At 35.4% G+C, this 244,812-nt stretch overlaps 5 protein-coding genes and 1 long non-coding RNA gene across 14 annotated transcripts; 4 read left to right on the top strand and 2 right to left on the bottom strand.

The window, feature by feature from the left end:
- Positions 1–34,620: 34,620 nt before the first annotated feature.
- LOC123529668 (carbohydrate sulfotransferase 11-like) lies at positions 34,621–92,560 on the top strand. Of its 3 annotated transcripts, XM_045310102.2 has the most exons (5): positions 34,621–34,684; positions 70,786–71,075; positions 76,003–76,055; positions 79,086–79,133; positions 89,728–92,560. In XM_045310102.2, exon 5 carries the CDS (start codon positions 89,755–89,757, stop codon positions 90,604–90,606), a length of 852 nt encoding a protein of 283 aa, XP_045166037.1. In that variant the 5' UTR covers positions 34,621–34,684; positions 70,786–71,075; positions 76,003–76,055; positions 79,086–79,133; positions 89,728–89,754; the 3' UTR covers positions 90,607–92,560. The 3 variants fall into 3 exon arrangements, with proteins under 3 accessions (XP_045166037.1, XP_045166038.1, XP_045166036.1); XM_045310103.2 differs by lacking the exon at positions 79,086–79,133 and having other exon boundaries at positions 70,786–70,921; XM_045310101.2 differs by lacking the exon at positions 79,086–79,133.
- A 7,008-nt stretch (positions 92,561–99,568) lies between these two features.
- On the bottom strand, positions 99,569–169,404 carry LOC123528428 (uncharacterized). Of its 7 annotated transcripts, none has more exons than XR_008366791.1 (8): positions 168,876–169,403; positions 153,585–153,864; positions 146,141–146,856; positions 108,205–108,528; positions 106,348–106,539; positions 105,113–105,187; positions 104,883–104,995; positions 99,569–103,581 (listed from the first exon to the last, which is right to left on the bottom strand). XR_008366791.1 is itself a non-coding variant. In XM_053521891.1 (4 exons), exons 1-4 carry the CDS (start codon positions 168,878–168,880, stop codon positions 108,387–108,389), a joined length of 1,143 nt encoding a protein of 380 aa, XP_053377866.1. In that variant the 5' UTR covers positions 168,881–169,403; the 3' UTR covers positions 107,743–108,386. The 7 variants fall into 7 exon arrangements, 3 of the variants coding, with proteins under 3 accessions (XP_053377866.1, XP_053377864.1, XP_053377865.1); XR_008366792.1 differs by lacking the exon at positions 99,569–103,581 and adding an exon at positions 104,358–104,712 and having other exon boundaries at positions 108,348–108,528; positions 168,876–169,404; XR_008366790.1 differs by lacking the exon at positions 99,569–103,581 and adding an exon at positions 104,358–104,712.
- On the top strand, positions 111,948–117,632 carry LOC128547944 (uncharacterized). The gene is made up of 2 exons (XR_008366794.1): positions 111,948–113,147; positions 113,320–117,632. It is a non-coding gene; the product is annotated as an uncharacterized LOC128547944 (long non-coding RNA).
- A 78-nt stretch (positions 169,405–169,482) lies between the features above and the next one.
- On the top strand, positions 169,483–187,274 carry LOC123528509 (mesoderm-specific transcript homolog protein-like). The gene is made up of 12 exons (XM_045308270.2): positions 169,483–169,503; positions 169,835–170,011; positions 171,097–171,176; positions 171,725–171,802; positions 172,690–172,820; positions 174,002–174,057; positions 176,857–176,897; positions 177,923–177,990; positions 179,218–179,319; positions 181,205–181,281; positions 182,086–182,146; positions 186,761–187,274. The coding sequence occupies exons 2-12, from the start codon at positions 169,858–169,860 to the stop codon at positions 186,885–186,887; spliced, it is 975 nt and encodes a 324-aa protein (XP_045164205.2). The 5' UTR covers positions 169,483–169,503; positions 169,835–169,857; the 3' UTR covers positions 186,888–187,274.
- Positions 187,275–195,960: 8,686 nt separating this feature from the next.
- On the top strand, positions 195,961–214,897 carry LOC123529483 (mesoderm-specific transcript homolog protein-like). Its single transcript, XM_053520731.1, has 12 exons — positions 195,961–196,200; positions 196,924–197,100; positions 197,871–197,950; positions 198,785–198,862; positions 206,237–206,367; positions 206,701–206,756; positions 208,856–208,896; positions 209,332–209,399; positions 210,052–210,153; positions 210,699–210,775; positions 211,092–211,155; positions 214,489–214,897. The coding sequence occupies exons 2-12, from the start codon at positions 196,947–196,949 to the stop codon at positions 214,610–214,612; spliced, it is 975 nt and encodes a 324-aa protein (XP_053376706.1). The 5' UTR covers positions 195,961–196,200; positions 196,924–196,946; the 3' UTR covers positions 214,613–214,897.
- A 15,052-nt stretch (positions 214,898–229,949) lies between these two features.
- Positions 229,950–231,726, bottom strand: LOC123528433 (neuronal acetylcholine receptor subunit alpha-2-like). Its single transcript, XM_045308133.2, has one exon. It carries the CDS (start codon positions 231,371–231,373, stop codon positions 229,988–229,990), a length of 1,386 nt encoding a protein of 461 aa, XP_045164068.2. The 5' UTR covers positions 231,374–231,726; the 3' UTR covers positions 229,950–229,987.
- Positions 231,727–244,812: the final 13,086 nt, after the last annotated feature.

Raw genomic sequence — 244,812 nt, 5'->3', positions numbered from 1 at the left:
AAACATTCTGATCAAATTCCATAAATTTTCAGTGTAAAATGAAGCCACTATTGCATACGCAAGTTTTTTCTTTGATTTGACCTAGTGACCTAGTTTCTTTTACTCCAGATGACCCATTTTTGTACTTGACATAGATTTTATCAAGGCAATCATTCTGACTAAACTTCATGAAGATCAGTTGAAAAATACAGCATCTGTCGAATACACAAGGTAAATGTTGACAGACAGACAGACACGAATGAGCGATCACAATAACAAACAATGCTAATATGAGCTAAAAGTATGATTGCCTGTTCTAATTTGATATATGACGTATTTGCTACCGACAATGATGAAAATAGTTAAAAACTGAAAAACACATTTAAACTAGGAAATTGGATCAAACTACTATTTGCATATACAATATGATTACCGGTTATAATCTAATATATGGCGTATTCGCTACCGACAATGATGAAAATAGTTAAAAACTGAACTGCATTTAAAGTAGGAAATTGAATCAAACTACTATTTGCATAACTAAGTGTGAAGAAAATTACCATCAGCACTTTCAGTGCTTTGTTTTGTGATGTTTTGCCACTGACCGTTCCAAGGCGGTGCCCCACTGTGTTCCTTTGTTCGTTTTGTCCTCATGTGTTGGCTTTGTGTGTGCGTGTGTGTGTGTGTTTGTGGTGTGCACGTCTGCGTTTTTGTAAGTGGCATTCCGTTTGATATTTGTCCTTGTTTTTTTTTTTTTTTTTTTTTTTTGTTAAGCGTCAACTTTTGTCCGCAATACCTAGGTACCTGCGCAAAAAGTATAAGATAAATATCCACTAGATATTTGTCACCGACACGGATGCCACGGCAACATAAATATTTACAAAAAAATATTGTAGGAAAATCAGAAAATTTAAGTCTGTATATGTAGTGAAAATTTTCAAAGTTCAACCACAAACTGTGACCTTGACCTTTGAGCTAGTGCAATGGTTCACATTGTCTATCCATGCTTATCATTTGTGCGGATTCGTTTTGAAATGCGACCATGCATGTGAAAGTTTTAAAATAATTATTACCATTTGAGTATCAACATTGATTTTGTAAGTACTTTTTTTTCTTTTATTTAAATAGTACATGCCAAATTGTCATAAGTTAACACATAACATCTTCACCTCCTTCACTTTTATTCATATAGTGAACTTTAGAACTATGACACAAATGTGTTTCTACTAACTCAGAAATTTATTACATTTTCTAACTTTATTACAAAACGGGTTGCGGTGTCCATTTCACATTGTAATAAGCTTTCCAACCCATTTTGTAATAATTATTACAATTTGAGTATCCACATTCATTTTGTAAGCACTTGTTTTTTACTTTTATGTAAACAGTTACTGCCAAATTGTCATTAGTATGACACATTACATCTTCACATCCTTCACTTTTATTCACATAGTGAACCTTAGAACTATGACACAAATGCGTTTCAGCTATCTCAGAAATTTATTACATTTTGCAACTTTATTACTAAACGGGTGGGAATGCCAATTTCACATTGTATAAAGCACTGTAACACGTTTTGTAATAATTATTACAATTTGAGTATCCTCATTAATTTTGTAAGTGTTTGCTTTTTTCTACTTTTATGTAAATAGGTAATGCCAAATTGTCATAAGTATGACATATTACATCTTCACATCCTTCACTTTTATTCACATAGTGAACCTTAGAACTATGAAACCAATGCGTTTCAACTAACTCAGAAATTTATTACATTTTGCAACTTTATTACAAAACGGGTTGTGATGTCCATTTCACATTGTAATAAGCTTTTCAACCCGTTTTATAATAATTATTACAATTTGAGTATCCGCATTAATATTGTAAGTACTTGACTTTTTTCCTTTTATGTAAAAAGTTAATGCCAAATGGTCGTAAGTATGACACATTACATCTTCACATTCTTCACTTATACTCACATAGTGAACCTTAGAACTATGACATAAATGCGTTACAACTATTTCAGAAATTTATTACATTTTGCAACTTTATTACAAAACGGGTTGCGGTGTCAATTTCACATTGTAATAAGCTTTCTAACCCGTTTTGTAATAATTATTACAATTTATATATCCACATTAATGTTGTAAGTACTTTTTTTCTACTTTTATCATGTTTATGTAAGTAGGTAATGCCAAATTGTCATCAGAGTGTGACACATTACATCTTCACATCCTTCACTTTTATTTACGTAGTGAACCTTAGAACTATGACACAAGTGCGTTTCTACTAAGAAATTTATTACATTTTGCTACTTTATTACAAAACGGGTTGTGATGTCCATTTCACATTGTTATAAGCACTGTAACACGTTTTGTAATAATTATGACAATTTCAGTATCCTCATTGATTTTGTAAATACTTGATTTTTTCTACTTTTATGTAAATAGGTAATGCCAAATTGTCATAAGTTTGACATATTACATCTTAACATCCTTCACTTTTATTCACACAGTGAACCTTAGAACCGTGACACATATGCGTTTCAACTAACTAAGAAATTTATTACATTTTGCAGCTTTATTACAAAACGGGTTGCGATGTCCATTTCGCATTGTAATAAGCTTTCTAACCCGTTTTGTAATAATTATGACAATTTGAGTATCCTCATTGATTTTGTAAGTACTTGTCCTTCTTTTTTACTTTTATGCCAAATTGTCGTAAGTATGACACATTACATCTTCATATCCTTTACTTTTATTCACATAGTGAACCTTAGTACTATGACACAAATGCGTTTCAAGTAAGTCAAAAATTTATAACATTTTAAAACTTTATTACAAAACGGGTTGCAATGTCCATTTCACATTGTAATAAGCTTTCTAACCCGTTTTGTAATAATTATTACAATTTGAGAATCGACATTGATATTGTTAGTGCTTGTATTTTTTTTATGTAAAAAGTTAATGCCAAATTGTCATAAGTATAACACATTACATCTTCGCATCCTTTACTTTTATTTACATAGTGAACCTTAGAACTATGACACAAATGGGTGGCAACTAACTAAGAAATTTATTACATTTTGCAACTTTATTACAAAACGGGTTGTAATGTCCATTTCGCATTGTAAGGCCTAAAAAATATGTTTGTTTCCTGTAACATGCTGAAAAAAATGGGGGTCGGTAGGTAGGGAATTTTTCTTTTTTTTTAATTTTTTTTTAGTAGGTGTCAGAACATTTCAGTGTTTAGTAACCTTATTATCGCCAATTAACTGCCTAATCAGGCCTCAACCTTAACTTTTTTCAGCAGTTGCCAGCAGGTTCACCAACTGCTAAAATCTAGTAGACCTGCTCAGACTTTAGTGGACCTCCAATTCTATCTCATAAATTGTGATGCTGTAGACGTCATAACTTCATATGACTCAAAGAAACAGGACTTATTTCTAAATAATTAAAAATGGAAGACTGTAGCAATCTGTTATCCCGAAAAATAATTATTTTGAAAAGTGTCCCAAAATATGGACACAATCAGCACCAGTGTTGAAAGTGAAAAAAAAAACATCAACAATTATTGGTAATCATTCTGATGATAAACTAAGTAATTGGCCTCGTTTTCATCATCAATTAACACCCCCTCAAAGAGCTAAAAGAAGTGTGCCGGTTATTGTGGCATCTGCAGTGGAGATCAAAGCGGTATAGTTTCCACGAGATTGTCATTGCATTACGTCATGTTTTCGCGCCATGTGACACATCACTGTCTGATCGTACTTTCTCGATTCCTTTAATAGTTGAGAAGAAATCAGTAAAAAAGTTTTTTCTTTAATTTTTTAAAAGCGAATGTGCAATATCCCGAATAAACTGACATGTAAATGTGTCAGACCGTGAACGATGCTGACCTATTTGCCCTCAAGAAATTTACATTATTGTTTGAGAAGAATATCTAACAAAGTGTTGTGACAAAAAATATATGTACGAAGACTCATTTATAACTTATTAAAAATCGCAACGACATCATACTGCCTCATTTTAAAACCACATTTCTATTTACGTTCATGAGGTCACGTAACCTATTCTGACGTGCTAACAGTAATCTGTTTGCCAAAAAATCGTTTTACTCCATGTATTTAAATTGCTGCCGCTTTTTCATTATTTAAGATTTTTTAATTGTGTTTTTTGTATTTTCTGGTCAAAAGTCTGAATTTTATTACCATAGTATGTACCGTTTATTTACTTTAAAAAGGAAATAAATAATCAAGATCGCGCTGTTTGAAATTTTACAAAACATTATATGAAAATTTGATCGTTTTAAAAGAATTTTGCCTACATTCCTGTCGATATCTTATTAAAATTGTTATAGAATTCAAACTGTATTAGTTCTCAAGCGGTGTTGAATATCTGAAGCGATTATATTAAAAAATGAATGCACTTACGCGCGTTTTTGTGTCAAAAGTAACTGCGATGTAAGTTAAGTATTACGATAGGGCGCACGTGCTTGTGGAATGGAAAATTACCAGCATGACGTTTTGATATTTTTACGATTCGCGGGTAAATTCCAGTCAATCCGATAATTTTGCCTGATGTAATTACTCAATTTGGTAAAGTTACCACGTAAAAACCACTCACCCGATCGGTGGAGTAGTCCATTCGTGCTATCCTGACTTTAACTCGCCAATGCTTGTAACTGTAGAATGCCGTACTAAGGCAAAATCAACTTTCGTTTTGTGAATTCGCCGATATGGATACGATCCCCCACCCCCACCACCCCTATTTTTTCACTTTTAAGGGATTTATTTTATTTGCAGACCGTGACTGAAAATTGGTTGACCGTCGGTCTACCCAACTTTTGATAGTGGACCTGCCGATAATTTTGGTTGCGTCGGTCCAACGGTCCACCGCTAAGGTCGAGGCCTGATTTAAATTACTAATCAAATAAAATTGTTGAAAATTTGCTCCCGCCTTTTAATAACAGATGTTGTTCATACAAGTTTTTTTCTACACTGATTTCTTTTGTTCAGTAAACACTGTGTAACAGGCAAAGTTCATAGTTTTGCAGACAGACATAGCTTCGGGCCGTTTTTGCCAATTAGAGATTTTCGGGGCCACAATTAATCTTTTGTCGCAAATGGCTCAAGTGCAACCGACAGCGTGACCCCTGAACAAGTGGTACAAACATGATAATAGACTACTCTTCTACGAATTGTTTATCAATTAACGTTTACACCTTGATCAATAAACACCTTTCATAATGAAGTACTAAATACAAACCGCGAGATAACCACGTGTCAGTCGGCGCGTGGCGTGATTGACATCTGTCAGTAGCTAATTAGTATATGACGCTCCGCCTACTGCCATACTTCCGCTTGTGGCGGCGAACAGTATTGAAATTCACCGAGATTTTGATTGACAAGGGGCAGAACTTTTGAACTCGATATGCATCAAAGAAAACTTCTCGATTTTCGCGGGTGAAAACCCGGAACCTCGAGTCTACCGACAAACAGGCTTTTCGCCATGTTGTTTCATGTCGACTGAACCAGGAACGTTCGTGACTATGCGCGACGAGGTCGGGTACAACTAAATTATCCCTATAATCAATAAAGATATAATCAGAATCTCGAATTTCAGCCCATAAAAAAATTGCGGTCGGCGGTAAAAACTTATGGTCGGTCGGGTTACAGGAAACAAACATATTTTTTTTTTAGGCCTAATAAGCTTTCTAACCAGTTTTGTAATAATTATTACAATTTGAGTATCCTCATTGATTTTGTAAGTACTTGTCTTTCTTTTTTACTTTTATGTAAATAGGTAATGCCAAATTGTCATAAGTATGACACATTACATCTTCATATCCTTCACTTTTATTCACATAGTGAACCTTAGAACTATGACATAAAGGCGTTTCAAGTAAGTCAAAAATTTATTATATTTTAAAACTTTATTACACAACGGGTTGCAATGTCCATTTCACATTGTTAGTACTTGTTTTTTTTGTACTTTTATGTAAAAAGTTAATGCCAAATTGTCTGAAGTATGACACATTACATTTTCACATCTTTCACTTTTATTCACATAGTGAACCTTAGAACTATATCACTTATGCGTTTCAACTAACTCAGAAATTTATTACATTTTGCAATTTTATTACAAAATGGGTTGCAATGTCCATTTCACATTGTAATAAGCTTTCTAACCAGTTTTGTAATAATTATTACAATTTGAGTATGGAAATTGATTTTGTAAGTACTTGTTTTTTGTGTTTTTTTTTGTACTTTTATGTAAATAGTTAATGCCAAATTGTCTGAAGTGTGACACATTACATTTTCACATCCTTCACTTTTATTCACATAGTGAACCTTAGAACTATGACACAAAAGTGTTTCTACTAACTCAGAAATTTATTACATTTTGCAACTTTATTACAAAACGGGTTGCGATGTCCATTTCACATTGTAATAAGCTTTCTAACCCGTTTTGTAATAATTATGACAATTTGAGTATCCGCTTTGATTTGTAAGTACTTGTGTTTTTTTTTCACCTTTATAGAAATAGTTAATGCCAAATTGTCATAAGTATGACACATTACATCTTCACATCCTTCACTTTTATTCACATAGTGAACCTTAGAACTATGACATAAATGCGTTTCAACTATCTCAGAAATTTATTACATTTTGCAACTTTATTACTAAACGGGTTGTAATGCCAATTTCACATTGTATGAAACACTGTAACCCGTTTTATAATAATTATTACAATTTGAGTATCCTCATTGATTTTGTAAGTATTTGCTTTTTTCTACTTTTATGTAAATAGTAAATGCCAAATTGTCATAAGTATGACACATTACATCTTCACATCCTTCACTTTTATTCACATAGTGAACCTTAGAACTATGACATAAATGCGTTTCAACTATCTCAGAAATTTATTACATTTTCCAATTTTATTACTAAACGGGTTGGAATGCCAATTTCACATTGTATGAAACACTGTAACACGTTTTATAATAATTATTACAATTTGAGTATCCTCATTGATTTTGTAAGTATTTGCTTTTTTCTACTTTTATGTAAATAGGTAATGCCAAATTGTCATAAGTATGACATATTACATCTTCACATCCTTCACTTTTATTCACATAGTGAACCTTAGAACTATGAAACCAATGCGTTTCAACTAACTCAGAAATTTATTACATTTTGCAACTTTATTACGAAACGGGTTGTGATGTCCATTTCACATTGTAATAAGCTTTCCAACCCGTTTTGTAATAATTATTACAATTTGAAAATCCACACTGATATTGTAAGTGCTTGTATTTTTTTTTACTTTATGTAAAAAGTTAATGCCAAATTGCCATAAGTATAACACATTACATGTACATCTTCTCGTCCTTCACTTTTATTTACATAGTGAAGCTTAGAACTATGACACAATTGCTTTTCAGCTAACTCAGAAATTTATTACATTTTGCAACTTTATTACAAAACGGGATGCTTTGTTTATTTTCACTTTGTAATAACCATTTTGTTGAAACTTCCTTGATGTTATGCTCACCAATAACCTTCTTAGTTACAATTAATGAGTAAAATTACATGCTAATAGTACGCCCCTTGACATCCTCACCTCATGCAATTTTATTCATATAGTGAACCCTAGAACTATGTACAAATACGTTTACACACACTCTGAGAAATTTATTACATTTTGCAACTTAATTACAAAACGGGTTGTGATGTCCATTTCAAATTGAAAGAAGCACTCCAACCCGTTTTGTTATAATTATTACAATTTGCAACTTTATTACAAAACGGGTTGTAACAGAGCACTGAGAGGACTGATGTGGGCAGCGGTTGATAGCTTCTGGTAAATTGCATGAACAGTTAGCTTAAGTTATGTGATTCTAGTTAAACTACTTTTGATTAATAAGCATTTAACCATTCTTTACCAAATCAAGGGGCAAAACTCTGCTTTTTACTTAGTCAATGGGGATAAAATGATACATGAGCAAAGCTCATGTGCTTATTGAAGAATTTGTGAGATTTGGTCAACATTTGTTTTAATTATAAGCATCTTTTAACAAATCAAGGGAAAACACTCTGCTTTTACTGGAACAGTTTAATGTGAGCAAAGGTCATGGACTTATTGATAATTATGTGATGTTTGGAGATTCTAGTTATAACAAGAATAGCTTTGTAGAACACTTGCATGAAGTAACTGACAAGGAACAGAATTTATTGGTCACTGCACACTGGACATTTGACGTATTGACCTCAAATCATAATCAGGGTCATTTACCAGTATTAAATGACTTCCATATCAAATGTGATCTTAGACAAAGGCATTATCTAGTTTTCTGGCAAATGTTCTATTGTCAATGTGAATTTGACGTTTGACCTACTGAACACAAAATCAAGCATGGGCAGGGGCCATCTGCTGGTCATGACAAATTTCCCGATCAACATTCATGTTCCTATCCCAAGCGTTCCAGTTATCATCCGAAAACCGATTGATCTGCAGACCAAAAAACATCCACCATCAAACAATAATATTTACAATATACCCCTCCTCCTTCGAAGGAGAGCAATAAGTTTTCAAACTAGAAGATGCCCATGTCTCACCCAATGTATAGTCGTAATAGGCAAGAAGTCAATAGAGGATAAGAGCGAAAGACAAAGAGACACTAATGGTTGGCTGCGATAGGGATCATCTGCTTGACATGTCCAATCACGTTATGAAGTTTCAACAAGATTCTGGGTCAAGTGGTTCTCCAGTAAACCGTTATCCATGTTCAGCCCGCTGTAACCTTGACCTTTAATCGAGTGAGCCCAAAGTCAACAGAGGTCGTCTACTCTGCATGTCCAATTATCCTAAGAAGTTACAACATTCTGGGTCAAGTGATTCTGAAGTTATTGATCAGAAAGAGTTTTTCCATCTTCAGGCCCATGTGACTTTTCCCTTAAGTCAAGTGAGCCTTGAAACATTAAGGGTCATCTATTCTGCAATTTCTATCATGTGATTGAAGGTTCTGGGTCAAATTATTCTAAAGTTATTGGTTGGAAACTGCTTTCCATGGTCTGGTTCCTGTGACCTTAAATTCTGATAAGTGATTCAAAAATCAATAGGGGTCATCTACTCCGCGTGTCCAATCATCTTATGAAGTTTCAATATTCTGAGTCAAGCGGTTCTCATGTTTTTGTTTAATAAGAAACGTGTTCAGGCACCTGTGATCTTTAGGGCTTGACAGGTAACTTGTTTTTCAAATGAGAACTCATCTTGGTATAAGCAGGCTATGAATATAATACACATAAATTAAATAGATAAAAGGCACTTCAGAATAGTTAATTCTTAAACTAAAAGGCAACCATAACCGAACATTTACAATGATATTAAAGTGTTTTAATTCAATTTTAAAACAACCAAAACAACTACAGCTCTCTTCAATATCACCACACATTGTGATCTTCAGGTTGCATTCAGTCATTTTTTTCAGCTGTAGATTAATGTAATATGCATCATAATACAACATGCATGTTTTAGTGTTGTTTTGTTTTTAGCCCACCATCATCAGATGGTGGGCTATTCAAATCACTCTGCGTCCGTGGTCCGTCGTCCTTCCGTCCGTCCTTCCGTCCGTTAACAATTTCTCGTTATCGCATCTTCTCAGAAACTACTGGGGGGATTTTGACCAAACTTTGTCAGAATGATGTATTTGTATCCTAGTTGTGTCCCCCTGAAAATCAGATTTTTGAGTGAGTTATGGCCCTTTATTTATTTTTATAATTTACACAGATTTATATAGGGAAAAACTTTGAAAATCTTCTTGTTCAAAACCACAGGGCCTAGGGCTTTGATATTTGGTATGAAGTATCATCTAGTGGTCCTCTACCTAGATTATTCAAATTATTTCCCTGGGGTCAAATATGGTACCACCCTGAGGGTCACACGGCTTACATAGACTTATATAGGGAAAAACTTTGAAAATCTTCTTGTCCAAACTACAAAGCCTAGGGCTTTGATATTTGTAATGTAACCACAGGGCCTAGGGCTTTGATATTTTATATGTGACATCATCTAGTGGTCCTCCACTAAGATTATTGAAATTATCCCCCTAGGTTCAAATATGGCCCCGTCCTGGGGGTCACAGGGTTTACATAGACTTATATAGGGAAAATCTTCTTGTTCAAACCACAAAGCCTAGGACTTTGATATTTGTAATGTAGCATCATCAAGTGGTTCTCTACCAAGCTTGTTAAAATTATTCCCCTAGGGTCAAATGTGGCCCCGCCCCGGGGATCACATGGTTCATATAGACTTATATAGGGAAAAACTTCTTTTTGTCGATAACCTACAACATTCAAATTTGGACCACATGTATAGTTTTGAGAAGCAAGATGAACCTTGATATGAGTTGACCTTGATCTTGACCTAGTGACCTACTTCCACATTTCTGTAGCTACAGCCTTCAAATTTGGACTGCATGCATAGGTTTGTGTCCCGAAACAAACTTTGACCATGACATTGACCTTGTGACCTACTTTCACATTTTTGAAGGTACAGGCTTCCGATTTGGACCACTTGCGGAGTTTTGTATTCTGAATTGAAATTTGACATTGATTTTTACCTAGTGCCTACTTTCACATTTTTCGAGCTACAGCCTTCAAATTTGGACTGCATGCATAGTTTTGTGTACCGAAATGAACTTTGATCTTGAGATTGATTTAGTGACCTATTTTCACATTTCTGAATCTACAGGCTTCAAATTTGGACCACATGCATATTTTTGTGTTCTGAATTGAAATTTGACATTGATTTTTACCTTAGTACCTACTTTCACATTTCTCAAGCTACAGCCTCCAAACTTGAAGCACATGCATAGTTTTGTGTACCAAAATGAACTTTGACCTTGAAATTGATCTAGTGACCTACTTTAATATTTCTCAAGCTACAGCTTTCAAATTTGAAACACATGCATGGACCACATGCACAGTGTTCTGTACCGAAATGAAATTTGACCCTGATTTTGACCTTGAGCTAGTCTTGAAATTTGGAACATTCAAAAATGGCTCAATGGTGGGCGCCAAGATCACTCTGTGATCTCTTGTCTTGTTTTTTATGTTTTGTTGAACATATGTGTAATAGAGTTTCGCTTAAACCGGTGCTAGGTGGCGTAGGGGTGTTGCACATTTCATTACCTCTCATGAACAGACTCATTCAAACCGAGTCTGTTATTATTCTTCTTGGTTGCATTCTATGCTTCCAAAGGATCTTTCTACGAATTTTATTGTTAGAAATGCAAATATTGAAAATCGAAAGTTTTCAAACTTAGTTTGAACTGTCTCAAATGATTTCAATGCAGACTTCCGAAGCCCGCTACTGTTTAATTATCCGAGAAGAAATCGTACGCCAGTTCGTGAATATTTGGGGATGAAAACATCGCGAATCTACCGGCAATTAAAAGGCGAACTTGTTTAAAATAATGTTTCTTTCGAATCCCTTAATGATATGTCAGTCACAAACACCAGCTAGAATGTAAAATTAAATCAATCTGAATTGCATATGTTAGTATTTTCGGGAAACAGGTACGAATGTTTCGCCCCCTCCGTTACGGCTGCAATTTTTTCTTACGCCGTGCAAGTAAAAAATCAATAACGTAGACATTATGAAAGGATCGTATCTATCTCTAAGAAAAATAAATAAGATAACACCTCTTCGGTTGAATTTCATGCAGTATATGTAGATCTACGCGGATGGTGCAGAAGTACTTTTTTTGGTCACGTGATAAAGAAATGTTTTGGTCATGTGATCAAAGCAAGTGTGCTCATTTTCATACGCTTTGGTTTTGTAATAAACTATAGATAACGACACCTATATACTTAAGCAATGTATTTTTTGATAAAGTTAATTTCAGAAGCTTTCTGAAAGTTAAAGAGACTTGAATTACGTAAAATCTATGGAGCACATGGAACTACTTGTTCTTCGGTTTCGGATAAGAAATTTCGTCCGTAAATTTGTGGTATGGTAAATCTGTGGTCACGCTTCGCTGCCCACAAAAACGAAACAATATTGCACGGTTACGAGACCTTTTTGTGAAAAATCAAAGTACTGAAAGTACAGTAAGGCTGGCTACCACAAAACACTGAATGAAAACTATGCGAGAAAGAAGTTTGCAAAATCTTAGATATATGGGTTCTCCATATCAAACTAATGCGAGCATAGGGTATTGTTGTGATGAACCATCTTGGTTAACTTGAGAAGGTAGTGTAAGGATATTACAGACTATAGATGGTGTGAAAAAATACATTGTGTTTGCTTCATTATTGATACAAACGGCACATAATTCTCACTTGGGAATCTGAAACCACAAAAATTAAAATCTTACAAAAAAGTCAGGTTCCGAGAACCTAATCTAATCAAACCACATAGGATAACGAGCGAAATGCATTGTTTATTCGAGAAACTTTTCAAATGTTAACCATGGCGTACGGTCGATATATTAGAATTAAATAAATCGAGAATATATTTACGAGTTTACGAACATGAACCCATGTTTACGACCTTTGGCCTAGGTTTATGATCGTGAACCATAGTTTACGGACGTGACATGTATGGAAATTGTCCAATAATAACATGAACGCAGCTTCACAAGCCAAAACTAGGTTTAACGATGGATAAACTAGGTTTTCCGAACGTAAAAGCATGTAAACCTATTCTTTCGAGCAAAACATAGGATTACTTCGTAAACCATAGTTCATGCTTGTAAGTGTAGGTTCACCTTGTACACCCAAGTTAAAGTTCAATCGAGAAACCTAGTTTATCGGACGTAAAAATGGGTTCAAGAGAGTAAACTATAGATTACTCCCGTTTTCCTGTGTGTTCGCTCGAAAATTTATGTAAGTATTCAATTTTACTAGTTTTTCGACCAAGAATGTAATTATTGGATAATTTGATTGCCGAGAACCATTGTTAAACTTGGGTTTACGAGCGTTAACCATAGTTTAAGAACGTGAACCTAGATTTACATTCGATAAACTTGGTTTCTCGTACAAAACTATGATTTTTGGTCATTATCCTATGTTCACGAGCGTGAACTTATGTTTACGGTCGTAAATCCATGTTCACGGTCGTTAACCTAAGTTTCCGAGCGTTAACATACGTTCACGTTCGTAAACTATGCTTTACACTCGTAAACCCTGGTTTACTCCCGTAAACATAGGTTCACGCTCGTGAACTTAGAATAACGGCCGAAATTCAAAGTTCAACTGAAAAACCCTAGTTGAAACCTTGGCGTGTTTTCGCTTTAAAATATGGGTAAGTGTTAGAAAAATCTGGTTTTACGTTCGAAAACCTAGTTTATCGATTGTTAATCCTATGTTTTCGACCGTGGACCTTGGTTCACGTTATTGTTAGACAATTCGCGTGCCATAACCGTTTATATAGGTTTCAAAAGAAGCGATAATAAACATTGAGGGACATAATGTCATATAAATTATAAAGGTAACAAACACAACATCTATATTTCGGTATGCAATCCCCCACCCCCTTCCCTCCACGACATACATCATATATGAATGTATGAACACTTATCAGATGGGGCGATTTTCTTGTCGACATGAGGGAAATTTTGGGCTCGAAACCGGACTGTTAATGGTTATTGTCTAGTCATGTTCCTTCCCTAATATGATGGTTAGGAAAATTGACGTACCCGTAATAATGTACTCCTTTTTTTGAAGAGTATTCAATTCCTACCATGAGATTACTTTAACTAATTTTTCAGGGGGGCGTAGGTTCAACCCCCACTAGGACCAAACTTTGTTCATTATATTTCTTTTTTAAGTAAGATAAACTGTTGTTTTTATTTTCAAGACTTATTATCATTGATCTGTCGTACAAAAGCGGAAATGTTTTATTTGACTAGCCATTTCTTGCTGTTTAAAATGAATTTAACCTGAAGGGTGAATGATTAGATATCTTTGAAAAAACTTAGTTACATTTGTAACAGTTCTTAATTTTACATTTATTCTTTAGTTTACGAAGTTTGGAAGAAATGTAGGTAGGTAGGTTTTACTTCTGCCCTATGGTTCTTTATGAATGCAGAGAGCAAGGCCAAATTTTCTAAGAGTTGGAGCTTAATTTCTGTCCGATTAAATCCTTTTACTCGAGGCGTCCTAGAAAAATTGTTATCAACAATTTTATTTTGTGTCTTATAATTGTTACGCAATACTTTTAGGTTTCATTTAGAAAAAATATTCCCTTCGATCGTTTTGCGCAATTTTGAAATTTGTCTCTCTTTCAGCTGGAGAAAAAAAAAACAAACAACAACATCATTTATTTTTAACTTCAGGACTGTATCAAGTTAATGTAATAGTTAAACATACCAATACGAGTACACTATCTTAATATAACCTGAAAACAGTTAAAAACGTGTTTTTAAGCAAAACTCGCTCACATCTACGCCCCCATCTTAAATTTGTCTCTGTTTCAGCTGGAGGAAAACAAAAACAACATAATTTATACAAAATTAACAAATAAAAACAAACAAACAAACAACAACGACACAGTAAAAGTCGTTTAAAGATGAATCACAGTGCAAAAAATATGTTACCTTCAGGACTGTATCAAGTTTATGTAATTGTTAAACATAACTAATACGGGTCCACCATCGTAATATAACCTGAAAACAGTTGCAAACGTGTGTTTAAACAAAACTCACTTACATCTATGCCCCCCCCCCCCCCCCACCCTTTAAGGAAATTGGTGATAAAGTACTTTTTACTTTATATCTTTCAGTATTCGTCAGAATGTTTAATAAAACGAATTTAGTATAAAAATAGCCTTAAAAAACTGCTGTTAAATCAAGTAATGTTATATAGTTCCTATTGTAAATGTAAACATTATTTCTATAGCAAAATATAGCATGTACACTGTTTAGGTATATAACACGTAGAATGTGGTCATTTGTTTCTTCTCACGTTACTGTGTCAATTCTACCCAGCGATTCGTCCCGTAGTAACCTATAGCAAATGATTTGAAAGAATAGATTCTTAAAGCCCACAATATAAGACCTGGCATAACTCATATCACTATAAGTTCATTTTGATTGATATTTCATATTTCTTGTTAGGTCGTCGAATAATGCGCAGTATAACTCATATCGACAATTGTTTCTCGGAACCAGCGTTTGTTTGATTAGCATTTATAGCCCTGAGTCATGATCTATAACGAAGCGGCCAACAGTGTTGAGTTACGAAAAAGTTCCATTCATACTGACATTTCATTCATAGAGACGAATTAATTTACCATCATTATGTAATATTTTCTAATGTTATCTTTCAAGTATTTACGTTGGAAAAATAAAACATTATTATTACATGTTTGAACAAATAGATCTATTGAAACAGGAAAGTTTATCAATCTTTATACAACTCTATGGCAAAACTAATAAACGTGGCGGACAATTTGAATTGCGCATGAAATTATATTTTGTGTTGTCAGTCTCAGCACCTGTTTAACATTGTGGAAACTCGATATATGGTTATAATCGTCTGGCGAATATCGCCAGCCTAATTAAAAGAGAACCATTTAAATTGTTTAAGTGTTGTGTTTAGTTTTGCTATTTTCAAAATGTTAGATAGATGATAGAATAACACAAATGATATGAAAACCTCATAAACTTCTTGTCTTAATACAATTCGCCGACCATCTTTTTTAAAGATATTTCTTGTTATGTATTATATTTACGTATTTGCTACGCCACTGGAAACTGATGGATATCGGAAATATTTTGATTGGTTGGCTATTGGTGCGTGAGATTACATGCTGCGCATGCTCCAATAGACATTTTACGCATTTCAGGCGCCATTATTGAAAAAGAAGGTTCGTAAAATCCTAAAAGGAAAACACGCCGATAATACGTACATGTGTTGCTTTAAGATGTAATTGATATCTGCAGATGTTTAACTGAGAATTTTAGTGGATTAATGTTGATGTTATTATAAAACAGAATAGAATAGAATAACTTTTATTCACCTAGATCTATTTCATACAATTTTGGCATACAAGTATGTATATACAAGTATGTATAAAGGCCTGAAGTTTCTAAAGGAAGAACATCTAAGCTAAACTAATGTAACTAAATTAACTATATCTGATACAATATCATATTAGCAAAAACGACTAGAATTTATATTTAGTATCGAGGAGTTTCCCCTGATTTATCACTTTATAATATTAAAAAAAAAAAAGACATTGGGTAGACCGAAATTAAAATGTCAATTTGACTAGTCAAATGAAGTTTTTATGTTTCTAGTAAACCAGACACAGGGGTATAATACCAGGGAAAAATCCATGACACTAAGTATCCAACTTTCGGTATCATCGATAATTTGATAAGCGATAAATTTTACCATAAGAAATAAAGAAGGAAAAATACATAAATTGTAATATATTAAAAACTCAAAAAGATATCATTTTACTTTCAACGGCATAATAAACTTTAAACCTTTTATCTATCTTTTGAAACAATTCTTTTAAAAAATAAACTTTTTATAATTTGGTCCTTTTTTTATTTTGGTTAAACAGGATCATCGTCTGTCATAATAAACACATAGGGAAACGTGCGCTTTTTCTACCTAAGCTTAATTTCAATTAAAAATAATTTATTCGCTAGATAACAAGTCAAAAGTTTTTCCGCTGCCAGAAATGTATATTCAGATCAGTCATAATGAATGTCCTTTTAGGCGTAAAAAAATTGTTTGTTTCCGGTATCCCGACCTACCCTAAATTTTTGGCCCGATCCTAAATGTATTTATGGCCTAAGAGAATTTTTTTTTCGACTTTTTAACAAAAAGTTGCAAAACTACACTTAATTTTTATGCTTTAAAAATCCGTACAGGATCGAAAACCTGTCACGTGACTTGCTCCATGTCCCACGCGCGAAATTTTTTTAGCATACCAATAAACCCACCGCCTCCTGGCGGCGTGTAATAAACTTACTACCAGCGGCTTTAGATTGGTAATTTATTCAGCTTTTTAAGAATGTATTTTAGATTAAATCATACGATAGCACTTTGGTCCATTTTAGAGGTTTTTACACTAATAATACTTTTTGCGATAAAAATATAGGTTGTCATGGTTACAGTACACGCCAGGGAGACATTGATTCGTTCATTACCTATTCGACAAATATAATGCTGATGTCCTGAGGACATTTTCTTAAAACTGATGTAAAGATGATCGGAAGGAAGAAATTTGAATTGCTTTCTTTTTCATTTATTAAAGTGTTATCATAAAATGAAGGTGTAATAAGTTAAATCTTTTGAAGAATTAACAACTAGTTACGTGTTACTATTTTTCACACTGCAATGGATTTATCAAAGCGAGAATTGTACCCGGAACGCCGCGGCAATAAAACATAATTATTCTTTATCAATAGCGCGTTAAATATCGATATTTAAGTAAGCGTTACAAGCGTTTTTCGATTTTCATCGTAAACAGTAGTAATCAAAGCCTTGAGACGTCTGGTGGTTGCAATCTCCCGCAGTGAGCGTACGCACGCATTGAATGTATTTTAAATCTATGTTAAACCTAACCCTAACCTTTAGTCAGTATATTGTACACTCAAAACGTGCATACATCCAATAGGGGCAATTTAATGTTGGCGGTTTAAACAAAGGAAATGAACTTATCTTGATAGCCCGGATTCATCTATTGCCAGCTGGAAATCAGTCTAGAATACCTTGTCACTGATAGATGTTATATAATAAATGGTCAGTGTGAATACAGGTTGAATAAGAACTGCTTGATCATTGATAATTCATCTATTGTTCATGAATGGGACAATTTTGTGTAGCTCATGAACATCCTTTTGGTGTGATTTGGAATAAAATAAAGATCCTATATGCATTTTATAATTTTATTCAACTCGTTTGATAAATTCAATATGAAAAGACACTCGTATAATATCCTCTATCTATAACCCCGTAATGCTTTGGTGGAAAGCGTCAAATCGCAACTTATATTCCTTTTATTATCGATTTTTACCGTTATACGGATGAGATCAAAAGTTAGATATGAAAATGTTCAATATCAAATCGTCATATTATACTTATGTCACATACGTATGACTAATTACATGTATTGTGTTGAAAAAGATGTTACTTCATATAATATATTGTTTAAAGCAAACTCATTAATGTGTTTCTTTTTTGAAAACAGTCGGCAATATATACTGAACAGCAAAAGAAACTATCCAGTTTTATAACCGAGGTATTTTTTATTAAAAAACTTTTATTTATAAATCACTTGTGTTTTTCATATCACATTACACTTGAAAAACTTCACGTGTACAATTTTAAAAAAATCAATCAACCGTGAAGTCAGTAGTCCCCCACCACACACACATATCATATAATAACACAATATGCTTCTTTATTTGTCAGACAGTGTGATTTGTTTTCCGTAACACACTTTAAAATACGTTACCACTACCATTGCTTTTTAAAAAGATATTTAAGAAGAAATTGAAGCCCAAATTGTCACCTACTGATTTATTTAAACTGTTAGTGGTAAGTTTTAAGAAGGTTTTCTTCTGTTGTTTCAGAAATTGCCTAAAATATATATTGCAACATCAATGTAACTATCATTTTAGATGGAATTTCAATAAAACATACAATAATATCCATCTGTGCGTTCATAATAATATTATAATGATCAAACAGCTGATGTGTGCAGTCTTCCTGTGAGTAAAAATCAAGTTTTATGAAAAGTTTTTTTTTTTAATTTTAGAAATAGTTGCAATATAAAAACATATTCAAAAGCAACCCTAGCTCTATAGGATGAATCATAGGGTCTTGAGTTAGATATCTGGATGAGGCTTTTGCTCTCTATGACGATTCAATAAAGATACTGTGACTGAAGTCAGTAGACTTACATCTGTATAATACGGAGAACTTAGCACTTGCCTGTAGAGAACTGACTAGTAGAATCCAGGGACACTTGTTAGGTTAACTGCTCAACATTACATGACTGAATTTCTGTTGCAGAACAGTGCTAAACCAAAACTAACAAACAAAAGAAAATATGCAGATATTTAAGTAAACACTTCAGATTTTAAACTTTTACCAGGTTGACAAAACTGTTCTAGTGATACCATATCAAGATATAAGAAATATATAAAACTTTATAGATATGAAATAAAGAAAACTATTGTTGTCATTTTGAAACATTTACAAGAATGACAGAATGTACAAAATATTTTTTTATATTTTTAATTGTACAGACAAAGACTAAATTGTATTATGTAATGGAATATTCCTAGATATACCGGAACATTAAAATAAACACTACTAAGAGAAGCTATGCATCAGTCATAACAAAGAAAGTTTGGTTATCAATTAAGTTATGTACTAAAGGTTATGACAAAGGTATGACCTGTCTTTGTCTAAAGTACAAACTGTAGCAAGAAACTGGAGAACAAGATACAAATTGCTTCAGAATCAAGATGTAATCAAATGTCATTCATAAAAATAAAGCGATTTTTAAGAGTCTATGATCTTCTTTTGTCAGTTGCTTTCTATTTCATAAATAATATGTTATAAAGCAACATATTATTCATAACAGCTAACCAACAAGAGAGCAAATATGCTACATTAGGTAACATTAAAGTGTTCGTACAGTGAACAGTAAAGTGTGACAATATCGTAAGTCACATCTTAATCAAGACGTGCAGAATATGTTTTTCTTGTAACACTGCTGCCTCAAATTGTGTGCAGTTCATAATTTTCAGACATTTCATCTAATTTTAGATTCAGATTTTAACTAATCCATACAATTTTACTATTACAGAACACTGCTTAAGCTAGTGCTAGGGGTGTGAGGGCAGTTTCATATTTCACTACATCTAACGAACAGACACTATCAAATCAAATCAGCTGTTACTTTGCTTGGTTGTGTTGATATGCTTCCAAAGGATTATCTTAAAAAAAAATAATTTGCTATCACAAAAAAGTCTTTAAGTGCCATGTGTTGTGCTATGTGTTGTTTATAAAAAAGTCTCCTCGTACTCAGTGTCAGTGTTGTTAGATTTTCTGGCCCTTTTGGACCATGTTTACTAAAACACAATTCCTCTTAAGCCAGTGCTAGGGGGGCGTAAGATGTGTTTCACACTTCATTACCTCTCATAAACAGACTTAATCCAACGGAGTTTGCTATTTTTTTGCTTGGTTGCCTTCTTTGCTTCTAAAGAGTCTTCGTAAAGTATATTGCAAAATGTTTTCAGCAACTCTGAAGTGTCGTTCAGAAGGCACTCAGTATCTTGCTTCTAAAGAGTCTTCGTAAAGTATATTGCAAAATGTTTTCAGCAACTCTGAAGTGTCGTTCAGAAGGCACTCAGTATCTTCCTAGAAGTTTTGAATAGCATTATGTAACTGCATTCTTAACAATTTTGGTTTTCAAGCACTTAATATTGTTCACATTCTTCAAAGCTTTTTGCAATTTCATTAGCTTAAATCTAAAGTTTACCTAAAGTGCCTGAATATTTCATTTTGTGTTTTAGTTTTTGTTCAGTGCTGCTTTTCAACAGTGAATAATTTATTAATAAGCCCATAAATATCTCAGTACAATGCATTTTTTTCTCAAACTCAAAAACAAAATGCTTTATTTCTCACGTAAATAACTGCATAGATACACTTCACAATCACACAAAACATGATAAATATTCCATTATAAAAACATTTTCCATGAAAGGCAGCCCAAAATTGTAACCCTATTATCAGTGTATGGATGTTAGCAGGGATTTATACATAAAAATACGTAATCAATGTAAAATGTAATTATTGACAACAATATTGAAACTATCAAATAAAAGAACATCATAAATAAGAAACTGATATAAATATAATTCAACTGATAGATGCATTAATTCAAAATGAAAAAAGAACATTGAATGTGTAATGAATGTTTTAGATGATTTCTTGGTTAACAAAAGTAAAGAAAGAATGTTAGAATTAATACTTTAAAGTTTTAACAAATCAATGATATCATAATATTGATAACAAAGATTCAAATTTCTTCCTACGTATTTGTAAATACCACAAAGTACAGTGGTAACGTATTTAAAAGCGCAGTTATGGAAAACTCTCATTGCTTGAGAAGTATGGAACTTTACTATTTTCTAACAGTATTTTATAACTTGATAACTAAAATTCCTCTACTATTTTCTGAGAAAATAACGATATAATAAAATAAGATTACTGGAATGGTAACGTAACATGTGTAAAGTATGTAGCAGACAAATTCCTCCTTCAAATAAATATTTACACTATATTTTCATACGATATAGCTCAAATAACATAAGTTTATTGATTACAGTTTATTTTATCATGTTGTTCAGTTTTATTTATTTCTTGTTTCCAGAGATGTCTGTTCTACCATAGATTAAGTTATGCAAATTAGCTAAAATACCTAATGTAGAAAAAAATTATTTACCTTCAGAGTAACAAAATACTAGTCTAGAAAGCACTGAGAGACAAAACTGTCAGATCTATATTTTCTAAATAATTGATGTAATAAAACAAGGTTATTGAAATGGTAAGGTAACATGTATAAAGTATGTTACATACTTATTCCTTCTTCAAAAAGGTGTTTAAACTACATTTCCATAAATATAGCTCACATAATTGTTACTCTATTGATAACAATTAATTATATCAGTGGTATCCTATTTCCTGAGACGTTGGTTGTGGTAGTGGTTAATTGTATGCAAATTAGCTAAACATACCTATTTTGGGGTAAAATATTTACCATCAGTGTTACAAAATACTATTTAAGAAAACTTCGAGAGGCTTTCAGGACAGATCAAAACTGTTTGGTACATTTAAATTGATTTAAAACTTAGAAAATATTGTTTTCTAATAAAATTTTGTCATTTTGTAACATTCTCATTAATATTCATGAATATGCAAATTAGTTAATTAACATAAAAATACTGCTCTTTAAAGGCCGATGTCTTGGCTCCATTTTGATACTATTTTTATTGTTGTATCACCAAAACTGACCAAGATATGACTGATTATCATCTATATTGTTGTCCTTTCCAAAAATGAACAGCTGCCATGGAAACAGTAAAATCATATATAGTTCAAAAAAGTTTTTTCATGGGAACATCTTTTATTTTGAAAGAGTTGTCCCCCCCCCCCAACACCACACACACCTATTGTTTATCAGTTTCATATGCTTTGCACGATGTAATAAATGTATTTCATTTTCGATTTCATTTAAGGAACAGATTTCACAAAATCGTTGATCTGATGGCATGTTCTTATATCTTCCTGTCTCAATTTTTAATTTATGCGAACTAATTCTAAGTTTTGTATAACATTTCGTAACATTTGTATACTTTATAACCTCTAGGTAATGTTCCATAACAAGACTGGTTTTAAATTAAGAATAAGTTCTCAATTTTCCAGTTTCAGTTTCACAACATTTCATCATTTTCTCAATAAATTGTTTTTTGTGTACAAGTTATTACAATCTTATGCAATCGTTAACCATGTTCATCCTTACTTGCTAGCTTTATTGGCATTATACAATAGATTGCTTTCATTTAGTGCACAATTCAACAAACTATCGGTATCAGATGTAACTAATCTATAAAATTATTTGACAGTACTGCATGGTTATTACGTCAATATGTAATGGGAATCTACCCAACTCGCCCATAACAGCATCATTTGCTGCTTTTTTATGTACTCCTGATACATATTTCAAAAATTTGACATGTAATTTTTCATAAGGCAAATCACTACTAGTAATAAACAAAATTTAATTACAATTTGATCTTTTAACCTTAACTTGGTTTGTGTTTATTGTTCCCCATTTTTCATTTGCATATAATGCTACAAGTTTTACAGTGTAGTCAAATAAACGCAACATAGTTCTAACGTCTATAGTAACATCTTCAAAACTTTTAAACAGTTTAAAAATTGCTTTTAAAGCTCATTTATATAGATCGTTTTGAGTCTTTTGACAATATGAAAATGTTCCAGAAGATGAAAATACTATACCTAGGTACTTGTATGTTGAAACATGTTTGATTTCAGTTCCTTTAAAGAAATATTTGGTAGTTGACAAACTCCCAGATTTATAAAAAGTTACAATATTAGTTTTGTTCAAATTTACACGTAAACCATGTTGGTCACTATAGTCAGCAACCTTTCTGATACAGTTCTGTAACCGTTTCTCACTAGTTGACAACAAAATAAGATCGTCTGAATACAGTATACAACTAAAGTACATATTTCCTCAAGACACTTGATCATCCTTATCCGTAAAACATTCAGGATGGTTAATTAAAAAGACAAAAACAATTAAATAAAAAAGATTTTTGACTCGAGTTATCTCCCTGTCTTACTCCTATCTTTGGAACAAATGATTCAGTTTAATAACACATTACCAAGGCAAACAAGCATATAGTTATCATTGTACATATTTTAATAACACGATAGAACGTTCCAGACACTCTTATACCACATAGTTTAAGGGTATTGAGGCATTATATCAAATGCTTTTGCAAAATCTACAAAACATACATACATTTTCTTATTATTACCGATATAATTATGTTTCAATTAAAGTTCATAAAACAAGCATGTGATTCTGTCGTTCTCATTTTAGGTTGGAATCCAAAATTGTGCCTTATTCATTATAATACTATGTGTGTCAAAATGTTTCTGAAGCCGTCATTTAATATACTGGTAAACACTTCTGATAAGCAGGGCATTATACTTATACCACGACAGTTCGATGGATCATTTGTGTCACTACCCTTATACATGTATAATGGACTAATATAACCCGTGTTATATCTGCTCTGTTTTTCTGTTGCGATGTTGTACAAATGAAATGAGATGCTTTTGCTTTTTATGGACTGGTATAAAGTGTTGCCTTTTAGGATTTGAAGTGATGTTGTACAAACACAGAATAACATATATGGGCATGCAAGTATATTGCATCTCAATATGATGTTTTGGCTTAAAAAGCCGATTGCATTATTGCACTTGCACGTACTTAATGGTAGCTAGAATATGGGCAAAATTAAGTTTGATTGTGTTCTGCTTTTTGAATGACAGACTGTTTTCCTGCTCACCTGCTCACAAGGTGAGCTTTTGTGATCGTGCATTATTTGTGCATGTGTTAAGTGATGTGACCCATGTACAGTAATACTGGGTATCTTACTATGACCAAAATTTTGCAGAATGATTCTGGACATTTTGCATGAAGATTATGATCTAGTATTTTAGCCCATCATCTAGTCAAATCGCTTTTAGTCCGTGGTCCGCGGGTCCGTCAGTCACAGTGACCTGAACAATGAAAGTTTAAGATTTTTATCGTTACATATCAGAAACTACTGGGTGGATTTCAATGAAACTTTGTCAAAATGATCCCGTGGTACCCTAGTTGGTCCTAAGTGAGAATTTGGTCAAAGGTCACACCGATCTGAACATTGATCTTATAAAATAAATTGTTATCGCTACTTGTCAGAAACTACTGGATGGATTTCATTTTTGGCCAGAATGATAACCTAGTACCCTATTTGGTCCTAAGAGAGCATTAGGTTACTGGGTAAAAGTAAAGGTCACAGTGAACTGAACATTGAATTTTAAAATTTTTTTATCGTTACTTCTCAGAAACTACTGGGTGGATTTCAATCAAACTTTGTCAGAATAATCCCCTAGTATCCTAGATGGTCCTAAATGAGAATTTGGTCAAAGGTCAAGGTCACATGGACTTATCTAAAATTACTGGATGGATTTCATTTAAACTTGGCTAGAATGATCCCCTAGTACCCTAGTTGGTCCTAAATGAGAATGGGCCAAAAGTCAAGGTCTCAGTGACCTGAATATTGAAAACGGTTTCCGATCAATAACTGAAGAACTATTTCACCTAGAATCTTGAAACATCATAGATTTATTGGTCGTGATATGTAGATGACTCGTATTTGTATTGATTTTGGGGTCACTGGTCAAAGGTCAAGGTCACAGGGACCTGAACATTGAAATGGATTTCGCTCTGAAACTGGAGAACCATTTCACCTAGGACCTAGCAACTTACTACTAATAGGTGTTGTGGTCTTGATGTGTAGATGGTCTTTTTCTTCTATTTTACTTTTGGGTCACTGGATCAAAGGTCAAGGTCACAGGGACCTAAATATTGAAAACTATTTCTATCTACTCAATAACTGGAGAAACATTTCATCTAGGACCTTGAAACTTCATAGGTTTATTGATCCTGATGTGAAGATGATTTTTATTGAGTTTGCGGTCACTGGGTTAAAGGTCAAGGTAACAGGGACCTATTAAATACACAATATCCATTATGTCTCCCACGATATAGTGGAGTGGGAAATATTTTCTTTTATTTCTGTCCGTCTGTCTGTCACAAATGTTCTCCGGGCTCTAAACGACAGTTTTCATATAATCTTCACCAAACTTCATGAAAATCTTTTATATCAATAATAAATTTGCTATATTCGATAACCAACCACATAGTCCAAGGTACTTCAGGATTACGGTCCTTGGCTTATCCAAAATAGACATTTTAACCCTTCTCCGCTCCCCATGTCAAACAGTTTTCAGCAAATTTTGGCTCTTTAAGGGGCCATAACTCTATAACCAATGTCTGGATCTGGCCAGTTTTCGAAAGGAACCGAGATATAATGCCAATACAAGTTAAGTGCAATTTTTGTTAAAGTTGATTGCAAAATGTGGTCTCTATCGTGTTGACAAACCAAAAATGGCAAATTATGGCCCTTTAAGGCATACAAGTTGTGTGCAAGTTTGATTAAAATCAAATACAAACTGTGGTCTCTATCGTGTGCACAAGGAAATTATGGACGGACGACGGACGGAGGGCGATCACAAAAGCTCACCCTGTCACTACGTGACAGGTGAGCTAAAAACTATTATATCCTTAATGTTTGAGTATTGCCTATGCAATTTTCACATTGAGAGGATACTAAATAAACAAATAAATAAATAATGATAATATTTAACAGCTGTTTTTTTTGCACACGGTTCGAATATGCGATTTGTTCACATGTGTAGCAGAGAGTTTAGATGCAGTTACACTAACAGACACATTGTTAGGTCCCTTTGGCGATACACAATATGCCTGCGCGGGTCCTGGCAGCTGCATAATAAAATATATCATAGAATGACACAGTGTTTCAGTGACGCAAACATTTTGAAACATAACTATATATCTAAGTATTCTTGGTTTAAAGTTATTGTGTCCTGGAGTGTATTGTATAGAGCAATTCACAGAAACCTGATTTTTTTCAACATTCTAAGTCTGACATAATTCATTTTGTTATTTATCGTTGTATCGAAGTAATTCAGGGAAAAATCCGCGAAATAGATATCAAACATTTTAAAACCTTAGATAAACTTATTAATGAATACTAGTACGGGCCGAGTATCGTGCCAGAGCGATCGGGCTATTGAAGTACCCACTTTTCAGTGTAAAGTACATAGGGCTCTATACGAAAAACAGCTACATTCCTCCAAATATCCCGGGCTGCTCCAGCAGCAGTTTTAGACACTTTCACTATCCATGCCAGCTGGAACAACTGATACGTGTTAGAACTTCCTGCTGCCAGAAAGCATGAGCTGTGTGATAACGATTTAAATGATGATCTTATATATATAGAGAGATATTTATTTCCGTCTCTTCTATATATATTTACAATTCATAGAACAATATAATAAAACAAATAAAACACAGTATATAGCCGCTTTTTATAAAAAAGCTACAAGAGACTGTAATATGTCAGGGGCGTAGCGTGATCAGTTTAGATGTTACTCAAGGGGAGAGTGTGTGGGAGAGGAATCCCCTCCTCCGGCGGGGTCCGGGGAGCCTCCCCCGTGGAAATTTTAGAGCAAACCAAGAGGAAGGGTGGCTTCTGGTGACTTTACTCACCAAAACTATGCTTCCTCAGTTTAGAACAAAATATTCGGAATGTAAAGAAAGGTCTATATAAGTTGATGACGTTACAAATCGGGGTTGGGGAGAGGGGTGGGGGCTGGCATTTTGGAAGGACTTGGACTAGTCTGTTTATTTATTCAGGACGAAATTTGTTATTCACAAATTAAACAACATGAGCTCTTTTTCCAAACTTATTTGTTGTATACAAAATTTGCATTCACTATATACAATACAATACAATACAAAGATTTTATTAGCATTAAACATGTTATAGTGTTTATATATATATATATATATATATATATATATATATATATATATATATATATATATATATATATATATATATATAGCCACATATGTTGGTGAGAGTTGATACAGAGGCATTGATAGATCATTTTAACATTCACAGTGATGCACATCCCTAAACATGTATGAATTGTATTTTCACTAACATTCAAGTTACAGTGTTTTTCTTTTTTCTCCAGCAAAGTAAATGTAACTGAACCAACTTTTGTTCTGAAGACATCAAAATATCAAATTTATTCATAGTTGGCCAGTGACAAAAATATGGCCGAAGAAACTTTCTCCTAAGATCTCTATAAAAAGGACACACCAGCAAAAAATGATACTCTGTTTCAACTACATTCATTGAGCAACAACGGCATTTGCGCTCAGACTGTGGTATATTATAATATCTTCCAGTTTCTATTGATAATTCATGTGAAGAAACTCTAAACTTTGAAAGTGCTATTCTAAATTTAGGTATAGCTATATTATCCAAGTAACATTCAAAATTAAAGTCATGTTTAAATACACTGTATGTTTTCAGTTTACTGGAGTTATTTATACTAGCATACCATTGTTGATGATACATATCAAATATTCTCTGTCTTATCATGAGAAAATGTATACCCTCATGTACATTGCTGTCCCAAACATTACTCAACCCATGTTCCTGCAATAGTTGTTTTATCTGAAAGGCCCAGTTTCTACCATGATAAGATCTTGACGCATTTGCATCTAACCTTAACATTTCATAGGTTTTATATATTAAACTATCATGTGGTGACTTTAGAATTTTGAGCCAGTACTTGATCATTCTAACCTTACGGATAATAACAAGCGGTACCCTACCTAATTCACCATACAAAGCCGCGGTATTTGTTGAACGCTTCACTAATAAGATTCTTCTTAGAAATTTAGTGTGAACAAGTTCCAAGTCTGTGCATGGGTATGACCCAATCAGTTCACCTCCAAAATGTAGAATAGAAGACACTAATGCCTCAAAAAGCTTACAATTTTGTGAATTTGGTAATTCAATTGATTTGAATATTTGGAATAAACCATTTAATGCATATGATGCATGTTTAGCTATGACTTTCTGACTCCTATACCAGTTACCATTTCTATACAGGCTAACACCCAGATACTTGAAACTGTTTACTACCTCCAAGCTAGAACCATAAATAAAAGTCATGATGTGTTAATCTCCCCTTCTCAAATATCATGATTTTAGTTTTTGCTGTATTAATTCTAAGGCCCCAGGCATTGCAATAATTTTCAATATCTTTCAACAACTTTTGCAGACTGTCTGGAGACCTAGCAAATACTGCCTGATCGTCAGCATAGAGTAAAAGGAATAACTTCATTTCCTCTATAGTAAATATATCATTTAAATCCGAGTTTATATTATTCATTAGATCATTCACAAAAAAAAACATAAAAAGTAACGGAGATGACGGGTCGCCTTGTTTCAAACCGGCAAGTGACTCAAAGAAGTCTGACTGCGAATGATTATATCGCACTCATGATTTTACAGTTGAATACATTGCCTTTAAGGCTTTAACCATTTTGCAGTGAACATTTTCTGCAAGCAATTTATACATCAGCAGACTTCGGTCCACTTTATCGAAACAACGTTCATAATCAATGAAACAGCAATATAACTTGCCACCTGAATCCAACACCATGTTTATAACAGAATGCAAAATAAAAATACAATCCATAATTGATTTCCCCTTTTGAAATCCAAACTGGTTTTTACATAACTTGTCATACTTAATTGACCATTTGGTGAGTCTGTTTAGAAGTATTTGTGAGTAAATTTTCCCCAGAATGGGTATTAAAGATATACCGCGGTAATTATATATTTTACTATGGAAAGACAAAAGCTTTAATTTTCGAATAAACATTATTGCGGTAATAATATCAATGACGGCCTTTTCCGCGAGATTGCGCGCGTAATTTGACGTCCTTCACCAAAACAGGGTTTATGGACAGGGTTTATAGGTAACCAACATGTCGGACGTGATTTCGTAGACGTGACAAACCAAATTCGTAAAAAAAAATGTTTGAAGTTTATTAGCAACGTTTATATCATAGCTACAAGTGCGCAAAATGATAGCGCTAACACCTTTGCAGCATATACGGGTAAATAGTCTGTGTTATCCAATGATTAAAAGCCAGTACAGAGAAACAAGCGTGCTCGTCATTCTACCGGCTCAGTAGGTGGGGTGGAGTTAAACCCGCCTCCAGATTATTTAGACTAGGATATGGACGTACTGGAACAGTTGCCGACGGACGAGAAGTTAAATGTGCTGTTGAAGGGTATGTTGTGATTGAACCTTATGCAGTGTAGAATAGATAACATTGAGTCGTATATTAATAGTGCGGCACATGAAGTCTTGGATCAGAGGCTCAAGTTGCTAGAGTACAAGCAAATTGACATTTAGGCCCGTCAAAGGGAAACAAATATTCTGGTTGTCCTGAGGTCGTTGGAGAAGACACAATGTCTATAATGAGCAATATTCTTATTGAAACATTAAAGTTGGACAAATCGTCATTTGAAATATTGCGGGCATTCAGGTTAGGTAGAACAATCAGACCGCATGCAGGTGACAAGCAGCCCTCTAAGCCCCAGCACCGTCAAATACTTGTGACTTTTGGAAATTCTACTCAGGTGAATCTTATTTTAAACAATGCAACTCGGTTAAAAGGTTCACAAACAGGTATTTCACGTGACTATCCAAAAGAAATTTCATATGCACGTAAATCATTCTGGAGCGAATTCAATCGTCAACGCGAAATCCATGGTGCTAAAAATGTACGCCTTGTGTTTTCTGCAGCAATAATCGTCAAGGGTCGCACATATAAGGATCTATTTTCAGACTGGTACTCGGTACATAACCAGTCAAGATCTACAAATGTTAGACAGAAAATCATTGAAACCCTGAAGGAAAAACAGGATGCAGTCAAAAACCATTTTTCTCAGCCTGTATTCATGACAGATTCCACAAACGAGCCCGAACAAATTATCACTTCCGAGTCAGAATCGGAGGATAATACGAACACTCTCGAGAAACGTTTATTTCCCCCATTTGTAAATCGCCACCACCCAATCAAGCAAGGAGGGATAGGTTTCGTTCTCGCCGGCGAGACCATGCAGCACCGCCGTAAATCTAGTACGCATTCACTGTTACCAAGTTCCCGTGCGCCAGATCTGGGTCCTGATGAAAATCTAAGCTCTGCGCAGACGACTACCACGTCGCAAATTCATAGCATCACACAGTTGCTCTGCGCAGACTACTACCACGTCGCAAATTCATAGCCCCATGTCAAGGACATCACGCAGTCGATCGAAAGATACGGTCCAGGATACAATAGCTACATAGGACAGTCAGGGGCCAGTGAACCACAACTTTATCTTGAACTCAAGTAGCAAGTCTCCTCGTAAAATACTGAATATTGGTACTTTAAATGTATGCGGCATTAAATCTTGGTTAAATACCAAGAATTCACAGATTTGGTGGAAAGGTTCGATATTTCTTGTTGTACAGAATGCAAAATAGATCAATATGACGAATTTAATCGTAAGAACTACCAAGTGTAAAAACAGCCTAGAAAAAAAAAACAAGCAGTTCTGCGTAAATCGGGTGGTATATAAATTTTTGTTTCAAGTATGTTGTATGATCACGTGGAAATAATACAATCCGATTCAGATTAGATTATATTATGTGGCTAAAAGTTTAAGCAAACGCTGCACGTTCTACTGACGATTTGGTAATCATTCCACCGGAGTCTTCTAAATACTTTAACCAGGACGAATTGTTGATTTTTGAAAATGAAATTGTTGATATGTGCAATTCATATGTTAATGTTTTTGTTAACTGGTGATCCTAATGCCTACGGCTGCACTTGACGATTTTACTGAAGTTGATGATTTTTAGCTCACCTGAGTGCTCAGGTGATTTTTTTTGTGATCGCTCGATGTCCGGCGTCTGTCTGTCTGTCGTCCGTCGTCTGTCAACATTTAGCTTGTGTATGCGATAGAGGCTTTATTTTTTAATTGATTTTCATGAAATTTGGTCAGAATGATTATCTTGATGAAATCTAGGTTGATTTTGAATATGGGTCATCTGGGGTCAAAAGGTAGGTCACTAGTTAAAATCAAAGAAAAACCTTATGTATGCGATAGAGACCGTATTTTTCAATTGATCTTCATGGAATTTGGTCAGAATGATTGCCTTGATGGAATCTAGGTCAAGTTCGAATATAAGTCATCTGGGGTCAAAAATCTAGGTCACTAGGTCAAATCGAAGAAAAACTTTGTGTATGCGATAGAAGCTGTATTTTTCAATTGATATTCATGAAATTTGGTCAGAATGATTACCTTGATAAAGTCTAGCCAAGTTCGAAAATGGGTCATGTGGGGTCAAAAATTAGGTCACTAGGTCAAATCAAAGAAAAACCTTGTGTATGCGATAGATGCTGTATTTTTCAATTAATCTTCATAAATTTATGTCAGAATGATTTCCCTAGGTCGAGCTTGAATATGGGTCTTCTGGAATCAAAAGGTAGGTCATTAGGTCAAATCAAAGTAAAACCTTGTGTATGCGATAGAGACTGTATTCAACTGATCTTCATGGAAATTGGTCAGAATGATTGTCTTGATAAAATCTAGGGCAAGTTTGAATATGGGTCATCTTGTGTCAAAAACTAGGTCACTAGGTCATATCTAAGAAAATACTTGTTTAAACTCAAGAGATCACATTTTGGTCCAATTTTAATGAAAATTGGCCAGAATATTTGTTTCCATGAAATCACCAGGTTAAACATGTTTACACTGTTATGGTGTGTTTCTCAGGTGAGCAACCTAGGGCCATCTTGGCCCTCTTGTTTAACTAGTTATTCTGACCTTGATGATGAAATTGTTGATTTCTTTAACCAAGCAGAAACCTTAAGTAAGTTTGACATGAGTATACTACGCTCTTCTCGAGACCACAAAATAAATACTACAGGTCGTAAATTAATTGACATTTGTAAAAACAACAATTTATTTATTACGAACGGCCGTTTTGGCAAAGACAAGAATGTTGGAAAAAAACATGAACAAAATGGTCTCATTCCAAAAACTCTTTCAAAATTGGAGGCCAAAACTTTCAAAAGAACATTTAATTACAGCTTGAACTAATTTTCCTGACGTCAAAGATCACAATAGAATGATACGACTGTATGAATTATCACTGGAGTTAAATATATCTTAAATAAAAACCAAGAACTGTATTTATATCGGAAGGCGAATTATAGTTGAACGTGGGCGGGTCTTTTTGACTGTGACTAAAAGATCGATATCTTGACATTTATTTTGATTTTCTGATACTCCTGGAAAGCAAATCAGTTATTTTTGTAGCAAGCTGTTGTAAAATTAAATGCTATTTTTGTGCGTTTATATGGATATGAACCACACTGGAAGGCTTCTTGCTAATCAATCAAAAGAATCGCTAGCGCGATAGCGATACATGAATTTGCAAGAAGTTCCAGAAAATAGCATTCAATTCTTAAATAAAGTACACATGTGCGCATACGTGTTACAACGGAATATATGCAAATCACATTGCAATAAATATTCTAAACTGCCTAGGAACTGATTAGACTGCTGAGAACAAACTTTGACTTATCCACAGTTTCAAGACAGAAAAAATGGTGAAGCTATTTCAATAGATTCTTATTTCATTCTTCAGTTACAAATATCTAATTACTAATGTCGTCTACACATTTCCTTTATTATCGTTTCGTGATCTTAGATTTTATATTTCAGCCTAAACATCTGTCATAAGAATTTTGTCTCTGTATCATTATTTACTTGATTTCAAAGAATGTAGAGATACATTTCACGGAAATTGTAAGTTTTGAAAATCAATGTTCATGGCAAGGACGATTGTTATATTAAAATGCAACATGCGAGATGCAACGTCTAAACATGCAACAGATGGCTAAAATTTGTATAGAAGTCAATATAATGCGCACAATATTTTCCTTTAACTGCAATATTTTAAAGATAATTTACCGTAAATGTTGGTTATGAGCGATATGCACGACATTTGGTCGAAAGACATCTCGTCGAATACGACAGTTTGTCGAATAAGACACCTGCTCGAATACAGCAGTTCGCCAATGTCGAGACTACGACAACTGATCGAAAATTATTTTTAACGCTTAGACACTTGATAGAATACTTTTTAGCCTTTTGTTGTCAAAATATAATCCTTAAATTACATAAGCAGACATTTTCCAAGGCGTGCTTGATTTGATTGCGGGAGGGAAACCAACTAAAATGCGACAAAAGATGAGCATTTATTACATATGTCTATCCTAGGTTTAAAGAAATCGAGGTACATTGTATTACCGTATTTCAAAGGTATTGAGATATAGGATGTATAATTATTTTATGCGTTAAATAATTTTGATTGATGTATTTTTTCGGCAATAAATTTTGGGAAATGGGTGTCCGGGCAGAAGAAGAAGGTGACTGGCGTTGAAACTTGGTTTCTTTATACTACCCCCTCCCACGACGGAGTGAAGTAGGGTTGAGTAGGTGCCCCGCAGCATAATGACCCGGAAAGTATATTCATAACGTAGAAATTAATGAATTTATAGCTTATAAGATGATGAGTCTTATACTATGGCAATGCGGATAACGAAGCCTAAATGTTAATTTATGAAACTGTTCTTTTTTGCCCCCGTTGATTCTCTTTGATAGATAATTTTTTTTTTTTTTGAGCGTAGCGACTTTGGAAATAATGCTTGGGAATTCATAGTTTTACAGACACAGTTGTTTATCTTTCTAAATTTTACTAGTGATGGACAGTTGCCATTAAGCAATTTGTTCTTATGGTCAATAGCAGCTATAGTATATATGCATTTGAAATCATATGTGTATTTAGAAATTTAAATAAATTTAGTTTACAATAACAAGTGCAAGTGGAGCAATTAAAAACAAATTTAAAAAAAAAATTATAAAAGAGCAACAGCAGTCTGTCGTCACAAAAAATAGCAGGAAAACAAGTTTTTGTCCAGTAAATACGGTTTACCAATATAAAATGATTTTATATAACTGAAAATGATTTCTGCTAATCTGGATATGTAGATGTGCTCATTAATGCATCTTGATAGTAGTCCCATGGTCTTTCAAATATGAGTGACCCAGGTAGTCCATTACCTGCAAAATACATGCAAAATAAAAGTGGCAGTCAGTTAGTATAGATAAAAACGCTATATTATTGTTAATTATTACTGTGACTTGCATATTGGAAAAATTCATCTTGAAAAAAATACGGAACTGGAGTTTCATGGTAGTAGTGCAACACCCTAAACTAAATCTCACGACCAATAGATATAACGGGACACAAAATGTATTCGATTGGCCATTCGAATTAAAAAATGTGGTAATTTTTCTTTAAGTATAAAAAATTATGTTTTAATGCAATGTTTAAAACAGAAAAGGGTTCAATGGCTTTCTGTTGCTCCAAACTTGTGCGCCTTTATTCTATATATTTAGGGCTAATAGCCTAATACTTTGTTTCTAGTGCAGATATATTCATGAACAATTTTTTTACAACTTACATTTCTCAATAATGTTGTAAGTCAGCAGTCAGGGGTGTAACTGTGGCCATATATGGGTAAAACTTACGAGTAAGTTTTGCCTGAGGGGAATAAATCTTGATCTTCTAGACGCTTGGAACTATTTTTTATGCGCATTAATAATGTGTTATTAGGTTTTATTATATATCGATATATACTTCATATATTTTCTTCTATATATGTTTCTAATCCATATCTTCATGGTATTTGTTAATTAAGATTTTTTTTTGTTTCTAACCTATACATGTATGTACTGTAAACGATTAACGTTTACCGTATCTACACGCCATATTGCGCAAGCGATAAAACCAATTAATTTAACGTTTACCGTATCTACACGCCATATTGCACAAACGATAAAACCAATTAATAACTTTGCATGACTGTGTACTGTTTACAGTGAACAATGTAAAAGTCGATTTATTTTAACTATTACTGATATTTACTCCGTTCTTTAGTTTTTTATTCAAAAGTATTATTTTAGAAAATTGGTGTTATAAATGTTAACTTATTCTAAAGTATTACATGCAACAAAAACAATTTATATATTTTGCTTTGTTATTTATATTGTTATCATTCACCTGTATATTCTTATATTTCAGCTTATTCATTCTTTTATAATATACCTTACGTCTGTTATTCTTTTATAATGCATAAACAAATGTTTCGCATTTAAATATATAGATCTATAACACCTTCCTGAAATATTCTTTCATATTATAAAACTTTTAGCCTACCACCGAATATTGTCGCAGTCATTTAAGAAAAAATTTCACTCAATCGCCGAAAATGTAATATGTGGACACAATAAAGAAACTTATTTCATAATACCGTAGATACCCGTGTATAATGCGCACCCGTGTATAATGCGCACCCCCGATCTTAGTCCAAAATCCTGGGGGGAAAAAAAAAAAAATTTTTTTGGTCAATTTTGAGGTGGATGGAAAACGAAACTAAGAGTTTACATCGACACCGGTAATAAATTTTATCTCCACGGCGGAGAGCAGCATCGGTCTCACGGTACTATCGATTTTTGTTTTCTCGAAAATAAAACCAGTAAATTATTGTTATATTTGTTGTTTTACCTTTTTTAATTCACTATTTTGAATAAATAAATAGCAGCTGATTCAATATTTCGGAATGGTATCTTTCAAAATGACATGAGCTTCTCAATTTAAACTGATAACAAAAGGTGTGATAGTCTTTTTGTCACGATCATAAAGCCAGTAATTACCGGCAATCAACGAGTCACCTCGTGTCAATTATGTTGTTCACAGTTTGATCTCGGTTAAAGATAATTCTCGATCTTTAATTAGTAACATAATTTTTGTGATTTATAAACATTTCTTTCGTCAAAATACTTTTAAATTTATATGAAATTAATTTTGTTTGAAAGAAAAATAAACAATTCGATCTTTTACGGAACGTAACGGCAATCTTAGATTTTAGCGGAGACAGTAAGCGCGGGGAGTAGTTTCCCTTTACCAAAATGGCGAACATCGGTAACAAACTTGTTTTGAAGTTGGAAAATTGTCTATACCTGTGTATTATGCGCACCCACGATTCGGGGGTGGTCCCGGGGGTCAAAAAACTGCGCATTATACATGGGTATCTACGGTAACTTGATTACTTTATAGTAGTGTTATAGAAATGTATAAAGTGTATACAGTATAAAGGTGTTAATACCTCCGCGAAGGATTATCGCTTTTACATATTTAACTGTACTTTGAAAATAAATGCATACAATTACACAGGGTCTGTAAGTTTTACCCATAGTATTATATAGAGCGATGAAAAAATTTTCAACACTACTAGTAATGCAATGCCCAGCGAGGGAAGTTTCTCCCGGGAGAAGGGTTTCTCTTGGGGCTCTTTATACCAGAAAAAGGGGCTACGGAATACTTTTGGGGGTTGTGAAGTGTATTAAAATGCATATTGACGGAAATTTTGCATACCAAAAGAGATAACTCTTACATAAACGTAAATTTTACATGAGTTATCTTTTTACGATTTTTCATATTTTATAAAGAGATAACTCCTTCAGCCACAAGCGTTTAAGAGTTGTCTCTTTATGCATGTAACTTATCCTCGGCATATTATATACAGAAATTGAATTATACACTGAGTTATTTAAAATGTTCAATATTTTTATTAAATTACTGCCAATTCATGACATATATATCACTTTTCTGAAATGTTCGATAACATCATCAATCAATTATAACGGATTATTGTCGTATTAGAAGGTAGAAAGTTTTTTTCCAATACCTTACAATCTTTGTATATAGAGTTATTACATTTTATACCTTACAATAAACATCGCTGATTACTTTGTTACGATTATGTGAATAGTGTAAAATATTTTTAATGTTTTTATAACCTTACTACATAATTATCTGTATGAACTTTGTAACTGTAACTTAAATAGATGAATCAACTTTTCTGAAATACAGTATTTGTATAATGATCGATATTATACACGTAGTGCAGTATAATCCAATGTGTACAATACATGTTTATTACTGTTATAATGTCTGATTGACAGAAAATGGTAAATATTATACGCTGTATTTCAGAAAAGTGGATTATAGAATTTCATACAATATTATATAACTGTTAAATTATTATAAACTTATGGCTGACAAAGCATTCCATTGAAAAGTTATATTACCCAGAGTATTATATAGAGCGACGATAATTTTTTTCAACTATGATTATATATATTGCCTTGCGAGGGACGTTCCTCCCCGGAGAAGGGTTTCTTTTTGGGATGTTTGCATCAGAAAAAGGGGCGGAATACTTTTGGAGGTAATCAAGTGCCTTAAAATGCGTGTTTTATGGACAACTTCGATGCAAAGGGAGACAACTCTTACACTTTGTAAATTTCACATGAGTTATGTCTTTACGATTTTGCAAAACATTTATAAAGAGATAACTCTTCCATTGTTGTATATGCATGAGTTATCTCTTTAAGTTTTACATCTGCGCAACACATATTTTGCTTTCACTTTGTACAGAAATAATGAATCAGATTGCTTAGATATACGAAGTTGTAAGTTTTACCCATAGTATTATATAGAGAGACGAATTTTTCTTTTCAGTATGAATATTTATAATGCCTTGCGAGGGAGTTCCTCCCGGAGAAGGGTTTCTCTTGGGATCTTTGCACAGAAAAAGGGGTCGGAATACTTTTGGGGTAGTCAAGTGCTTAAATTGCGTGTTTTATGGACAACTTCATGCAAAGGTAGATAACTCTTACACTTTGTAAATTTGACATGAGTTATCTCTTTACGATTTTGCAATAATTTTATAAAGAGATAACTCTTCCATTGCTATGTATGCATGAGTTATCTCTTTATGTTTTACATCTTGCCAACACATACTTTGCTTTCATTTGTACAGAATTAAAATGATTCAGTGCATTATATACGTAAGTCTGTAAGTTTTACCCATAGTATTATATAGAGAGACAAATTTTTTTTTCATGTATGATATTTATAATGCCTTGCGAGGGAAGTTCCTCCCGGGAGAAGGGTTTCTCTTGGGGATCTTTGCATCAGAAAAAGGGGCTACGGAATACTTTTTTGGGTAGTCAAGTATCTTACAATGCGTGTATTATGGACAACTTCAGTACAAAGGAGACAACTCTTACACTTTGTAAATTTGACATGAGTTATCTCTTTACGATTTTGCATTTTTAAAAGAGATAACTCTGTAATTGTTATGTATGCATGAGTTATCTCTTTATGTTTTACATCTTACCAACACATACTTTGCTTTCACTTTGTACAGATTTAAAAGTTCAGTGCATATATATACGTAAAGTCTGTAAGTTTTACCCATAGTATTATATAGAGGACATATTTTTTTTTCATATGATTATATATATATTGCCTTGCGAGGGAAGTTCCTCCCGGGAGAAGGGTTTCTCTTGGGGATCTTTGCATCAGAAAAAGGGGCTACGGAATGCTTTTTGGGGTAGTCAAGTGTCTTAAATGCGTGTTTTATGAACAATTTCATGACAAAGGGAGACAACTGTTACATTTTGTAAATTTAACATGAGTTATCTCTTTACGATTTTGCATTTTTAAAAAGAGATAACTCTTCATTGTTAGTATGCAAGAGTTATCTCTTTATGTTTTTCATCTTACCGACACATACTGTGCTTTCACTTTGTACAGATTTAAAAGTTTCAGTGCATATATATACGTAAAGTCTGTAAGTTTTACCCATAGTATTATATAGAGGACGAAATTTTTTTTCATGTATGATTATATTATATTGCCTTGCAAGGGAAGTTCCTCCCGGGAGAAGGGTTTCTCTTGGGGATCTTTGCATCAGAAAAAGGGGCTACGGAATGCTTTTTGGGGTAGTCAAGTGTCTTAAATTGCGTGTTTTATGAACAATTTCCATGACAAGGGAGACAACTGTTACATTTTGTAAATTTAACATGAGTTATCTCTTTACGATTTTGCATTTTTAAAAAGAGATAACTCTTCCATTGTTAGGTATGCAAGAGTTATCTCTTTATGTTTTTCATCTCACCGACACATACTGTGCTTTCACTTTGTACAGATTTAAAAAGTTTCAGTGCATATATATACGTAAAGTCTGTAAGTTTTACCCATAGTATTATATAGAGAGACGAAATTTTTTTTCATGTATGATTATTTATATTGCCTTGCAAGGGAAGTTCCTCCCGGGAGAAGGGTTTCTCTTGGGGATCTTTGCATCAGAAAAAGGGGCTACGGAATACTTTTTGGGGTAGTCAAGTGTCTTAAAATGCGTGTTTTATGGACAATTTCCATGACAAGGGAGACAACTCTTACATTTTGTAAATTTAACATGAGTTATCTCTTTACGATTTGCATTTTTAAAAAGAGATAACTCTTCCATTGTTAGGTATGCAAGAGTTATCTCTTTATGTTTTTCATCTAACCAACACATACTTTGCTTTCACTTTGTACAGAATAAAAAAGTTTCAGTGCATATATATACGTAAAGTCTGTAAGTTTTACCCATAGTATTATATAGAGAGACGAATTTTTTTTTCATGTATGATTATTTATATTGCCTTGCGAGGGAAGTTCCTCCCAGGAGAAGGGTTTCTCTTGGGGATCTTTGCATCAGAAAAAGGGGCTACAGAATACTTTTTGGGGTAGTCAAGTGTCTTAAATTGCGTGTTTTATGGACAATTTCCATGACAAGGGAGACAACTCTTACATTTTGTAAATTTAACATGAGTTATCTCTTTACGATTTTGCATTTTTAAAAAGAGATAACTCTTCCATTGTTAGGTATGCAAGAGTTATCTCTTTATGTTTTTCATCTTACCAACACATACTTTGCTTTCACTTTGTACAGAATAAAAAAGTTTCAGTGCATATATATACGTAAAGTCTGTAAGTTTTACCCATAGTATTATATAGAGAGACGAATTTTTTTTTCTTGTATGATTATTTATATTGCCTTGCAAGGAAGTTAATCCCGGTAGAAGGGTTTCTCTTGGGGATCTTTGCATCAGAAAAAGGGGCTACGGAATACTTTTTGGGGTAGTCAAGTGTCTTAAAATGCTTGTTTTTTGGACAAATTCGATGCAAAGGGAGACAACTCTTACAATTTGTTAATTTGACATGAGTTATCTCTTTACGATTTTGCAAGTCATAAATGTAAAAATGAAAGAGTTATAAATTTAAGAAAATATGCAAAATCGTAAAGAGATAACTCATGTCAAATTTACAAAGTGTAAGAGTTGTCTCCCTATTCATGGAAATTGTCCATAAAACATGCATTTTAAGACACTTGACTACCCCAAAAAGTATTCCGTAGCCCCTTTTTCTGATGCAAAGATCCCCAAGAGAAACCCTTCTCCCGGGAGGAACTTCCCTCACAAGGCAATATATATAATCATAGTTGAAAAAAAAATATCGTCGCTCTATATAATACTATGGGTAAAACTTACAGGCTTTACGTATATATATGCACTGAAACTTTTAAAATATGTACAAAGTTAAAGCAAAGTATGTGTTGGTAAGATGTAAAACATAAAGAGATAACTCTTGCATACCTAACAATTACAGAGTTATCTCTTTTTAAAAATGCAAAATCGTAAAGAGATAACTCATGTTAAATTTACAAAATGTAACAGTTGTCTCCCTTGTCATGGAAAATTTTCATAAAACACGCAATTTAAGACACTTGACTACCCCAAAAAGCATTCCGTAGCCCCTTTTTCTGATGCAAAGATCCCCAAGAGAAACCCTTTTCCCGGGAGGAACTTCCCTCGCAAGGCAATATATATAATCATAGTTGAAAAAGAAATATCGTCGCTCTATATAATACTATGGGTAAAACTTACACACTTTACGTATATATATGCACTGAAACTTTTTTAATCTGTACAAAGTTAAAGCAAAGTATGTGTTGGTAAGATGTAAAACATAAAGAGATAACTCTTGCATACCTAACAATTACAGAGTTATCTCTTTATTATTTTTTTGCAATATCGTAAAGACATAACTCATGTCAAATTTACAAACTGGAAGAGTTGTGTCCCTTTGCCTCTATTTTGTCCATAAAACACGCATTTTAAGACACTGGGCTAACCACAAATGAATATTTTGTCTGTATAAAGCATTGTATGGCACAATTTAATAATAACTTAACAGTAATACAATATTGTAAGGAATAATACAATCCACTTTTCTGAAATACAGCGTTTATTAATTTACCATTTGTTTAATCAGGCATTACAACACTAATAAACATTAAATGCACAACTAGGTTTATGCTGTGCTTCCTATATATTATAGATCATTATACACATACTGTACTTCAGAAAAGTTGATTAATCTATTTTAGACATTTCACAACATTAGCAGTCATAACTGATATATTTGGATATTTTATAATATTGTTCAAAACAATGTTATCCACTTTTCTGAAATACTGCTTATTAATTCCCTATATTTTCTATCAGGTTTTCTATCAGGCATTATAACACTAATAAACATGTATTGTACACGTAGGTTTATGATGTGCTACCTTATTTAATACATATCAATATAAAAATACTGTATTTCAGAAAAGTTTATTAATGTGTTTTATTCATTTCACAATATTAACAGCAGGCTGTCTAGCGTCCCTAAAATTCCTACTTTTTCCTATTTTTTTTCAATTTGGCTAAAATTCCTATTTTTTTTTAAAAATCAAAGGAAATTCCTAAAAAGGCCCTATTTTTTCACAAAAATTCCTAATTTTTTTAACTTTTTTGCAATGATCAAAAAGAGAAAATGTTCTAAATTTTGTTTAAAAGTTCTTCTAATTCAGAAAAAAACAGTTTAGCACAGTTCAAAGCAGTTTACCAGTGGCAGACGTCTTTTCTGTAAATAAAGCACTATTTGTGAGTTACTTTTATGTCAATCACATAAAGGTAAGCACATTACATGGTCTTTGAAGTCCATATTTTAATTTGAAGATTCCTAAATTTAGCCCTAAAATGTCCTTAAAATTGTACCAAATTCCTAATTTTAGCCCTATTTTTTTGTACAAATTGCCCTAATATTAGCCCTAATTTTTTGTCAGGGTATGCTAGACAGCCTGTAACAGTCATAACTGATATATATATAGATATTATTATTTCTTTTAACATTTTATTGCAAGTTTAATAGTAATATCTCATCGGCGTATGAATGAAGTGAAATATATGAACGGAAGAAAGTAGTTCCAGGCGTATGAATACATAAGCGTCTACGTGATCCAGATTAAGAAAAAAGGTAAAACTCTCTCGTAAGTTTTACCCATATTATGCCGTAACTGTTTTAAGTTATCGCAGTTTATAACCCAGGGTTTCCGCTGCTATTTGCCAATTCCATACATGTCAAGTTCCGTGGACAATTTTCCAGGATATTTCAGTTGAAAATCCAGGATATTTGATGAAAATCCAGATTTTTTCGATGTACGTTTCTTAAGAAATTTTTGGTTGCAGGGGTCCTGAAATATTTTCAGAGTCTACTTGTCCACGAACAAGTTGGGCCCACAAATCCACTTGTCCGTACCAAAGAAGAACTTGTCTGTACTTTTTAGTTTAAAAAGGAAAGGATCAGCATTATCATTACTAAATAAACAAATAATACAAACATACATTTCTGTTCACTTCTATTTTGACTTATATAAAGTTTTTATGTTATGACTAGAACCATCCATTTGAAAATATGTTATAACTAGCAAGCTAAGTGACCAGAACATCCACTTGAAAATATGTTATGACTAGCAAGCTAAGTGACTAGAACATCCACTTGAAAATATGTTATGACTAGCAAGTTTAGTGAGTAGAGAACACATGCCATTGACAAAAAATAATCTGTGTGCCCAGAAATTCTACCCTGGTCCCATAACATTCACTGAATACTGCACAGGTCTTTCAGGGGTCCTGAAATAAGCTGTCCGAGTTGTTAAATGTCAAAACAATCGACTCGAAAAATTAAGCCGCAAATTTTGGCTACAAATTTATTTTACATAGCGCCAACCTGGCTAATCGATTTTCTGAAGTAGATAACAGGAATCCCCAGACTCGCACTCATTTTCAACTTCACGGTATAATTTTCCAATAATGATCATTAAATGTAGTAAACCAGTCCACGTGTCTATAGCAACAGTCAATCACGCATAAGATTGCAAATGGCTGCATACATTTTTGTTTTGATAAGGGTCATAAATGATCACAAACAGATTAGATATTGCCTTTAGGCATGCGGAAATCACAGATGACACAGATTAGTTTCGTTTTCATAAAATGTTTACCACGGAAATTTTACTTGTCCCCGGATAAGTCAGCTTCTAAAAACTGCTTGTCCGGACCGAGGAATCCACGAATCGGGCAACTCGGACAGCTTATTTCAGGACCCTTGGGTTGAATATAATATTATGTAACAGTTTAGGTCCGATTTCGGCAATGTTTTTAGGTACTTAACTTGCTTTATAAAGCATTTTAACCTTTATCATGTTGAATACGATTGATTCTGCCTTTGCGACCAGTGTAAATTGCCCATGCAGTCTGATCATGATCTGCACTGTTTGCCATTTATCAGTCAGTATCTTTTTTGTAAGCCCCCATTTTAACAGTTACCGATACTCTCAAAAATGAAAATTTTAGAAATTCTGTAATATGTAAACAAAATAAAAAAAGAACAACATATAGGTTTATAATAACTTTATTTAGTTATTACAGTATTCTTTGAGCAGAGGAATAGGATTTTGGATGAAATTTTACATTTTATACTGGCGAGTTTCTTTAATGTGAATAATCATTATCTGCAGGGTTTTTTTTTTTACATTCTTAGATTTTTTTGCAAATGAGCAAAAGCTAACATAGATTGGAAACTAATCCATTTCACCGTTTTTAATGCGCGGTTTGGCATTGAAAGGGCATTCGTCCAAGAACGCTTGTCGGCGTCATTTTACATAGTATTTTCTCATTGAATTTGAGTCTTTCATATCTCAGATATGGGATAGATATTTTGTAGTATTCTTTATAATGCCTACCATGGCATGTTGTGAAAGTGCTTTCCTTTCTTTTGTTTAAAGATGACACTGATGATTCGTACTTTCAAACATTCTTATTCTGTTACCCTCATGAAGTGTTAGCTTGCATTTTCAGAGACAGATTTCAGGTGATAATTAATAAGCAAGAAGTTTTATTGAATAACTATCAGTGCGCAACTTTATTTTGTCAATCATATCATTTCACCACTGATTTACGTTAAGAGAATAGGCAGTTCGTCAAATCTACATGTAATCAATGACTTTGTACCTATATTGCTGATTAAACCCATTGTTCTTCCTTGCCAGTAAGATTTAGACGACAGGTCGAGTCGGAAAGTTACATTTTGCTAGTGTTTTGGGCATGCGAAAACGAAAGTAGAATGCGATGTAAAAAGTATATGCTGTGAAATTTGCTAGATTAGATTGCCACTATCTTTATCACTCCCCCGTTGCTCGGATGTTTTTGCGATACATACAGTAACTGACTATGAATCTGTTTTTTTTTTTTTTTCGTCTAATCACACATTATTCAGTAATATAAACATAAATGTGAATACCAATGGTTCATTGCGAGTAATAACTCAAAATTTCGGCTTGCTTGACACATGCGGCTGTGCACTTTCATCTTAAATTTCGGCCTTATTAAATCATTTTGACAAATTATTTACAAAAACAAAACTAGGGCCTTGCATTTTTAGTTTATTCATTTAAATCTCGATCAGTTTTTATAACTTAATCGCTAAGTTATCGGTTATTTTCATACCGATGTACGTTTACAAATTTTCAAGATGGCGACGACTTCTGCATCGGCGTGTCATGAATGTGCTTCGTAATATTACAAATCAAGACATCGGGGGGGAATTTACAATTATGCATAATAAACACTTTAAACTGTGTTTTTATTACATATTCCTGCAACTTTTAGCAACTATACACACTGTCACTTGGCAATAGATGGACTTGCACTTATGTTCACTTATCATTGTAACAAGGTGGATGGGGAGAGTTGAAATGCTCAATTTAGCCGTATACAAGAAATAAATCATTGAATATTTAAAGGTCACATGCTTTTATTCACAAAAATGCTTTAAAATAAGAGTTGCTTTTGCAAGAGTCATCATATTATTATTAAATGCATACTTTTGTTGGCTTTTTATTATGCCCCCCTTTGAAAAAGGAGGGGTATATTGTTTTGCAGATGTCGGTCGGTAGGTCGGTCGGTAGGAATGTAGACCTATCCGTTTCCGGGTGATAACTCAAGAACGCTTGGGCCTAGGATCATGAAAGTTAATAGGGAGGTTGGTCACTACCAGTAGATGACCCCTATTGATTTTGAGGTCTGTATGTCAAAGGTCAAGGTCACAGTGACCCTGAATAGTAAAACGGTTTCCGGATGATAACTCAAGAACACTTGGGCCTAGGATCATGAAAGTTGATAGGGAGTTGATAATGACCAATGCAGATGCACCCCTATTGATTTGAGGTCAGTATGTTTAAAGTCAGGTCAAGTGCCCGGAGAAGTAAATGTTTCCGGATGATAACTCAAGAACACTTGGGCCTAGGATCATGAAATTGATAGGGAGGTTGGTAATGACCAGCAGATGACCCCTATTGTTTTGAGGTCAGTATGTTCAAAGGTCAAGGTCACAGTGACCCTGAACAGTAAAACGTTTCCGGATGAAACTCAAGAACGCTTAGGCCTAGGTCAGAAAGTTGATAGGGAGGTTGGTATGCCAGCAGGTGACCCTATTGATTTTGAGGTCAGTATGTCAAAGGTCAAGGTCACAGTGACCGAACAGTAAAATGGTTTCCAGGCATTAACTCAAGAACGCTTAGGCCTAGTGTCAGAAAATTGATAGGAGGTTGGCTAATGACCAGCAATGACCCCTATTGTTTTGAGGTCATTAGGTCAAAGGTCAGTGTCACATTGGCCAGGAACAGTTAAATGGTTTCTGATCTTCTTGTCCAAAACCATAGGGCCTAGGGCTTTGATATTTGGTATGTAGCAAAATCTAGTGGTCCTCTACCAGGATTGTTCAGATTATTGCCCTGGGGTCGAATATGGCCCCACCCCTAGGGTCACATGGTTTATATAGACTTATATAGGAAAAAACTTTGAAAAACCTCTTGTCCAAAACCACAGGGCCTAGGGCTTTTGTATATGACATCATCTAGTGATCTACTAAGATTATTCAAATTATTCCCCTAGGGTCAAATATGGCTCCGCCCTGGGGGTCACATGGTTTACATATACGTCTATAGGGAAAAACTTCGAAAATCTTCTTGTCCAAACCGCAAAGTCTATGGCTTTGGTATTTTGTAATGTAGCGTCATTTAGTGGTTCTCTACCAAGTTTGTTCAAGTTATCCCTCTCGGGTCAAATATGGCCCTGCCTCAGAGGTCAAATGGTTCATATAGACTTATATAGGGAAAAACTTAGAATCCTTATGTCCATAACTTACATCATTCAAATTTGGACCACATGTATAGTTTTGAGTGGCAAGATGAACCTTGACATGAGTTGACCTTGATCTTGACCTAGTGACCTACTTTCACATTTCTGTACCTACAGCCTTCAAATTTGGACCACATGCATAGGTTTGTGTACTGAAAAAAACTTTGACCTTGTTATTGACCTAGTGACCTACTTTCACATTTTTGAAGGTACAGGTTTCAAATTTGGACCACATGCATAGTTTTTTGTTCCAAAATAAAATTTGACCTTGATTTTGATCTAGTGACCTAGTTTCACATTTCTCAAGCTACAGCCTTCAAATTTGAACCACAAGCGTACTTTTGTGTACTGAAATGAACTTTGATCTTGAGATTGACCTAGTGACCTACTTTCACATTTCTGAAGGTACAGGCTTCAAATTTGGACCACTTGCATAGTTTTATGTTCCGAAATAAAATTTGACCTTGATTTTGACCTGGTGACCTACTTTCACATTTCTCAAGCTACAGCCTTCAAATTTGAACCACATGCATAGTTTTGTGTACTGAAATGAACTTTGATCTTAAGATTGACCTAATGACCTACTTCCACATTTTTGAAGGTACAGGCTTCAAATTAGGCCTGCATGCATATTTTTGTGTTCTGAATTGAAATTTTACATTGATTTTTATCCATTACCTGCTATCACATTTCTCAAGCTACAGCCTCCAAATTTGAAGCACATGCACAGTTCTGTTTGCCGAAATGAACTTTACCTTGAAATGGATATAGTGACCTGCTTTCACATTTCTGAAGCCACCGTTTTCAAATTTGGACCATATACACATTGTTTTGTACCTAAATGAAATTTGACCTTGAGCTAGTCTTGAATTTGGAACATTCAAAAATGGCTCAGTGGATGGCGCCAAGATCAATCTGTAATCTCTTGTTAGGTTAATAGGTTAAAGGTCAAGGTCAGATTAAACCAGAATGTTAGTACTTCTGTTTACAGTGAGCATATAATTTCTGTTCCTTGTGCAATTACTAATTGCATCAAGGGGGCATTTCGTGTTCAACGAGCTCTTGTTTCAATTGTACTAGAAAATCTTGTAAGAAAGGATAAAAAAGTCTGAAAATCACGATCGCGAAAACGTGTGACAAATATGAAAAAACGAAAGCAAACATATAAAATTCTTGATAAAATACCCGTTTTAAATTTCATCTTTTCACCAGAACTATTCCATACTTATAATACCTGATTACTTAAAACATTTGTATTTTGTTTTGCTCTAGCAACATACCTCGGCAAAGATAATAAATTTGCAGAACGGCTTACCGGCTTATTTAATCGAATCAGGCACACAAAATAATTACTTTAAATTAACAACACATATTGCATAATACAGCATAAGCTGTTACCGCTAATTAAAAAGAGGTACAAACACGATAATCTGACGCTGCATTGTTTATCAATCATCTATATTACATACTGATGATAACCACGTGTCAGTCGGCGCGTGGCGTGATTGACATCTGTCAGTAGCTAATTAACATACGACGCTCCGCCTACTGCCATACTTACGCTGGTGTCGACAAACAGTATGAAGTTCACTGGGATTTTGATTGACAAGGGGCAGAGCTTTCAAACTCGTTACGCATCAAAGAGTATTACCGCGAGACAAGCAGACGTACAAGACATATTATGTGCGGGTTTTTATCGATTTTAGCTGGTCAAAACCGGAACCTCGGGTCCACTGAACGCTCTTCTAACATTTTTCTACTATTTCTAAAGGTTTTCACACCCGTTGAAAATTGTGAAAGACCGTCTGCAATTGTGAACAGGTCCGATTTTTGGTCGGGAAAATCGCAGGGAGTAATCTCCATTGCTTTGTTTACAATTTCGGAGGGGGGAATTTCGGACGTAGGGGAATTTCGACTGCGGTAGGGGAAATCCTTGGCTGTGGGGGAAATCCTCGGCTGAGGGACGAGGCCGATATTCGGCCTCTGCTATAGAACAAAAAAAACCCTGAAACTGCTTTTTACTCATCACCCTTACGGAAATATTATAGTATAGCGAACACTTGCTGCGATCATGCCGCGAATATCCGGCGAACATGCCGAGAACACTTTTGATACTATTAGTGTAATTGTTTGCGGGATGTTCGTTTGGTGTTCACTTTTCACATGCAAATTAGTTTTCCTGCGAACTTCCCGCGAACAAGTAGCTGTGAACTTCCCGCAAACAAGTTGCTGCGATCATCCCGCGAACTAGTTGCTGCGAACATGCCGCGAACATCCTGCGAACTAGTTGCTGCGAACATGCCATGAACTAGCTAAAAACCATCACTACAGAAATTGTGTACAAAAAAGCATGTACATAAAAAGTGCAAAAACAAATAAATTAATAGGAATCAGGGATCTAAATTTATTGAATAAACTTGAACACTGAGGTTATAACAAATTCAAATTGTCAATGTCTGAACTTTTTCATATCACATTTGGAGCATTTTAAACAAAGTTTTAATGATAAAATATGTTTGAATTTTAACTGTTACTTGTCATTTCAATAACAGTGTCTGAGTGCATGTTCATTTCATCCCAATGTTTTTTCTTCACACTGCTTATAAGTTATATGTATCACTACAAATCTGTCATAGTTCTACATGTTAATATCAAACTTATGAAGCTTAGAAATTGTCAAAATAAGCTAGATTTATATTTCTTTTTAGATAATCTGATACAGCTCTGCAAAAGGTTAAGCATATCTTACTTCATTTTCAAAATTCCTTATGTTTATTGAGATTTACGAGTATAGATATTATACATAAATTTTCTGACTTACCACAAAAAAGTATATATTCCTATCAGCCTCTAAGAATCACTTACGAAAACGGTCTATAATGCACAAAGATTTCCTTCTAAAATGTCCAGAATATCTGGTTGTAATTAACTTATCAGACTCATACTGTGACCTTACAGATAATGTTACAAATTAATTGATCTACAATTACCTGCTCTTATAAAAGCTCTTTAATAGTAACAGTTTACCAAAAGATTATAATCTTCTAAGTTCTTCTCGCGAACATGCCGCGATCATTGGTCTTCCTGTGAATATCCCACGAACTAGTATCAAACCAGTCGCGACATGATCGCTGTAGCAGCGAATATCCCGCGAATACTTTCTGCGAATAGGTATGTTCGTGGCATGTTCGCAGCATGTTCGCGACAAGTTGGCAGCTTTTTGACCATTTCGTAAGGGCAAAATGAAATACAAAATCATAGCAGTGTTAAAAACTATCTTTAGTTGTTTGCTCAATTATGCCAGCAGTGGTATAATGATTGCCATCACTGCAATAAAGGTTGGCTCTTTATCTATTCAAATATATCCCTAATAACTTTTCACACACAATCTTCGACAAACAAGTTCCTGTCTTATCATCGTATTATGTCAGTATCACCACTCGCCAATTAACACAGTCTAAAAATAGCACAGTACACACCTGTTTGCAGAATGTCATCAGTGCGTGACCTTGTTAAACTTTTATCAGTATACCAGTAGAGTGATAAATTACGTCAGGCACAGTGTAGTTTGATACAGGAAAGCATTAGCTTGGAATTTTGGATTTCCGGGAGAAATGATTGATTTCCGTATGTCCGGGAATTGGACAAAAAATCCGTGAGACTCCCAGACAATCCGGGAAACTTGACATGTATGCAATTCCTTTTTTGGCGAAAAAAAAAAATAAATTGGCGAAAAAAAAATTCCACAGTTAACAATTTTTAAATTTACGTAGGTAAACCTGTATAGCGTAGGTAAACCTGTATAGTCAGGGGTGTAAAATTCTTTTTCACACCACTCGCCCTGCAGGACTAGTAGCTAGTAAAATCTATTCGCCCTTAGTGGACAGTCACTCGCCCTAATAATTGACATTTTTAATACTGTCACGTTTTATGGAAGGAGTATTATGTACAACAAGCAAATTTCAAACATAACACATAGCTCGTACACTATATTTCCTTTTTGATTATTTATTTTTGCTACTTTTAAATTTCCTTTTCACACCAGACATTTTTCTTTCACTAATTTTGTCATCTCCACCATCAAGTTGCTTTCCATAATAACTGCATCGATAGTAAAAATAATCACAGTCTAGCCCCTACCGTAGTTTCCCAAAGTGTCAGGAAAGTATTAAACATCAGTTATTTTCATTTTCTCAAGACTTATTTCCCGAAAAATAATTATTTTGAAGTGTCCTAAAAATATGGACACAATAATCATCATCCACCTACCCGTCTTGAAAGCGAAAAAAAAAGTTGACGATCATCGGTAATTATTCTGTTGATAAACTAAGTAACTGGCCTGTTTTCATCATCAATTAACATCCTCTCAAAGAGCTAAAAGAAGTGTGTCGGTATCATGACATCTGAAGTGGAGATCAAAGCGGTATTGTTGCACGAGATTGTCATGGCATAACGTCATATTACAGTTTTCGCGCCATGTGACCTATTTGCCCACAAGGAATTTACATTATCGATTGAGAAGAATATTTTATAAAAAAAATACATGTACAAAGATTCATTTAAAACTTACTAAAAACCGTAACAACATCATTTTGTTTTATTTTAAAACCACATTTCTATTTACGTCCACGAGGTCACGTACTGTATTCCGCCGCACTAACAGAAACCTTTTTACCAAAAAAATCGTTTTACTCAATGTATTTAAATTACTGCCGCTTTTTCATTGTTTAAGATTTTTAGCTCGACTATTCATAGAATAGTAGAGCTGTTGGACTCGCCCATGCGTCGGCGTCCGCGTCTGCGTCCGCGTCCCGATTTGGTTAAGTTTTTGTATGTAAGCTGGTATCTCAGCAACCACTTGTGGGAATGGATTGAAACTTCACACACTTATTCACTGTGATAAACTGACTTACATTGCACAGGTTCCATAACTCTATTTTGCTTTTTTACAAAATTATGCCCCTTTTTTGACTTAAAAATTTTTGGTTAAGGTTTTGTATGTAAGCTGGTATCTCAGTAACCACTTGTGGGAATGGATTGAAACTTCACACACTTATTTACTGTGATAAACTGACTTACATTGCACAGGTTCCATAACTCTATTTTGCTTTTTTACAAAATTATGCCCCTTTTTCGACTTAGAAATTTTTGGTTAAGGTTTTGTATGTAAGCTGGTATCTCAGTACTGTCATGATCTGACATGCACAAAGCAGGTCCCATAACTTTATTTTGCTTTTTTACAAAATTATGCCCCTTTTTCAGCATAGAAATTTTTGGTTAAGTTTTTGTATGTAAGCTGGTATCTCAGTATCCACTAATGGGAAAGGATTGAAACTTCACACACTAGTTCACTGTCATGATATGACATGCAGTGCAAAGGGTCAATAACTCAACTTTGCATTTTACAAAATTATGCCCCTTTTTGAACTTAGGAGTTTTTGGGTTAAATTCTTATATGTAAGCTGGTATCTCAGTACCCACTAATGGGAATGGATTGAAACTTCATACACTTGTCCACTGTCATGAGCTGATAAGCACTATGCAGGTTCCATAACCCTATTTTACTGTTTTACTAAATTATGCCCCTTTTTCGACTTTCTTATTCATTCAAGCGACAAGGCTGTTAAATAGTAGAGCGTTGCTGTCCTCCGACAGCTCTTGTTTAATTCTGTTTTTTGTTCTTTCTGGTCAAAAGTCCGAATTTTATACCCATAGTATGTATCACTTATTTTCTCTTAGAAAGAAATCAGTAATTAAGATCGCGCTGTTTGAAATTTAACAAATGATTATATGAAAATTCGACCGTTTTCATACAAATTTGCTTACATTTCCGTTGATATTTTATTGAAATCTTAGTAGAATTCAAATTGTATTACTTCTCAAGCGATGTTGAAAAACTGAAGCGATAATGTTAAAAAAATGAATGCACTACGCGCGTTTTATTTGTGTACGTGTCGATAAACAAAAGTAACGGAGATGTAAATTTGATATTACGATAGGTTGCACGTGCTCTCGGAATGGAAAATTACCCGCATGACGTTTTGATATCTTTACGATTCGCAGGTAAATTCCAGTCAATCAAAGTAGCAACTGAACTATTTCAGAGTTTGTTGACGTTTTTCAAGATGTAATTTCTGAATTTCATTAAAGCTACGACGTAAAAACCACTCGCCCGATCGGTCGAGTATACAGCGAGATCCACTCGTCCTATCCAGACTTTAACTCGCCAATGCGAGCGGGCGAGTGGAATTTTACACCCCTGATAGTGGTGTGTTTTACTACCGGATATCGTTTCAAACAACACCGTTACAATAGAATCGTGCCGACTATCACCGATCAATAAAATTATATACAGGCTGCGAGCCTATATTGCTAATTTCTTGAGAAATGATATAATTTATGGTTAAAAATAAATTTATCCTTGATGCACTGTTTTGCTTATTATTACACAAGGACAGACCATGCAGTTATGAAGCATTTAGTATGATTTAACATTTATGGATAAATGTGTTTTCTGCTGCAATCTAAGCATTTGAAATACCTTAAAGCCCAAATGCTTCAGGGGGCAAAGCCCCCTGTTAACCCCACCAAAACCCTGTCATGGACACTCGAATGGGCGTGCGAGCCTCTTCGATGTGCGGCGTAAAAATTTGGCTCAACATTTTTTCAACCCAGCGCTAGCCCTGTCAGCGTGTCACGGATAATCCAATATTTAGCAGTCGAAAAAAGACGATACCGAATTACACCACTGGGCATAATTTAAAACTCCACGGAGTCACGAGAGTGTTCCTCCACGCAAGAACGATTATCAGTCAACCTGATTCGCCAAATTAAGCCCCGCCTACTATTACGAAAGCAAATGAAACGAAATATTTGCTGGACGCTTCGTCTAAAGCCCCACCCATTTTCTTGAGCCTAAAACGCAAGTTATTTTTAATATCAAGCCTATTCGCTGAAGTAATCGATAATAATGACAATTCGAAGATATTATAGATAAATTTGCGCGATCATAAAATATTACTTTTAATTAAATCTACGTGCTTGTAAATTTCAGTCGCGTATTTCAGTGCGTTCGTAAAATTTCAATTTCAGTCGAAGACTCTTTGAGATACAAATGAACTAAAGCAGTTCATTTGGTTCTTTTGCCCAACGTATAGCATTGATACACGGCCCCATTCAAGGGCATCAAAATAAAGAGCTACTTGTACCTTTAGGTTGTATTTTCGCTGTACATTTATATGTATGAAACGTTATAGAAATTTAGATTTATATATATGAAACTTTAAGCTTTTTAAAAAGCTTTTCAAAAGTCATAAAATAAAATAAAATAAAGCACGCTGTTTTGGATAAATGACCTTATATAAATTTTGAAATAAAAAGTTAAAAATTAAAGAGCTAAATGTTCATGTTTTAGAAACATCATAGTAGTGAAAAATGACAATTAAAGGGAGATAATTCAAAATTGGTAAACTCTATATAGGGATAGTTTTATAGATTTGTTTTGAAAATTGTTGAGAAGATTAAAACCTATTTTTGATTCAATGTGATATTAAGATAGACTGGTTTAAGAGCAAATTGCATGGTTAAGGTGTGAAATGAAAAAGAGATTGAAATAAAAATGGTATATAATTTTGAACTGACTACTTATCCTTACATGATAAATCAATGTTAATGTGTATGCATCTGCTTGTTGAGTTAGTTGTGGAATGTAGAAAATAAATTTTAAAAACTGAACTAATTGAGTGGTATTATATTCATTCTATTTTTTCGACATTATTCATCCTCCGTCCGCCGCGCGTAACTTGTCAATCATATTCTAAAAGTCATTATTGTTATTCTATATTTCATTATTATTATTGTATCTTTGATACTGTTATTCAATGTCGTGTCATTCATATTCTAAGTCTTACCATTGTTATTGTATATATTTCGTTATTCCTATTGTTTCTTCGATATTCTTACGGTAAAAGTCATTATTGTTCCATATTCTTTTCGTTTTGCGGCAAAAATCTAGTCAAGGCAGCTTATAAGTTATATAGCTTGTCTAAACACGAAATACATACTCAGAAGTAAGCGTACATGCCAAAACAAGATTGTTTCTATGAATGTGTTTCTAAGCGCATATTTTTTCAAGTCTTTCATCACAATTTGATATTTATGACAAGTATGGTTCATTTGTCTTATGTGTACATGTCTTGTTATGGGTCAGTTGGACCAGCCTGGTTCAAACGAACCAGCCTGGTGCAAATAGGCCATCTCTCTTGACCTGTTAAATCTAAAGGCAAATTTGAGGTAAGCAGACGAGACGTTTAGTTAACACTTAAACCGCAGGGGGAAATACAGCTTTGATAATTTAGTGCATGATTTTAATATACCCTAAAACACATTTCATATAAAAATATCCACTTCCAAAAGTGAAATTTTAAAAGATTTAGTGGGGAGACAGTGACTGGGAAAGAATTTTTGTCCATGGGACAATGGCCCATCATACACAATAAGTTATGTGACATTTAAAGATTTTATGTGACATTCAGAAATTTCTATGGGACAGTTGCGACTTGTGTACTAGGAATTAGCACTGTAGTGTTTTCAGATTAAAGAAGCACCTCTTAAATACAAGTACATGTATAGTAACTAAAACTGTAACAGCTTCACAGCTGTCATGTCAATAAAGTTCAAAGCAGTTTACATTTGATACTGGGTACAGTAATTCAGAATGTTAAACATTTGTATCTTTTAAAACTTTGAACTTAGTATACTCTACTTTCCTGGTAGAACTGATCAGTACTCCTTTATATCACTGATATTAAATGTAAGTCTTCAGAACAATGCTCTAATCATACCCTGAAAACTTTTTATCAGATAACATTTTAAAAAGAATTTTACAGTGAATTACCTGTATGTGACAAAAGTAACATCGGTCAACATTTAATACTTTGGAAGAAGCAGACTGAATGTACTTCTTTGAACAATCATTTAAAAACCAAAGAATTTTACTCCTTAACACATACAACTTTACGTGTAGCAGTAGACATCCACTCAGTTTTAGACTAGTTATTACACTAAGAGCACATACTGCTTGTTTAGTTATAATTAAAACTTCAACAAAAATAAACATATTTAAAAACAGGGTGTTGTTATTTTCATCTCGAGTCACTTCCTCTTTATTGTTGATAACCTTTTCGTAAAACTAATAAAGGTAACTTTTGTTGCCCTTGTACTAGCAACAATTTCCTCTTTCTTGGAAGCAAATATTGAAAACTGACCAAAATCAAAGTCTAGAAAAAATACAGTAGTAACACATGTTTTTAGCCCACCATCATCAGATGGTGGGCTATTCAAATCACTCTGCGTCCGTGGTCCGTCATCCTTCTGTCCGTCCGTCCGTCATTCCGTCCGTCCTTCCGTTAACAATTTCTCGTTATCACATCTCCTCAGAAACTACAAGGGGGATTTAGACCAAACTTTGTCAGAATGATGTATTGGTACCCTAGTTGTGTCCCTCTGAAAATCAGACTGGTTCAACAATTTTTGAATGAGTTATGGCCCTTTGTTTATTTCTATAATTTACATAGATTTATATAGGGAAAAACTTTGAAAATCTTCTTGTCCAAAACCACAGAGCCTAGGGCTTTGATATTTCGTATGAAGCATCATCTAGTGGTCCTCTACCAAGATGATTCAAATTATTTCCCTGGGGTCTAATATGGCCCGGCCCCTGGGGGTCACATGGTTTATATAGACTTACATAGGGAAAAATTTTGAAAAACCTCTTGTTTAAAACCACAGGGCCAAGTGCTTTGATATTTTGTATGTGACATCATCTAGTGGTCTTCTACTAAGATTGTTCAAATTATCCCCCTAGGGTAAAATATGGCCCCGCCCTGGGGGTCATATGGTTTACATAGACTTATATCGGGAAAAACTTTGAAAATCTTCTGGTTCAAACCACAAAGCCTAGGGCTTTGGCATTTGTAATGTAGCATCATCTAGTGGTTCTCTACAAAGCTTGTTCAAATTATCCCCCAAAGGTCAGATATGGCCCCGCCCTGGGGGTCACATGGTTCATAAAGACTTGTATATGGAAAAGCTTTTAAAATCTTCTTGTCAATAACTTACAACATTCAGATTTGGACAACATGTATGGTTTTGAGTGGCAAGATGAAATTGACACGAGTTGACCTTGATTTTGACCTAGTGACCTACTTTCACATTTCTGTAGCTACAGCCTTCAAATTTGGACCACATGCATAGTTTTGTGCACTGAAATAAAATTTGACCTTGACATTGACCTAGTGACCTACTTTCACATTTTTGAAGGTACAGGCTTCAAATTTGGACCACATGCATATTTTTGTGTTCTGAAATGAAATTTGACCTTGATTTTGACCTAGTGACCTACTTTCACATTTCTCAAGCTACAGCCTTCAAATTTGGACCACATGCATAGTTTTGTGTACCGAAACAAACATTGACCTTAACATTGACCTAGTGACCTACTTTCACATTTTTAGCCCAACATCATCAGATGGTGGGCTATTAAAATCACTCTGCGTCCGTGGTCCGTCCGTCCGTCATTCCGTCCGTCAGTCCGTCCGTCAGTCCGTCCGTCCGTCCGTCCGTCCGTTAACAATTTCTCGTTATCACATCTCCTCAGAAACTACTGGGGGAATTTTGACCAAACTTTGTCAGAATGATGTATTGGTACCCTAGTTGTGTCCCCCTGAAAATCAGACTGGTTCAACAATTTATGAGTGAGTTATGGCCCTTTGTTTATTTGTATAATTTACATAGATTTATATAGGGAAAAACTTTGAAAACCTTCTTGTCCAAAACCACAGAGCCTAGGGCTTTGATATTTCGTATGAAGCATTATCTAGTGGTTCTCTACCAAGATGATTCAAATTATTTCTCTGGGGTCAAATATGGCCCCGCCCTGGGGGTCACGTGGTTTATATAGACTTATATAGGGAAAAACTTTGAAAAACCTCTTGTCCAAAACCACAGGGCCTAGGGCTTTGATATTTTGTATGTGACATCATCTAGTGGTCTTCAACTAAGATCGTTTAAATTATACCCCTAGGGTCAAATATGGCCCCACCCTGGGGGTCATATGGTTTACATAGACTTATATAGGGAAAAACTTTGAAAATCTTCTTGTTCAAACACACAAAGCCTAGGGCTTTGATACTTGTAATGTAGCATCATCTGGTGGTTCTCTACCAAGTTTGTTCAAATTATCCCCCTAACGTCAAATATGGCCCCGCCCCGTGGGTCACATGGTTCATATAGACTTATATAGGGAAAAGCTTTTAAAATCTTCTTGTCAATAACTACAACATTCAAATTTGGACCACATGTATATTTTTGAGTGGCAAGATGAACCTTGACATGAGTTGACCTTGATTTTGACCTAGTGACCTACTTTCACATTTCTGTAGCTACAGCCTTCAAATTTGGACCACATGCATAGTTTTGTGCACTTGAAAAAACTTTGACCTTGATTTTGACCTAGTGACCTACTTTCACATTTTTGAAGGTACAGGTATCAAATTTGGACCCTATGCATAGTTACGTGTTTCAAAATGAAATTTGACATTGATTTTGACCTAGTGACCTACTTTCACATTTTTGAAGGTACAGTCTTCAAATTTGGACCACATGCATAGTTTTGTGTTCCGAAATTAAATTTGACCTTGATTTTGACCCAGTGACCTACTTTCTCATTTCTCAAGCTACAGCCTTCAAATTTGGACCACATGCCTGGTTTTATGTACCGAAACAAACTTTGACCTTGACATTGACCTAGTGACCTACTTTCACATTTTTGAAGGTACAAGCTTTAAATTTGGACCACATGCGTAGTTCTGTATTCTGAAATAAAACTTGACCTTGATTTTGACCTAGTGACCTACTTTCACATTTCTCAAGCTACAGCCTTCAAATTTGGACCACATGCATAGTTTTGTGTACCGAAATGAACTTTGACCTTAAGATTGATCTAGTGACCTACTTTCACATTTCTGTAGCTACAGGCCTCAAATTTAGACCACTTGCATAGGATAATTGTGTACCGAAACAAAGTTTGACCTTGACATTGACCTAGTGACCTACTTTCACATTTTTGAAGGTACAGGCTTCAGATTTGGACCACATGCATAGATTTGTGTTCTGAAGTGAAATTTGACCCTTGATTTTGACCTAGTGACCTACTTACACATTTCTCAAGCTAAGCCTTCAAATTCGGACCACTTGCATAGTTTTGTGTACCGAATTAAACTTTGACCTTAAGATTGATCTAGTGACCTACTTTCACATTTCTCGAGCTACAGCTTTCGAATTTGGACCACATGCACAGTGTTGTGTACGGAAATGAAATTTGACCTTGCGCTAGTCAGTAAGTCTTGAAATTTGGAACACTCAAAAATGGCCCTTGGTGGGCGCCAAGATCACTCTGTGATCTCTTGTTGAAGGTACAGGCATCAAATTTGGACCACATGCATAGTTTCGTGTTCTGAAATGAAATTTGACCTTGATTTTGACCTAGTGACCTACTTTCACATTTCTCAAGCTACAGCCTTCAAATTTGGACCACATGCATAGTTTTGTGTACCGAAACAAACCTTGATCTTTACATTGACCTAGTGACCTGATTTCACATTTTTGAAGGTACAGGCTTCAAATTTGGACCACATGCATAGCTCTGTGTTCCGAAATAAAATTTGACCTTGATTTTGACCTAGTGACCTACTTTCACATTTCTCGAGCTACAGCCTTCAAATTTGGACAACTTGCATAGTTTTGTGTACCGAAATGAACTTTGACCTTAAGATTGACCTAGTGACCTACTTTCACATTTCTGTAGCTACAGGCTTCAAATTTAGACCACATGCATGGTTTTGTGTACCTAAACAAACTTTGACCTTTACATTGACCTAGTGACCTACTTTCACATTTCTCAAGCTACAGCCTTCAAATTTGGACCACTTGCGTAGTTTTGTGTACTGAAATGAACTTTGACCTTAAGATTGACCTAGTGACCTACTTTCACATTTCTGTAGCTACAGGCTTCAAATTTGGACCACAAGCATAGGATCGTGTACCGAAACAAACTTTGACCTTGACATTGACCTAGTGACCTTTTGAAGGTACAGGCTTCAATTTTGGACTACATGCATAGATTTGTTTCTGAAGTGAAAATTGACCTTGATTTTGACCTAGTGACCTTTTTTTACATTTCTCAAGCTACAGCCTTCAAATTTGGACCACTTGCATAGTTTTGTGTACTGAAATGAACTTGACCTTAAGATTGACCTAGTGACCTACTTTTACATTTCTGTAGCTACAGGCTTCAAATTTGGACCACAAGCATAGGATCGTGTACCGAAACAAACTTTGACCTTGACATTGACCTAGTGACCTACTTTCACATTTTTGAAGGTACAGGCTTTGAATTTGGACCACATGCATAGATTTGTGTTCTGAAGTGTAATTTGACCTTGATTTTGGCCTAGTGACCTACTTTCACATTTCTCAAGCTACAGCCTTCAAATTTAGACCACTTGCATAGTTTTGTGTACCAAAATAAACGTTGCCCTTAAGATTGACCTAGTGACCTACTTTCAAATTTCTCAAACTACAGCCTTCAAACTTGATGCACACGCATAGTTTTGTGTACAAAGAACTTTGTCCTTGAAATTAATCTAGTGACCTACTTTCACATTCCTCAAGCTACAGCTTTGCGAATTTGGACCACATGCACAGTGTTGTGTATGGAAATGAAATTTGACCTTGAGTTAGTCATTGAGTCTTGAAAATTGGAACACTCAAAAATGGCACATTGGTGGGCGCCAAGATCACTCTGTTATCTCTTGTTAAACACTGGAAGCACTTGGAATCCCCGCACTGGTTACATTCCTTTACATAAGATTTGTGCTATTAAATAGTTTCATCCTTTTGCATTCAATATGATTTAAACATGTGACACAGGGCTCATCAGCACTTAAAACTTATGTGACATTTTTTAGTTTTATGTGACCATGGCCCATGGGTTTCCCAGATACGATCAAATTATCGATTGAAGAGAGGTAATTTGTACAATTCTGTGACTCAGACACTATGACTACTTTCCCTTGGTTGAAAATAAACTTTAATTCAATGTTGAACGTAACTCGAAAATCAGTAAAGTGACAACTCGCTGTCCAGAAACATGGTACTGCTTGACCTTAAAACATGTGATTCGGTGGCCCTTCGTTTGGGCCTCGAAAAAGTACTTTACCTAATTTTAGATTTAACAAATTAGCTCTTTAGTTGGGAGGACCCAGCTTTGTTCACATAAAATTTCAACCACTAGATGTATCTGTTTTCCCAAGTTGTCAGGAAAAACATTCCAAAAGTGTCCGGTTGTAGTATGCTAGCCAGTAAAGTGTTTAGAGACTACCCCTCTGATTTTTTTTTCATGATTTTAAGCCTCATAGTTTACAAAATGTAAGTTATCGGAAACACAGGTGGCAGTAGCGTACATAGGATACAGGATGGGTCCATGAGTCATATACACTTAAATACATTTTGTATATTACAATTATTATGTTTTTAGCCCACCATCATCAGATGGTGGGCTATTAAAATCACTCTGCATCCGTGGTCCGTCCGTCCGTTAACAATTTCTCATTATCGCATCTCCTCAGAAACTACTGGGGTGATTTTGACCAAACTTTGTCAGAATGATGTATTGATACCCTAGTTGTGTCCCCCTGAAAATCAGACTGGTTCAACAATTTATGAGTGAGTTATGGCCCTTTGTTTATTTCTATATTTTACATAGATTTATATAGGGAAAAACTTTGAAAACCTTCTTGTCCAAAACCACAGAGCCTAGGGCTTTGATATTTGGTTTGAAGCATCATTTAGTGGTCCTCTACCAAGATGATTCAAATTATTTCTCTGGGGTCAAATATGGCCCCACCCTGGGAGTCACATGGTTTATATAGACTTATATAGGGAAAAACTTTGAATAACCTCTTGTCCAAAACCACAGGGCCTAGGGCTTTGATATTTTGTATGTGACATCATCTAGTGGTCTTCAACTAAGATTGTTCAAATTATACCCCTAGGGTCAAATATGACCCCGCCCTGGGGGTCATATGGTTTACATAGACTTATATAGGGAAAAACTTTGAAAATCTTCTTGTCCAAACCACAAAGCCTAAGGCTTTGATACTGGTAATGTAGCATCATCTAGTGGTTCTCTACCAAGTTTGTTCAAATTAGCCCCCTACGGTCAAAAATGGCCCCGCCCTGGGGGTCACATGGTTCATTAAAGACTTATATAGGGAAAAGCTTTTAAAATGTTCTTGTCAATAACTACAACATTCAAATTTGGACCACATGTGTATTTTTGAGTGGCAAGATGAACCTTGACATCAGTTGACCTTGATTTTGACCTAGTGACCTACTTTCACATTTCTGTAGCTACAGCCTTCAAATTTGGACCACATGTATATTTTTGAAGGGCAAGATGAACCTTGACATGAGTTGACCTTGATTTTGACCTAGTGACCTACTTTCACATTTCTGTAGCTACAGCCTTCATATTTGGACCACATGCTTAGTTTTGTGCACTGGAAAAAACTTTGACCTTGATTTTGACCTAGTGACCTACTTTCACATTTTTGAAGGTACAGGCATCAGATTTGGACCATATGCATAGTTCCGTGTTTCAAAATGAAATTTGACATTGATTTTGACCTTGTGACCTACTTTCACATTTCTCAAGCTACAGCCTTCAAATTTGGACCACATGCATAGTTTTGTGTACCGAAAAAAACTTTGACCTTGACATTGACCTAGTGACCTACTTTCACATTTTTGAAGGTACAGGCTTCAAATTTGGACCACATGCATAGTTTTGTATTCTGAAATAAAATTTGACTTTGATTTTGACCTAATTACCTACTTTTACATTTCTCAAGCTACAGCCTTCAAATTTTGACCACCGGCATATTTTTGTGTACTGAAATGAACTTTGACCTTTACATTGACCTAGTGACCTACTTTCACATTTTTAAGGTACAGGCTTCAAATTTGGACCACATGCATAGTTTTGTATTCCGAAATAAAATTTGACCTTGATTTTTACCTAGTGATCTTCTTTTACATTTCTCAAGCTACATCCTTCAAATTTGGACCACATGCATAGTTTTGTGTACCGAAATGAACTTTGACCTTTACATTGACCTAGTGACCTACTTCCACATTTTTGAAGGTACAGGCTTCAAATTTGGACCACATGCATAGTTTTGTATTCTGAAAAAAAAATTGACCTTGATTTTGACCTAGTGACCTACTTTTACATTTCTCAAGCTACAGCCTTCAAATTTGGACCACTTGCATAGTTTTGTGTACTGAAATGAACTTGACCTTAAGATTGACCTAGTGACCTACTTTCTCATTTCTGTAGCTACAGGCTTCAAATTTAGACCACATGCATTAGATTGTGTACCGAAACAAACTTTGACCTTGACATTGACCTAGCGACCTACTTTCACAATTCTCAAGCTACAGCTTTCGAATTTGGACCACATGCACAGTGTTGTGTACTGAAATGAAATTTGACCTTGAGCTAGTCAATAAGTCTTGAAATTTGGAACACTCAAAAATGGCACATTGGTGGGCGCCAAGATCACTCTGTGCTCTCTTGTCTAAAAAAAGCCAAAAAGTCATTTGAAAATTTTTTGCCCCTGTGACAGTGAGCCATTACAGTGCTCCAGCTAGCTATTTACAGAAGGGCGCATAGCAGATCTTAAGTAACAAAGTAGGACTGAAGCTGATTGTTGGTCTTGTTAGTTTGCATTTAGCCTGTTTTGAATGGTTATAACGTTATTTTAAACTGGCACGGTGTGCTTGGTCTGTTTTAGGGGAAGGCTTTGGTGCTAAAAAGGTGTGAGATTTATCCAGATAGAGAAAAAGCTACTGTTTTTACGCCATTGCTTGCTCGCTGCGCGTAAATGGTTTGCAACTGGACTTTGAAATTAAACTTTTCTGAAAGAGTATTCACTTGCCCAAATGACGGCCAGTCATTTGTAAAGAAATGCTTTTTCGAAAAAAAAATTACAGACCTGGAAGCAGTGTACATGTCAAAATGCCCTTAACGACCTTTCTAATGGCTCGTTGTCACGGCAGGGGGGGAGGGGGGGTGCGGGGTTTGGGTGAGGAAAATTTTCAAAATGACTTTGGCATTTTCTTTCTTAGAAAACATAATTTTTAATTGTAATATATTTAAGTGTATATGGCTCATGGTCCCATACTGTAACCTAGGTACGCTACTACTGCCACCTGTGATCGGAAAGTGCAGCTTCCACTCCTGCCATCCACCTATGTCCCCAATAACTATAAGTGCCGAAGGTGTAGACAAACACTCATAAGGCATCTGGGCCAGACGAAATTTCACCTAGGTTATTAAAAGAACTACATAATGAAATTACCCCTCTACTAACAGTCATCTTCCAACAGTCACTTGACACTGGCATTGTTCCGAACAACTGGAAACATGCGTTCATAGCACAAGTTTTCAAAAAAGGTCAGAAATCTAAACCCAGTAATTATAGGCCCATCTCCCTGACTTGTATAGCATCCAAATTATTGGAGCATATAGGCCTACTAGTCTCCAACATATGTCATACTTTGACAACAACAGCGTCCTTACAGTGTAGTCCAAATAATAGGACGTTTCAGGACAGATTGATAACTGTTGACTGTTGCTGTCCCGGTCATGTCAAAACTTACTCTGCATATTTCTGTTTGGAAATCCACAATAGAATTCCGTTAGGAACATTTTCTGGTACATGTACAAAGTATTTGTAATGATTACATCTCTGATAATGAATTTATGTTTACATGAAAGCATAAACTTACCTTGCTGACATTTTATGAATGTATATTTTGTGTTTTGTTTCTGCAATTTAATGTTATCGGCAGTCTGATGTGTACTAAAACCAGTGTCAGGGTAGATATCTCCTCACACCTGTCACTTCATATTTGAAGAAAAGTCTAGCTATTCTACTCACCCTGGTGTCGGCATTGCCGTCTGCGTCAGCATCACACCTTGGTTAAATTTTTGCATGCAAGTACATACAGCTGTCATTTGAAGGCATATAGCTTTGAAACTTTTTTTTTTTTCTAGCTCAATTACCAACCTCACTGGGTCAAGTTCCATAACTTTGACATGATCTGCGCGGTTTATGTCGGGACCCGTATTTTGTTTATGATCCATTTAAAATCGAATATTGATATTTTTTTATCTTAAATTATTTTCTTATTATTTGAAGAAACAATTAAATAAATTTTAATAATCAACATTCCGGTATCTAGTCATAGCGACGTAAGCGTAAAACATTTCCGTAAGATCGTAAAGTTATAATCTCGTATACAGAATTAACTTTTAATAAACTTCTCTCAACTATTCATTCATGTTTAATCTGATTGAACATGGTTCTACAACTTATAAAAAATGATAAAAAGTGTTTATTTAAGAGAATACTATTTATTTTTTAAAAAAGGACGAGTGCATTTATGTTATGGAAACTTCCCGTGCGCTCGCCGAATTCAAATCTCGTATAAAATCGTTTTGCGTTAAGTATTTTATTTTCCTTTTGTAAACTAATTATTTATATTATACACGAATGATTTCTGCAATAAACCCTACAAAAATACCATTTATTAATAAAATACGGGTGTATTTCGGTTATGGAAATTTCCCGCGCGGTCGCCGAACTTCAATCTCGTATAAAATCATTTTGCGTAAACGTATTTTATTTTCCTTTCGTATGTTAATTATTTATGATATAAATGATTGAATTATATCAAAAACCCTTCAAAAATACTTTTAAATTAAAAAATACAGGTGTATTCCAGTTATGGAAAGTGTATTCCGGTGTATTCCAGTTTTTAGGTGGATTCTGGTTTAATGTGTGACCGTGTATTTTGAGCAAATTATGCCCCCTTTTGGACTTAGTAACTTGCATGTAAAACTCTCCAAAACTAATGCAGATATTGAATTGAAACTTCACATGTGTCTTCAGGGTTATAAAACTAGTTGATAGCACCAAGTCCCATAACTCTGACCGTCATTTTGGCCAAATTATGCCCCCTTTTGGACTTTGAAAATTCTGGTTAAAGTTTTGCATGCAAGTGCATACAGCTATTACTAAATAAAAGGCATATAGATTTGAAACTTATTTTTTCTTTTTCTAGATAAATTACCAACCTCACTGGATCAAATTCCATAACTCTGACATATATTTTTGGCAAATTATGCCCCCTTTGGACTTAGAAAATCCTGGTTAAAGTTTTACATGCAAGTTACTATCTCCAAAACTAATGCAGATATTGAATTGAAACTTAATATTCTGTCTTCGGGGTTATAAAGCTAGTTGATAGCATCAAGTCCCATAACTCCGACCTGCATTTTAGCCAGATTATGCCCCTTTTGGACTTAGAAAATCCTGGTTAAAGTTTTGCGTCCAAGAACATACATCTATTACCAAAAGGCATATAGATTTGAAACTTAATTTTTCTTTTTCTAGATCAATTACCAGCCTCACTGGGTCAAGTCCCATAACTCTGACATGTATTTTGGGCAGATTATGCCCCTTTTGGACCTAGAAAATCCTGGTTAAAGTTTTACATGCAAGTTACTATCTCCAAAGCTAATGCAGATATTGAATTGAAACTTCACCTGTGTCTTTGGGGTTATAAAACTAGTTGATAGCATCAAGTCTCATAATTTTGACCTGCATTTTAGCCAAATTATGCCCCCTTTGGACTTAGAAAATCCTGGTTAAAGTTTTGCCTGCTAGTATACAGCTATTACTTAAAGGCATATAGATTTGAAACTTATTTTTAGCTCGACTATTCAAAGAATAGTCTAGCTATTCTACTCACCCTGGCGTCTGCGTCGGCGTCACACCTTGGTTAAGTTTTTGCATGCAAGTACATACAGCCATCAATTAAAGGCATATATAGCTTTGAAACTTATTTTTTCTTTTTCTAGGTCAATTACCAACCTCTCTGGGTCAAATCCCATAACTCTGACATGTATTTTGAGCAAATTATGCCCCCTTTTGGACTTAGAAAATTTTGGTTAAAGTTTTACATGCAAGTTACTATCTCCAAAACTAATGCAGATATTGATTTGAAACTTCACATGTGTCTTCGGGGTTATAAAACTAGTTGATAGCAGCAAGTCCCATAACTCTGACTTTCATTTTGGCCAAATTATGCCCCCTTTTGGACTTAGAAAATTCTGGTTAAAGTTTTGCGTGCAAGTACATACAGCTATTTCTAAAAGGCATATAGATTTGAAACTTATTTTTTCTTTTTCTAGATCAATTACCAACCTCACTGGGTCAAGTCCCATAACTCTGACATGTATTTTGAGCAAATTATGCCCCCTTTTAGACTTAGAAAATTTTGGTTAAAGTTTTACATGCAAGTTACTATCTCCAGAACTAATGCAGATATTGATTTGAAATTTCACATGTGTCTTCGGGGTTATAAATCTAGTTGATAGCAGCAAGTCCCATAAGTCTGACTTTCATTTTGGCCAAATTATGCCCCCTTTTGGACTTAGCAAATTCTGGTTAAAGTTTTGCGTGCAAGTACATACAGCTATTCCTAAAAGGCATATAGATTTGAAACTTATTTTTTCTTTTTCTAGATCAATTACCAACCTCACTGGGTCAAGTCCGACAGGTTTTTTGAGCAAATTATGCCCCCTTTTAGACTTAGAAAATTTTGGTTAAAGTTTTACATGCAAGTTATTATCTCCAAAACTAATGCAGATATTGATTTGAAACTTCACATGTGTCTTCGGGGTTATAAAACTAGTTGATAGCACAAGTCCCATAACTCTGACCTTCATTTTGGCCAAATTATGTCCCCTTTTGGACTTAGCAAATTCTGGTTAAAGTTTTGCTTGCAAGTACATACAGCTATTACTAAAAGGCATATAGATTTGAAACTTATTTTTTCTTTTTCTAGATCAATTACCAACCTCACTGGGTCAAGTCCCATAACTCTGGCATGTATTTTGGGCAAATTATGCCCCATTTTGGGCTTTGAAAATTCTGGTTAAAGTTTTACATGCAAGTTTCTATCTTCAAAACTAATGCAGATATTGAATTGAAACTTCACATGTGCCTTCGGGGTTATAAAACTAGTTGATAGCAGCAAGTCCCATAACTGATAATTATGCATTTTGGTCAAATTATTCCCCCTTTTAAACTTAAAACTCTTTTGATATTTAACCTTTTTGGGTAATATTTTCCTGCTTCTGGGACAATATTTCGAATAGTCGAGCTTGGCTGTCTTACGGACAGCTCTTGTTTCATTTTCTAGATCAATTACCAACCTCACTGGGTCAAGTCCCATAACTCTGGCATGTATTTTTGGCAAATTATGCCCCCTTTTGGACTTTAAAAATTCTGGTTAAAGTTTTACATGCAAGTTACTATCGCCAAAACTAATGCAGATATGGAATTGAAACTTCACATGTGCCTTTGGGGTTATAAAACTAGTTGATAGCATCAAGTCACATAACTCTGATATGCATTTTGGTCAAATTATGTCCCCTTTTAGGTTTTGAACTTAAAACTCTTGATATTTAACATTTTGGGTAAAAATTAAAATCCTGCTTCTGGGAAAATATTTTGAATAGTTGAGCTTGGCTGTCTTACGGACAGCTCTTGTTGAAGATTTAAGTCTCTTATTTCAAATTATAAGTTATATTCAACTTATTTGAAGTTTCTACATGAATATTAATGTCTAATTTATGAGAGCAAGTAAGTCTGACAATTTTGGAGTTTTTAATGTCTTCATTTTCCTAACAGTAAAATGCAGATACGGGTAAGGCTTAGAGGGATGACAAGTAAAAAGTATCAGATCATAAAATAAGTCATCCCGATAAGCCAAATGAGTAAGGCTACAATGTCCTTAGCCCACAACAACATGGTTTCAGGTCTAAGCATACCGTAGTTGTGAGACCCAACTCACAGGTCTTACACAAGAAATAGCATATAATCTGGAAAAAGGTCAACAAACTGATGTAATTATAACTGATTTTAGTCAAGCCTTTGACAAAGTAGATCACCATAAATTAGTCCACAAACTGAAATAACTAGGTATCAGTAATAAGGTCACCACATGGGTTAAATCATTTCTCAGAAACAGATCTCAGCAAGTCCTTGTTGAAGATAAAGTCTCTGAAAGGTTACCTGTCCTATCAGGGGTTCCCCAGGGCTTAGTCCTTGGCCCCTGCCTATTTCTCGCCTTCATAATGACTTGCCCAATAGTATCAAAATTTGAGCCCGTCTTTGCTGATGACACTATAATATTATCTACCTTACCATCAAATCTAAATCCTCCGCAGAAAGCTTACAGCAAGACCTCTACTGTTGAGAAAAATGGGAAAAAGAATGGTCAATGGAATTTTATCCCGATAAATGTTAAGTTCCAAGAGTAAACCGTAAAAGAAATCCTGTAATAATTATCCTTACACCCTACATAATGTCCAACTTTGTCCACTGACCATGCAAAATATCTTGGTGTTACCCTTAGTATTAATTTGACCTGGTCAAATCACATAAATAACATAACATCCAAGGCCAGTAATATCCTTCGCTTCATCAAAAGGAATGTAAAGACTACCAGCACCTCAATAGCCTAGTGGTAGAGCATTCACTTCGAGTGCAGGAGGTCGTGGGTTCGATCTCCAGCCAGTCATACCAAAGACGTCAAAAATGTTACCAGTAGCTCCCTTGCATGGCGCGCAGCATTAAAAGGGAAACTGGCCTCTTCTCTCATACCCTTGTGGCGATGGATTCCATCAGGAATGAGGTGTCAAGAGTGATTAATATAAGTTGTAAAACTTCCTTCACAATCGACCTAAAATAAATTATGTATATAAACTAACAGACAGGTTAAAGAAATGACCTGTAAAACCTGTGTCCGCCCCCAGGTCGAGTACTGTTCTGACAGCACCTGCCAGTCATAATCGGTAGACGATTGTTCGGCAGTAGACAGTTGAAGTTGATCATGGCACTCGAATATTTTTGCGATCACGGAAAATCAACGAATTAGCTCAAACTGTCCTTTGCTCTTTAAAAGCTCTTTTGGGGTAGTTATTTTACTGATAATCATGAGACCGCTTGTAGACGCTTGTCGTTGTTATATACTTCCACCCCATTGTATCGATCCATACATTGTATCCCTCAGTTTACAAATTTATGAACGCCCTCAACCAATTGTTTACGTTCACAAGAGTGTGACAATCAACTTTGCTTCCTGTTTAATTCTGGAGGCGTGATACATGCGGAATCAGTAGCACTTTGACATTATTAGCAGCATTGTGCAAATATTTCAACCAGGTGGACTGACTTTACTGGTATTGATTTGTACAGGCAAAAGTGCACTTCTCCGGCAGGTTGACGTAAAAGAAAACTGCACACATCCTCGGGACATTTTTCTACTCAGCAATACGAGTTTTGTCCACTGATGAACTGTATTTTTCTTTTACAAAGTGTGCTTTAATGTATCAAACACAGACTGGTCATTATTGCACCGAGATGAATTTTTCAGAAATATGTCGAATATGATTTCAGAGAAAAAAGGTGAAAGAAGCACGTTGCCTAGTGATATGAATGCTAATGTTTCCTAATGTACTGAAAGATGTTTCGAAAAATGGTGAAGTTTTGTCAAAACTGGACTAAGGGGAAAACATACTTTATGGAGAGGGTGATGTTCATAAGTTCAGAATGAGATTCTATGAATTGGTTAGATCTAAGTGATGAATGTGCAAACAAAGTAATGTGAAAAAATGACTTCACTTGTTTGTCTTGGATTTTGTTTCAGTGTTTTGAAAGAAGAGATTGGCTGATGATACAACTTCACCGTCAGTTTAAGTAGAGGAAGGCAGCTTTCGAAGGCATAAATGTACTGTCAGTGTATTCAAGCAGTTTGGGACATTTATGAGGAAAGAACTTCGAAGGTCTGTCATAGTATAGCTGTATAGATGTGGTGTTGGATATATGCAGAAAATATGACGCGATTAGGCAAAGCATTTATACTGCTGGTGGCAATTGGATGTTTGCTCATGATAGCTCTGCTTGCCAATTTTTCCCATCTGCTAAATAATGAACCAAGTAAGTTATTGAACTTTATAGTTAAAAAAAATAAATATGAAAATGGTAAAAAAGCATGTTAATTTTAATTTTATAATAATAATAAGATCAATAAAATTAAGAAATAATAAGTTCCCAAACGTGGTTTATCGTAGAATAACACGAGTTTTGAATTCTTATGCGTAAGAATATAACATGATGGCCGTAGGCCTGAGTGATATATTATTTCGCATAAGAACGAAAAACTCTGGTTATTCTACGATAAAACACACTTGGGAACTTGTTATTTCGATTCTAACACGACATACTAGTACAGCAGTATTAGAAGAAATGGTAACTACTTTTTACGACCGTGCTACGCACCTGGATTGGATGACATCATTGCACGCGAGTGGTTCATTGCAGAATAACCCGAAATAGATTTTGCTCTAATTGTATGTAGGTCATTTGCTGGTCGTGTTAAAATTGACAGTAAAATATCATACTGTTTTAAGGATGTTGCAGAAATGTATCAGAGCTTTTGATGTATAACAGTGTCCCGCAAACTGCTAAATTTTACCACTAACGCCAGAACTTAACAAATTCTTTGAAAACAACTTGTTCTGCAGGATAAGCTGTCCAGAAAGTTCACACGTCCTGCTACAATTTTTACCAGTCCTGTAATTCAAAAAAGGAAAAACAAGTTTTAGAAACAGCATTTTTTATAAAGCTTGTTAAAAACAGTAAATGCTGGTAGTCACCCAAAGTGGGATCCTGCACTGACTTAATAAAAAAGTACAAGGTAATGTTTTATGAAACTAAGTTACTTGATATATTATGTTAGATGGCAATATGGAGACATTGCACACCCTTTTGTTTATATTTTTGCTATGGCAACAAATAGTCCAAATACTATAAATTAAGAAATACATGTACTAGAGATGTTTTCATGAAGTGTGGTAAATAGGTAGAAGACAATGTGGAGAACATACACATTATTTAGATATAGTACTCGGTGACACAAATGATAACCTTATCTGGTATTTATCTAAGCACCTGTATGACACCAGTTAAAAGGAACAGTGAATTAACTTTAGGGTTGGGGGGCCTCCGCGGCCGAGTGGTTAAGGTCGCTGACTTCAAATCACTTGCCCCTCACTGATGTGGGCTCAAGCCTCGCTCGGGGAGTTGAAATCTTCATGTGAGGAAGCCATCCAGCTGGCTTACGGAAGGTCGGTGGTTCTACCCAGGTGCCTGCCCGCGATGAAATAATGCACGGAGGGGCACCTGGGGTCTTCCTCCACCATCAAAGCTGGAAAGTCGCCATAATATTATGACCTATAATTGTGTCTGTGCTATTGTGTCTGAAATCATTAGTCCTCCACCTCTGATTCATGTGGGGAAGTTGGCAGTTACTTGCGGAGAACAGGTTTGTACTGGTACAGAATCCAGGAACACTGGTTAGGTTAACTGCCCTCCATTACATAACTGAAATACTGTTGAAGAAATGGCGTTAAACCCAAAACAAACAAACGTTAAACCCAACAAAAAAAAAAAAAACAAACCTTTAAGGAGGTAGGTTACCTTGTTACCAGGGTTAATTCAAATTAGTTGAACCGCAGTGATTTTTTGTATTTCGTGTAATTAAATGTTTTAGCTGCTACAATCTCAGTTCCGTTTATCTCTGTCCCTTCAAGTACAATTTTTATCCAGGTTTGAAGTACATGACCCTCTTAGGGTATTTTATATAGAAAGAAGAAGGAAAATGCGGATATTTAACACTTTTCAGTGTATTTTGGTTTCATTGTTATCCGTAGAAGTCTGCATAATTAATAGTTTTACTAGTATGCGCATTAGCTTTCTAATAAAAGCTTAAAATGTATATGTCGCGGGGCTCGTGTTTCCATGGTAACGCATTTTCTCTCATTTTTTCAAGAATTATGTATGAAAACGGGGTTTTCGACGGCTTCAGTGCCATTCTGTTATTGACCAACATGGAATATTTGGGTAATATGATTAGCAAAATACCAAGAACTTAACATGGTACTGTGTTTTTCTTAAAGTTTAGAGTAACCATGGCAACAGAGATGTTTAAAATAGCTTATATGTTGCTTTTTATCGTAATTTCTTATAAAAAATATTATATAAAATTATCTTTCTTGTTAATGTAGCTTTAAAACATCTTATTTCTAACGTTAGTAATATTTTCGTATGAATTGCAGTTAATTTAACAAATTTCACAGCTTAAAATACTTACAGCAGTGCCCGTCGTCTGACATTTTTATTGAAAAATCGTTCTGCATGCTGCTATTATTCTCATGGATATTGTTGAAATGAAAATAAAAAGCCGAAGCTGTGTTCCTTAAATAGACCAGTGTCAACGCTTTTGAATTTTACAATTAGACATATAGGTCACGGGCTTCGTTTCCATGGTAACATCAATTTAATTCAAGACACCACAATTTTATACTGAAATTTGAACAATTTTAGAGCTTAGTTTTAGTATTTAAGTAACAAATTATCAACGGAAATTGGGAAATAGGTATAACAAATCAAACTGCCCAATTTTTATTTGTAAATGACCGTAATACGTTACCTTTCAGCCAACTATATTCCCAATCACATCAGTTACTATCACACATTTTCTTACATTCCGCATAACATTTCAATATAATTACATAAAAGAAGCAAAATATTGATCATTTTTCAGAGCAAAAGACTAATAAAAAGTATTTCAGCAAATAATGACTGTTTAAAAATAGTTCAAATAAAGAAAAAGCACAGAATAACGTACTTTCAAAATAAAAACCATTATTTTTGCGCGGTAACTGACACGTAACGTCATGACGTCAATGACGTCATTTTAAGGCAACAATGTTTTGAAGCGTTTCTGCGGCAATTCATTCATTATTTCTGCATTATTAAACCATTAAACATAAGATTGGAGGCAGGTTCAAGATTTATTTCCAGAAGAATGGATATACAAACACATTTAGTTTGTCGTAAACATCGTCGTAAATCGTCACGTTAGCTTCCGGTTGGACATGTGCACTTACAAATATCAAGGTAACCTACCTCCTTAAGGTTAAAAACTTGGTTTCATTTAAATTTCTGTTTTCAAGGTAAATATTGAAGAGTTTTTTCTTGTTAATATATGATGTATGATATGTTACACATAACATTATTGTCTTAATTTCAGCTTATATAGTGGATCTGAATTTATTTTATTTAGACTTACTGTAAATCATTTTCTTGAAATGGTATTATACTGATGTTGTTCAGTATGGCTGGTATTGAATTTAATTGATGATAATGAAGGAAGAACTTCTCATTTCTTTAGCTCACCTGTCACAAAGTGACAAGGTGAGCTTTTGTGATCGCGCAGCGTCCATCATCCGTGCGTGCGTGCGTGCGTCAGTCTGTAAACTTTTGCTTGTGACCACTCTAGAGGTCACATTTTTCATGGGATCTTTATGAAAGTTTTTCAGAATATTCACCTTGATGATATCTAGGTCAAGTTCGAAACTGGGTCACGTGCCGATAAAAACTAGGTCAGTAGGTCTAAAAATAGAAAAACCTTGTGACCTCTCTAGAGGCCATACTTTTCAATGGATCTTCATGAAAGTTGGTCAGAATGTTCACCTTGATGATATCTAGGTCAGTTTCGAAACTGGGTCAACTGCGGTCAAAAACTAGGTCAGTAGGTCAAATAATAAAAATTCCTTGTGACCTCTCTAGAGGTCATATTTTTCATGGGATCTTCATGAAAATTAGTCAGAACATTCATCTTGATGATATCTAGGTCAAGTTCGAAACTGGGTCACGTGCCTTCAAAAACTAGGTCAGTAGGTCAAATAAGATGAAAACCTTGTGACCTCTCTAAAGGCCATATTTTTCATGGGATCTGTATGAAAGTTGGTCTGAATGTTCATCTTGATGATATCTAGGTCAAGTTTGAAACTGGGTCACGTGCCTTCAAAAACTAGGTCAGTAGGTCAAATAAGATGAAAACCTTGTGACCTCTCTAAAGGCCATATTTTTCATGGGATCTGTATGAAAGTTGGTCTGAATGTTCATCTTGATGATATCTAGGTCAAGTTTGAAACTGGGTCAACTGCGGTCAAAAACTAGGTCAGTAGGTCTAAAAATAGAAAAACCTTGTGACCTCTCTGGAGGCCATATATTTCATGAGATCTTCATGAAAATTGGTCAGAATGTTCACCTTGATGATATCTAGTTCAAGTTCGAAAGTGGGTCACGTGCCGTCAAAAACTAGGTCAGTAGGTCAAATAAGATGAAAACCTTGTGACCTCTCTAAAGGCCATATTTTTCATGGGATCTATATGAAAATTGGTCAGAATGTTCATCTTGATGATATCTAGGTCGAGTTCGAAATTGGGTCATGTGCCTTAAAAAACTAGGTCAGAAGGTCAAATAATAAAAAAACCTTGTGACCTCTCTAGAGGCCATACTTTTCATTGGATCTGTATGAAAATTGGTCTGAATGTTCATCTTGATGATATCTAGGTCAAGTTTGAAACTGGGTCAACTGCGGTCAAAAACTAGGTCAGTAGGTCTAAAATTAGAAAAATCTTTTGACCTCTCTAGAGGCCATATTTTTCAATGGATCTTCATGAAAATTGATCTGAATGTTCACCTTGATGATATCTAGGTCAGTTTCGAAACTGGGTCACGTGCGGTCAAAAACTAGGCCAGTAGGTATAAAAATAGAAAAACCTTGTGACCTCTCTAGAGGCCATATTTTTCATGAGATCTTCATGAAAATTAGTGAGAATGTTCACCTTGATGATATCTAGATAAAGTTCAAAACAGGGTCATGTACCTTCGAAAACTAGGTCAATAGGTCAATAATAGAAAAAACGACGTCATACTCAAAACTGGGTCATGTGGGAAGAGGTGAGCGATTCAGGACCATCAATATTCATCGTCCTATTGTTTTCTTTTGCAGGACCGTCTGATTCTAAAGATTCTGGGGAAGTTCCTCATCTAAGGAAACTTAAGGTAAGTGTTTTTAGTTCACCTGAACCAAAGGCTCATGGTGAGCTTTTGTGACCGCACAATGTCCGTTGTCCGTCGTGTGTTGGGCGTCCGTCAACATTTTCTAAAAAAATCTTCTTCTTGAAAACCACTGGACAGAATTACATCAAATTTCACAGGAATGATCCTTGGGTGGTCCCCTTTCAAAATTGTTCAAAGAATTGAATTCCATGCAGAACTCTGGTTGCCATGGCAACCGAAAGGAAAAACTTTAAAAATCTTCTTGTCCAAAACCGCAAGGTGTAGAGCCTTGATATTTGGCATGTGACATCATGTAATGGTCCTCTATGAAAATTATCCAAATTATGCCCCTGGGGTGAAAAGAGGCCCCGCCCCGGGGGTCCCAAGTTTTACATAGGCTTATATAGGAAAAAACTTTAAAAATCTTCTTGTCTAAAACCACAAGACCTTAGTAAATAAGGCCTTTGATATTTGGTATGTAGCATTACCTTGAGGTCCTCTACCAAAATTCTTCAAATAATTACCCTGGGTTGAAAAGAGGCCCTGCCTTGGGGGGTCTCAAGTTTTACACAGACTTATATAGAAAAAAACTTTAAAAACCTTCTTGCCTTAAACTGCAAGGCCTATGCCTTTGATATTTGGTATGTTGCATTGCCTTATGGTCCTCTACCAAAAGTGTTCAAATTATGCCCCTAGGATGAAAAGGCCCTGCCCTGGGGGTCCCAAATTTAACATAGACTTATATAGGGAAAAAAAATCTTTTTGTCTGAAAGTTTGAGGCCAAGGCCTTTGATATTTGGTATGTAGTGTTGCCTAGTGGATGTCTAACAAGATTGTTCAAATTATTCCCCTGGGGTGAAAAGAGGCCCCGCCCTGGGGATCATTTGTTATATGAGTTATATAAGAATAAATACCTCAAAAATTATCAGATCATATTTCCTAGACTGTTTAATTATAATTACCTGATGACCCCAAGCGATTAGGGGGTCCGCTGACTGTGACCTTGACCTACTGACCTACTTTCTTGTTTTTTGATATGCAACCTTGAAATTTGAATCACATGTACAGTTTTGCACACTGATGGTAAAACTGACTTTCATTGACCATGAATATGACCTTCTGACCTACTTTCTAATATTTTAGCATCAGTTTGCCCTTTTAAACATTTGGCTCACATTACTCAGGTGAGCGATTCAGGGTCATCATGACCCTCTTGTTTTGTAAAATTAATTATAGTAGTAGCATCCTAGAATATACGTGGTTAAAATCTGAACTAGATTTCTGAAATACTTGTTTACTCCCGAAGCCAATATTTGTTCATTGTAAAAGTATTCTGTTTAATCTATGTGGGAAATGGCAGGTACTTGAAAATGCAGCTCTGTTATTGGTCAGTTTGAATTTCTTATGAATATTTCATGCCCCATGTGGTTCTGGGACGATCTGTGTATGAAATGAATTGGAACCACTGCCTTACCCTTGCATGATCGTAAGAGGCGACTAATAGGGTCTTAACACTTGGTTTTGCTGTAACTCTGTGATTCCAGCAGGTATACAAATTTTGATTCCATACCTCCTGTTTTTAGCTCACCTGTCACAGTGACAAGGTGAGCTTTTGTGATCACGCAGCGTCCGTCGTCCGTGCGTGCGTGCGTCCGTCCGTGCATAAACTTTTCCTTGTGACATCTCTAGGGGTCACATTTTTTGTGGGATCTTTATGAAAGTTGGTCAGAATGTTCATCTTGATGATATCTAGGTCAAGTTTGAAACTGGGTCACATGCCATAAAAAACTAGGTCAGTAGGTCTAAAAATAGAAAAACCTTGTGACCTCTCTAGAGGCCATATATTTCACAAGATCTTCATGAAAATTGGTCAGAATGTTCACCTTGATGATATCTAGGTCAAGTTCGAAACTGGGTCACGTGCCATCAGAAACTAGGTCAGTAGGTCTAAAAATAGAGAAACCTTGTGACCTCTCTAAAGGCCATATATTTCACAAGATCTTCATGAAAATTGGTCAGAATGCTCAACTTGGTGATATCTAGGTCAAGTTCGAAACTGTGTCACATGCCATCAAAAACTAGGTCAGTAGGTCAAATAATAGAAAAACCTTGTGACCTCTCTAAAGGCCATATTTTTCATGTGATCTGTATGAAAGTTGGTCTGAATGTTCATCTTGATGATATCTTGGTCAAGTTCGAAACTGGGTCACGTGCCTTCAAAAACTAGGTCAGTAGCTCTAAAAATAGAAAAACCTTGTGACCTCTCTAGAGGCCATATATTTGATGAGATCTTCATGAAAATTGGTCAGAATGTTCACCTTGATGATATCTAGATCAAGTTCGAAAGTGGGTCACGTGCCTTCAAAAACTAGGTCAGTAGGTCAAATAATAGAAAAACCTTGTGACCTCTCTAGAGGCTATATTTTTCATGGGATCTGTATGAAAGTTGGTCTGAATGTTCATCTTGATGATATCTAGGTCAAGTTCGAAAGTGGGTCACGTGCCATCAAAATCTAGGTCAGTAGGTCAAATAATGAAAAAACGTTGTGACCTCTCTAGAGGCCATATTTTTCATGGGATCTGTATGAAAGTTGGTCTGAATGTTTATCAACTGGGTCATGTGGGAAGAGGTGAGCGATTCAGGACCATCATGTCCTCTTGTTATTTTAATGTAAATGAGATGTGAAACCAAAATGTTTGGCGCCATATAACCTATACTGTGTTGGTGCGCTGTAAAACCCAAATAAATAAATATGAATAATAGAAGCTTGTTAACCTTTCTTAAATTATAGTTAGAGTAGAAGCTACATTTATGCTGAAAATTGCTGCCATTTATACTTGTCCAAAAGGGGCTGCATTGTAATCAAAGTCAAAGACTAAATAGGAAATTTATTAAAATCTCATGCAGATTATTCCTTGTGTCTATGTTTAGAATGATGATTAGAATGACTACACACTAATGAATGGCATGAGGTCTGCTTAGTACTAAATAGAATTGATATTTTTAAAACGTATTGTACATGTTTTAACTAGGGTCTGTCTTGCATAAAAATGCGATGTTACGTCAAATAATCCGTTAAGGTAAGAGTGCAGTGAGGGTCACTAAATAATGTACAGCTTTCCAAAGTCATTATATTTTTCTTTGATTTTGTTTTTGTTACACATAGAAATTTTGATAAAACAATGAATTAAAGGAAATTGTTTTTTAATGAAAATTGAAAACTTGAAAACTATCAACTAGACATAACAAATGTTTTGCAACCTACAGGTTGTTAAGATATTGTTTAAAGATCAGTCTGTATTAAGAACTTTTTGTCTGCATTTATGTTTTTGAAATTTTCATTTCCTTGCACCTTTATTTAAATTATTACTTTCTTACAGAGTTTGGTCACACAAAGTTTCAAGAAATAAATAATGGTTTTAGGGAAGCTACTTTGGGTTTACTGGGCTTGTGTTCATTGTTGTTCTGTCTCAGAAATTGATCAAATGCTTCCAATAGATAACAAAGTTTTTGTTATAACTAGCATAGTGATAATGCTTTACGGAATTAACCTTTACTCTGCTGAATTTTTAAAATGGACTGGTCCATCATGCAATTTTGGCAGTACCACTTGTATTCAAAGGGTAGTTCACTGAAAATTTACTGACCGAATAGTGAACAGTGCAGACCTTGATCAGTCTGTAGTCTGCAGGCTGATCGAATCTTTGTCTGCACTGGTCGCAAATGCAGAATCACTTCATTTCATCAGTTGACACATTAATCTGATGAGAGAGAACTTTGTGTATGATCTCTTCATTAATTTTGATGGTTACAAATATGCCAATGGTCTTTTTGTTACTTAAAAGGTGGGTACTTTCAGCAGTCACATAATTATGTAAAGCCACAATTAAAAAAATATTTGTTTGTAGTGCTCCGACTCTGATTTTTGGGAGTGGGTAGGTAGGTAGGGATTTTTTTCTTTTTTTTAATCACCAGGAATAGATTTTCAGAGAGCAACAAGAATGTTTATGTTAGACATTCAGAAAAAATCTTCCAGGAATTTCAAGAGAGCACAAACTTGCATGCATTCATTGACCAGATCTACTAACAATTTTTGAGAAACTGAATGACACTGTTGTGGAAATAACCCCAGAATGCACCAGATGACATTCCCAACCGTAATCCCGCAAAACTTTTTACAGGACGGTAACTGTTGTTCTCACTCAAGATGCTTTCAAACCCTTGGTATGAAATGGTTTGCATATTCTAGGTCTAAATTTTGAGAACTCTAACGTCATTAATCTGGACACAGGAAGAGATGGGCAGTTATAATGATTTCACTGCCGACCTCATTCTGGCAGAAACCCCAATGTGCTGTTCAACCTTTTGATGGGGGAAGGGGTAGTTACAGAAGAATGTACGTTCTCCCCTGCAAGGTGTCAGGGAGTCTTAGAAATATAGGTATGAAACAGTGGCCTCTGTTGCATCTTTTTGTCTAAATTCCGAATACCCAGATACGTATGTATAATTAATCTGGACACAAACAACATTGTTAAAATCATTTTGGCAGAACCCCAAAGTTCAACATTGTTGGGTTAGGTAGTGAAGAGGGTTTGGGATTTTTTTAGATACAGGTGTAAAATGGTAGCCTCTGGTGCATTATGGGTAAACACTTTAAACAGTAAGTATAGGTCACTTCTCAGGCCATTAGGGCCTGTGGTGCTGCACTGGCCTCCCAGCACCTTTTCCTCTTGGATCCAGGTCTGGGTAGAAGAGGGGAGACTTTGATAAGCAGATGTTATAAGTTTGTCACCAAATGTGTCGGTTTCAGATAACACTAGGATACACAAGTTAAATTATGTTTGAACAGGAAATGAGGATTTATGAAAAAAGAAGACTAGGTTAGTGGCTTTATTTCACTGTCTCCATTAGTTATGGATTATTCCATTGCATGATAAAAAATTTTGATGGTTTGTTTTATAAACTTTACACTTTAATTGAAAAATGACAGCTTTTATACAGTAGTCCTGTCGGCTGACTCATTGGTCAATTCTGCACTGTCATGGCCCAGGCACTTTTCAATTGCAGAGTACTGGCAGACAACATTGTATATTTGAAAATTATTTAATGATGTACACGGTTAAGATGCGGTGCATGCGAGAAAAGCTAAGTCAAGAAGGTCTGAGCTACTGCCTCACTCGCATCATGACTTGTGGCTTCTGAAACAAGCACAAAGTCGGCATTCTGCAGTCCCATATATCAAATGCTGAATGATTTGATGAGCACCTTTATATTAAAAATTTGAAAGGAAAACATAAGTGCAGAAATTGCATTTTGCAGAACGGACCAAAACATTACCAAAAAAAAAAAAAATGCCCTCTGGATGGCCGTTCAGGACCATTTTGATGGGTCGGTCGGAGCACCACAAACAATGTTTTAATTATGGCCTGATCTGGACATTTATTTCATTTTAAAATTATAATCAGCTTATGTTTTATTGATAGTTTGATAGCATTGTTGTAACATTATTTCATACTAGATAGGGAAATTGCCATATGGCGAATTTAGATAACCAGTAGTATTTTATTATGTCTCACCCCTCTGGGGTAGACAGATTATTTTTATCCTGTCTGTATATCTGTCACAGCTCATTTCTGACCAATAACTGGAAAAATCATTTGACCTAGAACCTTCAAACTTCATAGGGTGGTAGGGCTTATAGAGCAGACGTCCCCTATTGTTTTTGGAGTCACTCCATCAAAGGTCAAGGTCACAAGGGCCTGTACATGGAAAACAATTTCTGATCAATAACTTGAGGACCATTTGACCCAGAACATTGTTGAAACTTAATAGGATGATTGGACTTACAGAGTAGATGACCTCTGCTGATTTTTGGGTCACTTGATCAATGGTCAAGGTCACAGGGACCAGAACATGGAAAATGGTTTCCAGTCAATAACTTGAGATCCATTCGACCTAGAACCTTAAAACTTCATAGGATGATAGGACTTACAGAGTAGATGACCCTTATTGTTTTTGGGGTCACTTGAGCTAAGGTCAAGGTCACAGGGGTCTGAACATGGAAAATGGTTTCTCATCAATAACTTGAGAACCACTTGACTTGAAGCTTAAAAGGATGATTGGACATGCATAGTAGATGACCCTTATTGATTTTGGGGTAGCTTGATCAAAGGTCAAGGTGACAAGGGCCTGAACATGGCAGGCAGTTTCAGATCAATAACTTAAGAACCACTTGATCCAGAATGTTGAAAATTAATAGGATGATTGCACATGTCAAGCAGATGATCCCTATTGCAGCCTGCCATCACTGTCTCTTTGACTTTCGCTCCTGTCCCCTATTGACTTCTTGCCTATTATGAGTATGCATCGGGGGGAGACATGCGCTTTTCTACAAAAGCATCTTCTAGTTCTAAGGTTTAGGTCACACATAGAGGCCAAAGGTGCTGGTGGGCTCGACATTCTGCCTGGGGGCATGCGATGTAATCTAGTTTAAAGATTTCTTTCCTGCATTTTACTGCTTTTAGAGACATTCTTCCATTTGACTGTTTGTAATATAAACTAGGCAGTGTAAATTTGACTAAAATTTGCCTTTATTACTGAGATTTGGTTTTAAATTGTCTGTTTAGGCAAACAGTGGCAGCTTACGCCCTTAAAAAGCTCACACTGAAGTTTGATACGCAGATGAGACTGAATAACTAGAGGTGTACTGGTCAGGAACCCAGGCAATCCTTGCGTGTGTCAGTGCTATACACTGGGCACGTTAAAGAACCAGGCTGTCTATTCACAACGAGCTAGGCTAAGTTAGCCGGACAAGCCTGTATCTGATTTCTAATCTCTCTGTCATGGGGGCTTTGTCTCACTCTGTACCTCTGGTCAGATCGATCTGTGTCTGTACTGGTAGAGGATGAATTATGCGCCCTGTGTGGCTGCATTTGAACTATGTAAAGCGCCTTTGAACGTGAAATTGATCATGAAAAGGGCGCTATATAAATCTGGTATAATAATAGTAATAATAATAATAATAAATACTAATGACATCCTTCTTGCACATGATTTAATATGCAGAAACTTAAACAGTTGCAAAAAATAATGTTAATTTCAATGGGACAAATCAAAATTTATACAGTACCTTAAAAGTTTAATTGATGCATAATTAGATGAATAGTAAGATATAATGAATTACTTGCCATGTCTTTTTTAGCTCACCTGAGTATTGCTCAAATGCTAAGGTGAGTTTTTCTGATCACTCGATGTCCGGCGTCTGTCGACTGTCCGTCAACATTTAGCTTGTGTATGCGATAGAGGCTATATTTATCAACTGATGTTCATGAAATTTGGTCAGAATGATTACCTTGATGAAATCTAGGCCGAGTTAGAAAATCGGTCATCTGGGGTCAAAAACTAGGTCACTAGGTCAAATCAAAGAAAAACCTTGTGCATGCGATAGAGGCTGTATTTTTCAATTAATCTTCATGAATTTTGGTCAGAATGTTTGCCTTGATGAAATCTAGGCCGAGTTCAAAAATCGGTCATCTGGGATCAAAAAGTAGGTCACTAGGTCATATCAAAGAAAAACCTTGTGTATGCGATAGAGGCTGTATTTTTCAATTAATCTTCATGAATTTTGGTCAGAATGATAACCTTGATGAAATCTAGGCCGAGTTCGAAAATGGGTCATCTGGGTTCAAAAACTAGGTCACTAGGTCAAATCAAAGAAAAACCTTGTGTATGCGATAGAGGCTGTATTTTTCAATTAATCTTCATGAATTTTGGTCAGAATGATTACCTTTTTGAAATCTAGGCCGAGTTCGAGAATGGGTCATCTGGGATAAAAAACTAGGTCACTAGGTCAAATCAAGGAAAAACCTTGTGTATGCGATAGAGGCTGTATTTTTAGCTCACCTGAGCAATGCTCAGGTGAGTTTTTCTGATCGCTCGATGTCCGGCGTCTGTCGTCCGTCGTCTGTCGTCTGTCGTCTGTCGTCCGTCGTCTGTCAACATTTAGCTTGTGTATGCGATAGAGGCTGTATTTTTCAATTAATCTTCATGAATATTGGTCAGAATGATAACCTTGATAAAATCTAGGCCGAGTTCGAAAATGGGTCATCTCGGGTCAAAAACTAGGTCACTAGGTCAAATCAAAGAAAAACCTTGTGTATGCGATAGAGGCTGTATTTTTCATTTAATCTTCATGAATTTTGGTCAGAATGATAACTTTGATGAAATCTAGGCCGAGTTCGAAAATGGGTCATCTCGGGTCAAAAACTAGGTCACTAGGTCAAATCAAAGAAAAACCTTGTGTATGCGATAGAGGCGGTATTTTTCAATTAATCTTCATGATTATTGGTCAGGATGATAACCTTGATGAAATCTAAGCCGAGTTCGAAAATGGGTCATCTCGGGTCAAAAACTAGGTCACTAGGTCAAATCAAAGAAAAACCTTGTGTATGCGATAGAGGCTGTATTTTTCAATTCTTCTTCATGAATATTGGTCAGAATGATGACCTTGATGAAATCTAGGCCGAGTTCGAAAATGGGTCATCTTGGGTCAAAAACTAGGTCACTAGGTCAAATCAAAGAAAAACCTTGTGTATGCGATAGAGGCTGTATTTTTCAATTCTTCTTCATGAATTTTGGTCAGAATGATTGCCTTGATGAAATCTAGGCCGAGTTCGAAAATGGGTCATCTCGGGTCAAAAACTAGGTCACTAGGTCAAATCAAAGAAAAACCTTGTGTATGCGATAGAGGCGGTATTTTTCAATTGATCTTCATGAATTTTGGTCAGAATGATAACCTTGATGAAATCTAGGCCGACTTCGAGAATGGGTCTTCTGGGGTCAAAAACTAGGTCACTAGGTCATATCACGTAAAAACCTTGTGTATGCGATAGAGGCTGTATTTTTCAATTGATCTTCATGAATTTTGGTCAGAATGATTACCTTGATAAAATTTAGACCAAGTTCGAAAATGGGTCATCTGGGGTCAAAAACTAGGTCACTAGGTCAAATCAAAGAAAAACCTTGTGTATGCAATAGAGGCTGTATTTTTCAACTGATCTTCATGAAATTTAGCCAGAATGATTACCTTGATAAAATCTAGGCCGAGTTCGAAAATGGGTCATCTGGGGTCAAAAACTAGGTCACTAGGTCAAATCAAAGAAAAACATTGTGTATGCAATAGAGGATGTATTTTTCAATTGATCTTCATGAAATTTGGTCAGAGTGATTGCCTTGATGAAATCTAGGTCGATTTTGAATATTGGTTTTCTGAGGTTAAAAACTAGGTCACTAGGTCAAATTAAAGAAAAATCTTGTGTATGCGATAGAGACTGTTTTTTTCAATTGATTTTTATGAAATTTGGTCAGGTTGATTGCCTTAATGAAATCTAGGTCGAATTTGAATATGGGTCATCTGAGGTCAAAAACTAGGTCACTTGGTCAAATCAAAGAAAAAACTTCTGTATGTGATAGAGGCTGTATTTTTCAGTTGATCTTCATGAATTTTCGTCAGAATGATTGCCTTGATAAAATCTAGGTCGAGTTTGAACATGGGTCATCTAGGGTCAAAAACTAGGTCATATCTAAGAAAATGCTTGTTTTATCGCAAGAGACCAATTTTTTGGTCCGATCTTAATGAAAATTGGTCAGAATATTTGTTTCCATGAAATCACTAGGTCAAACATGTTTTACACTGTTATGGAGTGTTTCTTAGGTGAGCGACCTAGGGCCATCTTGGCCCTCTTGTTCAATTAATCTTCATGAATTTTGGTCAGAATGATAGCCTTGATGAAATCTAGGTCAAGTTCGAATATGGGTCATCTGGGGTCAAAAACTAGGTCACTAGGTCAAATCAAAGAAAAACCTTGTGTATGCAATAGAGGCTGTATTTTTAAATTGATCTTTATAAAATTTGGTCAGAATGATTGCCTTGATAAAATCTAGGTTGAGTTTGATTATTGGTCATCTGGGGTCAAAAAGTAGGTCACTAGGTCAAATCAAAGAAAAACCTTGTGTATGCAATAGAGGCTGTATTTTTCAATTGATGTTCATGAAATTTGGTCAGAATGATTGCCTTGATGAAAGCTAGGCCAAGTTCGAATATGGGTCATCTGGGATCAAAAAGTAGGTCACTAGGTCAAATCAAAGGAAAACCTTGTGTATGCGATAGAGGCTGTTTTTTTTAGCTCACCTGAGCAATGCTCAGGTGAGTTTTTCTGATCACTCGATGTCCGGCATCCGGCGTCTGTCTGTCTGTCTGTCGTCTGTCAACATTTAGCTTGTGTATGCGATAGAGGCTGTATTTTTAGCTCGACTATTCGAAGAATAGTCTAGCTATTCTACTCACCCTGGCGTCGGCGTCGGCGTCGACGTCGGCGTCGGCGTCACACCTTGGTTAAGTTTTTGCATGCAAGTACATACAGCTATCATTTAAAGGCATATAGCTTTGAAACTTATTTATTCTTTTTCTAGGTCAATTACCAACCTCACTGGGTCAAGTTCCATAACTCTAACATGTATTTTGAGCAAATTATGCCCCCTTTTGGACTTAGAAAATTCTGGTTAAAGTTTTACATGCAAGTTACTATCTCCAAAACTAATGCAGATATTGAATTGAAACTTCACATGTGTCTTCGGGGTTATAAAACTAGTTGATAGCACCAAGTCCCATAACTCTGACCTTCATTTTGGCCAAATTATGCCCCCTTTTGGACTTAGAAAATTCTGGTTAAAGTTTTGCGTGCAAGTACATACAGCTATTACTAAAAGGCATATAGATTTGAAACTTATTTTTTCTTTTTCTAGATCAATTACCTACCTCACTGGGTCAAGTCCCATAACTCTGGCATGTATTTTGGCCAAATTATGCCCCCTTTTGGACTTAGAAAATTCTGGTTAAAGTTTTGCGTGCAAGTACATACAGCTATTACTAAAAGGCATATAGATTTGAAACTTATTTTTTCTTTTTCTAGATCAATTACCTACCTCACTGGGTCAAGTCCATAACTCTGGCATGTATTTTGGCCAAATTATGCCCCCTTTTGGACTTAGAAAATTCTGGTTAAAGTTTTGCGTGCAAGTACATACAGCTATTACTAAAAGGCATATAGATTTGGAACTTATTTATTCTTTTTCTAGATCAATTACCTACCTCACTGGGTCAAGTTCCATAACTCCTAACATGTATTTTGAGCAAATTATGCCCCCTTTTGGACTTAGAAAATTCTGGTTAAAGTTTTACATGCAAGTTACTATCCCAAAACTAATGCAGATATTGAATTGAAACTTAACATGTTTCTTGGGGGTTTTATAAAAATAGTTGATACCCATCAAGTCCATATCTTGATATGTCCCTTTTGAACTTAAAACTCTTTTGATATTTAACATTTTGGGTAATAATTTCCAGCTTCTGTGACAATATTTCGAATAGTCGAGCTTGGCTGTCTTATGGACAGCTCTTGTTCAATTAATCTTCATGAATATTGGTCAGAATGATAAACTTGATGAAATCTAGGCCGAGTTCGAAAATGGGTCATCTCGGGTAAGAAACTAGGTCACTAGGTCAAAACAAAGAAAAACCTTGTGTTTGCGATAGAGGCTGTATTTTTCAGTTAATCTTTATGAATATTGGTCAGAATGATAACCTTGATGAAATCTAGGCCGAGTTCGAAAATGGTTCATCTCGGGTCAAAAACTAGGTCACTAGGTCATATCAAAGAAAACCTTGTGTATGCGATAGAGGGTGTATTTTTCAATTGATTTCATGAGTATTAGTCAGAATGTGACTTGATGAAATCTAGGCCCAGTTCAAAAATGGGGTCAAACTCAGTCAAAACTAGGGGCACTAGGTCAATCAAAGAAAAACCTTGTGTATGCGATAGAGGCTGTATTTTTCAATTATTTTTCATGGGAAAATTGGTCAGAATGATAACCCTTTATGAAATCTTGGGACGAGTTCAAAATGGGTCATCTCAGATCAAAACTAGGTCACTAGGTCAAATCAAAGAAAAAACCTTGTGTATGCGATATAGGCTGTTTTTTCAATTGATCTGCATGAATGTTGGTCAGAATTTATTGCCTTGATGAAATCTAGGCCGAGTTCGAAAAGGGTCATCTCAGGTCAAAAAAATAGGTCACTAGGTCAAATCAAAGAAAAACCTTGTGTATGCGATAGAGGCGGTATTTTTCAATTGATCTTCATGAATTTTGGTCGGAATGATAACCTTGATGAAATCTAGGCCGAATTCGAAAATGGGTCATCTGGGATCAAAAACTAGGTCAAATCAAGGAAAAACCTTGTGTATGCGGTAGAGGCTGTATTTTTCAACTGATCTTCATGAAATTTAGCCAGAATGATAACCTTGATAAAATCTAAGCCGGTTTCGAAAATGGGTCATCTGGGATCAAAAACTAGGTCACTAGGTCAAATCGAAGAAAAACATTGTGTATGCAATAGAGGATGTAGTTTTCAATTGATCTTCATGAAAATTTGGTTTAGAGTGATTGCCTTGATGAAATCTAGATCGAGTTTGAATATGGGGTTTTCTGAGGTCAAAAACTAGGTCACTAGGTCAAATAAAAGAAAAAACTTGTGTATGCGATAGAGACTGTTTTTTTCAATTGATTTTTATGAAATTTGGTCAGGATGATTGCTTAATGAAATCTAGGTCGAATTTGAAATATGGGTCATCTGAGGTCAAAAATTAGGTCACTTGGTCAATCAAGAAAAAACTTGTGTATGTGATAGAGGCTGTGTTTTTCAATTGGTCTTCATGAATTTTGGTCAGAATGATTGCCTTGATAAAATCTAGGTCGAGTTTGAACATGGGTCATCTAGGGTCAAAAACTAGGTCATATCTAAGAAAATGCTTGTTTTTTTCGCAAGGACCAAATTTTTTGGTCCCAAACTTAAAGAAAATTGGTCAGAATATTTGTTTCCATGAAATCACTAGGTCAAGCATGTTTTACACTGTTATGGTGTGTTTCTTAGGTGAGCGACCTAGGGCCATCTTGGCCCTCTTGTTTCAATTGATCTTCCTGAAAGTAAGTCAGAATGATTGCCTTGATGAAATCTAGGTTGAATTTGAATATGGGTCATCTGTAGTCAAGAAGTAGGTCACTAGGTTAAATCAAAGAAAAAGCTCGTGTATGTGATAGAGGCTGTATTTTTCAACTGATCTTCATGAAATTTTGTTCAGAATGATAGCCTTGATAAAATGTAGGTCAAGTTCGAATATGGGTCATCTGGGTTCAAAAACTAGGTCACTAGGTCAAATCAAAGAAAAACCTTGTGTATACGATAGAGGCTGTATTTTTCAGTTGATCTTCATGAAATTTGGTCAGAATGATAGCCTTGATGAAATCTAGGTCAAGTTCGAATATGGGTCATCTGGGGTCAAAAACTGGGTCACTAGGTCAAATCAAAGTAAATACTTGTTTTTGTTCCAATTTTAATGATGATTGGTCAGAATATTTTTTTCCATGAAATCACGAGGTCAAACATGTTTACACAGTTATGGTGTATTATGGTGTGTTTCTCAGATGAGCGACCTAGGGCCATCTTGGCCCTCTTGTTTCAGATTTTAACAGGTTCTGAACAGAATAAAAAATATTCATGATTTCTGATTTAAAGTTATTTATGGGATATCTAAATAAATTCTCTGTTCTGCTTTGTAGTCCAAGTACTCTAAAAAAAACATAGAGATGAGAAGACGTGTAATCAAGCTGGATGAAGAGTGTAAAAAGCTAGTCAAGAATGGATCTGAATTCCGAAACATACAGAAATCCAAGTTAGATCATTTAATTGTAGATGATCGGTATAAAGTTATGTACTGTTATGTGCCAAAAGTTGCGTGTACGAATCTCAAACGTGTATTTTTATTGCTCAGTGGTAAGATGAATGAGACAGACCCGCTGAAACTAAAATCTGGTGATGTGCATGCAGGTTTTGATAAATACCTCACTTACTTAGATACTTTCTCTGCTGCAGGCATTAAGTATCGATTTCTTCATTACAAAAAGGTAATATTTGTTAGAGAACCTTTAGAACGTGTACTGTCTGCGTATAGGAATAAATTTGTTCAACAAGGGAATGATTACTTCAAGGAAAAATTTGGGAGAAAGATAATCAAAAGGTTCCGAGAAAATCCAAGTGAGAAATCCTTAATGAAAGGGGATGATGTGACTTTTAAAGAGTTTGTGCAATATTTGTTAGATCGTAAAACGATTGAGCAAGGTTACAATGAACACTGGGAGTCATTCCATGACCTTTGTCACCCTTGTCATATACGGTATAACTATATTGGAAATTACGAGACTTTAGATGATGATGTTAATGGCCTCCTGAAGATTCTCGAAGTGGAGGATAAAATCCAGTTTCCTGACAGAGGGGACATGTACAAAACATTGAAAACTGAAGATATACTGCTGAAGTTTTATCAGGAATTGGAACCACAAATGCTGACGAAGCTGTGGAAAATATATGCCAAAGATTATGCTATATTTGATTATGAAATCCCACCAACCTTAAAGAAATTGATGAAACAGGTACATTGACATGCAAGTTATATAGTCATTTCAGGTAAAAAAAATTTACAAAATAGTTTATATTTGTTTATTTTTTGCATGAAAAAAATGTCAAAAGGCATTTTGTTGAGAGGTCCAAAGCATAAAAATTAATGTATTTATCTTTCTAGACACCTGCTGTAGGTGTAATGTTCTTGCCAACATAGATTTGGTAGTTTTTATGCCATTTTTAGCTTTTAAATAGCTTTTTATATTTGTATGGAGAGCTATCCTACTCAACATGGCGTTAGCATCCGTTCCGTGTCCACACCTTTATTAAAGTTTTGATTCCCTTTTTTCTTTATCTCAGTATTTACATGATGGATTTTAAACTCAGAATAATTATTCCTCATCATCACCAACATCATATGGCACAAGGGCCATTATCTCACACCAATATTTAATGAATTATCTCCCCTTTTTACTTTCAATTTCGTGTTAAAGTTTTGTTGCACTTTCACTTTATCTCAGTTATTACTATTGTGTGATTGGATTTGATTCAGACTTTACGATATTTGTTCCACATCATCACCTACATCATTATTTCCATATCTGTAGCATCAGTGTTATCAGTTATTCCTCTTTACTTAAAAGTTTATGTTCAAGTTGTGCAAGTTTTCTCTATCTCAGTTATTACTTTTAAAGTTTTATAGATTTGATTCAGACTTAAGATAGTTGTTTCACATTATTAGCCACATGATATGCCACATGATGCATTTCTCTTGCAGAAATTTTTCTTGATTTATGTCCCTTTTATGCTTATTTAATGTTTTTATGCCTCCATCTGTGTTTTTACTAAATACATTTGACACAAACTATTGTCTAATATCTTCATCCGCATTGGAGTCATTAAACACTCCAGTGACAGCTCCAGCTTTCTCAGATGTGCCCAATTTCACATCGAAATAGTCAAGCTTGCAGTCTCCTGTGAAGACAGGTATTGTTTCCACTGTTGCCAAAAGTTGATTCGTTTAAAGTTATGCTAAAAAGATAATTGCCTTATATTTACAACTGACTGAATCAAAGTAAATGGTAAAAATAGGACTTATGAATTTATGCAAATTTTATCCACTCTGAAATTCAGGAATTTTTAAGCAGTTTCATTGCAAGTTTGCTTAAACTAGCTATGAATCATGCAAAACTGCTCTTAGTTGTTTGTTTTGATAAAGATTCCACTTAATGTAAGGTGCTTATTAAAGTAAAAAAAATTATGCTTGTTTATTTGGAGATATGCATATTTTAAGGCCCCTTAAAATAGTTCAAAGTTGATGTTTTATCTGATTTTTAGCTCACCTGTCACAAAGTGACAAGGTGAGCTTTTGTGATCGCGCAGTGTCCGGCGTCCGTCGTCCGTCAGTCCGTGCGTGCGTGCGTCCGTAAACTTTTGCTTGTGACCTCTCTAGAGGTCACATTTTTCGTGGGATCTTTATGAAAGTTGGTCAGAATGTTCATCTTGATGATATCTAGGTCAAGTTCGAAACTGGGTCACGTGCCATCAAAAACTAGGTCAGTAGGTCTAAAAATAGAAAAACCTTGTGACCTCTCTAGAGGCCATAATTTTAAATGGATCTTCATGAAAATTGGTCAGAATGTTCACCTTGATGATATCTAGGTCAAGTTCGAAACTGGGTCACTTGCTTTCAAAAACTAGGTCAGTAGGTCTAAAAATAGAAAAACCTTTTGACCTCTCTAGAGGCCATATATTTCATGAAATCTTCATGAAAATTGGTCAGAATGTTCACCTTGATGATATCTAGGTCAAGTTCGAAAGTGGGTCACATGCCATCAAAAAGTAGGTCAGTAGGTCAAATAATAGAAAAACCTTGTGACCTCTCTAGAGGCCATATTTTTCATGGGATCTGTATGAAAGTTGGTCTGAATGTTCATCTTGATGACATCTAGTCAAGTTTGAAAGTGGGTCACGTGCCATCAAAAACTAGGTCAGTAGGTCAAAATAATAGAAAACCTTGTGACCTCTCTAAAGGCCATATTTTTCAACGGATCTTCATGAAAGTTGGTCTGAATGTTCATCTTGATGATATCTAGGCCAAGTTCGAACAGGGTCATGTGCGGTCAAAAACTAGGTCAGTAGGTCTAAAAATAGAAAAACCTTGTGACCTCTCTAGAGGCCATACTTGTGAATAGATCTCTATAAAAATTGGTCAGAATGTTCATCTTGATGATATCTAGGTCAAGTTCGAAAGTGGGTCACGTGCCATCAAGAAGTAGCTCAGTAGGTCAAATAATGAAAAAACGTTGTGACCTCTCTAGAGGCCATTTTTTTCATGGGATCTGTATGAAAGTTGGTCTGAATGTTTATCTTGATGATATCTAGGTCAAGTTCGAAACTGGGTCAACTGTGATCAAAAACTAGGTCAGTAGGTCTTGAAATAGAAAAACCTTGTGACCTCTCTAGAGGCCATACCCTTGAATGGATCTTCATGAAAATTGTTCAGAATGTTCACCTTGATGATATCTAGGTCAAGTTTCAAACTGGGTCACGTGCCTTAAAAAACTAGGTCAATAGGTCAAATAATAGAAAAACCTTGTGATCTCTCTAGAGACCATATTTTTCAATGGATCTTCATGTAAATTGGTCAGAATTTTTATCTTGATAATATCTAGGTCAAGTTCAAAACTGGGTCACATGAGCTCAAAAACTAGCTCACTATGTCAAATAATAGAAAAAACGACGTCATACTCAAAACTGGATCATGTGGGAAGAGGTGAGCGATTCAGGACCATCATGGTCCTCTTGTTTTTTGCCTGTGACTGTGAGTACAGTAGTTCTGAATAAATGTTTTTTATATATATATTTCATATTTATTACGAAAGATCATATTATTGTAGTTTGTATCTGATTTTACATTTACATGCATATTCATATTTAAGTTTTTACCTTTATTTATTAGCCAATTACATTTCTTGTTTGTTTGCATTACAATGTATAGATTTGAGAACAAATGAACTAAAATGTTTTTTATTTCCCCCGAAGGGAGGCATATAGTTTTTGAACCGTCTGTCAGTCTGTCAGTCCGCAATTTTCGTGTCTGGTCCATATCTTTGTCATCGATGGATGGATTTTCAAATAACTTGGCATGAATATGTACCACAGTAAGACAACGTGTCACGCGCAAGACCCAGGTCCATAGCTCAAAGATCAAGGTCACACTTAGACGTTAAAGGTCATTTTTCATGATAGTGCATTGATGGGCATGTCCGGTCCATATCTTTGTCATTCATGCATGGATTTTAAAATAACTGCGCATGAATGTGTGGCACAGTAAGACGTGTCGCGCGCAAGACCCAGCTCCGTAGGTGAAAGGTCCAAAACTCTAACATCGGCCATAACTATTCATTCAAAGTGCCATCGGGGGCATGTGTCATCCTATGGAGACAGCTCTTGTTTGAATAGAGATTGAGAACTTTGACATAGTTATTGTTTACCATTGTAGGACAGGATCTGAGAGCTTATAGTAATATATTTTTTTTGTCGTCCAAATTTCTGTCATGTATTGATTTGTTTTTTGATGGTGCATTTTTGTCTCCTCAGTAATTCATTAAGTGATCCATTATTCAGAGTATAGTGCTTTCAAAGGTAAGTGAGAACAGTAATGAACAAAAATGAATTGGTCAGTCAGTCAGAACATAAATTTTATTTGATGGTCACAACTATTTATGGTATTCTCAACAGCCTTTGGACATGTTGGAAGTACAATTCCAAAATCTACTGTTATGTTAGATAATCTTATAGAGACATATATATGATGATAACTGTTGAAAATGCACTGCTTTCCATAGGTCTGTTGACAAGGGAATCATAGAAAAAAAGTGATGTTGTAATTTATGTTAAAAAATCAAATAAGGGGTTACAATGGTGATTAATTCAACAATTGTAGTTCCACTTAAGACAATTTTCACCAGAGTTTGTTTTAGATATTTTCTAGTTTTGAATAAAAAATTGAGCATCTACACTTCTGTTTATAAGTCATTAAGTGTAGGGTTTAATATTTTCTTTTCATCAAATGCTTTTTCAAAGTAGCTACTAGTAGTACATGTCCTAAGAGTCATGATTGGGACAAAATATCTTGAATTTTTGCAGCTGTTCTTGAACAGTTTTGTCACGTTTATAATATAAGAATCTTAGGGGCCTTAAGGTCCATATGTATAGAAATGTAGTTATACAATCAGTCAGATTTATGTAAGATTTGTTCATCCATATAGGTACATATTAGAACTTGAACTTTACTTTGTAATTTATAATTGATTATAATTTATTATAATTATGGTGTGTTGTTTTCTAGATCAGCAAGGAATTCTTCAAAGTTTATGCATTTTGATACACAGGATATAATTCATTTGTTAGAGTTATCTTCTCTTTCAACAGTTATGTACTTCCGCTTGTACCAAATCATCTTTAGCTCATTCTGATTGCTCTTATGTATTTCTTCTACAAACACTGGCCTTAATTTATGTGTTCCACAGTCAGCACACTCTCTTTTTAAGCATTTACCATGTTGTGGACATTCTTATCATTCCTCTTACACAGTGTCATTTACATAGGCCCTTTATCAGTGGATGGGTTTTCAGTATTCTTAAAAGCTTCTGTGTTAAGGTAACTTTTCAAAGCCTCAGACTTGAGTGCAACATTGCAGCAGATCTGACATAAGGATGACTTCCTGCTGGTTTCAGATACACAACGCACTTGTTTTGGCTTTAAATTTTTGAATTTGGAAAACCCAATGTATGTGTGATAAGCTTCAGCTGTCGTCATTGTCTTTACATGTTTCTGAACATATTCTTTAGAAGCACATTCTTTAATGCCCACAACCTCTTTCTTGTTTGGGACCACCCGACTTTCCTGAGACAGGTAAAACTCATGCACTTTTGCCTTAACTACAGACTCTGTTTCTTCTAGATGGACATTCTGTTGATTTGTTTCTGACAAATCTATATTACTGTTATAACTGCCAATATTTTGCAAGCTTGGAACTTCTGTTTCGCCAGGTGTTCCCTGACTTGTTTCAGTTGTGTTGTCTGTATCGTCAGCAGCTCCTGTACCATTATCTTTGAGTGCTATTCTCATTTTCATCTCTGAGCTTTTGCTACAGCCTTTCCTTTCTGAATATGAACCTTCTCAGTGCATTTTCTACTTTCTTCTCGCTTTCCTTCTTTAGCCTTTTTGTGCCCCCACCCCCAATGAGTGGTGGGGGCATATAGATTTGCTCTTGTCCGTCTGTCCATTCGTCCGTCCGTACAAGGTTTATAACCAAATGGGACTGTTTCGTCTAGCATCAATACCCTTAACTAGAATGACTTGTTACTAATGCAGATGTAACATGTGACCATTCCTCACCTTCAGACATCACCTGACCTTAGTTTGACCTTGACCTTGAACTTGACCTCGTTTTGGACTTAGGTTGCTTTGTATCGACAAGAATGCCACCGGGGCATGAAGCGTTTATTGAACGCAGCTCCTTGTTTGTTACTAGACTGTATACATACAGTCTATATACATAGAGTCCACATAATTATGCAATCTTGTATGCGTCAAATTGCAATGTACTGTGTCAGTGCATGCGGGGGGTACATTCATCACCTTTAGTGATAGCCCTAGTTTATTTTATTATACATTTAGACAGTATATGGCAAACTTTTTTCGAAATATTTGTGTGACCCTGAAAAGAGCCTGTGCTTGCAATAAAGCAGGCACTGACTGATTGAACAGTCTAATAATCTCAGCCCTCTCTGATTTCGGACTCGTCAAACCCCTCGAACTTACCATTGTCATCGGTATTGTTGAAGAGGCGGTGAAATCCTTCCCCTGTGACGTTCTCTCTGCGTCGTAGTAGGCAGCACTTTTGTCGTCCTCATGGTCTTCATGAATGGAAACAGCATCAGTCTTCTGACATACGAGATCTTACCACACTACGTTGTCTTCCAAACCAGCCATGGCATTGGAGATGCAGCATTTTTTGAAGGCCTTTACGATGATTGCTGGGTCATCATCATCAACGATCCATTGGTAAATTTCTTCCAACTCCAGCTTCTTCATTCTACCAGAAACAGTTTATTTGTGTTGTTCACTGGCGTTGTAAAAGGGCTTTCATTGACTTGTTGATACTAACATCTAGCGACTGTAGCACACAGGTCAAATCAAAGGAAAAGCTTGTTAACACTCTAGAGGCCACATTTATGACTGTATCTTCATGAAACTTTGTCAGAATGTTAATCTTGATGATCTTTAGGTCAGGCTTGAATCCGGGTCAGGTGGTTTCAGAAACTAGGTCAACAGATCAAATCAAAGGAAAAGATTGTTAACATGCTAGAGGCCACATTTATGACTGTATCTTCATGAAACTTTGGTCAGAATGTTAATCTTGATTATCTTTAGGTCAAGTTTAAATCTAGGTCAAGTGGAATCAGAAACTAGGTCATCAGGCCAAATCAAAGTTAAGGCTTGTCACCAGGTCAAGTTAAAGTAAAGGCTTGTTAAGGGGCCATATTTATGACCATAATTATCTTAATGAAACTTGGTCAGAATGTTAACCTTAATGATTTTAAAGGTCAAGGTCAAATCTGGGTCTGGTGGGTTCAAAAACTAGGTCACCAGGTCAAATCAAAGGGAAAGCTAGTTAACACTCTAGAGGCCATATTTATGACCATACCATGAAACTGTGTCAGAATGTTAATCTTGATGATCTTTAAGTCAAGTTTAAATCTTGGTTAGGTAGGGTCAAAAACTAGGTCACCAGGTCAAATCTAAGGAAAAGCTAGTAAACATTCTAGAGGCCATATTTATGACCAAATTATCTTAATGAAACTTTGTCAGAATGTTAACCTTGATGATCTTTAGGTCAAGATCAAATCTGGGTCAGGTAGGGTCAAAAACTATGTCACCAGGTCAAATCAAAGGAAAAGCTAGTTAACACTCTAGAGGCCACATTTATGACAGTATCTTCATGAAACTTGGCCAGAATGTTAACATTGATTATCTTTAGGTCAAGTTCAAATCTGGGTCATGCGGAATGTGACCTACTGACCTACTTTTTATGCCCCACTTCGCAGAAGGAGGGGTATATTGTTTTGCAGATGTCTGTCGGTCGGTCGGTCTGTATGTAGACCAATCCGTTTCTGGATGATAACTCAAGAACGCTTGGGCCTAGGATCATAAAAGTTGATAGGAAGGCTGTTCATCACCTGCAGATGACCCCTATCGATTTTGAGATCTGTATGTCAAAGGTCAAGGTCACAGTGACCCTGAACAGTTAAATGGTTTCCGGATGATAACTCCAGAACGCTTGGGCCTAGGATCAGGAAAATTGATAGGGAGGTTGGTCATGACCAGCAGGTGACCCGTATTGATTTTGAGGTCATTTGGTCAAAGTTCAAGATCAGATTGGCCAGGAACAGTTAAAACGGTTTCTGGATGATAACTTGAGAATGCTTGGGCCAAGGTTCATCATGACCAGTAGATGACCCTTATTGATTTTAAGGTCAGTAAGTCAAAGGTCAAGGTTACAGTGACACGGAAAGTTTTAACCGTTTCCAGACAATAACTTGAGAACGCTTGGGCCTAGGATCATGAAACTTGATAGGGAAGTTGGTCATGACCTGTAGATGACCCCTATAGATTTTGAGATCTGTAGGCTAAAGGTCAAGGTCACATTGACCCGGAACATTTAAACCCTTTCCAGACGATACCTTGAGATTGCTTGGGCCTAGGATCACTAAACTTGATAGGGAGGTTGATCATGACTAGGAGATGACCTCTGTTGATTTTGAGGTCAATAGATCAAAGGTCAATGTCACATTGAACCAGAACAGTAGAACTTTTGTTTACAGTGAGCAAATAATTTCTGTTCCTTGTGCAATTACTGAATGCATCAAGGGGGGCATTTCGTGTTCAACGAGCTCTTGTTTGTTTTTTAAGATACAGCCTTGAAATTAAGAATTATTAATTCGTCCTCATGCAGCTCGAGTTAAAATTATCAACATGTAAATTACCGCAAAAATATATGACAATATAAGTTAAAGTATAAATTTAACAGTTTTAAAAACATGAAAAAAAAATAACTGCTGTAAAAAACTAACAACATACCTGCAGGTGGAGAAGCCATGATTTGACATATAATCTGCACAGAGCGTTTTTTAAATACTTCCACAAATTTTCAGAACTCCGATCACCAACATGAATTAGTTGCAAAAAGGCACGTGAGCTCAAACACCTGTCTGGAAGGGGAGTCATTACCTAGATCATGGGACAGAACTCTTTTGAGTTAATGTTACAAACCTCTCTAATGATGCTAAAGGACAAAAATGCAATAATGTATTCATGCAGTGAAATTATTTTTGCAGCTTGAAATATTTTAAAGCTAATGACGTTGTTCCAACATTTTTACAACGTTGGATTTTGGTTGTTGTAAAGCCGTTGGAACAAAGTCTGGATAGGGATGCCGGACTATGGTTGTTGTAAAGCTGTTGGAACAATGTCGGATTCTGGTCACAGACATCGCAACCCAAAAACAACTATAAAAAGATGTCTTTGCGACGTCGTGTGTTTGCTGGGTAGCTACCTGAAACCATGAATAACTTCAATGGGGTATCGAGTTCAGTATCAAAATTATCACTGGCAACCCGTCCGATCAGTACATGTTCATCTTCTAAAAATTCGCCAAGGTAACACCATATCGAATAATGTAATGGAATCTTGCATATTTTATTTCTTTTCCAAACGTTTTTAACAGACTTTACAGAGACTTTGAAGTATAACGCAGAATTCATATTTGATCTTGATCATGCAGATGCACAACGAAAATTATCGTCACAACGGACTCTTTTAAACGGAAAGATGTGCATTTAGCGAAATGAACAAAATGGCCGTTTACGATTTTATTTTCGTTTGTGTTCACTCCGAATTATCGGGTGGAAAATAAAAATAAAATTAGCGAAAGTCACTTTAATTTTTATTTTTAAATTGAAAAAATCAGGTTGGCGCTCCCGAGAACCAGAAAATTAAAAAAATTCTGGCGTAAAGTGTCCGTAATTGTAAATTGTAGCCGCAGTGGCAGAAAAACAAACAACGATGCCCTTAGAGTGTACAGCAACTTCGTCAAATCAGTTTATAAATACACGCAAGATACCTGTGCGAAAATGGAACAGGAAATCCTGGGATTATCCCAGGAAGTCCCAGGACTATCCTGGGATAATGTCCTGAAAATATCTCAGGAATTCCTGGGATAGTCCTGGGACTTTTCACGCCGTTAAATGGGAATGGGACAATCCAAGGATTTTCCTATGAATAGGAAAAAAAAACAGGACATCTGAGAATTCCAAACCTGCTATCCTGAAAATCCAAGGAATGTCCTGAGATTTCCTGAAGACCGGACATAAAAGAATAATATTGTCCTGTTCTCAAGAAATCCCAGGAACTTGAAGTCAGGATATCCCAGGACAATTGTCCTGTCTTCAGGAAATCCCAGGAATTCCTGATGACAGGAAAACTCAGGACAATTGTCCGGTCTTCAGGAAACCCCAGAACATGTAATTGAATACCTTGTAAATATGATTTGAAATTCTTTTTGGCGAGAAATACAGTTAACAAATTGACTGTTAAAGTTCAATAGTATTTACAGTAAGAATATAAGGATTATCATTTCCTAATATTGAAAAATATTTTGTAGTTAAAAGGCATACATCATGTAATTGAAACAATACAACTTGTCATAGCAGAAATATTAATTTCTTGGCACATCTTAAATCAGCTCAAATATGTGCACTCGTGGCAAAAAAAAACAAGGTGAAAGTACAACTATTTAGTCTAGAATCATCAAATTATGAGCTTCATACTGAGCAAAAAGCTCTTATCATTCTATGATCTGTTAGAGTGAAACTGTCTTTGATCAATATGCATGTACAGATAACCTAAACTGTAGTAACGCATTTCACTTTTTAATGCTCTGACTGACTTTAAAGAAAACTACTTTTCTAAATAACTTATTGTTTTGTAAAATCATTAAATGAAAGAGTACATTTAGTATTATTTCTAAAAGTTTATACAGAAATAATTTGCTAACTTACCACAAATTGATCAATGTGAGCTTTTGTGATCGCCCAGGGTCCGTCGTCCGTTGTCGTCAACAATTTGAATGTTAACACTCTAGAGGTCACAATTTTGGCCCAATCTTAATGAAACTTGGTCAGAATGTTACCCTCAATAAAATTTTGGACTATTTTGATATTGGGTCATCTGGGGTCAAAAACTAGGTCACCAGGTCGAAATCAAAGGAAAAGTTTTTTAACACTGTAGAGGCCACATTTATGACTGTATCTTCATGAAACATGGTCAGAATGTTAATCTTGATAATCTTTAGGTCCAGTTTGAATCTGGGTCATATAGGGTCATAAACTAGGTCACCAGGTCAAATCAAAGGAAAAGCTAGTTAACACTCTAGAGGTCACATTTATGACATATCTTAATAAAACTTGGTCAGAATGTTAATCTTGATAATCTTTAGGTCAAGATTATATCTGGGTCAGGTGGGGTCAAAAATTAGGTCACCAGGTCAAATCAAAGGAAAAGCTTGTTAACACTCTAGAGGCCACATTTATGACTTTATTTTCATGAAATTTAGTTAGAATGTTAATCTTGATGATCTTTAGGTCAAGGTCGAATCTGGGTCATGTGGGTCAAAAACTAGGTCACCGGGTCAAATCAAAGGAAAAGTTAGTTAGCACTTTAGAGGCCACATTAATGACCATATCTTACTGAAACTTGGTCGGAATGTTAATCTTGATGATCTTTAGGCCAACTTTAAATCTGGGTCAGGTGGGGTCAAAAACTAGGTCACCAGGTCAAATCAAAGGAAAAGCTAGTTAACACTGTGTAAGCCACATTTATGACCATATCTTAATGAAACTTGGTCAGAAGGTTAATATTGATGATCTTTAGGTCAAGTTTAAATCTGGGTCAGGTGGGGTAAAAAACTAGGTCACCAGGTCAAATCAAAGGAAAAGCTTGTTAACACTCTAGAGGCCATATTTATGACTGTATCTTCATGAAACTTGGTCAGAATGTTAACCTTGCTAATCTTTAGGTCAGGTTCGAATCTGGGTCATGTGGGGTCAGAAACTAGGTCACCAGGTCAGATCAAAGGAAAAGCTAGTTAGGCCACATTTATGACCATATCTTAATGAAACTTGGTCAGAATGTTAATATTGATGATCTTTAGGTCAATAGGTCAGGTGAGCGATACAGGGCCTTCATGGCCCTCTTGTTTCCATGTCTCTTGGAAGTCTCAGTACAAAACTTAAGGGCGTTATACTTTTTACCTTTTACTTATGACCATTAAAACTTTCTGATGAAGTAATTTTTTCCACTCTGTGTTGAAAGAAAGTCACAAGAAGAGTAAATGCTTTGTAGTGATTGTCCTGTCTGTTCGTCCATTCGTCCGTCCGTACGAGGTGAACCAGATGGGACCGTTCCGTCTAGCATCAATACCCCTTACTAGAATGACTTGATACTAATGCAGATGTAACCTGTAACGTTCCTCATCTTCAGATATCACTTTACCTCAGTTTGACCTTTACCTTGACCTCATTTTGGACTTAGGTTGCTTTATATGTGCCATCTCTTGGTTAACCAAATGGGACCGTTTCGTCTAGCATCAATACCGCTTAAAAGAATGAATTGATACTAATACAGATGTAACCTGTGACCATTCCTCATCTTCAGACATCACCTGACCTCAGTGTGACCTTGACCTGATTTTGGACTTAGGTTGCTTTATATGTGCCATCACTTGGTTAACCAAATGGGACAGTTTCGTCTAGCATCAATACCGCTTACAAGAATGAATTGATACTAATACAGATGCAACCTGTGACCATTCCTCATCTTCAAACATCACCTGACCTCAGTTTGACCTTGACCTTGACCTCGTTTTGGACTTAGGTTGCTTTGTATGGACAAGGATGCCACCGGGGACATTATGCGTTTATTGAACGCAGCTCCTTGTTTTCAGATTTTAAAAAATACGTAGTAACTTTCAACGAAGATGTTAAAATCCGTGCACTAATTAGTCTATGTAACTATTATGTTTACATCCATAGACATAATGTCACAAAAATGTTTACATCCATTGACATAATGTAACTAAATGTTTGCATCCATTGACAAAATGTAACTGTAGGTAATATGTTTACATCCATTGACATAATGTAACTAAAATGTTTGCATCCATTGACATAATGTAACTATCGGTAATATGTTTACATCCAGTGACATAATGTAACTATCGGTAATATGTTTACATCCAGTGACATAATGTAACTAAAATGTTTACATCCATTGACATTATGTGACTACCAGTAAAATATTTACATCCATTGATATAATGTAACCAAAATGTTTACATCCATTGGCATAATGAAACTACTGGTAATATGTTTACATCAGTTGACATAATGTCACAAATATGTTTACATCAATTGACATAATGTCACGAAAATGTTTACATCCACTGACTTAATGTCACGAAAATGTTTACATCCATTGACATAATGTTATATAAATGTTTCAGTCCACTGACATAATATTACAAAATGTTTCATGTCACTGACATGTTGTTAAACTCTCCAAAGTTTCCTTTGTAATTTTCCTTACAAAGTTAAATATCTTCCCTGTAAAGAAAATGGTTAGAACCCATTTCATCCACATAATGTAACTAATATGTTAACATCCATTGACATCATGTCACACAAAAATGTTTATATCTATTGACATAATGTCACAAATATGTTTACATCCGTTGACATAATGTAATGAATATGTTTACATCCACTGACATAATGTCAGAAATATGTTTACATCCATTGTCATAATGTCACAAAAATGTCTAAATCCATTGACATGTTGTGAAATTCTCCAAATTTTCCTTTTTAAGTCCTCCAAAGTTAACATCTTCCCTGTAAAGAAAATGGTAAGAACCATTTACATCAATTGACATAATGTCACAAATATGTTTACATCAATTGACATAATGTCACAAATATGTTTACATCCATTGACATAATGTCACGAAAATGTTTACATCCATTGACATGTTACATAAATGATTCAGTCCACTGACATAATGTTACAAAAATGTTTCAGTTCACTGACATGTTGTTAAACTCTCCAAATTTTCCTGTTTAAGTCCTCCAAGTTAAACATCTTCCCTGTAAAGAAAATGGTTAGAACCCATTTTTCCCACAGTAGTATAGTTCTGCCGATTTCACAGAGTGCCTGCTGCCCTGCTGCTACACGCATGACTGAGCCTGAACAATGGCAATGTAACAGTGAGTCATCGCTAGGGGGCGGGCTTACGCGGAAATTCCCATGACGTCACAATCGGGCAACAAGATGGCGGACAGGTCAGTACCCAAGAACAATGGGGGAGCCACACCCAACATTTCCAGATAACAATAGAGAGTAGGTAATTTCAATGACGTCATAGGCTGCACCCTTAATGTTCCCAAAACAATTGAGAGTAGGTGTCAGTCGGAAATCCCATGATATCACCTGCCGCCCCATTAACGTTCCTCCCTGCTTTTCTATTTTAGCATTAGACAATAGAGGATATTTTATAACCGTGTTCCCGCCTTAGTTATATTATTCATAATCAATTTTCTATTGTTCTTTCATTATAATACAGATTTCTTAATTGTATAGCCATAAACCGCACCCAGTTTCACTTTATATTACGAGATATCAATTGCAATCAAATCTATTCAATTTAGCCCATTAATTGATATAACAATAGCCAGAAATCAAATAACAAAGTGATAAGTTAACAGTTGTAATATTTAAACCATTTCACAATTGACTATTCAATCGGTGTAGGTTACACTGTGTGCGGTAAGGCAAAACATGATCTCTACTGAAATAAGTGGTGAAAAAAGTCAACCAACTTTGTAAATTCAATCATAATTTATTTTATTTTTTTACATTTAAAAGTCATTTTTTATTGCTCTTATTTGTCTCTTTATTTCCTTCATTTGTTCACACATAATCATCATGTTTTCTTCCATCACCGATACGTTTCTGAGTACTTCAGTCTATAACAAAGGAAACCTCTTAGATAACATCAGAAGATATAAATATCATTTATGACAAAGATTAAATGCTTTATTTGGTATAATTCAGCATAGGCTATTGGAAAAATCATCATTGAAAACAAATATTTGCTATACGTTCTTAAATAAACGCTAAAGTAACATGTACTCACCAAGCGTAAAATCTTTGGATGCCAGGGGACATCCTGATTCTCTTCTCTCCCTCTTTCTTTCTTTCCTTGACCCTCGGGGGCGGGGGGTGAAACAACACCCTCCTCAGTTTTTGCTGAAAAACAAATGTGAAAAGGTTTAGAAAGTGTGTCTTTTCTTTAAAGTAATGCGTTACAATTGTCTCATTTCTCTTCGCTTAATAATGTTGAAACAACAAAACAATTTTACTGACAGACGGTTCCCCGAGTGGGGAAGTTTTATCTACCCTTGCGGGTTCGTTTTTTCTCTTTCTCTCCGAAGAGATGACCTGCGGAAAAAGGTAAAATTGGTTTGTAAATAAAACAACCATGTGGGAAAAGCCCGATATCTATACTATTATAAAAAATCTCTTTATTATTTACACCCAATAAATGTTTATAATCAATAATATAGATTTGATATCTATTTAGAAAATGAATGAAGGTATTTGACTTCAAGTTTTTTTTTCTACATGATAAATGATTTCCTTTGTCTGAAAAAAAACTTTAAGTCATGTAACTAATACGTTTGCATCCATTGACATAATGTAACAAAAATGTTTACATCCATTGACCTAATGTCACGAAAATGTTTACATCCATTGATATAATGTTACAAAAATGTTTCAATCCACTGACATAATGTTACAATAAGAGCTGTCGGAGGACAGCAACGCTCGACTATTCAACAGCCTTGTCGATTGAATGAATACGAAAGTCGAAAAAGGGGCATCATTTAAAAAAAGCAAAATAGGGTTATGGAACCTGCATAGTGCTTATCAGCTCATGACAGTGGACAAGTGTGTTTTCAATCCATTCCCATTAGAGGGTACTGAGATACCAGCTTACATATAAGAATTTAACCCAAAACTCCTAAGTTTAAAAAGGTGCATAATTTTGTAAAATGCAAAGTTGAGTTATTGACCCTTTGCACTGCATGTCATATCATGAGAGTGAACAAGTGTGTGAAGTTTCAATCCTTTCCCATTAGTGGATACTGAGATACCAGCTTACATACAAAACCTTAACCAAAAAATTCTAAGTCGAAAAAGGGGCATAATTTTGTAAAAAAGCAAAATAGAGTTATGGACCTGTGCAGTGTAAGTCAGTTTATCACAGTGAATAAGTGTGTGAAGTTTCAATCCATTCCCACAAGTGGTTACTGAGATACCAGCTTACATACAAAACCTTAACCAAAAATTGCTAAGTCAAAAAAGGGGCATAATTTTGTAAAAAAGCAAAATAGAGTTATGGGACCTGTGCAATGTAAGTCAGTTTATCACAGTGAATAAGTGTGTGAAGTTTCAATCCATTCCCACACGTGGTTGCTGAGATACCAGCTTACATACAAAACTTAACCAAATCGGGACGCGGACGCCGACGCATGGGCGAGTGCAATAGCTCTACTATTCTATGAATAGTCGAGCTAAAAATGTTTCAGTACACTGACATGTTGTTAAATTCTCCAAATTTTCTTTTTTAAATGCCTGGACAAATAGTTGACTACACATGCAATACAACAAAACTCGTTTCCGCATGACCCAACAACTTTAGGTGGGTTCGTGGTTGGCGACTTTGTGCATAGTCTGCAATAAGGAATTTGGTTTACTCTTTTCTCGGTATTGTCCAAAAGACATCTTCCCTGTAAAGAAAATGTTAGAACCCATTTCATCCACATACTATAACTAATATGTTTATATCCATTGACATAATGTCACAAAAAATGTTTACATCTATTGACATAATGTAACTAATATGTGCATCCATTGACACAAATAATGTAACGAATATGTTCTCCTTAAAGAAAATGGTTAGAACCCATTTCAAAAGTTACATGTTTCTATGTTATTATATACATACATGATTTCATTATTGTACAAAACATTATGTGTCTTATTACAATTTGCAATTTTAGCACACATGTAATGATAAAATAAAAGTATGAATTTCAAATTATTTTTTAAACAGTCTGTATGAATATATATTTACTGTATAATGAGTGGCTGTTTTGACCTGATCTTCAGAAATAACTAATGGGACTGACATGATTTTATACAGTCTTTGGTTACTGAAATTACTAAATGATAAATTGTCATTTCTATGCCTTAATTTTATTGCTTTAAAATGATAGATGTTCAGCATAAATTAGCTCAACTATTCCAAGAATAGACAGATCTGTTGGACTCACCCATTCTTCCACACCGTGGCGTCCAGATTTGGTTTAGATTTTGTATGTAAGTGGGTATCTCAGTAACTGCTTCTGTATATGGATTGAAACTTCACACACTTATTCACTATGATGATTTGACTTGCAGCCTGTGGCAGCCGGGTGGTTGGTGACCAAAAGCATGTATGCTCTCTAAGTCAGTTTTCATCAAAGTTCAAGGTCACAGTGACCCAGAACAGTTAAACGGTTTCCGGATGATAACTCAAGATTGCTTGGGCCTAGGATCGTGAAAGTTGATAGGGAGGTTGGTCATGACCAGCAAATGACCCCTATTGATTTTGAGGTCAGTAGGTCAAAGGTCAAGGTCACAGTGACCAGGAACAGTAAAACGGTTTTCGGGCGATAACTCAAGAACGCTTTGGCCTAGGATCAGGAAAATTGATAGGGAGATTGATCATGACCAGCAGATGACCCCTATTGATTTTGAGGTCATTTGGTCAAAGTTCAAGGTCAGATTGGCCAGGAACAGTTAGACAATAACTTGAGAACGCTTGGGCCAAGGGTCATGAAATATGATAGAGAGGTTTCCATGACCAGCAGATGACCCCTTTTGATTTTAAGGTCAGTAGGTCAAAGGTCAATATAACAGTGACCCGGAACTTTTAAACACTTTCCATACAATAACTTGAGATCACTTGGGCCTAGGATCATGAAACTCTATAGGGAGGTTGGTCATGAACTGTAGATAACCCCAATAGATTTTGAGGTCTGTAGGCTAAAGGTCAATGTCACAATGACCCGGAACAGTTAAACCCTTTCCGGACAATACTTTGAGAATGCTTGGGCCTAGGGTCACTAAACTTAATAGGGAGGTTGATCATGACCAGCAGATGACCCCTGTTGATTTTGAGGTCAATAGGTCAAAGGTCAATGTCACATTGAACCAGAACAGTAGAACTTTTGTTTACAGTGAGCAAATAATTTCTGTTCCATGTGCAATTACTGAATGCATCAAGGGGGGCATTTAGTGTTCGACGAGCTCTTGTTATCTTGATGATATCTAGATCAAGTTCAAAACTGGGTCACATGAACTCAAAAACTAGGTCACAATGTCAAATAATAGAAAAAATGATGTCATACTCAGTTCAAAACTGGGTCATGTAGGGACAGATGAGCAATTCAGGACCATCATGGTCCTCTTGTTTCAATACAGCCAGGGTCCTGGTCTTTGTGAAAATTATGCTCTATTTTATAAACTCCAGGATGCTTTTTTTGCAGTATACCCGGGATCCCGGTCTTCTTGAAAATTCCTGGTACAGTGTCTACTTTCCCGCTTTGTAGAAACAGGAATCCAGATAAAATGATCTTCCCTGCATAATCCTGGAAAAATCCTGCCTTATATTTGTACTTGGGCGATCTTCTCGACATTGGTCTTGTTGTTGGTCTATTCTATAGCACATGGATCTATCAAACGTCCAAGAAAGAAATTTTTATTTTTTGGCGCTTTTTATGCCTCAAAGTCAGTTAGCCCATGCGAAAAAGGAACAGTAAATCCTGGGATAGTCCTGGGAATTTTCACACCAGTAAGTGAGAATGGGACAATCCCAGGATTTTCCTATGAACAGGCAAAACACAGGCACCAGAACTCCCAAGAAACTTATGTTCCCAGGAATGTCAGCTTTTTGTTTTCAAACTTGCTCAACTGTTCTTAAGGTTTAGGAGTATACCACCAAAACACGGAAATTTTTGATAAACGAACAACATCGTTACCAATATTTTAACTGACCATTACATGTTCTGCCTTACTGTCCCGTACTTAAAATATTCTGAAAAAGTTGTCCCCCTTTGAAAATGAATGCCATTTGTAATGAAGTAAAAATAAACAATTGCTGAAAACTGTGTTCCACCTAGTTACCTAGTTATGTGAAATTTAAACACTCGCACGCTATTGCGAATGCATAAAAACAAACTTGTGTAACAGCTCTTTGAAAATGGTGAGTTTTTAAAGGCGTTTGACTGTCCGGAAGATGGACCCCTTTAGGCAGTCCTTTTCCGGAATTCAATGTTTATATCAGTATACTGACACATGTTTTGTAGTTTTTGTAATGATAGCGTATATATTACTCTACAAAACAAGTGTCAGTATACTGATTTAAACATTGAAATCCGGAAAATGACTGCCTAAAGGGGCCCCACTTCCGGACAGTCAAACGCCTTTAAAAACTCACCATTTTCAAGGAACTGTTACACATGTTCGTTTTGATGCATTTGAAATAGCGTGCGAGTGTTGAAATTTCACATAACTAGGTGGAACACAGTTTTCAGCAATTGTTTACTTTTTAGCTCACCTGTCACAAGGTGACAAGGTGAGCTTTTGTGATCGCGCGGTGTCCGTCGTCCGTCGTCCGTCCGTGCGTGCGTCCGTGCGTGCGTGCGTCCGTCCGTAAACTTTTGCTTGTGACCACTCTAGAGGTCACATTTTTCATGGGATCTTTATGAAAATGGGTCAGAATGTTCATCTTGGTAAATTCTAGGTCAAGTTCGAAACTGGGTCACATGCCATCAAAAACTAGGTCAGTAGGTCTAAAAATAGAAAAACCTTGCGACCTCTCTAGAGGCCATAATTTTCAATGGATCTTCATGAAAATTGGTCAGGATGTTCATCTTGATGATATCTAGGTCAAGTTCGAAACTGGGTCAGCTGCGGTCAAAAACTAGGTCAGTAGGTCTAAAAATAGAAAAACCTTGTGACCTCTCTAGAGGCCATATATTTAACAAAATCTTCATGAAAATTGGTCAGAATGTTCACCTTGATGATATCTAGGTCAAGTTCGAAACTGGGTCATGTGCCTTCACAAACTAGGTCAGGAGGTCTAAAAATAGAAAAACCTTGTGACCTCTCTAGAGGCCATATATTTCACAAGATCTTCATGAAAATTGGTCAGAATGTTCACCTTGATGATATCTAGGTCAAGTTCGAAACTGGGTCACGTGCGGTCAAAAACTAGGTCAGTAGGTCTAAAAATAGGAAAACCTTTTGACCTTTCTAGAGGCCATATATTTCACAAGATCTTCATGAAAATTGGTCAGAATGTTCACCTTGATGATATCTAGGTCAAATTCGAAACTGGGTCACGTGCCATCCAAAACTAGGTCAGTAGGTCAAATAAAAGAAAAACCTTGTGACCTCTCTAATGGCCATATTTTTCATGGGATCTGTATGAAAGTTGGTCTGAATCTTCAACTTGATGATATCTAGATCAAGTTCGAAACTGGGTCACGTGCGATCAAAAACTAGGTCAGTAGGTCTAAAAATAGAAAAACCTTGTGACCTCTCTAGAGGCCATATATTTCATGAAAGCTTCATAAAAATTGGTCAGAATGTTCACCTTGATGATATCTAGGTCAAGTTTGAAACTGGGTCACGTGCCTTAAAAAACTAGGTCAATAGGTCAAATAATAGAAAAACCTTGTGACCTCTCTAGAGACCATATTTTTCAATGGATCTTCATGAAAATTGGTCAGAATTTTTATCTTGATAATATCTAGGTCACGTTCAAAACTGGGTCACATGAGCTCAAAAACTAGGTCACTATGTCAAATAATAGAAAAAACGACGTCATACTCAAAACTGGATCATGTGGGAAGAGGTGAGCGATTCAGGACCATCATGGTCCTCTTGTATATTTTTACAGATGGCATTCATTTTCAAAGGGGGACCACATTTTCAGAATATTTTAAGTACGGGACAGTATGGCAGAACATGTAATGGTCAGTTATAAGATTGGTAACGATGTTGTTCGTTTATTGAATATTTCTGTATTTTGGTGATATACTCCTAAACCTTAAGTATGTACTGACTAAAACTGATTGTTTAAACAGCTTAAAGTCAGCAGTATTAAAGTGGTATTTCAGCATCACTCCCTCCACCATTAACCAGGACACTGACAGCTGCATCCTAATAGACCTTTATCACGGACACGGACATGGGAATGTAAATGTAAACGTACTCTGTACTTCGTTCAAATTTGGGGGGTTTTCTCAAACATGTTTTAGGAACTTGTGAGAATATGTCTGGTTATAAATTAAAGCGCATTTAAAAAAAATATATAGAGATTAAGGTTTAACCCAGTAAAGTTGCATGTTGTGTAAGCTTACAGAAAAAGGAAGTGAGGGTCGATGTAGAATTGTATCTTGTATGTGTGTGTGTGTGTGTGTGTGGGGGGGGGGGGGGGGTAAAGGTCTGGATGTTTGGGAGAATAAAATTCTATTTATTTTGTTGCCTTATGTTTTGGTGGTCAAGGTGTAAGTGTCACTGGGTTGGAGGAAAATGGATACTTAGAAACAAAATGAGCTATAACACGGCCTGTAAACACTGGCTCCATTTGCTTTTGGTAGCAAATGAGGTGAGTGGAAGAAAGAGCTAATGATACTTCCAAGGTGGCACTAAGCTGTAAAGAAAGGCTACTTTTTGTAATAATTTATAAACGTATTTCAATTAAACGGGCAATACAAAGTTATAGTCATAATATGTAGAGTGATTTGCACAGATTTACTGTCTTACATTAGCACTTTTGACTTGACAAGTTTTGAGGGTAGCGAAATAGAGCCGGTTCAAAAATGAAAGTTGAAAAAGTTTGGGAAGCGTAATTCACTACAAAATAAATTAGGTAGTTTACTAATTGTTTTGCCTTTACTGTAAATAAGAATGAGATATTACGATAACACTTTGTTTGTAGGTAGTATATAAGATGGAAAGTCCTGGATATATTGGCAGCTGCAGCTAATTTCAACTTGTTTGCTACTGAAAATAGAGACAAAGGTTTTCGTTTGTTTTTTTTGGAGTGGAATGGGGGGGGGGGGGGGAATTTGGAATGACATATTTTCACAAAACATGCTTACAAAAACTCTAGCTTAAGATTGCTTTGCAGGCTGCTTGAATTGGGGTCAATATTATTGTACCTAAACAAAGAAACAGCTACCGGCAAATGAATTTAGTTCTGATTGAGAAACATAGTCACCAAACTTGGTTATTGCTAACGTATATTAGGACTTACCTTAAGAATGTATTTTCGGTCGCTAGGATGAAAAAAATCAACTGTTTAAATTTGTTTATACTGAACAGTCATGGTATTTTTTTGTAAGATGTAGATATATGTGTTCGTCTGTGTTCTATTTGTATACAAGATTTATTCCTTGCAGAGAATAACGCTTCCAAGAATTATAAAGATATCCTGTGTCTTGATAATAAGATGAAAACATTTGAATTTGATGTCTTAAAAAATAATCGAATAATAAAACGAATCCCTGTGGTTATGTGTTCCAATTTTTATGTTTTGAGAAATCCCCCAGATTTTGACCATAGTACATAGTACGTCTACATTGTCCGTGTCCGTTGTAAAGGTCTAATATAATGTGGGTATGCAACTTTTGATGCCCTATGCTTTTTCTGCTATGTGCATGCTCAGTAGAGTGAGAGAAGCCTCCATTAGGTACTGTGTTACAAGTGTGACAAAAAATTGAAATCTTTGGTTACTGGCAAGATGTCTAGATCAGTTAAACTATTACATGTATCCCAGTTTTAGAACCTTAGGCCTGGGTAAACATAAGGGTATGAAGAGCATTACAGTTAGAGTTAATTTTAAGACTTGGAAGGCAGTACATTTACAGCTACATTTTGTTGTTTTTCTAAGTCTGATCTATTGTAGTTTATACATTAATTAATTAATCGTTAAGGTAATGTTATTATTAACATACACTCCAGTATAAGGGCAGCACTTAAACAACATAATTATTATGTAATATGCCCATATGACTTAAATCATGATAATCATTCAGATTTATATAAGATAGCTATTTGTTACGAACATTATTATTATTGGTGCAGAATACAAAACTTTTTGTACCCCCCGACAACAAAGTTGTAAGGGGGGGTATACTGGTTTCAGGTTGTCTGTCTGTCTGTCCGTCTGGCCGTAGACGCAATCTTGTGCGCACCATCTCTCCTTATCCCCTTGACAGAATTTAATGAAACTTCACACAAGTGATCAGTACCAACAGTAGTTGTGCATGGGGCATGTTAGGTTATTTCAGAAAAAAAATTTACAGAGTTATGGGACTTTGTTTTTTTGTTACTATACTATATACATAGACACAGTCTTGTGCGCACCATCTCTCCTCATCCCCTTGACACAATTTAATGAAACTTCACATAAGTGATCAGTACCAACAGTAGTTGTGCATGGGGCATGTTAGGTTCTTTTAGAAAAAAAATTTGCAGAGTTATGGGACTTTGTTTTTTTGTTACTATACTATATACATAGACACAATCTTGTGCGCACCATCTCTCCTCATCCCCTTGACACAATTTAATGAAACTTCACACAAGTGATCAGTAACAACAGTAGTTGTGCATGGGGCATATTAGGTTCTTTCAGAAAAAAAATTTGCAGAGTTATGGGACTTTGTTTTTTTGTTACTCTACTATATACATAGACACAATCTTGTGCGCACCATCTCTCCTCATCCCCTTGACACAATATAATGAAACTTCACACAAGTGATCAGTACAACCCCAGTTGTACATGGGGCATGTTAGGTTCTTTCAGCGACAAAATTTGCAGAGTTATGGGACTTTGTTTCTTGTTAACATACTATGTACATACAGTCTGCATATGCAATCTTGTGCGTGCCTAATCAACCAAACCCTTACACACAATTTAATGAAACTTCACACAAGTGATCAGTACCAACCCTAGTTGTGCATGGTGCATGTTACATTCTTTTAGATAAATATTCTGCATAGTTGTGTGACTTTGTTTTTTGTTACTATACTGTATACATACAGTCTATATACATACAGTCCACATAATTATGTAATCTTGTGTGCATCAAATTGCAATGTACTGTGTCAGTGCATGCGGGGGGTACATTCATCACTTTTAGTGATAGCTCTAGTTTATTGAGGTTTAAATTTCATACTTGTTGGAGTACATGTAACCTGAATTGTGAAAAATATAAGTTGTTAGCTATTGTAACCACGGACAAGTTGATACTGGTATAAAATGCAGGAAAACGGATCAGGTGAACTGACCGCTGTTGTGTAACTGAAATAGTGTTGAAAAATGGAATATTAAATGAACCAATAAACAAAATTGAGCCAAAATTTTCACTGTTGTGCAATTTTACTTGTGTAGTTCTATTTATACCCATTTGTAAATTACATTTTTACCTTACCTATTTTTATTTACATTTTATCCAATGATATATCATACAATATTCTTTTCCATACTTTGTGATATTCGCGTAGTTGTATGTAAAGTTAATTAATAAAGTATATTATATGCTTAATTTTAGAAAATATTTCTCATCAACTCAAACATGTATACAGTCAGACCTGTACACTAACGGCCTCTGACTAAATACCACTACTGTTCAGCCTGTATTGAAAGGTCACCATTCCTTGTCATATGATATACTAATATTACTTATATTTTACTGATTAAAAATGACCACTTGTTAACAAAAACTCCTTAATTTCACATAGTCTTCTTAGACAGGCTCGACTGTAGTGTATGTAATTGTTTTGGGTAGTTTTTGTATTTCCAGCAGATATGTTATGTGATTACTGAAATCCTCTGTGAAACAGGTTTATGTTATAGTCTACTAAATACTTGAGCCACACCTTGAGAAAACCCAACTTTGTGCATTTGCGACCAGCATGGATCCAGACCAGCCTGCGCATCTGTGCAGTCTGGTCAGGATCTATTCTGTTCGCTTTCAAAGCCTATTGCAACTAGACAAACCATTAGGATTAAAAAAAATTGTTTGTTTCCGGTATCCCGACCTACCCTAAATTTTTGGCCTGACCCTAAATGTTTTTATGGCCCTGGAGAATATTTTTTTCAACTTTTTTAACAAAAGTTACAAAACTGCACTTTTTATGCTTTAAACATGGTCAGTGGTGTTAGAAATCAACTTACTGATGCTCTAAAGGCATAACCCCCTTATTTGTGTTCATTTTTCAACACAGAAATAATTTCCGAAGTCTCCCCTAATAAAAAGAAATTCAAAAAAAAAAAAAAAAAAATTTCGACATACCTACCTTAATTTTTTTGAGCATGTTACCGGAAACAAAGAATTTTTTAGGCCTTAGCAAACAGCATGGATCCATGGATCCTGACCATCCTGTTGAATTTTAAGCTCACCAGAGCGCAAAGTGCTCAAGGTGAGCTATTGTGACTGGTCATTGTACGGCGACCGACGTGCGTCAACATTTGCCTTGTGAACACTCTAGAGGCCACATTTATAACCCAGTCTTTATGAAACTTGGTCAGAATGTTAGTCTTGATGATCTCTAGGTCAACTGTGAAACTGGGTCATGTGGGATCAAGAACTAGGTCAGTAGGCCAGATCAAAGGAAAAGCTTTTGAACACTCTAGAGGCCACAGTTGTGACCCAATCTTTATGAAACTTGGTCAGAATGTTTATCGTGATGATTTCTAAATCAGGTTTGAAACTCGGTCATATGGGGTCAAAAACTAGGTCAGCAGGCCAGATCAAAGGAAAAACTTGTGAACACTTAAGATGTCACAGTTGTGACTCAATCTTTATGAAATTTGATCAGAATGTTTGTCTTGATGATCTCTATGTCAAGTTTGAATCTGGGTCATGTAGGGTCAAAAACTAGGTCAGTAGGCCAGATCAAAGGAAAAGCTTGTGATCACTCTACAGGCAACAGTTGTGACTCAATCTTTATGAAACTTGGTCAGAATGTTTGTCTTGATGATCTCTAGGTCCAGTTTTAATCTGGGTCATTTGTGGTCAAAAAGTAGGTCACCTGGTCAAATCAATGGAAAAGTTTGTAAACATCCTAAAGGCAGCAGTTGTGACTCATTCTATATGAAACTTGGTCAAAATGTTTGTCTTTATGATCTTTAGGTTAATTCGAAACTGGGTCATTTGGGGTCAAAAATGAGGTCAGTAGGCAAGATCAACTCTGGTGAGTTATATAGGGCCATTATGGCCCTCTTGTTTTACATTTTTATACACACACCTTATTTATTCTAGTGAAGTATGTAGTTTGTTGGCATTACAACACTTGTTTATTATGTGGAAGTCTTGCGTGGTTCTAGGTTGACTTATCTTTGAAAAGAATTAGAACCACTGTATTACCCTTGCATGATTGCAAGGAGTGACTTGCTAGGTCTGAACTTTGCTATATCTCTATGATTCTAGCAGGTATAAAGTTTTTACTGCATGTCAGGTATTTTTATTTCCATGTATATTGAGAATTTTAGTCATGTAATATGTACAATGTACTTTGTTGGTGTGCTGTAAAAACCAGTATACCAGTGTAGTGTCATCATGTTGTAATGAAAACTTTTGAACAAAATGCTTTGAATAACGTGAAATTTGTTGTTGAATATGCAGTTTTTGTATCTTACTATGCTTAATCTTTAAAAAAATAATAAGAGATATATAATCAGATATAATAAAACCAGTAAGCAACAGTTACTGTTGATTTTAGCATTGTAAATGCAGTCACTTAACTGTCACTTAATTATAGCCCTGAATATAAGTAATGGGGTCAGTATTGGAGTCATGCTTGTCCATCCGTCATGTTCGCTTGTATCTTCTTAACTGCTAGGAAAGTTTTACTAAAACTTGCAACAATACACATCAAGAGTGCGCATCAAATTAAAGTCACACTTCAAGGTGAAATAGCTTGATCTCTTATCCTTTTCATACTGTTTCATGAAACTAGCTTGAAATAATTACCTCATCAAGACATGTAGAGTGCACCACCCAAGTTACTAGGATGAAAGTCAAGGTCACACTTGGATGTCAAAGGTTAAATAGCTTGAATTTTTCATATACCTAGCATCAATTATTAACTTCACCTTGTAGAACACACATGCCAGAACAGGTCCAAGAGCAAGGTCCCACTTACAGGTCAGAGTGATTCTCCTTGCGCTTGCTCCATATCTTCTAAACCGCTTGGAAGATTTTCATAAAACTTGCGTCCATTATTTACCTCTTTATAAGATGACTTCCATAGCACATGACTTGAGTCAACAAGTCTAAGGTCAATGTTACACGGGGGCCAAAGATCAGATAGGCGGATATTCTAAACCACGAGAATGAATTTCTTAAAATTAATGTTGGTTGCTAACCTCAGCCAGGTAACGTGGAGTGCAGAACCCAAGTCAATAGGGTCAAGGTAACACTGGAATGTCAAAGATCAAATTTGTGACCTCTCCCTATATGAACTGCTAGAAGCATTTTCATAAAACTAGCATCATTTGTTAAATTCTCCTAGACATCTTGCAGAATGCATAACCCAGGTCAGGGTCAAGATCACACTTGAAGGTCAAATGTCATGATCTTACTGTATCAAAGCAACATCGGGTGGCGGTATTAATCACATTTAGTAATAGTAAAACTGGCTGGGAATTTGTTATGTGATTAATATCCATGTATAGTTTGGCATTATGTTCTTTATATTTTTATCATTATTTGTACATGTATTAGTTTTACTTCGTTTTCAGAATAAATTCAATAATAAAGTTAGTGTTTTTGTCCGTTACGCTCATTAGATACCATATTTAAAATGTAGCATTACCTATAGGGTTGTCACTGGTGGTCTGAGTCTATTGAAACAGGGTTATCTTTGACCTAATAACCCCAAAACAATAGGGTCATCTGCTGAACTGCAGTTCCAAGTTTTTTCCATTTATTGGTCAGAAATTGTTTATAGCCCAAAGGCCACTGAAATCTTGACATTATGATACCAAATAAGAGCGATCAATCAGCCAAAGGCAATTATCCCAGTCCAAACATACTACAGTTACTGACTGGCCATAGGAAATGGTTTCTACGTTTAAACGCTTTAGACAAATTTTAATCATGATGTCTTGTATTCTTTATAAATCATTTCAAACCAACTTCAAATCATTTGCCCTTTACTAATCAGGGTTCTAACCTCACGAGGCACTGAATTCTTCATGTTAGGAACCATCCAGCTGGCTAATGGAAGGCTGATGGTTTAACCTAGGTGCCTGATCATGATGAAATAATATATGGAGGGGCAACAGGATAATTATATCGATGTGATGTTAAATCCAACAAAAGCATTTAATAAAGAAATTAGCCATTTCAGGGGAATTTTCTTCTGAGAAAGGGGAAAAAACATTATTTTATGAGGGAATGGGCCCCAAAAATGGCCAAACGAGTGCCCTTACTCGTGCCTGACCTTTGACTCCTAAATTAATAGCAGTCATCTACTGACCTTAAGCAACCACCCTTTTATTATGTTTCTCCCACTGGGGGAGACATACTATTTTTGCCCAGTCTATCCGTACGTTACACTTTGTTTTCTTTCAATAACTGGAGAACCCTTTGACCTAGAACCTTCAAAGGGTGGCAGGGCTTATGGAGTAGACAACCCCTATTGGATTTTGGGTCACTCCATCAAAGGTCTACAGTTAGTCTGGTCACAGGGGCCTGAACATGAAAAATTGTTTCCATACAATAACCGGAGAACCACTTGACCTAGAATATTGAAACTTCATAGGATGATTGGACATGCAGAGTAGATGATCCCTTTTGATTTTAGAGTCATTCTATTTAAGGTCAAGGTCACAACAGCCAGAACATGGAAATCCATTGACCCATAAGCGCTCACCTGTGTACAAGGCTTCAAGTGTGTCTGTGTAACATAATGGTACAAGTATAAAGTTATGTTTCTTCTCTGATAGCCTGTATTATACAAACATATTTTTGAATTTTGGGCAGTGGTTTGAACAATTATGGAACAGACAGTACAACTCTGATATCACATGCCAAATATCAAGGCTCTTGCTATTATTGATTCAGAGAAGATTTTTAAAGTATCTTATATATAAGCCTATAGTAAATACATGTTGCACACGGGCATGGCCATTTTTGACCTTAGGGCAATAATTTGAACAGTTATGGTAGAGAGTCACACTCTTATATCACATGTCAAATATCAAAGCTCTAGAGAAAAACATTTTTAAAGTCTGATAGCACTGTCCGGAATCACATAATCAAAATAATCTCTTAAACCAAAATAAATTTATGAATAATATGGGATTAATTTGTTGCAAGTTTTGCTGTAAATCTAAAACACAGCCTATCATATGGCAACATAGATGTATCCTAAAACTAATAGATTTCAATCACAATCACAATCACTTCCTGAAACACTTCAAGGGACTGAGACTTCTGATTTTCATAGCCCCTTTATGCCCGTTTTGTACTTAATTTCTTTTTGCAATCTTCGCTTTCTGGATATAAATTTAATGCAATATAAGATAAAGACTTGAAACTTAAAATGTATCTTTATCATCATCATTTGCATGTGTGGTAACAATCCCTACCTTTCATACTAAAGTTTTTAACAAATCTTGTTTTCTGGACATAACTTTGGTACTACATGTATATTAGATAATGACTTGAAACTCAAAATATATCTTTACCATCATCATCTGCATGTGTGGTAACAATTCCAGTAACTCCAATTTGTGTTCTTGACAGAATTATGTCCCTTGGAGTATCTTCCTTTTAAAGCAAAGGTCTTTTTGAGACATATATTCATTTTACTGTCAAATCCCCGAATAGTGGAGCAAGCTGTCTAATGGACAGCTCTTGTTAAACTATTTTAAAATCAGGCTAGCAGTTTCACACAAGAAGATTTTTTAATTTCCACTATATACACCTGCCATGTACCCCTCTGCCGCCCCAGGGCAGGGCCAGTTTTAATCCAAGGGGGATAATTTGAATAATCTTGGTAAAAGACTACTATACAATGCTACAAACCAAATTCCAAAGCCCTTGGCCATGTGGTTTGGTACAAGAAAGTTTTCCCTATACAAGTCTTTATAAACCATGTGACCCTTAGGGCGGAGCCATATTTGTCCTTATGGGGATAATTTGACCATTCTTGACAGAGGGCCAACAGATGATGCTACATACCAATTAACAAAGCCCTATGCCCTTTGGTTTTGGACAAGAAGAATTTCAAATTTTTCCATATATAAACGATGTGATACCCAGGGCGCGGCCATAATTGACCCCAGGGCGGCTGATTTGAACAATCTTGGAAGAGGATCACTAGATGATGCAACATACCAAATATAAAAGCCCTATGACCTGTAGTTTAGGGTAAGAAGACTTTAGAAAAGATTTTCCTTTAGGTTGCCATGGCAACCAGAGTTCTAAATTGAATTAAATTCTTTGAACAATTTAAAAGAAGACCATCCAAGGAACATCACTGTGAAGTCTCATCAAAACTGGCCTGATGGTGTAGGAGATGTTGTTTAAAGAAAAGTGTGGACAGACAGACGATGAGCGATCACAATAACTCACACGTAACATTTTGTGCTTCTAAAGGTGAGCTAGAAATTAACAGCTGATTCATGTATCCATTCAATCTACTCTCAGCTTCAACTGTTGCTAGGGGTTGTAAGTAGAGATATAAGTTTCATGACCTCTCATTTTCAAGGTTGCATTGAATGCTTCCAAAGGATCTCTTGATAAATTAATTTCTCTCTGAGTTGAAACAAGAGGGCCAATATGGCCCTAGGTTGCTCACCTGAGAAACACATCATAACAGTGTTTGACATAGGGATTTAATGGAAACAAATATTCTGACCAATTTTCAGTAAGATTGGACCAAAAATGTGGTCTCTTAAGTGTAAACAAGTATTTTCTTCAATTTGACCTAGTGACTTATTTTTTGAGCCAAGATGACCTATATTCAAACTTGACCTAGATTTTATCAAGGCAATCATTCTGACCAAATTTCATCAACCTCAATTGAAAATACAGCCTCTATTGCATACAAAACATTTTTCTTTGATTTGTCCTAGCGACCTAGTTTTGGACACAAGATGACCCATATTCAAACTTGACCTTAATTTCATCATGGCTCTCATTCTGACCAAATTTCATGAAGATCAATTGAAAATTAGTCACTATTGCATACACAAGGTTTTCTTTTTATTTGACCTAGTGACCTAGTTTTTGACCACAGATGACCCATATTCTAACTTGACCTAGATTTCATCTAGGCAATCATTCTGAATAAATTTTATGAATATCCAGTGTAAAATGCAGACCCATAGCCCACACAAGGTATTTCTTTCATTTGACAGGGTGACCTAGTTTTTGAACCCAGATGACCCACATTCAAACTTGACCTAGATTTATTTAGACAAACATTCTAATCATATTTCATGAAGATTCGGTGTAAAATGCAGTCCCTATTGCATACACATGCTACTTCTTTGATATGACCTAGTTTTTGACCCAAGATTACCAATTTTCGAACTTGACCTAGATTTCATCAAGGCAATCATTCTGACCGAAATTCATGAAGATCAATTGAAAAATACAGCTTCAATCGCATACATAAGGTTTTTCTTTGATTTGACCTGGTGACCTAGTTTTTGAATCTAGATGACCCATTTTTGAAACTGTCCTAGATTTCATCAAGGTAATCATTCTGACCATAATTCATGAAGATCAGTTGAAAAATACAGCCTCTATCACACACGCAAGGTTTTTTTCTATTTGACCTAGTTTTTGATCACAGATGACCCATTTTCGAACTTGGCCTAGATTTCATCAAGGCAATCATTCCAACCAAAATTCATGAAAGTCAATTGAAAAATACAGCCTCTATAGCATACAAAAGGTTTTCCTTTGGTTTGACCTAGTGACCTAGTTTTTGACCCCAGATGACCCATTTTCGAATCTGGCCTAGATTTTATCAAGGTAATCATTGCAGCCAAAATTCATGAAGATCAATTGAAAAATACAGCCTCTATCGCATACACAAGGTTTTTCTTTGATCTGACCTAGTTTTTGACCCCAAATGACCCATTTACAAATCTGGCTTAGATTTCATCAAGGTTATCATTCCGACAAAATTTCATGAAGATCAGTTGAAAAGTTAAGCCTCTATCACATACACAAGCTAAATGTTGACAGACGCCGGACATCGAGCGATCACAAAAACTCACCTAGTATTACTCAGGTGAGCTAAAAAACGGGGATAAATATAAAGAAATACCAAAAAATGTTCTTTTTCTGCAATTTGCAACATTATCTGTATTTTGTAATTAAAATATCTCTTTTAAAGGAATAATTCCATGTACTGATATTTTCCTCATATTTCACTACTGGATGCACATGCCATTTCAGGGGTCATGAAATTAGCCTTAATTTTTTCAAACATTTTTAACAGAGTTTTAACAGGTCACCACTAAAATTCACCCATTACTTCTTACCATTTAATGGAATTTACATGACCATAGTTTTAATGCCATATATTAAAAAGCCATGAAATAAATATATTAAAACCCTGGTAAAATATACCTTGTTCAAATGACTTTGATGGCCATGAAAAGCTGCTTGAAATAAAACATTAAAATAAGTAAACTGGCTCCTTAAAACTCCACGAAAATTTTTAACTGGCATGAAATTAATGTGCCATTAAAAAAGTACCCCTTAATTCCACATTAATTAGTAAACACTAATGGGGCCATTAGTTTTTTTTAATACTCTGTTAATGGCAGTTAATTAAAAATTGATTAATGATCTGATTAAATATGTCAGATTCAATTTTAATGAGTTCGTAATATTTTAATGGTATATCAAATTAATGGCCATGAAAATTTGCCATCAGAATTAGACATCTTAAGATAATAAACTTCATATTGATATTTGCCGTATTGATTTAAACTATGTATTACTACACATGTAATAGTATCTATACATATGTACTGTTTTGTAAAATGCTAGAAGAATATTTGATTCTTCTTTTTTCTCTCATTAATTTGTAATGTAAACACATGTAACAGCCTCGCACAAACATTTGTCATATTCTTTCCTCATTCTGTCATATGTTAATATGAAATGAGAAAATAAATGGATAATGTATTGTATTGTGTTGTACTGAGAAGGCTTTACAGGTACTGCTTTAATAGATCAAGTGACCATCTGGGTGGTTTTAGCTATTCAACATTTTTATATTGACAAACATTCTGACCAAGTTTTTATTGGTACAGACATTAGGCGTCAGGTGTATTCAAAAAGCAACTGTTGGTGACAATGTCGGCGCACAATGGGCAATCACAATTTAGCTCTCCTTCAGTACTTTGTGCTCAGGTGCATGCATTTAAACAGGTAAGAGCAAATGTTGGAGGGATTGCATCACAAGTAGGTTCCCCCAATCAAGCGTACCACACTCTTTGATTCATTGAAACGAAGAAGCCATTGATCTGCCCATGCCCCAAATGAATTTAAATCAGACTGTAAATCTTCACAATCATGTGTACTGTTCAATTCTCTATAAACCTTAGTTTTTACTCAAGGATTGGAAAATTTGAAAATCTAACCTTGTCTGAACCCATTTCATAATGTAAATTCCTTGCCCTACCCACTTTCTTATACAAATGCTGATTATTTGGACAGGAAAAACAAACAAGAGGGCCATGATGGCCCTATATCGCTCACCTGAGTACCATTGCTCAAAATGATATGATCAAGTTTTGACATAGAGCACATAGGCATACACAATAAATATCAGGATAAACATTTTCTTGTAACAGTCCCTTTTGACCTAGTCCTGAGAAAAACATATGAATAGTGATACTTTATTTAAATAATTTTCGTGTGAATGAGATGACCCCCTGTTTACATCATTGGCATGGCGGGAGAAATTCGTTTGATAAAACTCTTTTTCAATACACATAAAATGTAGCAAATTTTTTCAAAATATAAATCCATTTTGATTACAATCAGGGGAGGTAATCAGATATAAAATAACTCTGGAACCAACGACTGGATCTGACAGATTCATCATAGAATCCAAGATAAAAAAATGTACATTGTTGTTGAAGATATTTTGGAAGTTTGTATCAAATAAAACCATAAATGAAGTCTCTATATGGCTGCAAAAGCCAAAATAGCAAATTTTGGACCTTTAAGGGGCCATAACTCTGGAACCCATGATGGAATCTGACCAGTTCAAGAAAGGAACTAAGATCTTGTGGTGATACAAGTTGTGTACAAGTTTGGTTAAAATCAAATCATAAATGAAGCTGCTATTGTGCAGACAAGGTCAAAATAGCTAATTTTGGCCCTTTCAAGGGCCATAACTCTGGAACCCATAATGGGATCTGACCAGTTCAAAAAAGGAACCGAGATCTTATGGTGATACAAGTTTTGTGCAAGTTTGGTTAAAATCAAATCATAAATGAAGCTGCTATTGTGCAGACAAGGTCGAAATAGCTAATTCTGGCCCTCTCAGGGGCCATAACTCTGAACTCATAAAGGAATCTGGCCAGTTCAAAAAGGAACCAAGATCTTATGGTGATACAAGTTGTGTGCAAGTTTGGTAAAAATCAAATCATAAATAAAGCTGCTATTGTGCAGGCAAGGTCAAAATAACTAATTTTTGCCCTTTCAGGGACCATAACTCTGGAACCCATAACGGGATCTGGCCAGATCTTATGGTGATACAAGTTGTGTGCAAGTTTGGTTAAAATAAAATCATAAATGAAACCTCTTATCGTGCAGACAAGAAATTGCTGACGCACGGACGAAGGGTGATCACAAAAGCTCACCTTGTCGCTATGTGACAGGTGAGCTAAAAACAGAAAAAGTGGCATGCATCAATACGTATTTACCCTTACCAAAATAACGTAGATTGATGTCAAATTAATGTGTTTTCATCTGACTTTCATTGAAATAAATCTGATTTTTTGAAGGAACACAATTTGGCAAACATTTGAAAAAAATGGTGTAACTGCATCAAGGGGAAATAACTTTAATGCAACTAAATATAACATCATGATATATTATAGATGATGTTTGTGTAGTATGTATTTATTGCGATTAAAGTCCATTTTAGAACAATATGTGACTGGAATCATAAGCATTCAAAGGGACGAGTGCAAGCCAAAAAAAACAAGAGGGCCATGAAGGCCCTGTATCGCTCACCTGACCTATTGACCTAAAGATCATCAAGATCAACATTCTGACCAAGTTTCATTAAGATATGGTCATAAATGTAGCCTCTAAAGTGTTAACTAGCTTTTCCTTTGATTTGACCCGGTGACCTAGTTTTTGCCCCCACATGACCCAGATTCGAACTTGACCTAAAGATCATCAAGATTAACATTCTGATTAAGTTTCATGAAGATACAGTCATAAATCTGGCCTCTAGAGTCTTAACAAGCTTTTCCTTTGATTTGACCTAGTGACCTAGTTTTTTAACACACCTGACCCAGATTTAAACCTGACCTATAGATCATCAAGATTAACATTCTGACCAAGTTTCATTAAGATATGGTCATAAATGTGGCCTCTAAAGTGTTAACTAACTATTCCTTTTATTTGACCCCCGTGACCTAGTTTTTGACCCGACATGACCCAGATTCGAACTTGACCTAAAGACCATCAAGTTTAACATTCTGACTAGTTTCATGAAGATATAGTCAAAAATGTGGCCTCTAGAGTGTTAACAAGCTTTTCCTTTGATATGACCTAGTGACCTAGTTTTTGACTCCATCTGACCCAGATTTAAACTTGACCTAAAGATTATCAAGATTAACATTCTGACCAAGTTTCATTAAGATATGGTCATAAACGTGGCCTCTACAGTGTTAATTAGCTTTTCCTTTGATTTGACCCGGTGACCTAGTTTTTGACCCGACATGACCCAGATTCAAAATTGCCCTAAAGATCATCAAGTTTAACATTCTGACTAAGTTTCATGAAGATATAGTCATAAATGTGGCCTCTAGAGTGTTAACAAGCTTTTCCTTTGATATGACCTAGTGACCTAGTTTTTGACCCCACCTAACCCAGATTTGAACTTGAGCTATAGATCATCAAGATTTGACCAAGTTTCATTAAGGTATGGTCATAAATGTGGCCTCTAGTGTAAACTAGCTTTTCATCTGATTTGGCTTGGTGACCTAGTTTTTTATCCTACATGACCCAGATTCAAACTGGACCTTAAGATCATCAATATTAACAATCTGACCAAGTTTCATGAAGATACAGTCATAAATGCGGCTTCAACAGTGTTAACAAGCTTTTCCTTTGATTTGACCTGGTGACCTAGTTTATGATCCCAGATAACCAAATATCGAACTCGTCCAAGATTTTATTAAGGGTAACATTCTGACCAAGTTTCATTAAGATTGGGCCAAAAATGTGACCTCTAGAGTGTTAACAAGCTTTTTCTTTGATTTGACCTGGTGACCTAGTTTTTGACCCCAGATGACCCAATATCGAACTCGTCCAAGATTTTATTGAGGGTAACATCCTGACCAAGTTTCATTAAGATTGGGCCAAAATTGTGACCTCTAGAGTGTTAACAAGCTTTTCCTTTGATTTGACCTGATGACCTAGTTTTTGACCCCAGATGACTTAATATCGAACTCGTCCAAGATTTTATTGAGGGTAACATTCTGACCAAGTTTCATTAAGATTGGGCCAAAAATGTGACCTCTAGAGTGTTAACAAGCTTTTCCTTTGATTTGACCTGATGACCTAGTTTTTGACCCCAGATGACCCAATATCGAACTCGTCCAAGATTTTATTGAGGGTAACATTCTGACCAAGTTTCATTAAGATTGGGTCAAAAATGTGACCTCTAGAGTGTTAACAGTCAAATTGTTGACGACGGACGGACGGACGGACGGACGGACGACGGACGACGACGGACGCCGGACACAGGGTGATCACTAAAGCTCACCTTTGAGCACTTCGTGCTCAGGTGAGCTAAAAAAAAAAGTACTTCTGAAAATATACGAATCACATTTTACAGAAAGTAGGATTTAATGGGCATCACATTGCTGTTAAGGGCCATTAATTTTACTCTTAAAAGAAATCGTACAGAACCTTAACATTTAATAGGCATCAAATCAAAGTTAAGGGCCATGAATTATCCTGTTAAATTCAAAATATACAGAATTTCATTACTTTCTCAAAGCCATTAACTTTTTAAGCTACCAAACCAAATTTTAACGGCAAGATTCATGGTCAAAAATGGGTGTTTTCATGGTATTTTAACATGTAACCCATTAATATTGTGAAAACTGTTAAATAAAGTGATGCAAGAATTAATGGGGTAAATTAAGTTTTTCCAATTTTAATGGATTTTTTACTTGGTTTTAATGTTTAATGGTATGTGCATCCAGTAGTGTTTCTTCCTATGTTGTTCTCTATATTTCATATTATGTAGATGTAACTCCGCTTCAGTGGCATATTTAGATGTGGGTAGTAACATATTGTTGGTAAATGCCTGTGTCCAGTTTTGATGTATATACATATCTTGTAACACTCCAACACTCTCCGCTACTGAGAAAAAGAATCTATCTCTGTCAGTAAACCTGGAAAACAAGGTGATAGTGAAAGTAAGTGTACAGTTAACAGTCAGGGGTGTACCTGTTTTAAGTTATGTTACCTATTTCAGTTACTTTTTCAAGCATTTTATAACCAGTATTAGTTATAACATATAGTTAACTCGGGTAAGTTATTAAAAAAAAAGTCTTTTTGCTGTTTTCACAAAGTGACCTTAATAGTGAAATTAGTAGCAAACTGTGGTTAATCAAATCCTCTTTTAGTCTGATCATGACCTGATAAGCATAATGGGATGTTAAGAGTTTTACAGCTTAATTAAAACTCTTGCGTAAAACTTTATCAGCCTTGCATAAAAACTTTTACCGCATAGCTGGAAAGATAAATGGTCAAGGATTCAGAAAATAATTGCATTAGTCACATTCAAAATAAGGAATTGGCACAGGAGGGCTTTTTAATATTATATGATAACTGAAACAAGTTATGAAAGAATAAGCAATAACTCAAATGGGTTATAAACTGCGATAACTTGGAACAGTTACACCCTTGACTGGTTAAAGGATGATAAATTGGCAGTTACCCAGCAGGCATACGACGTCGAATCGACGTTGGATATTGGTTGAATTTAGGTCGCGACGTCGGCAACCTAAATGCAACATTGAAAAGACGTTGAAACCATGACGTCTAAGAGACGTCTGTAGTAGACGTCAAATCGAGGTTGGATTTAGGTTGCGGCCTCGGCGACCTATTTGCAACGTCGAAAAGACATTGAAACCACAACGTCTAACAGACATTGGTAGTAGAGGTCTAAGCGACATTGGATACATGTCTGATTTTTTTAGTATTTTGCAGCAAAACACAATTATATTTTCCAATGACGAACTTGTTTCTTGAATGGACACATCTGAGTTTAAAACAAAATCATAATTTCAATTTTATTTTACATGATGTAACAGTTAAGAATAGGTTAGTGTTTATTAGTATGCATCTAACAAACTAAATTGGTCTGGTGCAAGAATTTCATTTTGGCTCAATTTTAAACTATGATGTCAGATGATATACCTGGATCAAAATGGGAACATTAGTTACGAAATCTGACCCAGCCTTGAACTTTACACATGTAGCTTAATTAGTTAGACATACAACTCGCAGAGAGGCTTACACATTCTCATGGTAATCTGATACATTTGCGAGAGTTTTGCAGACATTTAGAGCAACTGTATGGATTATTATTCAACATGATTTGTAGAAAGTAAGTATTTTAATATTTATTTCTTAATTATTTGACTTTTCATATCAATTATTATCCGCCTTAGAAAATTCATACAATTCGTAAGAACAAGAAACTTTAACTATAAAATAAAACTTACAAACATACTTGATAGAAGAGTTAACATTGAATATAATGTTTAATATTCAAACTTTCAGAATGCCTTTGAAGTAACTGAACATTCAAATTTTATATATTTCAGATGAAGTTTGCACTGGTAATTGTGATGATTTTGAGAGATTCAACAATCAAAGCAGAAAGTGAAAGACTCCACTGACTACAACAAATTTATGTTGACCTTATTTATCATGATGATAGATGTCAATTGAAAAGAATTTTAGTGTTACATTATGCCATGATGGCCCTATATCGCTCACCTGAGTACCATTGCTCTAAATGATAAGATCAAGTTTTGACAAAGATTACATTGGCATACACATAAAATATCATCAGGATAAACATTTTGTTGTAACAGTCCCTTTTGACCTATGGGTCACATACTAGTCAGGGCCAATTTCAATATCAAGTTTGAGTATCCTATACGCTCAAATGCTGCATTTTTGTACTAGCATGACTATTTCTTACCCTGGAAGACTTAAATAACATTTAAAACCAATCTCATTAGATTCTGCCGAGGTATATTCATTTACATGAAATAAAGGGAGGTAATTTGTCATATATTCAGACAAAAGTTATCTACCCTGATTGTCCGAGAAAATCTGATGGCATAAATGACATTTCAAATCAGAACCTTCATTGGTTACCGAGATACATATTATTATTATTATTATTATACCAGATTTGTTGAGCGCCCTTTTCATATGCAATATACGTTCAAAGGCGCTTTACAATTAAACATGAACATCGCAGATATGTAGGTAAATAACAAAACACGATATATGCAATCACAAAACCAAAACTGAACAATTTGATTAAGCGCCTTTTTTATAAATGATATTTTCAATGGCATTGTACATAATAATAAAAAAAAATAGTTATTACAACAATATCATAAATGAACAATGACAATATTTACAGCCTTATTGTAACAAACAGCCATGACCGCACCCCCACCCCTGAGGTCGTTTTACCCCTATTGCCAATACCAGTGCTTTAAACATCTGGTACGCCCAGACGGGCTGCATATAGTGGTTCAACCTCCCGGTAAATGGTGCCATCATGTACTGTTTTAGATAGAAATACCACACATTTCAAGTGAAACTCAAGTCTTGCGAAAAACACACACACAGAATGTCAAAACCCTTAAAATGTGACATGATGAAATAAAAGATGGATTGTCAGTTTAGTTAATTACATGATGAATTGTACAGTTAACAGACCTTCGTCAGCGACGAATGACTTGCTGTAGTTCTGTATTACAAAAATAACAATGGCATATTTATTATGAGTAGAAACAGTCACAGTGGGTATCTATGTGTTGTAGAAAATTTTGAAAAGGTGTGTTTTGAGAGCTCTTTTGAATGAATTAAGTGATGAATGTTTTCTGAGATTGTCAGGGAGAGAGTTCCATAGTTTTGCGGCAGCAACCCTGAAACTTCTATCCCCGTAGGTAACCAGTCGACTTTTTTGTGGCACAAGGGTTGTTGCTGCATTTGCTGACCTCAGGTTTCTAGTTGGCACATACACCTCCAGTAAGTCTCCCATATACACCGGCGACTGTCCATGCAAGGCCTTGAATGTTTGAATGAGAATTTTGTATTTGATTCTATCTTGTATTTGAAGCCAATGAAGATCTTTAAGGATTGGTGTTATATGTTCAAAACGGGTTGTTTTCGTAATAAGACGTGCAGCTGTGTTTTGGACATTTTGCAGTTTGCTCGTTGTTGATTTTGGCACGCCGTACAAAAGAGCATTGCAGTAATCTAATCGTGAGGTCACAAGCGAGTTTATCAGGGTTTTTGTGGCTTCAGTTGTCAAATATGGTCGAATATGACCAACGTGTCGTATTTGGCCGTAGCATGTTCGAGTCACGGAATTAACATGATGGTCCATGTGCATGTTCGAATCAAGCGTAGCACCAAGGTTTCGAACAGTTTTTGATGGTCTTATGCTCGTTTAGCCAAATTTCAGTTCTAGATTTTCAACATGTTTGGAGTGTTTTTGACTCGAAAAAAGAATTACTTCAGTTTTCTCTGCATTCAATTTTAACATGTTTGAATTCATCCATGAGATGATTTCTTTTAGGCATTGTTCAACTCGTGTGATTGTGGCTGCCTTTGATGCTTGGTCAACTGGTTTAAATGATAGATAGAGTTGGAAGTCATCTGCATACAAGAGCTGTCTCCATAGGATGACACATGCCCCCGATGGCACTTTGAATGAATAGTTATGGCCAATGTTAGAGTTTAGGACCTTTGACCTACGGAGCTGGGTCTTGCGCATGACACATCGTCTTACTGTGTCACACATTCATGCATAGTTATTTTAAAATCCATGCATGAATGACAAAGATATGGACCGGACACGCCCATCAATGCACTATCATGAAAAATGACCTTAACGTCTAAGTGTGACCTTGACCTTTGAGCTACAGACCTGGGTCTTGCGTGCGACATGTCGTCTTACTGTGGTACACATTCATGCCAAGTTATTTGAAAATCCATCCATGGATGACAAAGATATGGACCGGACACGCCCATCAATGCACTATCTTTTAACGTCTAAGTGTGACCTTGACCTTTGAGCTACGGACCTGGGTTTTGCACGCGACACGTCGTCTTACTGTGGTACACATTCATGCCAAGTTATTTGAAAATCCATCCATCGATGACAAAGATATGGACCGGACACGCCCATCAATGCACTATCCTTTAATGTCTAAGTGTGACCTTGACCTTTGAGCTACGGACCTGGGTCTTGTGCTGGACGCGTCGTCTTACTGTGGTACACATTCATGCCAAGTTATTTGAAAATCCATCCATCGATGACAAAGATATGGACCGGACACGAAAATTGTGGACAGACTGACAGACGGTTCAAAAACTATATGCCTCCCTTCTGGGGCATAAAAAGTGGTGGTTTAGACCGTAGTTTCTATTGATGGACCCGACTGGCTTTGTGTACATCGTGTAGAATTTTGGGCCTAGAACAGATCCTTGAGGAACACTGAATTTTGGGCCTAGAACAGATCCTTGAGGAACACATATATTTTAATTTGAAATAAAGGGAGGTAATTTGATATAAAATCAGTCTATGGTTACCTAGCCTGATTTCAGTCCAACTAATGACAATAATGAAAACAGAAAAGCGCATGTCTCCCACAACTGCCCCTATGAAAAATGTTAGTTTCTCTAGATGTTTTAGACGAGTGGATCCAATTAGATGGTCTGGATGAGTGGATCCAATCAGTAATCACACTGGCCATAGCTTTATCAGATCAAGTGGTTCCAACGTTGTTTGAGTGGTGAATTTTAAGCAGATCAGATGGCGAAATATGGCCGATACTATAAATTTCTGGTCTTGTAAGTATGATTTAAAGGAATTTCTACCCGTTAAATAACGAATCAAATGAAAACGATGGGTGCACCTGAAGCGCAAATGTGTTCATTTTTAGCACATGTGTCCATTTAGCTGAGATTTGAGCCGTTTATTCAAACACTTCTGTACAGTCCGGCGGGGGAAGGAAATTTTTTACAGTTTTTGAAAATATCGAATCAAATATTGTGTTTATAGAGAACAGATAGTTCTTAAAACACTTTTTATGTAAAGGGCTACCTCTTAAAACAAAGCGTGTGTATTTTCACAGAATTATTCGGGTTTGTTTCTGAAAAATCGGCCGAAACCCTAATACAACGCAGTTTCGAGTGGGTCGCTACGCAACGAAATCAAATGGATACCGTTCTGTGTCTTGCTTGCGAAGTCTTTTTATTTGCATATAAAACGCACCAGGTATTTATCTGTAACGTTGCTTTAACTCTATACTCAAACTATTGATGTATAGCATTTTAAATAATGGTAAAAAGTTTTGCATAATCATGCGCACTGTAGCTTATCTTCGTAACAATGATTAAAGAATCAGTATCTAGTTTTAACATCATTCAGAATGAACAATATTGGAAACGTAGACACCTTCCTAATGGGGATGATTGGCTCAAGAACAGCTTTTCTTGCGATAATGAAGTGATGCTCTGTGGTTATATTTATTTCCTCAGAGTTGATGACGTTAAGTGTCCATGTGGAATTTGCTTGAGGAAATGTGGTGCAGCAATGACTGTATCCCGTCAGGAAATATATCTTTAATATAATTTCATAAAGAAATGATTTCAGAATGAATAGGTCGAAATAATTACGTCATATTATATATCAAAATGGCAAGGTCATTGTAGGTCAAGCAAACAGCACAGGCGTTGGATCAAACTTTTTAGGCAGGAGGCCTGGGGCCTGCTGGGGTCTTCCCCGGTGGACCAGAAGGTCCTGGAGGCCGGAGGTGATTCGAGGCCTCCTTGAGCTCCTGGGTGTTAGCAACCACTGTTAAGCATTCCCAGTACTCCGCGCTTTAATTGACAGCCGTATTATTTAGCGCCAACATTAAATTGTCCCTATTTGATGTAAAGGTCATGGTTAGGTATTAAACAGGTTTGATAGTATACATTCAATTCGTGCCTACACTGAATGCGGGAGATTTATTGCCGACCTTTATTCATTTGGTAAAATCTTGTTTCGTTATTCAAACGTGTCATTTTATCATCGTCTTCCATAAAACATTTACCATACATATAAAACAACAATCACTTCAGATATTCCTTTTTTCAATCAATATATTTCCATCAGGTTAAGAATAAAAAGGTAAATATAAAAGTAACATGTGTTCAATACATACCTCGTTTTTGCAGATGGCTATATAGTATACGTTTGGCTTTTCGTTGATAGCTAAACTAATTAAATATTAATTGAACAATCTTCATAGTGTACTGGGCTAAAATTTCTCACTTTCGGGAAAGACAAAGATTAATATCAGACATAAGGAACAGCCAGACGCATGGAAATGTTTCAGATAATGCGATACTCAATGCTAGTTGAAAGGAAAACTTGATTTTAGAAGGAAAAAAAACCACAACTATTATTACATTTACAGGAAATTAAGTGCGTATTAATGGTAAAGATGGTGTTAACGTACATCATGGACGACATTTTGTATGAGAATTATAGAGCCCGGCAAGTAAGACACAGAACTGCATCCTCGCTTTATGTTTTCATGTTGTTGTCCGCAAAATTATGTTAAATGTTAGCGGCCATAACAGAGTAAAAGTACAATATATTAAAAATGGCGGATCATTATAATGATATAGAACGCTCTTAATTTATTACTGAGGCTCTATTGACTTTTTAAGAAGGATAAGACTTCGCAAGTAAGACACAAAACGGTATCCACTTGATTGTGTTGCGTAGCGACCCACTCGAAACTGCGTTGCATTAGGTTTTCGGCCGATTTTTCAGAAACAAACACTAACTAGAAAATGCTTTTGTAAAAAAGCGCATGTCTTCCCCAATGCAAAGTCCTATAGGCAAGAAGTCAATAGGGGTCAGGAGCGAAAGTCAAAGAGACACTGATGGAGGCTGCAATAGGGATCATCTACTTGGCATGTCCAGTCATCCTGCTAAATTTCAACACTCTTGGCCTAGTGGTTCTCAAGTCACAGTTCAGGCTCCTGTGACCTTGACCTTTGATCAAGTGACCTCAAAATAAATAGGGGTCATCTACTCTGCATGTCCAATCATCCTATTAAGTTTCAACATTGTAGGTCAAGTGGTTCTCAAGTTATTTCCAAAAAATGATTTTACATGAACAGGCCACTGTGACCTTGACCTTTAATAGACTGACCCCAAAATCAATAGGGGTCATCTACTCTGCATGTTCAATCATCCTATGAAGTGTCAACATTCTGGGTCAAGTGGTTCTCAAGTTATTGATCGGAGCTGGTTATCAATGTTCAGGCCTCTGTGACCTTGACCTTTAACGGAGTGACCCCAAAATCAATAGGGGTCATCTACTCTGCATGAACAATCATCCTATGAAGTTTCAACATTCTGGGTCGAGAGGTTCTCAAGTTATTGATTGGAAATGGTTTTCCATGTTCAGGCCCCTGTGGCCTTGACCTTTAACAGAGTCACCCTAAAATTGTTAGGGGTCATCTACTCTGCATGACCAATCATCCTATGAAGTTTCATCATTCTGGGTCAAGTGGTTCTCAAGTTACTGACCGGAAATGGTTTTCAATGTTGAGGCCCCTGTGACCTTGACCTTTAATGGAGTGACCACAAAATCGATAGGGGTCATCTACTTTGCATGTACAATCATCCTATGAAGTTTCAACATTCTGGGTCAAGTGGTTCTCTAGTTATTGATCAGAAATGGTTTTCCATGTTCAGGCCCCTGTGACCTTGACCTTTGACGGAGTGACCCCAAAATCAATAGGGGTCATCTACTCTTCATGACCAATCACCTTATGAAGTTTCAACATTCTGGGTCAAGTGGTTCTCTAGTTATTGATCGGAAATGGTTTTCAATGTTCAGGCCCCTGTGACCTTGACCTTTGACGGAGTGACCCCAAAATCAATAGGGGTCATCTACTCTTCATGACCAAGCATCCTATGAAGTTTCAACATTCTAGGTCAGTGGTTCTCTAGTTTTTGATCGGAAATGGTTTTCAATGTTCAGGCCCCTGTGGCCTTGACCTTTAACAGAGTCACCCTAAAATCGTTAGGGGTCATCTACTCTGCATGACCAATCATCCTATGAAGTTTCATCATTCTGGGTCAAGTGGTTCTCAAGTTACTGACCGGAAATGGTTTTCAATGTTCAGGCCCCTGTGACCTTGACCTTTAATGGAGTGACCCCAAAATCGATAGGGGTCATCTACATTGCATGGCCAATCATCCTATGAAGTTTCAACATTCTGGGTCAAGTGGTTCTCAAGTTACTGACCGGAAATGGTTTTCAATGTTCAGGCCCCTGTGACCTTGACCTTTGACGGAGTGACCCCAAAATCAATAGGGGTCATCTACTCTTCATGGCCAATCATCCTATGAAGTTTCAACATTCTGGGTCAAGTGGTTCTCTAGTAATTGATCGGAAATGGTTTTCAATGTTCAGGCCCCTGTGACCTTGACCTTTGATGGAGTGACCCCAAAATCAATAGGGGTCATCTACTCTTCATGACCAATCATCCTATGAAGTTTCAACATTCTGGGTCAAGTGGTTCTCTAGTTATTGATCGGAAATGGTTTTCAATGTTCAGGCCCCTGTGACCTTGACCTTTGACGGAGTGACCCCAAAAACAATAGGGGTTGTCTACTACAGCAGCCCTACAACCCTATGAAGTTTGAAGGTTCTAGGTCAAATGGTTCTCCAGTTATTGCTCGGAAATGAAGTGTGACGTACGGACGGACGGACGGACAGGGCAAAAACAATATGTCTCCTGGGGGAGACATAATAATTCCTTGAAAATATACATGCTTTGTTTTAAGAGGTAATCATTTACATAAAAATTGTTTTAATAGCTATTTGTTCCCGTTAACACTATATTTGATGCGATATTGTCAAAAACTGTGAAAAAATTCCTCCCCCCGCCGGACTGTACAGAAGTGTTTGAATAAACGGCACAAATTTCAGCAAAATGGACACGTGCTAAAAAATGAACACATTTGCGCTTCAGGTGCACCCATCCTTTTCATCTGATTCGTTATTTAACAGGTAGAAATTCCTTTAAATCATACTTACAAGACCGGAAATTTATAGTATTGGCCATATTTCGCCATCTGATCTGCGTAAAATTCACCGCTCAAACAACGTTGGAACCACTTGATCTGATAAAGCTATGGCCAGTGTGGTAATTCAAGGGCCATAAATCAAAAGTGCCTGGGCCGATTTGGCTAGTTATCGAACTTGGGTAAGGTCTTATATGGCCAAACACATTTTGTTCAAGTTTGGTGAAGATCGGATGAGAAATGTTCGACTTAGAGAGCGGACAAGAGTAAACAGACGGATTTTTTCGGTAATTCAAGGGCCGTAACTCTAAAATGCCTGGACCGATTTGGCTAGTTATCGAACTTGGCCGAGGTCTCATGGTCAAACACATTTTATTCAAGTTTGGTGAAGATTGGATGAGAAATATTCGAATTAGAGTGCGGACAAGAGTAAAAAGATTGATTTTTGGTAATTCAAGGGCCATAACTCCAAGACGCCTGAACCGATTTGGCTAGTTATCGAACCTGGCAGAGGTCTTATGGTCAAACACATTTTGTTCAAGTTTGGTGAAAATCGGATGAGAAATGTTCGACTTAGAGTGCGGACAAGCTTTGTGAAAGACACACAGACAGACAGACACACACACAAACACACAAAGACTGGAGTAAATCAATATGTCTCCCGCACCACTGTGTGGTGGGAGACATAATTTCAAATGAGTCCTATAAATACTTCCTGAGATAAATCCATTTTTATTGAAATCAGGGGAGGTAATTAACAATATATTAGAAAAGTATTCATATTGATAAACGTTCAATCAATAATTATCTAACATGACTATTTCTTACCATGGAAGACATAAATAACATTTCAAACCAATCTCATTAGAAGCTACAAGGTATATTCATTTACATAAAAATAAAGGGAGGTAATTTGTCATAAATTCAGTCAATATGTATCTTCACTGACTGTCCAAGTCAATCTGATAGCATAAATGAAATTTCCGATCAGTATCTTCATTACTTATGGAGATATACTCATTTTATTTTGAAATAAAGAGAGGTAATTTAACATAAAATCAGTCCATAATTATCTTTCCTGATTGTCTCAGTCCAACTAAAGGCAATAATGAAATTTCAAATGAGTCCTAAAAGTACTTACTGATATAAGTCCATTTTGACAACAAAATAGCTAATTTTGGCCCTTTCAGGAGCAATAACTCTGGAACCCAGTATGGGATCTGGCCGGTTCAAGAAAGGAACCAAGATCTTATGTTGACACAAGTTTTGTGCAAGTTTGATTAAATTCGAATTCAAATCATAAATGAGGCTGCTATTGTGTAGACGAGGTCAAAATAGCTAATTCTGGCCCTATCAGGGGCCATAACTCTGGAACCCATAACGGAATCTGGCCAGTTCAAGAAAGGAACCAAGATCTTGTGGTGATACAAGTTGTGTGCAAGATTGGTTAAAGTCAAATCATAAATGAAGCTGCTATTGTGCAGACAAGGTCAAAATAGCTAATTTTGGCCCTTTCAGGGTCCATAACTCTGGAACCCATTAAGGTGAAGAAGGTGTAATTCAGCGACGTCTGGCGGAACGCCAAACGTTATGCTTCGCAACGTCGCGTCATTACGTTCTATTAAGAAACAAAATGGTGCTGAGCGATGCGGGAGGGCGATACACCGGACTTTTTTTTGTTTTGTGTTTTCATTCTCGAATGGATAATCTTGGTGGCTATAGGTGCCAAATAAAGACGAATAAAAAAGATTAAATCTTTAAAAAAAGACTAAACATTTTTAAATATACTACTAAACATTACAATAGCCGTGCAAAATTCGTTTGAAGTCAAAACATGTGCAGAAAAACGAATGATGATTTTTTTTTTTTTTTTTTTGATGTTTTCTTTGGCTGACATTGGTGGTTATTTTGTCCTACTTTCGTGTTAATCGCTTTTCCGTTATCAGGGATCACGTGATTTTAAAATTCATTTAAACGAATATCCCGTTTAAAGACGCACCACTGGCACAAAATAACTGTATTTTTTCTATTTCCTTGATGGTAATTATACTTGATTTGCATGAAAAATATGAGATATACAACATTTTTAGTTTCAAATTGACAGAGTCATATATAAGGTCTATATATATGAAGTTTTAAAAACACATTTATTTCGGAAGGGCCTAAATTATCCCCCCGAAAACTTGTAGTATAGCTGTTTATTACCTGTATTATAAGAATGATTTTCATGAAATTTTTGTGAGTTACAAAAATGTTGAATACCCTATGTTTGTATACATTATCGTTGGTGTTTGCATCTATTCATAAATTATAGCCTCGTTTCGGAGCATTCTTCCCGGGGGGGGGGGGGGGGGGGGGGGGGGGAACCGAAAATGAGCGACAGGTTCGCTGGCAGTCGGAAAACATACTTAAATGTGCAAGTCTTTTCTATATGATAATGGGTACACTTTAGAATTATGAAAGGCATGTCAAAATTCATTTATATTCTGAAGACTTCTGATGTGTATAAATTTTATTTATCAATCAGATATTTATATCATTGCTGTATTACATACAACCATAGCAGTTATCAAACGCATTGTCATAATAAAAATGAAAAATTATGAAAAACTTTTGAGGTTTATGTTTTGTTTTGTATTGTAGGTAGTAATGATTTACCGACAATTTAACCGTTACAGTTTCCGAACTCACTAACGGTACCAGCTTGCTCAACATTTATTACTGACAACATCCCTGTAGCAGATTTGTTTAGATGCAGTAGTTCCAAAAGATAAATTATAGCAAAAGCAAGTATTTGGCGGTCGCTCAGTCCTGAATATGTTACAACTTTACATGCTGCATATTATTCCTACATGGTTTCATGTCTCTATCATTTTTAAAATAAATGTATCAAAAATCTTGAAGCACTTAATGAGATACATGCGACACAATTTTATGTATATTTTCGACTACGTCAAGGGCCATAATACCGGTCTGACTGTGTGAGATAAAATTAAAACATTATATACTCAAATGGAAATACTGATAACAAACCTGTGAGGTTTGATTACTGTGGGTCAATACTTTCTTAGATATGTCCGACACTATTTCGGACTGACGGACAAACGGGCGAGGGGAACACTAATTGCCCCGGTCAAACATAACTCTGATAAGGCGCATAAAAAGATATATTTCATATTGTTACATTCTCTATGCAAAGAAATCATTTACCACCAGTTGCACCGTATATTATACTTAACAAGAGGGCCAAGATGGCCCTAGGTCGCTCACCTAAGAAACACTCCATAACAGTGTAAAACATGTTTGACCTAGTGATTTCATGGAAACAAATATTCTGACCAATTTTCATTAAGATTGGACCAAAAAATTGGTCTCTTGCGATAAAACAAGCATTTTCTTAGATATGACCTAGTTTTTGACCCTAGATGACCCATGTTCAAACTCGACCTAGATTTTATCAAGGCAATCATTCTGACCAAAATTCATGAAGATCAACTGAAAAATACAGCCTCTATCACATACAGAAGTTTTTTCTTTGATTTGACCAAGTGACCTAGTTTTTGACCTCAGATGACCCATATTCAAATTTGACCTAGATTTCATTAAGGCAATCAACTTGACCAAATTTCATAAATATCAACTGAAAAAAACAGTCTCTATCGCATACACAAGATTTTTCTTTAATTTGACCTAGTGACCTAGTTTTTGACCTCAGATAACCCATATTCAAAACCGACCTAGTTTTCATCAAGGCAATCACTCTGACCAAATTTCATGAAGATCAATTGAAAAATACATCCTCTATTGCATACACAATGTTTTTCTTCGATTTGACCTAGTGACCTAGTTTTTGACCCCAGATGACCCATTTTCGAAATCAGCCTAGATTTTATCAAGGTAATCATTCTGGCTAAATTTCATGAAGATCAGTTGAAAAATACAGCCTCTATTGCATACACAAGGTTTTTCTTTGATTTGACCTAGTGACCTAGTTTTTGACCCCAGATGACCCATTTTCGAACTTGGTCTAAATTTCATCAAGGCAATCATTCTGACAAAATTCATGAAGATCAATTTAAAAATACAGCCTCTATCGCATACACATGGTTTTTACGTGATATGACCTAGTGACCTAGTTTTTGACCCCAGATGACCCATTTTCGAACTCGGCCTAGATTTCATCAAGGTTATCATTCTGACCAAAATTCATGAAGATCAATTGAAAAATACCGCCTCTATCGCATACACAAGGTTTTTCTTTGATTTGACCTAGTGACCTAGTTTTTGACCCGAGATGACCCATTTTCGAACTCGGCCTAGATTTCATCAAGGCAATCATTCTGACCAAAATTCATGAAGATCAATTGAAAAATACAGCCTGTATCGCATACACAAGGTTTTTCTTTGATTTGACCTAGGACTAGTTTTGACCCGAGATGACCCATTTTCGAACTCAGCCTAGATTTCATCAAGGTTATCATTCTGACCAATATTCATGAAGAAGAATTGAAAAATACAGCCTCTATCGCATACACAAGGTTTTTCTTTGATTTGACCTAGTGACCTAGTTTTTGACCCGAGATGACCCATTTTCGAACTCGGCCTAGATTTCATCAAGGTTATCATTCTGACCTATATTCATGAAGATTAATTGAAAAATACCACCTCTATCGCATACACAAGGTTTTTCTTTGATTTGACCTTGACCTAGTTTGACCGAGATGACATTTTGACTCGCCAATTTCATCAAGGATCATTGACCAAAAATTCATGAATCAATGAAAAATACGCTGACGCATACACAGGTTTTTCTTGATTGACTAGGACCAGTTTTGACGAATGACATTTCGAACTCGCTAATTCCACAGTATTCATTGACAATATTCAGAAGAAAATTGAAAAATACAGCCTCTATCGCATACACAAGGTTTTTCTTTGATTTGACCTAGTGACCTAGTTTTTGACCCGAGATGACCCATTTCGAACTCGCCTAGATTCATCAAGGTTATCATTCTGACCTTATTCATGAGATTAATGAAAATACACCTCTATCGCATACACAGGCTATTTGACTAGTGACCTGTTTGATCCGAGATAATTCGACTCGCTAGATCACAAAGTTTCATTGACATTCATGAAGATTAATGAAATCAGTCACGCATAAAAGTTTTTCTTGATTGCTATGACTGTTTGACCAGATGACATTTCGAACTCGCTAGATTTCATCAAGTTACATCTACAAAATGTCATGAGATAATTGAAATAAGCCTCTATCGTACACAGCTAAGTTGACAGACGACGACGACAGACGACAGACGACGGACGACGGACTCCGGACATCGAGCGATCAGAAAAACTCACCTGAGCATTGCTCAGGTGAGCTAAAAACACATCTTGAAATATGTCCTAACATTTCATGCGAAAAAAAATGTACGGCTTTCTTTTCACCGCGGGATACAATGAAAATTCAGATTATTTCCGACTGAATATTTATATATGTGCATGTATATGCACATGCTTAATTGTGTTTTGTCTCGCAATTGTACAATCTAAGTAGGTAACTTGAAAATTACCACATATATTCACGTGATAAAGACAACTATGAATTTTAATGATTTGGAAATACAAGAATGAAAGTATGTTTTAGAAAATATTAGATTTTTTAAAACGGAATGGCTAAATATCTATTTGCAAACAGCATACAGAGTTTTAGTAATAAGACGTTTGCGTAACGTCAGAAAAAAGCGGGAAAATGCGCAACGTCAAACGCCGCCCATAGCGCCATTTGAGACTTTATCCTTTTTTGCGACTTCGTAGCTCGAAAATGAAGTCGGTAGTCAAGGACTTTTTTCTCGTTATTTTGCTGAGAAATGCCTTTAAAATACCGGTAATTGTGTAAATTTTCAAAAAAATCTATGGACCAGTAAATGCATGCTCCCAATTTATACAAGAAACGTCATTTCCGTCGAGGTCAAATTTTGGAACAACACATGGTAAGATTTATGGCTACAACTTAATTAATCGGAAAGAGTCAGCCTCAAACTTATCACTTAACAAACTCGCGTGCAGTCAGTGTTGCTATGGGCTAACATTTATCTGGTAGAAATGTATTTCATTGATTATTCAAATGATTTTCTTATGATTTTTTATGTTTGAAAAATGCACAAGAAAATGGGGGTAGGGTAAAATTTATTACAATACTGCGAAAACGAAGTCAGTGACCCCTGATTTTTATTTGCTCATTTTACAGTTAAATAAATTTTAAAGCCAAGTGACATTTAACAAACTGAAAGCAAAGAAGTATACTAACACATCTTTCTAATGATATGATAATAAAACATTTGACACTCTTAATTAATTCTACATGTCTTAAAATCAGCTTGAAATATTCAGATCTCAGCTGAAATTTCCTGGTTTTGTCCAAAATAGCAACAGTACTTCTTGGACAATGCATTTGTGGATTTCAGCTTTTGACGATAAAATTAATGATGATTCTATTTGAGCCGTGCCATGAGAAAACCAACATAGTGGCTTTGTGACCAGCATGGATCCAGACCAGCCTGTGCATCCACGCAGTCTGGTCAGGATCCATGCTGTTCACTAACAGTTTCTCAAATTGCAATAGGCTTTGAAAGCGAACAGCATGGATCCTGACCAGACTGCATGGATGCGCAGGCTGGTCTGGATCCATGCTGGTCGCAAAGCCACTATGTTGATTTTCTCATGACACGGCTCATTTGTTTTTGGGATATTAATGTCATCTGACTTATCCACAATTTCAAAATTAGTCCCCCACAAACATTTATGAAATAACATCAGAAGGATTTAACCTGCCCTATATAAGTTTTGTGTTTAGTGATTTTGTTTTATGTTATAAATGTAATCAAATGTCAAGTCATCATCCTTGATCTATAGGTGTATACCAGAACACCAGCCTGACAAACATAATCATTGAATACAAATTAAACATTAATTTTTAATGAATTTACCTCCAGACTAAAAAGTAGTTTCAAATAAATATGAATAGAACAATTGTGAGAAAAGGGTGAATGTGAAAGAAGTTATGCATATAGATGAAGAAGCACTTAAGACTTCTGTTCCATTCATCTCTTGCACTGCACTGTGTTCTCATTATGTGAGACTTGCTGATATATCTTTACTTTCCGGCTCCTGTGACCTTGATCTTTGACTTGCTGACCTAAAAAACTTTATGGGTCATCTACCTCGTAAGTTCAATTATCATTCTATTATAACTGAGGGTTCTGGGTCAAGTGGTTCTCAAGTTTTTGGGCAGAAACCATTTTCAAGGTTGGCCCTGTGACCTAGACCGTTGGCTCAAAGCATCAAATGTGTCATCTACTTCAAAAGCCCAATCTTGCTAACATGTCTAAAGGTTTTGAGTCAAGTATTTCTAAAATTATTGGGCAGAAACCATTTCAAAATTTCAGGCCCCTGTGACCTTGACCTTTGACATATTGACCCCAAAAACTATAAAGGTCATCTCATTCATAATTCAATCATGCTATCAAGTTTGAAAGTTCTGGTTCAAGTGGTTCTCAAGTTATTAGGCGGAAACCATTCACTCTACCGACAGGATGGAATTGATAGGTGCAAAGCAATTCAATCCCTTGCTTCTATAAAGGTGGGTATAATTAAAATCTGGTAAGCATACATTTTTGGTAGCCTTAAACCCAGACATCAGCCATTTCAGATGCAAAAGCTGACTTGCTTCCCTCACAAATTTAAATCCAGTGCCGAAAGGTTTTCCTGTTCTCAGGAAATCCCAGGATTATCCTGGGATATCCTGATATTCTTTTAGCAAGGCTGCAGGAAAGTCCTGAAGACAGGACTTTTACACTAAAAGACAGGACTTTTGATAGAAAACTTGTCCTCTTCACAGGAAAAAGACAGGACTTTTTCTAAATTTTTTGTTTTTGTTTGTTTGTTTTGGGTTTAACGCCGTTTTCAACAGTATTTCAGTCATGTAACGGCGGGCAGTTAACCTAACCAGTGTTCCTGGGTTCTGTACCAGTACAAACCTGTTCTCCGCAAGTAACTGCCAACTTCCCCACATGAATTATCAGAGGTGGAGGACTAATGATTTCAGACACAATGTCGTTTATCAAATAGTCACGGAGAACATACGCCCCGCCCGAGGATTGAACTCGCGACCCCGCGATCCGTAGACCAACGCTCTTACCTACTGAGCTAAGCGGGCGGGCTGGACTTTTTCTAAAAGATACAGGTTGAAAGATCTGGTAATCATTTTGAAACATGATCTTGTAATGGTCTAGTAAGTTTAATTAATTACATCCTGTATTGAAGACTAATGTTTTGTGAGAAATGGTCTCACTAAGCACATGTGTTTGTGGTGTTGTCAGTGTAAAAGGAATAATATTCTGTATTTCTGGTAAGTTAGCAAACTATTTCTGTACCATACTATATAAACTCCTTCATTTAAAGATTTATAAAACTATAAGTTAATTAGAAAAGTATTTTCCTATAAAATCAGTCAGAGCATTAAAATGTGAAATGTGTTAGTACAGTTTAGGTTTTCTGTACATGTCTGATCAAAGACAGTTTCACTCTAGTGAACAGATCCTAGAATGAGCTTTTTTTTTCAATTTGAAGCTCATAATTTGATGATTCTACACTGAATAGTAGTTTTTTCACCTAGATGTTTTGCCAAGACTATACATTAAGAGTCTAGAGTATATCTGAGATGATTTATGACGTGCCAAGAAAATATTTCTGCTACGACAGGTATTGTTTCAATATACATGATATATACTTTTTTAAGTACAAAATATCTTTTAATACATTTACTAGAAATGATAATCCTTATATTCTTACTGTATAAACTATTTAAATTTAACATTCAATTTGTAAACTGTATTTCCCACCAAACAGAATTTCAAATCATGTTTACAAGGTATTCAATTACATGTCCTGGGGTTTCCTGAAGACAGGACAAGTGTCCTGTGATTTCCTGACATCAGGAATTCCTGGGATTTCCTGAAGACAGGACAATTGTCCTGAGATTTTTTGACTTCAAGAATTCTCAAGACATTCCTGGGATTTCCTGAAAACAGGACAATATATACTTTTATTTCCTGACATCAGGAAATCCCATGACATTCCTGGGGTTTTCAGGATAGCAGGACAGCAAAGCTTTCTTTGAATTCTGGTGTCGTGTATTTTTCCTGTTCATAGGAAAATCCTGGGATTGTCCCATTCTCATTTACTGGCGTGAAAAGTCCCAGGACTATCCCAGGAATTCCTGAGGTATTTTCAGGACATTATCCCAGGATAGTCCTGGACTTCCTGGGATAATCCCAGGATTTCCTGTTCTATTTTCGCATGGGAAAATTTATCAGTAATCAGTAATAGTTACAACAGAAGTTAACAGTCAAATTTAAAAGCTACCATCTTTTTTTGAAAATGCATGCTTTTAAAAGATGCAATTTCTTCAATTTTTAGGCTTAATGTAAAATTTCAAATGTATATTTGATTGCACCTCTTGAGACATACTTGCCAGAAAAGTCCCCAATCCATATTCTGCCCCACTCCCCCACTGCCAAAATCATATAACCAATGTTGTAGCTATGGAATGGGCCAGACCATAAAACCTTAAGCACCAAACTGAATGAATAGCAAAGTAAATAGCACTCGTACCTTACATATTTATGGAGTGGAAAACTGACATGTCTAATGCCATGTGAATCTGCACAGCTTTTTATTAAATTGTACGGATTTTGTCTGTTAGAAAGTAGCAGTATAGGGATAGCATCCGAGTTGTCCTCTAGAATGTCCGATGACCATGGCGTACTAGGCATAATATAGACCAATTTGTCATTTTTAAATTCACTGAAAATATTTCCATCGTGAAAAGTTACACACGGAAAATCTTTTATTAATTTTTTCAAATCTGCTTGACACTGAAGACATTTCCACATTTCTCCACAGTTTGAGACATGAAATTTAGAAGGTTGTATATGCCTACGATTCATTTCTAAAATTATCTTCAGATTTTGTATTTGCATTCTGGCATCTAGTCCACCACTCTTTTTCATCCAATCAACTTGTGGAAATTCAATAATGATATCTTGACAAAGTTTATATCCAAACAAATCAGAACTCATATTTTGTATGTACTGTCTACTTTCAAGGCAATCCTCATCAATATGCACGAAAGAATATTCTGTTTGCCCGGAATATTTTAACTTCTGAAGGTAACTGTCAAGTTCCATGTCTGCTAGCAATCCGTGATTTTCCCGATCTTGTAGGTCAATCTGACCTGATCTAATATATCTGTATCTAAAAAAGATTTCCTCTTCAGTTTGTGCCTGTAAAACATCATACCACTCATATGCATCCATTTCATCTGGCACCTGAAACAAACTAAAGCTATCACTGAAGGTGATGAATGTACCCACCGCAGGCACTGACACAGTACATTGCAATTTGATGAATACAATGTTAAGTCACAAAAAACAACAACAAAGTCAACAAGAGCACCGCCTTGCGGGTGCTGATGCTCATCTGATTTTTTTTGTATAATAGAAAAATGTTCCTACCCATGATTTTCTAAGTCCAAAAAGGGCCATAATTCTTGCAAAAAGCAGGATGGAGTTATGTTTCTTGATGTACAGAGTCAGCTTATGATGGTAAACAAGTGTTGCAAGTCTCAAAGCAGTAGCTTTGATAGTTTAGGAGAAAAGTTTACCTAAACATAAAACTTAACCAAGAAATCTGATATTTTCTAAGTCCAAAATAGGCAATAATTCTTGCAAAAAGCAGGAAAGAGTTATGTTTGTTGCTGTATATGGTCACTTATGATGGTGAACAAGTGTTGCAAGTTTTAAAGCAATAGATTTGATAGTTTATGAGAAAAGCTGACCTGAACATAAAAGTTAACCAAGAAATCTGATTTTCTAAGTCCAAATGGGGCATTAATTCTTGCAAAAAGCAGGATGGAGTTATGTTTCTTGATGTACAGGGTCAGCTTATGATGGTGAACAAGAGTTGCAAGTTTCAAAGCAATAGCTTTGATAGTTTAGGAGAAAAGTTGACCTAAACATAAAACTTAACCAAGAAATCTGATATTTTCTAAGTCCAAAAGGGGCCATAATTCTTGCAAAAGGTAGGATGGAGTTATGTTTCTTGCTGTACAGGGTCAGCTATTGATGGTGAACAAGTGTTGCAAGTTTCAAAGCAATGCCTTTGATAGTTTAGGAGAAAAGCTGACCTAAACATAAAACTTAACCAGGCAACGCAGACGCCAACACCGATCAAGTGATGACAATAACTCATCATTTTTTTTTTTTAAATCAGATGAGCTAATAACACTAAAGATTTTTTCTGAAAGAACATAACTAGGGTTTCTACTGATCACTTGTGTCAAGAGGATGAGGAGATTTGGTGCACACAATATTGTGTCTACAGACAGATGGCCAGACACGGACAACCTGAAACCAGTATACCACCCCGCCCCCCTCCCCAAACACACCACTTACAACTTCGTCATGGGGGGTGCGTACAATAAGAAGTTACTAAGAAATTATTATTATGATTTTAAATAAATAAATGTTAACCAGGCTTTAATTAAACTCTATTAATATATATATCAAAGCCACATGTTGAAATAAAGCCCCAAGTTTTTAATAACCATTCTAAAAGACTTGTATAATATGCATCCCTAATATAACTTCTGCCTATCTAAGTGCACATACTACTGTATAACATCTTGTTTTAAACAGACATTTATAACTAGAAGATGCTTTTGTAGAAAGCACATGTCTCCCCCAAAGCATAGCCCTATAGGCAAGAAGTCAACAGGGGACAGGAACAAAAGTCAAAGAGAAACTGATGGTTGGCTGCAATAGGGCTCATCTACATGGCATGTCAAATCATCCCACTGAATTTCAACATTCTGGGCCTAGTGGTTCTCAAGTTGGATGAACTGGAAATGGCTTTCCATGTTTAGGCCTCTGTGACCTTAACCTTTGTTGGAGTGATCTCAAAATCTGTAAGGCTCATCTACTACACATTTCCAACCATCCTATTAAGTTTCAACATTCTTGGTCAAATGGTTCTCAAGTTATTGACTGGAAAAAGTTTTCTATGTACAGGCCCCTGTGACCTTTACCTTAGCTCAAGTGACCCCCCAAAACAATAAGGATCATCTTATCTGTAAGTCCTATCACCCTATGAAATTTGAAGGTTCTAGGTAAAGTTGTTCTCAAGTTACTGATCAGAAATGGTTTTCCATGTTCAGGCCCCTGTGACCTTGACCTCTGATGGAGTGACCCCAAAAACAACTGGGGTCATCTACTACATAAGCCTTGCCAAACCTATTAAGTTTGAACGTTCTAGGTCAAATGGTCCTCCAGTTATTGATCGGAAATGAAGTGTGATGGACTGACGCACAAACAAGGCAAAAACAACAAGTGAATGAAGTATTGCCATGCAATACAAAGTCCCCTACTAGAAAACACCTAATTTTCTCTACTGCAGTATAAGATAATGAACTGATATCTGTCAATGATGTATAAACAATATTGTACTACATAATTATACAATATGTTATAACAACACACTTGGATTAAAATGTGCATATATACAGTCCGTGTATGATAACTTCGGAGTGACGTCACGTTTGTTTATGTTTTCTGGACTTATGGAACTAACAAAATAGGTAGAGCAGCTTACATAAACAATAATATTGGGTATATTTTATTGCAACACGTCTGTCAGTCCCGGTAGGTCAGTGGTTAAGCATTAGTCTTTGAAATATCGAATATTGCGGGCCGTAGGTTTGAATCGAGGAGAGTGTTTTTTTGTTTGTTTGTTTTTTTGTTGTTTTTTTTGCTTCTCTTTCAGGGTAACCACCATAATCATTAATTTCTCCTGGAATATATTTTTATTTAGATAGATAGAAATATTATTGAATAAATTTCTGTTTAAAGGGGACCAAGCATCAGCTCTGTGTAAACACATCGTATTATGAATGCATAGTCACGAAAACACTCGGAAATTTCGTGCAGGTTAAATTCCTCTCTGGTATATTGCCAGTATTAGTGTAGTCAACATGTCCGAGACGTCCATGTATTTTTTGCAAAGAGAAACACTGTTCAGTATAAGAATGATGCTTAATGCATACTACAAAATATTCTGAAGGTTATTTCAAGCATAATCATTTTTTCTTATTTCAGTTCGTTATTGTATACCGTAGTGCTGTATTACTGCATTTTGAATATTTTCAATTGTCTTTGAAAAAAAAATGTAATTAAAACATAGATAACAAGAGCTGTCTCCATAGGATGACATATGCCCCCGATGGCACTTTGAATGAGTAGTTATGGCCGATGTTAGAGTTTAGGACCTTTGACCTATGGAGCTGGGTCTTGCGCGCGACACGTCGTCTTACTGTGCCACACATTCACGCGTAGTTATTTTAAAATCCATGCATGAATGACAAAGATATGGACCGGACACGGCCATCAATGCACTATCATGAAAAATGACCTTTAACGTCTAAGTGTGACCTTGACCTTTGAGCTACGGACCTGGGTCTTGTGCGCGACACGTCGTCTTACTGTGGTACACATTCATGCCAAGTTATTTGAAAATCCATCCATGGTTGACGAAGATATGGACCGGACACGCCCATCAATGCACTATCCTTTAAAGTCTAAGTGTGACCTTGACCTTTGAGCTACGGACCTGGGTCTTGCGCGCGACACGTCGTCTTACTGTGGTACACATTCATGCTAAGTTATTTGAAAATCCATCCATGGATGACAAAGATATGGACCGGACACGCCCATCAATGCACTATCCTTTAATGTCTAAGTGTGACCTTGACCTTTGAGCTACGGACCTGGATCTTGCGCAGGACACGTCGTCTTACTGTGGTACACATTCATGCCAAGTTATTTTAAAATCCATCCATGGATGACAAAGATATGGACCGGACACGCCCATCAATGCACTATCCTTTAATGTCTAAGTGTGACCTTGACCTTTGAGCTACGGACCTGGGTCTTGCGCGCGACACGTCGTCTTACTGTGGTACACATTCATGCCAAGTTACTTGAAAATCCATCCATCGATGACAAAGATATGGACCAGACACGAAAATTACTGACAGACTGACAGACCGACAGACCGAAAGACAGTTCAAAAACTATATGCCTCCCTTCGGGGGCATAGAAAGCAAGGATTTAAAAAAAGTATAAATCACGGTGGGACTAGAACCAACGCGACAATGAAAATATAAAAGAATCGCACATGTAAGGCTAACACTCTACGACCGGTACTAATCTTTTACTTCAAAGAAATCATTTCAGTTAGTAGAATAATATAAAAGTGTTTACTTAGATTAATGATAATTATCGATTACCCTCCTGACTTGGACTCGTCCAAATAGTCACTCCGAAGTTATCAGACACGGACTGTAAAAACCCACAGTTGTTTTCATATTGAATGTTTTTGACTGATTATAAAAATGTTATCATGTAAGTTATTTATAGTAACAACAAAGGGAAATTAATCTTTAAAAAAAAAAAAAAAAAAAAAAATCTATATAATATAAGTCCACAAGAAACTCTTTACCAGGTAGAGATAGGTCAAAATACACCTAAAAATTGGATGTGACATGCATGCTGTACCACAGAAAGGTGGTCTTGATTTTTCTCTACCGCCAGTAATAAAAAAGTAACAATAAAATCTATTTATAGTAATAACAAAGGGACGTAATTCTAAAAACAAGGGTGCCTCATGGTGGTGAACATTTGGTCCAAGTTACATCAAAATCCCTCCATGCATGAAGAAGAAATGTTCCGTACAAAGTCATTCTTGAATTTGACCTTTGACCTCTAAATATGACTTTGACCTTAGACCTAGGGACCTGGTTCTTGCGCATGACATACATGTTGTTTCATCCAGGGGAATATTTGTGCCAACTGATATCTAAATCCTGCTTTGCATGACAAAGTTATACACCGGACAGGAAAAAAATCCTCTTGACCTTTGATCTCAAAGTGTGACCTTGACCTTTAAGCTAGGGTACTGGGTGTTGTGCATGACAAGTCGTCTCATCATGGGGAACATTTATGCCAAGTAATATTGTAATCTCTTGATTGATGACAGAGTTCTGGATCGGACAGGGAAAAAACCTTATTGACCTTTGACCTCCAATTGTGACCTTGACCTTTGAGCTAAGGGTCTGGGCTTTGCGCAAGACATGTTGTCTCATCATGGGGAACATTTGTGCCAAGTAATATTAAAATCCCTTCATGGACGGCAGAGTTATGGACGGGACAGGAAAAAAACTCTGATGACCTTTGACCCCCAATTGTGACCTTGACCTTTGAGCTAGGGGTCCAGGATTTGGGCATGACATGTCGTCTCATCATGGGGAACACTTGTGCTAAGTGATATTAAAATCCCTTAATGAATGTCAGAGTTATGGACCGGACACGAAACAGATCCTGTTCATGCTATGTTAACATTTGACTGCTAAGTGTGACCTTGACCTTTAAGCTAGTGGTCTGAAAGTTGTGCACGACACATCGTCTTATTATGAGGTACGTTTGTGCCAAGTAATATTAAAATCCCTTCATGGATGGGAGAGTTATGGACCGGACAGGAAAAAAGCCTTGTTGACCTTTGACCTCCAACTGTGACCTTGACCTTTAAGCTAGGGGTCCAGGTTTTGTGCATGACACGTCGTCTCCTCATGGGGAACATTTGTGCCAAGTTATATTAAAATCTCTTCATGGATGGGAGAGTTATGGACCGGACAGGAAAAAAACCCTGTTGACCTTTGACCTCCAATTGTGACCTTGACCTTTGAGCTAGGGGTCCAGGATTTGCGCACGACACATCATCTCATCTTGGGGAACATTTGTGCTAAGTAATACTAAAATCCCTTCAAGGATGGGAGAGTTGTGGACGGGACAGGAAAAAAGCCCTGTTGACCTTTGACCTCCAATTGTGACCTTGACCTTTGAGCTAGGGGTCCGGGTTTTGCGCATGACACGTCGTCTCATCATGGGGAACATTTGTGCCAAGTAATATTAAAATCCCTTCATGGATGACAGAGTTATGGACCGGACACGAAATTGCGGACGGACGGACGCACGTTCCTACATAATATGGATACTTATGTGGCTAGTCTTTTGTTCTCTCTATTGTTCTTTTAGTCACGTAAGAGAAAAATAGCCATATAAAAGCCTTACGGAATGAATGACATCAAAGAAAAAGTACAGTTACCTATTGTTCCTATAGCCACCTAAGTATGCAAATGTGAGCTCGGACGGACTGACGGACGGACGGAATGACGGAAAAGTGCATTCCTATAGTCCCCGAAACTGGTTTTCAACCAGTAGGGGACTAATAATGTCTCTTGAAGTGTGTGTGAGCGTGTGTGTGTGTGTGTGTGTGTGTGTGGAGGGGTGGTGTGGGGGGTGGGGTCATAATTGATATCCTGTACGTCTGAATTTCTGAAAAAGTAAGTTTTGTTGAGTAATAAACCCAACATGAAAAATACCCAATATGAATCTCTTTACCTGAACAAAACACCATTCTGTAACTACAGTGAACTCTGAACAGGAGGGAGGGACAAAATCTTCCAGGACTGGTGTTTGGTCAAGACAAGTTAAAGCTAAAACAAAGAGCCAGTTTGCCTCAGTACATCCCTCAGCTCTATTTTGTTAAATGCTTACTACCTGCCTCAGTATATATCCATCAGCTCTAGTAACTTTATGCACTACTAGCCTCAGTATATATCCATCTGCTCTAGTTAATTAAAAACTACTAGCCTCAGTACATCTATCAGCTCTAGTTAACAATACCAGCCTCAGAACATCCATAAGCTCTAGTTAATTTTACACAACCAGCCTCAGTACATTCCTCAACTCTAGTTAATGCAACACTAACAGCCTCAGTACATCCCTCAGCTCTAGTTAAATGCAACACTACTAACCTCAGTACATCCCTCAGCTCTAGTTATATGCAACACTACTAACCTCAGTACATCCGCCAGCTCTAGTCAAATGCAACACTACTTACCTCAGTACATCCCCAAGCTCTAGTTAAATGCAACACTACTAACCTCTGTACATCCTTCAGCTTTCATTACTTCATACTCAATCTGTAGTTTTCTTAGCCACTCTTGTTTTGAAGGTACGAGGTGTTCTAGCATTCTCTTACACCTGTAGTTCTCTTGTTTCCTCTTCTGTCTGCAGTAGGGAGGATCATATCTCATTTTATTATACTGCTGTGAGGTAGCACTGGTTGTGAAAGGTACACTGGTACCGCATATGTTTACAGCCAAGAATCTGGGAGAATGTTTGGTAATGATCTTTATCAACTTTGTCATTATAACAGAAGATCTGAAAACACAGTTTCACATTATTACCAAAACCATATTATAATATGAAGTTATGAACATATGTAACAGAAAGAATTTAGTTCACAAAAAGTAGTTTGACTACTTTAAATAAGGCACTTTCTCCAAGAATTAATTTAACCTAATTGTTCAAGTGCCCTTTCAATAATTAGGAGAATTTATTAAGGAGGAATTAACATATCTAAATTGGATCTGTCAGCTTTAAATATTACTGCTTAGGCATAAAAAAAAAAAATTGTTTGTTTCCGGTATCCCGACCTACCCTAAATTTTTGGCCCGACCCTAAATGTTTTTATGGCCTTGGAGAATATTTTTTTCAACTTTTAACAAAATGATGCAAAACTGCACTTTTTATGCATTAAACATGGCCAGTGATGTTACAAATCAACTTACTGACGCTCTAAAGGCATATCCCCCTTATTTGTAATCATTTTTTGACAAAAAAATAATTTCTGAAAAGTCTCCCTTAATAAAAGAAATTTCCAAAACAAAAATATTTTCAGACCTACCTACCCTAATTTTTTTGAGCATGTTACCGGAAACAAAGAATTTTTTTTTAGGCCTTATGGATAAATATATCTTGCAGATAATAAGTATTTAAAAGTGAACAATAGGCTGTTAAATAGCCACGATTTATGCTGATATATTTTTTTATTTTTAAATAGCCTATATAGTAAACATAATAATCTCAAACAGCACCAGAGGCCCAGCGTCACTAAATGATGTCCTTCACCTTTGGTTAAAGATCTTCCTGAAACTGTTTCAACTATATGGTTCTACAGTGTCAGGTAGTAATTCAAAAGGCAAAATGGAACATACAATTGAAGGATCAGTTTCAGTGACCATAGGGACATATCAATGCTCTGTGATTAAACACACAAAACATGACGTGGTACATTTGAGTTACCATGTGCAAAATCATACAAGACTGAAACCAAAAGCCAATCAGAACATGGAAAAAGATGCTAAATTTAGAATGCAAGTGCATGGTATTTCCAGAACTGCAGTGATCGAGAGTACCTTGGTGGGTATGCATTAAATTAGTTTATCACCTCCAGAAATTTGAAGCAACAGCATTACTAATTTATTCTTCCTTTGTCTCACTTTATACCTGAAAATGAATGCTTGTCCGCGGACAAACGGAATGAAAAAAATATTTGTCCGCCAGTTGGACAAGTCATGCTTACTCATTTGGCTTATCGGGAAGACTTATTCTATGATCTGAAAATTTTTATATTTTATAGATGTCATCCCTCTAAGCCTTAAATTACACGTATCTGCATTTAACGAGGACATCAAAAAATAAAAAAAAAGTCATAAAATAATGGTAAGACTTACTTGCTCCAAAAAATTAAACATAAACATTCATGTAGAAACTTTAAATAGGTTGATTATAACTAATAACTTTAATTCATTTATTCTATTTTGTTGGTTTTAACATCGCACTGGCACAATAATAGGTCATATGGCAACTATCCAGCTCTGATGGTGGAATAAGACCCAAGGTGCATCTCCGTGCATTATTTCGTCACGAGTGGGCATCTGGGGTAGAACCATCAACCTTCCGTAAGCCAGCTGGATGGCTTCCTCACATGAAGAATTTAACGCCCCGAGTGAGGCTCAAACCCACATTGATGAGGGGCAAGTTTATTTTGAAGTCAGTGACCTTAACCACTTGGCCACGGAGGCCCGCATAATTTTAAATAATAAAATCAGAAATATGATGTGAACAGGTGCGAGGCGATATCTTCCCCGACACTAGCCTTTCTTATTGACTTGTTTTATAATCTGATATTTTAAAGTTGTCATCCCTCTATAAGCCTTACCAGTATCTGCATTTTACTGTTAGGAAAACCAAAGAGCTATATATATAAAACAAGAGCTGTCCATAAGACAGCCAAGCTCGACTATTCGAAATATTGTCCCAGAAGCAGAAAATATTACCCAAAAAGGTTAAATATCAAAAGAGTGTTAAGTTCAAAGGGGGCATAATTTGATCAAAATGCATATCAGAGTTATGGGACTTGCTGCTATCAACTAGTTTTATAACCTCGAAGGCACATGTGAAGTTTCAATTCAATATCTGCATTAGTTTTGGAGATAGTAACTTGCATGTAAAACTCTAACCAGAATTTTCTAAGTCCAAAAGGGGGCATAATTTGCTCAAAATACATGTCAGAGTTATGGAACTTGACCCAGTGAGGTTGGTAATTGATCTAGAAAAAGAAAAAATAAGTTCCAAATCTATATGCCTTTGAGTAATAGCTGTATGTAGTTGCATGCAAAACTTTAACAAGGATTTTCTAAGTCCAAAAGGGGGCATAATTTGCCCAAAATTCATGTCAGAGTTATGGGACTTGACTCAGTGATGTTGGTAATTGACCTAGAAAAAGAAAATCTATATGCCTTTTAGTAATAGCTGTATGTACTTGTACGCAAAACTTAACCAGGATTTTCTAAGTCCAAAAGGGGGCATAATTTGGCCAAAATGAAGGTCAGAGTTATGGGACTTGCTGCTATCAACTAGTTTTATAACCCCGAAGACACATGTGAAGTTTCAATTCAATATCTGCATTAGTTTTGGAGATAGTTACTTGCATGTAAAACTTTAACCAGAATTTTCTAAGTCCAAAAGGGGGCATAAATTGCTCAAAATACATGTCAGAGTTATGGGACTTGACCCAGTGAGGTTGGTAACTGACCTAGAAAAAGAAAAAATAAGTTTCAAAGCTATATGCCTTTAAATGATAGCTGTATACTGTACTTGCATGCAAAAAATTAACAAAGGTGTGACGCCGATGCCGACACCAGGGTGAGTAGAATAGCTAGACTATTCTTTGAATAGTCGAGCTAATAAATAGATCAGCAACGCACGACACGCATGAACTTATAAAAGATTATCTCCTGTTGCCATTCCGTGTATTTTATACTTCTTTGGGAAAACAAAGACATTAAATCCAAGTAAGTCATAAAACACTGGTCAAACTTACTTGCTCCAATAAATTAAACATTAATATTCATGTAGAAGAATATAACCCATAATTTTAAACAAGAGGACTTAGATGGCCTTGGTCACTCACCTGAGTAACACACCATAACAGTGTAAACATGTTTTACTAAGTGATTTCATGGAGACTTTTAAATATTCTGACCCATTTTCATACAGATTGGACTAAAAAACATGGCTTCTTAAGTGTAAACAAGCATTTTTTTTCTTGACTTAGTGACCTGTTTTTTTGCCCACATGACCCAGATTCGAATTCCAAAATTTCATGAAAACAAACATTCTGACAAAGTTATGGGAAGATCAGAGCAAAAAAGTGGCCTCTATAGTGTATACAAGCTTTTCCTTTGATTTGACCAAGTGACCTAGTTTTTGACCCCATATGATCCAGATTTGAAATCATCCAAGACTTCATGATAACAAACATTCTGACCAAGTTTTATGAAGATAGAATAAAAAATGCCCCCCACCCCCACATTAGGTGTAAACAAACTAAAAAAAAACATTCTTTTGATTTGACCTGGTGACCTAGTTTCTGACCCCACATGACCCATATAAAAATTCATTTTAGATTTCATGCAGACAATCATTCTGACCAAGTTTCAAGCACATCAAATGAAAAATGCAGTCCCATATATTGCATACACAAGGTTATTCTTTGATTTGACCAGGTGGCCTAGTTTTTGACCCAACATGACCCATATCTGAACTTGACGTAGACTTCATCAAAGCAAAGTTTAAAATTTTGATTAAATTTCATGAACATCCTGCCTAAAAAGATTTTCTTTGACTTTACTGGGTGACCTAATTTTTGACCCCAGATGACCCCTACACAAATTTGACCTAGATTTCATCAAGACAAACATTCTGATCAAATTTCATGAATATCCAGTGTAAAATACAACCACTATTGCATATACAAGTTTTTTCCTTGATTTGACCGGGTGACCTAGTTTTTTTTATCCCAGATAACACATATTCAATCTTGACCTAGATTTCATCCAGACAAACATTATGATTAAATTTTACGAAGATCCAGTGCAAAATGCAGTCCCTATTGCATACACAAGTTTTTTTTTATTTCACTTAGCAGCCTAGTTTTTGACCCCAGATTACCCATATTCAAACTTGACCTAGATTTCATCAAGGCAACCATTCTGACTAAGTTGCATGAATATCCAGTGTAAAATGCAGCCCCTACTGGTATAAAAGGTTTTTCTTTTATTTGACCATATTTACTAGTTTTTGATCCCAGATAACCCATATTCGAACTTGACCTAGATTTCATCTAGACAAACATTCTGATCAAAGTTCATGAAGATCAGGACTGGTGTAAAATGCAGTCCCTATTCCATACACAAGGTTTTTCTTTTATTTGACCTAGTGACCTAGTTTTTGACCCCAGATGACCCATACTCAAACCTGACCTAGATTTTATCAAGGCAATCATTCTGATCAAAATTCATGATCAACTGAAAAAACAGCCCCTATAGCATACACAAGGTTTTTTCTTTGAACTGACCGGGTGATCTAGTTTTTGACCCCAGATGAGTATATTCGAACTTGACTTAGATTTTATGCAGACAAACATTCTGATCAAATTTCATGAAGAACCTGTGTAAAATGCAGTCCCTATTGCATACACAAGGTTTTTCTACTATTTGACCTAGAGACTAGTTTTTGACCTCAGATGACCCATATTCAAACTTGACCTAGATCTCATTAATTTCAATCCTTCTGACCAAATTTCATGAAGATCAATTGAAAAATACAGTCTCTATTGCATACACAAGATTTTTCTTTGACTTGACCTAGTGACCTAGTTTTTGACCCCAGATGATCTATATTTGACTTTGACCTAGATTTCATCAAGGCAATCATTATGACCAAATTTCATGAAGATCAATTGAAAAATACAGCCCCTATGGCATACACAAGCTAAATGTTGACAGACAGATGACGGACACTGAGCAATGCAGGTGTACTAAAACTGACTTAAATCTTAGGAAATTCAAAAATGTGTAAACAGGTGCAAGGAGATATCTACCCGGACATTGGTTTCAATACACAGCCGACTGCTGATGACATTAAACTGTAGAAACAAAACACAAAATATACGTTAAAAAAATGTCAGCGAGGCAATTTTATGCTTCAATGTCAACATAAATTCATTATCAGAGACTGATGTAATCATTGCAAATACATTGTACATGTACCAGACACCAGTTTCAAGGCACAGCGGACTGCAGATGACACTAAATTGAAGAAAGAAAACACAAAAAAATACGGGTACATTAAGAAAATGTCTGCAAGGCAATTTTATGCTTCAATGTCAACATATGAATTTAATTCATTATATATAGCCAAGATGTAATCATTACAAATTCATTAACAGAAAATGTTTCCAGCGGATTTCATTGGGGATTTCCTAACAGAAATATGCAGAATAAGTTTGGACATGATGGGATAGCGACTGTCAAAAGTTATCACTGTATCACGCTGTCCCAAAACATCCTATTATTTGGACTAGACAAGTCAGACATGTTTAGCAGGTCCCAGAAAAGCCAGACATATGTTGCATTACTGTTACTAGCTTTATAGCTATTTCTATCTATATATAGCTAGATTTAGCCATATACTATATGATTAGGAAGGTCTAATACAGGGAGTGGACACTCCGTATAAATCAATATATCTATCTGTCTAATCCTGTCGTCCATACCTGTAAATATCGACCAGCTGTTAGCGATCGATATTTTGTTTTCGCCACTATCGATTAGCGTGTAATTAGCATAATTACCTCATGTTAATCATGGAGCTACAACACTTGTTGTTCAAAGGGTTTACCAACCACATGTTAAGTGGCGATAATTAGATGATCCAAGATTGATGTAAAGGGATTCTGAAGGAAAAACAGCATGAGACTGCATGTGGTGATATGCTTAATTATTATAAATTAAATCAAGCTCACTTCCTTGTATATAAATATTTCACCACGTAACTTCAAACCTTTATCAAAGGACCGATTTTGGTTGGATATGAATAAATAAAATGTCAACAGAAAGCAGACACTTTTCTTACTCTTGTAGAGCCGTAATTATAATTATTGTTTATAACGTTAGATTTCTACATACAGAAGCATTCTTTTTGCATGTAGAGAATGACTCAAATGAGACTGTTTAAACTCCAACAATTAATTTAATCGTAAATCCGATGTGTGAAATATACAATGTATTTAAATTATAATAACAATGAAATTTTAAAAAAAGGCCGACAACGAATTTACATTTAGTACTCCAAACTCTTAGATAAAACTGCAGAAAAAATACTCTAGGTTTAACACGCATTTAAATGGTGAAGAACAAAGCAATATCCTAAAAAATATTTTCAGGCAACAGTTTAGTTTTGACTTTTTAATTTCATCAAAATATGTCCTAATTTTATTGTTCTAAATACTCTGAATCAACAAGGCAAACAGCATGTAAAAAACAACATCTTTCTCTCTGGGTAAAACAAGCCTAGATTTAGCCATTTTCTAGCCCTGGCCATTATAAATTAATAGCCACTTTTTTTTCAGGGAAAAAATTAATAGACAAACTTGGCGCACATGTAATTCGAGCGCTTTCGCATTTCAATGAAAAACATTAAACAGGGTATTAAATATGCTTAATATAATATTACTATTTTTGGTTGCGGGTTTATCCCGCTACCAAAGTTAAAGTGTATTTCTGACAATCATAGCATCTTTATTTTATTCCGAATCACACCCAAAGGATGTTCATGTGCTACACAAAACAGTCCCATTCATGAACAATGCGGATGAATTATCAATGAACAAGCAGTTCTTATTCAACCTGTATCAACTCACACTGACCATTTAGATTATATAAGATCTATCAATGATAAGGTATTCCAGCCCATGGTTACATCACAAGCTGGGTCAGGCAGAGTTCATCTTAGATATGAGGCACATTAAATTTGTATTTGTTTCTCGTTCATGTATATTCATAGACTGGCATATAAACAGAAAATAAATCTACCAAAAACCCGCAACCATCAGACATTTCAAGGCTTTGATTATTATTTCCTGTCTATGTTTAAGTCTATTAATTTAAAGTAAATAACAAATTCACTGAAAATGTCAGTGATTCTGTTTTCTTATCCTTGAAAAACTTGTGAATCTAATGTGATTGAACTGCAAATTAAAGGTTTTTTTTCGTTGAATGCCGTATCAAGAATGAATTCGTGACCATGCCACGTGATTTCAGTTTGCAAATCAGACTACTCGATCACGCATTGTAGATAATTTATCAAAATGAACGATTTATGCAACAATCTGCCTGATTGGACGAGAGTGTCTATTTGTTTCACTCTGCTGATTGTGCTACGCTGGGTGAAATGTAGACAAAGCATTTATGCTAAATGACGCTGTTCACAGTTTTAAGGCTAAGTTTCGCTCAGTATATTTAGCAAGAATATTGATATATCTAAAAAATGATAAGTAAGTTAAATAAATATGACAAGAGGGCCATGAAGACCCTGTATCGCTCACCTGACCTATTGACCTAAAGATCATCAAGATCAACATTCTGACCAAGTTTCATTAAGATATTGTCATAAATGTGGCCTCAAAAGTGTTGAATAGCTTTTCTTTTGATTTGACCCGGTGACCTAGTTTTTGATCCGACATGACCCAGATTCGAACTTGACCTAAAGATCATCAAGATTAACACTCTGACTAAGTTTCAAGAAGATATAGTCATAAATGTGGCCTCTGTAGTGTTAACAAGCTTTTCCTTTGGTGTGACCTAGTTTTTGACCCCACCTGACCCAGATTTGAACCTGACCTGTAGATCATTTAAGATTAACATTCTGACAAAGTTTCATTAAGATATGGTCATAAATGTGGCCTCTACAGTGTAAACTAGCTTTTCCTTTGATTTAACCTGGTGACCTAGTTTTTGATCCTACATGACCCAGATTCAAACTGGACCTTGAGGTCATAAAGATTAACATTCTGACCAAGTTTCATGAAGATACAGTAAAAAATGTGGCCTCTACAGTGTTAAAAAGCTTTTTCTTTGATTTGACCTCGTGACCTAGTTTTTGACCCCAAATGACCCCATATCAAACTCATCTAAGACTTTATTAAGAGCAATATGTTTCATTAAGACTGGGCCCAAATTGTGACCAAGTTTCATTAAGACTGGGCCAAAAATGTGACCTCTAGAGTGTTAACAAGCTTTTCCTTTGATCTGACCTGGTGACCTAGTTTTTGACCCCAGATAAGCCAATATCAAACTCGTCCAAGATTTTATTAAGGTTAACATTCTGACCAAGTTTCATTAAGACTGGGCCAAAAATGTGACCTCTAGAGTGTTAACAAGCTTTTCCTCTGATCTGACCTGGTGACCTAGTTTTTGACCTCAGATGAACCAATATCGAACTCGTCCAAGATTTTATTGAGGGTAACATTCTGACCAAGTTTCATTAAGATTGGCCCAAAAATGTGACCTCTAGAGTGTTTAACAAGCTTTTCCTCTGATCTGACCTGGTGACCTAGTTTTTGACCTCAGATGAACCAATATTGAACTCGTCCAAGATTTTACTGAGGGTAACATTCTGACCAAGTTTCATCACGATTGGGCCAGAATTGTGAACTCTAGAGTGTTAACAGTCAAGTTGTTGATGACGGACGACGGACACAGGGCGGTCACTAAAGCTCACCTTTGAGCACGAAGAGCTAATAAAAACCTGTTCAAATACCAACATATATAAATTTACAGAAAGAGCTGAATACGGTCTGCATATCACATGAATAAGGGTGTGATTAGAGTTTTCTATGTAGAGAAGTGCCTTCCAGACCGCTGCTGTAATTATTTGTCGTAGAATAAACGAAACAAAATTGCACATCTAGGAAACCTTTGTGAACATTTTAAAGAGAACCATTTAAATTGTTGTTAAGTGTAGTGTTTGGTTTTGCTATTTGCAAAATGTTAGATAGATGATAGAATGACACGATTTGTAAACCTCATATACTTCTTGTCTTACTACAGTTAGTCGACAATCTTTTTTAAAGATTGATCTTGTTTTTCACTCTCCTGATTGTGCAACGCTAAGTGAAATGTCAGACAAGGAGTGTTTTAAATGACGCTGTTTACAGTTTTAAAGCTACGCTGCGCTCAGTATATTTAGCAAGAATAGTGATCTAAAATGATAAGTAAGTTTAATAAATGTAATAGAAACCTGTTCAAATACCAATATGTATCGATTTACAGGGACAGCTGAATACGGTCTGCGTATCACATGAATGAGGGTGTGATTAGCCGATCGATTAATGTCTTCTAGGTAGAGAAGTGACTTCAAGACCACTGCTGTGATTATTCGACATAGAAAAAAAACGAAGCAATATTGCACAGTTACGAGACCTTTGTGAAAAATTAAAAGAGAACCATATAAATTGTTTAAGTGTTGTGTTTAGTTTTGCTATTTTCAAAATGTTAGATAGATGATAGAATAACACAAATGATATGCAAACCTCATAAACTTCTTGTCTTAATACAATTCGCCGACCATCTTTTTTAAAGATATTCTTGTTCACTCTTGGGCAATGGCTGCCCAAACCAAGAAACCCCTTTAAATATGAAAACAAGAGCTGTCACTAATGGTGACAAATGCCCCCGCAGCACCTTGACCTTTGACCTGGTGACCCCAAAGTCAGTACGGGTGGTGTACTCAATAAGTACTATCAGCATGTGAAGTTTGAAGGTCCTGGGTAAAGTGGTTCGCATGTAAAGTGCCTTCATGCAAAAAGTTAACATTGGCCCCTGTGACCGTGACCTTTGACCTGGTGACCCCAAAGTCAGTAGGGTTGGTGTACTCATAAAGAACTATAAGCATGTAAAGTTTGAAGGTCTTGGGTGAAGTGGTTCGCGAGTAAAGTGCCTTCATGCAAAAAGTTAATGTTGGCCCCTGTGACCTTGACCTTTGACCTGGTGACCCCAAAGTCAGTAAGAGTGGTGTACTCAATAAGTACTATCAGCATGTGAAGTTTGAAGGTCCTGTGTGCAGTGGTTCGCGAGTAAAGTGCCTTCATGCAAAAAGTTAACGTTGGCCCCTGTGACCTTGACCTTTGACTTGGTGACCCCAAAGTCAGTAGGGGTGGTGTACTCAATAAGTACTATCAGCAGGGGAAGTTTGAATGTCCTGGGTGCAGTGGTTTGCGAGTAAAGTGCCTTCATGCAAAAAGTTAACGTTGGCCCCGTGACCTTGACCTTTGACCTGGTGACCCCAAAGTCAGTAGGGGTTATGTACTCAATGAGTACTATCAGCATGTGAAGTTTGAAGCTCCTTGGTGCAGTGGTTCGCAAGTAAAAGGCCTTTATGCAAAAAGTTAACGTTGGCCCCTGTGACCTTGACCTTTGACCTGGTGACCCCAAAGTCAGTAGGGGTGGTATACTCAATAAGTACTATCAGCATGTAGTTTGAAGGTCCTGGGTGCAGTGGTTCGCTAGTAAAGTGCCTTCATGCAAAAAGTTAACGTTGTGACGAACGAACGAACAAACGAACGGACGGACAGTTGAAAACTAATATGCCTCTCTTCGGGGGCATAAAAAGTTAATTCCATATCAGCAAAAAATATACTAAGCTCCCAGTGCTATAATGCACTCAAAGTCACAGTCTCTTTAAATAACAAGTGTGTATTATGCTGGTCCTGAATTAAATACATGTCAATAGCAGTGACCTCACTATGACATCACATGGAATACACGTCTTCTTTGATCTGCTGTTGTCAGCACACATTAAAAGAAACAGTTGTCAAACAGGTTAAACCCAGTTTCTGATGGCAGGTGTCAAAAATTTGCGTAAATTTAAGCTACTTTATTTTAGTCATGGAAAGTGTCAGTGATAATATTATGTTTCTAAAGTCTGGGTTTTGAAAAATACGAGTAAAATTAAGTGGATTTAAGGAAATTACTGAACCAGTCAAGGTTACGGTACTTTTTAAAGGTAAAAAAAGAATGTGTCAGCTAATGTAATATAAATCCCTACTGCAAAAACGCACTTGTCCGCCGTCAAATAGTCTCGAGTCGGAGAAAGGAATTCCACATCTGAAGGAATTATGTTTAATTAATTTGTTTGTTTGGTAATTAATGGCAATTAAATGAACAAGGATAAAGTCATTAGTGATGTTAATTGTTGCTTTAAATTTCTATACGATCAATAGTGGACACCTGTGGATCAGTTAATGAAATTTACCGCATACGCATGTTGACGATAAACAAATCAATTAAGCCAGGGTTTTTTTTTACGACTGGGGGAAGAGGCCCCAGCCTGTCACTGGGGGAAGAAAATAGCGCGCGACGAGCAGTTTTGGGGAATTTTTTCACTCAGGGGGGAATTTACAATTATGCATAATAAACACTTTAAACTATGTTTTTATTACATATTCTTGCAACTTTTAGCAACTATACACACTGTCACTTAGCAATAGATGGACTTGCACTAATGTTCACTTATCATTGTAACAAGGTGGGTGGGGAGAGTTGAAATGCTCAAATCATTGAATATTTAAAGGTCACATGCTTTTATTCACAAAAAATGCTTTAAAATAAGAGTTGCTTTTGCAAGAGTCATCATATTATTATTAAATGCATACTTTTGTTGGCTTTTTATTTCAATTGTACTAGAAAATCTTGTAAGAAAGGATAAAAAAGTCCGAAAATCACGATCGCGAAAACGTGTGACAAATATGAAAAAAACGAAAGCAAACATTAAAAATTCTTGATAAAATACCCGTTTTAAATTTCATCTTTTCACCAGAACTATTCCATACTTATAATATCTGATTACTTAAAACATTTATATTTTATTTTGCTCTAGCAAAATACCTCGGCAAAGATAATAAATTTGCGTAACGGCCGACCGGCTTATTTAATCGAATCAAGCACATAAAATAATAACTTTAAATTAACAACACATATGGGTGGTTTTCAAAATAATGAAGCAAAAGTGTGACATAGGGGTTGAAAATTCAAACTTATTTCTGATGGTGGTCATCTATTTTTTATTATAGCAAATACTTCAAATTTGAAGGAAATAACTTTGGGGAAGTGTTGAGAAATGCCAATCAGAAAATATTTCAGCCTTTAATTCGAAAGTTCAGTGAATTTCCAGTAAGGTGGGTGATAAATGTTGCATGGTTTTATGACAAGGAAATATGTATAACAGTAATTTTTTCAACATAAATGATAAGTAATGGGTGTATGTGTACGGTTTGAAACTTATTTAATCATATGTTTGTGGACATTGGTTTTTAAAATCACCCTTTCTGCACAAATTTGACATGAAAATAAAACTTTACCTAGAAAAGTTGTTGCTGAATGCAAAATAACTACCATATAATTATAAAACCAACTTTTTTCTGACATGTTGCATGTTTATAAACCTTATGCCAAATTTCAAGAATGTCCAGTAATTCTAATTTCTAGAATTGTCTACTCAAAATTGAGTTATTTTACAGATGCACCAGGGGACACATACTGAAGATCAGTGTAATATTCATCCATTATTAGTTTTCTATTCATAAAAAGACTACTGGTAATAAACTTTAGACAAATACTATCAAAAAAAAGTTTATTCCATAAAATAACTACAAAATTGAAAATTTTCACTACAAAACCATGAAAATTCAACAAAATGTAATGCTTTAAATGAAAAATAAGTGACTTTATACATACCTAACAAACTGAAATCATTTAATTTAAATGAACTGCTTATTCATATTAGAAAAATGACAAAATACCATGCATGATAAAATGGAATAGTAAAATTCATACATACTTTATAATGTTACTAAAAAGGGTGCACAGGGGACAAATTGTATCAAAATATTTATTCATAGAATATGTTCATGGTAAGTAAAATTCTTTTAACTACATAATATTTACTAGTGAACATTTACATATTTAGGTAAACTTAAGAGCTTAAGAAGCAATAAAATTGATATTTCCACTTTTAAACTTGAAAATTGGCAACTTCGGAAAAAATGCAAACAATGAATTTTTAATTGTCCAGGGTTTCTTATATAATGCTAAATTATCAAGTAATGCCTAAATTTTGCATACACACTGCTAAGAATAAAGAAATGCCACCACAAATTACAGTAATGCTATGATAATTGATATATGTCATAAAAAGGGTGCACAGGGGACATCACTTTTGGCCTTGTGAATGTTTAACAGTCAGTAATATGTGAAGTTGAAGGCTGCTTTTGTATCTGTTGTTACTCCCTTTCAAGGAAAATAAAGTAAAATCCCATTTTATTTAAAGAATAAAAGATATCTGACACTTAACAACTGAAAAGGTGCACAGGGGACATTTTTAGGTGTATAGACATTCATCAAGTTTCTGAGAAAGTCGATTTATTAAAGAAAAAAATCATACTGTGTCTTCACAACTGAAAGGATAAAGATCTTAGAAAAACATTAAGACTTTAGAAAAGTAATAGGGTTATGAAATTGTAGTGTTCAACATTTAAATTTAGTATTTTTTTTCACTATTTTTCGTGAAAAGGGTTCCATCACAAGATGTGAAATAGTGTTAACAATAAGATGTAGGTAAAGAAAAGAAGTATTTTATTTAAATGTGCAGAGTTTAAGTTACATTAAAAAGCCACAGCTGTAACAATAAAGCATGATTTTAAAAAGTAAACCTCAGTTGAAAACTATACTTCATGTAAAATGTCACACTTTTTTGGGTGCACAGGGGACAAAATTAGCTATATAATTTAATATAACTTTAAAACTGCTTGAGCCATCAAGATAAAATTCCACACATTTATTGAGTACATTGATTTGGATATATTTTGCTCCAAAACACATTCTAAAACTGAACTGAATTAAAGTAAGGTGAGAGAGAAGAAAAAGCTTCATTATTTTGAAAACCACCCATATTACACAATACAGCATAAGCTGTTACCGCTAATTAACAAGAGGTACAAACACAATAATCTGACGCTGCATTGTTTATCAATCATCTATATTACATACTGATGATAACCACGTGTCAGTCGGCGCGTGGCGTGATTGACATCTGTCAGTAGCTAATTAACATACGACGCTCCGCCTACTGTCATACTTACGCTGGTGTCGACAAACAGTATGAAGTTCACTGGGATTTTGATTGACAAGGGGCAGAGCTTTCGAACTCGTTACGCATCAAAGAGTATTACCGCGAGACAAGCAGACGCCCACGGCATATTATGTGCGGGTCAGATACGAGTTTTTATCGATTTTCGCTGGTCAAAACCGGAACCTCGGGTCCACTGAACGCTCTTCAAACATTTTTCTACTATTTCTAAAGGTTTCCACACCCATTGAAAATTGTGAAAGACCGTCTGCAATTGTGAACGGGTCCGATATTCGGTCGGGAAAATCGCTGGGAGTAATCTCCATTGCTTTGTTTACGATTTTGGAGGGGGGAATTTCGGACGTAGGGGAATTTCGACTGCGGTAGGGGAAATCCTTGGCTGTGGGGGAAATCCTCGGCTGGGGGACGAGGCCGATATTCGGCCTCTGCTATAGAATAAAAAAAACCCCTGTAAGCGTGTCAAGGTCACCGTTTAGAGTGGGTAATTATATAGTATACCTCTGGGCAAATACACTTCCTGCTACCGACTTTGCACGTTTTTGTCGATAAAACCACGTACATATGTATGTTCCAGCAGTTTAAGGACAATTTTTTTAAATATTATTTTTGTAGCATTTTTATAAATTAATCAACATTCGAATAAAATAATAATGTTGATTGGCAGCACGAGCACCGAGGGCGAAATGTAACATTAATGTAGATATTTTCCATTTTAAAACAGATGCAGGCAATAATTTCATGGCAGAACTTTTGTTTTCAACAAAAAATGCAACAATTGCTTTCCCAGATTTTCACTGACTGTAAGGCGTAAGCGTGTGGATAATAGCAGAATAACCTACGGCATAGGCTTCAATTGGACGACATCATAAACTAAGATAAATGCCGCATTCCAGTCCCCTAGTCGAACTAATCCGACTTATACAGTTTGTTTTATATTGTGACGGTCAAGCGGTGGCTGCAAAAGTCAGAAATTAAAAAGCTGCCACTCAGCGACAGTAAGCTTGTCTATCCAGTCCCCGTATCAGTTGTTCCAGATATGATATAGCTAATTTCTGGCTTTTCTGGGTCCTGTTTAGGATTCCACATGAACAAATATAAATTTTCAAAAATGTAGAAAATAACATCTATCATTAGGAAGTCTTTATTTTGGGTCGAAATGTCCTGGGGTCGAAGTGTCCTTGGGTCGAAGTTCCTTATTGACAATATTCGCCCGTAAATATATTTTTAAATTAGTGCATGTCGTAGAACAAATATGTCAACAAAGTACAAAGAGACATAATCACGCTACTGTACATGCGTTTAGGTTTCTCATGTTAAAAACACAAGTTTCTCACAATCTGTATCACCAGACGTTCGGAAATTTGTTGGTTCCTGGCGAAAACAAGCGCACATAATTTCCCTTGACGGCGAGGTCGGAAACAATTTCTGCAGTAAGTATTGGAAAATTATGTCTCCCCCTTGCTAAAGGTTAAAATACGTGAAAAAATAGACTTTTAAATTCTGAATGATAGATTTAGCTATATAATACTGGAGAACAGTTTAACCAAAAGTATTATGGAAATTTAGAACAAAGAACTATAAAATTCATTTATTTTTTATAGCTCTTTGTTTATAAATACAGTAGATTTTGCTAAAATGCTTTTGCCCCAAATTTTAAAATAGAAAGTAACTTGTCTTGAGCCAAATTTTAAGTTAAACCCAGAACTTTATCATCCACATTTACACAGGAATACAAGCTTTTTTTGCTTAAAATGGAATTACCCGAAATTTCTATATATGTAGATATATTTAATTTTAGGAAACACTGTAGCTTCAGACAGTATGGGATATTTGATGATTGTTTGGATTGTACTGGTCACAGTGGTCACTGTATTCTACTTGAACATTCCACCTCCAGAACTGTCACCACGTCTTAAGGCCTGGTACAAAAAAGGCAGCTTCTTCAGATACAACGATTTTGATATTTTCTACATAGGTAAATATCTTTGTAATTTGTAATTGTGTCCGTTAAGTTACCTTTTGTAAACCTGTACTTATATTCATTTCATATATATCTTTCTTTGAGTGAACACCAGATTTATTTTCAGAACTGGTGCAGTTTTTCAACAGCATTTCAGTTATATAAGGGCAAACTGTTTACCTATATAGCCAGTGTTTTTGGATTCTGTACCGGTACTAACCATTACTCCACAAGTTACTGCCAACTTTTCCAAATTAATATCAGAGGTGGAGAACAAACGATTTCAGATCAATAACTGTCAGGTAGATCAAACACCTCTCCTTGATATTGAACTCTCAACCCTGTAATTTGTAAATCTGCGCTATCACTATTAAGCTAAGCGGGTGAGTCCTATAGTTGTTTGAGATATATTTGTTTCTTTTATATCTGGGTATAGCCTGTGATATTATATTCTAATGCTTTTCGAGTTATTTATGGATGTCTGTGTCTTTACTGATAATAAAATTTGATTACACGTTATTCCGTTGATAAATAAATCCTTTCATGATAAAGTATAGTTCTGTACAAGTGAAACTTATATTTGGATATCTCAGCATATGAGTTTTTTTTTTTAAAGGTTTAAGTAATCTATTTTTATTAATTGACAACATGGAAAAACAAAATGTGGTACTGGCTAAAGGATTATTATAGAATAGAAATGTTTTTTGTGTAGTAATATGGGATTGGACTTCAAAAGGCACCATGCTAAACCAAAGCAAAAAAGATACAAATTCATCATTTTTTTTTGTGAGGCATTACAATGGTGCCTTTTCTGTAACTTGAAGTATAAAAATGGCAGAAATGAACTCCCATTGTGCTCAGACAACTATTAAGAAAACAAATTTTAGTAAATAATGAGGTCTATAATAAATTTTGCAGTGCAGAAATTTTTGTTGTAGTAATGTTTTGATTTCGGTTATATTTGTAGGGATTAAATTTTGTGGATTTTGTGGTTTTGTCAATACACAAAGTCAAGGCTTTTCCTCAGAAAATTGGGAATAGGCTTCGGCCTTTAAAACTGGGAAATTGACATAATTGCATAAATGTTTTTCAATTTACAGATGAAGATGGTGTTATGACAGATGACAGTACATTGTTGTTGATTCATGGCTTCCCAACGTCTAGTCATGACTGGATCAAGGTACACCTTCCTACTGTTACATCATTCTGTTACTACAATTGTAAACTCACCTTGTTTGTGGACCTGTAATGACAGTCGGCATTTTCGCTGCATTTATGTATTCTCCATTTGCAATTTTGGCGTTCTCAAGTTTTTGTAGAAAAGAAGTTTTATGGTATGGCTGGAAGCCAAAGTAGCATAAGGGAATATGTAATCATAAGGAAATTGCAGGTTTTCATTACAGAGCCACTACCTTAAGTTAAATAATCACTTTTTCAAATACCGAAGCAAATTGGCAAATATCAAAGCTGTTGCAATACCCCTGGCATTAGTGTCGTATATATATAGACACCTTGTTAACAATTCTCAGCAAACTTATCTCACACAAAAAACAACCAAAAAATTAGTTTAGTATCCCCCTCGTGTGACATTTTGAGATACTTAACTTTCATTTCCAGCCTCATATATTTTTTTCTGTAATGCTAGGACTTTCAGTATGTGATATTTGAAAATAAAGAAAGTAATTTTATCTTATAAAATCAGATTTGATGTTTTTTCTTTGATTTCAGATTTTGGATGACTTAAAAGAACAGTATAGCAGGATTGTAATGACAGATATGCTGGGCTTTGGATTTACAGATAAACCAGTAAGTATTTTAGCTTTTTCTCTGAAAGTAAGCTAAATTTCTCTGCATGAATCAGATCTGGAGGATAAATGCCTTTACGCTGGAGACTGCTGACTGAATTTCTTACCAGTATTCTCACCATTGTAGGGCATTTTAGAGACCATGGTCAAATTCTGCCCTTGATAGGACTGGAACCTGTGACCTCTAGATTAGCAGCCAGATGATCTGTACCACTGTGGCCTCCTTTTAGAAATCTTGACTTCCATGAAAGATTGAGAAAAATGCATTCAGACATTTCATGTTTTGTCGGTTTCACCAGTTTATTACAGAAAGCATTCACTTTACCCTGGACTTAAGTTTTGGGCCTCTAAAGTAACGATCCTGTGCTTTATGAACAGATCTAACAGGGTAGGCTTTATGTAATAAACCAACTTTGTTGGACTTCGTTAAAGGTATGTCTGGTCCAGTAATTGATGTAAATCAAATTTTTATGCCCCCGAAGGGAGGTATATTAGTTTTCAACTGTCCGTGCGTTCGTTAGTTTGTTCATACGTTCGTTTGTCACAACGTTAACTTTTTGCATGAAGGCACTTTACTCGCGAACCACTGTACCCAGGACCTTCAAACTTCACATGCTGATAGTATTTATTGAGTACACGACCCCTACGGACTTTGGGGTCACCAGGTCAAAGGTCAAGGTCACAGGGGCCAATGTTAACTTTTTGCATGAAGGCACTTTACTCATGAACCGCTGCACCCAGGACTTCACATGCTGATAGTACTTATTGAGTACACGACCCCTATTGACTTTGGGGTCACCAGGTCAAAGGTCAAGGTGCTGCGGGGGCATTTGTCACCATTAATGACAGCTCTTGTTTGTTTTTATTTTTTGTCTTTCTTTTATTTAGAAGCAGTATGATTACCTTATCACAGAGCAGGCAGACATATTGGAAGCCATCTTGGAATCCCTGTCAGTGAAGGATGTTCACATTATGTCACATGACTATGGGGATACAGTTGCTCTAGAGTTACTTCACAGGTAATATATGCTAGTGTATCCCTAGAAGATAACTTCATTATGTAACCTAACGGTGTCTTAATTATTTAATTTTGGTTCCACTGTCGCCAAAAATCAGTACTATTATTAGTACAGACATTTAACCCTTATCATGCTGGACATGATTGATTCTACCTTTGCGACCAGTGTAGATAATAATCAGCCTGCACATCCATGCAGTCTGATCAAAATCTGTACTGTTCGCCATTCAGTCTATATCTTTTTGGTAAGCACCCCTTTTAACAGCTAATGGTACTGTCCAACTTGAAAGATGGACAAGTTCATTATAGAAATTTAGCAGGGTAAGGGTTAAACTATCTTCATTTTCATAAATTTCTTAAGAACTCAGAACTATATAATTTTATACCTATGCATTGAGTATGAAAGCAGGCACTGCCTGTCCAAACAGAAAACAAATTATTATTAATTTATCGCAGAAGTGCTGGTTGTTCATATCAAATTGTTTAAAGTGATCAAGGTTTAAATTTTCTTAAATGATTTGAAAGTGGAAGAGTTTCTACTATTATATTTGTGTTGACTACTGGGCACTTTATGCATACACACATTACCTTAAGTTTGATTGAGTATGACTGTTTGAAGAATAGATAGAGCTGTTGCACTCAACTTTTTGTTGGTCTCCAAGTTCTGATTGTTTTAAGTTTTTGTATGTAAGTAAGTATTTATTGAAACTGCACACACTTGTTTACTGTGATGATTTGTCATATAATGCGCAAGTTCCACATCTCAGTCATTTTACCTCTAGTTGTGCCCCTTTTTTAGTGTAAATTTTTGAAAGTAAGCCAACATCTCAGAAACTGAGATTTCCCAATTTCCTGATGAAAAGCCCTGACTAAGGACCTATCATACAATGCACAGGTTTCATATCCCTGTTTTAGCAATGTTTGGTTCAGTTTTTGTGTGTAAATAGGTATCTCAATTAGCATCATAAAGGTTTCATAAAGGGAAAGTTCTATGACTCATACTTATGTTTAACCAAAACTGATGCCACTTTTGAATTTGCTTAATAAGTCATTGTATTCATTCATGTAACTTTTTTTTTGATGAGGCTTTTTAATAGACAAGCCTAGCTGTCCTCTGACAGCTCTTGTTTTACAACAAGTTGACTGATACTGCAGTTATTCTTTTCTTTCGTGTGATTACAGGCATAATACCAACAAAGGGAAAGTGCAGGTGAATTCATTGTGCATGCTGAATGGTGGTCAGTTATCTATTATTATTGTTTGATCCTTATTTTTTGTACTGTGAAATCATTAGTAACAACTAGTTCACAAAATTATATCCTAACAAACAAGTACCCGTTAAATGCCTATCCAATTTATATTCAATAAGTTGTACTTCACAAATTCACATTCGGGATAATTCCCCACCAAATAGCTGTTTTGGTCCAAACAACGAAATTTCGTGGCTCCGAAAATAAATGATATCACAGTATTTAGGATTAGGAGGTTTTCACATGAAAATGAACATCCTCAAAAGGGAGCAGATTTTACAAAAAGAAATTAAACAACATGTATAATGTGGATGTCTTTCCACAAAAAACAAATGTTTTCATATTTTTCAGCCAGTTTGACTATTGTTATTTTTTTATTTGCTTTGGTGTGATGTTCACTTTCATGCAGAAAAAATCCCATCCATCTAAATATTAAAGGGACATGTCTCCAGATGTATTTTAAAATTTTGGTAATTCAGAATGTACTTTCATTTCTTAGTGATTGAAAGTAGAGTGTAAAAAATTGTGATTCAGTGTGTCCTAGCAAAGAGGTAATGATACATAGTATGAGCCGCACCATGAGAAAACCAACATAGTGCATTTGCGACCAGCATGGATCTAGACCAGCGCAGGATCCGTACTGTCTCTAATTGCAATAGGGTTTGAAAGCGAACATTATGATCCTGACCAGACTGTGCGGATGCGCAGGCTGGTCTGGATCCATGCTGGTCACAAATGCACTATGTTGGTTTTCTCATGGTGCGGCTCAATTATATGGATTGTTCATTTTTATAGCTCTTTGGTTAAAGGCACTAGATAAAGCTGCCTAAGGACTGTTTACGCCAAATAAGAAGTAACTACTCAGTATAACAATGTGAAGTAGTCAAAAATGTAGTTCCTTGTTGTTGCTAAAATATGGTATAATGGTCATATAAGGATGTGTAAGTTATATCTTATAACTTATCTTATTGCTCATTGTATTGAGAAAAGATGTGGATGACTTTCATTGTGAATTTCCAGGTTTTACTTTTATGCATTGAGCAAATGTCTACATAATGTATGCATATTGCTCAACAGCAGTTTCCACAGAGTTAAAGAGGGAGTAGAGGGTGTTTTTGTGGTTTTTTTTAACAAATTGTTTTTCTTATATGTAACATAAACATCTCGAAATTTTTAATTTTGGTTAGGAGACATGTTATTCTGGCTAATATGTAATGTTTTTCATATCATTAAAAATGAGGTCTTAAGATTTAATTGTTTATATGAAATGAAGAAGGAACTGAGTTAATATACTGTAACCTCTAAAATCTAAATATTTGGGAACCAGCTGTACTAATGCTTTTGCAAGGAAATATACAAGTCAGGGCTCCAGCTGAATTAATATCTGACTGTCAGAAATGATAACGGAATAGGGACCCTTTACTGTGGTAATCGCAACATCCCAAGATAATGTGCATATATATTTTTTTGCCTAGATTTTAGGGATTACAAAGCATGTGACTATTTAATATGCTTTTAATCCTTACCCTGCTATATTTCTATAATGGACTGGTCATCTTTCAATTTGGACAGTACCACTTACTATTCAAAGGGGTTTTCACTGAAAATTTACTGACTGAATAGCGAACAGTGCAGACCATGATCAGACTGCACGGATGTGTAGGCTGATCTTGGTCTGCACCGGTCGCAAAGGCAGAATCATCTGCTGCCAGCAGGCTAAGGGTTAATCTATTTTTTACCTTTAAATTGGCTTTTATATCCTCAGAGCTTTGTTGGCTATAGAGAAAAGTGGTCTTCTGTTTGTCTACATGTTGTTTGTGTGTGTAATGGCATCTGTATAAATCTTAAACTATTTTCTACATGAATGTAGAGTTTTGCTTTCATGAAACAACTGTAAATTAGGACCAGTACAGTAAAACTTTAACAAAAAGTTGCATCTGAATAAAAAAATATGATTATTTTTTTCTACATGTTTACCTACTAACAGTATTAGTCTAGCTGTTGTGAGCCATTTAGGATTCAAAACCTCACTTAGGGTGTAGCCATCCAGCTCTGGTTTAGTAAAGGTTGATGCCAGAGGGGTTCCAGGGGTTTTCAGTCACCATCAGAAGCTGAAAAAGTGGCCATATATTGTACCTGTGTGACTTAAAACCCAACAAAAATCCAACAAGATATTTTTTGTTCATTAACCATGTAAAATCATTAATTTTTGTTGGGGACTTATTTTCCTGGATTTTTTGTTGTATCAGTCTGTGAAATTTAAAACAACAAAGAAACAAAGAGTTCCAACTCGTTACATGATTTAAATTTGAAATTTACATCCCCACAAATTAAATGTTTTGGAGGGAACTACAAAATTAAATTGCCCACAGACTTTAATGAGGTTTACAGGAGCCATTTACAGTACAACCTCTCCAGAACGACCCTCTCTTAAGCAAAATCCTCTCTATAACAACCTCATCAGAATTTCCCTAAGCTGAAACATACTATCAAATTTACCTCTCCAGAACAACAACCTCTACATAACAGTCAATATTTGTATCTCCCAAAGGGTGTTGCTATACAGAGGTTGCACTGTATTGACAAAACCACAAAATGTTATGCCCACGAAATTGAATGATTAACAGTAGTTTATTTACGTATTTTCAATACTTCCAGGACTATTTCAAGAAACCTACTTTGCAAGGTTAATTCAAAAGGTTAGTACTAGTAAGAGTTTGTTTTATATATACACACATTTCATATATATAGATGGTATAATTTCTGCTTCATTTTTCTAAATTCCAGGGGTATTTCCAGAAACTAACTTCCCACTGTTTGGCCAAAAGGTTAGTTTAGAAAGTCTGTATGATTTAGATATCACTGTAGATTCATCATTATTTTGTTGATTTGTAGTCCCTTTTTTACCAGCATGAAAAAAGATACTTGCTGCAGGGTGATAAAATGTGCAGCCAGGCCAGTGAATTGAATCAAGTGCCTTGGAATACCATCTTGTGCTTTAACTGACATCATGACGTCATACAAATATGTTTGTATACATTGATACATTGTATGTTTGCCTGAAGAAGTATCTTAATACGAAATGTGTTGCAAACTTGAGTTGTCTTCTTTCTTTAACCATCTTGAGCTATAGTAATGCTTCCACATTTTCTACCAAATTTTTGTGAAACAAGTTCAAAACTGTGACAATTGAAATTTGTGAAGTACTAAATATTAATTGCAAGTGTCGTAAGAACAACCTAGTAATGTTATCCATGTCCCACATAGGTGCTAAATGTCACAGGGTGAGAAAAATGAACAGCCAGATCTTGGACTCAAACCCAGTGCTTTCTACCATTCTGATATACTGACTAAGCTACCAGCATGCTTACACAGTTTGTCACCAAATTGTGAATGAAGTTTGAAATAACATTTCACAATAGCTACTTTTAAATGCCCAGATTCTTCTGAAAATATAATATGAGCCGTGCCATGGGAAAACCAACATAGTGGGTATGCGACCAGCATGGATCCAGACCAGCCTGCGCATCCGCGCAGTCTGGTCAGGCTCCATGCTGTTCGCTTTTAAAGCCTATTGGAATTGGAGAAACGCGGATGCGCAGGCTGGTCTGGATCCATGCTGGTCACAAAGCCACTATGTTGGTTTTCTCATGGCACGGCTCATATAGCTTTATTACTTTAAATATCTAGGTTAAAATCCCACTTTTGATGACATTTTCTCGTATAGAAAAAGTTCCACAACTTGGCATCTCCTTCCACCATTTAGGTTACTGTAGCAGTCTATTTAACTTAATGCCAACAAAAGCAACTCCTGCAAATAAAACATGGAACTATTTACCTTTCTGTCTTTCAGATGCTACTGGTGCCAGTTTTAGGAGATCTCCTTTCACATATCTCCTTCTATGGTTCATTGAAACGAGGGTATGTACTTAACATCGCCTTACAATATTCTTCAGAACATGCAGTTTTATGTATGTATGAATTAACATTTAACTGTGACTACATTTTCTACTGACAAATGAAAGTTAAAAGTACTTTTGTTGACTTTTCAATTTGTCCAAAAGTACAACCAGTTATGACGAACAATTTCTTTGCAATGCGAAGATGTCATAATTAGATTTCTCTTATCACATAATAAATGATGCAAAAATTATTCAGTTTAAAATAGATTTAAATCTGGAACGTTCCCCTGTGCCTTATCTTTACACTAGCTGTATATTTTCTCTGCTAATACAGGCTGTAAATCTGATTGCTTGTAATGTTAATTATGAAAAGTATTTAAAAGTGTTAAATGTAATAGGGCTATTATAATTGTACCTTGATCTGCAATGTTGTATTCAGTTCAAGTGAAATCTGGCCAGGCCTTGATCATCTCACAAGGTGCTTGTACCATGTGTTATCCTGTCTATTAAATTCCAGCATAGTCAAATGCATCACTGCAGACCAAAGTACTGATTTAATAAATATTTTATATACCTGTATCTTTCAAAGCTGACTATAATTTGAGTAAAATAAGACAAAAACCTTTGTTTTAAATGGTTACCTTGTTGAGGCATTGAATGTCCAGCTCCCATCATACCATGTTTGATGCCACAACTAAAGCAAGTAGTCCTATCCAGGGCCAATGTAGCCAAGTGCTACAAATTCAAAGAACTGGCTACAAATTTTTGAAAGTGGCTACATGAATTTTATTAAAATGTGGCTAAATTTCAGCAATTTAGCTTCAATTTGGCAGTTTCTCTCAAAAAGTGGCCACAACTTTCTGAGGCCCAGTGGAAGCCCTGCTATCATTGAATATTATTCTGTATTTAATAGGAGTTGAATACTGAAATTTGTATTCTTTTGTGAAATGCAAAGAAAATTTTAGATATGTGATAAGGTATAATATAAAGGGCTGAAAGCTGAAAAGGTTCATATCATATATTTCATTTTTAGACCTTTCTTAAAGTTTACATGTTTGGAGACCAGTCCCAAAATGCAACTCTGCCAGTGGTCAATTTCAAATCAAAACTCAGTTGTAGCCAGTCAAAATCAGACTGGTTTTAAAAGTTAGTTTTATAGTCACGGACCCAGACCAACTTTTACTCCTGCGTATATTACTGACTACTCTTGTGAAGGATATTAAAGGATATTTGTTTAATACTGTAGGTTAGGCAGCACATTTGGCCCTGGAACACAACCCTCAGACACTGATATGAGAGATTTCTATGCAGTACTGAGATACAAAGAGGGAAATATTGTAATGTCAAGGTATGAATTTAGAGAGATTTCTGTGCTTTACTGAGATACAATCAGGAAAAAACCATAATGTCAAGGTATAAAGTTTTAGAGAGGTTTCTGTGCTTTACTGAGATACAAAGATGGAAATGCTGTATTTATTATGTCAAGGTATGAAATCTAGAGAGGTTTCTGTGCTTTAGTGAGATACCATAATGTCAAGGTATAAAGTTTAGAGAGGTTTCTGTGCTTTACTGAGATACAAAGAGGGAAATATAGTAATGTCAAGGTATGAAATTTAGAGAGATTTCTGTGCTTTACTGAGATACAAAGTGGAAAATATTGTATTCCATATCAAGGAAGGAGATTTGCAAAAATGAGATTAGGTAGTGGTAAATTTTGGACGATTTCTATGCAGTACTGAGATATATAGAAGGAAAAATTGTAATATCAAGGATAGTAAATTAGGTAGTTTTCTTTGCAGTACTGAAATAAAAGGAGGGAAATGTAATGTCAAGGTAGGTAATTTGCAGAAATGAGATACTCAGAAGGAACCATTCTATTGTCAAGGTAGAAAGTTTCAAGATTTCAATGCAATACTGAGATATATAGAGGGAACTGCTGTTGCATTAATGCTAGTAATTTTAGGTTGATTTTGATGCAGATGAGATAAAAAGAAAGAACAGGTAATGTTAAAGAAAAGAACTGAAAATTTTCTATCCAGTAATAGGATTTTAAGAGGGAACTATTGTAAGCATAAACAGTTACAGGATTTCTGTGTAGGAACTATATTGTAATGATAGGGCAGAACATTTAAATTTCAAGATGTTTCTTGCAATTTTGAGAAATAGTTATGACAGGATGGAAAGTTTAGAGAGATTTCCATGTGGACTTGAGATATTACAATGGAACTATTATAAATGTAATGGTAAAACATTTAAAATATTCCAATGTGTATGCAGTATTGAGATATAAAGAATGAACCAGTGTAATATCAAATTTAAATGTTAAGAGATATTTCAATGCAGTAATGAGTTATTAAGAAGGAACAATCTCTTTCATTTTGTCTTATGGAAGATCTGTGGTTCTAACTAGGTGCCGACCTGTGATGAAATAATGTACAGAGGGGCACAGGGATCTTTCTTGACCACCAAAAGCTGGAAAGTCACCATTAGACCTATAATAATGTTGTCCTGATGGATATAATTTTCATTTAAAAATTTAATGTGTAGATGATAGAAACCTTTGTTATGTCTTCCCCCCTAATATTGGGGTTACTAGATCAAAGGTCAAAGTCACAAGGGCTTTAACATGGAAAACCGTTTCTGATCAGTAACTCGAGAACAACTTCACCCAGAACTTTCAAACTTCATAGGATGATTGGACAAGTAGAGTAGGTGACCCCGAATGATTCTTGGGTCACTTGATCAAAGGTCATAGGGACCAGAACAGGGAAAACGGTTTGACCCAGAACTTTCAGACTTTATAGGATAATAGGACTATCAGAGTAGATGACCCTTATCGGTTTTCGGGTCACTTGAGGTAAGGTCAAGGTCACAGGGGTCTGAACATGGAACACCCTTTCGAATCAATAACTTGAGAACCACTTGACTCAGAATGTTGAAACTTCATAGGATGATTGGATATGCAGAGTAGATGATCCCTATTGATTTTAGGGTCACAGGAGTCTGAACATGGAAAACGTTTTCCGATCAGTAACTTGAGAACCACTTTATCCAGAATGTTGAAACTTCATAGGATGATTGGACATGCCAAGTAGCCTATCCCTATTGTAGCCAACCATCAGTGTCTCTTTGACTTTCGCTCCTGTCCTGTATTGACTTCTTGCCTATTACGACTATGCATCAGGGGAGACATGCGCTTTTCTACAAAAGCATCTTCTAGTTTTGTATTTTAGATTGATACACTATATAACGCAGAGGAATAAGAATAAAGAGCGCTGGGTTGGAGCATTGCAGAAAACAAAAGTACCTAGTATGTATGTTTGCTATAAATGTTACTAATCTTTATGAGGGGAGGCATATAATAATCGTACTGTCTGTCTGCATCGTAGTTACTCCACTGTCCTTTTTAAAACACCAGTCCTGTTTAATTGTTTGGAAATTGTACAATTTTTAGGGGAAATACTGCTATTTTGCTAATCAAGGTATTCTAAAGGTTTTACAACAATCCATAAATGAAGGAAATCAAAACTGAAATTCAGAAATGTTTTGTTTGTTAGTTTTGGGTTTAACGCCATTTTTCAACAGTATTTCAGTTATGTAATGGCAGGCAGTTAACCTAACCAGTGTTCCAGGATTCTGTACAAGTACAAACCTGTTCTCCGCAAGTAACTGCCAACTTCCCACATGAATCAGAGGTGGAGGACGATTGATTTCAGACACAATGTCATTTACCGAATCGTGTTTGAGAACATACACCTTGCTCAAGGATCAAACTTACGGCCCTGTGATCTGTAGATCTGCACTCTCCCAATTGAGCTAAGTGGGCGGGCTTTTAAATTTAAAATGCTTCGGTGAATTTTAAGTGGGAAGTACCCCATAAAACTTTGAGGTTAAATTGAAAAAACAATCAAAATATTTTGAAAAGTTTGAAAAATTTCTTAGTACCACAATTAGAATTCTTCAGAATGTTATAATATACAACATATTATTAATAGTGTTGTCTTATATTTAAAGAGAAATAAAGGAAAAACTCTGTTGTGGAAAAGGTGTATCAGTTATTAGTGCTATGCTCCTATTAGAAAACAACCTTTGTTTATCATTTTCTGTTTTTCAGCACATATGATATATGGACCAGCTGATCCAGTAAACCCCCCTGTATTTGTTGACCATTACAAGTAAGTTCATTCTCATCCATCAGAGGTTTGTCATTTTCTGCTATTTCCGTGAACTTTTGTGATCGCCTTTCGTCAGTCGTCGGTCCATCGTCTGTCCGTCTACAATTTTTTGTGAACACGATAGAGACCACATTTTGCAATCAAATTTAATCAAACTTGCACACAACTTGTATTGGCATGATATCTCGATTCCTTTTGAAAACTGGCCAGATCCCATCATGTGTTCCAGAGTTATGGCCCCTTAAAGGGCCAAAATTTGCTATTTTGGCTTGTGAACACGATAGAGACCACATTTTGCAATTGATTTTAATAAAACTTGCACACAACTTGTATTGGCATAATATCTCTGTTCCTTTCAAAAACTGGCCAGATCCCATCATGGGTCCAGAGTTATTGTCCCTTACTGGTACTGATGATAAACCTGAACAGAAAATGAGGTTTTTTACCTGTAACTTTTTTATTTCTGCAATTTGTAATCAGTGGTTGGTATCAAAATAAAGCTTAACATTTGCTGAAAACTTTACATAATTCAAATTTATATTTAGTTAGCAAACTCACACGAAGTGAGGCCCTGAAAGGGGTTAGTAAAATGGGGACTGTAAGCAGGTTGACTGATGATAAATTCGAACACTTTGTCATTTACAAAATTTTCTTTGTAGTATTATATCGAAACTTTCCCCAAAAAGCTGCAACAGTCGTTCCTGATCACGTAATGAAAAGTCAGGCCTTCATGTGGCGACAGTGAGCATGCGCAAAAAAACACCCTCTTTCCCTGTAATTTTGGATAAATATTGTTAGCAACGTCACTCTATATATTCATGTTAGGATGACAACATAACGCAAGTCGATTTGAAATCAACACAATTTTATTTAGAACAGCATCTAAAACAAGTGTTTACTATGTAGCAGAATGTACCGACGGTATTTCTAGTTCAGAACGGCATTCTAACAGGTTTTACTTTCTAGCAGAAAAATGCATTTTGCGAAGGTATTGTTAGATCTAATTCAGAACGGCACTGTTACATTATACTGGCGAGCGGTATTTTGACTTTCCTCATTGAACGTTGGACACAACCCATTTAAATAGATTTACAGTACAGCACTTACGTGAACGCCAGGCGAAGACTTCAGTTACAAAGATAATCAAATGGCATTTAACTTGAACGGCAGTCACATTTATCTAGAAACGGCAATCTCAGTTACTTTAGACTTTGTTTTGAATTTTGCCGGTCACCAAACTACTTGTTTACTTTGTTGCTTGGCAATTTGACTGGTGACCCAGAACGATACTGACTGAACCCAACGTTCAAATATATAGGAATCTGCGAGTGCCGGTCTACCGTTCGACCAATCAGAACGCAGGAACGTCAACCTGACTTTGCCGTTCCAGCGATCTAAACGGCAGAATCTGTCTACCGTTCCTCGCCGTATGCAAGAATAATACATTATACAATGGTGAAATATTGACATTAATAAATAGATTATTTGATTCTGAACATTTGCATATACAATACATTCATGAAAGATGTGTTATTTCCATATAATCACGAAAACAAAATACTGAACGGGCAGCGCTACAATGTCCGACTTGTCCAGTAAAGAAAATTGCCGTTCGACAGAAAAACAACAAAAACATGAAAAATACCCATCATATCGTAACAATGAATGTTCCTAAGATTAAACATTGTCAAAAGAGTAATTTATATTAGTGGTGTGACTCCAGAAACACGGAAAGTTTGCATTTATACTTGCCAAAAATCTCAACAACAACAACAACTTGTCAAAACAAAAATATCACAGAAAATCGAAGAAATATGCAAAGTTATGACTATTCAAGTGGTGTAACCTAAGAAATTATGCAGATTAACATGTAATTGATGTGAGTAATCTATTTCATAAGTATGAAACGAGTGATTTACATGTAAACTGAGGTGGGGGATGGCAAAATTGACATCTTAAAATAGTAACACTTTGGCATATTATAACAATATTTTTTATACAGATAAATGTAAGTCATTTATTTATACAGAATATTTACCAATTTTGTTTTTATTTACACCAGTTGGTGTTGTAAATGGAAGCTATTAGATGGTGTATTCAATTTTATAAATAACCGATTGCAATCAAAAATTTCCAAGGTGGCCGACTTTATCATCTGTCCGGGTTTATCATCAGTACCAGTAAAGGGCCGAAATTTGCTATTTTGGCTTTTGCAGCCACATAGAGACTTAATTTATGGTTTGATTTGATACTAACTTGCAAAATATCTTAACAACTATAGATCTTGGATTCCATGATGAACCCGGCAGATCCAGTCATAGGATCTGGAGTTACGGCCCTTGATTGACTCTTGAAAGAGCCAGAATTTGTTAGATTTTACTTTGTGAACTCGAGAGAAGTGGCATTTTACATTCGATTTTAAGCACACTTACACACAACCTAAGTCTCAATAAGATCTCGATTCCATTCGAAAAAAGGCTAGATTCCATCATGGGTTCTAGAGTTACTGCCCCTGAAAGGAGCAAAATTTTCTATTTTGGCCCTTTCAACCATATTGAGGTTTCATTTATGCTTTGATTTGATACAAACTTAAACAGAATGTTTATCTTGATGATCTCTAGGCCAAGTTCGAAACTTGGTCATGTGGGGTCAAAAACTAGGTCACCAGGTCAATCAAAGGAAAAGCTTATTAACACCCTAGAGGCCACATTTATGATCCTATCTTCATGAAACATGGTCAGAATGTTTATCTTGATGATTCCTAAGCCAGGTTCAAAACTGGGTCATATGGGGTCAAAAAATAGGTCAGCCGGTGCAATGAAAGGAAGAGCTTGTTAACACTCTTGAGGCCACATTTATGACCCTAACTTCATGAAACTTGGTCATTTTTTTATTTTGATGTATTTTGATCTCGAGAGCCAAAATTAAACAATGCCAATGTGTTCACCAAAATAAATGCATGTACAGTACCTAGATATTTAAATGTGTATACCTTCACAGACTTATATTTAAAAAATATGAAATTTATAGTTTTTTCCTAAGATACGCTATTAGTTGTAAGCAAAAAGTGAAAATCAAGTAACTCAGTATGATTAAAGCTGTAAAATATTTATCAAGAGGTGTTTCTAACGTATGAAGAAAAACCGTCAAACGCATTTGTCTTGCAATGGATTTGTTTTGTAAAATAGAAGAAGTTATTTTAAAGCAGTCATTTCAGGATTTTTGAAATTTTAGATATTTTGCTGTTTGTTGTTAGCTCACCTGTCACATAGTGACAGGGTGAGCTTTTGTGATCGCATTTCGTCCGTCGTCCGTTCACAATTTCTTGTGAACACGATAGAGACCACATTTTGCAATCAATTTTAATCAAACTTGCACACAACTTGTACTGGCATAATATCTCGGTTCCTTTCGAAACTGGCCAGATCCCATCATGGGTTCCAGAGTTATGGCCCCTTAAAGGGCCAAAATTTGCTATTTTGGCTTTTGCAGCCATATAGAGACTTCATTTATGGTTTGATTTAATACAAACTTGCAAAATATCTTCAACAACAATAAGTCTTGGATTCCATGATGAATCTGTCAGATCCAATCATAGGTTCCGGAGTTACGGCCCCTGATTGACTCCTGAAAGAGCCAAAATTTGTTAATTTTTACCTTGTGAACACAGTAGAAGTGACATTTTATATTTGATTTTAACCACACTTACACACAACTTAAGTCACAATAAGATCTTGGTTCCTTTTGAAAACCGGCTAGATTCCATCATGGGTTGTAGAGTTAGGGGCAAAATTTTCTATTTTGGCCCTTTCAGCCATATAGAGGTTTCATTTATGCTTTGATTTGATACAAACCTGCATAGAATGATTATCTTGTTGATCTGTAGGCCTGGATCGAAACTGGGTCATGTCGAGTCAAAAACTAGGTCATCAGGTCAAATCAAAGGAAAAGCTTGTTAACAACCTAGAGGCCACATTTATGACCCTATCTTCATGAAACATGGTCAGAATGTTTATCTTGATGATTCCTAGGCTATTTCCGAAATTGGGTCATATGGGGTCAGAAACTAGGTCACCCGGTCAAATCAAAGGAAAAGCTTGTTAACACTCTTGTTCATTTGATGTGCATGAAACTTGGTCAGAATGTGTTACTGTGTGTTACTCAGGTGAGCAACTTCCATCTTGGCCCTCTTGTTATTTTTTTTGTTGAAATTTTGGTGTTTGCCCGTAGGCATGCCTCCTTTAACAGAAAATAATCACATTACTGTATCATTGGTTTCTATAAAGTAAAGGTCATCATACAGTTTGACTCCCAGACAAGTTGTGTCTGTGTGATTGTTTCTAAAGGAAGAATGATGGTCAATTAGGTATCCAAGTAGATAGAAAAAAAAAGATTCTTATGTCAGCAGCAAATTTACATGAAACTTTGAATACATCTATTTCAATATTGGAAAGGTCTCCTTCAGGCTGAGTAGCCGCAACCATAACCACTTGGCCAATGCTCCCCTTACAGGTTTAGGTATTGAATCTTTTAAATGGTTACAACTTGCATATACATTTTGTAATACAAACTAACTACAGCTGCTAGAATTCTATGCTCTATTTTTTTTTTCAGGAAAGTAGTTCCAAATCCAAGTATACATGTGTTGCCATCTGGGATAGGGCACTACCCTCAATGGGAAGATCCGACTGGAGTTGTTTCCTCTTACGTTGAGTTTTTGAAGAATGTAAAACAGGAATGATAAAAATTATTTTTAAAGTTAGATTTTGTCAAAAAATGTCAGGTTTTATATTATAGAAACTATTCTTTTAAGTAAGGTTTTACCCTATTGTTTATATTCGGCTGCTCATAATGGTGTTACTTTTGACTTTTTAGGAAGCAGTAAATACCACAGAAATTTGGTTTGTAGTTTCAAAGGACAAGAATGTCCTTAAAGATTTTTTTTGTGAAAAGAAATGTTGCAAAGTTAACATTTTCCACTTATCCCTAATTGAGGATAAAAAAAGGTGCTTAGTTATATAAATGCTATACTATTTGTTAACTGAACAGAGTTGCCAAAAAAATTGTGATCTCAAAGGTATGCAAGTACAAAATGTAATTGAGCCGTGCCATGGGAAAACCAACATAGTGGCTTTGCGACCAGCATGGATCCAGACCAGCCATGGCATTGCGCAGTCTAGGTCAGATCCATACTGTTCCTAATGGTTTCTAATTGCAGTAGACTTAAACGGACAGCAATGGATCCTGACCAGACTGCGCGGATGCGCAGGCTGTCTGATCCATGCTGGTCGCAAACCCACAATGTTGGTTTTCTCATGACACGGCTCAATTGGTTTCTTACTGCTCATTTACTTAGAAAGAAAATGAAAACACTTTGTAATCACCAGGCAGTGCCTTTATTGTAAGGTGAAGATATGAAATGTTTACTTCCCAGCCACAATGTGATCTTGACCGAGTGGTTAAGTTTGCTTGCTTGCTTTCTTCCAATGTGTGTTCAAAACCTTACTAGGAGTGTAGAATTTGTTGTGTAAGGAAACCATCCATCTGGTTTATGGAAGGTCGGGGGATTCTATCCAGGTACCTGCCAGTACCTGAAACAATGACTGAAGGACACGTGGGTCTTTCTCTGCCATCGAAGGTGAAAAAGTTGCCTTATGACCTATATAACATACTTTATCATTATAGCACATCTCTTAGTAAGTTTGATTGTTGTATTCACTACGAAGTTTATGGAGAGCTATCCTTCTCAACATGTCTGCGTCCATTCCGCGTCCACACCTCAAAGTTTTGATGCACTTTCACTATATCTGTTATTACTACATGAATTTGCCTCAAACTCAAAATAATTATTTCTTACCATGACCTACATCATATGACATAAAGATCATAACTCTCACACCAATATATCATGAATTAAGCACCTTTTTACTTAGAATTTCAGGTTGCAGTTTTGGTGCACTTTCACTCTACCTCAGTTTTACGATATGGATAATTGTTGTTCCACATTATCACTCACACCATATGAAATAAGGTTGATAACACTGACACCAATTTTTCATGATTTATCCTCCCTATTTAATTAGATTTTTAGGTTGTTTTTTTATGCATTTTCACTATAAATTTCTGGTATTACAGAGACTTGAAATAATTGTTGTACAGTCTTGCACCAATATTTCATGAATTATTCCCCCCTCTTTTTACTTCAAATTTCAGATTAAAGTTTTGGTACACTTTCACTCTTAACCTTATTATTAAGTGATGGCTTTTATCCAGACTTAAGACAGTTGATCAACAACATCGCCCACATCATAATAACACAAGGGCCATTACTCTAACACCAATATTTCATGAATTATGCCCCTTTGTACTTAGAATTTCGGGTTAATTTTGATGCACTTTCTTTATATCATCGTTATTGAAAAATGGATTTGATTCAGACTTATAATAGTTCTTTCACATCATTATCCTCATCATTTGACACAAGGTCCATAACTCTTGCATAGATATTTCATGAATTATTTCTCTTTTTACTTAGAATTTCACTTTAGTTTTCACCATGTCTCTGTTGATGATATATGGATTTGGTTCAAACTTAAAATGATTGTTCCAAATCATTTACCCAAATCAAATGACACAAGATTCTTAACTCTGGCACCAATATTTTTGAATTATGCCCTCTTTTTACTTAGAATTTCAGGTTAAAATTAAGTAATAACAGAGATAGGATGAGAATGTGTCAAAACATTAACTAGATATAAAAGGAGCATAATTCATGAAATATTTCTGCAAATGTAAGCACCATGTGACATATTATATGGCTGAATATTTGAAACAACTATTGTAAGTTTCAATAAAATCCATTTAGTAATAACTAAACCGGGAAAAAGGGCATAATAATACATTTAACTCCAACTAGTTGTTGCATTATAGTCATTAAACACTTCGATGACAGCTGCAGCCTATCCAGCAGCAAACTAGTCGAGCATGCTGTCTCCTGTGACTGCTCCTTTTTGCTATTATTTTGTAGGCAAGGCAATCAGTATGTATCCAATAAATGTGCATGCTTATTATCAAGGTGAAATAACATTTTATTTTATTACACAGGTGTATGATCATTGTATGAGGGGTGTTAAATAACTACCTGGAAAAGTTTTGTTTAATTACACAGGTGTATAATCATTGTATGAGGGATGTTAAATAACTACCTGGAAAAGTTTTGTTTTATTACACAGGTGTATGATTATTTTATGAGGGATGTTAAATAACTACCTGGAAAAGTTTTGTTTTATTACACAGGTGTATGATTATTGTATGAGGGATGTTAAATAACTACCTGGGAAAGCTTTGTTTAATTACACATGTGTATAATCACTGTATGAGGGGTGTTAAATAACTACCTGGAAAAGTTTTGTTTTATTACACAGGTGTATGATTATTGTATGAGGGGTGTTAAATAACTACCTGGAAAAATGCTCTCATTTCTTCATCTATCAGAAACTTTTATACAGTGTAGATATGGGAAGTTTAGATAGTATGTCAAAACAATATTTTCTTTGAACAAATAAAAAGTAAATGCTAGTCCCTATGGCAAGTTCATGTTATGTTTTCTGGCTCAATTTTGTCTTTTTTTTTGTTCTTATTTTGTATTCGCAAAAACATTACTTGCTACATACTTGCTTTTGAAGCTGAATGTTCTTATATGGGTTGAATATTTATGTCAGTATCGAATTATAATCAAAATTTGAGCCGCACCACGAGAAAACCATCAACATAGTGCATTTGCGACCAGCATGGATCCGCAGGTATGGATCAGTATGTTCGCTAACAGTTTCTCTAAATTGCAATAGGCTTTGAAAGCGAACAGCAAATGCACTATGCTGGTTTTCTCATGGTGTGGCTCAAATTATAAACATGGCATCATTAATATGTTTTGTAGGCATATTGCTTGGTCATTGCCTGAAAATAAGTGATGAATGGTAATGAAGGGTTACAATATTTTTGAGTTTCAAAAAAGAAAACCAAGGGAAGGAATGATTGCTTTGCTGCATAAAGTTTAAGGGACAATACCCTGAAGAAAACAACACTTCGTCAGTGGTATGGGAAATTTAAAAGTGACCCAGAGAGTATGCTGATAACTCGCAGTTTAGGCATTGGAAAACAAGAGTTGTTTATTTTCGTTTTTAGAATGAAAGAGCTCCTTGATATGAATTGGTGCATCACAGTTCATTGTCCCATTTCACCAGTACAACAGGAACAGTATACTAACAGTAGGAAAGTGTAGAAAATGCCATTAATGACTAGAAACATTGAACCACTGGTTGTCACTAGTTGTTTTGATTGATAGGACAGCTACATATTAATGTTGGGCCTTTTTAATGGTAGTGAGGTTTGTATTTGGTTTATGGCTAAGTTTTCATTATTTTAACTTTTTTGAACCTATGAATAGTTGCTGTCCTCTGATAGCTCTTGTTACTTAATCAAGTGTGCAATAAATCATGACCGTTACATGTAACAGTTTTATGTAAACCATTATTTTGTACAAATTATTGTTGATATTTTTAATGAAAAATAAATTTATATGTCAAAATGTAGGTTTTGTTGTTTATCTTCTGGGGGCCCTTCTCTAATAGCTCAGAAAAGATGGCGTATGTTCATACTATGGAGTATCCATGTTAATACCAAGTTTCCCGGACTGTCCGATCTTGACATTATATGAGCCGTGCCATGAGAAAACCAACATAGTGGGTTTGCCACCAGCATGGATCCAGACTAGCCTGCACATCCGCGCAGTCTGGTCAGGATCCATGCTGTTCGCTAACAGTTTCTCTAATTGCAATAGGCTTTGAAAGCGAACAGCATGGATCCTGACCAGACCGCGCGGATGCAAAGCAAAGCCACTATGTTGGTTTTCTCATGGCACGGCTCATATCTGTTATACCCAATTAAAGTTAAGCAAGAATTGAAAGCAGCATCAGAAACTTGGCATAAATTTACCAAAAATTGCAAAATGTACTCTTATTATTATAAAAAAGCAAAAGTACCCAGGGGTGTTAGAAGTCACAGATATATCTGGGTTTTACTTTTATTATTAGCATATTAGGCAGGAAAGTTATGACAAAAATATACTAGTTCTAATTTTATATTCTGTCTTATCTTGGATTAAATTTTACCTTGTATCAGTGAAAATTCAATATCTACACCATATAAATGATATTCCTTGAATAAAAACAAAACATCTGCAATGCTGTGACTAAAACTGGGTAGAGATCATAGAATGAAAGTCTGCACTACAGATTTTGTTGAAATTTCAGTGTTAGAAATTTCATGAATGGTACTGTTAGAATTATAAAAGATACTCCCAAAATCATTGAGTGGCATTAGATGTTTTGTTAGTGTATGATCCCATCCTGGCTGATGATGCCCTTGGCAACATATTTGTTCTTATCTTTTTTCCATATGTGATAATTCTTTTTCATGTCAATCTTAATGAACATTAGTCAGAATATTACCCTCAATAGAATATCCCACGAGTTTATTACAGGTCATCTGGCGTCAAAAATTAAGTCATTATGTCATTTGATAGGGAAACCTTGTTAACACTTATAGGCCACATTTTCTGTCTTCTCTTTTTGAAACTTTGTCGGAAAGTTTGTCTCTAATATGAAATCTAGGATCAGTTCAAAACTGGGTTACCTGAGGTCAAAACTTCGGTCATTAGGTCAAATTATATAAAAAAAAACCCTATTAACACTCTAGAGGCCACATTTTATGTTTGATCTTAAAGCTTTATGATTAGAAATCGAGTACAAAATCGGATTACCCGAGGTCTTAAACTAGGTCACTAGGTCAAATCATAAGAAAAAACTTGTTAACACTATAGAGGCCACATTTCCTGTTTAATCTTCTTAAAAGTTTGTCAGAATGTCTCTATGAAATCTATGTATGTCTAAAACTGCGTATATAGTATAACATCAAAGCGTAAAAAATAAGGAAGAAAGTCCAGACATGAAAAATACACCTGTTAAGTAGAAATATGACAAATTTAAAGAAACAATTTTTATTGATGAACGCTCTGAGGATATATCATACATGTCGACCTGAGCATGGCTCGAACCTACAAAGGTAAGGAACAAATGGTACGGAGCCAGCAACTCAAACCACTTAGCAACGGATGTTTCCTAAAAAGAAGGAAACTTACTGTTTGTATACTTATTGTTTGTATTATGAATTAGGCGGAACAGTTACTTGGCAAACCTACTTTCATTTTGATGAAATAGAATAAAAGATTACATTTATATTATGCTGTGTATAAGTATGGTATATAAAGTTTTTGACAAGTACGCTATTTGTCCATTTACATAAAAATATTGCCTTATACGGTAAGATATTATTATTCGCCCTTTTTGTAACTAAAGCGCGAAGACAGTCCATAAACACCTCATGTCTGACTGCGACGGTAGAAGATCAAGATATTTTGAAAATCCAAGTTCCTATTACCATCTCTGACGTTCTTCAGAATCTTATCAAGATGAATGGAATTGTATAAACTTGTTACGCAATAGATGACACACAATAAATGAACTGATCCGCCGTAAATAACTAAACTAACGCAACACGGCAAACTGAATGACTTGTAAATTTTCTTTATTTCAAACATAAAAATAAATACACAATAACCGACTAATAAGCAAACGAGTTTAAAACCTGGGTCTAGCATAGATTTGAACGTAATTAATGTCGAACTTTTAAATGTTAACATGAAACATTTAGCACAGAATATGAACTTATAAAAAAAGTAAAACAACAACAACTAACCAAAGTAGATTTATACTAAAGCCGGTAGTTCTACCCGGTCGGATTCGGCGAATTAATTAGATTTGATGGAGCTACAGCTTTTGCCTTCCCATTAACCTTTAGCCTGCTGGCGGGAAGTGATTCTGTCTTTGCGACATTGCATACCAAGACACTGTTCGCTATTCAGTCGAACACCCCTTCGAATAATAAATGGTATTGCTCAAATTAAAAGATGGACCAGTCCATTTTAGAAATTTAGCACACTAAAGATTAAGACTAGATGTGAGAGAAATCAAAGTACTGAAAGTACAGAAAGGCTGGCTACCACAAAACACTGAATGAAAACTGTGCGGGAAAGATGTTTGCAAAATCTTAGATATTATAGGTTTTCCATATTAAACTAAGGCGAGCATAGGGTATTGTTGTGATCTTGATTAACTTGTGCATCCAAGTTAAAGTTCAATCGAGAAACCTAGTTTATCGGACGTAAACATGGGTCCAAGAGAGTAAACTATAGTTTAAGCCCGTTGTACTGTGTGTTCGCTCAAAAATTTATGTTAGTATTCGATAATCATATTTTTTCGACAAAGAATGTAATTGTTGGATAATTTAATTGCCGAGAACCATTGTATACGGACGTTGACCTATGTTTACGACCATGAACCTGGGTTTACGAGCGTGAACCATAGTTTATGAACGTGAACGTAGGTTTAAGTTCGAAAAACGTGGTTTCTCGAACAAGACTATGGTTTTTGGTCATTATCCTATGTTCACCAGCGTTAACCTATGTTTACGGTTGTAAACCCATGTTCACGGTCGTAAACCTAAGTTTTCGATCGTTAACATATGTTCACGTCCGTAAGTTATGGTTTACACCCGAGAACCCTGGTATACTCCCGTAAACGTAGGTTCACGCTCGTGAACTTAAAATAACGGCCGAAATTCAAAGTTCAATTGAAAAACCTAGTTGAAACCTGGGTTCACGGGCGTGTTTTCGCCCGAAAATATGGGTAAGTATTAGAAAAACCTGGTTTTACGTTCGAAAACCCTTGTTTATCTGTAATTGTTAATTTACTTTTTTTACCATAAACCTGGGTTAACGCTATTATTGGACAACTGGCGTGCCATAACCGTTTATATATGTTTCTTACGAAGCGATAATAAACATTGAGGGACATAATATCAGATAAAATATAAAGGTAACAAACACAACATCTATATTTCGATATGCAATCCCCCCACCAAACACACACATTATGTGTGAATGTATGAACATTGATCAAATGGGGCGATTTTCTTGTGGGTATGAGGGAAATTTTGGGCTCGAACCCCGCTATAAACCGGACTGTTAATGATTATTGTCTAGTCATTTTACCACCTTAATACGGTGGTTAGGAAAATTGACGTACCCTTAATAATGTATTTTTTGAAGAGTATTCAATTCCTACTATGAGATTACTTTAACTAATTTTTCAGGAGGGCGTAGGTTAAACCCCTACTAGGACCAAACTTTGTTCATTATTTTTCTTTTTTCGAGTAAGATAAACTGTTGTTTTTTTAAGACATATTATCATTGATCTCTCGTACAAAAGCGGAAATGTTTTTATTTGATTAGCCATTTCTTAGTCATTTCTTGCTGTTTCAAATGAATTTGACCTGAAGGGTGAATGTTTAGACATCTTTGAAAATTACTTAATTACATTTGTAAAAGTTCTTGATTTTGCATTTATTTTTACAAAGTTTGGAATAAATGTAGGTAGGTTGGTTTTACTTCTGCCCTATGGTTCTTTATGAATGCATAGAGCAAGGCCATAATTTTCAAAAGTTGGAGCTTAATTTTTTTCCGATTAAATCCTTTTATTCGAGGCTCCCCAGAAAAATTCTTATCGCCAATTTTATTTTGTGTTTTATAATTGTTACGCTATATTTTGAGGTTTCATTTAGAAAAATATTTGGTAAAATGAATTATCTGTGATCGTTTTGCACAACGGCTATCACTTTGAAATTTGTCTCTGTTTCAGCTGGAGGAAAAAAAGACATAACTTATACAAAATTTACAAATAAAGAACAAACAAACAAACAAACAAACAATGACACGGTAAAAATCATTTAAAGATGAATCACAGTGCAAAATATGTTAACTTAAGGACTGTATCAAGTTAGTGCAATTGTTACACATTACCAATACAGGTCCACTATCTTAATATAACCTGAAAAAAGTTGAAAACGTGTGTTTAAACAAAACTCGCTACATCTACATCCCCACCCTTAAAGCAAATTGGTGACAAAGCGCTTTTTACATTATATCTTTCAGTATTCGTCAGAATATTTAAAACGAATTTAGTATAAAAATAACCTAAAAACAGGTATAATGTGGTCATGTTTCTTATCACGTTACTGTGGCAATCACGCAGCGATTACGTCCCTTAGTACCTATAACAAATGATCTGAAAGAATAGATTCTTAAAACTTAAGCCCTAAATATAAGACCTGACATAACTCATATCACTATTAGTTCATTTTAATTGATCAATCAATATTTCATATTTCTCCATATCCACGTTATGTCAGGTCGTCGAAAAATGCGCAGTATAATTCATATCCACGATTGTTTCTCGGAACCAGCGTTTGTTTACATAGCTCCTTATAGACCGAGGTCATAATCTATAACGAAGCGGTCACCGTTGAGTTAGTTCCATTCATACGGACATTTCATTCATGGAGGCGAATTAATTTACCATCATTATGTAATATTTTCTAATGTTATCTTTCAAGTATTTACCGTTAGAAAAATAAAATATTATTATAACATGTTTGCGCAAGTAGATCTATTGAAACAGGTAAGTTTAACAATCTTTATACAACTCTATGGCAAAACTGATTAACGTGGCGGACTTTTTGAATTGCGCATGAAATTATATTTTGTGTTGTCAGTCTCAGCACCTGTTGAACTTTACAGAAACTCGATATATGGTTATAATAGTCTGGCGAAGATCGCCAGCCTAAAAACAGATATAAACGAAATAAATCCGGATATCATTTGGTTAACCAATGGACCATGTTTATATCATATATGGAATATATTTATTATGATCATATAATGGGCAGATAATCCGGTTTGAACACTCAGTAATGGTTATCAGTGAAAGGTAAACAAACTATACCTGGTTTAAAATGTGTGTACGGTCTAAAAAGTAAGGAGTACCAGTACCCAGTTTATAACAGGAACGTACCGCGGCTGCATCTGATCTTTACCAGTGGTAAGTTTTTAATATTTTCTATATAATATTTTATAGTATTAGTTTATATTTAAAACTCTACCGCGATTCTTTCGTTTAATGATATACTGAGACATGATTCTTTTTGTATTTCTGTTTTCCAGCAGGTATGCAAATTTTGATTCCATACCTCATGTTTTACCTCATGTTTTTATTTCGATGTAAATGAGATGTGGAACCAAAATTTGTAGTCCTGTTTGGCGCCATATAGCCTATACTGTGTTGGTGCGCCGTAAAACCCAAATAAATAAATTGTATTTTTGTTAAATTGAATTTACACCGAATTAATTATTTTTCATCTTGACTCCATTAGCAAAGGTTCTCAAAAATTTTGTTATCTGATCTCAGACTTGTTTCTAAAAAATAATTCAGAGTCCGTATGTTGAAATCTTGATATCAGCAGAGTTTTTTTTAAGTTTAGGCAATTATTTGAAATTAGAATTTTTACAATGAGGTGCAGGCACGTGTTTTTTAAGTCTAAAATCGGACGGACAATCGTACAGTGGAACAGATTCAGATTGTAGGAAATATTTTCCCATACTATTGGAGTGATGTTTATTTTAAACTGGTGCCATTGAACGTTTCAACAATGTTTATTGTTAAGGGTAACCCCCACCCCCTCCCCATCCTATTCTCAAAAGTTCTAACATAAGATAGACCTTTTTACATGACGATGCTCATAAAATATTATATTATATTTTTTAGATATAACCCTATATAAAGTCACCATGGTATACATGTGGATTGTGTGGATTATAATTCTGACGGTAGTAACTGTATATTATCTGAACATTCCGCCACCGGAGCTGTCGCCACGTCTCAAGGCCTGGTACAAGAAAGGCAGCTTCTTCAAATACAAGGGCTTTGATATTTTCTACATCGGTAATTTGCTTTTTGGAACTTCTATATATTACGCATATGAAGTCAGTTTAGGATCAACGCCGCATACATGACGTTAAACAGCCGAAACAACCATGCTTTAATTATGAAAAATCGAAACCACGATCGTGAATTATCGAAACTACGGTCATGAAAACTGCAATGATGAATGTTAACATCAGAACTTTATTTTCTATCGGCAACATGCTTTCGTTGTCTCGTTCTTTTTTACTTTTAAGCCTCGTTTCGACCTTTCGCCGGTAGTTTCGAGTTTTCTCTATTCTCGTAGTTTCGAGTTTTCACCACCGGGCTGTCGTTGTTTCGGCGTTTCAAATGTGCTTTCATCGAGTTTTTATGCGTTGATGGCCCTAACAGGGCTCAACATGATCCATGTGTATATATCCATGTGTATATATACTCGTACTTGCATCTTATACCATTTAAACGGTATATCCAGATTGACATAATCATATGTCACAAGTAAGGTATTTTAGGGTATAGAAATATCAAAGGTGATATTCTGGGCATTTTTCAGGCTCGTAAGGTCACTTGGGTAAGAATTTCATTAAATAACTCTAACCCAGGTGATACTCAGTGCCCAGGTTGGCATATGATCCAAAGTCAGCGGCCTTTAACCTATCCTCACCACCAGTCCCAAGCCCGAAACCAAAAGCACATTGTTTGCCTATCAAGATCTCTTGTTAAATACTTTCCCTTTGTTTTGGTTTTTATTCGTCAATAAAATTAATCAGTTATTTCTTTGAATATTACAGATGAAAAAGGTGCTTTAACAGATGGTAGTACGTTATTATTGATTCACGGCTTCCCAACGTCTAGTCATGACTGGAGCAAGGTATAGTAACTGGTGGTCTTCCCTTAAATGTCATAACTGTTTTATACCATAATGCATCTATAGACCCAAAATCATTCGGTAGGGAAATGCTGCGGTACTCCTATGAGCGAATATGAATTGCGTTCTGATTCGACAGTAGTTCGTCAATGTATGTCCATTGGCGAACGTGGAGATCACTGCAGAGCTCAGGTATATGCGAGAGTGTTGCCGGAGGGTTGAGTTTGAACACGGCCGCTAAATACTTTTGCAAGGACACAATTATTAGAGCAATCAGCGGGTGCAGTAGGTTTGAGCTGTTGAAACGTGTTACAACACTGACCACAGAAAAAAGCAGTGGATTCATTTTCTGCTCTGTAATATTTAGATTTAAAGCAGTCACGGAACTAAGATATAAAACTATTCGATGAATATATATAACCAGAAAATAGGATAAAAATCTTTTTACCGTTTATCTTCAAGCTACTATCATGTTTCTTTGACACATAAAATAAAGGCATTATCGCCAACTCCATGTTTATTTGTCGGATAAATTAAAGGATAAGTTATTGAGCCGGTAACACCAGTTTTAAACAAAAGAGGCATTTTTCAAATGTAAAAAAAAGACCAGAAAAATAAAAAAAAACAATATCATTATTTATAAAAATCCCTTTCAGTCAATGATTTTCATGCAGCTGTATATCTATTGTCGTAATACAGTGAGAAAAAACAACATACCAACAGATACCGCTCAGTAGGCTATCGTAGATATTAAATCATACAACTTCAAACAATTAATTTTAATATTTTACATGGGTTTTTTTATGCAGCTTTAAGCGCTTTAAACAATATTTTCAGATGTTACCCGATTTAAAGAAAGAGTACAACAGGATAATACTTACCGATATGCTAGGCCTTGGATTTTCAGATAAACCGGTAAGTCTTGTCTCTTTCTCTGGTTGAAGGTGCGCGTTAAACTTGGCTTAGGCGGTAACGAGGCTCTGCTCTTACCCGGGAGCCAGATATTTCCATCCACACCTACAACCAGCGTTAGATTCCTTTTCAGGCACACCATATTCTGGAATAAAAGAGGATATAGACTAAAACGAATGCTTTTCTTCAAACACTATTTTATTATAATAGCTAGTGAATTGCGCATTAATTTCATAATTTCGTAAATTACAACAAAATAGTCTCATTACACCTCGGAAGTAAGACGAGTCGGCCTGCTAAAATATAAAAATGTTGTGCACGGTATGCAAGAAACATTTAACTTGCACTGTCTATAGCTGGATTAAGGGTAAATGTGAGCTTGGATAGCCACCGAAACTCAGTATTCACTCTTGGTGTGAAGTGTGTTTCTGGTTCTCGCTCATTGCCTTTTAGCATTGCATTTTCTTGTATATGTAAGATATGAATTGGTACCTACTTTTATCGAATGATTTCCGGTCAGTAGTCAAAAATACTGCCCGAGGTCCTAAGCAAAGAAAGCCAATAGTTTTTACTATTGAATAGCAAGCCATAGTGTTTTATTGCATGACATCAAAAACTAATTTTCGTAAGTGTGTGAAGTTGGCGAGAAGTTCGACATTCGACATTGAACATTCTGTCTCAGAACGACATTGGACATTTGAAGCGTGAAGTTGGCAATAAGTTAAACTTTCGACATTGAACATTCGACCTCAGAACGACATTGGACATTCGATACCAGAACGACATTGGACATTCAATTTTAGAACGACATTAGACATTCGAATCCAGAACGACATTGGACATTCAATTTCAGGACGACATTGGACATTCAATTTTAGAACGACATTAGACATTCGAATCCAGAACGACATTGGACATCCGATACCAGAACGACTTTGTACATTCGATTTCAGAACGGCATTGGACATTCGATTTCAGAACGACATTGGACATTTGATACCAGATCGACATTGAACATTCGAGTTCAGAACGACATTGGACATTCGAAACCAGAACGACATTGGATATTCGATACCAGAACGACATTAGACATTTGATATCAGATCAACATTGGACATTCGATTTCAGAACGACATTCGACATTCGATACCAGAACGACATTCGACATTCGATACCAGAACGACATTCGACATTCGAGTTCAGAACGATATTGGACATTCGAATCCAGAACGACATTGGACATTCGATACCAGAACGACCTTGGACATTCGATTTCAGAACGACATTGGACATTCGAATCCAGAACGACATTGGACATTCGATACCAGAACGACTTTGTACATTCGATTTCAGAACGACATTGGACATTTGATACAAGATCGACATTGAACATTCGATTCCAGAACGACATTCGACATTCGATACCAGAACGACATTGGATATTCGATACCAGAACGACATTGGACATTCGAGTTCAGAACGATATTGGACATTCGAATGCAGAACGACATTGGACATTCGATACCAGAACGACTTTGGACATTCGATTTCAGAACGACATTGGACATTCGAATCCAGAACGACATTGGACATTCGATACCAGAACGACTTTGTACGTTCGATTTCAGAACAACTTTGGACATTCGATTTCAGAACGACATTGGACATTCCATTTCAGAACGACATTGGACATTTGATATCAGATCAACATTGGACATTCGATTTCAGAACGACATTGGACATTCGATTTCAGAACGACATTCGACATTCGATACCAGAACGACATTGGACATTCGAGTTCAGAACGATATTGGACATTCGAATCCAGAACGACATTGGACATTCGATACCAGAACGACTTTGGACATTCGATTTCAGAACGACATTGGGCATTCGATTTCAAACGACATTAGACATTTGATACCAGATTGACATTGGACATTCGATTTCAGAACGACATTGGACATTCGAATCCAGAACGACATTGGACATTCGATACCAGGACGACATTGGACATTCGATTTCAGAATGACATTGGACATTCGATTTCAGAACGACATTGGACATTTGATGCAAGATCGACATTAAACATTCGACTACAGAACGACATTCGACATTCGATACCAGAACGACATTCGACAGTCGATTTCAGAACGACATTGGACATTTGATACCAGATCGACACTGGACATTCGATTTCAGAACGACATTCGACATTCGATACCAGAACGACATTCGACATTCGATACCAGATTGACATTGGACATTCGATTTCAGAACGACATTGGACATTCGATTTCAGAACGACATTGGACATTCGATTTCAGAACGACATTGGACATTTGATACCAGATCAACATTGGACATTCGATTTCAGAATGACATTCGACATTCGATACCAGAACGACATTTGACATTAAATACCAGATTGACATTGGACATTCGATTTCAGAACGACATTCGACATTCGATACCAGAACGACATTCGACATTCGATTTCAGAACGACATTCGACATTCGATTTCAGAACGACATTGGACATTTGATACCAGATCAACATTGGACATTCGATTTCAGAACGACATTCGACATTCGATACCAGAACGACATTCGACATTCGATACCAGATTGACATTGGACATTCGATTTCAGAACGACATTTGACATTCGATTTCAGAACGACATTCAACATTCGATTTCAGAACGACATTGGACATTTAATACCAGATCGACATTGGACATTCGATACCAGAACGACATTCGACATTCGATACCAGAACGACATTGGACATTAGATTTCAGAACGACATTTGATCATTCGAATCTTAACCATGCATTTCATAATTCAGAAAAAGCATCAGTATACAGTTGCACGATTCTCTGAAACTGGTATTGTTTGACAATTCTCTTCAGACCATGGTCAAATGATTAGAACAGGAACACTTGTTTTAGTCATTATAGCTTTGCATGTCATGAGGCGTTATTGTGACCTCATTGGATTTCAGTCTTCATATTACCGTTGAAACGATATATGATAATGTTTGGAGAATGAACGGTAAGTTGTATCTACACTATAACGATAACTGGACTTGAATGCGATAATTATTTGGTTTCTGAGGCCCTGTTGTACTTCAGACTCGATTTTAAATATTAAGATATAAAACATGTAACTATGACGAGTTATTTGTCTGCCAGTTATACTTTGAAATATCTGTTAGTTCCATAAATGCGCATACCAGTTACTAAATGTATCAGTGAAAGAAACAACTATTGTTTAAATGTTTCATGGTCTAACGTATCTCCTTTATAAAGACTGTATCCCTGAATTGTCTACCAGCGTAGTTTTTGAATATGATCATGATATTTGTACTAGTATTAGTCTTGCATTTTACTTACGATCTCTTGTTTAATGTAACAGAACTGTTTATCGGGATTGAAATTTGATTCATACCTATATTGTTACCTCATGTTTTTTCGATTGGATGCCAAATTTCGTGAACGTTGCGATTGCCTAAAGTGTGGCGCCGTAAAAAACCCAAATAAATAATTGTATTTTTTGTTAAATTGAATTTACACCGAATTAATATTTCTCTTGACTCATTAGCAAATGTTCTCAAAAATTTGTTCTGATCTCAGACTTGTTTTAAAATAATTCAATCCGTATGTTAAATCTTTATAGAGAGTTTGATTTTTAAGGTTATGCAACTTAGATTTGAAATAGAATTTAACAATCGGTCAGCACGTGTTCTTTTCAGTTTAAATGGTCGACGACACTCGTCAGGGAACGAGACTTCAGAACTGTCAAGGAAAAATATTCCCATACTCTTTATCGAGTTGATGTTAACTTTAAACTGGGCCAGACGTTTCAGAATCGTATGTTCAAGGGTAACACCACACTCCCACATCCATTTTCTTATTCTAACATAAGAATAGACCTTTTTACGACATGCTCATAAACAATTCAGCAATTTTTTAGATAAACCCGATAAAACACATGTATACATGTAGTCGTGGATTTATTTCAAACTTATATAGTCTAGACATTCCAGCACACCGAGCTGTCAGGCACGTCCAAGGGACAAGAAAGGATCGTCAAATACAAGGTTTGATTTTTCACATCATTTGCAATTTTCGACACTTTAATATAGCATATAAAGTCATTTCAGGAAACGCGATACATGACGTTAAAAGCCGAAACAACCATACTTTTAAAATCGAACACGATCGTGAATTAACCAGAAGAACGGTCATAAACTGCAACTATAAGTTAACATCGACTTATTTCTATCGTGCAACACTTTCGTTGTCTCGTTTTTAACTTAAGCCCGTTCACCTTTCGCCGTAGTTTCGAGTTTTCTTCTATTCTGATGTCTGAGACATTTCAAGGGCATGTCCTTGTTTCGGCGTTTCAAACGTGCTTTCATGATTTTTATTGCGATTGAATGGCCTAAAGTCAACTTTCCCTGTGTATGATAGTCCAATGTGTATAATCATGTACAATGCGTCTTATCATTTTAACGGTAATCCAATGACAATTCTCGGGTCACAAGTAAGGAATTTTAGGAAAGAAATATCAATGTAAATCTGGCATTTTCGATGCTCGTTCCTTGGTAAGAATGCCCAATTAATACTCTATGCCGAATGTACCAGTGCCGGTTTGATATGTCGAAGTCAGCGTTTGAACATCACACAGTCCAATGCGAACCAAATCAAATGTCCAAGTCTCGTTTAAATAATTTCCTGTTTTGTTTTTATTCATCATAATGTAATGTCTATTTTTTGAAATACAGGAAAGTGCTTGTAACAGATGTATACGTTATAATGATCACGTTCCAGTCTAGTCATGACTGGACAGTTAGAACTGTCGTTCTTACCTTAAATGTCCAATGTGTTGTACCCAAATGCACAATTAGACCGATAATCATTCGTAGGAAGTCTGCTGTATCCTATGTAGCGAATGTCGTTCTGATTCGAAGTATTCGTCAATGTATGTCCATGTGCGAATGGAGTCACTGATTCGACTCAGATGCAGAGTGTTGAATTGTGTCGAAGTTGGTTTGAACGAGCCCGCATCTTTGCAAGGCCAATTCTTTTAGACAATCAAAGCGATGCGTACGGTTAACGACGTCGAAACTGTCCTACTGATCCAAAGAACAAAGGCATAGAATCATTTTCTGTCTGCCAATTAGATTTAAAGTCGCACCGAAGCTAAGATATGTCTATTCGTTGAAATATCAAATAGAAAATTCCATGTTATCTTAACTACTATTCAATGTTTCTTGACAATAATGAAGGCAATTCGAACTCCAATGTATTTGTGATAAATTAATGGTAGTTGCTGGTACGAACCATTTTAACTAAGAGGGACCATTTTCTGTAAAACGAATGACTAGAAAATCAAAATATCATGTATATATAAGAACCTATTAGTCAATGCTTCTGAATGAATATCTATGTCGTATACAGGAAGATACAACGTACCAACTGTACGTCTGAATTTTATGCAATGCGTTTAAGCGTGCTTTAAATCATATTTCAGATGTCTTCCGATTAAAGAAAGGTCCAGATATCTTCCGAATGTAGCCATTGATTTCTAGATAAACCGGAAGTCATGTGATTGGTTGAAGGTGCGCGTTAAATGCTTTGCAACGAGGTCATGTCTACTCCGGAGCAATATTTCCATCTACACTACAACCATGTGATTCTTTTGGACAATATTCCTGATAATGGATTAACTGAAACGAATGCTTTCTCATACACATTTTAATTTACTAGCTATGAATTGTCGCATTTTTCATAATTTCAAAATTCCAAATGTCTCATTCCTGAGTGACGATCGGCTGCTAAATGAATGTTGTGAGTATCAAGAATTACAATGCGTCATACTGGTATGAAGGTCAAATGTCAGTTGATAACGAATACTTAGTATCTCGTCTGGTTCGAAGTGATGTTCGTTTTCTATCATTGCCATTTGCATTGGATTTCATGTGAATGTGTAGATATGAATTATGTACTATTTGTATCAAATGTCCGGTAGTGTTCGAAATAACTGCCCATGTCCTAGTCGAAAGCCAATGTGTTTTATCAATTAATACGAAGATGTTAACTTCTACACCAAAACTAATTTTCATAATTTTATAATGCTGAGTATAAACCAGTCGTATAGCAAAAACTATGGACTTGCTATTTATATAAGTAGTCATGTAATAATTCTGACTATTGACCGGCACGCCATTCGATAAGTGTACACTAGTTAATACCTTTAAATAATGGCGGCTGTTGCTCTAGAAGGCTGTTACGGTGAGACAAGTGCATAATATTACTGAAAGCTACCTTAGTGGGTTAATCTCCCCTCTATTAGAAACGATTTAAATGCAACGATTTAAAATACCAAATATTATACAAGGTTTACACCAATCATCTACCAAAGAAATGTGTATTAGTTCATTACACAAAACGATATATATGAGCCTATATTGTTCTGAAACGGACAAAGATAACTCTTGTGTATTAAAACCAAAAAAGATATACAAGTCTAACGGAGAAAAAATGCACCTTGTCTTCTAAAGCTTAGAGGGAGAGCGCAAATATACGGATGTCGGGGTCGTGAGTTCGATCAGCAGGTGAAGCCCATACTCTCCGTGACGATTTGATAAAATTCATTGTGTCTGAAAGTTGACAGTTATTTGCGGAGAACATGTTTGTACTTTTACATAATCCAGGAACACTGGTTAGATTAACTGCCCGCCATTAAATTGAAAAACGGCGTTAAACCCAAAACAAAACAAAAATGTTTAATTTTTAATTAACTATTTAATGATAAACTCTAGAAGGTCGGAGCGCCATGTTTAATGCTAATTGATATCGAATAGTCATTCTTAATTGCGAAATTAGGAAAAATACAAAAGCTTTTCCTTAATGTTTACAGAATATAGTATTTGAGGAATTACATCCTTAGAATACAGTCACTGGCCTTCGTAACAATACATATGTTTTCTAAACATTTTACAGTGAACAGTTTCGGTCCCTAGTTCGTTTGACCGTCAGAACATGTTATTGCTTCAAATCAGATTTTCAAACAGCAGGTAGCACTGGCACTACGGCGCACATAAATAGTACTGATATTATATTTTACATCCCCTAAGAGAAACGTTTTCTTTTTCATTTGAAACCATAAAGCATTGAATCTTATCATTGTCTTTTTTTTTTTTTTTTAAACTTGATATTTAACGAAATCGAGAGCCCGTCCAGTGAACGAAAAATTCGGCTATCTATACGTATCATATTTTGACAGGCTGAACTTGTTAAGAGTAACATAAAACAAATAGCCCAGGAATACGGAACTAATGTTTTCAAAGTTGTTTTTTTTTCTTTCAGAAGCAACATGACTATCATATGTATGAGCAGGCAGACATACTGGAAGCCATTTTGGAATTCCTGGCTGTTAAAGATACTCACGTACTTGCGCACGATATTGGGGATACCGTTGCTCTCGAATTACTTCACAGGTACTTGCTTTAAATAAGTATGAAATGTGCACTTCCTTTATCGATGAAGACGTTAATACCAAACGTAACAACTTCTCTCGAAATGAATGTGTTTTTAATCAACTTTTGCAATCGTATCTTTCACATGTTTATGCGCTTTCAAGTTTGGTAAAGTGTTTTAAAAACTGTGATATAATTTATTTGATAATGTACAATAGAATCTTTTTAAGTTAGCGGCGATCAAAAGAATTAGTAGGAATAAACGTAATATTTCTGGTTCGGTTCTGTTTCTTAGATTTGCTTCGTCTTTCAATAGTGTTAAATGAAAGTGCAACTGTTTACTGGTTTCTACAGACATAACACTGGTAGTGGAAAGATCAAGTTGAATTCACTGTGCCTTACAAATGCGGGTATGTTTATCTCTGTCACAATCTGATCACCTCAAACTTTTATACGGTGTTCCGTTTGGACAATCGTGACTTTTTATTTAATACTAAACCGCGATGCACGATGGTACAATGACGAAAACGCGATGGCGCGATGATGAAACAACGATGGTACGATGGTGAAAACGCGATGGCACGATGATGAAATCGCGATGGTGCAATGGTACGATGGTGAAATGTCGATGTAATATCGCGTTTTCATCATCGTACCATCACGTTTTCACCATCGCACCATCGTGTCATCGCGTTTTCATCATCGTACCATCGTGCCATCGCGTTATCACCATCGTACCATCGCATTTTCACCATCGTGCCATCGCGTTATCATCATCGTACCATCGTGATTTCACCATCGAATCATCGCGTTTTCACCATCGTATCACCGCGTTTTCACCATCGTGCCATCGCGTTATCAACATCGTACCATCGTGGTTTCACCATCGTATCGTCGCGTTTTCACCATCGTACCATCGCCTTCCGGTTAGAAATGCGTAGTCCCATACACTTGTATTTTTGTCAACAATAAATGAATGTATCTCAATGTATTTTCCGAAAAGAAATTTACCATTTAGATTCTGCTGTTTTGCAAAATGTTTAACAAAATGTTCAGTGCTCAGTTCATTAAAACTGTAAGAAATTCAAGGCCATGTCTATGGTGGCTGATTTCTGCCATTTCGCGTTTTCACCCCGCGACCCCGCCGAGCGAAAACACGAGAATTTACAAGCTAAAATAGCGGGGGCGCGGGGCGAAAACTCGCTATTTAGCGGGGGCGCAGAGCGAAAACACGATAATTAGCGGGGTCGTGGGGCGAGAGTTAGTAACTGGTATGTCGGGGGCGCATGGCGAAAACACGATAATTAGCGCTGCTTAAACGTCGAGTTTTCGTACCGCGCCCCCGACATTCCAGTTACTAAATCTCGCCCCTCGACCCCGCTAATTATCGTGTCTTCGCTTTGCGCTCCTGCTAAATAGCGAGTTTTAGCCCCGCGACCCCGCCGAGCGAAAACACGAAAATTGATAAGATAAAATGGCGGGGGCGCCAGGCGAAAACTCACTATTTAGCGGGGGCGCGAAGCGAAAACACGATCATTAGCGGGGCGCGGGCCGAGATTTAGTGACTGGATTGTCGGGGCGCAGTGCGAAAACTCGACGTTTTAAGCAGCGCTAGTTATCGTGTTTTCGTCTCGCGCCCCCGACATACCAGTTACTAAATCTCGCCCCTCGACCCCGCTAAACAGCGAGTTTTCGCTCCGCTCCCACGCTAAATAGCGAGTTTTTGCCCCGCGCCCCCGCCATTTTAACTTGTTGATTCTCGTGTTTTCGCTCGGCGGGGTCGCGGGGCGAAAACGCGAAATGGCAGAAATCAGCCACCATACACGTCCTTTGTATTTTATGTGTGCATGAAAGTAAATAAAAAGCTAGGTGTAATAGTCACATGGTATTATTCAAACTCAGCTTATTCTTGTTAGGATGTAGAAGGTACATAGTGCAATGTAAAATTGAGATTGTATCAAGCCTGTATTTTACTGACACATATACTGTACCACTGCGCATGACCACCGGAAGGCGATGGTACGATGGTGAAAATGCGATGGTACGATGGTGATAACGCGGTGGTACGATGGTGATAACGATGATGAAAACTCGATGGTACGATGGAATTACGATGGATGAAAACGGCGATGGTACGATGTGAAAACGCGATTAATGTACATCGGACATTTCACCAGTAGTACCATCGCGTTTCATTCATTGTGCCATCGCCGTTTTACACCATCGTACCATCGTTGTTTCATCATCGTGCCATCGGCCATCGCGTTTTTGTCATCGTGCATCACGGTTTAGTATTAAATAAAAAGTCACGATTGTCCAAACGGAACACCGTGCTTTTACGATACGTGTGATTAAAAAAATCTGTCCTTGTCTTTTTCTTCTAAAGTATCGTCTTCATTTATACATATGTTTATTCCAAAATATCCTCCCAAATATAACCAACTTTATCACAATATTATCTAAATGGTATATCATCATTTTCAATATCCTTTCAATCTCTAAATTCCAGGAATATTTCCAGAAACTAACTTCCCGCTTTTAGGACAAAGGGTAAGTAACATTTTGTGCGACATTAAATAATGAAGAAATATTGTCTATGACAAATATATATATATCTAGACTTTTTTTCAACACACGACTGCTTTTGTAAGACATATACAGTATATTAGTATTTTATATAACACAATTTAAACAGAACAATTATTGAAGTAATGCATACCGATGGGTGCCTTCGTGGCCGACAGATTAAGACCACGGACTTCGATCGATTCAGTTTCCCTCACCTCTGTGGATTCGAGCCGATCTTGTTGTCAAGTTGAAAGTCATTGGATCTAATGAAATGATTCCCGGAGGGGTATCTGAAGTTTCATGTACCATTGAAACGCTTAAAATTTCTGACTTCATTGCCAACACGACAAAAATGAAATATATCATGAAAACGTATGCCATCAATTTCTTAACAGCACCTTTTCTACTATATTTCAGTTGCAACTGGTACCCGTTTTAGGAGAGATGATTATACAGCTTTCCTTCTATGGTCTTTTTAAACGAGGGTATATTTGATTTTCTTTCCAGTGGTGATTTCCTATAGGTGTTTTCCTTTCCTTTCTATGGCGATTTTCTTTCCTGAGTTATATATAGGTGTTTTCCGTTCCTGTATATCCCGATATTCTTTCCTGAGTTATAGGTAGGTGTTTTCCTTTCCTGTATATCGCGATATTCTTTCCTAACTTATATTTAGTTGTTTTTCTTTCCTGTATATCGCGATTTTCTTTCTCAAGTTATATAGGTGTTTTCCTTTCCTATATATCGTGATATTCTTTCCTAAGTTATAGATAGGAGTTTTCCTTTCTTATATATAGCGATTTTCATTCCTAAAATATAGTGATGATTTCCTTTCCTGTATATGGCAATTTTCTTTCCTAAATAGGCCGATGGGTTAGGGTCACTGTCTAATCACTGTCAAATCATTTTTCAGTCAAAGTAATCACGTAACCTGTTTTTTTTTTTTTGATAGACTGAATGCTGACAAAAAAAAAACAGTGAGATTAACTGACAAATTGCTAAGTTGATACAACTTTTACGTGTTCCGAAGTGAACTGTTAATGTTGTTTATAAGTATAATGTCAAGGCACCACAGAAGTGCTACTACTTTCAATGTGTTGTTTTAAAGTTTTATATAGCTTTATTATTGTGATACTTCAGTCTAAGCAGCACATTCGGAGCAGCATACAAACACAGAGAAGAAGACATGATAGATTTCTACGCTGCATCAAGATATAAAGGCGGTGTTGCTGTAAAGCCAAAGTACGTAAAGGCTTACTATATGATGTTAATTAAATGCGATTGGCTTAATTTTCATGGATCGCCGCAACCGCGAGATACACGAAAATTAGCCAAACCACTTAAATATTACTTATACATGTATTAGGTATTACAGTACTTAAAAATGCAGATTTGAAAAAAAAGTAAATGTGATTTCTATGCCAGATCAAGGTATTGAAATGAGAGCATTGACGGGGTGAACACTAAGAGAAGAGTTTTCTTTGATGCGTTATGTATAAAAATGTTTTAAGACAGTTACCTGATGCATTCAAATATATGTAACTGTTTGTGATGCTGTCACACAACACATGCAGTAATCAAATATGACGAGGATACTTATAAGATGCTTGTGCGTTATACGCATCTACCTCTAGAATCCTTTCCTTTAATACCAGGCGTCAGTCAGTAACAATTCTTTTACGAGCTGGTCGTTCACTGACCGATCATATCAGTACGGATCCCAGTAAAGCTCGAACCATTGTTATGTGAATACTAACCTGATTTTTACTGCTTTTTTTTATTTTCAGAATCATGCGTTTTATTACACAAAGAGGTGAGAACAAAGAAAGGTGGGTTGGAGCATTACAGAAAACAAAAATACCTGGTATGAAAAGTGTTCTTTGCGCTAATCTTAGAAACAGAACAGTATTAGATGTATCACTCTATTATGTTACAGTTTTTCTATTTGCCATTGACCTTGGCCTTGACACGGGGAATACATTCGAATACTAGTAAATTTTCCCTAATTTTTGTGATTGGTGCTTATGGGTTTGCGATTGGTCCCCTTCTCTAAGATTTGTCTAAAGTTATGTGTTTTATTGATCTTTTTTTCCTTCATTTTACAGGCACATGCTACGTGTTGTTTTACACCTTTTACATCAGTTTTATGACTTGTAATAAAAATGCATTTTTGTTTCCAGTGCACATGATATATGGACCAGCTGATCCGATAAATCCTTATCCTGCCTTTGTTGACCATTACAGGTAAGTTTAATCTGCATGTGGTCTCGTACACTTTATTTCCACTTTTCTCGTATTTGGTTAAACCAAACTATTTTGACTGGGAGACGGGCAACCGAGTTTCGAGAACATTTCTATACGCCAGCATCAGATTGGTTTTGAGTTTGAGTTCATTCTTGAAACTGACCAATGGAAAGACTGCATTCTGCGACTGGTCACCAGTCACAATTTTATAACATCGGAACAAATTTCTTTAAGTTGATTCTGAACACCTCTGTCTTTAAGTTGATTCTGAACACGACTTCCTGTAATCTGATTCTAAACACCACTGATTTTCAGTTGATTCTGAACACGACTTTCTTTAAGTTGATTCGGAACACGACTTCCTGTAAGTTGATTCTGAACACCACTAATTTTAAGTTGATTCTAAACACGACTTCCTGTTAGTTGATCATCTGAACACCACTAATTTTAAGTTGATTCTGAACACCACTTCCGTTAAGTTGATTCTGAACACCACTTCCGTTAAGTTGATTCTGAATACCACTTCCATTAAGCTGATATTGAACACGACTTCCATTACGTTGATTCTGAACACCAGTTCCTTTAAGTTGATTCTGAACACGTGTTCCTTTATGTTGATTCTGAATACCACTTTCTTTAAGTCGATTCTGAACACCATTTTCTTTATGTTGATTCTGAATACAATGTTGAAATTGACCAATGATATTGCTGCGTTTGGAGACAGGATGCTTTATGATTGTGTTAACTCAACACTTGTTTCTTGTCAATATTTTTATTCTTTCAAAAAAAAAAAAAAAAAAAACAGAAAAAAAACTTGTTTACTTTAACTGGTTGGTTCCCCGGAACATTAGCTCAGTCTGTGTGCAAATCAAAACCATGACCATCGTACAGGAAATGATCTCACTAGGAAAACAAGTGCGCATACTTGCATGTTTTCTGAGAAAGAAAATGGTTATTTCTGTCTTTCGGATATTGCTGGTATCTAAGTCAGCACTGTTGCAACGCTGAAATCAGGATGACCAAACCACGTGACGTTTAGGTATCATACACACACAGGAAATAATAACTGTATTCAGGAAACATTTTTGCTGATATATTTTTTATTTTCTAGCCGGAATTTTATCAGATAAGGAGCCTCGAATGTAGTAAAACGAGTACTTTCCTCGGCACAAAGTGTCTGCTACACATCTCAATATGCTTGCTTCGAACACTTCACCCAAACTCAGTGTGCACGTTATCTACACTTTTTGTCCGTGGAAAAAAACAACAACATTTGGGCGAAGTATTTGAGAAAAGTATTGGGAAAGTCTGGCAGACGCTTTGTGTCGAGAAAAGCGCTTGTTTTCTTGTCTTCGACGTTGTTCATATTATTAAACTCGGCCAAGGAATAAGGAAATTATAAACTAAAATGATACCCAAAATGTGAAGCTAAATGATAAAAAAAGTGGTTCATAAATGGGTGAACGACTTGCTTAAACAAATAAAAAAGCCTCAGTTAATACTTGTCTTAATCTGGTCTGCATTTTACATTTTGTGATATCGCAGAATGCAAAATATTTTTAGTTTGCTTTTCAAATAAGAAAACGCAAAATGTAATGGTCAGTGTTAATGCCAGAAATGCCCTAGACTTTTTATGAGGGCATTGACTGGCCTTCAAGCAACACTAAACTTTTAATCTTTACATTAATATGTCACGGTTTTTAACGTATTAAAGTATAATTATGCTAAAAATCTCATCATTTTATGCTACTTAATTTCACGAAAAGCACGTGCATTAAAATTACCGTTAAAAAATTACCTATCGATAGGTCTGAACTAATCAAATGAAAATTCAGGGTCAATGGGGGTGCGCAAGTTGAAAGATATCGACCTATAATAATGTTTTATGGAAAATCTCGTTGCTGATATGTGTTATGCACCAGTGATTGCTTGACAAAGATAAGATATAATTGAAGTCACTATGTATGACTAATCTCATCATACAGGATTTAAGTATGATTTTTCACCTCTCATGTTTTTTATTAACAGATCCTATTATATGTTGAGTTAAATTATAAGTAATTTTTTAAGAATGAACTGTTACACGAAATTATACAAAAACCGTCTTAATTAATAGAATTAATTAACAAAATATCAGTAAATGAATAAATTACATAAAACATATCAGTATTCAGATTTATTGTATGTGTATATTTGTGTTCATATTATTTCCATAAAATTATATTTCAACCTTCCGCTATAATCATGCATGTTTGTAATGTATATATATGACGATGAACGTTTATTCAAGTCTTTCTGTAAATAAACTTCTGTTCTGTTCTGTTCTGGTATTTCGGATATAAATAAATATGATTTGTTGAACCCGCGATTTTCATGTTTGCCTTAATTAAATCACATGTAATTAAATTTCATACAACCGAATTTAACGTCGTCTGTTTTCAAGCATATTTATCTGTGAAAAATGGATAGGTAAATGACATGCTTTTCAATGAATTACTAAAATATTAGAGTAAAATCTTTTTGAAATGTTGTGTTAACTTCACTCTGAAAAATCTATTGAAACACATGTAATAAAAATGATTGTTTGCATATACGGTCAAATATCTTTCCAATCTGACTAAATAACTTGATCTAAACGAAGATCTGAGGATGTCACATTATCTTTCTGTACATTTGTATTTCCGATATTGCTATTTTTATTTTCGCGTATAAAATATATAAAGCATAGCGTTAGTTGGAGATGTACTTTTAAAATAGTCAGATTGATATCTTTCACTCATATCGTATGACCAAGCCAGTCATGCAAAAATTGCATATTATTCTCACCTAGTGAAAGGTGAAATATATTTGAGCCGCGCCATGAGAAAACCAACATAGTGGGTTTGTGACCAGCATGGATCCAGACTAGCCTGCGCATCCGCGCAGTCTGGTCAGGATCCATGCTGTTCGCTATCAAAGCCTATTGGAATTAGAGAAACTGTTAGCGAACAGCATGGATCCTGACCAGACTGCATAGTGGGTTTGTGACCAGCATGGATCCAGACCAGCCCACGCATCCGCGCAGTCTGGTCAGGATCCATGCTGTTCGCTATCAAAGCCTATTGGAATTAGATGCGGATGCGCAGGCTGGTCTGGATCCATGCTGGTCGCAAACCCACTATGTTGGTTTTCTCATGGCGTGGCTCATTTCAATCTTAGACTGAAACATACACATATATCCTCTATTTATTCAAGTTTGTCCCATGCGTCAGCCCGATGTTTCAAATGTAATATGACATGATTTTAAAACTATTAACACTGACTGAGAAATTTCTATTTCTTTTTATATTTCAGAAAAGTAGTTCCAAATCCGAGTATAGATGTGCTGCCTTCCGGAATAGGTCACTACCCAACTTGGGAAGATCCGAACGGCGTTGTTGCATGCTACACTAAGTTTTTGATGAAACTGAAAATGTGATTTCTCCACCAGTATAGAGTGTAACGACAAAGAAGTTTTTCGATTTATTTTATTATTTAAAAACGATGTTGTATGTGTAGATGTTTTTATTCATTGCGTGTGCATATTTTAGCTAAAAGCAAGACTCGTCATGAGATTTTGATAATTGTTATATGAAAGTACACTGTAACTTGTAAAGAGAAATTCAAGAAGACCGACCACAATTGGTATGCTGAGTACTGTTTGTTTTCTCAGAAACTATTCAGATTGTATGGAAACACCGGTCATTTTAAGGGAATATTTGTTACGGGCGGGGATAGGGGGCGGGGATAGGGGGCGTGGGGATGCCGTTGGCTGATGTTAAACTGTAAGGGCATATTACTGGACAACTATCATAATATTCATAGAATATTAAAACAAATGTGTTTCATTGAATGTGCTTGTGTTATGGGAATAGTTTGAAACTAATTGGGTTAGGTATTTGATAGTTTACAACATTGTTCTGAGAAAATGAAACAAATCAGCAGTTCCATATTCACTCTTACAGCTTTTGTACTTATATAATAAAAATCTTGAAAATCCAGAAGCTTTCATCTTTTAATTTGACTTTTGACTTTTAAACGGTTGTTTTGCCTTTTAACGGCTATTTGAGCTAATGAATGTCGTTAGTGAAAAAAACCCCGACATTTTTAAATAATTTGATGCATTTCGGTGCATTCTAGAGTCCGGTCATGCTTGGTTGTATGTTTTTAAGCTTGTTAATAGTCGCCACTAGTAAGTAGTAACCCGTATGGGCGGCTGTCTCGGAAAACTTAGTAACTTTAGTTGGATGATAGTGCAAGATTCATAAGGCACTCCAGTTCCAGAAGCCTCTCTGGTTCTTTAGCGTGCCTGGAATATTTAAGGAACTCTTTTTTCCCAATGTTAGTAATGTAAATTGGAGGAGCGGGTGCTCGAACTCACGACCACTGGTTTAGCAATTTCTGACACTGAATGTCTGTATCACCTCATCCAGTCGTGCTGTTCTCGTGTCATTCTTGTATAGTGAAAGAAAATTGTCCGCTGTGTTAGAAAAATCGTGTCAACAGGCAAAACATCGAAAATACGTCAGGAGTGAGGGAGCTAAATCACAGTGATTCCAAAATGGTTCCCGCGCCGGTTCCTGTATTATTGCCAGGTCATTTGGACGACTTCGCAAATGTTAAGATGTTTTTAATCAAACTACAGGCCAATAACATTATATGAATTTACATTGAAGTTATCTCTAGTTGTGGTAGTTGGGGCTTAAAAGGACATGCATTCAAACTAACAAAAAATTTTCCGTTTTATATATATATATATATATATATAATGCTTCTTAAATGCACAGAATCATCACTTTATTTTTTTTATTGATATTACTTACTAATGAAAGCATTTTCTAAATTTCGAAAATTTTTGCATAATGTCTGTAGGCGTGCAACTTTAAGTAGCATCACGTTTTCGATTTTCTTTAATCTCGCACGGTACTTGGAATTCATTATTACCCTGTCAAATTGACAGCATCTGAAACCTTACTACTATTTACTCAAGCTGGTTCTTGTTATGTCAAGGAAATTAAACAGAACAATGAAACCTCCAAAAAGGAAATACAAAAAAATGTATAGTTAATTTTGCGCCCTTAAGAGCTGAATAGCCTTCTTTTTGCATTATTTTTGCTGTACCAACAATGTTTTTTTTTTCTCAAGAAAATGCATGTTACAGACATTTAAAAAGAGTCACGCTGTGTACTGCAGTCATTCGAAGTGTGTCAGTTTTATTCGACCTGGCGGGGCTTAATCTCTGACTTATGCAAATAATGGTAATCTCAAAAAACAAGCAAAATAGGTAGAGCAATATAATTGTTTAATTCAGTAATCTTCGGTAACCAAAGCCTAAAATTCAACGCTACATTGGTTACATGTACTACATACCCTGCACAATAATGTAGCGGACCGTCGAGAAACCCCGCCCCCGCCAGGTCAAATAAAATTCACTATATACAAAAATAAAGTGAAAAAACTATTTGCCAATATTTAGTATTTAGTATGTTTATGTCATTAACATGAATACAAATAGAATCTGGAAAAAAGATCCCTCGGAAGCGCCGAGAACAAGGCAAACAGTGAAAATTGCAGACTCAGTTTGATTGAGTCTCTTCATGAGTAGTAATGGGAAACGCAACACTGCCCACGCCCCTTAGCACCGGCTTAAAGCAGTATTCAATCTTCAAATCTAATCGAGTTGAAAATGATTTCAATGAAAAACACATCATGTCTAACGGGCATTAGGTCGCCATACTACTTTCGCAATATAAAAAGTACGTTGATAAAATGAATCTAAATAGATATGGCAGACATTCAACGTGTACAAGGTTGCTTTTCTGTGAAAAACATAATAACAAAATATCGTGCAAGACATCAACGGGAATTAGAATCTCGAATCGACTAAAATCTGAAATGGAAACATCAGATCAAAGCCACATTTTGGTAATAGATTGAAGTAATATTCAAAACGAATGACGAGTTAACGAGAAAAGTTCTATATCCTAGTTTTTTTTCGAGGGTCCAAATATTGTATCAAAATGACAAACAGAAAATGACCAAAGGCTTTCATTGTTAATACAAAGTAATTTAAATGGGATGAACCTTCCATTATTTTGTGAAAGAATTTTTAAATTGTAACCGGAGTCCGCAAAATCTTATCAATCTTATCATTTGTTTCCATAAATAGATCATTAGGCGGGTAAGTATTATCTAGGAGCTATTAATTTCAAATACGGCGACAAAAGGTATATCCAGAAGGGTCTCTTGGCTGTACTTAATAAGATATATAGTCTCAGCCGGAAACTCAAGCACGTGTTTTTGTCATAAAGCTCAAAGACGAGAAATTAATTTTCTGTCACTAGTGTATTGTTCAGACAAGACCACTACTGATTTTATAGGACCGTTGGCATTTTTGTCACGTGTCCCAGTCATGTGACCATATATATAGTCAAATGTATATGTTCACTAAGAATATGATTTTAGTACTTATCGTGCTTTTATCGTGTTTCCAGAAAATTAATTTGTTATTCTGAGACCAGAATGATAGTACAAGTAGAAAAGTTTCGGACTTGTTAAAGACGCATAATAGAATTGCTGTATTCTTTTGTATTTCCATGACTGTGGTTAAACACGATTTGCATGTCAAAAATAAGAAATACAAGTACATTTTTGTATCTGATTACAAAGTGACAGTAAAATGTTTTATGCGAAAACAATGTGTTTAATGTCTTAACATTTTATTGATTGAATGTAGCAGAATACACAGTATTTGATGTATTTGTTGAAAATAAGTCAAAGAAATGAATTCCATACAGAACTATGGTTGGTTTAAACAATATTTATTTTCCAAATATGTATAATACAATCATAGATGAATGAGTAGGATTGAGGAGTAAACTATGGTTGCCATGGCAACCGAAACGAAAAACTTTAAAAATCTTCTTGTCCAAAACCACAGTAGCTAGGGCTTTGATATTTGGTATGTGGCCTCATCTAATGGTCCTCAACTAAGTTTATTCAAATTATCCCCCTATGGCCCCACCCTGGAGGTCACTATGTTTACATAGATTTATATAGAAAAAAAAACAACTTTGAAAATCTTCTTGTCCAATACCACTGGGCCTAGGGCTTTGATATTTGGCATGTAACATTAACTGGAGAACCTCTACCAACATCATTCAAATTATCACCCTAGGCTCCAATATGGCCCCGCCCCGGGGGTTACATTGTTTATATCGACTCTTATAGGGAAAAACAACTTGTCAAAACCCACAAGTCATAGGGCTCTACCAAGGTTGTTCGAATTATGCCTCTGAGGTGAAAGGAGGCTCCGCTCCGTTTTACATAGACTTATATAGGAAAACACTTTAAAAATCTTCTTGTCTAAAACCACAAGACCTAGACCTTTGATATTTGATGTGTAGCATTGTCTTGTAGTCCTCTACAAAGTTTGTTTAAATTATGTCCTTGGGTGAAAAGAGGCCTCGCCCTGGGGGTACCAAGTTTTACATAGACTTATATAGGAAAAAATATTTTGTTCTGAAACTCCAAGGCCTAAGCTTTTGATCTTTGGTGTGCATTGTCTAGTGGTCCTTCACCACAATTATTCAAATTATGCCCCTGAGGTGAAAAGAGGCCCCACCTAGGGGTCCCAAGTTTTACATAGACGTGTATAGGAAATAAAATTAAAAATCGTCTTGCCTGAAACTGCAAGGCCTAGGCTTTTTATATTTGGTATGTTGCATTGCCTAATGGTCCTCTACCATAACTGTTAAAATTATGCCCCTATTAAATGATACCTTGCCACGGGGGCCCAAAGTTTAACAAAGACTTAATAGGAAAAAAAAATCTTCTTGTCTGAAAGTTTTAGGCTTAAACCTTTGATATTTGATATGTAGCATTGCCTAGTGGTTCTCTAACAAGATTGTTTAAATTATGCCCCTGGGTTGAAAAGAAACCTCGCCCCGGGGGTCACTTGTATATGAGTTATATAGGAAAAAAACTTATCTGATTATATTTCCTAAATTGTTTAATTATAATTACCTGATGACCCCAAGTAATTAGGGGTAACTTGACTGTGACCTTGACCTACTGACCTACTTTCTTGTTTTTTAAGATACAGCCTTGAAATTTGGTTGACATGTACAGTTCTGCACACCGATCATAACAGCAAAGAAATTTGGATCATGTGGGTATCTTTCGATAAAGATTTCAATACTCATCTTTAGTGTTCTTAGCCCTGACTTACTGACCTACTTTCTTGTTTTTGAAGCTACAGCGAAGATATTTGTATAATTGTTTAACAGATTTCAGTACTTATCTTGAAAAATCTTTACCATGACCTTCTCACCTAGTTTTTTTTGAAGCGTTAGCAAAATTTTGTTCAATCAAGCAATTAAACTCAGGTGAGCGATATGGGGCCATCATGGCCCTCTTGTTTTATGCAATACATTTCACATTTTTCACAAGAGTTTTTTTTCGGCATTTTCTTCAAAGGTAAACTTGAATACAAGGGTATTTCTTTCAATAAATGATCCATAAAAATCATGATAAGTGGAATCAGATAGTGTGGCACCCGCCCGGTTAGCTCATTAGGGAGATCGCAGATCTACGGAACTAGGGTTCGTTAGTTCGAACCCTAGGCGAGGCGCATGTTCTCCGTGACGATTTAATAAAAGACATTGTGTCTTAAATCATTCGTCCTCCACCTTTGATTGATGTTGGCAGTTACTTACGGAGAACAGGTTTGTACTGGTACAGAATCCAAGAACACTGGTTAGGTTAACTGCCCGCCGATGCATAACTGAAATACTGTTGAAAAACGTCGTTAAACCAAAACAAACAAACAAACAAACAGATAGTGTGGCAGTTTTCTTGCCGATTAGTTTTGCAGAAAAACTTAAAATGAAATGGTCAGTCAAAGGATTCGAACCCACAACTCCGAGAATGGCAGCAAAAAGTCTGTCCAGCTATCTGCATGTGCAACATAATGAAGTTATGTATAAATTGTATTTGTTCCACTGTCTAGGATCGGACACCTAAATTAATTTAAGGAAATATACGGATATTACTTGATTGCTAGGTCAATACTTACGGATAATATTATATATATATTATGTTTTCCACGCGTTACAGAGACAACGATGGTGCGAACTCGACAGGCCTTGCTCATGTTGATTCTTCAATACTTTGCCACAGAAAGTTAAAAATGAGTATCATGTTTATTTCAATTCTTTGTCACAGAATGTTATAAATGAGTATTATGTTTATTTTAATACTTTATCACAGAATGTTAAAATATATTTTAATACTTTTGTCAGTATGTTTATTTCAATATTTGAAGTATTAGTTTATTTAAATACTTTGTCACAGAATGTTAAACATATTTTAATACTTTTGTCACAGAATGTTAAATTGATTATTATGTATACTTCAATTATTTGTCACAGAATGTTTAAAATGAGTATTATGTATAATTCGATTCTTTGTCACAGAATGCTAAAATGAGTATTATATGTACTACAATTCTTTGTCACAGAATGTTAAAATGAGTATTATGTTTATTTCAGTACCTTGCCACAGAATGTTAAAAATGAGTATTATGTTTATTTCAGTACTCTGTGATAGAATGTTAACATATTTTTTAATGCTTTAGCCACAGAATGTTAAAAATCAGTATTATGTATATTTTAATTATTTGTCACATAATGTTAAAATGATTATAATGTATATTTCATACCAAAGCGTTGTCTGAAGGTGATGTTTCAATACGAGACAACAAACTAAATCAATTCAGATTTGTTTTTGTTTCTTTATTCTCGTACGTTTCTTTTAATTCATTACCTTTCTATCAGACTTGCAGAATCTGAAACCCTATCAGTGTTTATTCTAGTTCTAGTTGTGCTTCGGAAATTAAAAACAACCGGAAAGTACATACTAATTTTCTACTCGTGAAATCCTATAAGTCATGAATTAATAATTGCATGTTCTAATGTCGTATGATAATATTTCAGAAATCAAGAATAGGTACTTTTATATGTACACAAGGTGTTGTAATTTTCGCAGGCTGGCAGCCAATTCTGAATATTGCTTGACTTTTAAAATTGTTTCTGTATCTTTAAGAACCACCCATATATCATATAATTATATGCAGACATTTAAAAAAAAAAAGAACAACAACAACAACAACAACAACATTTTTTTGGCTATTTAGGTTTATCAAATATATACTGGTTCAGTACAATGTACGGAATGTGTCAGTTATTTACAAATGTTACCCTCTACAGTTAAACAAATAATTTTCCCTTTTATCGTCATTTTACGTTAAGGCTACTAGAGTAACCATATATTTCCTTTCCTGCAGAGGACATAGACCTATATTTTCGAATATACACTGCTGGGAATAATGATTATTATCAAACAGTCTATATAGCCAGAGTCATCCACCCACAGGTAGCGATATCTGTAATTAATCTCAGCAATGTCTAGGGATTTTATATTTTGGATAATGTTATATTAATAATCAAATGATTTCTTAATAGCCTTGTTGTCTGTCAGAGGGCTGTAATACTGGCCCAAGGCCGAGGGCAAATACGACTAACAGAAGACAAAATTAATAATAAGGCCAGTATGAAACCACTTTATTTAAGAAATAATATATCTCATTTAGTGATTTGTCGCTGAATAAATCATTGTTTGGAGTTCAAATATATCACGAGGGCGCAGCCCGAGTACTATAATAATACACATCTAAACGACAAATGATTTTATTCAAGAGCAAATCACTAAATGAGATATGATATTTCAATTTTAACACGTTACCATCCTTGGCGGCATTAATTAAATATTTGCCCGTTTTCAATCGGTTTCTTTTCCAGCGCGCCGCTATGCCGTTTGACGCCATGACGTAATGATTGTGACGTCAGAACAGTGGATTGTTGTAATATAATAATTCACTGTTTTCAGTCTTCTTTGTTTAATTATGATTATCGAATGATGTGGCTTTGACCTTTTCATTGCGGTATACTTGGTAACATTCTTTAAAGTCAGGAACTGAACCGATAACAGATTAAATTGCACTGTAATGATATATAATAGTATAGTATTTCCTATTTATACAGGAAAAGTATGGCGGTGTATATCGGCACAGATTTTGGGTTATATGAAATTTAGAGCTACCAGTGGGGTGCCCTTGTTTATGAAAAATCTTTATAATCTTGGATAAAAAAGAATTGTTGTTTCCATGCGATAAAGCAGTTAAAGGACAGACACTCGTGCATTATTGCAAATATCTTGGCGTTGGGTGAAACCTTGGGTTTTCCTCACGGTCAAAGACCACGATACATATCTTCGCAAAAAAACCCTTGGTTGCACCCAACGCCATGATATTTGCGATAACGCACTCGTATTGGCCCCTTAACTATTATCAATTTTATCAGTCAACTCAGTATTGGTCCAGGTTTTTCAAACCGGCGCTGATTTTCCCATATTACCTCAGCTGAGTTTAGTATTCAACCGGGCCATATTCGTTTCGTATGGTACGCACAGTATATCTAATAATTTGTATAATTTTGCATAGTTAAATAATGATAACCCATATCTTTGTTTGGTTGTTTGATTTGGGTTTAACGCCGTTTTTCAACAGTATTTCAGTTATATGACGGCGGGCAGTTAACCTAACCAGAGTTCCTGTATTCTGTACCAGTACCAACATGTTCTCCGCAAGTAACTGCCAACTTCCCCACATGAATCAGGGGTGGAGGACTAATGATTTCAGACACAATGTCGTTTACCAAATAGTCACGGAGAACATGCGCCTCGCCCGAGGATCGAACTCGCGACCCCGCGATCCGTAGACCAACGCTCTACCTATTGAGCTAAGCGGGCGGGTTAAACTCATATCTACTTCTTATTGTCATTTAGATAGGTGGTATCCTCATGTCTGCAATGAAATAAGTAACATTTCTCTGGCGTATTTTATCAATCCTATGGTATCATTTTGACGCCTAATACCACCCACTTTGTGCTTCAAAGGCATTTCATCTCCTTCGAAGCCTTAATCATTGTATCAAAAAATGACAAACAAAAAATAACCGTAGGCATTCAATATTGTGTCATAATGAATATTTACTTTAGTGCGATGAATCTTGACTGCTTTGTTAAAGAGCGTTTTAAATTGTAGCCCAAGTCCACAAAATCCCGTTGATTGTTGCATTAAAGGAATCAATAGTTGGCATTTTAACCGAACAAATATCCAGAAACCACATTTAAGATACGGTTGCAGAAGTCTTTCAACTATCCTTATTAGATAGCTACAGTCGAATGAAATTGGTTGACACGATAAAGAAATAGTTATAATTTTGTTGAAGGAATTCACTGTAGGTAATTGTATACTAGACCCAAAATGTCACATTTGAAATTACTACATATCGTTTATGTAAACATGAAATTAATGTTAACAGTAAAATGGGTATTCCTACTAAAACAGTCGAGTATTGCTGTAGACGATTATTGTTGCAGACGAAGTAACGACCAATGACCGCGCAAGGTCTTGATGGTTTTCATTCTTACAATATTTTGTTATAAATTATGCTGTTCTTGCTGGTCCGCACGTCAAACGTTGTTTATACATAGCTTGATCTGCTTCTTTGTTTAACTGGCAATTTAATTTTAACTGTATAGTGCTTTTAACTTTATATGATATATGTACATTCTACTCTATATGAGGTATTTGATTGTGTATATGGATTGATCTTACATTTTCACGCGGTGGTTTTAGCTTCATGTACTGTGCGGTGGTTTTAGCTTCATGTACTGTGCGGTGGTTTTAGCTTCATATACTGTGCAGTGGCTTCATGTACTGTGATTTCAGCGTTATGTGCGGTACGTATTCTCAGTTGTGTTTGTGGTACTTTTAACGGTTTATGCGTTTGACTGAACTTTCATTGGTCGTTTTTTTCTATCATATGTAATGTTTCGACGTTCTTATTCGATAGTTTCAACTGCATTTGCGATGAGTTCAATTGTATATGCGGTCCAAAAAATCATTTTGGCTAAACACACTATATGATCCAGTTAAATAACAAGCATCGCAGAAAATATCGGAGAAAGGATTTGACAGAATATCCACAAAAGAGCCGCACAATGAGAAAACCAACATAGTGCATTTACTCGTTGCGGAACCCTTTGTGTAAAGTATTTACTAAAGTTACTCCATCTTGCATCCGCGCAATCTGGTCAGGATCCATGCTGTTCGCTAATAGTTTCTCTGATTACAATAGGCTTTGAAAGCGAACAGCATGGTTCCTGACCAGACTGCGCGGATGCGCAGGCTGGTCTGGATCCATGCTGGTCGCAAATGCACTACGTTGGTTTTCTCATGGTGCGGCTCAAATTTGATCTTACGTCGGATATTTTCAGCAATATTCGTCAACTTTCGTAATATCCCGATCTCATAAAATGCAGTTTTCTCATAATGTTAATTGCTCCGCATATACAATTGTAAACACGGGGTATAAACATAAAGGTACAGCATATATAATTAAAAGAAGCGTAGAGTCGGTGTACCCGGTTTCGCACACATTTCCTAAGAATACCTTCCTATCTAGCTAAAAATGATTAAATTTGAATTTACCTCTATATGTTTTAATAAAATTACTTATTTCGGTTTGAAACGCGCTACTTTCACTTCCCACTACAATGACGTCATACCTCTTAGTGTACTTGATTCGGATAACATATTTTGACCAGTTGTTGCATTTAAGTGTACCCGGTTTCGCACACCCTGATATTTATAGAACTCAGTGATAACAATGCAGTTACTCAACAGAAAAATATTAATTAACTTTTTAACCATTTATATAATTCAATTTAAACATGTATTTTCCAATAAAACATCAGAAACTGAAATTTAAAAGCAGTTATGAAAGTGAAAGCTATGTACCAAACCATATTTTTACTTCTAAAAGCAGATAAGGCTAAAACAACTGAATACATGAAACAAAAATAAAACAATAGAAGCTGTTGAACCACAAAAGACCCCCACAAGTCTAATTATTCGATTAAGTTCTCTGTTTTAATAAAAACGTAAAGCAAACAATCAAGTTTAAAGTTTTCGTCTGCACTTACCAGAACGAGGCTCCAGTGGGGAAGGACCCCTTGTGTCAAATTATGTAGGGAATAACCCACTTTCGTGAAATAATAACAAAGAATTGTTGAATTTTCTGCTTTATTCTCACAAAGTACATGAATTTACTGGGTGTGCGAAACCGCGTACAGTGGCAATTACATTACAATGCGCCACATGAAAATTAAAAACTCCGGATATGCGGTTGAAATCACTGCATGTGAAATTTAAAAGAAATTCACATACAGTTTCAGGTATCATCATGTACACATAAAAGTACCGCACATGTAAAGTTAAAACCACCGCATATATACAGCTGAAAACACCGCAAACAAGTTTATTTTTTCCAATAACAAATTAAAAGCACAGCATATGTAGTTGACAGCACAAGATATATACAATTGAATGCACCACATATACAATAAAAGAATTGCATATAAAAGTAAAATGACTGCAAATGGAAGCACCGCCTAACCGTCGAAAGCACCGCATGTGTAGTTGCACAGTTAAAATCACCGCAAATACAGATGAAAGCACTCCATATACTATGTTAATCTCTTGATATGTATATATAATTACTGTATATATGGGAGAGGTACTTCATGTACCGATATAAGTACAGAATGAAATGCTATATGAACTACAGAAGACGGCTAGGTCGTTCCATACAGTACAGGTATCCACTCTTATTTACTGAGGTGACCAGTTATATTCTATATAGTTCTAGAATCAATGCAACATTTGACATTGAAATTCTCTCTAAAGGTAAACGTCTTGAGCGTTCAACATTATCACATTTTAGGATTTCTTTAATTTGCGCGATTCACCTAAACTTCCAAACCTACTCTATCAATTTGACAGAAACTGAAACCTAACAGCTGTTTCTAGTTATCTTTCTATAATTAAAGTCAAAGTCCAATGAAACCTTCCCACTTATATTTGTAGAAAGTTCATACTATTTTTGAGCGAGTGGAAAATCAACGTGACATCTATTTTTTTTATGTCGGTGCTAAATTTAGAGAAATAGAGTATTTGTCCGCAATAATATATTCATCGAAAAAAAAAACGTATTTGCTATCTTATGATATGTCCAAGAAAATTCTGTTCTGTACGAGAGCTGATTGATGTTGAGTTATTACACCTCATTTCTACGGAAGACCGTAAGTGCGGAATTTCATATTACACCTACCATAGTATACGACCTGGCCAATATTATGTATACATATTTTATTCCTGATCTTCCTTGCCTGAGCGCTTATAAAGTCATGATCCTCTAATTTAGATTATGAGTGGAAGTGATCTTTTATTTTCAGGGATTGGATTTCCTGGTAATAGGCAAAGGGAACTAAATTCCTGATGTAAAGTCAATTTAAAGAGAACAGTGCATGATTTGAAAGAAATTTTGTTTGTGAAAGAGGCCAATATACGACCTCTACTTTAGAAGAAAAAGCCAACGTCTACAAAACGATACATACGTGCGGGTGATATTTTTTATCGCAATGGTTCTTATATTACATACATATATGTAACGCGGCGCTTTGTCACTGAAGTTGCTGTTTTTAGCAATAATTAACAGATTGCTGCTGAGCGCAATTTATTACATAATTATTATGCAACTGACATGAACGGCGTAAGTCCCCATAATATTGGACTTGTTTTTGATTTCGAGGATGTCACCTTATTAGACGTGGTCATAAAAGTTGCTGAAGCATATAAGATGTGTTTGATGTGACTTACTGACTTTTGCCCACCAGTTATCCATGCCATAGTTAGTACGCACAAGGACGAATAGATCATGCGACGGGGCTAAACTAACCACACGATATCTAAAATTTTAAACAAAATCTAAAAGAAGTTTCCTCTAAAAATGATGTTCATTGAACAAAATCTAAATTCGTAAGATCTGCGTAATATCAAGGGTTTAAATCACTTATTACTATTTATATGCTCTACGGGCTCGTGCATCAACAAATCCCTCGGGACATTGCAGATGTTATTACACGAAAAAACGTGCGTAAATCCTACATTTTTAAAAATCAGTGAAAATAAACCGTATGTGGATTCATCAAATTTTTACTTTACAAAAATGAAGTATATATCATTAAAAAGATATATTCATTGACAGTAAGAAATCGCTTGCACTCAAGGTTTTATATAAATGGTTTCATACAAAAAATGCATGAAATAAACGCATGTATAACATTTTAACAAATTTAAGTAGAGAATGGATAGGAAACAAATGACGAAGTGATGGCGTCATAAATTGTAGTTTTGGTCAATCGAAACTAAGGATAAGATATATTTTGAAAATGACATTTGATTGAAAGTGGATAAACTTCTTGAACGTACAGATTCTTATTTTTAGCATTTTTGTTATTAAGTAAAATGTGTACATGCCCTTCTAATTTCTATATAGAAAATCTGACAACTATCGATTATTGACCGGAGGAATATTCTTCATAATGGCACCAAGATTAAGATTAAGATTAATTTATTAAGGTAAAAACATTATACAATGTCCGTCGCCACAAACTAAAATGGCGGTTACAATTTGTACATGAGAAAAGTACAATAAAGAAAATATAATAAGTAATCTGTACAAATACAACAGTGTTTCATTATAACTAATTAATGTATTTAATACTAAACATATATTCACAATACCACATAAAACATATAGAATAACATTAAAATCGTGTGTGTGTGTGTGTGTGTGTGTGTGTGGGTGTGTGTGTGTGTGTGTGTGTGTGTTCAGGTTTAACGTCTTTTTCAACATTTTTTCAGTCATATAAACGACGGTGTCTACTTGTAGCAGTGAGCACAATGCCCAACTTTATAGTTCTGCCTCACTGGAATATCACGCCGTAGACACGTGGCATGATACCCCACCCAGTCACATACTGACACCGGGCTGACCAGTCCTAGGACTATCCCCTTAATGCTGAGCGCCAAGCGAGGAAGCTACTAGTACCATTTTTTACGTCTTTGGTATGACGCGACCGGAAATCGAACCCACAACTTCCCGCACTCCAAGCGGACGCTCTACCATTAAGCTACCGAGGCGGTTACATTAAAATCGTAATCATGAATTTGAAGATTAGTAATGAATTAAGGCTGGTTGAAATGTATTTTATTTATACTATGCAAGATGTATAATTTGACAAGTTTGACAAGTTTTATTTCATATAAATCCATTAGGCTAAGAAGCCCATGAGGCATACAAATACAAAATTTTATGGTGAACAGTAACAGCAATATACAACTATTGACTCACAAGTAAGTAAATATCATATATAGTTTATTAAGAGAAGGTTCTATAAAGTTGAAAGCAATCTCTAGCTTTCACTGTCATTTTCATACATGTACATATAACTATACATTTACAACACAAATGTCTATTACATTGCAGTTTTACGTCACCTTAAAAGAAACGAAACAGAAAGGTGACTGACTGGAATAGAACTGCATGTATTAACATCATGGAAGAATATATAGAAATACGGTATGAGAAAAATAAACTGTCAAAAAGTGCAAATTATCAGAATCGTTATTTATATTGATATTCTTATTCACAGCACTATGGTTTTGTTACCAAGGACTTTTCTAAAACATTCATTTATATTTCTGGGTATTATAACATTGCATAATATATCATTAATGATTACCATATAACAATTCATTGCGTTTCTTAAAAGCATTGTATATGAATGTTCCAAGCTTTCTTACAATCATTTTGTTTTCATTATTTAATTTCTACAAATTTATACATGTTTGGTCTTCTCCAATATTTCGATGGTATATATGTGCGTCTAAGTTCATTATATATTACACATTCTATTATAAAATGATACTCGTCTTCTAAGACGTTACAAACATTACATAATTTTTCATTTAATGGAGTAGCTGCTGGTCTTGACCAACGCCCTGCTTCTATTTGTAATCTATGAGAAGAAACACTTAAAATCACTAATGATTGACAAAATCTATCGTTTGTAAAATATTCTAAATATGGCTGGAACCCAAAATTTGAAATGTTTCTGTAAAATAATGCTCTACTTGAGATTTCTAATCTCTCGTGCCAATTTTGCCTTAATTGATCATTTAACCTTTGTTTAACTACAGATAGAAACATACCAATATCACTAACACTTTATAACATACCAATATCACCAACACTTTATATAGCACACTTTTCATGATAAACGCGTTCAAATTTGCCTTTTGTATAAATGTGAGCACTCTGTTTAATGTGGACGGCGTATAGCAGCGATACACACGCATTACTACATCCTGGAAGCCTCTAATTGGGATGGGAGATATCCAAGAGCACTCAATTGTGTCAGTATTCATTACTTGTTATAACATGGAACATTAAGTAAAGTAAGAAATGTAATGTTCAAATGTGAAAAAATATTTTGATCTCATTTGTAAAAAATATCATTTTATTCAACCAATACTGTCGTAAAGTTTACGTTAAACTTATCAAAATATTTTTTTTTACAATTTATTCAGTTTTTTGTAGAAATTTACATGAATGGTGCAAGACTTTTCATGGTCTTTTTATATACACCATAGACTTCAACAACTATATAGCATAAAACATATACACAATTTTATTGATGTTCTTTTAAGGATATAATCTATCGTTCATTCTTGCCTTTTTATTTCGTTTTTATCACATAATTAAGTAGCATTGAGAAATTCAAGTCATGGTTTCAAAGTAACTATAGCAAAGAAGACTACTGTTTCAACTGTAAATAAAACAATAAAAAGTGCAAAGAACATTTTGTCTAGAGCAACACTTATATCTTTCCATGTACCTTCAGTATTGTCTTTAGAGTCCTTTTCATTGAGAGATGATTCTTCTTCTGGTCTTTCTTCTATACTTTGTGTGTTGTCTCTATTAGTAAAGTTTAAATGCTTGTTCCTTCCATGTAAATCTGACAATATTGTTGAAACAGGAGGACTACCATCCATTTTGGAAACATTTCTTTCCATGTGATTCTTTTTTGAACCCTGAACGTTATTCTTTAAGTTGTGTAGATCTGTTTCATTTTTTAGCTTTTTTTGTTTCCAGTTTATTGATTTGCTCCTGCATAATTTTTCTATTTGGTACATGAATGATGTAACATTCTCTGACGAAGTTTGGTGGTAGATCCGAAGAGAAAATATTGACGCAGCTGTTATTAAAATGCTTGTAATGAGCAAAGCAAGGAGATAGAAGCTGATGATAGGCATTGGACTGGATGTCTTTGGCAGATTTTCCCCGACTAAGGTAAGAAAAACCGCAATAGCCAACACAACTGTTACACCGTATGATATCCTTTCGCCGCATTCAGCTGGGATGAAAAACACAAAAGCATTTAGGAATACCATCAATGTCATCGGAACTATTACATTAAAAAGAACGAACCAAGGTTTTCTTTTGAGGTACAGGCCGAATGATAAAGATCCGAACAAGTTCTTATCCACTCGTGAGCCTAAAAAGTCCCATGCGCCATTTGCAGTGTAATATGTTCTGAGTACTTCTTTCGTAAAAGGTTTCAAAACAACTTCAGTTTCATAATATTCCCACAACGAGAAATTGAAATAACACGTGTGACTGTCGAAAGGATAATACGTTATATCCGGTGTACAAGTTACTGAGTGCGTACCCACAGGAAAGTAGAATACATCCCCTGTATGTAACACGCGAACTTTTTGCCAAGAATCCATCAAATTTTCTATTTTATTGACTTTATTAACTAGTATAATAGGAGGCTTCCATAGCACATCGTTAATGATAGATGTGTTTGAAATTGTCCCATAATCTTCGGGATTCCATGTTAAGAAGTCGTCGTACCAGCGAATATGTAAGTATCCAACTATTGCCAATACTTCTTTAACTTCATCAAAGTCTTGAATACTTATTACATCCAGCGTAATTCTAACTGTTATAAGTTCTGACTGGTTATATCTTGGTTTGATGTTCTTATTGTAACCTGTGGTTAGATTGTTTATCAGAGCTTTGGTCTGATCGGCTGTGTAACACTCCGCGTTGAATGTGCATATTATATAAATCGCGAAAAAGCAATATTTCAGGATCAGATTCATTGCTGGTGGCCACCTATCATTGTTCTTGATTAAACTGAGATAAAGTATTTGTCAAATAACTCATAATCTGTATATATTTCCTGCAGTGATTTTTGTGGTATGATATGACATTGTACGTTGTTTAATATCTTGTAACTTCTCCCCACTCTTTTTCCTGTAAAATGTTTTGTAAAACGATATTTGCCACAGCTTTGTATAAACATTAATGAAAGTATTGTAATTTGTTTTCTCATGCTACAAGTACAAAGATATAAGAAAAATTGTTTATTCCTTAATTATCATCTTAAAGCGTTGTAGTTTTGATATGAATATTTATTTGCTTAAATTCGTTTCTTAGCAATATTTCAGTTAACTACGACGACTCCTCGCCATTGGTTTGCTTTGTCGTTTCAAATTCAATCGGAAACGGAATAAAAATGATCAAATATGTCTTCAGCGTCAATCGTCTTTGAGAACGTACACCTTGACCGGGATCTAAAAGCAGTAAGTAAAATAAGATTTTTTTTTCTACTGGTAAATAATCATATTATATACTTATATTGAAACATAACGAAAAAGAACTTGTAATGAACAAAATCTACTCTGTGAAATATTATATTATATATTTTTTTTTACTTACAGAATGATGTTATCGAATAGTCTCCAGATCGTATAAACGTGCAAAAACGAGAAAATATGTTTCGTGTTATGTTTCAGCAATTTCAAATGAAAATAAAGAAACGATCAATGTCCATTATATTTCTTTATTTCATAATTTTAGCTTGTCGTTGAAATATAACATTGTATTATATTTGATGTTTTCACGGCACAGTGAAATGACCAGAATCAATTAACAGTCTACTGGTACTACTCTTGAACTATAAAATATTGTTCAATAAAACATTGATATATTGCTTCCCTCCATTTAGATATCAATATTTTACTGAGTGGGTTCTTTATCATCATAAAATATTGTTTAACTACTGACCTCACCTAATGGAATTGTAAATAAAAAAGAAAAACAGTTATCGAAATCATCTGAACTACAATGATCTAAAATAATCTATGTTAATTATCCTCTGCAAGCTCAAGCACATTTTACGAATAGCCCGAGAAAGGGTATTGTTTTCAAATGAATAAGTTACACGTAGTACATTCATTGAATGTGCGTAGCGTAAACGTACACCTGGAATTATCAATGTATAGTATTATTGTACTATTTATTTGAACTGTCAAAACATGTTCCTGGCTTTCATTATATTCTGTTCACACCTATACAATATTAATATGAAAGCCAGAAACATGTTTTGACAGTTCAAATAGTTGTACAATACCATCGATTAACAGTCTATTTAAGTATTAATTTATCAGCTCTAGATAATCTATTATTACAGTCATACTTGTTGCAATTCCTCTGTGTTCTATTCCATTCACCGTGAAATTTCTTGCGTAAATTCCTTCCTAAACATACTTGAAATATTTATGACCAAAATTAATTTTGAAATTCTATTTTCTTATCTGTTTACAGTACTATGTGTTTTACCGTGTTCTTCAAGTTTTAATCTGATAATTCTGCGTATCTCAGACACAATTTAAGATCATCCTCATGCTTTAGATATCTGAACTCTAGATTCTAGCAAATGACATTTTGGAACCAAATGTATCCTCATCATTAGCAAATGACCATTCTCTCATGGAAATAGGCCTATATAAGCGTCCTGCTTTACCCAACTGTGTTAATAGAAAATACTAGTAGCTAAGTAAGGCATCATGAATTTCGTAGTAACAGCAGCTTCAACTTGAAATATTCTAAATATTTGAAAGTTTCTTTTATTTTTTTTTATCCACTGGTATCAATATTTAGCGAGATATGTCATTTCACTTAGTACATTTGACTCCGATTTAGATAATGTATATAACAGATGCATAGATAAAATATTTGCAAATCCGGGGCTTAGAGCGAAACTGGTCTATCTGTATATAGAAATAGAAGCAGACAGACCTGTTTCGCTCTAAGCCCTCGAAATGGAGTTTTCATGAAATGGAAAGCAGAATTTCTTTTACAATCGAAGGAATCATTGCGTGTAATGATAAAGAACGTGTTTACATCCTCCCAAGCTTCCAAGCTTTAGAACGGCAAATTATAACAATAGATATTTCCAGACAAAATCACTAACTGCTTTAAAAGCTAATAATGATTTAGAACAAAGCCTTTAATCAAAGACAAGTTGAAATTTGGCCAGGTAGCCTCCCTGGTTTCTTTGACAGCAGTTAATTATTAGCTTTGTGCTGCTCGAGAATTGATTTATGTAGCTTTGGAATACTAGTATGGCAATGCAACTTGAACATTTACCCGATGATTTTGCTGGTTTGGACAAAGCTGGTCACATAAAATTTAATCACTCATGGCTATTTCGATAAGCTTTTTGAGTTAGTAATGTACTCCTAATGTCATGACTTTCTACAAACTTTAAGAAATTTCGTCTTTTATTGTGATTCATCATGTTCATAGTGTTAGGATGGACCGAGGGCCAAACGCTAAATAAGAAAAGTAATAAAAGTTTACTATCTTTATTTCTACACTCAACCTGGTGTAAAAGTATGTCAATAATTATTTATACAAAAACAATATATAACTGTAACCAGTCATTGAAAAATACCTGCAATTTATGAGTATTGTTCATGTTAAATATTATTATCATTATACCAGATTTATATAGCTTCTTGTTCTATCTTTATCTTATTCTATATCTTCTACCATTCAGATCAATCTCCAGTCATCAACTGATTGCCATTTAAAATTCGGGCTATTTATATGAATGTTTTTGTTTACATTGTGATGTCATCTAAAATCAGGGTTTCCCGTAAAAACTGGGTGGCCCTTTAGAATTCTGGGAAACAAAAATGGCGACATTCATAACGTTGTTGCAGGAGCAACTTTTATATAATTAATACAAGACAATACATAAATGATTGAAAGAGTAATTATGGACATTACTTAATAAGGTACATTTTTTTAATGATATTACCAATAAAGGTTACTAAATATTTTCCTAGAAGTATTATTTTTGATTGAAAGAACATTACATAAAGTAGGTGGGGAACAGTACATCATTACCCCCACCTTTCAAGAATTGTCCCAATTCTTCAAGGAAAATTACAGGAAAGAAATTTTACTTTTAATATATTTTACATAGAATATACTTTTCATTTAAGAATATTTAAACAATGTCAATCTGAATAGCAATATATCTACTTAAATGATTAATGAAACAGTCTTATGCAACTATAACAATACAGTAATACACATATAAATACACATATAATAATAATGTTTTTGTTGTTGTTTTTTAGTACTAATTAAGTATCAATGTAATTTCCTGCGATATTTGCACTAATTAAAGTGTCCATAATTGCGAAGTGTAATTGCGAAGTGTATAAATACACAATGTACTTGTACAAATATTGAAATAGTAAATTTTCAAGATATCCTAAATGTTAATGTTGTGTTGATACTTTAGTTTAGTCATCGGAACTCCAACAATCTGTTTTCCTTATTAGTTATTACATCAGTATTCCTTAAACATCTGTTTTCTACTTTATATTTCTTGATAATTGTTATGACTTCGTATTCGTATCCATCATTTTCTAGAAATTCTTTGTCAATTTTTTCACATAGTAGTTTTCTCTTTCTGTTTCTTCTGTTTTCTTTCATTTCATGGACTTTCTAAATGTCTATCATCACTTCATCCTCTTTTATTTCGGTTTCTCTATACGAGTTCTTAAGTACTTTATCTTTATCAGTTTTCTTATTTAAAAAAAATTTATCCCACTCCTGACACCAAAATGTTAGAATTGACCGAGGGCCAAACGCTAAATAAGAAAAGTAATAAAAATACTATCTTTATTTCTAAACTCAACCTGGTGTAAAAGTATGTCAATAATTATTTATACAACAACAATATATAACTGTAACCACTCATTGAAAAATACCTGTAATTTATGAGTATTGTTCATGTTAAATATATCTTCTTGTTCTATCTTAATCTTATTCTATATCAATTCTATCTTCTACCATTCAGATCAATCTCCAGTCATCAACTGATGGCCATTTAAAATTCGGGCTATTTATATGAATGTTTTTGTTTACATTGTGATGTCATCTTATATGATTAATACAGGACAATACATAAATGATTGAAATAGTAATTATGGATATTACTTAATATGGTACATTTCTTAATGATATTACCAATAACGGTTACTAAATATTTTCCGAGAAGTATTATTTTTGATTGAAAGAACATTACATAAAGTAGGTGGGGAACAGCACATCAATAGAGGCTCGAAGGTCGATTTTTTACAGATAGGATTGTGTTCTTTGGAATTCTTGCTTTGCTGCCCAGGAATGTACAAAACTAATCTTCACATTGTACTATCTGTCATGTCATCAGAAACGAGTTAAAACAAGTTTTTTTCTGATAAACAAATCTTTATATAACATTCCCGATCATTGAGACACGTGTACTGGGTTCTGCAACTAGCAGCGAAATGTAGAGGTTTCATGGTTTCTGAAAAATTTCATCATACTTCCTAAAACCATAAATTGTTTATACCATTGAGTCTGTATGTGACCTTTCATACACCCAAACAATAATAAGAATGAGTACACGTCCTGGAAGCATTGACTTCAGAAAACACAGCAAAGCCACATCGTAAAGTAGGACAACAAAAAGAAACTGTGATGAAAGATACAGCAGGCAGAGAAGTTGCTTCGAATATCCATCCATTTGTATATGAAAGATGTAAAAAAAATGGAGACGTTGTAAAAATGTGGGTAACGGGTATATAAAGGGAGAGGCATAAAAAGGAGTGAGTATAAAGGGGGATGAAAAGAAGTACATACAATAATATACTTAAGAAATAATTTATAGAGCTAGAAAAACCGTGTGTTTACGTTATTGATACACGGAAAGAGGTTATACGTCCGCGGAATAATTATTCCGGCCACGTATAACCGATTTTGAGTGTAATAATTTAGGTAAAACACGATGTTACTATACATTATTACGATTCTAATATGCCCTTTATCTAAAACAGTAGATAAAATATAGAAGCGCTCTTTCTTGGTCGCTACTAAACATTGACGTCATCACACGTTAACGTGACGTCGTTTTAGCGTAAGCGTGTTTTAACAGAAACAAGCATATTAGAATACTAATACATAACATATAAAACGAAACGAACAAAAAATCTTTTATTACAATTATCAATGAATATTATAGATGATAATATCGATAACTCTAGAGAAAGTCTTCACCATGGTTAAATATAAAAACTGACTTTGTATTTAGATCTGCTTGCACAAAATAAATGTTGTGTAGTTACTCATAGCGGTAAAAATATTGCATGTACTAATTTGAACTTAACACAAAATATTGTTTACATAAATATATGTTAAATATTTTTTATAGTGTTAGCAGTAAATGTTCTTTTTTTCTAAATTTGAAAGTGCAACGTATGTTCCTCTAGCAAAATCATTTTTTAATCATTTGATAAAACGCAGTTCAAAAGCGCAATTTATGTACTTACGTTGTATACCCCTTCCCCTCTCAGAGTAGCGCGCGTTTGAACTTGCAATCATGCAATACATTTTAATTGTCTATAACTTCACACGACAAAATCAATAATTAATGCTAATACCGCTGGTTAATTATGGTTATGTTGTAAAGAGATATTGTTAAATATGACTTTGTAAACATGTATGTTACCTCCTTTTAAATGAAATCATCCAACTTGACTAAATGATGGTGTATTATTTATATGTGGTAGAAAGCAATACAAGAGGACCAAAGTGGCTCTAAGTCGATAACCTTACCATGTCTATTTGACCTTAAAAATACGCATGTCACACGCAATCATGCATACACCAAATAGGTCAAGAGCCCCCATTTAAACAAATCTGGGAGAGGACCTTTAATTAAATAGTGAATATCAAGTTACTGTCTTATAAATTTAAATTTATCATATTAGGTGAAGCCGAAGAAAATGTAAAGGTCGAGGCTTTAGCCGAGACTTTTATTTTTTCGTAGACGAACCTGATAAATTTAAGTTTATAAAACAGTAACCTAATGTTCTATCTATCTTACCATCTGATTTAAAATCATTTTTACTAAAAAAAATTACCCACCAGCTAGGTAGGTATCTGATTCAACGACAGTTTAAAAATTACATGTATCCTCTGGAACTTTGATAGACATTTTCTTTTGAAATGATGTTCATATTGAAATAAAAATCTAAATTCATAAGATCTTGATCATATGTACTTAAATTACAATTGGATTTTTTACGGAAGGAAAATACATAATATGTCTCTCATGTTTATATTCTTAATATAATCGAAAATGTACCGTGCGCAGAAATCATTACCCTCCAATTAATAGAATAATTCTAATAAATTTGAATTCCACAAAAATAGACCATGGTCTAACAACAGATAACCTGCCCACGCTCTTTTAAATTTGACAGCTGCGGTCACCACTCCAACCACTTTGATATTGTTAAATAAAAACTTTAAAATTTAAAGAATCAATAGAAATAAAAATTAACATGAAAAAATAACATTAATATGATAATTATCTGTTTGAATACAGAATGATCGCGATCGCGATTTAGATGTAATTGCATAAAGAAGTAAAGGAGGTATTGTGTCCGCATTTATTAAGATTAACAAGGGGGTCTGTCGGGGATTTTATAGGTGTGTCTGCGGGGTGTGGGGGTTGGGGGGGGGGTCATCAGTTGGGATGAACCTGTAACCCCGTCGAAAATCTTACGTTTCTGAATATTTGAAATCCATACTTCAATTACTTTGAATTAAATTTTTCATTTTTAAGTTCGACTTTTAATGATATTATCATTTGAGCTAATTTCGACAGTTTTTAAGTTCTGTCAGATCATGATAAGAAATGTCCATTTTAAATTGGTGGAAAAGAAAATGGAAAATATCAATTTCTCTTGTTTTTATTCAAATTAAATTTGTCGAAATGAAAGATCAATATTGCTGAAAAACAGTTAACTGCAGTTATGAATTCCTTATTATCAGTCATAATGCGCATTTGTTGAAGTACGCTGCTAAGGAACGCGCCCATTGTAAATTCATCTAAAGGGAAAAACGTGCATACAATTAAACATGCACGTCACGCAGCTCGTAATTATGCGTTAATTTCAATTGCAAATTCATTCCAGCTTAAAGGCATTAATATAGGCCCTTGTTGGGCAAAACTTTATCCTATGGGAAATTAGCTTCACACGAGGTTTAAATGCTGATTCTTTAGACTAGTGGCTGAACAACGTTCGAGGGAGGTCAAAATCTATTTCTCTATTCATCTAACTTTCTAATAAAGGAATGCAAAGAGCTTCATCCAATTCTTGTCTCATCTTGAATCATCGTCTTTGGTTGACTTTCCAGTTTCAAATTTACGTAATAATCATTTTATGAAACAATTTATGTCAGCCTAAATTTTATTACTATTCTCTCTGAAAATATATAAAAAAGATAACACGCCCAACTAACTCTTACTATTTAACTTTTGTTTAATGCCGCCCGAGAATTCATTGACATGTGATGCAGACACAATGTGCTGATCAAAGTTTTATTGTCAACTTGTCCTCTCAGTTTAGAATTTCCGCCAAATCTATGTGAATTTAACGATAGTCCTTCGAAACTGAACAGTTTACATTGATAAATATCAAGAAGTGTCTGGTAGCAATATCTCAGTATCTAGGATAAAATAGCGTAACCGGGAACACTAAAATGTGAAGAATTTTGTAATAAGGTAAATATGCCAAGTGTCAACTGCTGTTGTTTGTTCTTCTATTACCATTTTAACCGCAAACACAGTTTCTACATGTATCACTTTGTCAAAATATGTTTCTAACTAAAAAAGACCCTGAACAGCACACTTAAATTTGCTGTTCTTTTTGTACGTGACTTTCGGCTGCAGCTAAGTAACTAATAAAGAGATGCCTAGAACTTTCTGTATTCATTTGTTATTGTTGTCATATCTGAAAAGCAATCGCTTCTGGATAATACTTAGAGTAAAAGCCACCTTATAACGACCATTTTTATGAGAAAACTTGACAAGATATTGCGGTTTTAGGCTACAATTTTAATTTTCTTTCACAAAATAATCAAGATTCTTCACACTAAAATTACTTTTTATTTTCCATCACATTAAATGCCTACGGCTATTTTTCAGAACAATATTAAGACTTCGCCACAGTCGAAAGACTGAAGAAACAATAAAACAATGGTTCACAAAATGAAATAGCGAGGATAGAGTGTGAGCATTTGTGTGTCCGTTATTTAGGTCTCGGAAATCTTACCATTTAGTATTCTCGTTCAGCAAGTCGGCATTCTGCGGACGTAAAGTAGTTCCACGCGCACATGTCTTTCCTAAATAACCGGAAAATCGCACATAGAGAATTCATGATATGCCTATTGTTATTACAGGTCCACTACCTGAATAGGAAAATAACAGTAGATCAGCCATTCAGTACTAAAACCTTCGAAGGCGGAGGAATATTGTTTTGGCATTGTCCGTCCGTCCGTGAGTCCGTCCATCCAAAATTGAAAATGCTTGTCATTCAAAAAGCATTTTAGCTAGAATCATCAAACCTCACACCGAGGGCTTAGAGCGAAACTGGTCTATCTGCTTCTATTTCTATATACAGACAGGCCAGTTTCGCTCTAAGCCCTCGACATGTATATTAATTAGCACATGGCCTCAGCTCGCATATAGTATTATCCCGCTTGACCTAATAAACGGATAAGTTCACTTATAAAAACAACCCCTTCGGCAGGGGATGTAAATTCACTGAATTTCCATGTTTTACATTGTCTTTGGAAGTACATTATTGTGAAAAATGTGCTCTATCTCTGCAATAATAACAAACAAAACTATGGAGAATATTTGTTTGTTTCAATGTAAGATCAAAAGACATTTCACAAACAGATCACCAATGCAATATTTTCAAAATGGCATAATCTTGATCTGACAATTCATGTGAAAACACATCTTTTTATTTCATTATTTTTCTTCGGTAATGATACCCATTTTTCAGTTCTCCACAAATAAAAACCATAGTCAATGTGAAATTAACAGGAATATGACATTTTTTATAGTACAATCATTTACTGAAAACATAATTATGAATCTCATGATGACCAGTTGGCATGCTTATTTTGGTTGTCGTTATTTTGTTATAGACGGAGATGCGGGGCTTTTACTATTAAATGTTCAGTAACAGTGTGCGCCTTAATGTTAATTATTACAGTGTGATGAAATGAAAAACGGTTTCATACTAGTATTAGAAATAAAAGGTTATATTATGCTGACATGGTATTTTACTTTAGATAAAAGTTTGTATTAAGATACTTTAAATTCAAAAGAAATCTGTGCAAATGGGGTTAAATTTCAAGTAGACAAGATACCAAATGATTTGTTTTCTGTTGAAACCTCCAACAGTATTTTTGAAACAGTCTTTTCACTTGAACAGAGTGCTAGAACACAGGAAAATATTGACGGAACTTATAAATCGATGTGTTCAATAATTACTGATGAACTGTATCAAAAGTTTCCATGTAAAAACCCTGTATCAGTCAGTTCTTTGTGTAATAAGAAAAGGCGGCTTATGAAACCTTGGTGGAATGAAAATTTGACTGCAATATGGAATGATCTTTGTTCTTTTGAAAAGCAATGGCTTAAAACCACTGGTAAATCGCAAAGAAACTGTTTAAGTCTGTGTATTGTAATAAACACAAATTGTTTGACAGAAGGTACAAAAATGTAAAAGACAATATTGGTATAAGTTACAATGCGATCTACTTAACTCTGTTGAAACTGATTCAAATAAATTTTGGAAGACTATTGGCAAAAATGGTGTTGCAAGTAAAAAGGTACATAAAATACCCATGCAAATTGTAAACAGTGATGGTTCTGTAGATTGTGATACTGATAAAGTCTTAAATCACTAGAAAAATACTTTTAGCAATCTTTTTAATAAATAATTTTATCAAAATAGTAGTATTGTAAATCATGAGGTGCTGCAGTCTGATGGAATGTTTGATGAAAATTTTTCTATCTTGGAAGTAAAAAAGGCTATTGATAAAGCGAAGCTAAACAAAGCACCTGGTTTTGATAATATACCTTATGAAGTTCTAAAAAATGACACGGCAATATCTTTTTTGCATGTATTTTTCAATGCTTGTTTTCAAACTGGAAAAACACCTTCTGGTTGGGGCAAAGGTATTTTGAATCCTATTCCAAAACCTGGCATGACTGATGCTCGTGAACCCTTGAACTATCGGGGTATAAATCTTGCACCTACTATGTATAAACTTTATTGCTCAGTTCTTAATGACAGACTGGAAAAGTGGATAGATGTTAATGAAAAACAAGATGAGCAAAATGGGTTCCGGAAAAAACGCAATCTTTTTAATAAATAATTTTATCAAAATAGTAGTATTGTAAATCATGAGGTGCTGCAGTCTGATGGAATGTTTGATGAAATTTTTTCTATCTTGGAAGTAAAAAAGGCTATTGATAAAGCGAAGCTAAACAAAACACCTGGTTTTGATAATATACCTTATGAAGTTCTAAAAAATGACACGGCAATATCTTTTTTGCATGTATTTTTCAATGCTTGTTTTCAAACTGGAAAAACACCTTCTGGTTGGGGCAAAGGTATTTTAAATCCTATTCCAAAACCTGGCGTGACTGATGCTCGTGAACCCTTGAACTATCGGGGTATAAATCTTGCACCTACTATGTATAAACTTTATTGCTCAGTTCTTAATGACAGACTGGAAAAGTGGATAGATGTTAATGAAAAACAAGATGAGCAAAATGGGTTCCGGAAAAAACGGAGTACGGTCGACCATATATCATCTTTATCATCTGTTATAGAATCACGTATTAAGAAAAAGCAGAGTACATTTGCCGCCTTTATTGATTTTCGTAAGGCGTTTGATTATGTTAATAGAAATATTTTATTTGAAAAGTTAAAAAATATTGGGGTGAATGGAAAAATGTTCAGTGCCATTCAGTCAATTTATAGAAATGTTACATGCTGTGTTAAGGTAAACGGTCTATTGTCAGAGTGGTTTGATGTTAAATTAGGTTTAAGGCAATGCTATATCTTGTCACCTTTACTATTTAATTGCTTTATTAATGATTTAACTGTTGAAATAAAGGATTGGGAGTGAATACTGGTGAAGATTACATGTTATCAATTCTGCTGTATGCTGATGACATTGCACTGATAGCTTCTAATGAGCAAGACCTACAGCAGATGCTAAATTGCTTATCAGATTGGTGTGAAACAAACTGCATGTCTATAAATGACAAGAAAAGTGATATTGTTTATTTTAGAAATGTTTCAACAAATAAGACAAACTTTAAGTTCTCTTGTGGTAATATTGTTTTAGACATTGTAGATAGATATGTTTATCTTGGCATGGTGTTAAGTGAACATTTAGACTATAATATTATGGCCAAGTTTGTATCTCAGGCTGCAAGCCTTTAGGTGTGTTAATAGCTAAATATAAACCGTTTGGCGGTATGCCTCATCATATTTACAAGAAATTATATGACTTTATGGTTTGGCCGGTTATTGCATATGTAGCCTCCATTTGGGGAACAAGAAGATTTACTTGTATTGAGGCTGTAGAAAATCGTGCCATGCGCTTTTTTCTTGGAACAGGAAAATATACCACTAACTCTGCTGTGTCCGGAGATATGGGCTGGGACCAAGTATTTGTAAAACAATTGAAATCTGTTGCTATTTATTGGTCAAGATTGTCAACTATGAGTCAGACGAGGCTTAATTTCAAAATCGCAAAATTTTGTTGTAGTACAGCAAATAGAAATTGTAGAAACTGGTATTTCAGAGTTAAAAGTTTATTTCACAAATTTAATAGTGCTGACTATTGTGACTTTAGCTCTCCAGTTATTAAAAAAAGACTTATCCAAAATCTTACAACTTCAGCCATGGACTGTTACATAGATGACTGGATAATGTCTGTACACAGTATTTTAGGGAAAGATGGAAAAAGTAAAAATAAGTTGCTTGTATATCAAAATTTTAAATTTGATTTTGATAGTGAAAGATATGTTAACATGGTTTTACCATATTGTCAAAGGGCAGCTTTAGCAAAATTAAGAATGGGTGTCGCACCAATTCGCATTGAAACCGGGAGATATGAGAGACTTGATATCAGTGATAGGGTTTGCCCAATATGTAAGATAGAAGTAGAAGATGAGAAACATGTTCTCTTACATTGTTATTTATATAATGATTTACGCCAGGTGTTGTTTGACAAAGCTACTAGTATATGTCCAAGTTTCAACAGGTATTCTGATACTGAAAAAATATGCTTCCTTCTGTCAAATGAAAATATGGTTAAATACACTGCCAAATCCTGTTCAGAAATTTTAAAACTTAGAAAAAATTGTTTATACCACTAATATAGTTTGTTTTTATATTTTATTGTAAATAGAGATGATGTTAAATTCTTTTAAAAGAAAAAAAAAGGAAAAGAAAAATACTAGTATGCGTTTAATATAGAAAGTATGATCTACTGCTCTGAAAAATGTTGAATACACTGATGGAAAATTTACTAAACTGTTTCAATTGTATTTGTTTTTCATAGACTTTGTTCAAAGAAGTGCTATTTAAGTGACGTTTGGAAAAAAAAGGGTTCTTTTCGCAAATGTCAATATGTTGTATCTTACTTCCTGATAATCAATGGAAAACTAGTCTTACCGATGTTTTTATTCTGTGATCAAATTTTAAGGTATTTAAGCTATTGTTAGCTTTTACTTGGAACTTAAAATAGTTATTTACTATGAGGGTTAACCAGGAAAAAAATCCACATAACTCTGATTTGAATTATGCCTCTTTTAATTTTGGATTAATTTTATTTAAAAGTTTTTTTGTTTTTTGTTTTTCTTTTTTTGATATCATCAAATATCTCTGTTCCTATCAAGGATATTGACTTGAAGCTTGGAATAGTTATATATTGTCAAAATTAACTCCAGAATTTCTCCTGTTATGTATCCACATAACTCTGGTTCAAATTTTGATAGAGCTATCCCCCTTTTTTTACTTAAAATTTTTGGTTAAAGTTTTCATTAAGTCTCTGCTACTATCAAAGCGTTTGACTTGAAACTATAAATGGTCATATACTATAAAAATCTTCACCAGGAGGAATAATCTCCATAACTCTGATTTGAAGTTTGATAGAGTTATGCCACTTTTTAAGTTAGAATGTCTTGACCACAGTGTATCATAAAATTTTCACTTGCAATTCAGAGTCAAGCAGTAAGAAAGTTCGATAGCGCTGTTTTACGGACAGTTTTTGTGTTAGATTTTAATAGAATTTTAGATTCTTAATATGT

This window comes from Mercenaria mercenaria, chromosome 13 (genome assembly GCF_021730395.1).
Source record: "Mercenaria mercenaria strain notata chromosome 13, MADL_Memer_1, whole genome shotgun sequence".
NCBI classification, from domain to species: Eukaryota; Metazoa; Mollusca; class Bivalvia; order Venerida; family Veneridae; genus Mercenaria; species Mercenaria mercenaria.
Note: the sequence above shows the minus strand (reverse complement) of the source record. Positions and strands in the feature narration are given on the sequence as shown.

Bases quoted from the DNA above. Each gene is read 5' to 3' on its own strand.
- LOC123529483 (XM_053520731.1), top strand. From the start codon at position 196,947: ATGGTATACATGTGGATTGTGTGGATTATAATTCTGACGGTAGTAACT. The intron at 210,776-211,091 runs GTATGAAAAGTG...TTTTGTTTCCAG, and splicing joins ACAGAAAACAAAAATACCTG to TGCACATGATATATGGACCA. The intron at 211,156-214,488 runs GTAAGTTTAATC...TTTATATTTCAG, and splicing joins GCCTTTGTTGACCATTACAG to AAAAGTAGTTCCAAATCCGA.
- LOC123528428 (XM_053521889.1), bottom strand. The intron at 146,857-153,584 runs GTTAGTAGTGTT...AGTTTGTTTCAG, and splicing joins AAGCTGAAGGATGTACAGAG to GTGCCAGATGAAATGGATGC. The intron at 127,500-146,140 runs GTACGAGTGCTA...CTTGTTTTCCAG, and splicing joins CCACTCCATAAATATGTAAG to GTTTACTGACAGAGATAGAT.
- LOC123528433 (XM_045308133.2), bottom strand. From the start codon at position 231,373: ATGAATCTGATCCTGAAATATTGCTTTTTCGCGATTTATATAATATGC.
- LOC123529668 (XM_045310101.2), top strand. From the start codon at position 70,946: ATGTGGTGTTGGATATATGCAGAAAATATGACGCGATTAGGCAAAGCA. The intron at 71,076-76,002 runs GTAAGTTATTGA...TTTCTTTTGCAG, and splicing joins TCTGCTAAATAATGAACCAA to GACCGTCTGATTCTAAAGAT. The intron at 76,056-89,727 runs GTAAGTGTTTTT...TCTGCTTTGTAG, and splicing joins CTCATCTAAGGAAACTTAAG to TCCAAGTACTCTAAAAAAAA.
- LOC123528509 (XM_045308270.2), top strand. From the start codon at position 169,858: ATGGGATATTTGATGATTGTTTGGATTGTACTGGTCACAGTGGTCACT. The intron at 176,898-177,922 runs GTTAGTTTAGAA...TCTGTCTTTCAG, and splicing joins TCCCACTGTTTGGCCAAAAG to ATGCTACTGGTGCCAGTTTT. The intron at 179,320-181,204 runs GTATGAATTTAG...TTTGTATTTTAG, and splicing joins GGAAATATTGTAATGTCAAG to ATTGATACACTATATAACGC.